This window comes from Camponotus vicinus, unplaced genomic scaffold (genome assembly GCF_025532165.1).
Source record: "Camponotus vicinus isolate PSW18456_S1 unplaced genomic scaffold, iyCamVici1.0 SCAF_13, whole genome shotgun sequence".
Classification (NCBI taxonomy): domain Eukaryota; kingdom Metazoa; phylum Arthropoda; class Insecta; order Hymenoptera; family Formicidae; genus Camponotus; species Camponotus vicinus.
Genome location: NW_028141949.1, coordinates 11,062,588 through 11,349,682, shown reverse-complemented (window position 1 = coordinate 11,349,682; position 287,095 = coordinate 11,062,588). Strand labels below are relative to the sequence as shown.

The 287,095-nt window shown below is 37.6% G+C and overlaps 25 protein-coding genes and 3 long non-coding RNA genes across 60 annotated transcripts in view; 18 read left to right on the top strand and 10 right to left on the bottom strand.

Moving 5' to 3' along the window:
• Positions 1-7,169: 7,169 nt before the first annotated feature.
• Positions 7,170-9,151, top strand: LOC145964152 (uncharacterized). Its single transcript, XM_083086600.1, has 2 exons — positions 7,170-7,388; positions 7,877-9,151. Exon 2 carries the CDS (start codon positions 7,924-7,926, stop codon positions 8,374-8,376), a length of 453 nt encoding a protein of 150 aa, XP_082942726.1. The 5' UTR covers positions 7,170-7,388; positions 7,877-7,923; the 3' UTR covers positions 8,377-9,151.
• Positions 9,152-19,675: 10,524 nt separating this feature from the next.
• On the top strand, positions 19,676-22,309 carry LOC145963730 (uncharacterized). 5 transcript variants are annotated; one of them, XM_083085896.1, is made up of 7 exons: positions 19,684-20,356; positions 20,621-20,670; positions 20,801-20,881; positions 20,983-21,306; positions 21,442-21,549; positions 21,634-21,772; positions 21,861-22,309. In XM_083085896.1, exons 4-7 carry the CDS (start codon positions 21,292-21,294, stop codon positions 22,091-22,093), a joined length of 495 nt encoding a protein of 164 aa, XP_082942022.1. In that variant the 5' UTR covers positions 19,684-20,356; positions 20,621-20,670; positions 20,801-20,881; positions 20,983-21,291; the 3' UTR covers positions 22,094-22,309. The 5 variants fall into 5 exon arrangements, with proteins under 5 accessions (XP_082942019.1, XP_082942022.1, XP_082942020.1 ...); XM_083085894.1 differs by having other exon boundaries at positions 20,498-20,670; XM_083085895.1 differs by having other exon boundaries at positions 19,684-20,453; positions 20,545-20,670.
• Positions 22,310-34,290: 11,981 nt separating this feature from the next.
• On the bottom strand, positions 34,291-39,495 carry LOC145963984 (uncharacterized). Its single transcript, XM_083086342.1, has one exon. It carries the CDS (start codon positions 39,493-39,495, stop codon positions 34,291-34,293), a length of 5,205 nt encoding a protein of 1,734 aa, XP_082942468.1.
• Positions 39,496-39,653: 158 nt separating this feature from the next.
• Positions 39,654-41,949, bottom strand: LOC145963729 (uncharacterized). Of its 2 annotated transcripts, XM_083085890.1 has the most exons (7): positions 41,794-41,949; positions 41,239-41,374; positions 41,048-41,167; positions 40,761-40,973; positions 40,488-40,659; positions 40,222-40,304; positions 39,654-39,691 (listed from the first exon to the last, which is right to left on the bottom strand). In XM_083085890.1, exons 1-7 carry the CDS (start codon positions 41,806-41,808, stop codon positions 39,669-39,671), a joined length of 762 nt encoding a protein of 253 aa, XP_082942016.1. In that variant the 5' UTR covers positions 41,809-41,949; the 3' UTR covers positions 39,654-39,668. The 2 variants fall into 2 exon arrangements, with proteins under 2 accessions (XP_082942016.1, XP_082942018.1); XM_083085892.1 differs by lacking the exon at positions 39,654-39,691 and having other exon boundaries at positions 40,219-40,299.
• Positions 41,950-42,667: 718 nt separating this feature from the next.
• Ida (anaphase promoting complex subunit 5 ida) lies at positions 42,668-46,420 on the top strand. Of its 5 annotated transcripts, none has more exons than XM_083085778.1 (12): positions 42,668-42,809; positions 42,925-43,108; positions 43,218-43,267; positions 43,364-43,740; positions 43,867-44,020; positions 44,120-44,301; positions 44,444-44,560; positions 44,775-44,904; positions 44,980-45,282; positions 45,422-45,543; positions 45,624-45,894; positions 45,966-46,420. In XM_083085778.1, the coding sequence occupies exons 2-12, from the start codon at positions 42,937-42,939 to the stop codon at positions 46,335-46,337; spliced, it is 2,250 nt and encodes a 749-aa protein (XP_082941904.1). In that variant the 5' UTR covers positions 42,668-42,809; positions 42,925-42,936; the 3' UTR covers positions 46,338-46,420. The 5 variants fall into 5 exon arrangements, with proteins under 5 accessions (XP_082941904.1, XP_082941907.1, XP_082941906.1 ...); XM_083085781.1 differs by having other exon boundaries at positions 42,673-42,809; positions 42,987-43,108; XM_083085780.1 differs by having other exon boundaries at positions 42,673-42,847; positions 42,987-43,108.
• A 141-nt stretch (positions 46,421-46,561) lies between these two features.
• Positions 46,562-49,759, top strand: Rab21 (RAS oncogene family member Rab21). Its single transcript, XM_083085786.1, has 5 exons — positions 46,562-46,699; positions 46,867-47,356; positions 47,872-48,039; positions 48,329-48,447; positions 48,542-49,759. The coding sequence occupies exons 2-5, from the start codon at positions 47,219-47,221 to the stop codon at positions 48,789-48,791; spliced, it is 675 nt and encodes a 224-aa protein (XP_082941912.1). The 5' UTR covers positions 46,562-46,699; positions 46,867-47,218; the 3' UTR covers positions 48,792-49,759.
• On the bottom strand, positions 49,469-57,574 carry Rhogap68f (Rho GTPase activating protein at 68F). Of its 4 annotated transcripts, none has more exons than XM_083085782.1 (11): positions 57,446-57,573; positions 54,152-54,432; positions 53,655-53,762; positions 53,375-53,521; positions 52,797-52,977; positions 52,362-52,580; positions 52,188-52,286; positions 51,897-52,084; positions 51,624-51,824; positions 51,436-51,542; positions 49,469-51,353 (listed from the first exon to the last, which is right to left on the bottom strand). In XM_083085782.1, the coding sequence occupies exons 2-11, from the start codon at positions 54,201-54,203 to the stop codon at positions 51,180-51,182; spliced, it is 1,476 nt and encodes a 491-aa protein (XP_082941908.1). In that variant the 5' UTR covers positions 54,204-54,432; positions 57,446-57,573; the 3' UTR covers positions 49,469-51,179. The 4 variants fall into 4 exon arrangements, with proteins under 4 accessions (XP_082941908.1, XP_082941909.1, XP_082941910.1 ...); XM_083085783.1 differs by lacking the exon at positions 57,446-57,573 and adding an exon at positions 56,921-56,938; XM_083085784.1 differs by lacking the exon at positions 53,655-53,762 and having other exon boundaries at positions 57,446-57,574.
• Positions 57,010-64,920, top strand: LOC145963649 (cytosolic carboxypeptidase-like protein 5). 3 transcript variants are annotated; one of them, XM_083085774.1, is made up of 10 exons: positions 57,010-57,534; positions 57,824-58,116; positions 58,245-58,583; positions 58,668-58,939; positions 59,059-59,212; positions 59,367-59,460; positions 59,531-59,840; positions 59,912-60,119; positions 60,225-60,386; positions 62,674-64,920. In XM_083085774.1, exons 1-10 carry the CDS (start codon positions 57,420-57,422, stop codon positions 63,367-63,369), a joined length of 2,643 nt encoding a protein of 880 aa, XP_082941900.1. In that variant the 5' UTR covers positions 57,010-57,419; the 3' UTR covers positions 63,370-64,920. The 3 variants fall into 3 exon arrangements, with proteins under 3 accessions (XP_082941900.1, XP_082941901.1, XP_082941902.1); XM_083085775.1 differs by lacking the exon at positions 57,010-57,534 and adding an exon at positions 57,560-57,731; XM_083085776.1 differs by lacking the exon at positions 57,010-57,534 and having other exon boundaries at positions 58,032-58,168.
• Positions 64,921-68,932: 4,012 nt separating this feature from the next.
• On the top strand, positions 68,933-71,850 carry LOC145963983 (uncharacterized). The gene is made up of 3 exons (XM_083086341.1): positions 68,933-69,128; positions 69,243-71,686; positions 71,839-71,850. The coding sequence occupies exons 1-3, from the start codon at positions 68,933-68,935 to the stop codon at positions 71,848-71,850; spliced, it is 2,652 nt and encodes an 883-aa protein (XP_082942467.1).
• An 11,406-nt stretch (positions 71,851-83,256) lies between these two features.
• On the bottom strand, positions 83,257-103,137 carry LOC145963982 (uncharacterized). Its single transcript, XM_083086340.1, has 4 exons — positions 103,064-103,137; positions 97,167-97,424; positions 95,772-96,811; positions 83,257-83,474 (listed from the first exon to the last, which is right to left on the bottom strand). The coding sequence occupies exons 1-4, from the start codon at positions 103,135-103,137 to the stop codon at positions 83,257-83,259; spliced, it is 1,590 nt and encodes a 529-aa protein (XP_082942466.1).
• A 64,842-nt stretch (positions 103,138-167,979) lies between these two features.
• Positions 167,980-174,017, top strand: LOC145963980 (uncharacterized). Its single transcript, XM_083086339.1, has 4 exons — positions 167,980-168,067; positions 168,125-168,245; positions 168,574-169,622; positions 173,800-174,017. The coding sequence occupies exons 1-4, from the start codon at positions 167,980-167,982 to the stop codon at positions 174,015-174,017; spliced, it is 1,476 nt and encodes a 491-aa protein (XP_082942465.1).
• A 9,711-nt stretch (positions 174,018-183,728) lies between these two features.
• Bou (glycosylphosphatidylinositol anchored membrane protein boudin) lies at positions 183,729-187,216 on the top strand. Of its 2 annotated transcripts, none has more exons than XM_083087019.1 (3): positions 183,729-183,940; positions 185,480-185,626; positions 186,407-187,216. In XM_083087019.1, the coding sequence occupies exons 1-3, from the start codon at positions 183,877-183,879 to the stop codon at positions 186,622-186,624; spliced, it is 429 nt and encodes a 142-aa protein (XP_082943145.1). In that variant the 5' UTR covers positions 183,729-183,876; the 3' UTR covers positions 186,625-187,216. The 2 variants fall into 2 exon arrangements, with proteins under 2 accessions (XP_082943145.1, XP_082943144.1); XM_083087018.1 differs by lacking the exon at positions 185,480-185,626 and adding an exon at positions 184,785-184,940 and having other exon boundaries at positions 183,739-183,940.
• On the bottom strand, positions 184,457-186,039 carry LOC145964364 (uncharacterized). Of its 2 annotated transcripts, none has more exons than XR_014436437.1 (2): positions 185,487-186,039; positions 184,457-185,151 (listed from the first exon to the last, which is right to left on the bottom strand). It is a non-coding gene; the product is annotated as an uncharacterized LOC145964364 (long non-coding RNA). The 2 variants fall into 2 exon arrangements; XR_014436438.1 differs by having other exon boundaries at positions 184,457-184,989.
• A 189-nt stretch (positions 187,217-187,405) lies between the features above and the next one.
• Positions 187,406-198,996, bottom strand: LOC145964358 (coronin-2B). 4 transcript variants are annotated; one of them, XM_083087009.1, is made up of 11 exons: positions 198,488-198,625; positions 197,302-197,604; positions 195,800-196,092; positions 191,722-191,919; positions 191,340-191,456; positions 190,914-191,228; positions 190,514-190,738; positions 190,235-190,444; positions 189,993-190,110; positions 189,522-189,748; positions 187,406-189,429 (listed from the first exon to the last, which is right to left on the bottom strand). In XM_083087009.1, exons 3-11 carry the CDS (start codon positions 195,815-195,817, stop codon positions 189,235-189,237), a joined length of 1,623 nt encoding a protein of 540 aa, XP_082943135.1. In that variant the 5' UTR covers positions 195,818-196,092; positions 197,302-197,604; positions 198,488-198,625; the 3' UTR covers positions 187,406-189,234. The 4 variants fall into 4 exon arrangements, with proteins under 4 accessions (XP_082943135.1, XP_082943134.1, XP_082943133.1 ...); XM_083087008.1 differs by lacking the exon at positions 197,302-197,604 and having other exon boundaries at positions 198,488-198,629; XM_083087007.1 differs by lacking the exons at positions 195,800-196,092; positions 197,302-197,604 and having other exon boundaries at positions 187,406-189,426; positions 198,488-198,996.
• A 267-nt stretch (positions 198,997-199,263) lies between these two features.
• Positions 199,264-201,710, top strand: LOC145964361 (B-cell receptor-associated protein 31-like). Of its 2 annotated transcripts, none has more exons than XM_083087013.1 (3): positions 199,264-199,691; positions 200,107-200,409; positions 200,528-201,710. In XM_083087013.1, exons 2-3 carry the CDS (start codon positions 200,139-200,141, stop codon positions 200,956-200,958), a joined length of 702 nt encoding a protein of 233 aa, XP_082943139.1. In that variant the 5' UTR covers positions 199,264-199,691; positions 200,107-200,138; the 3' UTR covers positions 200,959-201,710. The 2 variants fall into 2 exon arrangements, with proteins under 2 accessions (XP_082943139.1, XP_082943140.1); XM_083087014.1 differs by having other exon boundaries at positions 199,265-199,427.
• Positions 201,711-201,952: 242 nt separating this feature from the next.
• Positions 201,953-203,325, bottom strand: Chchd3 (Coiled-coil-helix-coiled-coil-helix domain containing 3). Of its 2 annotated transcripts, none has more exons than XM_083087016.1 (3): positions 203,176-203,325; positions 202,666-203,095; positions 201,953-202,326 (listed from the first exon to the last, which is right to left on the bottom strand). In XM_083087016.1, the coding sequence occupies exons 2-3, from the start codon at positions 203,057-203,059 to the stop codon at positions 202,148-202,150; spliced, it is 573 nt and encodes a 190-aa protein (XP_082943142.1). In that variant the 5' UTR covers positions 203,060-203,095; positions 203,176-203,325; the 3' UTR covers positions 201,953-202,147. The 2 variants fall into 2 exon arrangements, with proteins under 2 accessions (XP_082943142.1, XP_082943143.1); XM_083087017.1 differs by having other exon boundaries at positions 202,666-203,117; positions 203,176-203,317.
• Positions 203,326-203,405: 80 nt separating this feature from the next.
• Nmd3 (60S ribosomal export protein NMD3) lies at positions 203,406-207,991 on the top strand. 2 transcript variants are annotated; one of them, XM_083087011.1, is made up of 12 exons: positions 203,406-203,468; positions 204,774-204,837; positions 204,928-205,062; positions 205,126-205,276; positions 205,564-205,698; positions 205,829-205,937; positions 206,055-206,205; positions 206,286-206,428; positions 206,497-206,648; positions 207,001-207,116; positions 207,257-207,439; positions 207,525-207,991. In XM_083087011.1, the coding sequence occupies exons 2-12, from the start codon at positions 204,791-204,793 to the stop codon at positions 207,718-207,720; spliced, it is 1,518 nt and encodes a 505-aa protein (XP_082943137.1). In that variant the 5' UTR covers positions 203,406-203,468; positions 204,774-204,790; the 3' UTR covers positions 207,721-207,991. The 2 variants fall into 2 exon arrangements, with proteins under 2 accessions (XP_082943137.1, XP_082943136.1); XM_083087010.1 differs by lacking the exon at positions 203,406-203,468 and adding an exon at positions 204,580-204,661.
• A 168-nt stretch (positions 207,992-208,159) lies between these two features.
• LOC145964357 (sphingomyelin phosphodiesterase) lies at positions 208,160-215,362 on the top strand. The gene is made up of 8 exons (XM_083087004.1): positions 208,160-208,484; positions 210,659-210,969; positions 212,225-212,608; positions 212,714-212,886; positions 213,007-213,207; positions 214,406-214,754; positions 214,845-215,035; positions 215,109-215,362. Exons 1-8 carry the CDS (start codon positions 208,412-208,414, stop codon positions 215,224-215,226), a joined length of 1,800 nt encoding a protein of 599 aa, XP_082943130.1. The 5' UTR covers positions 208,160-208,411; the 3' UTR covers positions 215,227-215,362.
• On the bottom strand, positions 215,360-219,594 carry Uqcc1 (Ubiquinol-cytochrome c reductase complex assembly factor 1). The gene is made up of 6 exons (XM_083087012.1): positions 219,299-219,594; positions 218,912-219,127; positions 218,653-218,725; positions 216,016-216,182; positions 215,720-215,914; positions 215,360-215,583 (listed from the first exon to the last, which is right to left on the bottom strand). Exons 1-6 carry the CDS (start codon positions 219,329-219,331, stop codon positions 215,488-215,490), a joined length of 780 nt encoding a protein of 259 aa, XP_082943138.1. The 5' UTR covers positions 219,332-219,594; the 3' UTR covers positions 215,360-215,487.
• LOC145964365 (uncharacterized) lies at positions 217,199-218,611 on the top strand. The gene is made up of 3 exons (XR_014436439.1): positions 217,199-217,364; positions 217,583-217,909; positions 218,273-218,611. It is a non-coding gene; the product is annotated as an uncharacterized LOC145964365 (long non-coding RNA).
• Positions 219,283-224,828, top strand: LOC145964356 (uncharacterized). The gene is made up of 9 exons (XM_083087003.1): positions 219,283-219,820; positions 220,201-220,551; positions 220,633-220,959; positions 221,096-221,264; positions 221,349-221,486; positions 221,624-221,781; positions 221,867-222,107; positions 222,186-222,575; positions 223,465-224,828. The coding sequence occupies exons 2-9, from the start codon at positions 220,204-220,206 to the stop codon at positions 224,463-224,465; spliced, it is 2,772 nt and encodes a 923-aa protein (XP_082943129.1). The 5' UTR covers positions 219,283-219,820; positions 220,201-220,203; the 3' UTR covers positions 224,466-224,828.
• A 971-nt stretch (positions 224,829-225,799) lies between these two features.
• Tsp66e (Tetraspanin 66E) lies at positions 225,800-264,833 on the top strand. 4 transcript variants are annotated; one of them, XM_083087413.1, is made up of 9 exons: positions 225,800-226,108; positions 237,837-237,922; positions 239,217-239,315; positions 247,009-247,137; positions 248,685-248,759; positions 248,930-249,037; positions 249,648-249,821; positions 251,322-251,463; positions 264,438-264,833. In XM_083087413.1, exons 2-9 carry the CDS (start codon positions 237,863-237,865, stop codon positions 264,482-264,484), a joined length of 834 nt encoding a protein of 277 aa, XP_082943539.1. In that variant the 5' UTR covers positions 225,800-226,108; positions 237,837-237,862; the 3' UTR covers positions 264,485-264,833. The 4 variants fall into 4 exon arrangements, with proteins under 4 accessions (XP_082943539.1, XP_082943542.1, XP_082943541.1 ...); XM_083087416.1 differs by lacking the exon at positions 264,438-264,833 and adding an exon at positions 255,656-258,489; XM_083087415.1 differs by lacking the exon at positions 264,438-264,833 and adding an exon at positions 253,644-258,489.
• LOC145963827 (uncharacterized) lies at positions 233,152-234,074 on the bottom strand. Of its 2 annotated transcripts, none has more exons than XR_014436258.1 (3): positions 233,805-234,074; positions 233,500-233,674; positions 233,152-233,431 (listed from the first exon to the last, which is right to left on the bottom strand). It is a non-coding gene; the product is annotated as an uncharacterized LOC145963827 (long non-coding RNA). The 2 variants fall into 2 exon arrangements; XR_014436259.1 differs by having other exon boundaries at positions 233,959-234,074.
• Positions 257,364-272,718, bottom strand: Med14 (mediator complex subunit 14). Of its 7 annotated transcripts, none has more exons than XM_083087411.1 (25): positions 272,317-272,604; positions 271,601-271,760; positions 271,377-271,509; positions 271,024-271,197; positions 270,805-270,930; positions 270,472-270,651; positions 270,195-270,388; positions 269,962-270,079; positions 269,744-269,885; positions 269,449-269,653; positions 269,210-269,369; positions 268,849-269,056; positions 267,580-267,791; positions 267,192-267,438; positions 266,593-266,736; positions 266,303-266,443; positions 266,002-266,171; positions 265,744-265,938; positions 265,378-265,638; positions 265,049-265,295; positions 264,392-264,762; positions 261,518-261,676; positions 261,171-261,440; positions 260,827-261,081; positions 257,364-259,632 (listed from the first exon to the last, which is right to left on the bottom strand). In XM_083087411.1, exons 2-25 carry the CDS (start codon positions 271,747-271,749, stop codon positions 259,468-259,470), a joined length of 4,626 nt encoding a protein of 1,541 aa, XP_082943537.1. In that variant the 5' UTR covers positions 271,750-271,760; positions 272,317-272,604; the 3' UTR covers positions 257,364-259,467. The 7 variants fall into 7 exon arrangements, with proteins under 7 accessions (XP_082943537.1, XP_082943538.1, XP_082943532.1 ...); XM_083087412.1 differs by having other exon boundaries at positions 267,580-267,758; XM_083087406.1 differs by lacking the exon at positions 272,317-272,604 and adding an exon at positions 272,622-272,718 and having other exon boundaries at positions 265,744-266,171.
• Positions 272,719-275,176: 2,458 nt separating this feature from the next.
• On the top strand, positions 275,177-278,157 carry LOC145963792 (uncharacterized). The gene has a single exon (XM_083086025.1). It carries the CDS (start codon positions 276,859-276,861, stop codon positions 278,155-278,157), a length of 1,299 nt encoding a protein of 432 aa, XP_082942151.1. The 5' UTR covers positions 275,177-276,858.
• A 1,489-nt stretch (positions 278,158-279,646) lies between these two features.
• LOC145963793 (uncharacterized) lies at positions 279,647-281,633 on the top strand. The gene is made up of 5 exons (XM_083086026.1): positions 279,647-279,785; positions 279,862-280,264; positions 280,361-280,465; positions 280,665-280,881; positions 281,037-281,633. Exons 1-5 carry the CDS (start codon positions 279,704-279,706, stop codon positions 281,277-281,279), a joined length of 1,050 nt encoding a protein of 349 aa, XP_082942152.1. The 5' UTR covers positions 279,647-279,703; the 3' UTR covers positions 281,280-281,633.
• Positions 281,634-283,619: 1,986 nt separating this feature from the next.
• Positions 283,620-285,191, top strand: LOC145963979 (uncharacterized). Its single transcript, XM_083086338.1, has one exon. It carries the CDS (start codon positions 283,620-283,622, stop codon positions 285,189-285,191), a length of 1,572 nt encoding a protein of 523 aa, XP_082942464.1.
• Positions 285,192-285,200: 9 nt separating this feature from the next.
• Positions 285,201-287,095, top strand: part of LOC145963795 (uncharacterized) — a 2,318-nt gene continuing 423 nt past the window's right edge. The window contains exon 1 of the mRNA XM_083086027.1: positions 285,201-287,026. Coding sequence (XP_082942153.1) covers positions 285,740-286,303 — 564 coding nt within the window. The 5' untranslated portion in view covers positions 285,201-285,739 and the 3' untranslated portion in view covers positions 286,304-287,026. The remainder of the gene's footprint in view (positions 287,027-287,095) is intronic.

Genomic DNA, 287,095 nt, shown 5'->3' with positions numbered 1-287,095 from the left:
ATACTTTCAGATTCCAGTAGCGGAAGAAGATTGCCATAAAACTGCAATAACTACACCATTCGGATTGTATGAATTTTATAAAATGCCATTTCGTTTGCGAAACGCAACGCAAACTTTCCAAAGATTTATTGACGCAGTTCTAAGAGGACTCGACTTTTGTCACGGCTATATCGACGATCTGTTGGTAGCATCAAGAGACGAAGAGGAACACCGAAGACATCTCGAGCAAATATTTCAACGTTTAAAGGAGCACGGACTATCTATCAACGTGACAAAAAGCGAATTTGCGGAAAAAGAGGTCGAATATCTCGGATACACAGTCAACAAAGAAGGAATACGTCCGACGAACGATAGAGTAAAAGATATCGTTGATTTCAAGAAGCCGAACAATATAAAAGAGCTTAGGAGATATCTTGGGATCATCAACTTCTATCACAGATTCATCAAAAATGCAACAGCCATTCTAGCTCCATTAAACGGATACCTGACAGGAGCGAAGAAACGCGACAAGCGGCCAATAGAGTGGACTACACAAGCAGAGGAAGCCTTTCATGAAAGTAAAAGACGTTTAGCAGAGACTACCCTACTGGTTCATCCGCGAGGAAACGCCAAACTACTCCTCAGAACAGACGCTTCCAACGTAGCCATGGGAGCGGTATTGGAGCAGTATCAAGAGGGAGAATACAAGCCATTAGGATTCTTCTCTAAGAAGTTATCTGAGGCACAACAAAACTATAGCACATACGACAGAGAACTCCTAGCAATTTATTCTGCATTAAAACTCTTTCAACACATGGCAGAAGGACGAAACGTAGTTGTGCTAATGGATCACAAACCACTACAATACGCGTTCTCACAAGCTTCTAATAAAGCCTCTGAACGGCAAAGGAGACAATTAGACTTTATAAGTCAGATTACCACTAATATTGTCCATATTGCAGAGCATGAAAACCAGGTAGCGGATGCACTGTCGCGAGTAGAAGCAGTCAACCTACCAGTTATCGTCACAACAGACGAACTTTACGAGGAACAGCAGAAAGACGAGGAACTCAGAGCTCTTTTTCTTCTTCTTCTTTCTTTTTGGCAAGGAGCTAACTTTGAATGTTGCTCATACTGCCAGATGTCCTTTAGTGGTAGAGTAGTGACGTCCGGTGTGGACTTGAGGTGCTAAGCTAAATTTGGAGGTTGTTTTTGTTTAGGAAAGCTAGGATAGGGGCAATTAGATTAAGTGTGGGGTATTTAAGCATAGAGTGCGTTGTTTTGTTAAGAATTGAAACTTGATTTCGATGGAGAGTATTCAAAAAGGAAGCTCTGTGGATTTGGTAGAGCAGGCAAGCCCATAGGACATGATCGATGTCCTGCAAAGGGTGTCCGCATTGGCAAGCCGGAGAAGCAGTGATGTTGATTCTATGAAGGCTCTGGTTTAAATTGTAGTGATTTGTGCGTATGCGAGAAATGGTAGTGATCTCTTCCCTACTGGTCTTGATGTCCCAGAACCAGGGCTTGAGCGAGAATTTCGAGTAAAGCTGGAAATATTGCTTTGCTTTCGTATTAGCTTGGTTAAGTAAAAGTTCTTGCGTGGACTTGATGAGCGTGTCTCTTATGTGTGAAAACAGGTCAGTGTGAGGAATGAGGAAGGAGGAAGGAGGGCCCGAGATCGATGCTGTTTTTGCTAGAAGATCTACAGTCTCTTTGCCTAGGATTCCGGAGTGTGCTGGTATCCAAATAAGCTCAACTTCTAGACCAAGATGATTCGCAGAGATGAGTTGTTTTTTAATCGAAAAGATAAGATAGCTGTAATATTTCAGGGGCGTCGGTGAGGATAATGCCTCGAGGACACTTTTTGAGTCCGAAAAGATAGTTGCAGGAGAGACTTTGAATTCTAAAATATAGTCCAACGTAAGAGAGATGGCCAGCGCCTCCCCAGTGAAAATTGAGGCCATAGGGTCGATTTTAAGTTGCTTGTGCATTTTTATGGAAGGAGAGTAGGTAGCGACGCCAACGTAGCCGGAGGGGCCCGTCTTTGAGGCATCCGTGAAAAATAGGTGGGTTTTATAAAAGTGATGATGATACAGAGATTAAAAGGTTAATTGTGGTATTGGAGAATTTTTTATGTCGTGGGTGTCATTTTGGGAAGTAAAGAGCACTTTGAGGGAGTGGAAAATTGTTTCGTAAGGGAAGCAGAAGGCCGGAGGTCTAGCGAAGTTTGCAATCTTGTTTCTGTGTTTCTTAAGTGTGATAAATACTTTATATGATAAAAAGCTGTTCGATATGTTGTGGCGGTTGTTATTTATTAGGTGTGTTTGAAGATCGTAAAGTTTCTCAATTAGAATATTGTCTTGGAGTGCGAAAGATTTGATTATAAATTTCGAGGCAAGGAAATGGAATCTGTGGGGTAGGGACTCCCGATTCTGCAATCAAGGCATTGGTAGGCGTAGAACACCTGAGGCCTAAACAATATCTGAGCGCTCGTCTTTGAATTTTTTCTAATTTTTCCATGTCACCCTTATTGTTTATTGGGAAAAAGGGTGAGCCGTATTCGATGGAGCCCCTGATTAGGGCTTTGTAAAGGGTTAGCATTGTGCGTGGGTGAGCGCCCCACCACACTCCTCTTAGAGATTTAAGAATATTGGTTAGTTTGGCACATTTTGTAGCCACGTTGGCTACTTGCTTGTGGCCATGTAACTTAGAATCTAGAATCACACCTAAGAACTTGTGCGAGGAAGTGGGCATGATAATATCGCCATTTAGCGTGATAGAGTTACAAGCAGGAGTGAATCTCCTCCTAGAGAAAATTACCAGGGCTGACTTAGAGGGGGAAACCTCCAGGCCCTTGGATCTGAGATATAAAGAGAGTTTGTTGGCCGAGGATTCAATTTTACTAAGAGGTTCTTTTAGATTGCTTGATCTGGAGAAGATGGCTATGTCGTCAGCGAATTGAAGGATCTCACAATCGCGGGAGATGTGTTTTCTACAGTTGGCGGAGTAAATATTGAAGAGGATAGGACTGAGGATAGAGCCCTGAGGAAGGCCTTTCCGAGAGACGCGCGTGTCAGTTGCCTCTCCGTTGATGCAGAACTGAATGTTTCTGCGAGAAGTGAGGTTGAAAATAAACCAGCACAGTTTGGGGGGGAGTCCCAGGTTGATTAGGTCTTCAATCAGTAGGTTGGGGACGACATTGTCAAAGGCTCCTTTGATGTCGAGGAAGAGGCAGACCGTAAATTGGCGAAGAGCGAAACCTGAAAAAATCTCAGTTGTGAGGATGCCCAGATTGTCATAACAGGATTTTCTTTTACGGAAGCCATATTAGGTGGGAGGGAGTAAATTGTTAAATTCCATTCACCATTCCAGACGGGTTAAGATCATCTTTTCGAGGAACTTTAGAGGACAGGATGTGAGGAAAATAGACCTGAATTTGCCAGGAGAATTTTTTGGTATTAAGTAAACTAGTGAGTGAGACCAGGTTTCTGGGAAGAAGCCACCATTGAAAAGGTCATTAAGAATTGAGAGCAGGATTTTGTGATATGAAGTTGGGAGTGAGAAGAGAATTGAATTATCTATCTGATCTAATCCTGGTGAGGATTTAGTTTTAAGTTTTTTCCGTGTTGCCTCAAACTCCTCGATGGAGAAGGGGGAATTGAAAATAGAGCATGTGTAATTGTTTGGAAAATCGTTCAATCCTTGATAGGGTTGGGAGTCTAAGGATGGTGGGCAGATGTCGTCGAGAATTTGCTGGATATCTGGTGAGATTTCTGAGTTAGTCGGGATAGGAAGGGGAGGAGGGTTAAGTTGTCTATTTTTAAAAGATTTGATAATTCTCCAAATATAGGCAATGGGAGTACTGGGTGAAAGGGAGAGGCAAAAGTTTCTCCAACCCTTCCTCTTTTCTTTTTTAAAAGTTTTTTTTGCTAATGCGTCTAATCTTTTAAGGTTAAGGTAGTTGGAGAATGTTGGATTATTTTTGTAGGAAGAGATGGCTTCTTTCCTTTGAAGGAGAGCTTCCTCGCAATCGCCGTTCCACCACGGGGCCGGGGAGTTGTTAAATGGCGGGATGTGGTCGATACGTTGGCAGGAACTTTTTGTTTGCCGGGAGGGAGATTTGATTTGAGAAAGGTTAGGAAGAGGTGATATTTGGTAAGTGGGGATATGTTACGGTCTGTAATCTGAGCTTCCAAATCTTGAATGTTCATTAGGAGAGAGTGTAGGTAGTTCTTATTTTCCTGTGCGGAGAGCTTGATTTTATATGAAAAAAAACGTTTAGTGTGAAAGTGGTGGTTGAGTGAGGAAGAGATCGAAAAGTGATCGCTGAGGAAATTGTCTGTTAAGGTATTGCTATTCACTATAGGTAGGAGAGATGACGAGACAAAAATGAGATCAATGACTGACTTGGTCTGATTGTGTCGAGAGAAGGTAGAGGAGCCATTGTTGATGCAGGTGAAAGAGGCGTCAAGAGAGATTTTGAGGAGAGAAGAACCGATTCTGTCAGAGGAACCGCTGCCCCAGTCCGCGTGGTGGGCGTTGAAGTCTCCCAGGAGGATTGCAGCCTTGAAGCGTTTGCAGAAGTCAAATATTGAAGTCCATTCTAGATCAGATATAGAATATTGGGGAAATCTGTAGATTGCGTAAAGTATCAAAAAACCATCCTCGTAAGGAATGGAGATAGATTGAAATTTGGAGGGGAGGATTGGATTAATAGCCAGGAGAGAGAAGGGAATTGATTTTCTTATCGCTACGAACAGCCCACCTTGGTTCTGAGAGGTGGAATCGTTTCTGAGGATATGAAAGTTAGGAAGATTAAGAGGGGCATCGGCCTTGAGCCAAGTCTCGCTTATTGCGAGAATATCGTGGCTGGTTGCCAGGTTTTTAAGGAGAGCGATCTTATTATTTATAGAGTGGCAGTTCCATTGTAGGATCTTTAAAGGGGAGGAGTTAAGGAGGTTAGAATTAAAATTATTTTGGGAAGAGTTGACATTCATGGTTGGCTAAATGGTCTGTTCTGTGAGCAATAGATGTTGCAGATGGAATTGATCATTGTTTTAAGAATGGAGAGAGTATTTTCCTGTACGCCCATGGCAATTAGTAGAGGAGCGAATTGGTCGAAGATTGTGTTGATTAGATGTGATATTTGTTGTAGGAGTTCCGGGTTAATGTTGGAAAGGATGTTAGGTGTAGATTGAGGATAGTTGACTTCTTGTGGAAAGGTTGGGTAAAATTGTGAATGAGTTTTGGGGCCAATATAAGTAGTATTGATATTGGATGAGGGGGGGGATCTACGTGAATCAAAGAGTGTGGAGATTGTGGGAATCTCCCATTGGGGGAGATGAATAGGGATGGCAGGGGGGAGGGGGTTTTAGTTATTAAGGGATGTTTGTTGCGGCCCTTGTTATTGGGTATGTAAGATGTCGTGGGGGATGAATTATTATCCGTATGAGCTTTGGGAGAGTTTGTAGGAAAGGGGGGGGGAGTTATTGTGTAAAGGAAATTGGGAAGCGGCTTCTGCATATGACCTGGCAAGAGGGGAGGAGGTGTGGAGGGGGGAGAGGAAAAAGGGGGAGATAGAGGGTGAAGGGAGGGGGAAGGAAAGTGGGGGAGAGGTGGGAGAGGAGTGCGGGGATATTGGAGAAGGAAGGTTTAGGGGGGGAAAGGAGAAATAGTTGCGGTTAGAATCGAAACTGTTCCTTGAGGAGCCTTTGACTAGGAATTTAGCGTCAGCTAAGGAGATATTTTTGTAAGCAGCTAGTTCTCTTATTTGTTTTTGGATAGTGAATTCTGGGCAGGAAGGATCATCTGCCTTGTGTGGCCCTTTACAATTTATACAAGATGGGGAAAGGAGTACCCTGGGGCAAGTAACGTCTTGCTCGTGGGACTTGTCACCACAGTGGAGGCAACGAGGATGTCCTTTGCATTGGATTTTGGTATGACCGTATCGGAAGCAGGAGGAGCATTGAATTGTTTTAGATATGAAGGGGAATATTTCGTACCTGACCATATATAAGAAGATATATTGAGGGAGGCGCTGGCCCTTGAAAGAGATAGAGACTGCCTTTGATGGAGTATATAGCACTGAAGAATCCTCCTTAAGGACCTTTCTATAAAGGCGTCTAACAGATGCGACTTCAAATGGCGATTCAATGCCTTGTAGGATTTCCTCGTCAGTGAGATCAAGGGGAACATTCTTAATCGTTCCTTAACGAGAAGTCCTAAAAAGAGGAATAAACGCAGTGAGTTTCTTTTCTTTTAAAATAGGATTGGATATCAAGCTATTTGCTGCTTCCTTAGATTTAAGTTGAGCGAGTATTCTGGAAAAACCTATTTTCTTGATTTCAATAATGTCATTTCTTATGTTCGCACTAAGAAGTTTTCCCACATAAAGGGGATCGGTTGATTTTGAGTTATCGACAGACTGAATGAAGACCTCATACGGGCCCTGACAATGATTGTCATATCTATTTTCAGAGGGGGAGGGGTGAAAAGAAGTAGAGATATTTGTTTTACCTTGTTGTTGTTTCTTTGCAGGAGAGATGAGATCTGAGTCAGGCTCCTTGGCTTGAGCATTAGAAATTATTTTTCGCTTCTTGATGACTTTCAGAGGCTCTGTGAGTGCGTTACTCATATCGTCATCTTGAAAATTAGAGGAGTTCTCACCTGATAATTGCGGAGAGAATTTTTTCGATTCTGTTTTGTCGGACTTGTTCGAAGGAGAAGATTCTACGTAGTCGTCATCTAAGACCATGTTTGCATCATCTCGGGAGGAGAGGGGGAAGGGAACAAAGGAAGCTGAGATTTTATCCAATGCAGCTAAAGTATCGACTGCTTTTTGGGTTTCTAAAATTGAATTATTAGCCATTTTGACGAAAGGCTGTGTTTTGCCTCCTCCAAGGTCTTGGGAGGACATAATGAGATGGGTCGCCCAGCCGGGAAATTGCCCGGACAAAGGGCCAAGATGGCGGATGCACACGCAGAAAGCGCGTAGTAAAAGTTTATAGCGTAAGTAATATGCTACCCATTAGCGATCCGAGCGGATAATATTATTGAGGCTAGGATTAATTACACTGAATTTAATGAGCTATTATTTTCACTGCAACACTTTAAAGAAGGCTTCTAAAACTCTTAAAACACTCGAGGAAGCACGCGAGTACGTGTTAACTGCTCGGTAGCTGGCGCACGAATCGAACTCAGAGCTCTACTGGAGACTGAGACATCACTCTCACTAAGGCCACTACGGTTAGACGGAGGAGACAAAACCATATACTGCAGTGTCGACAAGGAAATTCGAATATACGTACCGAGAGTATTACGGAAGCAAATTTTCGACAACATACATAATCTGTCACACCCAAGTGGAAGGACAACAAAGAAAACAATCGCACAAAGATTCGTTTGGCCAGGTATGCAGAAAGATATTGCTAACTGGACCAAGCCATGCTTACCGTGTCAGAGAGCGAAAGTCCACAGACACAATCACAAAATTTCAGAGCGAATTCCAGTCCCGGACGATAGATTCCAACACGTACACCTAGACATCATAGGACCGCTACCCAACTCTAAAGGAATGAGGTACTGTTTAACCATGATCGACAGGACAACAAGATGGCCGGAAGCTATACCAATAGCGGACACTGTACAGACGCATTTTTTAATACATGGATCGCACGATTCGGAGCACCATACATGATTACAACCGACAGAGGAGCGCAGTTCGAATCAGCAATATTTGAAGCGATGGTCAAGCTAATAGGAAGTCGGAGAATCCGAACGACAGCGTATCACCCGCAGGCAAATGGGATGATCGAGCGATGGCACCGATCACTCAAGGCAGCAATCATGTGTCACGGCACCACAGATTGGACTAATGTACTTCCTAAGGTACTTTTAGGATTGCGAAACAGTTACAAGGACGACATTAAGACATCCGCAGCAGAGATGGTCTACGGAAAAACACTACAGGTACCCGGCGAATATTTCGCAGCTGAGGAACCCACAGGATGTCCGGACATGTTCCTGCAGAAACTACGCGAGCGAATGCGGCGAGTAGGACCGAAGCCCACAGCGCATCACATCAAACAAAAGGCCTTTGTTCACAAGGAGTTGGAGGACTGTACACATGTCTTCGTCAGGGTCGATCGAGCGACCAGATCCCTAGAACAACCATATGAAGGACCTTTTCCCATAATCAAAAAACTGACTGATTTTTTGTATAGGATCAACTACAAGGACCGACCGACTGAGATCAACATTGACAGATTGAAGCCGGCATTCATTGAAAGGGCTAGGGAGAACCAACAACTACCTGAGGATAATTCCCTTCCAGAACCTTCGCCAGCTGAGACAGAGAAAGGACATCTTGCACGAAAAATTAGATTCGCGACTCCATGAACGGAGTCACTAAAGGGGGAGTGATTGTGGCGTCCCTCCATCTGGACAAAATACAAATGAATGGGTTTACGAACGCACTAGCGCCATCACATACCTCGCCCCGATCCACCAAAGATATAGAGGCACTCACTCTAGTGTGTCTCAGACTTCCGATCGAACATTCGATAGTAACGGACGTGTTATCCGAAGTGCTCTCTTGCGTGATTTTTGAGTGTATTATAACAACCTCCTCTGCACCAGAGGAGTACTATCATTTTTGGCATTTCTGCCTCGTTATATTTCCGGCATATTCGGGCCTTTGAACGACTCGGCTACCATACGTGAGCCGTATAGAATTTCTGCGCATTATAGCGCCACGTCATCCTCGGCCATTTTGGCCCGTCGACCGCGTGGCAATTCATCGAAAGCACGATCTGTATTCCCTATAGCATGTCCATTCAGGATCCTATGAAATCCTTTTCGAATAAATTATCTGCGATTTTACATGACAAAGACAGTAACTTTTTACGGTCAGCTTCCGACTCGACTGAACCAAGTGATGAAGGCAAACTTAACTTTATAGCTCTCTCTCTCCCTCCTTTCTCCCCGTCCACTGATTCCACTGTGGAAATTACGACGAAGACTAACTCTAATGCAGGTTTGTTTATTTCGCAGCCAAATAATGGACAATCGGATTCTACTATCACGGCGACTGAGTCTGAAATGGACATGGACATTGATCCTAGTATTCATCCCGTGGACGCGGATGCGAAAATTAACAAATATAAAAGGAAAAATGACCAGAGCACCGCCTCGTCCGTGAGTAAGCGTCAGGTCCTGGGTGAGGGGGATAGTCATTCAGTTCAAGGTAAGGCTAATTGTGCCTCTATTTCTTCAGACTGCACTGCAGCCTCTGCGGATCTCCAGGATCTCCCCCTCCCTAATGCGAATATGTATGGTCTTAACTCTCCTGGACCTTTTGATGTAATAGTTCAAAAGATTAGTGATAATAATAATTCTGTAAATTCTCCTATTGACCCTTTAGCGGTCGGCCGCCTCCTTTTCTTTTCTAATAAAAATGAAATCCTCGAATTAAAGAAAACTGGATATTCTAAAATCAATATTCGCTTCAAAACTCGTGAAGCTGCCAACAAACTAACTTCGAGTCAAATTCTAAAAACAAAAGGTTATTGTACATACATTCCGCTTTATCGCACAACTAGAAAGGGTATCATACGTGGTGTTCCACTCGACCTTTCTGATGGGGAGATCCTGGCTGGCCTTGAATCTGCTATAGCGATTCTTTCGGTGCAGAGATTAAACAGGCGAGGGGGAGGTCCCCTCCCTTCCTCTTCTTCGGTACAGTCTAATGTAAATAATAATGTAAATAATACTAATACTCTAATCCCCTCTCGTACTATATTGATTACGTTTAGAGGTCAATCCTTACCTGATTGTATATATTTATATATGTTGAGACACTCTGTCCTCCCTTTTGTTTCTAAGACTTCTTTGTGTTTTTCATGCCTTCGTTTCGGGCACATAGGCGCTCAGTGCAAGAGTCGCGCTCGTTGTATGGATTGTGGTGGCGATAGACACGGTGACGGCGAGGCCTGCCCCAGGAAAGATTTTGCCCCAGTCTGTATAAATTGTAAAGGGCCGCACAGGGCTTCTGACTATTCGTGTCCTGAGTATGTTCTTCAGAGGAGGATCAGAGAGTTTTCTGCGCGTGAGAATGTTCCTTTATCGGAGGCTGCAACTTGTATACGGGGTCGGGAGCCTGTTCCCTATAGAGGTCGTTCATCGTTTCAGGACGGGGAGTACCCTGGGCTCCCTAACTCCTCCCCCCCTTTTCGGGGGCGACTTGCCCCCTCGCCTCCTACGCCCTCTCGTCTTTATTCACGGGTGTTAGCGCATCCCCCCTCCGAGAAGGAAAACTGTTCGTCGGGTGAGTCCTTGCTTCCGCCTTCCTCTTGCTCTTCTGACTTCCTTGGTTCTCTTTTCAAGATTTCCACTGAACTCAAACAAAAAACTGTTAAACCGAGAACCAAAACTCAAGATTACAACAACAATAACAATAATAATAATGAATCCTCACAGCCACCCCCCCGACCATTTGTGCGGACGTCCTCTCTGAAGGCTGATACCTCCTCTCCTGGTTCCTTCTCCTCCTCATTCTATCCTAATAGTAGGACCCCTTCGGTTTCCGGTAACGGGGTGGCCATGGATGCGACGCCCGATCTTCCTCCGCTTCTTTCACTGATCCAGCGTTTTTTGGGCTTAGAAACGTCACAATTGAGTATGTTCCTTCATCTGATTGGTGTTTTAATAGAGAAGCTTGAACCTGTGCTTGCAGCGCTGGGCATCCGCTGGATGTTGTGAGTGGCCTCATCGATCATTTTCTGATGACTCCTTTAATCGGGCTATCCGCCCGGGACCGCTCTCGCAATGACTGACTCTACTCCCGATAACCCTTCGGCCTCTTCATCCTTGGCCATTCTACAGTGGAACTGTCGTTCCATTCGGAGCAAGTCTGATGTGTCTTCGGCCCTTTTTGAAAAATACGACATCCTAGCACTCTCTGAGACATGGTTAACTGTTGACTCTCGGTTTGCCCTCCGCAATTTCATTACTTTTCGTAAGGACTCAGCCTCTCCATTCGGAGGAGGTCTCGCCTTGGCGGTTCGCCCCACTCTATCCTATTCTTATATTGACAATAGTATCTCCTTTGAGGGCAGACTTGATAGTCAGGCTATTTCGATTCATTTTGATAATTTTGACTTAACTATTATTTCTATTTATAGATTTCCTAGGGGTTCCCTCACATCGGAGGAGTACGGTGCTCTTTTTGCTTTTTGTCTTTCATTTACGAACGTTATTTTACTAGGTGACTTTAACGCACACCACGGTGAATGGGGCTGCGAACATTCTGACAACGAAGGTGAGCTATTGCTCTCTTCAGCTATTGAGGCCTCCTTCACCTGCATTAACAATGGCTCTCCTACATTTTTGACACGCCCGGGACAGAGGACTTCTGCCATCGATCTTACTTTCATCTCCTCCTCTATTATAGGCCTCTGTGATTGGGGGGTCCTTGACGACACTTTTCTTAGTGATCATTATCCAACTCTCTTTAACCGTGCTCCAACAAGGAGGAGCTTTTTCTCCCATAAAATTCGACATTCAAAATTGCAAGACGAAATTTTTGTTAAAAATCTTTTCTCTTCATTGGACACACTGAGGGAGTCCTTGTACGATCCCTTGTTGAACTCAGTCCAGAAACATTCTTGTTTTGCGGACCATCTTCGCCGACAATGGCATTCTAATCCTGATAAGCCTCACACAAAGGGTCGATGCTCTTCACAAAGGGGAAAAAGATTCACCCCACCAGCTCTTTGGTGGAATGACAACTGTCAACAGGCGGTCAGCGCCAGACGTTCTTTTCTTTCTACTTTTAAAAGACAGCCTACATTCTCTAACTATCTTGCTTTTAAAAAGCAAGAGGCAATCACTAGGAGAATTCTGAGATCGGAGAAGACCAGAGGCTGGAGAGAATTTTGTACTACACTTAATCCGAACACCCCATCTCCCATTTGTGGCGCTTCATCAAGCGATTTAGATCCCGTCAATTTGAAGATCCTATCATTCCCCCTTCCTCCAATCTCCATCCTTCGCACTCCGTCCAAGAATCTATTAATTCCCTTTGTCCTCCTTCTGTATTCCATCGCTCATTCTCATCAATTGACGAATTTCCAACGAACTATTCATGCAAAATGTTTGATTGTCCTTTCTCCTTCCAGGAATTGATGTCGGTCACCCGCAATTTAAAAACCCGCTCTTCTTCTGGATTTGACGGAATCGACAATAAAATGCTCTCTCTTTTACCGAAAGAGTATTTAATAATGTTGCTTGATATTCTTAATTCTATTTTTGACTCCGGCTCTTTTCCAAGTTCTTGGCAACATTCCTTGGTATTTCTCATCCCTAAATCTTCTCCTGGTAAACTCCGTCTAATCTCCCTCACTTCTTGTCTCCTTAAAGTCCTTGAAAGACTTATTTTGTATCGCCTTGGTTGGTGGGTGGAATCCTCTCTCATCCTTCCTCTTTTTCAATTCGGATTTTGCAATAGAACCTCATGCCTTGATAATCTGGGTATATTAACTACTGAAATCCACCATGGATTTATTTCAAAACAATCAACTAGCTGTCTATTCCTTGACATACAGGGCGCATTTGATAATGTCATCCCCTCTATTTTGACTTCTCATCTTGACTTGAGCCTTCCGCCTAAACTTTGTTGGTTTGTGTACCAGTTGACGTGTCTCAGAGAGTTGCAGTTTGTCGTGAATGGAGGATTGACAGAGAGCTTCTTCTCTCATAGGGGTGTGCCTCAGGGTTCGATTCTGAGTCCCCTACTCTTCAATCTTTACTTGTCAAAATGCGAATCCTCCTTGTCTGGTGGTTGCCGGATGATCCAATTTGCAGATGACATCGCCTTGTATAAGCGCTCTTCTGACATAGACTCTTCTCTGTTGTCACTTGAGAGGTCAGCGGGGGCTCTGTCCGCCTTTCTGTTCGAGCGGGGCTTAACGATCTCCCCCTCTAAATCGGCCCTCATGATCTTCACGAAAAAAAGAATTAATCCTGCGAACTACTCCATTCTCTTAGAAAATATTAGTATTTATCCTGTATCGTTTACTAGGTTTTTAGGAGTCCTTCTTGACTCCCGGCTCACCGGCCATCTCCATGCTAATTACGTTATTAATAAATGTGGTAAACTCGCTAACATAATAAAATTCTTGAGAGGAGTCTGGTGGGGCTCTCATCCCAGGACTCTGCTGAATATTTACAAAGCTATGATTAGGGTAGTACCTCGGATTACGCTTCTTTCCTTTTGCCGTTCCATAACAAGAGCCTCACGGAACGTTTTGAACGGGTATCACGCAGAGCCCTGAGATACTGCGCTGGTCTTAGGCGTTCCACACCATGCAACATAGTATATGCAGAGACCTGTATTAGCCCGGCCCGTTTTAGATCGGACCTTTTAACTCAAAACTTTTTATTTAAATCTCTAGCCACTAAACCTAATATTTTAATAGACAAACTTCAGAACCTCCATTTTACTTATTTTGGATCTGGCTTCTCCTCTGATTTGGTCGGTAGATTTCCTCTCTATCGGGCCTATCGCTGCGTGAAGGATTAGAGAGCTAAGGTCGCAGCTTTCACCAGGATTCCGTTGTACCTATTTTCTTACGAAACTTCCACTTTTGTTTCGAAAGTCGAATACACCCCCCACACATGTGGTCGAACAAATCTCATCAGCAGCTAACCTCAGCTTGTTTTTCTCTCTCATTTCTCGTATCTTATTGGGAACGGAAGTACCTTTTTTACAGATGCATCTAAGACTGATTCATTCCCGCATTTAGGCGCTGCTTATTTTTCCCCTGACATCTCGATTCAGAGGAAGTATAGGCTTGATGGTTGCTTTTCTGTTTTTTCGGCTGAATGCATCGCCATTATTTGTGCCGTAGATTGCATCTTGGAAAGGGACATCAAAAGGTCCTCAATATTTACTGATTCCCGCAGCGTAGTGGAAACTGTGTCCAACGAATCGTTGAACAGAGATCTTCCATACTTAATATTTGTATTGAAGAACAAGCTGAGATCAGCCTTTTTGCAGAGTCTTGACATCACCCTAGTCTGGGTTCCTTCCCATGTGGGGATTCTTGGTAATGAAACGGCGGATTTCCTGGCGAGAGAGGCTGCTCAAAACGGTGAAAAGATTGACTATCTCCCTCCCCACACTGACTTTTACTCTATTGTTCGGGAAAAATATCACACTACGGTTGAGAGATACTTGCGTGCGCAATCAGAACTTCGCGGCGCGCAGTATTTTGGCCTTTACCCGGCCTTCGCGAAGCGTCCTTGGTTCGATAGATTTAATCTTACTCGCATTGAAATAGTAACTGTTTGTAGAATCCGAGCTAACCATTACAATTTGAATTACAGCCTTTATAGATGTGGCATTATCAGACGACCGGACTGTCCTTGTGGCTATCCCAGACAAGATATTCAGCACATATTGTGGTCCTGTCCACTGTTGAGGAATCACCGGACGCAACTGACGAGCTCGCTCGGGAAAGCCCTGGGCGCGCCTCCCCCTTATGACATTTTTGAAATCCTAAAAGATCCTACTATCAAGATCATAAACACCTCTTTTATCCTTCCTTTGCAAGACTGAAGTGCATATATAATTGGACCACTCAAACGCTGGTTGAACCAACTTAATTTCGAAAATAACGAAGATATCTGGCAGCATGGGCGAAAGATAATATTGCCCAGTGCCAAAACAGAAAAAGAAGAAGAAAAGAAGATAGTGTGTCTCGTCGTCCGAAGCGGTCGTAAGTTACCAAAGACTGAAACCATAGTTGTAAATTCCTTTGTTGTAAAATATATTTTTATCAAGACAAACTGAATGTATCAATCCACCCGGCATCCAACGACAGTTAATAGGAGGTCTTTAATAACCTGACTCTTTATAAAGCCCACTGTATCCAATCGGACGTCATACATCGGACATTGGACGCAATGTAAATCTTCCTTTAACGAGTTAAACTTCGGTTAAAGTAAAGCCTACAGCACACGGTACAATTTTTCGTACTGGATTTGATAAGATTTAGTAAAATATTAGAAATGCTGCATTCTGATTGGTGCATTTTTAGTATTTTACTAAATCTTATCAAATCCAGTACGAAAAATCGTACCGTGTGCCGTCGGCTTAAGTTGTGGAACTGGGCCTTAAGCCCTTTGCACAATGCTAGGCAACATGTGGCGTCCCTCCATCTGGACAAAATACAGATGAATGGGTTTACGAACGCACTAGCGCCATCACATACCTCGCCCCGATCCACCAAAGACATAGAGGCACTCACTCTAGTGTGTCTCGTCGTCCGAAGCGGACGTAAGTTACCAAAGACTGAAACCATAGTTGTAAATTCCTTTGTTGTAAAATATATTTTTATAAAGACAAACTGAATGTATCAATCCACCCGGCATCGAACGACAGTTAATAGGAGGTCTTTAATAATCTGACTCCCTATAGTGGTAACCACCGACGTGAGATATATTTTTTTTCCCGCCTCGCACCACGTGGCGAACGAAAACACGTTGGCGATATTTAGGCAAGAGGTATGCCGATTGAACATTCGCCAACAAAACTAGTCAAAGGAAGCAACACCGAGCACACGACGTCCGTCGAGGAAAAACCATTCGACAACCCTTATCCGAAAGCTATGAATAACGACGGAGAGGGATCAAAAAGCGCAAACATCGACGCAGTCCAGGCAGTGCGCTTACCACCATTTTGGAAAGACAATCCGGCATTATGGTTCGCACAAGCCGAAGCAGCTTTTGCAATACACCGAATAACAAGTGACGAATCAAAATTTCGCTACATAGTACTCAATGCTGATCAACCCGTTCTTCCCTTCGTGGCGGATTTGATAACTAACCCACCTGAGCAAGACAAATATCAAACTTTGAAAGATCGCATATGCTCGATTCTGGGAGAGACAAGTGCAACGAAGATCAGAAGACTTTTAGGCTCACATGAACTAGGAGACGAGAAACCCTCCATCTTCCTACAACGTCTACGGAATTTGCAGGTCAAGTAACGGATGAAATTCTAAAATCTATATTTATGGAACAACTCCCAGAAAGTGTGCGTACCATCCTGGCAATTAGCGAAGTTCAAGATTTAGCAAAGCTAGCGGCCCAGGCAGATAAGGTGATACAAATGGCCAGACCAGCAGCGACAGCAATCCAGACTATCACCGAAAAACAGACAGACGCAGACAACCAGATCCTGCAGGAGATTGCGGAACTGAGGAAACAAGTCAAGAAACTCTCCGTAAGAGATAAATATAAGCGACGCAGTAGATCGCGAGGACATTCCAGCGGCCGAGAACGAGCAGACAACCGCGAACGTTCACATCACCGTCAAGACCGCGAAGGTAACGCCGAGTACTGCTATTATCACAACAGATTCGGCGACAAAGCGTTTAGATGCGCACAACCTTGCACATTTAATAAGCCGAAGGCGGTGGAAAACTAAACCCGCCGTCGCGAGTACAGGCGGTCGTCGACGGGGTGGTTAGAAATAATAAACGCCTGGCAATAACCGACAAGAAGAATGGCATTACGTACCTTATAGATACGGGAGCAGACATCTCAGTAATCCCGAAGAGGATGATGAGAGGAAAGCTCACACCCGTAGATTTTCAACTGTTCGCAGCAAACAACACAATCATAAATACTTACGGCAGCAGCTCACGAGTAGTGGATTTAGGACTACGACGCTCATTTAGATGGCAGTTCATCATAGCTGATGTCCGACAGCCGATCATAGGCGCAGACTTCCTGGCGAACCACGGGATTCTACCGGATCTAAAGAACAGAAGACTGGTCGACGAACAGACTCTACTGAGTACCAAGGCAAGGATAACCACAGGGAAACAGCCCACCGTTGCCACAATAGACAAAGGATGCAAAGTCAAGGAACTCTTACGCAGGTACATCGAAATCACACGTCCTACAGCGCTCAAGAAGACCGTACACGATGTGAGACATCACATTGTGACCAAGGGACCACCATTGGCAGAAAGACCACGCAGACTGCCCCCAGAAAAGTACGCAGCCGCGAAACGAGAGTTCGAGACGATGTTGGCACAAGGAATATGTCGCCCCTCTTCATCACAATGGGCAAGTCCGTTACACCTAGTACGTAAAAGCAACGGAGAATGGAGACCGTGCGGAGATTTTCGTAAATTGAACAGTGTGACGATCATGGATAAATATCCTCTACCTCACATACAGGACTTTACATACCATTTAGCTGGATGCACCGTTTTCTCCAAAATAGATCTTGTGAAAGCATACTTTCAGATTCCAGTAGCGGAAGAAGATTGCCATAAAACTGCAATAACTACACCATTCGGATTGTATGAATTTTACAGAATGCCATTTGATTTGCGAAACCCAACGCAAACTTTCCAAAGATTTATTGACGCAGTTCTAAGAGGACTCGACTTTTGTGACGGCTATATCGACGATCTGTTGGTAGCATCAAGAGACGAAGAGGAACACCGAAGACATCTCGAGCAAATATTTCAACGTTTAAAGGAGCACGGACTATCTATCAACGTGACAAAAAGCGAATTTGCGAAAAAAGAGGTCGAATATCTCGGACACAGTCAACAAAGAAGGAATACGTCCGACGAACGATAGAGTAAAAGCCATCGTTGATTTCAAGAAGCCGAACAATATAAAAGAGCTTAGGAGATATCTTGGGATCATCAACTTCTATCACAGATTCATCAAAAATGCAGCAGCCATTCTAGCTCCATTAAACGGATACCTGACAGGAGCGAAGAAACGCGACAAGCGGCCAATAGAGTGGACTACACAAGCAGAGGAAGCCTTTCATGAAAGTAAAAGACGTTTAGCAGAGACTACCCTACTGGTTCATCCACGAGGAAACGCCAAACTACTCCTCAGAACAGACGCTTCCAAAGTAGCCATGGGAGCGGTATTGGAGCAGTATCAAGAGGGAGAATACAAGCCATTAGGATTCTTCTCTAAGAAGTTATCTGAGGCACAACAAAACTATAGCACATACGACAGAGAACTCCTAGCAATTTATTCCGCATTAAAATTCTTTCAACACATGGCAGAAGGACGAAACGTAGTTGTGTTAACGGATCACAAACCACTACAATACGCGTTCTCACAAGCTTCTAATAAAGCCTCTGAACGGCAAAGGAGACAATTAGACTTTATAAGTCAGATTACTACTAATATTGTCCATATTGCAGGGCATGAAAACCAGGTAGCGGATGCACTGTCACGAGTAGAAGCAGTCAACCTACCAGTTATCGTCACAACAGACGAACTTTACGAGGAACAGCAGAAAGACGAGGAACTCAGAGCTCTACTGGAGACTGAGACATCACTCTCATTAAGGCCACTACGGTGAGGCGGAGGAGACAAAACCATATACTGCAGTGTCGACAAAGAAATTCGAATATACGTACCGAGAGTATTACGGAAGCAAATTTTCGACAACATACATAATCTGTCACACCCAAGTGGAAGGACAACAAAGAAAACAATCGCACAATGATTCGTTTGGCCAGGTATGCAGAAAGATATTGCTAACTGGGCCAAGACATGCTTACCGTGTCAGAGAGCGAAAGTCCACAGACACAATCACAGAATTCCAGAGCGAATTCCAGTCCCGGACGATAGGTTCCAACACGTACACCTAGACATCGTAGGACCGCTACCCAACTCTAAAGGAATGAAGTACTGTTTAACCATGATCGACAGGACAACAAGATGGCCGGAAGCTACACCAATAGCGGACACATCAGCGGACACTGTAACAGACGCATTTTTTAATACATGGATCGCACGATTCGGAGCACCATACATGATTACAACCGACAGAGGAGCGCAGTTGGAGTCAGCAATATTTGAAGCGATGGTCAAGCTAATAGGAAGTCGGAGAATCCGAACGACAGCGTATCACTCGCAGGCAAATGGGATGATCGAGCGATGGCACCGATCGCTCAAGGCAGCAATCATGTGTCACGGCACCACGGATTGGACTAATGTACTTCCTATGGTACTTTTAGGATTGCGAAACAGTTACAAGGACGACATTAAGACATCCGCAGCAGAGATGGTCTACGGAAAAACACTACAGGTACCCGGTGAATATTTCGCAGCCGAGGAGCCCACAGGATGCCCAGACATGTTCCTGCAGAAACTACGCGAGCGAATGCGGCGAGTAGGACCGAAGCCCACAGTGCATCACATCAAACAAAAGGCCTTTGTTCACAAGGAGTTGGAGGACTGTACACATGTCTTCGTCAGGGTCGATCGAGCGACCAGATCCCTAGAACAACCATATGAAGGACCTTTTCCCATAATCAAAAGACTGACTGATTTTTTGTATAGGATCAACTACAAGGACCGACCGACTGAGATCAACATTGACAGATTGAAGCCGGCGTTCATTGAAAGGGCTAGGGAGAACCAACAACTACCTGAGGATAATTCCCTTCCAGAACCTTCGCCAGCTGAGACAGAGAAAGGACATCTTGCACGAAAAATTAGATTCGCGACTCCATGAACGGAGTCACTAAAGGGGGAGTGATTGTGGCGTCCCTCCATCTGGACAAAATACAAATGAATGGGTTTACGAACGCACTAGCGCCATCACATACCTCGCCCCGATCCACCAAAGATATAGAGGCACTCACTCTAGTGTGTCTCAGACTTCGGATCGAACATTCGATAGTAACGGACGTGTTATCCGAAGTGCTCTCTTGCGTGATTTTTGAGTGTGTTATAACAACCTCCTCTGCACCAGAGGAGTACTATCATTTTTGGCATTTCTGCCTCGTTATATTTCCGGCATATTCGGGCCTTTGAATGACTCGGCTACCATACGTGAGCCGTATAGAATTTCTGCGCATTATAGCGCCACGTCATCCTCGGCCATTTTGGCCGGTCGACCGCGTGGCAATTCATCGAAAGCACGATCCGTATTCCCTTTAGCATGTCCATTCAGGATCTTATGAAATCCTTTTCGAATAAAACATCGACAATTTTGTGTGACAATGACAGAAGTTTTATACGGTCAGCTTCCGATTCGACTGAAATAAGTGACGAAGACAAACTTAACTTTATAGCTCTCTCTCTCCCTCCTTTCTCTCCGTCCACTGACTCCGTTTTGGAAACTACGACGGAGAAGAATAATTCAAATTCTAATACAATTTTGCCTGTTTCGCAGCCAAACAATGGGCAGCCGGATTCTACTCTCACGGCGACTGAGTCCGACATGGACATTGATCCTAGTATTCGTCCCATGGACGCGGAAGCGAAAATTAACAAAAATAAAAGGAAGAAAGACCAGGGGGCCTATTACGGTTTTTGGGTGAGTTTACTCACTTTTCACATTATCATTTCACGTGACTTTGGTCACTCAATTATGGAACGGTTGAGTGAAAATGTGAAGTAACTAGGCATTTCCGGTAATAATAATCTCACATTTTCATAAATCCACTTATGACCATAGAGCGTAAAAAAAGTGAGGTTAAAGTGCTAAAAGTTATTTATAATTAGAAAATAATAAAGAATAAAATGAATATTACTGAACACCAAAAAAAAATTTTATTAAATTATATGAAACAAAATGAAGATTTTGCAAGAGGCCGCTTACGCTATAATAGTAGCAATAAAAAAGTATTAGTAAGTATATATATTTTTTATCAATACACATTAAAATTATTAGTATAACAATATCTCAATATTTCATTTATAATAGAAAAATATATAATAATGTAGATAATAATAGGAAAATTAATTTGTTTACACACAGGATGATATGTGGGCTGCTATCAGTACATCCTTAAATGCTGTTGGAAATGGACCTCAGAAACAAGCTAAAGAATGGCAAAAGGTATTTATGAAAAAAATTATAATATTAAGTGACAAACATAACAACATTTAATTACACTACTATGATTATTAAGAAATAATATATATTTTACATAAATGTAGACATGGAGAGACTGGAAGTCGAATGTTTTAAAGAAGTGTGCCCAAAATAAAAGTTATGCTGGTGGTACAGGTGGATGACCACCAAAAGTATTTAAATTAACAGAATTGGAAGAAAATTTATTAGAAATCATAGGTCCAGAAGCTGCTGGTTTGACTGATATACCTGAAGGAGGAAATTTTAATAGAATTATACAGAGAGAGTCTGCACCTATTAACAATACAACCGTAAAAAGAGGATTCGCTCATAATATATATGGAGAATTATGTGAAACGCAAGAAGTTGGATTAAAAGAACATCTATCTAATTCTATGCTAATGAAAAGGGTATGTATAATATATACTGCATTTTATGATATTATTAATGATTAATAATATATTTTTAATATGATTAATAGAGATATGATGAATGTAAAATAAATAATATTTGTATCTTATAATTAAATTCAATAATATTTCCAGAAATTTACTTCTACATTGGCTACAAACAAAATGTACAAGATCGATGGTTTGGTAAAAAATACGTCAACATCTACAAGTAGAATTTATGATCCAGATTTTTCAGCACAAGTAAGTAAAATCATTATATTTGTATTGGCAAATAAAATGTTCATGTGTTATTAATAGTAGAAAATTAAAAATTAACATTTACAGGAGACAGAACAAAATAATTGTTCTCAATATAATGTTGATTTTAATGACATTGAAGAAATAGATGATATTATTTTGGAAAAGAAAAATACAAGTCCCGAACTATGTAAGCATGTTATTCCTAAAGGAGTACCAGACAAAGGTATTGTTATTGATTACATTTGTAATTTTTTTTAATATCAACATAAATTAGAATTAAACAATATATTTTAATTTTTTTAAATTTTTAGCTATGAGTAATAAAGAAAATTCTAGTGCAGCTGTACAATTAATGCGTGAAAATACTGAAATTAAACAAGAAAGATTGAGAATCTCTAAAGAAAAATTACTTTTTGAAAAAGAAAAATTTGATTATTTAAAAAATTTTTATTTTGATTGTAAGAATATCTTAAGTAATGTTGATTATAATATTATGCGTTTAAGAGAAGAAGTTGAAAAAATGGCACCTTCATATCTTACATAACCATTATATGCCTTCTATTTATTTTTATTACGTTTCATTTTTCTTACACATTTTATTTTTTTTACGTTATTATGTTTCATTTTTCTTATATATTTTATTTTTTTGCGTTATTTTATTTTTATTTAACGTTAATATGATATACATATATACAGGGTGACCCATTTTAACTTAGGCAGCCAAATAACTCGAAAAATAAGCAAGATAGAGAAAAATGTTTTAGACAAAAGTTGTATGGTTTCGAGGGGGCCATAAGATGGTATCATTGGTTTGACCTTGAAGAGTCATTTGAAGGTCACGTGAAGGTCACTTCAATTTTTTTAAATGGAACATCCTATATATTTTTGTATATTCTTGTAGCTCATCTCGAGAGCTTTCCAAAACGCTATAATTAAGTACATTTTCGTTAAGTACTTTTTGAGTTATGAGGCTTGAAATAATTTCTTAATTTTACATAAACCGTAAAATATCTTGTAAAATATTCATTTTTCGATTACCTTACCTTAATAGTTTTATGTACAAAATAATGAGAGGAATCAATTGGTGTAAAGAAAACACATAGTTGTTTCGAAGAAAAAATATGTAATTTGCAATTAACAATTCCATATTTTTTCTTAAAAACAACTATGTGTTTTCTTTACACCAATTGATTCCTCTCATTATTTTGTACATAAAAGTATTAAGGTAAGATAATCGAAAAATGAATATTTTACAAGATATTTTACGGTTTATGTAAAATTAAGAAATTATTTCAAGCATCATAACTCAAAAAGTACTTAACGGAAAGGTACTTAATTATAGTGTTTTGGAAAGCTCTCGAAATAAGCTACAAGAATGTACAAAAATATATAGGATATTCCATTTAAAAAAATTGAAGTGACCTTCACGTGACCTTCAAATGACTCTTCAAGGTCAAACCAATGATACCATCTTATGGCCCCCTCGAAACCATACAACTTTTGTCTAAAACATTTTTCTCTATCTTGCTTATTTTTCGAGTTATTTGGCTGCCTAAGTTAAAATGGGTCACCCTGTATATATATATATATATATATATAATACGTATAATAAATACATATTTAAGTGCGTTATGTTAAGGTAAAAAAATGAAACTATTATCTGATGATATATAAATAAGATATAGATTCTTTTACGTAAACAAATAGATTTATTTAAATAATAAAATACACAATGTACAAATACTTGAACAAAGTACAAAAGTTTTGTGTTAAGATTGTGATAAATATGATAATAAATAATAAATACAAAAGTTTAAAATTATAGTCTATCATTTTGAAAATATGTATTAATAATTCGTTCGCGAACCTCATGCCCACTTTCCATTGCATCTTGATTTATTCTTGGAAGTTCCTGATCTATTTCATCATAGTACAACTCCGGTTCTGGAAGTCTACACCGAACAGCAATGTTATGCAAAACACAAGCAGCATTGACTATCCGAGCTAAAAAATTAACATATTTAATGCAATATTTAAATATTACAATTCTTATAACTTTTGTTTTTAAAACTAAGGGTAGAAACTTTGCGCGTGCACTGCCTTTATTTTATGAACTTAAAAATTGAAAAAAATAAATTATTTAACTCTATAAAGAAAATTTATACAAACACACACATACACATAATGTTTTTGTTATATCAATTATACCTGCAACTTCTGGTGTATAATGTAGAGCTCTCTCTTTTCTAAGATATCGCCACCTTCCCTTTAAAACTCCTATGCATCGTTCCACACAAGAACGAGCTCGGACATGACACTGCGTATATCTTGCTGATGGTGTACCTTCAGGTTCATTCAGCTTAGGTGTCATCAAATATGGCAACAACGGGTAAGCACTATCACCTACAAACGAAAAGACAGATAGTTTTTAACACCCTCTAAAGTATTATTACTGGAAGAAAAGAAAACACACTGTTAACTAAACATGCTGTTACCTAAAAGCCAAGCATTTCTTTGTCCTGGAACGTACATTTCTTGCAGATGATTAGATAACACAGATGCTCTCCAAACTCTGGCATCATGTGTTCTTCCACCGTGTGCAGCATTTACTGTTAAAATTTTACCCTCATAATCCGATACCTATAAATTTATTAAATATATTAAATTATTTATAAATATATTAAATTACTTTGTAAAATCAATCATATATAATATATCAAATATATATATATATATATATATATATATATATATATATATTTGATATATATATATATATATATCAATCATATATATTATTACCTTTACATAATATTGTATACGTACAATAAGAACATTCAATGAATGGTATAATTTTTTATTTATATACAGCTGCTCTCTCTCTGCATTTGGTGGAACAATTGCTATATGAGTTCCATCTATTGCTCCAATAACACCAGCAAATTGTGTACGGGCCCAGAAACTGCAACATAAAAATAAAATGTATTTCCTATACAATTAAAGTAATTACTTAAAAAAATAATAATTACATTTATTACGTTTCTTTAACATATTGAATTTCTGCATCTTCGATTGGAAATTGAATCCAGTCATCCATTAAAATATTCAATGCATTAACTATATTACGTAGAATTTTGCTAACTGTTGGTTGACTTACACACGATAAATAATCTTGACCAACTCGTTTCTGATATGAACCAGATGCTATAAAATTCAACGTAATTAGAACCTAAAAAATTATTGTCATAATATAAATACCAGCAGAGCTATTCCTGTAACTTTTAATGCATGCGTTATGATATGCTGTCTTAGTAATTCATAGAATTCATAGATCGGTCTCACATTCTTATATAAAACCAGTCTATGAACTTTAGTCCAAGTTTCAACAAATAAAAATCATTAAAATACTTCATAATGTGTGACATTTTAACTTTAATACCTGTAATTCAATAGAAACTGCGTGGCGTCGTCTTGGGTTTGGTAATAAGGGTCGTAAATCTTCAATCAGAATTCGCACAGCTTCCCTGGATAATCTTTAAAAAATTATAAAAAGTGTACCAAGTATTCATTTTATTCAATTGCATTTTTTATTTTTATTGTAAACTTTTAGAAAATATAACCTAATCTCCAAAAGTATCAAATCTCATTTACCTGTAAAGGCTGCGGAATTCGCTTTCCGGTATACTAAATGGGTCTGAGACATCTCGTAGTCTTCTTCGTATCCTCAGCATTGTATTGTCTCGATCTTGTGCAAATATCGCGATCATTAAATTATCCATTGCACATGAAAAATAATCGTTTTCTTTGTAATTGTCAATTACTGTGCTTGATTTCACTTTTTCACGTGAAATTTTGTGTCGAGCTCACACGGACATTTTCGTATTTTCACGAGGTGAGACCAATCGTAATTGGGTGAGTTGTTCACTTTCGTCATTTTCACCCAATCCGAAAACCGTAATAGACCCCCAGAGCACCGCTTCCGTGAGTAAACGGCAAGTCCTGGGTGAGGGAGATAGTCATTCGTTCAAAGATAAGGGTAATTGTGCCACTAATTCTTCGAGCTGCGCTGCAGCTTCTGCGGATCTCCAGGATCTCCCCCTCCCTAATGCGAATATGTATGGTCTCGGTTCTCCTGGACCTTTTGACGTAATAGTTCAAAGAATTAGTGATAATAATAATTCTGCAAACTCTCCTATTGATCCTTTGGCAGTCGATCGCCTTCTTTTCTTTTCTAATAAAAATGAAATCCTTGAACTAAAGAAAACTGGATATTCTAAAATCAATATTCGCTTCAAAACTCGTGAAGCTGCCAATAAACTAACTTCGAGTCATTTTAAAGGAAAAAGGTTATTGTGCTTACATTCCACTTTATCGCACAACTAGAAAGGGTATCATACGCGGTGTTCCGCTCGACCTTTCTGATGGGGAGATCCTGGCTGGGCTTGAATCCACTGTAGCGATACTTTCGGTGCAGAGATTGAATAGGCGAAGGGGAGGTCCCCTCCCTTCCTCTTCTTCGACACAGCCTAGTGTAAATAATAATGTAAATATTAATGTAGATAATTCTAATACTCTGATCCCCTCTCGCACTATATTGATTACATTTAGAGGTCAATCCCTACCTGATTGTATATACTTATATATGTTGAGACACTCCGCCCTCCCTTTTATATCTAAGACTTCTTTGTGTTTTTCTTGCCTTCGTTTCGGGCATATAGGCGCACAGTGTAAGAGCCGCGCTCGCTGTATGGATTGTGGTGGTAATAGACATGGCGATGATGAGGCCTGCCCTAGGAAAGACTTTGCCCCAGTCTGTATAAATTGCAAAGGACCGCATAGGGCCTCTGACTACTCGTGTCCTGAATATATTCTACAGAGGAGGATTAGAGAATTTTCTGCAAGAGAGAATGTTCCTTTGTCGGAGGCTGCAACTTATATACGAGGTAGAGAGCCTGCCCCCGATAGAGATCGTCCATTGTTCCAGGACCGGGAGTACCCTGGGCTCCCTAACTCCACCCCCCCCCTTTCAGGGGAGACTTGCTCCCTCGCCCCCTCCGCCCTCTCGCCTCTACTCACGGGTGTTAGCGCATCCCCTCTCCGAGAAAGAAAATTGTTCGTCGGGTGAGTCTTTGCTTCCGCCCTCCTCGTGTTCTTCTGACTTCCTTGGTTCTCTTTTCAGGGTTTCCACTGAATTTAAGCAAAAAACTATTAAACCGAGAACCAAAACCCAGGATCATAACAACAACAATAATAATAATAGTGAATCCTCACAGCCTCCCCCCCGTCCATTTGTGCGGTCGTCCTCTCTGAAGGCTGACACTTCCTCTCCCGGTTCCTTCTCCTCCTTGTTCTACCTTAATGGCAGGACCCCCTCGGTTTCCGGTAACGGGGTGGTCATGGCGTCCGATCTTCCTCCGCTTCTTTCATTGATTCAGCGTTTTCTGGGCTTGGAAGTGTCACAAATGAGTGTGCTCCTTCATCTTATTGGTATCTTGATGGAGAAGCTTGAACCTGTGTTGGCGGCGCTGGGCGTCCGCGATGTTGTGAGTGGCCTCATTGAACATTTTCTTGTGACTCCTTTAATTGGGCTATCCGCCCGGGACCGTTCCCGTGATGACTGACTCCACTCTTGGTAACCCTTCGGCCTTTTCATCCTTGGCCATTTTACAGTGGAACTGTCGTTCCGTTCGGGGCAAGTCTGACGTATCATTTTTGATAAATATGACATCTTGGCACTCTCTGAGACATGGTTGACTCTCGATTTGCCCTCCGCAATTTCATTATTTTCCGTAAGGACTCAACCTCTCAATTCGGAGGAGGTCTCGCCTTGGCGATCCGCCCCACATTATCTTATTCTTATATTCACGATAGTATCTCTTTTGAGGGCAGACTTGATAGTCAGACTATTTCGGTTCATTTTGATAATTTTGACTTAACTATTATTTCTATCTACAGATATCCTAGGGGCTCCCTCACATCGGAGGAGTACGAAGCCCTTTTTGCTTTTTGTCTTTCATTCACGAATGTTATTTTACTTGGTGACTTCAACGCTCACCACGGCGAATGGGGCTGTGAATATTCTGACAAAGAAGGTGAGCTATTGCTCTCTTCAGCCATTGAGGCCTCCTTCACCTGCATTAATAATGGCTCTCCTACTTTTTTGACACGCCCGGGACAGAGGATCTCTGCCATTGATCTTACTTTCATTTCCTCTTCTATTATAGGCCTCTGTGATTGGGCGGTCCTTGACGACACTTTTCTTAGTGATCATTATCCAACCACAACTCTCTTTAATCGTGCTCCTAAAAGGAATAACCTTTTCTCCCATAAAATTAAGCATTCAAAACCGCAAGATGAAATTTTTGTTAAAAATCTTTTCTCCTCACTGGACTCACTGAGGGAATCCTTGAGCGATCCCTTGCTGAACTCAGTCCAGAAATATTCTTGTTTTACAGATCACCTTCGCCGACAATGGCATTCTGATCCTGACAAGCCCCACACAGTGGGTCGATACTCTTCACAAAAGGGAAAAAGATTCTCCCCACCAGCTCCTTGGTGGAATGACAATTGTCAACAGGCGGTCAATGTCAGACGCTCTTCTCTATCTTTCTCTATACTTTTAAAAGACAGCCTACATTCTCAAATTATCTTGCTTTTAAGAAACAAGAAGCAGTCACTAGGAGAATTCTGAGATCCGAAAAGACCAGGGGATGGAAGGAATTTTGTTCTACACTTAATATACTCCCATCTCCCAATTGTGGCGATTCATCAAGCGTTTTAGATCCCGTCAATTTGAAGATCCTACTATTATTCCCCCTTCCTCTAATCTCCATCCTTTGCACTCCGTCCAAGAATCTATTAATTCCCTTTGTCCTCCCTCTGTTTTCCATCGTTCATTCTCATCGATCAATGATTTTCCAATGAACTATTCATGTAAGATGTTTGATTATCCTTTCTCTCTCCAGGAATTGATGTCGGTCACCCGCAATTTAAAAACCCGCTCCTCTCCTGGATTTGACGGAATCGATAATAAAATGCTCTCTCTCTTACCGGAAGAGTATTTAACAATCTTGCTTGATGTTCTTAATTCCATTTTTGACTCCGGTTCTTTTCCAAACTCTTGGCATCACTCTTTGATATTTCTCATCCCCAAATCTTCTCCTGGTAAACTCCGTCCAATCTCCCTTACCTCTTGTCTTCTTAAAGTCCTTGAAAGACTTATTTTGTATCGTCTTGGTTGGTGGGTCGAATCCTCCCTCATCCTTCCTCCTTTTCAATTCGGATTTCGCAAAAGAACCTCATGCCTTGATAATCTGGGCATATTAACCACTGAAATCCATCACGGATTTATTTCAAAGCAATCAACTAGCTGTCTATTCCTCGACATACAGGGTGCATTTGATAATGTTATCCCCTCCATTTTAACTTCTCACCTTATTGACTTGGGCCTTCCGCCTAAGGACTTTGTTGATTTGTATATCAATTAACGTGTTTCAGAGAGTTGCAATTTGTCGTGAATGGAGGATTGACAGAGAGCTTCTTCTCTCATAAGAGTGTGCCTCAGGGCTCGATTCTGAGTCTCCTTCTCTTCAACCTTTACATGTCAAAATGTGAGTCCTCCTTGTTTGGTGGCTGCCGGATGATTCAGTTTGCGAATGACATCGCTATGTATAGACGTTCCTCTGACATAGACTCTTCTCTGATATCGCTTGAGAGGTCGGCGGGGGCTCTATCTGCCTTTTTGTTTGAGCGGGGCTTGACGATCTCCCCCTCTAAATCGGCCCTCATGATTTTCACGAAAAAAAGAATTAATCCTGGAAATTATTCCATTCTTTTAGAAAATATTAGTATTTATCCTGTGTCTTCTACCAGGTTTCTGGGAGTTCTTCTTGACCCCCGGCTCACCGACCATCTCCATGCTAACTACGTTATTAACAAATGTGGCAAACTTGCTAACATAATTAAATTCTTGAGAGGAGTCTGGTGGAGTTCTCATCCCAAGACTCTGCTGAATATTTACAAAGCTATGATTAGGGGCACCTCGGACTACGCTTCTTTCCTTTTTCCGTTCCATAACAAGAGCTTCACGGAACGTTTTGAGAGGGTATCACGTAGAGCCCTGAGATACTGCGCCGGTCTGAGGTGTTCCACACCATGCCATATAGTATATGCAGAAACCTGTATTAGCCCGGCTCGTTTTAGATCGGATTTCTTAACTCAAAACTTCTTATTTAAATCTTTAGCTACTAGACCTAATATTTTAATAGACAAACTTCAGAACCTTCATTTCTCCTTTTTTGAATCTGGCTTCTCCTCTGATTTAGTTAGTAAATTTCCTCTCTATCGGGCCTTCCGCTTCGTGAAGGATTACAAAGCTAGGGTCGCAGCATTCACCAGGATTCCGTTGTTCCTGTTTTCTTACGAAACTTCCACCTTCGTATCGAAAGTTGAATACACCCCCCCACATGTAGTCGAGCAAATCTCTCTGGCAGCTTTTCCTCAGCTTGTTTTTCTCTCTCATTTCTCGTATCTTATTGGGAACGGAAGTACCTTTTTTACAGATGCATCTAAGACTGATTCATTCCCGCATTTAGGCGCTGCTTATTTTTCCCCTGACATCTCGATTCAGAGGAAGTATAGGCTGGATGGCGGCTTCTCCGTTTACTCGGCCGAATGCATCGCCATTATTTGTGCCATCGATTGCATCTTGGAAAGAGGTATCAAAAGGTCCTCGATATTTACTGATTCCCGCAGCGTGGTGGAGACTGTGTCCAACGAATCGTTGAACAGAGATCTCCCTTACTTGATATTTGTATTGAAGAACAAGCTGAGGTCAGCCTTTTTACAGAGTCTTGATATCACCTTAGTATGGATTCCTTCTCATGTGGGGATTCTTGGTAATGAAACGGCGGACTTCCTGGCGGGGGAAGCTGCCCGGAATGGTGAAGCGATCGACTATCTCCCTCCCCACACTGACTTTTACTCTGTTGCCCGGAAAAAGTATCACACAACGGTTGAGAGATACTTGCGTGCGCAAGCAGAACTTCGCGACGCGCAGTATTTTGGCCTTTACCCGGCTTTCGCGAAGCGTCCTTGGTTCGATAGATTTAATCTTACTCGCATTGAAATAGTAACTGTTTGTAGAATCCGAGCTAACCATTACAATTTGAATTACAGCCTTTATAGATGTGGCATTATCAGACGACCGGACTGTCCTTGTGGTTGTCCCAGACAAGATATTCAGCACATATTGTGGTCCTGTCCACTGTTAAGGAATCACCGGACGCAACGAGCTCGGGGGGGCCCTGGGTGCGCCTCCTCCTTATGACATTTTTCAGATCCTAAAATATCCTACTATCAAGGTCATAAATCCTCTGTTATCCTTCCTTCGTAAGACTGAAGTGCAGATATAAACGGGCCACTCAAGCTCTGGCTGAATCAACTTGATTTGGAAAAGGGAAATTATTAGGGTGCGTTTTCACTTGACGCTGTGACGCTGGCTTTTAGCGTCATATCGCCGCAGCGTTGTAGCGTCAATGAAAACTGATTGACGCTAACGTCTGGCGTCAAAACGGAATAACCTTTCATCAAGTTGTTCTTAAAAGTAATAACGTGTCTAAGTTAACAGATCTTAATTTCATTTAAAAAATGTTATGTAATCAACGATACTACGAATGGCAAAGAGAATGCTTAAAAATAATAAATTTAAAAAGGCGAGAGAAGAATAAAAAACGTCAAATGATTTGTATAGCAGTGATTCATGAGTTGGAAAAAATGAAGAAAAGACAATATACCAAAAAACGTTATTGGGTTGCACCGTTATTTAAAAATAGAAAAATGCATGGTTTTTACCATGCAATATTTCCTAATATTATTTTGGAAGACAGCACATTTAGAAATTATTTTAGAATGACTGCTACACAGTTAGAAGAATTGCTACAAATAGTAGGACCTTCTTTGAGTAAACAGATAACTCCCTTTCGTGAGCCAATATCCGCTCCTGAACGTTTGTGTTTAACATTAAGGTATGTTGTTATTAATTATAATATTATTATATTATTACATTGAGTGCCATCGCTAATGACTGAGACAGATCTTTCTGTTGAAGCTCGACATTCAATATGTTAACAATCTGTTTATTATTACTTGCATTTTAAATATATTACATTTTACAGATATTTAGCTGCTGGTGATTCTATGAAATCAATATCATATCAATATCTAATTGGTGTAACAACAGTTTCTAACATTATTAGCGATACATGTAATGTCATTTGGAATTGTATTCACGAGGAAGTCCTTCCATCTACTTTGAGTGAAGGAGATTGGTTACGCATAGCAGATGAATTTGAGGAAAAATGGAACTTTCCTCATTGCATAGGTGCTATTGATGGAAAGCATGTAGTAATACAAAATGTAGTAAAATCAGTAAAATGATTATTTCCTAAATCTCATTATTAACATTATTTTTTAATTGATAACAATTTTTGTAATACTTTTTTTCAGTGTCCTAATAACGCAGGTTCTTCATATTATAATTACAAGAATTCTCACAGCATAGTACTTCTGGCAATATGTAATGCAAATTATATGTTTACTTTTGTGGACATTGGAGCATATGGTCGACGTAGTGATGGTGGCATTTTTCGATCTTCTTTAATGGGACAAAAATTTCATAATGAGGAAATGAATTTACCAGAACCACAAGCTATATTAGCTGATGAAATACCTCTACCATTCGTAATCGTGGGTGATGAAGCTTTTCCTTTATCAGAATATTTACTTCGACCGTATCCTGGAAGAGGAGGTTTAAGTCAAGAACGAAAAATCTACAACTATCGACTGAGTAGAGCAAGAAGAATGATCGAAAGTTCTTTTGGAATTGTATGTAGCCAATGGCGGATATTAAGGCGTCCCATTGACACTACAGTTGATACATGTATGAAAATTGTTCAGGCCATTATCTGTTTACACAATTGGCTGCGAATTAAAGATATTGATCATAACGAATATATACCATCCAATCTAATTGATCAAGACAATTCATACAGTTTTATATCTGATACTTTGAGCTCAGATATAACTGATGAAGGTGCTTTGCGAAATATAACTCAATGTGGTTCTAATTTAGGTTCACGTAAAGCCATGATGATAAGAGATACATTTTGTCACTATTTTAATAGCGAAGGAGCAGTTCCCTGGCAATTCGAGCACTGTTAAAATATTAAGAATAAAGAAATAAAATAATTAATAATGTCAATAAGTATTAATTGTGTAAATAAGTATTAATTGCGTAAATAGGTATTAATATATAAATAAATATTAAGTATAAGTTAATTATATTGAATCTTTTATTTGTAATCTTTTATTTGTAACTTTTTAATAAAAAATTTTACATTATTAGGAACATTATTATAAAGAACATTATTATATTACTTTATTCAATAAAATGTAGCAAACAAAACAATAGTTGTGATAATTTAGTTTCATAATAACAGTTAGAATTTGATTTTATATACTATTTTCTTTTAGCATATCATATGACAACTGTAAGTGTCTTTGAAATGCTTCCTGTTTTTGCTCTTCGGATAAACGACGAATTCGAGACCCCAACAAATTTAAAAAAGAGTCGATGTCATCAGGCTGAGGTGGAGGCGGTAAAATAATTTCATCGTTGGAAGTATCGCACAAAGCATTAGCAATTCTCTCAATAGCACTGTTTTCTTTGAGATTATCTGTTTTTTTAGCTGTAAAGTAATAAAGATTAATAATTATATATATATATATATATATATATATGTGCGTGTGCGTATAATGTATTGTATGTGTATGCGAGACACGGACTCCGAATTACGCCAATAGTCAATTTCAAATGTACACGAATTATGTATTTTTTTTCCCTTTTTCTACAAACACAATAAAAATTACAAAAAGGTAATAATACTACAACTATTGATCTTAATTACAGGCAGAAAAGATAATTTCCGCAAGCTACGGAACTACTCGCAAGCAACGAGAATCTCTTTTTCCAGCGCGCACCTTACTCCACGAGTCTCACGGTTCTGCTTTTTCGCGAACGCAACGAACGTTTTTCGAATCTGTTGTTGGAGCGAAAGGGTCGCAATCGAATTTTGCTGCGTCGTGTTGTTATTACTCGTCTAACGACCTATCGCTGTTTCTGTCCTTGTCTTACTCGTGGAGCGCGCCCGTTGAAAGCGCGCTATGATCTGCGGCTAGAGAAACCACGATTTCTTACGACGCGGCGAATTTTAGTTTCAGGATAGGCGCTCCCTTGCGTAATTAATGATAATGAAGTTCGATCTCGAACATTCCGCCCGCCTCGTATGGTGAACCTACGAATGCACTAGCGGTTTGGCGCTTCTGTCTCGTCGTGTTAGCTCCCGGGTTAGCGGCGGCTTTACATGGGACATTTTTAATGCGAATTTTATGGAGACGCCCAGGCTGAATCGCACAACCAGCTGACACGCGCTCCGTAGTACGCTCGGTTTTGAATTGGATCGAGTGTCGCGGATTTAAGCGGAATCTAAGTGCTGTGTGTTAAACAGCGCGAGGAAAGGTGCTGTGATAAGTGCGGAGTGATGCCTTCCGCTACCTGCAGTTCAGCTTCGCAGAATAACGCCGCTTTTTAGGTAGGCCTTTTGTATGCGTGATATTTAAGGAAAGATGATCTATAACAATGTTTTTTTTTTTTTTTTTGGGGGCGATTAGTGGTCGCTCGGTTTACTCGAGATGATCGCCTTCCTCGGTCGCTTCGTCTTCTCGGGCCACGCTGCTCGGGAGAAGGACGAGTTTGTTCACTGGTCGGGTAAGACGGGATGATGAAGTTCGCACCTCAACGACTCGCACGTGTCCATCCTTACCCGGGTGCAACTTCTCGATCCGTGCGAGGGGCCATTTATTCGGCGGGGTGGTTTCTCCCCGCAGAAGACACAGACGGCCGACTTGAACATCCACGTTCGACCGGAACCATTTCGGGCGGTGAGCCAAGGTATGCAGATACTCCGTCGACCATCGGTTCCAAAAATGTTCTCTCATTTGTTGTAGGTGTTGCCACCGTGAAAGCCGAGTTGGTTTCTCTCCCGCAATGGAGGGTTCCGGTACGGCGTTAAGCTCCGAGCCCACGAGGAAGTGTCCCGGCGTGAGCGTTCCGAGGTCCTCAGGATCATCCGTCAAGGCTTGGAGCGGACGAGAGTTGAGGCAGGCTTCGACCTGTGACAGTAGTGTGACCATTTCTTCAAACGTTAAGGTGGACTCACCGATAGTGCGTCGCAGGTGATGCTTTGCGGACTTGACCGCAGCCTCCCAGATCCCGCCAAAATTGGGTGCCGCCGGTGGATTGAAATGCCACTGAACTCGGTCCTCGGCAAGTCTCGTCGCGACTTGTTGTCCTTCCTTGCTGGCCTGCGTGAAGAGCTCCCGCAATTGTGCATCAGCGCCGACGAAATTCGTTCCGCAATCGCTGTAAAGATCGCGGCATAGGCCGCGCCGAGCGACGAAGCGACGAAGCACTGCCAGGAAAGCGTCCGCGGAATAATCGGAGGCTACATCTAAGTGCACAGCCCTTGTGCAGAGACAAACGAAGACTGCGATGAAGCCTTTGGTCGCTCGATGTCCTCGTCCTTTCGATGTTCTTAACCACACTGGGCCGGCGTAGTCGACACCCGCGCTTAGAAAGGCGCGGGCGGGGGTCACTCTCGAGGCTGGTAGATCTCCCATGAGAGGCTGAGGGTTAGCCGCCCGCCATCGCAAACAAGTAACGCAGCGATGTATGTGGCTCTTGACCAAAGACCGGCCTCGCGGTATCCAGAATTCCTGACGGATGGCCCCTAGAGTCAGCTGGACGCCGCCATGTAAGGTCCGCCGGTGGAAGTCTTCGATGATGAGCCGAGTAAAGTGTGATGCGCCCGGTAAGATTATTGGATGCTTGGCGTCGTATTGTACCGGCGCGTTCCTCAACCGCCCGCCAACGCGAAGGACACCGTTCTCATCAAGGACAGGGTTCAGTTTGGTAAGAGGCCCTCGCACAGATAATATCCCGCCCTGTTTGATGGCTGCTAACTCCCTTCTGAAATGCGCAGCTTGTATTTGGCGTATCCACTGCAGCCTGGCTCCCTCCAACTCGACGACGCGGAGCACGGACGGAGTGAGGTGTCCGGAAGGACGACATATACACCGCTGTGACGCCCGCTGACGAGGTAGCCAGCGACGACACCAGGCGGTAATTCGGAGTAACCGATTGAGATGAGAGTACCGGGTCAGGAGATCAGGATCTATACTCTTTTCCTCGGCGGGAACGGCGACGTGAGCTCTTATACGGCGCTCCGGCAGTCCGTCTGCGACGGCGTCGTCGGCTGGAGTCGTCCATCGTTCGCCATCCATCCAGAGCCAAGGTGGACCGTTCCACCACAATGAAAATTTCACTAGCTCCCTCGGAGCTAACCCTCGTGAGGCGCAATCGGCCGGGTTGTCGCGGCTGGAAACGTGTAGCCAGTGGGCGCCTGGTAACGAAGTCTGGATTTCGCTTACGCGATTCGCTACGTATGTTTTCCAGGTGACCGGATGGGCCTTGATCCAGCCGAGTGTTACGGTGGAATCCGACCACAAGAAAATGGAGGCGTTGTTGGTTTCCAGAGTTCTTACCACATGAAGCGCCAGTCTGGCGAGGAGAGTAGCGGCACATAGTTCCAGGCGAGGTAAGGATACCTGCTTTAACGGCGCTACCTTAGTCTTGGCGCTGACTAATCTTACCTCTATTCTTCCGGTTGGAGCTCTCGTGCGCAGGTAGACTACCGCAGCGTACGCCCTCTCCGAGGCGTCGGCGAAACCGTGAATTTCCAGCTGGCTGCCAGGGATGTCGCACGTTAGCCACCGGGGAATTCGGATTTCCTCCAGGAGCGGCAACTCCGCCTCGAACTCGCGCCATTGGCGAACATCGTCATCGGGTAGCGGGGTGTCCCAATCGGTGCCTAGCAGCCACGTCGCTTGGAAGAGTATCTTTGCGCGTACTGTGGTGGGAGCGAGCCAGCCTAAGGGATCGAATAGTCTAGCGGCCAGGGCTAGAACCTCTCGCTTGGACACGACCTCGACTCGAGGGAGCTGCGTGGCGAAGGCGAAGCTGTCGTCGTGAGGATGCCAACGAAGTCCCAAGGTAGAATGACTTTCGCCTGGCTCCCACCATCGAGACTCACGCTGTAGGTGATCTTCCTTCGGCAGGTCCTCGAGCAGCGAGGCATCGTTCGCCGACCATTTCTTCAGCGGGAAGCCGCCCGCCGTGCAAATCCGAACGAGTTCCCTTTTAATGTCCTGGGCCTCCGGAATGCTCGGGGCGCCCGTTAGGATGTCGTCCATATAAGTGTCCTCTCGAAGGGCCGCGGCTCCCAGAGGAAGACTATTAGCTTCATCCTCCGCCAATTGGTGCAGCGTACGGATGGCTAGGTAAGGAGCACATGATAAGCCGTAGGTTACGGTATTCAACTGGTACTCCTGTATTTCCTTGTTCGGGCCTTCTCGCCACAGGATGCGTTGAAGATTTCTATCCTGTACATGCACTTCGATCTGTCGAAACATCTTCTCGATGTCGGTGGCGAGGACGAAGCGGTGACGGCGCCAACGCAGGAGTATGTCGGACAAGGCAGGCAGCAAGTTCGGTCCGGTCATTAAACAGCGGTTTAATGTTTTTCCTCCGGCTACAGCGGTCGATCCATTAAAGACCACTCTCAACTTCGTTGTCGAGCTCGAGTCGCGCATCACGCCATGATGCGGGAGAAAGCACGCTTCGACTGGAGGCGTTGCGCCCGTGAGAGGGAGAGCAGGCGTCATATGCCCCGGCTCGGCATACTGGCGCATGAAGTCTGCATAAAGAGCGTAGAACGGAGGATCACGCGCGAATTTCACTTCCATTTGTTTCAGGAGCCGAGAAGCTGCTCGGCGAGTCTCGGACAGATCCGACAGCGGAGCGGAGAGCGGGAGTCTAACTGTGTAACGCCCATCAGGTCGTCGCGCGTGAGTGCGGACGAAGTACCCCTCACACTCCTGGTCTTCCTTGGAGAGGATTGGTCCAGTCGAAGGTGTCTCCTCCTGTTCCCAGAACCGGTGCACCATACCGACGAGATCCGTGTCGACTCTACACTGGTGAGAGAATGAACGATGTTCTGAAATTGAATCACTCACCGCCCCCGATAAGATCCATCCCAACATAGTGTTTTGGGCTATAGGTTCGAGACTTCCTCCCTTCCGAAGACCTTGCTTTAAGACGGAGGCGTATACTTCAGCGCCAAGGAGCAGATCCACCGGGTCATCGGAGCAGAATTCAGGGTCGGCCAGTTCCAGTCCTTGCAGGTGAGGCCAGGCGCTCCTTACTATTTTGGCTCCTCCAGCATATATGGTAAGACGCGGCAACACTAGCGCAGAGACCGACAACGCGGGCCCCCCTCTTCGTGGCGATAGAGACAGGGAGACCCGACCTCGGGCAACGGCCGTCTTCTGTCCGCCCACTCCAAATACAGATATTGCGACAGGCGAACGGGTCAGCCGCAGTCGTTGTGCCAGGCGCTCTGAGATAAGTGACGACTCTGAACCCTGATCCACCAGCGCGCGAGCGTCGTGCCAATTGCCATACTGATCCGCGAGGCGAACGCGCGCGGTGGCGAGGAGCACGGTTACAGGTCTCTTCGATGGCTCCTGCATCACATGGGAGGATCGCGCGACCTCATGGTCACGGCTAGCATCATGCAGCGAGGAGTGATGTCGGGATCCGCACGCTGAGCAAGACTTTTTTGAGGAACACTCGCTCACCTGGTGTCGGCCGAGGCAATTCAAGCACAAACTGTTGTCCTCGACGAGTTGCTTCCTTTCCTGAGCAGTCTTCTTCTTGTAATCCTCGCAGAACATTACGAAGTGATCTCCTTGACACAGGGAACAACGGCCGCGTTTGGTTTCTGGTTTGCTCTCCTGCTTCCGCGAGTGATGACTGCGGGTAAACTTTGATGTCCCTGCGGCGGAGGCGGAATTGGCGGATTTGCCCGGCAACATCGACTCCAAGGTGTGCAACCGGCGGTCGAGAAATTGCTCCAAAACTGTATACGACGGTGGTTCCGTAGAATCACTTATTAGCGTCTCCCACCCGCGCCGAGATCGTGGATCGAGGAGCTCGACAGCCAGATACACGAATAGATCCTCGCTGCTAGTAATGGGCCGACCGATACTTTCGAGCGAATGGATTGTCGATTTGAGACAATGGAAGATCTTCCGCATTTCGCACGCCGATTCACCCTTCATCCTCTGCAGGGCGAGGAAATTGGCGAGATACGCGCGCACTATTAAACGCTTGTTCTCGTAATAGTCGCTCAATAATTTCCACGCCCGCTCGTAATTTTCGCCCGTAGTGGTCAGGTTACGGATTAGCAATTCGGCCTCACCCTTTATACATGTTTTCAGGTAATGAAGCCTTTCTACCTGTGACGTAGCCGAGTCTCGTCCTATGATCGAGAGAAACAGATCGCGGAAAGCTGGCCAGTCTTCATATTTCCCCGAGAAGTGCGGTAACTGGATGCGAGGTAGTGTGGTTCGCGGCACCCGGGCCGAGGTCTCGGTCTCCGCAGACGAGGGTGTGGCCGCGGCCTTCTCCTTAAGGCTGCTCAACAGATCGAGAAGCGAGCCTTTATTCAGCAGGTAAGACTCTTCAGCCATCGCCGGTATATCCAGCTTTACGTAGTCCAACCCGCTAATCTGATCTAAGTGATCCAGCAGCTCATCGCTCAACGCATCGAATTTGGACCAATATCGCTCTAGAAGCTGAAGACGCGCCTCCACCGCTCCCACGGTAATTTTGGCAGAACCCAGCTTCATTAAGTTTTCATGCGTGCGCGCGATTTTCCCGTACAGCTCGGCCGCGGCATCGGCCATAGCTTCCACTTTACGGCTCATTCTGCTATTCGGTTTTTTCAGGCGGTCACCCTAGAAGCGCCAAGGAAGCACGCCACTGTCGCACTCACACGTTTTAAGCAGACCGGTCACTGTGATCCGGCTCGAAGGACCAGAATTATGTGCGAGACACGGACTCCGAATTACGCCAATAGTCAATTTCAAATGTACACGAATTATGTATTTTTTTTCCCTTTTTCTACAAACACAATAAAAATTACAAAAAGGTAATAATACTACAACTATTGATCTTAATTACAGGCAGAAAAGATAATTTCCGCAAGCTACGGAACTACTCGCAAGCAACGAGAATCTCTTTTTCCAGCGCGCACCTTACTCCACGAGTCTCACGGTTCTGCTTTTTCGCGAACGCAACGAACGTTTTTCGAATCTGTTGTTGGAGCGAAAGGGTCGCAATCGAATTTTGCTGCGTCGTGTTGTTATTACTCGTCTAACGACCTATCGCTGTTTCTGTCCTTGTCTTACTCGTGGAGCGCGCCCGTTGAAAGCGCGCTATGATCTGCGGCTAGAGAAACCACGATTTCTTACGACGCGGCGAATTTTAGTTTCAGGATAGGCGCTCCCTTGCGTAATTAATGATAATGAAGTTCGATCTCGAACAATGTGTATACAATAGATTACAATAGGTAAATCACATTTATAAATATTTTTTTCAATCTCAATCATATATAAAAGACAAATATAAATTTTCATATAAATGTTATATACCTGACCGAACATTCCTAGTTTCTTCTGATGACTGATCCGAATCATTGAACGATGCTCTTGTTCTAGGAATATTTGATGCTGTGCTAAAATGTATCAATGAATAATTAAATATGTATATAATTTATTAGGTACACATATGTAAATTTTTTAAATTTCATAATTCAAATTTAATTTGAATATTCTTTAATAATATCAAAATTAATAGAAAATTTTAAATATTTGTTTTACATATGCACTCTTTTAATAAATACGAAAGCAAAACTTACGTTTTGACCAAACAAGAGTCACGCAAAAATTCCATATTATTATAATGTTGCCACAAGCGAGTAGTATTTGGTGTTGCAGATCCACTTGCCTTTTGTTCAGATTGAATAATTTTACGATAAGTATCATGTAAAGATTTAAATTTATTTTTAGCTGTTTCTGGACTAATTACACCTAAAAAAATGTAATGACATCTTAGATATAAAATGTTAAAAAAACATTGGAAGAAATATATAAAGCTTTTTAAAAAACAAGACTCTCTTTTTTATTTTTACCATTTAATGCGTCAGAAACTTCCTGCCACAATTTATTTCTTTCTTTCGGATTTCTTTGTCTAATATCTAATTGGAAATTCCATAACGCTTCTCGTTTTTGTACTTCCAGAATCAACAGCTCTTCTTCGTCGAATGACAAACCTGTTTTGAATTTTCTTTTTGGTTCTGGAATATTGGTTGTCATTGGGAGCTTCCTTTTTAAATGTTGATTATCTGCAAAAATAAAATAAAATTATATATTTAATATTACATCTTATTTTTAAGTGATTACAATTTATATTTCTTACTTGACAAATTTTCCTTATTAGAATTATTATATAAATTTTTTTTATTGTTTTCTTTTGCCTCTATTACTACTATTTCATCATTCTCAATTAAACTTTTTCTTATTATGTTTTGTCCGTCATCTGTAACAAAGCGTCATATAGAAATAATTTGCATAATCCTCAGGCACTGTCATTATGATTGTTATATGTACCTGTCATTGGATAAAAGTATAATGTTGAATTATCAACATAATATTTAGAATATCCTTCTAAGCAAGGATGAGTATTAATATTTTCAATGGGAATGACCATTTCGCAAAGCCCACATGTTTGCACCATTTCAAATTCCTATTGAATATTAAAATATAATAGATATTATTTTATACACTTTATTATTACAAGTAAATTACAATATTACATGTTCTGATGTTAATAGTTAAAATAAGAAATTTTTGGACATAATGTTTGGAAGTAATTTATATGATTAGGTTAGGTCTTTGGAATTATAACTCAAATTAAACTATTATAAATATTGCTATTTAATATTAATGATTTACATAAAAGTTAGTAGATCAATTCATATATCAATTCATAGATCAATTAAATATTTATTTCATTAAAAATGTATTTTGAATTTTCTATTCATTTAAAAAAAAATACTTAACTGATTACGTCGTGAAATTATCATAAATATATTCATGCAAATTTATTGTTATTATTAAAATGTAATGAGTAATAAATAAATAAATAATAACAATATTACTTACGTTTTCTACAGACATTTTTGAGGCACTGCTTGACGCTTGAAGCTGAACAAATCCAGCTTTTTTCTTTTGACGCTAGCGTCCAAAAAGAGGTCACGTGATCGACTAGACGCTAGCGTCAGATAGGTAATGAAATCGCAGCCTTAGAAGATATCTGGCAGCATGGGCAAAAAATAATATTGCCCAGTGCCAAAACAGAAAAAGAAGAAGAAAAGAAGATAGTGTGTCTCGTCGTCCGAAGCGGACGTAAGTTACCAAAGACTGAAACCATAGTTGTAAATTCCTTTGTTGTAAAATATATTTTTATAAAGACAAACTGAATGTATCAATCCACCCGGCATCGAACGACAGTTAATAGGAGGTCTTTAATAATCTGACTCCCTATAACAGGCAATAGAAATAAGGAATAGAAACTATTCACCAATAAATACGCGGAACAGAAAATATTCGCCAATAGAAGCAGAGAATAAATGCTATTTCTGTTCTTATTGCCTGTTGCTTATGGCCATCACACATAAAATTCCATAAGCACATAAGACGTAAGCGTAAGAAAATCGACCAATCACGGTCGAATATTGGTCCCTTGGAGGGGTCAATACTCGACCGTGATTGGTCGATTTCCTTACGCTTACGTCTTACGTGCTTATGGAATTTTATGTGTGATGCGGCGTCTACAATGAGATTTTAAGGAGATTTAAGGCGTAAGACTTAAGAAATTGACCAATCACAGTCGAGTATTCTCTTAATACTTGATTGTGATTGGTCAATTTCTTAAGTCTTACGCCTTAAAATCTCATTGTAGACGACGCTTGATGGCCATTAGCATTGGCTGCGTTCAGCAGAAAAAGCTGCTTTGCAACTGTTGTAAAATTCGTGAGCCTGATTGGTGTATGCTCTTAATTTTGACTGGATCTAAGAGCATACACCAATCAGATTCACGAATTTTACAACAGTTGCAAAGCAGCTTTTCCTGCTGAACGCAGCCATTGTGCAAGGGGCTTTAGTCGTGGTCCAATCAGGTCGGTTTTTTCATCAAGGCAAAATATAGGTCCAAGAGGTTATATGATACTTGTTTTTATTACTATATATACATATGCATGAAAGTAAAAAATTTGTAATAAATTTCATAAAAAGAGAGGATAAACGATGTCGATAAACGATAGCCGTTTACATACGGTGAATGACATATTTAACAGAATGTCCAAGGATTTTGTGACTGTCGATGGCAACGTGAAGAAGATTCAAAAGGAGAACCTAACTTCATACAAAGTAGCAACTGTTATTTTAATTAAAGTTTATTGTAATGAAACTACAAAAGGTATATTCCACGTTTCTTATCGTATTCTTATTATAATTAAATTATATGATATGTTTTAATACACGTTGAGATAAGTACTTTGTTAATCTAATTTGATAATATTTTCTAGCAATTGTGGAGAGACGTGATTTTTGTTTAGCATCATTGAAACTAATTCAGGTAATCATTTTATTATATATATATTATATATTATATTTTATTATATAAATAATAAGAAAAATATTCTCTATATTATGTATTAATGTCTATTTTCAGTCAGCAGACATGGAACTGACTGCTCTGTTGAATATGTTATATGAACCAGAATATACTTTACATCGATTTGCAGATCAGTTAGAAGTAGAGCTGGATATTTTGTATGAGAAAGGAGTAGATGGATTGTTAGATTTATTCGATAGTCTTCGTCGTTTGATGGAACCCAAGGATCATTCGCTATCTTTACCAGCATTGCACAAGAATTCTGTTCATGGGCTGTATGTTCGTAGGATGCTTATCTTTTTTGAAAAATTAGCCTTTGATCAAGTAGTTACTCTTTATAATGATTTTAAAAAATACGTTGAGAGAAAAGTCAATAATCCAGAAAACTCTGATATCTCTGAAATCAATAAGCAAGGAGATTCTGGTCCGCACAAGTAAGTTTATATACCAAGAAATTTATAATACTACATACATATGCCATTACATTATATACATAATATACATTAAATTATATAAGATGTGCTATTTTGAATAAATAATAATAATGCCTTTTACATTAGAGCAAAAACCATTTGGGGTGGAAGACAAGCAGAATTACTTGTAGCACAGCAAGCACATGCATTACAGACTGACGAGCATAAAGCTTTGCCACCAATAGAGCTACAAGCTCTTGTTCAAGATCTTTTAAAATCTACTCCTTATAATGCAGATGCGGTGAGTATAAATATGATACAAAATCAATATAAATGAAACATTTTTCCTTGTGTGTAAATTAATATAATAATTAAACCAAAAATGGTTTCTTTGTTTTAGCATTATTTAAGTTATTTAAATTGCATTCGCGTGAGTGACTTTTGCGGAGCAGTGGATAGTCTGTATCACTGTTTTGATAGATTGGCACCTTTAGAAAACCGATCCACACCCGAAGATCGGTCTCGTACATTTCGATATGCTGCACTCAATCTGGCCGTTTTACATGCTCAATTTAACCACAAGTAATAAATTAATTTATTTATATTTTCAAGACTTTTCTAACTTTATTTCTTGATTAATGAAAGAAATATGGTTTCTGTATCGTTTATATATAGTATTATATTTGTTTCACAATGAAGTAATACTCGCGGATTTCTTGGAAAGGGAAATAGCTCAGTACGCTTTAAAGGAAGCTATTAAATTAGCTCAGGAAGCTGGAGACAACGTGTGCTTGCAGCTCGCGCATTCTTGGGTATCCTATTTGACCAGTGAAGAGCATAAGTAAGCTAAAAATGAAAGTTTTCTTATTTTATCACACAAATATTTTATAGCATTTTTTTGTCTATATAACTTATTAATAAACAAGTAACTAAGAAAATCGATAAAAAGATGAATATTAATCAAAATCTTAGTGTTATTAATAAATATTTTTACTTGTAAAATTTTTTTTAGTTACATTTATCATATATTTACATGTATATTTTCTATCATTTAGAGGATCTCTCATAGAACGCTCGGTTGGCAAAGCGAGTTTGCTTGGAATTACACATACGACAGGCTTAAGCCTCATTTCGCATGCTCATAATTATGCCCTGGAGGCCAAGAATCCTTCACTAGTATTCGATGTATGTAACTAGTCGAGAACAATTTGTATGCCGATATACACGCAAATTTATATATTCGTAACCACTTTATTACAGATACTGATGAAGTCGGACATGTTAAATTGTCAACATTCGATGTCCGACTTAATGTCCATTACATTTGCGGAGAAATCCGCATTATGGGCATACTATGGTAAAACGGAAATGGCCTCTCTTTGCGCCCAATTGCTGCTTCTCCACAATACAGGTGATAAAAAACAGCACGTGTTCAATGGGCCGCCCACATGCCAGGCGATTGTCACTATCGCCAATATATTAATCGAATTGGGCGAATATATTCTCGCGGATATTGTGCTAACTCATGCCAAGAAGAAATTCCCCAACAGTCCTTGCAACAAGGTACGTTCCTTAATAGATAAGATATATCGCAAAAGATTACATAGAGAGGAATGACTGCTTTAAAAATACATCGAGACACGAATCAATTTCTGAATTTTTTAAGTGATGGAAGAGGAATATCTTTTTTACTGCTTTTTAGATGTGGATGCTGAGTGAACAGTTGCATATGTTTACGCAACTGATGAGGCAAGAGAAATGGAGCGAGGCGGAGGCAATAGCTAAAAGTATTTCCAGTCTAGATAAATTGGAATGTAAACTCAAGTATAAAAAATTTTATATAAACGTGTGTTTGTAATTTTGCATTTGGACGATATTGCATGTTTTAATCTAATAATTTCCAGATTGGCGGAAGTTTGCTTGGCAAAAGGCGATTTTCCAAAGGGACTCGAGTACATTAATGTTATCATGAAGAATGCAGATGCGACTTCGTTATATATAATACGCGCGATACTTCTCTCGAGCCAGATTATGTGCGCTTCGTCCTCGCCAGGCAACGGATCAGCGATCTCCACTAATTGCATAGTGCATCTTTGTTCCGCCTTGGAATTAGCCACACGAAATCATCTGTCGTATTACAAAGCGCTCGTCAAGATGCATCTCGCTAACATACAAGTGAGTTTTCTCTATTAGAGATTAAGTTGAATTAATCTAATCGAATTCGTTGTCGTTTTTAATTGTTCTAGCTGCTAATGGGCTTGCCTACATTGGCCTTGAATATGGTGGAGGAAGCTATTCCCACAATCCTAGGTCATGATGGCTGTTACGATCAAGGCAAGGCGTTCATGTTGTATGGAAAGTGTTTAATAGCTTCGGCGTCGGAGAAGTCTTCTGAGACACGGAAAGAGGCGATCTTAACCGGAATAAAAACTCTGTCGAAAGCGCAGGCGCTCTTCATGAAGGTCAACGCCATCGCGAAGGTCAAGAGCACTTTGCATCTGCAAGCTGTCTTTTACAATGAAATCGATCTTCTGCTTGAACGTAATCGTTGCGCCTTCGAGTTTCGTCAACTAAGCGAACAATACGTAATGACTTCTACCAATCTGTTTTTGTATTAAAATTTATAAGAGGCTATTTTTTTTACATAAAAATGAAAAGAAGGAGAACAGAGATACAAGGTTCTTCTTTGCAAAAAAGAAAATTTTCCCTCTCTCTCTTTTATTATTATTCCCCTTTTCTCGCATTCTCGTTCATATTATTCACTTATTTGCTGTCTTACATGTGTTGATGTACGTATGAAGTGAAAATGATTAGGGAGAGACTCGCTAAAGTCAGATCGTGAGCGCGCGTGGATACGATTACACGCGCAACTCAATCTTCATTCTGCGCATGCGTTATTAGATTATGAATGAAGACCCAAGGAAAATTCAGAGAAAGAGATTTGCTCGATTTCAATCGTTCGAGATCAGATATTTTAAAGGTAGATAATACTTTTTATACGATTTAAGTCTCAAATTATACTATGCTGTCTCCCATTTCGGGAAAGATGAGACTAATTGATTATCCATAACATTTTTCGCTATCTTGTATGCGTGCATGGTACGATCTGTGGTATGCGATATTGTGTATGTATATCTGTGTGCGTAGGAAAGAGAAGGAGAGAGAGGCATTAGATTACGAAGGCTACGAAAAATGCGCCGATTGTAGCGCGTAATGGCTCGGAGCAGAACAGCTGATTCCTCGACGTTGACGCAGCGGAGACTGAAGCACGGTCGTCGTCGTCGTCGCCTCGACGTTGTGACGTGTCGGGTCGCAACGAAACGTGCACTATACCTCGTACACGACGGCCACCGCACCTAGACAAGTGTAATAAGCGCAGTTTTATATATCCTGGCCCTCGTATAACGCGGACATTCCGGATACCGCGAATTAACACGGGCGCTCCGCGCCTGATTCCCTCTAAGACCAAGTTGTTGTCGGTTGTTCCTCCCCGGGGATTATGGCCAGTCCGGTCGTCGGCACCGGGTCATACAACTTCAAGGTGGTTTTGCTCGGCGAGGGATGCGTCGGCAAGACCTCGGTCGCTCTCCGATACGTCGAGGACAAGTTCAATGACAAACATATCACTACGTTACAGGTAAATAGGCGTGTTTGTAATGTTTGTATATCGAGATACGATATACGTATTTCTCGGATTTCTTTTCTTTCTCTGCTTGCATTCATTTCGATTCCACTAGTGTATATGTAACGTGAATATTCCTTTAGATTCGGTTATATATAAGTTTATATCTGTATACGTGCAACTTTTCTTTCTTTTTGTAAATTTTTTTAATGCAGAATAAATTTGTAAAATTTCTTAAAAAACGCACAAATCTTTTTAGATACATATTATATATTATACATATTTAGATACATATTATATATTACATATTATATATTACATATTATATATTATTTATATTATGTTATATAAATATATAGAAGAAAAGAAATATAGATGTGTATAAAGATTAAAATCTAATACTGGATGCATCCCATCCATTTGTGTGTTTATAACTTTTTTTTAGATCCAGAGCTTTTTATTAACTAAAAGATTGTAAAGTTTATATCATTTAAAAATGCATATTGACAATTAATTGTATTTTGTTTCAGGCATCATTTTTGAATAAGAAATTGAATATTAATGGGAAAAGAGTAAACTTGGCGATATGGGACACAGCAGGACAAGAAAAGTTTCATGCATTAGGACCAATTTATTACAGAATGTCCAATGGTGCCATTCTTGTCTATGACATTACAGACGAAGATACTTTTCAAAAAGTATGACTTGAAATTCATTTGTAATCGTAAAAGATGATCCGAATATGGAAATAATCTGATAAGAGAACAATGAATATATTGTAGATAAATTCTGATAAGAGAACAATGAATATATTGTAGATAAATTCTGATAAGAGAACAATGAATATATTGTAAATTTTGATATTATCAATGATCTACTCTCCAGAGATCATCATATAAGACATTATTATCTTATTATTCTATTATATAATTTAAAAAATACTTTTATAATATTACAAACACATATATTTTCTTCATTTATTGTTAGGTGAAAAACTGGGTGAAGGAACTCAAAAAGATGTTAGGTAGCGAAATTTGCTTAGTGATAGCAGGTAATAAAGTGGACCTGGAGAAAGATAGAAACGTTGCCATAGATGAAGCAGAAGAGTAAGTGCTGCAAGTGAATACAATGCTTCCTTTTTTATTTATTAGAAATAGTGGACAAATATAAAACGTGATAATGATACATTTCTTCCACCAGATACGCCAAACAGGTGGGAGCTATGCATTTCCACACGTCAGCCAAGTTAAACCAGAACATCGAAGAGATGTTCTTAGACCTGACGCGACGCATGATGGAACGCGCAGACGAGGCCGAACAAAAATCTACTCTCACGAGGACCAATAGCACGCGCCGCAATGTTGTAATGGTCGAGGACGAAAGTGAATATACACAACCAAGTAGAAGTTCCTGCTGCGGCAGTGGTGGCAGTGGCAGCGGCCTTTCATAGATCTTTGAAAGATTTACATTCAATTTCAGACAAGGTCTAATTTCGAATAATCCACGAGTTACATATACGGGACGAAGCATTTCAAAAAGTCGTGACAGATTAGTATCTTTAAAAATAAATCCTCTGTGATAATAATTTGTCACATTATGAATGTTTCATTTTTTGTATGCTTGTGTATGCATTATGTAAGTGTGAATGCGTATGTATACTAATATATATATTTGCGAGAAAGCTGTATATATTCACAAATTGTCAATTGGTTAAAAATTAGTTAATTTCTCGACAAAGGCTTTAGATAATGCTGTATTGTGAATTAAGAACATTTTCAAAGAAAACTAGTGCTTTTTCGGCTTTTACCTAAAATGGTATTTTAGGGTTTAATGTACATACATATTAAATGTCAATAATTTCATTGTACAATCTATTAATTTGAATCGTTTTTCAAGTAACACTGCAATACATTTATTCGCCCGAAATTATATAAATTAGCAATATAATAGAGTTGTTGAGTGTAAAATTTAAATTATTGTTACTGTAAGTTATTTTATGAACATAAAATGGTCAGTTGTAATGTTATGGAACAAAATGTCTCATTATACCATAATCCCATCATGCTCCAAAGGTACACTTTGGATTTTGCTCGTGAATATTGTATGTAAAAAGTGAAACTGAAGATCTACAAATTAATACGTTTTATTATATGCTCTTTTATTGATAACAACGAGGAATGTAATCGAGTCACATCAGTTCTATACAGGTCTGGGTTAGTCTTTTCGATGATAGAGAGCGGAGATTTTAGGCTTTGTCAGCCCATACTTTATCCCAGTTACCCATAATGGCAGGACTATTTAAAGGGATATACAAATTTGCGGTTCGCTCCGCGAAAATTACTAAGTCTCTTATCTTTATATCTAAACAATGAACAAAATTAATTAAAAAGTATTAAACTATACATGACATTCATTAAATATCAAGCTTTTTTCTCTTTTTCACATTCTCTTTCTTTTGTAGTTTTTTATCGTAAAAAAAACATTCGAGTGACATCAGTTCAGGTGAATTATTTCCTTTTCCCGAGATCATAATTCAAAAAGAAATATTATAAGATCACTAGAATTTATACATGATGACTGATTTACTACGACAGCCATTCTAATCACTTTATCGTGTTCACGCCTGCTTTTTATTATTATGTTAACTCGAAACAGTATAAAGTATTTTACTTATAACTACTGCAATATATAAAGTATCTTACTTATTATAACTATTACCTAAAAATGTTACGAAAAATGGGATGAACAGTTTAAACAAAAAATATAATTCAATCTTTCTCTAATACTATCAATGTTTCGTTTATATAAAGTAAATGAATATTCGTTTATATTGTTTAGAGTTAACACACACACAATGTCTTTCTATATTACATATATAAATCTTCTTGTATTACAGATATATCTAGTCTCTCTCAAGAGTTAAATACAATATTATATATATACTACATTTGTTAGACCACAATTTATTTTATGTGATTGAATAATCAATTTCTTCAATATATACACAATGCAAGAAATATGAAAATAATGCCAAGTATTAAAGACTTTATTTTACTTATGATTCTTCTATTTTAAGTATAGAATGTATCAAAATATTTTAGAAAAACTTTTTTTCATGGAACTGCAATGAAAATAAATAAACTGATTGCTATGCAAATATATACATATTCTTGTTAGAAAAAAAAAATTAAACCGATTAATTTTAAATTTTTTAATTAACAAAATAAGATTAACATTAAAGTAAAAATTTGATAAAGTTTGAAAAACTATAGATCGAAGAAACAATTAATATAATTTATCTTAAAATAGAATTAATTTATTATTTAATTTTTATTTAATCCGACATTAAAAAAGATTAATTAAAGCAAAAGTCGGGATTAATTACGGTTCGCGATCTCATGATTTTTTTTCAACAGCATTCAGCTGAATGTTTTTTTCCACTCTTGAATATATTATTTTCTACGCTTTGTTAAATAAGACTATATAAATGCTAATATTTCTAGACAATCTTACATATTATATTCACTGCGTGACGTTCTCATGTATCTTTGGTATTTGGTCGTAATTTTTCTCTAGATATACACACGTTGGCTGGCATTTCATCATCGCACAACCGATATCTTTTCGAACGTTCTACTCTTTCGTTCAAAAACATTGTACTCATATTAACTCACATTAAAAAATCTTGTGCAAAATTGCGTGTAAACGAACATTAACTGTTTTTCTGTATATATTCTCTTATACCTCACATTGGATATAAAAATATTTTAATAAAACGAAAGTGCGGACGTTGTACGTGTGAACAATCGAATGTATTACAATTAGGCCTTCGACGCTTTTAAATAATGAAAATCTTATCTTGATAAGTAAATAGAAAGTCTACGAATTGATTGATGAATCCTATCGCAGTGAGGGACATTCCACATGTTGGTGGTGCTCTAACTAGATTCGGTCCAAATACGACCGCCAGATTACTAGAAGTCATCTTGTTTAGGTCGCATCGGTCCATTACCTATTATAAAAAAAAGATATAGATGAAAAAGAGAGCTTTTATCTCCTACAGGAAATCGCAATTGTGAATATTAGTTACATACCCTCGATAAAAATTGTACAATGTATTTAAGGACTTGATAGTTATCCTCAGGTAGTTTTTCCAATATTAATATTTTAACTTTACGCGGACGTTCGTCTTTCGATAACGCTATAATACAATTTCAAAGGATGCTTTATCTTGTTAAATAAATAATAATTTCGAAGAAAATAAGGAAAACATCATCCTTACTTTGAAATTGCGTGATTTCATCATATAGTTCGTATGTCATAAGAGGTTCATCCAGTTCACGAAGGAAAGTCTTAAGTAGAACCGCGGCAATATGTGGATCCCCGTGGAAATCGACGGGTAAACCTTGATTGCAACGATTCTGAAGTTCTTTGATCACTGCCACGTTGGCCGATCTTCTGAATATCCCTTCCGTTTCCAGAGCTAAAACAACAATCAAATAATTATTGTTTTATCCTCCAGAGAATAGAATGGTTTTCTGTTGAGATACCGTACCGTCTGGCGTATCGAGAAATTCCACGCATTGCCTTAGAATAGGTGGTATCGGGTCGCCATTATTATTTTCCTTTATAAATTGCAAACTAGCACCGAATTGAGTCGTACCAACCGGTGTAACCACCGCGCTTTGTGGTGGACTTACCGGCAAATATTTCTTATTCTTCATCAGTAGTTGATTATTGTGTCTGAAAGAATCATCCTACATGTAAATTGAATTATGCAATTCGCAAATCAACATAAGTTCTATCAAGATTCCAATATACTGTTTTACATAATTAAATGACATACTCTATCACTTGGGGAGGTATAATTAGTTGATCCAACTTAATATAGTGCGCTAAATCTTCCAGGTAATTAACGTACATTATCTTCCGTCCAAATTTGACACTGCAAAAATTTGTCTATTCATATATAGTATATAATAGTTTGAAGTTTTCACATAGGAAAGAAAAAATCACATACCTAATAGCCGGCTTAAATATTTGCCACACAAACCTAATAAAGTTTGTGGGATGTACTAGGTAAAGGGCTTTCAAATTCTTTTTATATTTCCTGTCAAACGCTTTGTACGCCTGCCATAGCCAGGATAATGATGGTTTATTTTTTGATGTAAGGCCGTAATGAAAATAAACGAGACTATAATCTTGTTCCACAAATGTGTCTAAAGTATGCATAAGATACCTGCAATAAATATCCATTATGATAAAATTTATTTCATTAATAATAAAAAAGAAGAAATCACATTCAAGAGAGTGAACAGAAACTTTACAAGCAACAATATCATAGAATGACACAGAGATCCTTAAATAATATTTACAGGCAATTATAAATCATTATTCGCGGGTCGGATAAGTGTCTCGCGTGTCATCTTATAACGTATGCAAATCGTGGACTCACCTAAGAAGTTTAGCATGATTGAAGACCTCCTTCCCTATGGAAGGCAATTTACAGGCTGACACAACAATTATTTTGCGACCAGCACTATCATCCCCAACTACTTCCACAATACCATGTTTGGATATGTCGAAATAATCCTCCTCGTCGGCAAGTTCTCCGTCCAAAGCAGCTAAGTCTTCGGCTATCCATTAACAGAGACTTTCCTTATAATGTAAAGTTTCAAAATCGATGCACATTTCAGGCATACTCATAATAAACTTATTTCAAATAAAAACACCATCAAGCCAAAATAATTTGAGCTTCTTAGGGATAATTTGGTCTCATAAGTGAAATGTATATTTCACAGACAACATACTACTATCCTGCTTCATAGGGCTTGAACATAGCGCTTGTACATTATGTACATATGTTATGCAAAATGGATTAAAAAAGCGTAACAATTGTTACTTTTCCTTTGTCATCCTTACACCATGCAATATAAAACAAGCTGTACAATGGTCTATACATAATTCACCTGCTATGCCCTGAGAATGCCATGACATTTAGTGGCTATTAACAGAAGGTAAAAGGTCACACACCAGATTCGATAACTGGAGCATCTACCAAAGCTTCCTCAAAGTTTTCCTCAATCGTGCCGTCGCTTACTGGGCTTTCCAAATAATCTATTCCTCCAGTACCAGCAGTAGTATTCACCAAATCCAATTTGTCTTCTAGAAGGCGTGTAGCTGTAACAAAGATCGTCTTATATAAAGAAGTAATGCAATAATAGTAGACTGTATCACATAAATTAATCTCTTGTATAATTATGAGGAAATTTTGGAAGAAGCAGACGATTAAGACACAAATTAGACGTCTCACCATTGTTGGAAGTAGTTTGCAATTCCGTATCATCAAATTCCAAATTCGGCTCGTAATCGTGATAATCAGACAAACTAGGGTAAGGATCTTCACAGTCGGTGCCCATCCCTGTTACACACACGCACACACATAGATATACATCAAGATAAAGCACTCGACAATGATAAAAATAATCAAAAAAAAAATATAAGCAAATAGTACTCATATCTATTTATAAAAAATATATTGGAAAATGACCGATCAATTTTGTACCACATTTAACAGCAAACTCGGCCACTTGCACTAGTAGCAAAGAATTTTCCCAAGCTTTTCGTTTGCTAAACGTTACGATCTGACGACTCTCTACAAAACTACAAAAGGAAACGATGCGGCGCATCGATTGTTAGGAAAAGCGATTAATGTAAACACGCACGATTGTATTCTATACAAATGTAACGATTCCATCGCGGACGAGTAACGTTCGTTTGACACAAATATCATCAACAATCGCAGCTCACCTGTCAGCGTCCGCGACGGGGTCAGTGGCGTTGGCTGATAATCTGCTTCCATTTCTCGATTCGGGGTTGATGCGTACGAAACGATGTAGTCCAAGATCGATGTAGGGCGTTCCTCTCTTTCTTCTACGAATGGCCTGAGATTTCCTCGAGCGACGACATTATCTCTTCCTCGCAACGTGTGGCAGAAACGACGCGCGCTACGGATCACGTCACGCTTTCATTTGTCGCTGTTGCTGCGCTGCAGTGTGCGAGATTGCAGGTATCGATACTCTGTTTTGAATCTGGAATACGCGAATCGATGTATCGTTATTCACGAGAGGATCTTATAAAAAAAAAAAAATCTGCGAAAGAGCGAAAAACTTGACATTTGCAAAGAAAAAAAAATTTTTAATGAGATATAAAAGAGAAAATGGTATCGATATCCTGTTTCGAATTTAAAGTATGCATGTTTCTTATTCACAAGAGAACTTTATTAAAGTCAGGATTTTATAAAAAATTAATTAATTAATTAATTTAATTAATATTTACAAAATATTATTAGATATTTACAAAAAATTCTTTAATTTAATTAATTAAGTAATTAATTAATTAAATTTAAAAATACAAAATAAATTAAATTTAAAGAGTGCCCGGCGGAGAAGCCGAAGTGTCCGCTTTGTTCGGAATTCGGCCTCTCTGCCGGGCATTCGCTGGGGGCGACCGCCTGCGTTTCCAGCAGGCGCGTCGCCCAGCGAAGATTGGCTGTTTTAGCCAGGGAGGAAGAGAAGCGGAGGGCGTCCCAAAGGGAGACGTCCCCTGAACTTGGCGGGAGGAGTAAGGGGGGCCCGCGTAGGGCGTAACTCCTTGAAACCCCGCCCCAGCAGGACCCGGGGGGGGAGAGCGGAGGCCTCGCCCGAAAGCGGGCGAGAGGCCCTCCTCTTCCGCTCCGAAAAAGGGCTCCACCGATGACGGGGGGGGGGGGGGGGACCGGGCGGGTAGACTCCCATTGAGGGGATCTGCCATGGACCGGCCACCCTCTGTCCAAAGTGGGATAGTGGTCCTGGGGGACGCGCCTGCGGTACCTGGGCTTGCGCCTGTGGAAGCCGCGCCACCCCCGAAAGTGCGCAAGAAGAGGGACCTGAGGGGGCGGTACAAGACGTATTAGTCTCGACCGCCTCCTCTGCTCCCCCTAGCGAGAAGATCGGGGGAGAGAGCCAGGACGGCCCACTGACTCTCCTCCCCGACAAGTAGGGGGCTTTAAATGGCTCGGGCCATGCTCGACCTCGGGGTATATGCGAACCCGGGTCAAGGAGCGGCGCTGAGCGGCATGGGTGGCTGCAGGACAGGGGTTTTTAGTCGGTATACCCGGCGTTGCACTCCTTGGAAGAGGGGCTAGCCTTCTTCCAAGGGCCGGGGAGTCCGACACTACCCCCGACGCGCCGAAAGCGTCGGGGGTGTGCGTAATGCATTTTCCCGTCTTAAAAAAAAAAAAATTTAATTTAAAAATTAATTAGTTTTATTTAACTCATTAATTTATTAAAAATTAATTAATTTATTAAAAATTGTGAAAGTGAAATGCTTGACATTTACAAATAAAAATCTGCGAAAGAGCAAAAAACTTGACATGAAGAAAAAATTTTTAATCGATATTCTTTATTCAATAAAAATTTATACAATGACTTGTTATTCGCAAAAGAATTTTATTAAAATATGAAAGGATTTTATTAAAAATTATGAAAGTGAAATGTTTGATGACATTTACAAAAAAAATCTGCGTAAGAGCGAAAAACTTGACACTTAGAAAAATTTTTTAATGAGATATAAAAGAGAAAATGGTATCGATCCTGTTTTGAACTTAGAATATGTATACAATGTCTTGTTATTCTCGAGAAAATTTTGCTATAAAAAACAAAAGGATTTTATTAAATATTGTGAAAGAATGAAATGTGTCTTGACATTTCCAAAGAAAAAAATTTTTTTAATGAAATATGAAAGAGAAAATTACATCGATATACTTTTAAATCTAGAATACGTATTCGGTGTATTGTTATTCGCGAAATCATTTTAATAAAAAAGAGAAATTTATTAAAAATTATTGCGAAAGTAAAATGGTTGATATTTACAAAAAAAAATTCTTTAATGAAATATGAAAAAGAAAATGGTATTAATATTCTGTTTTCAATCTAGAATACGTATTCAATGTAACATTTTTTGTGAATCTTATTAAAAAAATTGCTCAAAGTAAAATCAAAATAAAATGCTTGACATTTACAAAAAAAATTTTTAATGAAATATAAATAAAGAGAAAATGGTATCAATATCCTGTTTTGAATCTTGAATATGTATTCAATGTATCATTATTTGTGAGACGATCTTATTAAAAAGAAAAGAATCTTATTAAAAATTGCTGTCAAAGTAAAAGATGCTTGACATTTATAAAAAGTTCCTTAATATAATGAAATAGAAGAAAAAATAAATCAATGTCCTATTTCGAATCTAGAATGCCTATTCGATAAATCATTATTTGCAAAAGGATCTTATTAAAAATTGCTGCAAAAGTAAAATGCTTGATATTTAAAAAATCCTTTAAAAAAAAATCCTTTAATGAGATATAAAAAGTAAAATTAAATTTAAAAAAATTAAAGCATGCTTGAAATGTAATTAATGTGATTTAATAATAATAAAGAGAAATCCATGTGAAAGAGATCAATTTCTCTCTAATATACATATATTACTATTAATATAAACTATTTTGACATGTGAAACTTGCCACATGTTCGTTTATTTTACATTCGTTTTATTTTATTATCTCCTATTAATTCCTCGCTCGAGCGATCTCAGTTTTATAATCGAGTTGATCCACACGAAAATAACACGATCGATAAGCGATGCAAGCGCGTCATATCGTTCACCCCACATACGACATACGACTTTCTGCGAGCGTTCAAGCTGCACCAGTTCCAGGCAGCATCGCCCAAAGATGAACGGTTCTCGCAACCATCAGCGTCGCTCGATCGTTGTTTATTACACGCTTTGAGAGCCCGTGAATTGTCTTATGTAGTGTAAATAGAGATCATATGATCGCGCCCAGAGACGATTTTGCCTCGCGAGAACGAGAAGTAACGATGCCGAGGAACGTCACGTAGAAGTGTTTCCTCCCCCCTCCCTCCCCCCAGTCGAAAAGACGAAGGAGAGGCTCTATCCTTACGTTGTCGCGAGCACCAACTGACACGTAAATGGATCGTCGTCTGCCTCGCATGCCGATCCTGCGACAGACGTGAGACACACGATGGCGAGCACGAGCGAAAACATTACCTGCGGTGGCTTCGTGTTCCTCAACAACTTTGATTCGGCCAATCTGGCCAAGGTGGAACAAGTGAGGATACCGGAGATTCCTGACAAGGGTAATGGGATTGTCTAATTTTGACGTTTCGTCGATCCGGAATAAGAATCTAGATCGACAATGAGATTTCGTGCTTATGTTTTTGTTTTGTGTTTATGTGCATTGGATGTAAATAAAATGAGTGTACGTATTGTCGAGCGAGGAAAACGTTTGTTTTTCTCGGAAACGACTGAAATTGAATAAAGATTGATCTCTTATGTATGTAAATATGTAACCGCGTATCGCTATAGGATGTATGACACTGCAAATGTTCTTCTTATGTAATGACAGAATAATTTTACTATTTTTAGATGTTTACGAAATTGAAAGTAAATTGACTAATAATTCAAATTCTAAGGAGATATCAGATTATGAATTTAACCTGTGGACGAAGCACGATTGTCATGGCACGCAATTTCAAAACAGCAATAGGACTTGGTTTTATTTCGGAGTCAGATCTAATCGTCCAAGTGTGACGGTCAGATTCAACATAGTCAATTTGAATAAGCAAGTCAAGATGTTTAGTCAGGGAATGTGTCCGGTCTTTAAAGTTGTACCAGGACATTTACATTGGGAACGGATTCGTGAAAAACCTACATACACTGTAATTGTACTATATATAATTATAGGAATGTGTGTATATGTCTAAGAATATAGTAAGATCATATATAAACACATGTAACAATTATTTAGTGCACAGTTATATATAGCATACTATTTATAATATTGCAGCTTGATCAGAGAGGAAATGACTTTACTTTATCCTTCCTCTATTACACTCCAGAAAATTCAAAAGCTATTACTTACTTTGCTTTTACCTATCCATTCTCGTATACAGATTTACAAAATTATTTGAGAAGGATTGATGCAAGAATGGGTAAAAGGAGTGTAACGTGTACAGATGATATCTATTATCATAGAGAATGTGCAATAAAATCTTTGGAGGGTCGTAGACTAGATGTATTAACAATAAGCTCCTATCATAACATATCAATGGAGAGAGAAGATAGACTGATTAATATGTTTCCTGAGAGAAGTGAGGAGAGGCCTTTTAAATTTCGGGACAAAAAGGTATTGATATATTACATTTATTAAAAGATGCATTCTTATATTTTCAGAAAGACTCATATATACATATTACATGTATGCATTTAGGTAATTTTTATAAGTGCGAGAGTACATCCGGGTGAAACACCATCCAGCTTTGTTCTGAACGGTTTCCTCAATTTTTTATTAAATCGCGAGGATCAGATTGCCATAAATTTACGTCGCCTATACGTGTTCAAATTAATACCAATGCTCAATCCGGATGGTGTCGCTAAAGGTCATTATCGCATGGACACAAAGGGAGTAAATCTGAATAGGGTTTATTTAAATCCTTCTGAAGTAGATCATCCAACAATATATGCTGCAAGAAATTTAATAAGGTAAACATTTGTATTTTGAGTTAAATTATTGAATTATTTGAGTTAAATTATTAAATTATTTGATGCTTCATAATATGCGGAACATGCAATTTAATTTTCTACATATTTTTTCTCTTTAGATATTATCACAATTTTTATCAAGTACCAAGTGAATTAATTGACGACTTGTCGGATATAAATTTAGAAATTGTAGACAACAAATTGAATGTTATAAATTCAACTGCTTCAATAGCAAACACTGTACGCGACACAACTACGAGACTGTTGCAGCAAGTATGATCAAAACTCTTATCAAGTTTCTCTTCAAATAATATTTCTTCATATTGCAAATGAAATTGAACAATTTCAAGAAATAAATATTAATAAATATTTTATATTACATCAACTTCTGCAATATTACACTTTTAGCATTATTATTGTTTGCTAGGTAACATTTATGTCATTGGAAGAAAAGAGATGCGCTTTAGAAACTAACGAGAAACGTTTATTGACATTGGAAAATTTGGACAGTGCAGTTATTGGTATTGATATTGACTTTGTATGATGGAATCTCACCAGATTTAATTTCTGATTAGCTTATTGTGTGTACAGATGAAAGAAATGAGTTGTCTAAAGAAAATGGTAAAAATGATAACGTTACGGAGGACAAAACAAATGACAAAGTAACTTATACAGCTGTCGGAATGGGCGAGGTATCAAAGTCTTCGGATAATTCTGGACTGTATTTATACATCGACTTACATGGTCACGCTTCGAAGAAAGGCGTATTCATGTACGGGAATCATTTTGCCGATCCGGAAGATACTATTACGTGTATGCTGTTACCTAAATTGATGTCCATCAACAATCCACACTTTCATTTTACATCATGCAATTTTGCAGAACGAAATATGTACATCATGTGAGTATGTTTTGCCATTAAATTTGATGTAGTCGCTTTTATATTATTAAGTATACATATGGCTTGTATAGAGACAAACGAGACGGTATGTCGAGAGAAGGTTCGGGACGCGTAGCGGTGTACAAAATGACTGACCTAATACGCAGTTACACCCTAGAATGCAATTATAATTCTGGTCGTTTGGTGAATTCAATACCAGCCAGAGTTCGCGATGGGATAAACAAAACTATGAATCACATGTTTGTTCCTCCAAAATATACTCCAGCAGTGTTCGAAGCGGTAAATCTATCTTAATTTCCGCCTTATTCAATCACATTTTTAACAACAAGCATATTGCAACTGTGTTAACTATTTTAACAACAAAAACGTTAATAATGCACGTAGGTTGGAGCAGCGTTAGGTCCATCTATTCTTGATCTCACTGGAAGCAATCCCAACAGCCGATTGCCAAACAGCCAATATCGTTCTCTAAGAGGAGTAAAATCTCATTTGAAATTAACATATGTGAACAATCTGTCCTCACCACCCAACAGATTGATGCGTAAGGTAAATTTTGATGTAAATACCGAGAGTGACGTTTGCAGTGCTGACATAAAGCAGTGTATAGTATCATAATCACTTATTCTGTTCAACAACTAACTTGGTATGCTGTTTAGCATTACACTACAACACATTAGTGCCTGATCGAATGTAAATTTATTTGTGCATAACTGAGAAAGTGGGAGAGAGATTTTGTATATCTTGATAAATCGCGAATTTTTATGTGAATATTTCGAATTGCATTGAAATCTGTATCGAGATTTATACAAAAATGGTTTTAGTATTTTATATAATTATACATATAATCAATATTTTATATAATTATATATAATTATATATATTTGGACAATAATATTACAAATATTTATTATATTATTTATATGAGAAAAATACATATTGTAAAGATCTTATTTTACTCTTCTCGATGAGTCTTCCACAATTTTGATTTATATAGACAAGACATAATAATATCGTATATAAATTTTTTTAAATATAAATTTACACATTAAGTTTGTTTCTATTAATTTTGTGGAACAAAATAATGTAAAACAATATATATATATATATATATATATATATATATATATATATATATATATAATATTTAAAATATACTGACAAAATATCCTTATTTTCACTATATTGACTGATTTAGTTTATATTTACATACATGGTATATATTGCACAAATTAATTTCTGTAAATTAAGATCAAAATTAAATTGTTCAAAAAAATATAGGTGAGATGGATAAATAATATTTTACTGGTGATTCATCTTACATTGTGACTAATTCAACAAAGTGTTCATTAATCACACGCTTTAATGCTTTAATAATCATACTTGACATTACTATTTGTTGGTAAATAATCAATTTTTACGCACTACATTTTTCACGCCGATAATACACAAGTGCACTTACAGTCACTTCATTTAATTTATGCAGTGATAAAACGACAAAAATTAATCTGTGTGAGTTGTTATGAATAAAACAATGTGTTAATATTACACACGCATACACATGTATGTAATTAATTATATCTATTTCTTTAGCGAAGGGCACAACGTAGGGATATAAATGGTTGAACCATTATATCTCTGGATGATGGAATTGTTGGGATATGGCAACTTGTTAATCAAAATTTAACTGTGTTAATTATTTTAACAACATATATATAGAAGAGTATATATACACACACACACACACATATATATATATATATATATATATATATATATATATATATATATATATATATATATGAAGTACATTTTATAAACTATAAATGTTGTTTCTTGGCATAATATATTTATATTAAAAAAAAATCGTAATATACAAATTTATTATTTGTTGAAAATATTATAAATGAAAAAATACAATCTTAATATTTCATCAAATAAGTAAAATGTTTACATATTCAGATATAATAATATTGATAATATAAACTTGAGAATATCATTTGCTTGAAAATCATTCCGAAATTCAAGATTCCGGTTCGTATTATGTATGCATCCATGTATAATGTATTAGATACACGGGATTACACATTCAGTTGTGTTAATAAATGTTTCAATTTTTTAGCGACCATTTATTTATCTTATTTTTATTTGATTCCTGGAAATCCTGACCAAAGAATATCCCGATGAATGAAATAACTTGGCATGAATTGTGCATTATGTTCGCAGGCAAAAACCGTGACAAAATATGCATACGATAAAATGTAATAAAAAATATGCAATGCATAAAAAATTTAATACTGCATCTAAAATTATTGCTTGCAATAAGTTTTAAATGTCAATGAAATATGGATAATAATGCTATACGCATTTAAAAGCAATGCACAGCACACTCTAGCATGCGTTACATCGACGAATGTTCTTATTTGCTGAATATCAATTTCATAAAAATATATAATGAGAATCTCCTCTGATAAGAAACATATATTTTTATCATTGTGAAAATATTTTTAGTTGCATTGTGGGCAATCTTTTTTGCTACTTTTGCTTATTTTATAATTTTCTCTGAAGTTTTTCTATGTCGTTCATGTAAATAATGCGCTTCGTCTTTTTAAAAGTGTATGTGCCATATTTCGTTCGCTCTCGTTATGCATGGCAACCGCCGTAACGCGAGGGGGTAAGTCATTACTTGCATAATTAAACAATTGATAATGCAAAATCAATCTCTCTCTCTCACACACATTTTTTATGTTATTATCGTGAACGATATTTTTGTGATGTACATATGAAGCGCATCTCTTTCAGATACAATCTATACATATGCTTCCTTTATTTACAGGATAATGAGGGTGTCGACGCGCAGAATACCTGCATCCTGAAGGAATTGGAGACGAAATTAAGCGACGTGGTAACGGGAGCAAAAAACGCCTTCAAGAACGAAAGTAACTTGGTGAAGAAGTGCATTCTACGCCGCAGTGCCTCTCTTTATGCAGCGGTGAAGAGGATCAAAAGCAACAAGAAGCCTCGGCAAACACTTGCTCGTCGAGCCTTGAAGAATCATTGCTCTAATAATGCGGAGAACAGCGCGATAATCTGCGCTGTCAAATCCAAAGTGGAAGCGAAAACCTTTCTGAAAACGATCGATCGCTATCGATCGAGTAAATCTAATGTGGGATCAGTGATCGGTGACAATCTCAAACCGCGTTTGAGCACGAATAAGAAATTAACGAATAATTCGGCGAGGATGTCTTCCGAAGAAACAGCGGCGGTGAAACACGGTGCGAAAAGATTGAAAATCGTTTCGTCGACTAAGACATTCAAGGCTCTCCCTGAAATCAGAGAATCTGGAGTCGTGGAAGAAACCGGCGCGAAAGTGTCCTTGAAGCTAACACGTGCTTACCAGAAACAGAATGCTAAAGGAACGCACGATAGGGCCAGACTTGGTAGACACATCAAACCAGATAAGTCCCTTAGACTGAAAGAAACAAATAAGACTGCTGTTAAAGAGAGTTCCATATTTGAAGAAGGCATATGAAGCAAAAATCCTAAAAATGAGCTTCAATAATAAAAAAAGAATTGCTACCTTATTTTGTCATTGTTTTTCTGAGAATCTTTCTTTTCAGAAACATATTTCGCATATTGTAATATATATAGAATGAATTATATAATATCCAGCAAAGAAGAGAATCTTCTCATGAAGAAACGTAATGAAAAAAATATAAGTAAATTTTTTATATATATCTTGTATATATAAAATATATATAATATACGAAATGTATAGTTAAATTTCTTATTTGTATTATACTTGATGATACAAATATGTAATATTGTATCATTGTATATTACTTCTCGTGTTTCTTTTTTTCACAAAGTGATATGTTTATTTGCCTTTTTAATTAAAAGGCAATAAAACCGTGAAATTACATATATAAATGTATATGTCATGTTATTACATATATATTAGACACATAAAATGCTATTCAATTTATCATATAATGATATTTATTATTTATATAAGGTGTCTCTTTTTTTCGAATTTTCTATACAATTATCTTTGAAACTAGTGCTTATCCCAAACTTGTCAGAAATTAAAGTTATTTGTTTATTTTGAAGAAGATATCTAAGCACAATTTTAAAGAAATTATTGTAAAAGATTATTTTGAAGAAGAAGAACTATATTTTAAAGGATAATGTTCCTCTATATTCTTTTTCCATACACAAAAGGTTTATCTTATGTAAGCATATTTTTATATATCAATTTCAAAGATAATTGTATGTATAGAATAATACTTTATATACTATAATGTTCTATTATCAGTACTCTATTTGAATATAAAAAAGAATGTTTTTTTTCTATCTTCTCTCTTAATTATAATGTTCCATATAAAAATAAATGTTACATTTATTTATGTACGAAATTTTTGTTGGCAAACTAAATTTCATATATACATGTATAAATCTGTACTTCACTGAAGCTATATATATTCACTCGTTAATTAAAAAAATTCAATTAATTATGCCTGATAGCTATTAATAGAAATATACATATATATTTAACATATTATATTTTATATGTATATATTTGACTTTGTTCTTACATTATTAAGTGTGCAAATTTTTGACATTTCTTTAGAGTGAATCTTTCGCGGGGTATCAACTTGTTAATCGGATCCGTTATCAACAACTTGCAATACAGGAAAACTGTCAATTTGTTTTAATTACGATATTTTTTTAAAATATCTGAAGAAGCAAATTTTCAATTCTTCAATGGTTGCAATTATACGTAAGGATAAAATCAAATAAATTGTATATAATTATTATTTTAATCACACACACACACATATTGTTACATATTGATAATATTATATCTTTCCTTTCTTTTGGGAGGTAGCAATGTCACTGCTGGATATGGAGTTTCAGTTCTAAATAGAATGTAAAATGTTCATAAATTTATAAAGATATAATAATGTCTTATAATGATATAATAGATGTATAATGGAGAACTTCTTTATGTATATCTTTGTTTATATAAAAAAGTAATGTATGAGCTGGACCTTGATAAATACATATATTTATTAAAATTTAAGGTAAGTTTATTAAAACTACAGCGAGAAATTTACCAATGACTAGATGAAGCATAACCACGTTAATATCTTCTTTTGAATTCGGAAAAGGTGTGAGAGAGGTGATTAGCGCGCCACGTATTGTGTTCAGAGTGTGATAATTTTGTAGATTTTGAGCAGTAAAGTAGTGAGGAGTTGATAAAGGGAGTATTAATATTATTCCCTGGACGTTTTTTTTATAATAATTAGTAAGAGGAAGGTCCACGATTCAGAGATAAGCTAATAAAATAAAGTCATAGCCCATTCGGATAGCAGAGGTTAGGTAGGGACCATTAGGACGGATTGGATAGGAGAAAGGGAGAGAGAGAATGGTTTCGCTGAAATAGAAAAAGACAATGTAACAAAGAATAATCGAATACATAGCGATAAGCAAATAGTAGCAGCAAAAGAGAAAGATTATGAAAGATTTGTAGCTAAATTTTTAGTCAATCCAAAAAGTAGGGAAGTATTTAATAAGAATAGTGTCCTTAAGTGCAATAAAATGAAAACTAAGCATAAGAATAGCCTTAAGAGGTTGCATACTAGTGACAAAGGAATTAGCGAGGAGGAAAAAAAAAAGAAAAATGAAGACGTTCAGTATAAAGAGAATTCTCAGAATACGGAAGATATATCAATTCAGAACAATTCAAGCGGAGATGAAGAAGAGAAAGGAGGTAAAGTGGAAACAACTACGAACTCAGGTAACAAAAGTGATCAAGTTTCTAAAAAACAAAAGGATATGGAAGTAGAAATTGTAGAAAATAGAGTCGATGAGGTAATATCAGATAATAAAGACAAGAGAATTAAAATGATTAGATTTAAAAATAGGTTAAAATATGTAGAAGAAGTAGATGAAAAGAATAACGAAAATAATGTAGTTTCAGAGAAGGGATTCTCCAGCAATCATACAGGAGACATCGTGGTAGTTGCGTCTCTTAACTCTAAGTTTTGCTCTAAGAATAAAGTACAAAACTCACTTAAAATAGCTAACAACTTACACAAATTCGGTGTTAAAGTTAGTAAAATAAGAAGTATAGGTTTCAACAAAGTAGATGTTTATTTTAACAATGTTGTAGAAGCCAACAAATGCCTAGAGCTAGAAGAGGGTAGAGAAGAAAAAAAGGTTATTTATTCGATTCCTAATAGAATTAAAAGGTGTAAAGGAGTTATCTCGGACTGGGACCTGGATATGCCATTACATGAGCTCGTCGAAGCTATGGAAGATACGTCAAGAATAGTCTCATTAGAAAGAATGAAAAGAAGATACTTAGACCATCAATCGAAAGAAATGGTATCAAGATTTACTCACCATATACTTGTCACGATGGAAGGTAATGAGTTACCTAAAATGATAAAAATCTATAATGGTTTGACAGCTGTTAGAATAAGACCATTCATTGAACCAGTAAAACAATGTTATAACTGCTATAGGCCATTTAAAAGCAACATGTCGGATAGAAAAACTTTGTCTAATTTGTGGTGATAAGTTCCATGGAATTTGTAACAAAGAAGCTAAATGTATAAATTGTGGAAAAAACCACAAGGCTACCAACAAGATCTGCTCAACATTCATATATAATATGAATTTGAAAAAGATTATGGCGGAGAGAAATATATCCATTCAAGAAGCTAAGACATTGTTGAGAAATCCATCGACACACGATTATCAGTTCAACTATAGTAACAGAGAATGGCCAGAATTGAGAATGAACGAACCAAATACTATGAAAGCAGCTGTTGGTGAAAAAGAAAAAGCGAAAAAACAGTCTGGTAACTATACATATGCTATTGCAACTTATAACCCTAAAATAGCTGAAAAAGTTCACAGATTCCCTCAGGAGGATGTTAATATGCATCGCAAAGATCTACATAAGGAAAATAACTATCCGCAATACAAAAGAAGGTATAAAGAAAGAATAAATAGTTTTTATAAAGATATAAATGTAAGGGAAGAAGAAATAAATAAGGAAAAGAGAGGAATAGTATTTAGAGAAAGAGAAAGAGGTACAATGGAGATAGAAGAAATAGCTGATAGAGAAGGAAATTCTAAAGAAGATTGGAAAGAAAAGGTAAGAAGATTTGCAAGAATGTTGGCAGAGTCGATGACAGCACTACTTGAAGAACATAACATAGATGAAGGATTAAAAGAATATAATAGAAGAGAAGGAATTTCAACAGATAATGTCAACGTCCCATCTTAAGATAGTAGTATGGAATGCAAGAGGATGGAGTAATAAGAAAGAAGAATTGCAGAAGCACATTCAGGAATATGACATTAGCGTATTAAAGCGGCGTCTACAATGAGATTTTAAGGAGACTTAAGGCGTAAGACTTAAGAAATTGACCAATCACAGTCGAGTATTCTCTTAATTCTTGACTGTGATTGGTCAATTTTTTAAGTCTTACGCCTTAAATCTCCTTAAAATCTCATTGTAGACGACGCTTAACAGAGATTAAATGTAGAATGAATGATACTTTCAGAGTGACGGGATATAGAAGTATCATCAAGAATAGAATAAACGTTACAGGAAGAGGAATAGGAGGAGTAGCAATTTTTATTAAAAATAATATCATTGGGGAAGAAATAAGGAATATTGACGTCGAAGAAGAAGAATTGGACTGTGTAAGAATAAGGATAAAGGATATAGAAGAATGTGAGGAAGTGGCGGTGATAGGAATATATAGAAGACCAGGAAGGATAACAACAAAGGGGACGTGGAGGAAGCTATTAAACTCCATAAGAGAAGAAAAAAATATAATTTTAACAGGAGACTTCAACGCTCATAATGTGGCATGGAACTGTGAAGATACAGATAGAAATGGAGAAGATTTATGGGAAGAGATGGAAGAAAAGGAATTAATAATTGTGAATGACAGAACGAAATCGAGAATAGGAGAGGGCGGAGCAAGAAATTCCAACATTGATCTGATATTCAGTACTAAGGACATATTTCATTTTATTGAGTGGGTACAACTGGAAGATTCATGGGGATCGGATCATTTTCCAATCAAATTTGAATTAAAGCTAAACAGGTGTATACAGGGTGACCCATTTTAACTTAGGCAGCCAAATAACTCGAAAAATAAGCAAGATAGAGAAAAATGTTTTAGACAAAAGTTGTATGGTTTCGAGGGGGCCATAAGATGGTATCATTGGTTTGACCTTGAAGAGTCATTTGAAGGTCACGTGAAGGTCACTTCAATTTTTTTAAATGGAATACCCTATATATTTTTGTACATTCTTGTAGCTTATTTCGAGAGCTTTCCAAAACACTATAATTAAGTACCTTTCCGTTAAGTACTTTTTGAGTTATGATGCTTGAAATAATTTCTTAATTTTACATAAACCGTAAAATATCTTGTAAAATATTCATTTTTCGATTATCTTACCTTAATACTTTTATGTACAAAATAATGAGAGGAATCAATTGGTGTAAAGAAAACACATAGTTGTTTTTAAGAAAAAATATGGAATTGTTAATTGCAAATTACATATTTTTTCTTCGAAACAACTATGTGTTTTCTTTACACCAATTGATTCCTCTCATTATTTTGTACATAAAACTATTAAGGTAAGGTAATCGAAAAATGAATATTTTACAAGATATTTTACGGTTTATGTAAAATTAAGAAATTATTTCAAGCCTCATAACTCAAAAAGTACTTAACGAAAATGTACTTAATTATAGTGTTTTGGAAAGCTCTCGAGATGAGCTACAAGAATGTACAAAAATATATAGGATGTTCCATTTAAAAAAATTGAAGTGACCTTCACGTGACCTTCAAATGACTCTTCAAGGTCAAACCAATGATACCATCTTATGGCCCCCTCGAAACCATACAACTTTTGTCTAAAACATTTTTCTCTATCTTGCTTATTTTTCGAGTTATTTGGCTGCCTAAGTTAAAATGGGTCACCCTGTATATAAGAAAAAGACTAATAGGTTGTCGAAAAAAAAAACGGATTGGAAAGGATATGAAAAAGTAATTTTAAATATGGAAGATAGAATAGATTCGGTAGAATTTCAGGAAGCAAATATTGAAAGAAAATATGAGATAATTGTACAAAGTATGATTGAAGCAGTTGAGGTGGCTACGTATGGTGAAAGAAGAGATAAGGAGAAGAAACAAGAGGACAAGGAAGAGAGCACGGATGAAGAGATGGAAAGGAAGAAAATAGTAGGGAGGTCAAGTAAGAAGAAAAACCCGGTGACTTGGTGGGATGAAGAATGTGAAAAGGCGATAGAAGATAGAAAAAAAGCATTAAAAAGATACTGTAAAGAAATGAATATGGAAAATTTTATAGAATATAAGAGGCTTAGAGCTGTAGCGAGGAAAGTCATCAGGCAAAAAAAGAGAGAGAATTTTAGGGAATTTGTTAGTAGTCTTAATAAGAACTCAAATTTAAATTATGTGTGGAAGAAAATGAAAATAATTAAGAATAGATTTAATGTGGTTGATTGGAAGAGATGGCAAGGAAAGGATAGAGAAAAAGTAGTAAGAAGAGAAGTAGATAAAATTGCGCCTCCATGGGTAGAAATAGAAGAATTAGATAGTGAAACGTACAGATCAGAAGAGAACAGCTTTGACAAGGACTTTATGATTACGGAGTTAGAAAATGCATTGAAGAGGGCCAAAACGAAGTCATCACCTGGATTGGACCATATTGAGTATAAGATGCTGCAGAAGTGTGAAGCGAGAATGAAGACTGAATTGCTGAAAATATTTAATGAATGCTTTAGAAATGGATATATGATGAAGGAGTGGAAAAGGAATCAGGTGATATTCATAGATAAACTAAATAAGGAAAAAGTAAGACCTATTACAATGTCTAGTTGTGTAGGTAAGATATTAGAAAGAATGAATAACGACAGGCTAATGTGGTGGTTGGAACATAATAAATTATTAGATGAAACACAGAATGGATTTAGGAAAGGTAGATCATGTAGTGATAATATAGCGAGATTATCGATAGATATAGAAAGAGGCTTTTTAGAAGATAGTTCGACAGTGGCGGTATTTTTAGATATATCATCGGCGTATGATAACGTAATTAGGAAGATATTAATAGAAAAATTAGATAGAATAGAATGTCCGGGAAAAATAGTAAAATATATTGATACATGGATGAAGGATAGGGTAACGAAAATAATTATTAATGATAGGGAAGAAGAGGAAAGAGTGATAAATAGAGGGCTACCCCAGGGAGGGGTCTTGAGCCCATTATTATATGCGATGTATACGAGGAAGTTAGGAAAGGATTTAGAAGAAGGAGTCAGAATATTACAATATGCGGACGACGTTGCTATATATATAACAGGGAAAGACATAGGTTTGATGGAAGAAAAATTAGAAAGGTCACTAGAAAGGTTAGATAAAACATTGTTAAGCATTGGATTAGAAATTGAACCATCTAAAACAAAACTGATAGGGTTTAATAAGAAAGGAGTAATTAATAGGAATAGAGGTATAGAGATAAAAGGAGAAATGCTTAGGTATGAAAGAGAAGCTAGTTTTTTAGGAATTGTATACGATATTCAGGCGACTTATAGAAGACAAATAGAAATAGTAAAAGGGAAAGTAGAGAAAAGGTGTAATATATTGAAATGGTTAAATAGGGTATCATGGGGTATGGAAGTTAACACAGCGTTACTTGTATATAAAGCGTTTATAAGATCTGTGATAGAGTATGGATTATTTGTGATATTTCCAAGAGATGTGAAAGGCAAGACCAAAGTAGAGAAAATGCAATACAAAGGAATTAGAATAGCTTTAGGTTATAGAAACAGTACATCCACTAATGTAATGATTGCTGAAGCGAAAGTTATGCGAATGGAAGAAAGGGCAGGATTTCTTGCGAGGAACTTTTGGGTCAAAAAGTTAATGTACGGGTGCGGAGACATTATTGAAAGAATTAGTAGATATGAGGAGTTAGTTAGGAGACATAGGTTTATAGACCCTAGAAGTAATAATGGTGTAATGGTAAATGCTTGGACTGAGGTTTACAGGAATAGAAAGGAAATGACAAGATATGATAATTTTGAAGTATTTGATACTGATTATTGGTGTCTAATAGACGAGGTTGAGACTGATATAGAAGTAGGAGCTCTAAAGAAGAAACAAGAAAATATTGGGGATGGAGAATTATTAGGAATATTCATTAACAAATTTAATTTGGAAGATAATGTAGAAATTTTTTATACAGATGGATCAATACAGGAAAATAAGGACAGTGCAGGAATAGGAATAGTTAAGGAAGATTCAGATATTGGATTTCAAATTAGCATAAATAATAAGTGTTCAATTTACACTGCAGAAGCGATAGCAATAGAGATGGTGCTAGGAATGGTAATAGAGAAGCAAATGAGTAGAGATATTTTAATATTGACAGACTCTATGAGTGTGGTTAAAAAACTGAATGATAATAGGTTTAATGCCTATGAAAATGAATTTATTTTGAGTATTAGAAAGAGAATTTATGAGTATAGAAATAGGGAGAAAGAGATAAGGAGTGACGAGAATGATAGAGGAAAAAAGAAGAAAAACAGTAGGGTAGTTATAGATTGGATACCGGGACATACGGGAATTAAAGGAAATACGATTGCGGATAGTTTAGCGAAGGAAGCGACAGAAGGAACGAAAGATGATAGGATACATGTACCATATGAAGATTGGAAGAAATACTTCAAAAAAGAAATGTTTAATGTAACAAAATACAAAGTTGAATTAGAAGCGGAACATAAAGGAAAGGTGTATTTTGATAAATATTATAAGAGAGAGAGTAATAACCCTTGGTTTAAAAAATGGAATGTAGAAAGAGGGGTGGTGACGTTAGGTAATAGAATTAGAGCTAATCATTATAATTTGAATGAATCGCTGGAAAGAAAAAATTATATTGATAGTGCGAGATGTGAATGTGGGGAGGAAGTGCAAGATATAGGACATATTATTTATTATTATTTATTATTTATTTATTTTCCATTAATCCTTGCCTTTCGGCTTAGGATAGACTTCCTGTTCAATACATCAATCTTTACAGTATTTATACTTATACTTATATTTATATTCATATTCATTTTATTTTATTCCATATTATCATACTATTAAACTATACACTCTAAACTCAGTCTTTATTCCTTTGTATCTTTAAATCTTTAAATCCTCAAAATCTTGAAATCATGAAACAAACTTAAACTTAAACTTTTCTTTCTTTCCTACACTTTAACTTTTAAACTCCTAAAATTTGAGAACATAAAACCAAAACTAAAAACTAAAAACTTAAAAGCTCAAAAAGAAAAACTCAAAAACTCATAAATTCAAAAGCTCTAAAACTTAAAACTTAAAACTTAAAATATTGCAAACTTAAAAACTTAAAAACTTAAAAACTTAAAAACTTAAAACTTAAACCTAAACCTAAAGACTTTTACTTTACATCGCTTTATATATTTCAGTCTCAAAATTCCGTCTGCTTCTCTTTAGTTTGAATTCCTTTCTGTGCTTCCGTCTTTTTTCCTATTTCCTGCTGCTTTCTCCTTTCTCGTTCTATCTTTCTCATTATTTCCAATTCTCTGCCTTCCTCGCTTAGAAAATCTTCACTTTGTATGTTATCCCTTGTCGCCTCACATTCTTTTAACACATGTGTTAGGCTCTCCTCTCTGCGTCCACATACTCTGCATGTCCTTTCTTCTATCTCTCTCCAATATTGACCTCCTCTTAGCTCATTTCCACATCTGTATCTTGCTATTAAACTCCTATCCTTCTTTTTCATTTTTCCTTGTAGGTACTTTGGTAAGTCTTCTGTTATTATACCTTCATATGCGTTGTTGTATTTTGATTCCTTAATTTTCTTCCGTCTTCCTTCTTCTTCTTTCCTCCAGATCTTTGTCAATACTGTATTAACTATCTCCTGGTTTCCTCTCTCTCTCTCACACTTTATTTCTTCTTTATCTATTCCTATCCTTTTTAGTAGATCTCCTCTTGCCGCTTCCCATTTTCCTTCTTCTTTCTTCGTTCTTACTTTTTCTAAATCTTTTATACATTCGACGACTAATTTCTTTCCAGAATTCCTTGCTTTCTCTTCATAGATGATTGCTCTTCTAGTTGCTTCTATTTTTATTTCTATCATTTTTTGTTTCTTCTACTAGAATATAATTCGGTGTTCTTCTGTCTAGGCCTAATATCCATTTCACATATTTTCTTTTAATTCTGTCTAATCTCGTTTCATTTTTCCATCCCCATACTTCCGCTCCATATAATGCTACACTGCCTACTAGCGCATCAAACATTTTCTCTCTCCTCTTGTAATCGTTTCCGAATAGTCTTTCTCCTATACTCCACGTCTTTTTCATAGCGATCATTGCTCTCTTGAATCTTTCAATGACATGTTTTTCTGCTCCTCCGTTCTTTTGTAATATGTATCCTAAATACTTTATTTCTGTAACCTCTTCTATAATTTCCTCTCCCCATCTCCACTCTCTCCTTTTCTTCCTTCCTCTTCCATTCTCAAAAACAATTATTTTTGATTTTTCTACATTTAATGTCAGTCTCTTTCTTGATAAGTATTTTCTGAATCGATTCAACATTCCTTTTAGATCTTCTTCATTCCTCGCCACAAGTACCATATCGTCTGCGTATGTCAATGACCAGAATTTTTCTTTGCCTATTGTGACTCCTCCTGTTTGCTCTTTCTTCATCTCCTCTTCTAGATCCATCACATATATATTAAACAAGGTAGGACTCATTGGACATCCCTGCCGCACTCCTCTCTCCGTCCAGAAGTTTTCCGTCTTTTTATCTCCTATTTTCACTGAGTTTATTGTCTCCCTGTATGTTTCCATTACTCTTCTTCTTAGTTGATTCTCTATTCCATTCCTTTTCATTATCTCGTGTAATTTCTTCCTATCAATCTTGTCGAATGCTGCTTTCAGATCCGCAAAAAATGCGAAAATCTTTCCTCCTTTCTTGTTCAATTCTTTATTTACTATATAATTTAGCACGTATACTGCGTCTATAGCTCCTCTTCCTGCTCTGAAACCGAACTGTGTCTCCTGCAATTTATTGTTCACTTCTTCAATCAGTTTCTCGTTAAGAATGCTCGCGTATCTTATAGGCTGTATTCATCAGTGTAATACCTCGGTAATTTTTAACTTCACCTTTCTCTCCTCTTTTATATATTGGATTGATTATTCCTTTGTTCCAGTCTTCTGGTACTCCTCCTTTCTTCCAAATGTTATTTACTAACTTCCATAGAGCTTCTCCTATCTCTGTTGACATGTATCTCCAAGCCTCGTTTTCTATGCTGTCTTCCCCTGGTGCTTTTCTTCTCTTCAGTTTCCTTAATTGTCTTATTAAAGCTTCCCTTGTTATCTCTTGTGTCCCTTCTTCTTTCTCTTCTCCATCTCTCTTTTCTTCTTCCTCTTCCAAATTTAATACTGCTCTTTTCTTTGTTCCTTCCAATAAATCCATGAAATGATTTTTCCAGCTTTCCAATTCTATACTTTCGTCTATCTTTTCTCTCTTCTTTCTATATTTATTTATGTATTTCCATGCCTCAGCTTCCGTTCTAATATTATTTATCTTCTCTTCTTCTTCCTTTTCGTGCTTTTTCTTTTCTTCTTTACACCATATTTTATAATTTTTCCTTATTCTTGCATATTCCTTCCAGTCTATTCTGCCTTTTTTTAATTCTCTGAACATTCTTCTTAAATACCTTTTTTCTAAGATATAGGACATATAGTATGGAGGTGTAATTTATATGAAGATGAAAGAAGCAAATTGTATAGGAAATTGGAAAGACGGAAGATAAAATATCCCTATGACATAGAGAAATGGTTAAAAGATTGTGATTTAGATCCGATTAAAATAGTATGGGAATATTTGAATAGTATAGGGAAAATTGTATGAGAGTATACATAATGGCGCATAGGTAGGGAACCAGGACAACGAGGATACTATTTAACGAAAAGTGATTTGAGTGCCTACATAACCATAATTGATGGTTGAAGGCACATTAAATATTTAAAAAGAAAAAAATTCTTTTGAATTCAAACATTCCTTCATAATCTCTTACTTTCTTGTGAATGGCAAGCATATTATTTCCATCATAAGCACTGGAAATAATGGCGGAGATGTTTGCGTAATATATCGCATTAGGCACTGAAAGAAATTGAAATTTTTATATTCCGATATTTACAGGCTTTTCAAAACTTTTTTAAATTATGTCGAGCTATGTCGCGTGCTCGATACAATATGTATGCAATAATGAATTGTGGTCTACATGATGTATTATCGAATTATTTAAAAAGTGTGATCTTTCTTTCGGTTCTTTTAATTTGTATCTTTTAAATGTAATATTAACACACGAAACTTTGAAATAGTGTAACTGTCTATTCTATAATTAAACAATTTTTTTTTCAATCTGATAAAATGGTTGTGCTTGTTCACATAAACTCTTCAAATAGTTCAATAAGATAATGATTCGTGACATCTGTCAAGACCACTCATTCAACGGTATTTTTTAGCACATAAGGATGTTCCTCTTCTTCGTCTTTGGAAGCATTAAGATAAAGTAATTTAAAATATGTATATACGTGTATGTGTGCATATACTCGATGTGATTGAAAAATTTATCAATATCTGTTTCTCAATGTTTTTTTTTTATTTTCAATAGACATAAGTATCATACTTACAGCCTGCATCCTTCAGTCGCTTCGTCAGGATTCCACCCAGGAAAAAATGTTTTCTTAGAAAATTATTCCGAGTAATCAACGGCACACATTTTTATCTGCGTATATATGCATATGTGTTTACACACACGCATAATATAAAATACAGTAATACAGTAACTTTCCTTCAGCCCGCCGAATCTTCCATGTGATACCTGATACCAGGTACCAGTGATACAGCGCTGATTAGCCACCATTACTGTCGCGCATGCGCGAAAAACCTAACCCACCTGACACACTGGTTCGGCCAGCTACTGGAAGTCCTCACGACACAGAGGACCACGGGCGCGCCGGCGATGAACGGCGCTTCAGAACGTGAGAATCCAGTTCCGGGGCCGTCTGGCTTTTCGGAGAGATCGACCTCGAGCCAGGAGGCAGCCCCTGCCAGGGCGTCAGCGTGGTCGATTCAGCGACGGGCGGCGCGATTCAGGCGTTGGCCTCCCAGATTTCGGAGTTTTTCGGAAAGGAGGACGAAAACGTGCGAGCCTGAGTCCGCAGAATAGAGAAGATCGTCCAGGTGCACGGAGTTGGCGACGGCGTGACGTTGCTAGCAGCCTCCAGCAAGCTATCTGGATCTGCCCGCAGATGGTTCGACATCCAGGGCGGAGCGGCGGTCGAGTCGTGGACGGGTCTCCGCGACGAGCTGGTCAAAGTATTTGACCAGAAGGTGCCATTCTTCAAGGTCATGCAGAAGATTGAAGGTAGGAGATGGTTACCAGCCAAGGAGACCTACGATGAGTACGCCATAGACAAATTGGCGCTCATGCATCGGGTGGACTTGACGGAGAAGGATAAAATCCACCTGTTGATTGGCGGCATCGCACAGTCCTCGCTGCGCGGCACTGCGTTATCCTTGGACGCAACGACGGTGGACACCTTCATGAAGCACATGAGGCGGATCACGCACGGCGTCGCGGAGCAAGACAGGAAGCCGACAGCGACGAACTCGATGGCCAAGCCCAAAGATGGAGCCTGCAGGAATTGCGGGAAGAAGGGTCACGGCCATAAAGAATGCAAAGGTGAGATAATTTGTTTTTATTGTAAAGAGAAGGGACATCGACGCTTCGATTGTCCGCTTCTCAAGAAGAAAGACGGGAAAGGACAGAAACAGACGGCAACATCGGCGGTGGCGGCTGGAGTCTCGGAGGAGTCTTCCTCGGCGGACGTGGTGGCAATCGTCCAGGAGGGTCCTCGCCGGCTCGTCATCGAAGACCCTGTGATCGACGTCGATAGTCTGTTGGGCAAACGCAGTCAATTAGCGGCGTTAATTGATACAGGAAGTCCCGTTTCTTTTATGAAATATAAGATATTCAATAATTATGTAAAGCCGGTGCGCGTAAAGCTAAACTCGACAAATAGAGTGTTAAAAAATTTGAGCGATCAAGCGTTAGAAATTTGCGGAACCGTTAAAGTTCTAATAACATTGCGAGCGATGCCAGGAGTTGAATTTTTGATATCTTTCTTTGTATTAAAAAACGATTCTTTTAGCGCTGATTTGATTATAGGTCGCGACTTTTTCATAAACGAAAATCTTACTTTGATATTGAAGTCTGCAGCTGAAGGGCAAAAAAACATGGTCGAATTGTTTGCCCACTTGCCTCTTTGTGTTGAGGAGCGAAATAATAGCCTAGAACAAACAATTGATAACCTTACAACAGACTTCGGATATAATATTGAAAAGCGATTGAAAACAATGATACGCGAAATAGAAAATAAAGAGATTATACCGGTAGAAGATGACTATTGCGTGAAGGTCAGACTCAAAGATGAGTCCTTATATGCGTACGCTCCCCGGAGATTCGCGCACACCGAACGTCTTCAGATGCGAAAAATTACCGACGATCTTCTCCGACGGGATATCATCCGGCCAAGCGTATCCCCGTATTGCGCAAAGGTCGTCCCCCCAGGAAAAAAGACGGTAGCATGAGACTGTGTGTCGATTTACGACCGTTAAATAATAAAGTTATAAAACAAAAATATCCATTTCCCGTAATTGAAGAATGTCTCGCGAGGCTCGGGGACAATAAAGTATTTTCTTTGTTAGACTTAAAAGATAGCTTTCATCAAATAAAAGTACATGAAGACTCGATGAAATATTTTTCGTTCGCGACTCCCGACGGACAATTCGAATATAAAAGACTTCCGTTCGGTTATTGTGAAGCACCGGCCGAATTTCAGAAAAGATTGATACAAATTCTAAGTTCATTCATCCGGGAGGATAAAGTAATTCGATGAAGTATATCGATGATGTATTAATTCCGTCAAAAACCGTTGAAGAAAATTTAAAAACGATAAAAGAAATTATGCTCGTTCTTAAGAAATACGGATTCGCGTTAAACTTACCTAAATGCAAATTTCTTAGAGAAAAGATAGAATTCCTCGGTTATATTATTTCGAAAGACGGACTTACGTTAAGCTCGCGGCACACGGAAGCCGTAAAAAATTACAAACAACCAGAAGATCGGCTTCAATTACAAAGATTTCTCGGTCTCGTAAATTATTTTCGGAGATTTATTAGAGATTACGCGGGGATAGCACAACCGCTTCAAAACCTTTTAAAAAAAGATGTAAAATTTGAATTTGACAACGCGCGTATCGAGTCTTTCAATCAATTAAAAATGAAACTTACTTCGACGCCGGTGTTACGCCTGTATAATCCTGCAGCCGAAACGCAGCTGCACACAGACGCCTGTAGTACGGGCCTCGGCGCGATCCTACTCCAGAGACAGGATGACCAGTCCTGGGCCCCAGTTGCGTATTTTAGCCAGACCACGAACAGCGCTGAAAGAAATTATCATAGCTATGAATTGGAAATGTTAGCCGTTGTGCGAGCTATTGAAAGATTCTATTTATATTTGTATGGTCTAAACTTTACAATAATAACGGATTGTAATGCAATTGTATATGCGGTAAAAAAGGCGAATCTTAATCCGAGAATAGCAAGATGGAGAGAGAGACTCTCGCGCTTCAAAATTATACATTTAATGTAACTCACCGGCCTGGTTCACGCATGTCTCACGTGGATGCACTCAGCCGTAGCGTTGCATATGTAAATGAGCTTCCTCTCGAGCGCGAGTTGGAGTTCCGTCAATTGGCTGACCCTAGAATACACGAAAAAGCAAAAGAATTAGAAATGCGAGATAACGATCGATTTAACTTAATAGATGGATTAGTATATCGACGTGAAAACGAACATATGAGATTTATAGTGCCTGAATCGATGGTAATGAGCGTTTTGCGGGCTCATCACGATGACATGGCACATTGTGGCGCGGAAAAAACATTATCAGGCATAAAACAAAATTATTGGTTCCCTTCTATGCGAAAAAAAACGTATGATTATATAGAAAATTATCTCACCTGTCTTATGGCTAATAATGCGTCAAACAGATTCGAGAGAGAGACTGTTCTGTATCCATTGCCAAGCTCTCCGATGCAGATACTGCACGCTGATCATTTTGGGCCGCTGCAAGATACTCCTGAAAATTTCAAACATATATTAGTTATAGTAGATGCTTTTACCAGATTCACGTGGTTATTTGCAATAAAGTCGACAAGCTCTAAAAAAGTTATATCACATATGGAAAAAATGTTCAATACTTTTGGAAAACCGATAGAATTAATAACAGATAGAGGCACGGCTTACACGTCACATGAATTTGCTGATTTTGTCAATAGTAATCGTATAAAACACAAAAAAGTAGCAGTAGCGGCACCTTGAGCAAATGATATAGTGGAGCGAGTCAATAGGTTTATCAAAACTTCTCTCATGAAGCTGTTACACACATCCTCTGATTGGAATCAACATTTAGGAACGTTACAATATATAATAAATAATACTTACCACTCAAGTGTTAAGACGAGTCCAGCAAAACTCCTCTTAGGTTTTGACCAGCGAAGCCACACGGATTCAGCCTTCGCTCAGTTTACTCAGATTCTTGCTAACGTTGATTCTGATCTAGAAAAAGAAAGAGAAGAATATAGAGATAAAGCCCTTCAGGCTACAGATGCGATAAGGAATTATAACAAAGATTATCAAGACCAGCGTAGCGTTAAACCAACAATGTACAAAGAAGGCGACTACGTATTGATTAGAGATACACGTAATATACCCGGTAAGAACACAAAATTAAAGCCAAATTATAAAGGTCCTTACCTAGTTACAAAAAGCCTGGGAAATAATCGGTATGTCATTCGTGACATCCCTGGCTTTAATTTGACAGCCAGACCATTGGACACAATCCTTTCCGCGGATCGGATTAAGCCGTGGGTCAGGCTAAAGGACTTTACAAATGATTAAAATAAGTATAGTAATAAGTTAGAAATAAAGCATAAATCTACAATTATTCAATAAGATTATTGTTAAATTAGTTTAAATATGACATTGTATACGCTTTAGGGCCAAAGAAACTTGCAATTACCTTTATAAAACGCCGAGAGCACTCACCAGTATTATAATAACTGTCACTCTAACTTATTGCGTCGTTAACTAACAATGTAAATAACGTTAAAAATATTAAATATGTAGTCGGTAAGGTAGGAACCAACCGACGCACCGAGACGGCCAAGATGGCCGAAGCTGTAAATCTGTACGTTACTTATAGATGGCGTTAATTTAAAAGCCGGTAACTGCCGCCGCCAACATGTAACGGGTGGCAGTGAAAGCTGGCGGCGCTAATATAACGCGTGAGCGAAGTCGCTCTCTCTCGCCTCCGAATAGCGAAATAAGAAAGTCTAATAATCTGTGATCATTAAAGAGTATATTTCAAAAAAGATACAAGAGTCGATTCCATCCGTCCGGTTCTTTCGTCCTCATCCTTCTTCAACGAATTTAAAATCTATCAGATAGCATCCGCGGAGTTTAAAGAATAGAACATCCAGCAATCCTTCAGTATACTTTAACCAAATATATTATATCAAATTAAAATTGTGATTAGAAATGAAAGTGATGCAACAAAATGGACTCAAACTAATATAATCAATTTTATATCATTGTGATAGAAAAATTTATTTCACTTACTAGATTTTCAGACGTTAATCTGGCAACTTCATGCTGGATGTAAAGTTTCGTTTGGGTTTGCGGCGATTTGCTTAAATTAATGGAAAGTAATTTTTGCTGTTTCTCTATTTCTTCTTGCAGTTTGTCTATTTCATTTCGCCATTCATTTCTTTGCGATCGCCAAATCCTTTCTTTTCCTTACAGCTCATCCTCCAATTGCTTTCAAAATAAAACGTACAGATTTCTCTTTTTTTTTTTAGATTATACTGTAATTACAAATTTATGGAATTGTTCAATCGCAAATAAATTGTTGAACTGAATTGTGTTAAGTATAAACCTAACTCGTACTTGTTATTAGTGTTACTGTAAAGTGATAATGAAAATGTTTGAGAGAGACAATGACTAAAGCTAATGAATCATTAAAAAAATTTAGCGTAATTCACACAATACATTGACGTAAATGTTACTTTGTTAATTAATGATTTGGATTACGATGTTTTAAAACATTCATGATATGCTGAAAAGATAGGGATGTATGTGGGAGGAGATCAGACGTGTCTATACACCCATTTAGTCAACGAGCGACAGAATCCATCCGTGGCAACGGCATCGACGCATATCCTGTGGAGAGAGCATTCACACATTTTTCAGCCCAACGAATAATTGTTAGAAAACGATATTCGTGGACTAGAAAAATATGTGAGGTGCAAGTGGCTGGATCGGGAATCGAACCCGTCTTTTGCTTTCCGGGCAACTGCTCTAGACCACTGAGCTATCCAGACCTCACACCTAATGCTGCTTTTTAACACAGTGATATGCGACTCCAGATGTTGGTATCTCGCTCGATGGATGCAATACCGATTGCCATGGAGGATCCTTGAAGTTATAAAGTCTATTTTCTTTAATTGAACAGTTCAAAACAAAATGTTTAAACGGATCAAAGTGAATCTGCTCAACTGACTCTCCTCTCGGTGCCTTTGTCTTAAGTTTACTGAAAATCGAAGTGCATGCGCAAACGATAAGACTATTAGACACGGCATTCTGTTATTAGTCAACTCAATTAAATGCGTGACTTGTTTCATATTACCGGTTAATCTTTTTCTGCGTTTCGAAGGCAAATACCAGCTCGCCGTCCTCGTTTATGATGTCTGCGCGACCAGAATTGGTATCTAAACCCTTCATCTTGCGTGTGTAGTCAGCCAGCACACTATGCAGATGGATACACTCTTCTCTTCTTCTTTCCAATTCTTCCTGCAGTGCCTCGAATTGTACTATAATGTCATTATGTCACTATTATCTTGTGTTTCTTGCATATTATTTCTTACACAGTTATTTAGTATTGGAGATCTTGAGATTTAGTAGCAGGGAAATATTTAATTATCACACACAAAAAACAAATGTATAATAAATATATACCGAGAGTATTTTAAAGAATTATAACTTTCCAAAAATATAGACTTTTGCAGTATTTGTAAAGCTTTATAATAACTGAAACTGCTTAGAGAAACTATTTTCAGCTTTTAAAGATAGCAGGAATTTAAATTATCGACAATACTGATAGAGTAATTTCAATTTCATAAGCAATTAATAAATCAATAAAATAATTTTATAAGCAATGTGAGGTGCATGAGATATATAATGGAAGAAATATATCTCTTAATTATAATTATTGACACATTCTGTAAAATTACATACAACGCAAAACACAATCAATAAAAAGATAATATTCAGAGGATAGAAAGGGGAGAAAGTAGAAAATAGAAATTATAGAAGATATACAATGTGTTTATCTACCCAGTGAGAAATGACAAGTCGGATAGACGTCTATTCAACTTATCATTTCTCACTGGGTATATCTTTTATGCTTCAATGTTTAGATATTGAAAAATAAAAAGTTGATTAGCTCATATGTCAAAGGTCTATATATCTACGGTGTTAATGAATTGTAATAATAAATTACTCATGAGATTTTGTTGCGCAGATGATGGGTTGCCCAACGATACGGTCTTCCTCAATGAGTTCAAATCTTTCTTAAGTTGCGAATTCTCCATTTCCAATTCTTGAAGCTGCAAATAAATCACATTGTCTTCGATTCGTTAATTCACTGATAATGGCAATAAGATAACAGAGCATATTTTATTGAAGGATTTGTATTGATGGTGTCTTAGTAATGTTTAAATGTAATATCGCAAACTTGTATGTTAGAAAGAATGAAGTTGAAAAATAAGTAATAAATAGACTAGAATAAATAATATAAATAGACTAGAATATTTTTAATCTAAAACTAGACAAGCAAACAGGCTGTATCAAAAAAGAAAAATATTGAAGAAGAGAGCTATTTCTCTAAATAAAATTTCTTACTCTTTCCTTTTCTCTTCTCCTTCTATTTCTCTAAACAAAATATACTTACTCTGAACGAATCCTTTATTCTGGAGGACTCCTCGTTATCGCCGCGTGTTCCAGATCCTCTTCTTCTTCTTCGGATTTGGATGGCCACTTCTGATCTGGAGTACGATCAGTAAATTCGGGCCAACAACTGGTTTATGCACGGGAATAATGTAAGGAATGGAGGGAGATAAACAAGAAGGATATTTTGATCAAATGTGGAGGTTACAGGATTTCAGAAAGGAGAGTAGTACGTGAATAACCCCGGGGAAAGGTTTGTTTAGAATGTCTTGAATCTTGTAAGGTTGCGTTAATTCTTCAAATCTGGATAGCTGTGATAGAAGTGAAGTCTTTTGTGGGTTGTACAGAGAGCAGTTCCAGAAGATGTGGTCCGCGTCTTGCGTGGGAAAACCACATGAACAAGAAGAGTCTGAAACCAAATTGCAACGATGTAAACTGTGGTTAAGGGCGTAGTGGCCGCTTCTAAGCCTGCAGCAAGTGACTATGCTTTCTCTGCTAAGTTTGAGCTTGTGAAACCAGGGTTTTAGCATAATTTTGTAACATGCGGTTTTCGTGTCCGCGAAATGTGCGGATAGCCGTCGGAATTGGGCGTCGGGTTCCAGGAATTGATGAGTGTTTTACGATAACAAAACCTTTATTGTGACTCACGTACTTACATATAGTGTATATTCGCGCAGCGCGAATGGAATCGCCGCGTTGCAATTCGCTCGCCGCGATGTATTTTAATCGGCCGCAGATCTCGCGGTGGAGTGCGTTACAATTATTAATAGTGCCGTTAATTTTATTTCTCGAATAACCGCTCGGAGTCCGTTAATTTTATTTCTCGGATAATCGTTCGGCTGAATATCGAATTCCTCGAGCGCGCGGTGAATTTCGCCGAAGCCGCGCGTGTCGCAGTTTTTGTCGCGGTTTTTACCGCTCAGCTGTTCGATACTTTAAATCGATGCGGTTTTTCGGCTTAGCTATTTAACTTCTTCCCCTTTAAGGATTAGAGGTTTTGGAAGGCGTCGCGACGCTAGCAAGCGTCGGAGGCGGCTCAAGTTCCACCCCCGGAATAGGTGCGATGCCTGATATTCGGATCTCGGGTGGAGGCGATTCCGCAAGCACCGATATCAATCGGCAGAGGCAGCGTTCGCACTACCTTCTGGCTTTTTTGGATTTCGCTTCGGATTTTCTCTTCGCTTGCTTGCCGTCAGACTAGCTTGGCTCGAGAAGGATCGGAAGGATCTGATCTAAACCGTGCCGAGACCGTCTTTTTATACTCCTCTAATTAGCCCGCGTCGGCGTATTGCGGAATTACCCCTTCCGAACGGGGTAACGTAGTCGGTCGGTTCGGGCCCGCTCGGAGGGGTTCGGGGCCGCCGAACGCGGGCCGGTGCGCTCTGCTCGTTCGGGCCCGGTCGACGGTCTTCGGCGGCGGTCGGATTTTTAAAGCTGGGCCGTTACGCGGCCCAAGCTTTTCGCACGAGTGTATCAGCTTTAAAAATGTGGGCGCACCGCGCCCCTGCCTCTGCCCGGCGGGTGTTCTGCCGGGCGGCAACTTCCGGCTGTTATTCGGCCGGGAAACGATGCATTCGGGGTGCATCGTTACATCGCCCCCCTCCTAAAAGTACGCCTGAATTAGAGGCGTCATTAGTCCGGTTATTCGGGACCTTCTCGCATGCCCAGATCTAACGGATTCGCCGGTGGTATCGGAGTTTCCCGTCGCGGCTAAAGCGGAGGATCCACTGTCCTTCTGCGGTTCGTGGGCGGTAGCGGCGGGAAACGTGTACCGCGAAATGCGGTACCTCAAAGACAAGGCCCGGCTCGACCTGGACTCGTATTGGAGGTGCCGGGAGGGGTCCCATGGGCACTAGCATCTCCGGTACGGCGGCGGGGGTGGTGTTGGCTGTTGTCTCCCTTGCTGGTGGTGGTGGACGGCGCTCATACGGCCGCGGCTGACGTCTCCCTGGCAGTGGTGAAGGCGGGGTCGCCATGATTGCGGCTTTTCTTGCTTGCTCGCGGTCGGATCGTTGGATTATTGTTCCGACCCGAGGTGCCCTGGATTTTACGGGCGGTGCCGGGGCTACTGGTTCCGGCGGTTCGGCTGGCGGAGACTCCGTCTCGGCCAGAATCTCGTCGATGGCAGCGAGGATTTCGTCCTTTCCGTTCGACATCTCGATCGCTTTTAATCGTCGGATCGCTCGGTGTCGCTATCGTTGCTGCCGTCGTTTGGGGGAAGGTCGTCTTCTGTGTTGTTTTCCTCGCTATTCTTTGTTTTCAGGTCCTGTATGTGTACGTGTCTAATCCACTTCCCCCGTTTACTTTTAAGGTCGACTATAACGGGTGAGACGATGTTTTTCACCTCGTACGGTCCGCTGTATTTCGGTGCTAATTTTGCGTTAAATGCGTCAATTTTCTTAGAGAGCGGGTGTTCTCGTTTCCACACCCAGTCTCCTATCCTTGGTTTCCAGTTTCTGCGACGGAGGTTATATTTTTGTTGGCGTTGGAATGCCTGGGCCAAATTGATGCGGACCAGCTCATATGCTTCTTCCAGATTTCGTTGTACGGTGTCCGGTGTGGCTTCCTCGGTCCTGGACGCATTCGGTCGGTGGCGTCAGCTCTCGGCCATGTATGAGGTATGCCGGCGTGTATCCCGTGGCGTCGTGTGTCGCAGTATTGTATGCGAACTGGAGAGCCGGTAGTTGTTCATTCCAGACACGATGATCTTTTTCCACGTACTGGCTTATCATCGTTTTGATGGTTCGATTAGTGCGTTCCACGGGATTACAGTGTGGTGCGTACGCGGGTGTCGTGATGTGGTGGATGTTAAGGGCCTTGAGACGGTCTTCTAACTGCTTAGAACGGAGCTGGGTGTCATTGTCCGTGAGAATGGCCTCTGGTCGTCCGTGTCGCAAGACCAGGTGGTCGGTGATCGCCTTGGTCACCGTGTCAGCGGTGGCCCTCCGTAGCGGCACGAATTCTGCCCACTTGGTAAAGCGATCTTGGATGGAAAGGAACCAGGTATGACCCTTCCTTGATCGGGGTAGTGGTCTCACTAAATCTATCGTTGCCTGTTCCCATGGCCTGGTGATGTTCGTCGCATGCAGGGTTCCGGCTGGCCGAGTCTGGGCGGCCTTGTGTTCCTGGCAGCTTCTGCATGTTTTAACGTACCGCGCAATCTCGCGGAACATTCCGGGCCAGTAATATCGTTCGGCGATTCTTGCAATCGTTTTGGCGATCCCCAGGTGTCCGGCCGTGGGGGCGTCGTGGAAACGCTCGATCGTCTTCTGCCGCAATGGTCTGGGAATGCAGATCTTCCACTGTTACTCCGGGCTAGTTTCCTTGAAGTCGAGACTATGCAGAATCTGCCGGTAGAGTCGTCCTTCGTGGATCCTATATTCGGGCCGGACGGTGGGATCCCGTTTTACCTCCCCCAATATACGACGGTACCACCCACAATCGTTAGACCGGTTCGCGCACACCTCGGGTTGTCGGCAGAGGGCGTCTGCAACTCGGTTGAGTACCCCGCGGCAGTACTGTACATCGAATTCGTATTGTTGCAGTTCGAGGCGTCCGGTTGGAGATTCGAACTTCCGAAGCCACTTTAACGCTTGGTGGTCGGTGACTACCGTAAAGGCGTACCCCTCTAGGTAGTTGCGCATTCGCCTAATCTCCCAAACGATGGCGAGACATTCTAACTCAGTGGCGCTGTAATTCCGTTCGGCAGCGTTGAACGTGCGGCTTGCGTAGGCGATGACGCGGTCGCCGTCAGAGTGTCGCTGTGTTAATACGGCTCCGAGTCCGGTACTGCTGGCGTCCGTTTGTAGGGAAAACCGGCGCGTGAAATCCGGACACGCGAGCACCGGTGCGGAAATCAACTGCTGCTTAAGCGTTTGGAATGCGTTAAGCTCGTCCGCCCCCTATTCCCACCGGGCGTTTTTCCGTGTTAGGTGCGTGAGTGGCGCGGCGGTGGTTGAAAAATCCTTTATAAAATGGCGGTACCACGAGGCCATCCCAAGGAACTGCCGGACTTGTTTTACCGTGGTTGGCTCGGGCCAATCGGCGACGGCGCTTACTTTTTCCGGGTCGGTCCGTATCCCGTCTCGATCAATCACGTGCCCCAGGTATTTTAGTCGGTCGACACAAAATTTGCATTTCTCGGGGTTCAGCCGGAGATGCGCGTCCCGGAGTCGGCGGAATGTCTCGGAGAGCATCTCGAGGTGTTCCGAAAACGTGCGGCTAATGACAATTATGTCATCTAAATATACCAAAACGTATGGCTCGAGTTCCGGCCCGAGAATGGTGTCGAGCAGTCGTTGAAAAGTGGCGGGGGCCGAGTGCAAGCCGAAGGCCATTACCTTGAAATGAAACAGGCCCTTGCCCGGTACCGTGAATGCGGTGATGGAGCGACTTTCCGGCGTCAAGGGTACTTGCCAGTACCTATTCTTTAAATCCAGCGTGGATAAGTAGCGCGCGCCCCTCAATTTGTCCAGGGTGGCGGTCACTTGGGGGAGTGGATAGGCGTCGCGGTGCGTGACGTCGTTTACCCGCCTGAAATCCACGCAGAACCGGTACTTTCCATCCTTCTTCTTCACCAGAACGATCGGGGAACTCCACGGACTACTGGAAAACTCTATGACTCCCTGTTCCAGCATCTCGTCCACCTCTTGGTTGATAACGGCTTGCATCGCCGGATTACGCGGACGATATCGCTGCTTAATCGGCGTTGGGTCTTTCAGGCGAATCTCGTGCGTCAGTTGTTCGGTACATCCCCGGACGTCCTTAAATTTCCCCATCTCGCGACTGAGAAATTGTTCCAGTTCCTCGCGCTCCTCGATCGTCTGATCGGCCAACCCTTCGGTCATGCAGCACCTCTTTGAGCCGGCGGCCGCGGTCAACGGGGGCGGTGGTAGCCCTATTCGCAATTTAGCCTGTGCGTCCCGAGAAGAACGTCGCTTTCCATATTCGGCAGTATCGCGAAGGTGTGCATGGCGGTTCTCGCGGCCACGCGTATGTGTACCGTAACGGTGTCCGGCGCTTCCGCCGGCGTCCCGTCCACAAGCAAAATCTGTCCTTCCCCTCCCGGTTGCTCAGTAACTCCCTGGATCCGGAGCCTTTGTATCGTGCGAGCGTTGATCAAGGAAATTTCGGACCCGCCGTCCACGAGGGCGTTCACCTTGAGCCCTTCTAGGTACGTGGTAACGTGAGGTCGCGGTAGGAACCTTATTCGGGGCCCGTGGTGGAGCCTGCGACCGCGGAGGCCCCGGCCCCGGAGGCGTTTCCCGGACGCGGGTGGCACTCGGAGGTGAGCACCCCGTCCTTGCCGCATTGTGAGCAAAATTTTTTCGCTGGCCGGCGACACTGCATTCGGGTATGTCCTCGCTGTTTGCAGCGCCAGCAGCATTCCGTTTTATTATACGCGGCGGCGACGGTCGGTGCAGTGGTAGTCTTCTCTTGTTTTCGCGCGGTTTTCTCCCTTTCGATATCCTCGTATTCCCTGGCCCGGGCTTGTAACTCGGCTATGCTTTGCACGTCGTCTATTCGGACATACGTTTTATAATCCGGATGCATATTGTCATATAGCGTCTCGAGTTGCTCTGTGCGCGAGAATCCCCTTGCCCGGCGCATCAATGTTATCATTACCGTCGAGTAATGCGCGAATGGTTCCTCTCGTGCCTGCCGTCGGCTTAAAATCTCGCGTCGGAACGCGGCCGTGTATCGCCGCGGAAATAATTGCAGTCGGAACGCGTTTTCAAATTCCTCCCACGTCTGCCAGTCCGCGCAGTGGTTCCGATACCATAATAAATTGTTCCCTTTAAGTACCTTGGGCAAACCCTTGAGCATTTGGGGCCCCATAAACCCGTATCCATCCCTGAGCTCCTGTAGGCGCTCTAAAAACGCAGCGGGGTCCCGTCCGTCAAAGTGGCATCCCCACTTCCGGATTTGGTTTATTACCTTTACGTTCGGGGAAGGTACTTCCGGGGTTACTTGCGCGAGGGGGGTGTACGTCCCAGGAAAGGTCACCGGGATTTGTGAAGCGGAGCCGGTGCTCGTTTCCCCCCCAAAGGCCTCGAATTCCTCGGGGTGATCGTCTATATATTTGTTCATACGGCGGCGGAGGTCGTCCAGCAGTCCGGAATCGTCAATGTCATACGACCGCGCCACGGCTGCTAATTGCGCCTTCGGTAGGGCATAATCCACCCTTTCATCATTCCGCCTGAACTCTATGCACTTGAATGAGAGGAAGAAAAGAAAAAAAACCCAAAAAAACGAAACCGGTACTTTCGATATTTCGCGGTCCCTGTTCGGGCGCCAATGTAACGTGCGGTTTTCGTGTCCGCGAAATGTACGGATAGCCGTCGGAATTGGGCGTCGGGTTTCAGGAATTGATGAGTGTTTTACGATAACAAAACCTTTATTGTGACTCACGTATTTACATATAGTGTATATTCGCGCAGCGCGAATGGAATCGCCGCGTTGCAATTCGCTCGCCGCGATGTATTTTAATCGGCCGCAGATCTCGCGGTGGAGTGCGTTACAATTATTAATAGTGCCGTTAATTTTATTTCTCGAATAACCGCTCGGAGTCCATTAATTTTATTTCTCGGATAATCGTTCGGCTGAATATCGAATTCCTCGAGCGCGCGGTGAATTTCGCCGAAGCCGCGCGTATCGCAGTTTTTGTCGCGGTTTTTACCGCTCAGCTGTTCGATACTTTAAATCGATGCGGTTATTCGGCTTAGCTATTTAACTTCTTCCCCTTTAAGGATTAGAGGTTTTGGAAGGCGTCGCGACGCTAGCAAGCGTCGGAGGCGGCTCAAGTTCCACCCCCGGAATAGGTGCGACGCCTGATATTCGGATCTCGAGTGGAGGCGATTCCGCAAGCATCGATATCAATCGGCAGAGGCAGCGTTCGCACTACCTTCTGGCTTTTTTGGATTTCGCTTCGGATTTTCTCTTCGCTTGCTTGCCGTCAGACTAGCTTGTTTGGCTCGAGAAGGATCGGAAGGATCTGATCTAAACCGTGCCGAGACCGTCTTTTTATACTCCTCTAATTAGCCCGCGTCGGCGTATTGCGGAATTACCCCTACCGAACGGGGTAACGTAGTCGGTCGGTTCGGGCCCGCTCGGAGGGGTTCGGGGCCGCCGAACGCGGGCCGGTGCGCTCTGGTCGTTCGGGCCCGGTCGACGGTCTTCGGCGGCAGTCGGATTTTTAAAGCTGGGCCGTTACGCGGCCCAAGCTTTTCGCACGAGTGTATCAGCTTTAAAAATGTGGGCGCACCGCGCCCCTGCCTCTGCCCGGCGGGTGTTCTGCCGGGCGGCAGCTTCCGGCTGTTATTCGGCCGGGAAACGATGCATTCGGGGTGCATCGTTACAATTTCTTCGAAGGAACTAAAATATTTAGAGCCTTTGTGTCTACCTTGTGTCTTGAGTAGCCTGCTTGAGCTTTCGATGAATTTTCTTCGAGGAATGGAGTAAAAGTCAGAGTGAGGGAGTTGTTTCTCAGATAATTGACCTGCGAGAATGGCTTTTTTTGCCAGATGATCAGCTGTTTCGTTTCCGAGTATGCCTGTATGCGCCGGAATCCAAACGATGGTATTTTCATAGCCGGCTAATTTGATTTCTTGTAGCTTTTGTCTAATAGCGTAGATAACGTAGTTATACGAGTGAGCCAAGTTGATAGAGAGAAGAGCTTCGGTAACGCTCTTGGAATCGGTGAAGATGGCGGATTTAGTAATTGAGTTTGTAACGATGCATCCCGATGCATCGTTCCGATTCCCGGCAATGCCACCCGCCGGAAGCTGCCGCCCGGCAGAACACCCGCCGGGCAGAGGCAGGGGCGCGGTGCGCCCACCTTTTAATCCGTTCATCGTTTAATTAACGGCCCAGAGCCGTTAAGGTCTCAAATCGGCCGAATACCGCCGATCATAGCCGACGGAGCCCGAACTGCCGACCGGCGAAAACCCGCGTTCGGCGCACAACCCGAACCCCTCCGAACGGGCCCGACCGCACCGTTTCCGAAAAACCGTTCGGAAGGGGTTATACCGCGCGCGCCGACGCGGGCAATTAGCCGGTATAAAAAGGGCTCATTTCGGCATCTAAGTACCATTCTCCTGATCCGCTCTTAGCTGTACGCTACAGAGAAACCTGAGAATTCCTACCGAGCACCAAATACCACGGACGAAAGGTGGAGAGAACTCCGTCTTGGCCGAGTGATCTCGATTCTACGGTACGGGTGCATCCGCCTAATCCTGCAGCTGGGGCTATCACGGAAGGTGGAGCTCAGAGCCGCCCCGGATTGAGAGCTCTCGACCCAGCTGCAACGCGAATCCGATCCTTCGCGACGCGATCCTGGTACGCGCAAAGGAAACACCGCAAGCGCATCGCGCAATCCGCAATCACGGCCTCGACCGCCGCTGACAAAGCGCATCACGCCTGATATTTACCGCGGCCCCCGCCGCCGCCGTATACGCGTATTCCGTTGCCACGGCCTCCGCCGCCGTTAAACGCGTCCTCTTATCGCGGCCTCCGTCGCCGCCGTTAACGCGCTCTTGATTATCGCGGCCTCCGCCGCCGTTGTTAAAGCGCACCGATTGTAATCCACGAACACGGATTTTAAATTGTAACGTCGGAAATAAATAGTTTTGCGAAAACGCCCGACGATCCCGAGAAACTGAGGATTCCTGGAAACGCCGGGATTCCTCGCGGAAAAAGCGCAGCAAAACACGCGCTGTCTTGCGCGTCGTAAACACGCACAGCTGTTCGTAACCGAGACCGGATCTCGAACCAAATTGCATTCGGGACGATTTCCGATTACCGCGTGGAATATTATTGTTCAGCGAGATTAACACACACACACACACACACACCCACACCCACACACACACACACACACCCACACACTCTGTACATTTTACATCACATTTATACACGATTACAAATACATGCTTGCAGTCACACACACATCGCGTATTTTCTTATTACGAACCTTTCACCGGCGATCTATCCGCAGCACGAAAAAAACGACCGAAAATACGACCATTACAAGTTAGATAGTATATATTCGAGAGTATAAAGGATGGCAAGCGCTTCCGCGGTAAAGATGGAAGAGTAGGAGTAAGTTTTGAATTGAAGTTGCAGGTGAGGAGAGGGGGAGTATATAGCAAATCCTACATGATCGTCGGAATCGTTTTTGGAGGTGTCAGTGTAGAAGGAGGTGCAGGAAGAGATTAATTGATTATAAATTTCGAAGAAGGCGATTTGAGGAATAGGAGCATTTTTGATTTTTTCTGCCTCAACCGAGGAAGTGATAATGATTGAGAGGAGAGAGGTAAGTGCATTGTAATCAATTGTGTAGACAGCGGGATAGTCAAATTTAGAAATATAAGGCTTTATTCGAAGAAGAGAGCTGAAGGATCTAAATAAGAGGAATTTTTCAATGGGATTAGTCTTCCGGGATTTGCGTGAATACCAAAGCAGTGAGAATAGTTTGTCTGAGTGGATGAGTGTCTAGAGCGAAGATTTTTAAGATATATTTGGAAGAGAGGAGTTCAAATCTAAATCTTAAGGGGCCCTCCCCGGCTTCAGCGAGAATGATATTTGTTGGGGTAGTCCTGCGAAGGCCTAAGCACGCACGTAGGGCTCGGAATTGAACGCTTTCAAGATGATGCATAGAAGAATGGTTGTTAAATGGAAAAGTGAGGCAACCGTACTCCATAGAGCCTCTTATTAATGCTCTGTAAATGTTTAGGAGGGAGGAGGGCGTTCCTCCCCACCAGGTTCCTCTCAACATGTTAAGGATGTTGAGGAGCTTGAAACATCTTGTAGAGAGGGCTCGAATGTGGTTGTTACCAAAGAGGCGAAAGTCAAGGGAGATACCAAGAAATTTACAAGAGTCGATTGAGTGGATGACAGAATTTTTCAGTTTAATGGAAAAAGCAAAAGGATTGATGCGTTTCTTGGTGAAGATGATAAGTGAGGATTTAGTGGGCGAGACTGTAAGGCCCTTGGAGGAGAGATATTTTAAGGCTTTGTTTGCCGATGTTTCTAGCTCAGAAAAAGCTTTTCCAATATTGTGGGAGCTAACAAAAATAGCAATATCATCAGCGAATTGGATTAGTTCACAATCTTCGCCAATGAATTTATTTAGCTTCGAGACATAAATATTGAAGAAGATAGGACTAAGGATGGAGCCTTGTGGAACTCCTTTATAGGTATAGTATTCGTTGGTGGGTTTACCGTTGACTACAAACTGTAGCTTACGAGCGTGTGTGAGCGAGTAAATGAAGCAGCAAAGGATGGGGGGTAGACCCAGTTCTACGAGATCGGAGATGAGGATAGAGGGAATGACGTCATCGAAGGCATTAGAGAGATCCAAAAAATGACATGCGGTAGAAGTGCCTCGAGTAAAGCTGGTGTGAATTTCAGTAGTGAGGATAGAGAGATTATCTTGGCATGAGCGGAATTTACGAAATCCAAATTGCGAAGATGGGAGTTTTTCATAGCGCTCAATCCACCAATCTAATCTGAGGAGAATAAGCTTTTCAAGAGTTTTGGGACAACAAGAGGTGAGAGAGATAGGGCGAAATTTTCCTGGAGTGGCTTTTGAAATGAGGTACACAAGCGAGTGGCTCCATGTTTCTGGAAAGTCCCCGGAAAAGAAGAGATCATTTAAGATTGAGAGGAAAAGGGGGTAATATTCCTTAGGAAGGTTGGAGAGGATAGTGTAGTCTATTTGATCTAAGCCAGGAGATGATTTTTTGTTTGTGAAGGAGGCGATAACGTGGTACAATTCTTCGAGTCGGAAGGGATTATCAAAGATGCGACAGGAGTGAGGACGGTTCAAGTCGAAGCAGGAAGGCGGGAGTTTGTGAAGACATGAAGAGGGGGAGATGGAATTAATTAGCTCTTGGATTTCAATCGGTATGCTCGAGTTGGGAGAGAAGAAAGGAATGGATGTGTTAAGAAATCTATTTTTAAATCTTTTAACGATGCGCCATAGCGCAGAAATGCTAGTGGAGGAGGTAATGGACTCACAGAAGGATCTCCATCCCATACGTTTAGCATGACGAAGGATTTTTTGGTGACAGCTTCTTGTTTTTTCAGATTAAGATAATTGAGTCGGGAAGGATTTCTGCGAAATGCGCGAAGGGATTGTTTTCTGGACTCAACTGCTTCAGAGCATTGTTCGTTCCACCAAGGGGCAGGAGGGTAAGTGGAGGAGGGAGGATGGACTCTATTGTTCGATTTTTTCCCCTTGCGATTTTCACTGAGAGAGTTGTTAACATGGATTGCGTTCTGGGAGGAGAGAGATAACTATGTCTTTGAGAAAGTTGCAAAAGATAAAATATTTTTCTGTTGGAGGGATGTCAGAGTCAAGTCGAGCAGAGAGAGAGGGGAGAGAGAGTGAAAAGGAGGTGAAAAGAAGTTTTCGATTGATCTTAGAGGTATAAAGTTTATGAGAGAAGAAAGATCGAGTTGAAATGGGATGGTTGACTATAACAATGGATGGAATGTGATCGCTGCCAAGAGAGTCATCAAAAGGATTCCAAGAGCAGTATGGAGATAAATCGGAAGAGACAAAAGTCAAGTCTATGACTGATGAAGAGCGAGCGGAGTAGGAAATAAATGTGGGGGTGCCATCATTGATAGGGAAAAAAGAGAAATCTTGAGAGGAGTTAAATAGTGAGTTACCAATGGAATCAGATCGGTTGCAACCCCAGAAAGTATGATGAACATTGAAATCGCCTGTAATGATGACGTCCAGAGCTAGGGATTGAATTAAAAAGGTCTTCCCATTTAGGAAGAAGAGAGCTGGATGGATGTCTGTAGATGGAGATGATGTGGATATCATACTGCGAAGAAGGAACTTTCACTCCAACCGCCTCAAGAATCCCGCCTGAAGAGAAGATAGAGTCGAGTTTAGTAAAAGGGATGGAGTTTTTTATCGCTAGCAGGACACCGCCAGATTTGTTAGAGGGTCCAACTTTTCGCAGAATGTGGTAATTATTCAAGAGGAAAATTTTGTCCGGGAAGAGCCAGGTTTCAGATAAAGCAAGGATGTCGAATTGATTTCCGATAAGAGCAAGAGAGTCCTTTTTATTAAGTATGCCATGACAATTCCATTGGAATAGAGTTAGGTTATTGCGAGAAGAGTTATTGATCATTTTTATTCGAAACAGGAGAGATAATGTCCGAATTAGTAGGAAGATTACGGAAGAATTGAGCAATAGCAGGAATAAGTTCGGAGAAATTGTAGGAGGTGAGTGAAGGCGAAAGTTCGATGATGAGAGAAGCAATGAGGTTAAGTGCATCCTGGAGGGTTAATGGATTTGGGGGAGGAGCGGAAGCAACGATAGGGTTCGTGGGAGATGCTGAAGGGGGAGAAGAGGATGTGGAAAATGAGACGTTGGAACCGGAATGTTTATGAGAGGGAGTAGGATGATGAGGATTTATGAGGAGAGACTTAAGTTGAGGAAGAGAGGCGGATTTTATTTTAGAGTCACGAGTAAGAATAGGAGAGGAGAAGGATTTGGATTTGAGGTTAGGGGAGAAGTTTTTGGAGGCGTGAGCGTAAGAGAGAGGAGGTGAGGTACGTTTAGAGAAGAAGGAAAGCGAGTGAAGCGAGTGAGAAAGCGCGTGCGGAGGATTGGTTGCGGAATGAGAAGGGGTAATGGAGGGAATTCTTCGGAAGACGAGGAGAAGGATGGTGGGGTTTTGTTACCTTTGAAGATCTCTCTGGCATCCAGCAGGGGGACGTTTCTGAGAGCAGCGTATTTCCTTATTTCCTTTTGAATTGCGAGCTCCGGACAGAAAGGTGAGTCCGCTCGATGGTCGCCCTGACAATTCGCGCACCTTGGAGACTCTTGTATTCGTTGGCACTGCTCCTTCGAAAAGGCATGTCCTTTTTCTTCACAATGCGAGCAGCGTGATTGGCTTTTGCAGTTGGCTTTTATGTGGCTAAATCTAAAACAGTTATTACAGCGTGAGACTCTCGCTATATAAGGAGACACAGGGTATCTGACGTGAAACATATAGACGAATTTGGGGATTTTTTGTCCCTCAAAGGTGAGTGTGACGGTTTGAGAAGGAGAGTAGATGGCTGATTCAGATGTATCTGCTTGAGAATCCGTATGAGAGACTGTGACGATTCTACGATTCAGCCTGTTAACTGCGACGACTCTGATGGGGCTTGTAGTATTACATAGGATTAGTTGATCGGTAAGATCTAGTGGAACGTCTCTTATGATGCTTTTCCTAGAGGTGCGAAAAGGAGGAATGAAGGCTTCCAAATCTTTGGCAGCAAGTCTCTTGTCGTCGACTAAGGCATTGGCGGCATCTCTGGATTTGAAGAAGACAGATACTTTGGAGAATCCTACCTTCTTGATTTCTAGGATATCTTCTAAGTTTAATTCGCATACGACTCTTCCCACAAATGTGGGATGAAGTTGAGATTTAGCGTTAAGGCCAGACAGACGTTGGACGTGGACATCAAATGGACCAGCGTTGTTTTCTGAGTAACGATTATTGCGAATAATATCCGTAAGGGTTGTAATTGATCCAGAGGTCGAGTTATGGTGAGAGACAGTGCTATTTTCGGTACTCGAGCGCGGACTTTTATTGAAAGCCGGTGAAGGTTCTATGTCATTGGGTCGTTTGCCCAAGACCCTCGAACGAGATGTGAGCGTGGGACCGGCTTCAGAAATTAATGATTCGAAAGCAGCGGTCATGTGGGAGTCGTCTATATCCATGCTCATGTTTATTCTTGAATAACGGTAAGAGTATACTCACGAATAATGTTGAGATCCCGTATAGTTCGACGAAATAGACAAAACCTTCTCCCCGGGGAGGAGAGGAGATGAGGGAAAATTTCGAAGGAAGATGGCCGACAGCGGCCGAGGCCGAGAACAAAGGCGTTATTGAGTCCAATGCAAAATTTAGCCTGATAATTGTCCTTTAAGTATAGGGCCGCCGAAAATTTATTATTCCGGAGGAAGCACACAGAAAAAGAAGTAAGTACGTTTAAGATTTAACACTCGAAATAGCCCAGAAATGGGCTGATTGATCGAAATTCTAGGAGGCACGCAAAAGCACAACTGAACACAAACTGAGCACAAACGATCCAAGATCGGCGGTCTCTTCCAGATCCTCGACTATTATGCTCAATTTGCGCTTCTCTTTTTCCACATCCTTTAGTTTCTGTTGCAACTTCAAAACGAGACCGATGTCCACGGGTGCGTGCACAGATGCGTATTTTTCCGAAGACGATTTATTCGACTGAATTTCTCCGTCCGATGGACTATCTGATCGTTGTTGATTCCAGTCAATCGTTTCTACTCGCGAGTAAAGTGTTGACGAGAAAGCCGTAACCAAAACCCTAGAATAAAATCGGAAAGTATGTAATTGTAAGGCTTTCTTTTCTTGAGAGGATATGTATCAGGATGGAATATAGATGGATGTAAAAGAGTAACTCGGTATTATACCTTACACGATTCACTGTCTCTTTATTTGAAACTCGTAAATGGCTCGACTGATTATTACACGTGTGTTCTTAACGACGCTTAGAGTGAGAGTGCTCCGTCCGGTTTCTCTACGGAACTTGATCCTGATCGCGAAGGATCTCGAACGATTAGGAGGTGACGTAATTTCCGATAAGTCAGCGTCATCGGAGAGCGCTGCGCTCTCAGTATCGCACGCATTGCGTTCTTTTTTTTTATTAGAAAAAAAAGAAGGCTATGGCAGCGCCATCCAGCCAGTACATCAAGTCATATGTGGTGTAGTCGATAACTTAGGAAATTGCTTAATAATCAATTACATCAAAGTTAGGTATACAAATTATCACTAAGAATCACTATTATAATATAAACTTATTTAGTAAGCTAAATCTTAGTCTATCTAATTACATAGCGACTTGTATCAAAATACATACATACTATACGTGAAAAAAACTAAAATAGTCGAGGTAAATTTAAGTAGTTAAATTAATAATTATAATGGGCTTAAAACTATGGGAAACAAATGTACGCAAGTCAATATTAAGTGTAAATAAAATGAAATGGGATTTACAAAATTAAAAATAATAAAATTAGGACGATTAACTCCAGTAAAACAGATACGATATATACTATATGAAACTTATACAAAACGCAGCTTATAAATAAGCATATATATATATATATATATATATATATATATATATATATACAGGGTGACCCATTTTAACTTAGGCAGCCAAATAACTCGAAAAATAAGCAAGATAGAGAAAAATGTTTTAGACAAAAGTTGTATGGTTTCGAGGGGGCCATAAGATGGTATCATTGGTTTGACCTTGAAGAGTCATTTGAAGGTCACGTGAAGGTCACTTCAATTTTTTTAAATGGAATACCCTATATATTTTTGTACATTCTTGTAGCTTATTTCGAGAGCTTTCCAAAACACTATAATTAAGTACCTTTCCGTTAAGTACTTTTTGAGTTATGATGCTTGAAATAATTTCTTAATTTTACATAAACCGTAAAATATCTTGTAAAATATTCATTTTTCGATTATCTTACCTTAATACTTTTATGTACAAAATAATGAGAGGAATCAATTGGTGTAAAGAAAACACATAGTTGTTTTTAAGAAAAAATATGGAATTGTTAATTGCAAATTACATATTTTTTCTTCGAAACAACTATGTGTTTTCTTTACACCAATTGATTCCTCTCATTATTTTGTACATAAAACTATTAAGGTAAGGTAATCGAAAAATGAATATTTTACAAGATATTTTACGGTTTATGTAAAATTAAGAAATTATTTCAAGCCTCATAACTCAAAAAGTACTTAACGAAAATGTACTTAATTATAGTGTTTTGGAAAGCTCTCGAGATGAGCTACAAGAATGTACAAAAATATATAGGATGTTCCATTTAAAAAAATTGAAGTGACCTTCACGTGACCTTCAAATGACTCTTCAAGGTCAAACCAATGATACCATCTTATGGCCCCCTCGAAACCATACAACTTTTGTCTAAAACATTTTTCTCTATCTTGCTTATTTTTCGAGTTATTTGGCTGCCTAAGTTAAAATGGGTCACCCTGTATATATATTTATATCTATATACACAGACTAACTTAATTACACATTTACACACACGCATGTATATATGTACTAATCTGCATAAATAAATAAACATACACACCCATAGACATGTATATCCATCCATCCATCCAGAAATCTTGCATCATATCGCTGTATTGAGTAGTGGAAATTGGAGCAAAGGCCCGAAAAATGATCAGGAATATATAATAGACACAGTTAGACATATCCAAAAAATACGGATAAAAGGGGCAGAGCAGAGCCAAAATTTATCATATGCGAAACGGAATAGAGCAGATAAATTTTTCTAGAGCTGATAAAAATTGACTATTGTCGGCTTGTAGTAAGAGTGTTAAATTAGATACATTCATGGAATTTAAAATAATAGTGTTCTGGGAAAGTATTTCTCTTTCCCTGATGATCATTGGACATTCTAAAAATACATGTTCAGTAGATTGTTCAGCAGTTCCGCAAGGACAACTGGGCGAGTCAATTATGTTGTGGCGCCATAGGCTCTTCGCTAAGGATGTATGTCTAGATCTCAATCTATTAATCGAGACAGTAGCTTTCCGGTTTAGTTTTAGACCGTTAAACCATTGCTTTCTTTTTGGTTTAAAAAAGTTTTGGAAGAAATAAATTCCTTTATGAGCGCCTTCCAGTTGGGCCCATGTCCATAATTTGTTAAATTGATCTTTTTTCCATAAAGTTTTTGCGTCACTAATATGTAGGTAGGGATAGCTGTACGTCAACACCAGAGATAGCCGCTTCCTTCACCAACTTATCAACTAATTCGTTACACTCAATCCCCACGTGTGCAGGTATCCAGAAAAGCTTAATTTCCTTGTTAGTGGAATAAAGTTTATAAATAGATTGAATAATTTCCCAGATTAAATGGTTTCTTTTTTTAAAATTCTTGTTAGAAGAAATAGCTTCTAACACACTTTTTGAATCGGAGAAAATGAAAATCAAGTTAGCTATGTCAGACTCACATCTTCGAAGGGCAGTGAGAATGGCCATGGCCTCACAAGTGAATATAGACGCTCTGTCCGAAGTTCTTTTTTTGAGGCTCAGGTTGTTATTTCTGTCATAAACAGCAAATCCCGAAAACGGTAGATTTTCAATTTTGGAACCATCCGTAAAATAATGGTTTTGATTTGAGAGCAATGGGATTAATGAGTTAAATAAATGAGATGGCTGAGGGTCTTCATTAAGAAGTATTCTTTCTTCGAAAGAAACCTGTGGGCAGAAAAATTTGAGAGAATAGTCATATAAACAAAAAGTAGGAATATTACTTTGATGAAAAAGATGCGCAATCTAAGAAAAGGAAGAGTGGCATTCGTACAATAGAGGTGCAGATATTCTTTTTACCAGAGTAGGATTGTTCCAATGGTCGTCTATTTTGTTAAAAATAGTGTTTACTGGATGGTTAGGCTGGGAAGAGGTTCTCGCTATATAATTGTGTCCCAGAAACTCGACTCTATCCTTAAAAATAGGTTCGCAAGACTCAATCAAAATTATATTTAGAGGAGTACTTTTCCTGTATCCCAAAGCTAGCCTTAAGGCTTGTACCTGAATAGATTGTACTTTATTCCACAAGTATTTTGGTACATTGTACCATGAAAGAGCAATATTCAATTTTAGATCTAATGATTGATTTATAGATGCTTAAAAGAAGAGAAATGTCCGAGCCCCACCAAATGTTGCGTAAAAATTTGATTACATTGAGAGATCTAACGCAACTCGTGCAAATATTATCGATATGTTTGTTCCATTTAAGATTATTTTGAAGCGTGACTCCTAAGAATTTGACAGATGGAGATTCGAATATAGGAGTATTTCTGATATGGATAGTTTCAATTCTGTTACGGGCTTTTGGATTCGTCTTTCGGAAGACGCAGAACTGTGTCTTATGTGGTGAAATTTTTAGTCCCAAATTCTCTAGCCAATTAGCTATGTTCTCTACTGCATTTTCAAGAGATTTAATAGCTGTATGCATAATTATATCCGAGCAATATAGACATATGTCGTCTGCAAACTGAAGATATTTGATTTCCGGAAAGGTACTAGTACTATCTTCCAGGTCAGCTACGTACAAGGAGTATAGAAGCGGGCTAAGAACAGAGCCTTGTGGAAGGCCTTTGTTAATTGTCTTATGGCATTCAAATTCATTAAATCGAAAATGTACTTCTCTATTTGAAATTAGGTTATAAATAAAATAGATGTAAAGTTTAGGCAAATTGATCAATTTAAGTTTGTTAATCAGTACGTCACATAAGACGTTATCAAATACTCCTTGTATATCAAGAAAAACAACACATGTGTTCCTGTTCTCGAACCAGTTATATATAATTTCTGAAGAGAGAATGGCAAGGTTATCCTGGCAAGACCGTTTGCCTCTGAAGCCGTATTGGCTCCTAGGTAGAAGACAGTTATTTTCCAATCAATGATATAGCCTGTCATTAATCATTCTCTCCATAATTTTCAGTGTGCATTGGGCTAATGAAATGGGACGAAATTTTCCAGAATCTTTTTTTGGGATGAACATAACACCGAATTTCTTCCATTCTGACGGAAACTAGCCTGAAATGAGAATTTCATTAAAGATTTGTAAAAGATATTTGATATATTCTTTAGGAAGAGTCTGGAGAATGCGATAGGCTATACCATCGGGTCCCGGAGAAGAATTGGACAAATTAATAGCGAGAGAAATTTCCTCGAAAGAAAATGGATCTTCTATGAAGGGATTGTCTAATAATTCAATAGGGTCTCTATTGAAAACCGGGGAGCTTAATTCATCTATTTGTTTTTTGATGTTTGTTGTTACTGACTCTTTCTTATATTCGTTTGCTGTTTCTTTTCTATGATATTTATTATCCATGGCTCTAATCTTTTGCCAAACATATCCCATATTCGATGTGCAACTGAGATGACTACATAACTCCAAAAATGATTCTTTCTTTCGTTTTTTAAAAAAAAGTTTGGCGTTTTCGTTAGCTTGTTTATATTTAAAAAATTGCTCTCTGGTATGGCAAAATTTAAATTTAAGAAAGGCCGCTTTCCTCAACCTAACCATCTTATCGCACTCTTTGTTCCACCAAGGGTTCGATCTGACCTTGGGAAGAGTCGTTGTCTTCATGTGATTGTGAGGGGTGTGATCCCTGATACAACTTTCTATAAGCGAAGTGAAGGATGTGTATCTAGTTTGAATATCTAGAGAAGAATCGTTAATTAAATTATGGCAAATCGGTATTTTATTCTTTAATTCAGATACAACTGTTGTCCAATCTGTTTTGTTTGAGTAAATTTTATAAGAAGAAGGAAATTTTGTGAGATTGCATGAACTACCCAAGATCTCCACAGTTATAGGCAGATGATCGCTCCCCCATGAATCGTCTGAGACTTCCCAGTGTGCCGAAATAAGTTTGGAACAGTTAGTGAAAGAAATGTCGATAGCGGATGCCTGAGCAAAAGGGGTAGCAAATTTAGTGAATGCTCCCTTATTTAGACAAAAGAATTCTAATTCAACTACAGTATCATAAAGCTTTTTGCCTTCAGAACAGCACTCAGTTCCCCCCCAAAGAGGGTGCCGTGCGTTAAAGTTTCCTCCGATTAATGTGTCAGACTTAAATTGGGAAAAGAAAGAATACCATTCCGCTCGAGAAATGGAAATGTCGGGTGGTTTATATAAAGAAACAATAGTCAATCTTTGATCCTGTAGAAATACGTCGATAGCACATGCTTCTATTTTATTGTTCGCTTTGTATGGGATATTAATGGTATGGTAAGTTATACCGTTTCGAATAAAGATAGCAACACCACCACCCCTTCTATCCAGTCTACAGGATCTAACTGTGTCAAAATTTTTAATAAGAAATTTTTGATCATCTCTAAGCCATGTCTCGGAAATTAAAATAAGATCAAATTTTCCATACCTTTTCTCCAGTTCCTGCCTTTTCTTACTGATACCTTGAGCATTCCATTGTAAAATATTAAAACTATGATCCATTATTGGTTTGTGTGTCATTATTAGTGGAGGTCGATATCTCCTTTCCCAGATTCGTATTTGTGTCACAGTTAGCCTTAGTAAGGACAGGATTCGGCGAAATCTTGTCAGATTCAATAGAAGCGATAAAAAGTAAAAATTTTTCGAGCCAAAATTTGAGAGTTTCTTCTGAAGATTCATGTCGAGTATTTCCGGATGTCCTTTGGATGAGCGTAGAGGTTGTAGCTGCAGTTGCGTAACTCTGTGACCCTCAAGGAGTGATGTTGGTATTGCTTCTAGTGAAGCTCTTGAGCGACTTAGGTAGTAGTGGAAATTCGCTTCCAATCGGTTTGTAGGAAGGAATTGAGCTACCCGAACTGCTGTTACCTGCAGATGTTATTTTAGTGTAAGAAGGTTGTTGCATTATTATTCTCTTAGCTGTATTGTAGTCAATATTTTGAGATGCCATGAGTTCAGTGGTCCTTACTTTCGTAATTACTTCAGGACATTCCTTGGCAAGAGAGCAATGATGTCCTTCGCAATTCACACATCTAGGTGTTTTAGAGCAGCGTCCGGAGTCGGTGTGTTTATTTTCACCGCATGTAAGGCAGATTGCATTATTTTTGCAGAACTTTGTAGCATGCGATAGTAGACCACAGTTGAAGCATTGCCTTATGCTTGGTATGTAGGGATACACTTCTAGTCTTGTCTTCCACATAAAGACATGCGATGGGATGGTTGATGCTCTGATGCCAATTCTAATAGATGTGGAATTGATGAAGACTGGTTGACCGTCTTCATACTTTCTGGTGCGCAGCCTATAAATATCATTCCGAACAAACTTGTAATTTTTATTACTGTCTATCAGCTCATTCCAAAATTCATCTTCCGGGATGTCGGAAGGTACCCCTTTGATGACTATTTTCCGTGCAACAAAATACCAAGGGATTGTAATAGAAAAGCCTGACTTGTGGACGTATATGTTGCGACAAGCATTGTTGGCATCATTAGCATTGATACACGTAATGACCCATTTATATCTACTAATTCGCTCTAGCAATTCGAATCTAACTCCCATATTGATTAAAGATTTGGTTATCTCGACGTCCATTGGGGGACGTGGAGAAGATCCGTCTTTCCCTTTTTCGTTGTATGTAACCAGAGCCTTGAAAGGACCAACGTCAGTTTTAATATAGTCCATGTGCTGATTAGAAACATCATTAGTGGGAGTAGAGCCTGCGTTCGATTGACTATTAGAGCTGCCTGGAATAGGAGAGGACGAAGATGAAGTTGTTTTTGATTTGTTTTTTTGAGGTGAGTCCTTCCTCCTGCTTTTAATGTATAGTTTTTGATTTGATTGAGCTGATCTTTTTTTATTAGTCATTTTCCCTACCTCACCTCTTGCTTCTTCGTTAAGACTATTCAAAAGTTGTGAATTTCTTAAAGTTTCATCGCTTGGAATCTCAGTTTCCATGTCTTCGTAGTCGAAAGTGGGATTGCTGGAATCTTTCTTCTCACCCGCCATAAGGCGTGCGAGGTTAGGGGCCTCTTCCGCAGTTGTAATATTTATGACGCGAAAGAATCAACGGCAGCAATTTATATAAGTACGCCTACCGCAACAGAGAGCCTTCCGAAAGGCTGGATAAGGACTTGAAGTCCTAGAGAAGAGTCGAAATCGAAATCAAAATCCAAACGGTACTATGTGTAACGAATTCTCCTTCGCGCTTTTTTTTCCACGCATTGCGTTCACGCACATGCCGTGAGGTGCTGACCTCTTACAGCTCGGCCATTCTGCCAGAACTTCGCCTCGAAGTTTAGATACATGTATATATTTATCACATTTGAATCACAGAATTACAGGTAAGTATCACATATGCATTATACATAAATTTTCTTATCGACTATACATATATATAAACTATTATTTCTACTTATTATTAAATTGAACATATTATTTAATTGAACACATTACTTAATTGGTTTTACCCAATATTTAAGGTGATCTGATGAAAGAATGGTATCTATCGGACGAGACGTTACATTAAACCCAGGTATGTCGGTTATTACGTATCTATTATTTCCAAGAATTTTTTAAATCATATAAGGGCCTTTATAATTCGGTTTAAATTTTGAACTAATGCCTGGCTTAGAACGAGTGTCTCGAATCAATACATACTCGCCTTCTTTATATAAAGTTGGTTTCTTACTATGAGAATCCCTATAAACTTTGTTGTATTGTCGTATTAAATCGGACGCCTGTTTGGCTGAATCTCGGTTTTTCGCTCGCTCGCTGTTTAGATCTAACTCGTCGTTCGCAAAATAACTAATGAATTCTAAGAAAGGAAAATCGACGTGATTTTTTCCTTCATAACCTAACATTAATTTCGAGGGACTTGATTTAACTGCAAAATGATGAGTATTATTTATTACGTATTGCATTTCGCCTAATTTGTTTTGCCATTGCTCTGGCGTCGACGCTATTTTAGTTAGAGAACTTTTAATATATCGATTTATTCTTTCAACCAACCCGTTTGCCCATGGTGCCGCCACTGCAACTTTTCGATGTTTAACAGATAAACTTTCAACAAAATCTGCGAATTCTTTGGCTGTAAAGGCAGTACCTCGATCAGAGATAATTTCTTTTGGTTTACCAAAAACGTCAAAAATTGGTTTTATGTGAGATATTGTTTCTTTCGCGCTTGTCGATTTCGTAGCACAAAGCCAAGTAAATCTGGTATATGAATCAACAATTACAAGAATATATTTATGTTTCGAATCTGTTTCTTGTAACGGCCCGAAATGATCTATGTGAATTATCTTCATTGGATTATTGGCACTAGGGTATAAATGAGTTTCACCCTCTAAACGGTTTGACGAACTATTAGACATTATGCAAGTAAAACAATTTTCAATGTGGTCGGCTATCCGTTTACGCATACTCGGAAACCAATAATGTTGACTTATTCCTTGAAACGTTTTCTCGAACTTTTGGACTATTACATCAAAATGTCCAGGAGAATTAAGATCATACATATTCGCATTAGAGGAGGGGAGATCCTGGATGCCTACAGAATTTGCTGCAGAGTCCGAAGAAATAGAGGCACAATTTGCCTTACCTTGAAACGATTGACTATCCCCCTCACCCAGGACCTGACGCTTACTCACAGACGAGGCGGTGCTTTGGTCTTTTTTCCTTTCATTTCTGATAACTTTCGTTTCAGCGTCCGAGGTATGAACACATAGGTCAACATCCATGTCAGGTCCAGTCGTTGGGACGACACAATTCGATTGCTCATTATTTGGCTGTAAAATAGACGTGTTTGAATTAGAATTAATCTCCGTCGCAATTTCTATAGCGGAATCGGACGGGGAGAAGGGAGGGAGTGAACGAGCAATAAAATTAAGCTTGTCCTTGTCGCTAGGTCCGGTTAAATTAGAAGCTGACTGTAAAATGAAATCGTCATTGTCATGCAAAAAAGCAGATGAAAGCTCATTAGTAGAACTGTTCATAGGATCTTGAATGGACATAATGAAGGATTACAGACCGTGCTCTCGATGGATTGCCACGCGGGCGGTCGACCAAGATGGCCGCGGGCGACGTGGCGCCGTGATATGCAGAAAATCTGTACGGCCAACATCTGGTAGCCGAGTTACTTGAACGGTTGAATATGCCAAAACTCGAGTCACACAACCGTGTAAAACAAACGAAAAGCACTCCCCACACGACAGGGGAGGTTGTTATAGAACACTTCACGAGTAAAGCAAGCGAGTACTTCGATAACACGTCCGTCGTAGTCGAAGATCCAAACGGAAGTCGCACCCAGGTGCTACAGCGCGGAGAGCACGACAGAGTTCACATATTTTTAGGGCCGCTTCGACCAAACTCCGATTAATTCAATCGTTGATTAAAGGGTTGCCAACATGACAAAATAATTCAGTGTGACCAATTGTATTTCTGACAATATATAGAGAGAAGCCAATATAATTGTAGAAATACAGTATATCGTCAGAAATACAATTGGTCACACTGAATTATTTTGTCATGTTGACAACCCTTTAATCAACGATTGAGTTAATCGAAGTTTGGTCGAAGCGGCCCTTAGTGTTTAATGTTTCATTGACAAAACTGGTGCGAAAAAGTTGCACTGAGTGCAATTTTTACCCCTGTCGAGCTGGCCCCCCCACTTTTCAAAAATAAAAAAACTAATAGCTCATAATAATGAGCTTTTTATGAGCTTTCATATCCCGCAAATTAAAAATTTTGAGCTCGTTGCAATAAACAGGAATTTAATACTTTTTGTGAGAGGGCTGAGTCGACGTCGACTCAGCCCGCCCACTACTTAAAAATAAAAATATTGAATTAATCTTTGCGGCAGAATTAGGAGCTATTTATTTTAAATATCTTAAAATAATATTAATTAACAAGTATTTTAATATCATTAACTGTCGAACTCTTAATTTATTAATAGAACTTTACTCTTGTACCGCAGTAGGTGCAACCGATGTTTAAGTGCGAAATTCTGCGAAACTGAACGAGCACATAACTCAGCATTTAGATATTTTAAAATAATATTAATTAACAAGTATTTTGATATCATTAAATATCGAGCTCCTAATTTTTTAATAGGACTGTACTTTATTTTTAGTTTATATTTTGATGAATCATATTATAATTTATTTAAAATTTTTTTTTATAAATTAAATTACAATATATGAAAATATAAAAGATTATTAGAGATATTTAATCTTAGATCTCAGATATTTAAATTCTATAACAAGATAACATTTAATAATTTTCTTACATCTTTTCTCTCTCTCTTTCTCTCTCTCTCTCTTCTTCTTCACTCTTAAAAGAATTAATGAAATGAATAACTATTCGTACTATCCAATTTTGTTCAGAATTAAATTTATCTATTATAGTATTATTACATGTATGATTTGGATTTCTATATAAAATAAAATTGCCGTTTTTATGAAAATATATCTAGTTTATTTTAAACACATTTTATTTACTAATGGCCAGCTTTCATATTTATAGCTTTTAGTTTCAAGTAATTATCATTGCTTAGAATAGGAATCTTCATTATCTTGTAATATAAATTATTTTTTTTGTAAATATACAGGATGTTCTAGACCACCCGTACACCCCTTTTCTTTCAAAAACTAAGCATTTTAGAGAAAAACGTTTTCGACAAAAATTGTATGGTTTTGAGGGGAACATAAGATAGTGTCATTGGTTTGACCTTGGATGGCATCGTTAAGGTGAGGTCAAGGACACCTTTAATTTCTTAAATGGAACCACCTATTTTTTATTGCATATTCTTATAGCTTATGTCGAGAGCTTTCCAAAACACTATAATAAAGTATTTTTTCATCAAGTACTTTTCGAGTTATAAGGCTTGAAATAATTTCTTAATTTTACATAAACCATAAAATATCTAGTAAAATATTCATTTTTCGATTATCTTACCTTAATACTTTTATGTACAAAATAATGAGAGGAATCGATTGGTGTAAAGAAAACACAGTTATTTTTAAGAAAAAGAATGTAATTGTTAATTGCAAATTACATTTTTTTTTTCGAAACAATTTTGTGTTTTTTTTACACCAATTGATTCCTCTCATTATTTTGCACATAAAAGTATTAAGGTAAGATAATCGAAAAATGAATATTTTACTAGATATTTTATGGTTTATGTAAAATTAAGAAATTATTTCAAGCCTTATAAGTCGAAAAGTACTTGATGAAAAAATACTTTATTATAGTGTTTTGGAAAGCTCTCGACATAAGCTATAAGAATATGCAATAAAAAATAGGTGGTTCCATTTAAGAAATTAAAGGTGTCCTTGACCTCACCTTAACAACGCCATCCAAGGTCAAACCAATGACACCATCTTATGTTCCCCTCAAAACCATACAATTTTTGTCGAAAACGTTTTTCTCTAAAATGCTTAGTTTTTGAAAGAAAAGGGGTATACGGGTGGTCTAGGACACCCTGTATATTATAATATTGGTTCTGGTATCGCTCTCTAATCCACGCCAATTTTCTACATTGTTGAGATTTCGATTTTTTTTATTTGTGGTACGAAATAGCATAAGTTGACAAGATATACAAATGCATTTTTGTCCAAATTCTTTGTCATCTTCTTCAATAGCTTTTGAACAAGAATCTAATACGTGACATTTTTTTTTGTGTGAAATTTGTGCGCCACAAAAGAAAAATCATTATTCTTGCAAGCGGGACATTCTTCAATTTGTGAATTATTATATGTGATTGTATGCTGTATTAGATTGTATATTGATATTAGTATTTATAATCTTGTTGTCGATATTTTGCAATGTATTTAATACGACCCAAATTTTTTTCTGATTCTATTTACTACAATTAAGACGACCTTTGAGGTATTTAATATGTTTTAAAATAAATAAATCTGCTCTCATTGATAATTTAATATTTACGAGTAATATTGTATATATTGTGTTTTTATGATACTAAATTCTGCTTCAACATCTCCAGATACTGTTACTTCTCTGTATTCAAATTTATCTCGATACACAGCTAATCAAAGAAATTTTCCACTTCTTCAATATTGTGAGCTACTATTAATTGGCTAAATACTTATCAGATAAAATGTTTTTACGCGTAACCGTGCAATTTTTAAAAAATTTGCGTATTTTTTTTAAAATGAGCAGCATCTATATCGAGATACATATATAACAGTAAAGTGTTTTTCTATCTTCCTATATGTTATCCGCATAATCGTCAATATTATTATAATTAGTGAATGCTTGAACGACTGCAGTAAGCAAGACTATTGATGCATCACTAGTTACCTCTCACGGAAAAGAAACATCGCTTTGAATCCATTATATTAAATGTTTATTAACTATTATGCTACTCGTTATTATGGTATATGACTCATTACATTTGCGTAATCGGATTTCACTTTTTAATTAAATTTTTATTAAAAATTTTTGAATATGAATATTGATGCACTACATCACGGAGAGCTTGTTTATATAAGTGAGGAAGTTCAGAATCGCCCAGTGACATTATTTTTGCATCTATTTTAATTCTGTAAATCATACTGTTAGAGACTGTAGTATTATTTAAATATTCGCGCGTCCAAGATGGCGACTAAGCGAGGGTATCGCCAGAAAGGTGCCACGTAAGTGAGAAATGGGCATGTATAGTAGTCGAGCGCAAGGCACGTGGCAAGCAAGGCTACCAGATTGCATACGCTGCGTCCAGCGGCAGCACGATTTGTATCCCCACCACTAACATAAGCGCTCGTTGAGCGCTAGATGCCTTTGTGTTCGAAAGTGGTGGGGATACAAATCGTGCCGCCACTGGACGCAGCGTATGCAATCTGGCAGCCTTGGTGGCAAGTCGTGAAGAAGGAATCGTAGCGTATGCGTCGTCGACAAAGGTGGTCGAGACGTGGATAATCGAACGAGTCGGATCACGAGAGTGTGTCTCGAATAGTCCTTTATTATTTATAATTCCAGTGTAACTATTATTTTATATTTGCGTTTTGTTCCTCACATTTTTGTTAAAATATATTTATATCAATATATAAAAAAAAAGAAAGAGAGAAGAGAGAAAAGTTTCCTTTATCAAATTCAGAAATGGGATTCCGTATCCTTTATAGTGCGAAAATTGTACCGAGCGGTTGGGAAAGCGCATCAGTTACGAGAATAGATCGTTCGCGTGAAAGTGCGTAAAGATAGTGACCGGCGGCACATGGTCGATGAACACGTGTTCGAGAAATTCGCGTTGGCTGAATTGGAAAGAATGGTGCTAAATCACTCTATGGGACGGGGGTAGGGTAAGTGAATCCAGAGAACGACCGGGCACATCGGGTCGTGCGAGCATGGGTGAAGCCCAAAATGGTCCTCAAAATGGCGGCGTATTGAATCCAATGGTCAGAACCGCGGAAACGACAGAACGGCAACCATCATGTGAGCGACTGCGTGTGAACGAAGGAGCATCGCTTCATGCGCAGAACGATTGCGAGAATCCAGTCAACGAATCAGGTTCGTCGATGTATCCACGTGAGTCTCCCTACACAACATTCGTCAATTCATGAGTCAGCGAACGGCGCATTGGTGAACGCTTTTCGTAATTTACTGTCGAATGAGAACCGAGACGAAGCGTTGGCGTAACTATTTGCAAGTTTGGTATCCAATCCGCAACGTACCGCACAGGCGCAACAACCATTCGTACCGCCAATTCCGACGTATCACGTCATTCCGGACTTATCGAAAAATATTGAGACATTATCGGGCGATGATGATGGCGTACGAGCGCGGGAGTGGATTGAAAACCTAGAGTCTATGCAGCGACTACACCAATGGCCGGAAGACTATTTGTTCGAAGCGGCGCGCATGCACTTACGAGGTGACGCGAAAGATTGGCTACGGAGTCATACGAGAGAAATAATGACGTGGAGTAATTTCCGTGAGGCTTTTCGTGAGATGTTTGTTATTCAGGATGACATGTCAACTCGTTGGGCGAAAATGAAGGCGCGTGTGCAAGGAAAATCGGAATCGTTAAGTCAGTATTTTCATGCAAAAACAAAATTGTGTTGTGCGTTACAACTCACGTATCGAGAAATAAAAGCAGAAGTACTTATCGGTTTGTGGTTTCGAGAATTAGCAAACGCGGTGATGCCGACAATGCAGTATACGACGACTGAGTTATTGCATGATTTGTTGTATTACGACAAGATCATTAATCAGCGTACTGAGTGTATACGTTCTTCGCGTGAAGCGAATGTGATGAAACCGCGACAGGAACTCGAAAAAACAAATACGAAGGAATCGAAGAAATCGGAAGACGCGAGTGAAGTGCGTTAAGACGTTCGAGAAATATCGGTATCGAAAGGGTCGAGTAACGGCCAACGTAAATGTTATAATTATAATAAAACGGGACATCTCGCGCGCGATTGCCCTGAACCAGTACGCGAGATTACGTGTTATAAATGTGGCGAAAAGGGACATATTAGTAAAAAGTGTTCCATAAAAGATAAAGCAGTGGTACAAACAATCGGACAGTTAAGTACATCTGCGACAAAGTACGTGAAAATTGCGGAAGTTAATGGACGAAAAATGAACGCCTTTATTGATATAGGAAGTTCAGACTGTACGATACGAGCATTACGAGTGTTGACGGAGCAGTTTGAAATGATCCCTCACGAGACGGATTTAAAAGGCTTTGGTCCTCCAGAATTCGTAGTTACGAATTCAGGAATCGTGAAAGCAACGATAGTTATCGACGATGTTGAAGTACCGGACGTTGTAATGAGAATGGTACCGGATTCAGCACAGCCGGTAGATACCATCATAGGACGCACCTTTACTGACAAACCGTATGTTGAGTATCATAAGGTGGGCGACATCTTTACCTTCTGTCATAATAAAGATTTACCGGGACGAACCATCACGATGCCGTCGTATCCGACAACAACGCAAGATGTTACCCTACCATCGGGGATGATAAGTTTCATCAAGGGAGAGCGTGCCGGTCGAGTAAAGTGGTAACACGTGTTTCTTTGTTCGGTGCGATCTTTTGTGCAATTTCGAGACCATTTGGCGAGATTTTCGCACCTTGTGGTGGGCGGCATCATCCATTGTCAGTGTACCTGTATACGCTCTCTATATCTAGTGTAAGGAAATCTTTTCACGTACTACACAGCCAAAAACTATTGATAACCTCATTTGTTGGAATCAGGACGGGGGGCGTTACCCCCTCCCGTCCTTTGATGAAACAATGACCGAAGAAGATGTAAATTGTTTGGGTCCTTCCTCGAAGAGCAAACTGGAAGCTATGTCCAGGGAAGAGGTCATGGACATTATTTTGGATCCGTCAGTAAGGAACAAAAGGCATTTTACTGAGTCATCTGGGGAGGAGATTCTCCGATTCTCAAGTCGCAGCGGTCACTTCCGGTATTAATAAGCATCTCAAGAACAGGACCTCAAAGAAATCCAAGAGTGAAGAGGATAACTCAATGTCAAATATAAATAACGAAAAAGTCTCTTCCAATAGTCTAAAGTCGAAGATATCTGACATTGTGCCTGGTCCTAATACGTCCGCTGAAGAATCGACTGTCTTCTACGATAGATTCAATAAAGGTCCGTACTCTGTTTTTGCTAGAAAATTAGGAGATCGTGCTACCGCGAAGTCAATTCCAGTAATTGAAGCTTCTAGACTTTTATCAAAAGCAAACGTTAAGTTTCAGTCCATTGCCCACCACTCGTGGAATACCTGGATGGTTTACTTTGGTACGTTCCAGGAAGCTAACACTGCGGTTAGGAATCAGCTAGTTAAGAAGCTGGGCCTCTCTCTATACATACCACGATATAGAGTTCAACGTAAGGGTGTCATTCGAGGCATCCCTTTGGATATTCCTCTTAATGAGTTGAACGAGGCCATTAAATATAAGAATCCATCTATTTCAATTGATAATCTCTTCAGACTTAAAAGGAAAGATGGAACAACTAAAAAATGGATTGATTCGCAATCAGTATGTATAACGTTCAAAGGTCAAGATTTGCCCAGAACTGTTAGGATGTGGAAAGTTAGTCTCCTGGTTACAGTTTATATTCCACCACTCAGGAGATGTTTCCGCTGTGGAAGATTTGGCCACACAAGTAAAGGCTGTCCAAAGGAAGAAGATATCTGCCTTAATTGTGGGAATGCCCATTCGTGGTCTAAAGACAACCCTTGCTCGGACAAGTCGAAGTGCATTAATTGTCAAGAGGCTCATCATACTTTAAGCAGAGAATGCCAAACATTTAAACTGAATCTCTCCATTAACAAGGCCATGACTCTGGATAACATTTCCTATGTGGAGGCAAGAAGAGCGTCACTGAATCTTCAGAAAACTTCCGCTTCTCCGGTGGCTCTTCTTCAAAAGGACTTAAGGAATTTCCCGAGATTACCCGGAACAGGTTTGTTGCAAGAACGTAATCCTCGTCTGGGTTCTTCTTTTGTGGACGTTCTTAAAAATCTCCCCCAACCGATGGAGGACTCTGGAATAATTGAAGACTTCCTGGTCAAACTCTCAGCAGCACCAGATAAAGATACTCTATGGATGAGACTGAATAAAACGGTTGACCTGCATATTAAGAATTGTGAAGGTATTGCGAAACCTCCCAATTCAGTTTTACCTTTTAAAAATGACTAATATCTCAATAGTTCAATGGAATGCGAGAAGCATTAGACATAAGATTTTAGAACTGTCTTTGTATTCGAATGGTGTTGACATTTTTCTCATTTCAGAGACGTGGCTGGAACCTCAGGATAATATCAGGCTCAAGGGTTTTGACGTAATCAGAAACGATCGAATTGGGCGCAGGGGAGGAGGTGTCCTTATCTTTGTTCGCCAGGGATTTAAATACTCCATCATGGAGAATATCAACGATGGACACGGTACTCTGGAGGTTTGCGGAATTAAAGTATTTACAGATCAGGGCACGATTTCAATTATATCCTTGTATAGACCCCCCGATCTTCCCAATCTGTCCATTCAACAATGGTTGAATTTTTTTTCACAATTCCAAGGTGACTTTCTCGTTGGAGGTGATTTTAACCTTCCAAATAATTGTATAGTTCCACTATTAGAGGGTATTGAGGAGCTGGATATTTGCTTACTTAACGATAATTCCCCTACTTATTTCGAGATGGAAAGAAATTATTCCTCTTCTTTAGATTTATCATTTGCTAATTCCTCTCTTTGTCTTAAAATAGATTGGGCTGTTGGAGATGACCTCTGGGGTAGTGATCACACGCCAATTTGGTTAAATATGAATGCCAGAGCTTCACTTAAAAATCGATTCTCCAAAAGACAGAGGTTACATTCTTCCAGCACTGATTGGGGGATCTTCCGCTCTTCCTTAGAGGATAGAATTGAGGATTTGGGTGAGACATTGCTTGGGGACGGGAATTTGGATGTCCAGTCTATTTATCCTTCTTTCACTTCTATGATTTCTGATTGCTTGAGTTTTGCTTCGCCTAAGAATAATACTTCAAGGACCTTGTCCTCTCCTAGACCCGTGGATCATGGAAACGCACTCTCTTCTTCCTACCAGTCATCCTCTAAATTAAAAAAAAGATCTGGCCACTGCCCGTGGTGGAGCGAGGAATGCGACAAGGTGGTTGCTAGGCGTAAAATAGCTTTGGATAATTTTAAGAAATCCGGTACTAGAGATGATTTCTTAATTTATAAGAGAGAATGTGCTAAGGCAAGAATTGGTCTCAAAAATATTAAGAAGGAGAATTTTAGGAAGTTCTGTGAATCCCTGAGAAAAGATTCCAACCCGACCTATATTTGGAAAAAAGTAAAGAGTTTTCAGAATTATCTTAACTCTAGTGATTCTCCCAATAAGTATAACCAAGCCATTGTGGACACTATCAAAAATCAAATTTCTTCCCTTTTTCCACCATGGGTACGGTGTGCTAAGATCCCTCTCCCGATGGATGGTTTTGATCCTGTCCTTGACCTTCCTTTTGTTGTGGAAGAGTTGAATGCTGTTTTAAATAACCTCAAACTTAAAGCCAGCCCGGGACTCGACAACATAGACTATAAGATTATCTCAAACCTTCCTAATTCGGCGAGGACTTTTCTGTTGAAGCTATATAATAGAATTTTTACAGATCAAATAATCCCCCTGGAATGGACGCAATACCTTGTGTTTTTTATTCCGAAGGACGTTGAGGCCTTAAAATTCCGCCCGATTTCGTTAGCATCCTGTCTTTTTAAGATCATGGAAAGACTCATTGTGAACAGACTTAACTGGTTTGTGGAATATAAGGAGATTCTTCCAAAGTCTCAGTTTGGCTTTAGAAGAAATAAATCGTGTATAGATAATCTCGCTATCTTGCAATCTGAAATTCTTATAGCTTTTAAAAAGGATCGTGCTCTTCCAGCCGCGTTTTTAGACATCAAGTCTGCTTATGATAATGTCCTTCCGAATATTTTAATCTCGAAATTAATTGATCTTGGAGTATCTCCGAATGTTACTGCCTTTATACAGAATGCCACTTACGCCAGACAAGTCCACTGTCGCTTTGAGGATATTGATGAAATCATTTTGACCTCCAAAGGCCTCCCTCAGGGGAGTGTCTTGAGCCCGCTCCTTTACAATATTTACGTTTCGGAAATAGAATCTAAATGTGTGGAAGACTGCAAAATAATTCAATTTGCAGATGACATTGCCATATTTTGTGCTTCTGGAAATTTGCGTCAGGATATTAATCAGCTTAATTTATCTCTTGAAAATGTCAGTGAGGAATTATCATCGATAGGTTTGGACCTCTCGACCGAGAAAACGAAGTTCTGTCTCTTTAAGAGAAGCTCCAGAAGTTATATGGAGAGGAACCCACAGCTATTTCTAAATGGTGGAGTGATTCGCTCCTCGCCGAGGGTTAAATTTTTGGGACTTCTTTTTTCCCCGAACCTTTCGTGGGGTGCCCATGTCGATAACCTATGGCGCAAGTGTCAATGTCCATTGAAGATCCTTAACTGTTTGACCCATACATGGTGGGGAGCGGACCCCCGTTTATTAAAAATCATCTATAACGCTTTGATCAGATCTAGGCTGGATTATGGTTGTTTCATTCTCAATGGTCTCTCTAGGAACCAAAGACTTAAACTGGATAGGATTCAATATAAGGCTTTGAGAATTGTTTTGGGTTTGAGGAAGTCTACTCCAACTAATTTCATTCTGGCTGAAGCGAAGGAACCACCCCTCTTTCTAAGATCTAGATTCCTCTGTAGCAACTATATCTCTAGAGTTTATTCTCAAACAGTCCATCCTATCATTCCTACTCTCAATAACTTACAGAATCTGTTAGAAAACCCGACTCAAGTGGATTGTGTAGGATCGTCCCTTATTCTGGATTCCTACGTGGAAGTATCCCACCTGTCATTATTTATAGAGTCCAAGTCCCGTCCTTTATGTTACAATTATCCTTACTCTTCGCTCATTTTCTCTCCGGAAACCAATCTCGAAGATGGTGTTAAATTTGATAAGTCTGTTAATTGCCAGAGACTCTTTTGCGATATTTTTAAGGAGGAACGTGCATCGTCTTACTGTCTTTACACATGGTGGTTCCAGGAAGGATGAATCGGACCATTCTGGATTCTCGGTGGTATCGGAGGATGGATCCTTGGTGAGGAAATTTAGATCGCTGGGCTTTGTTTCTATTTTTACTTTGGAAGCAATGGCTATCCTATGCGCAGTAAAAGAAATTGAAAGGGTCGAAGGTGAAAGGTTTACTATATTCTCGGACTCTGAATCAGTGATTGTTGCGCTTGCTAATGCCAAGTTGAGTGGTAGAACTTCTTTTCTTATTCTTGAAATTAAACACTGCACAGCTAATCTTTTGAATGTGGGAAAAAGAGTCAAATTTATTTGGATTCCCAGTCATTGCGGCATAGTGGGAAATGAAAGAGCTGACGCGGCAGCTAAAGAGGCTATCTGCTCCGGTACAGATTCTCCTCTCAATATTTCCTCGAGGGACCTCAGAATTAAATGGAGTAAAAACCTCTTTTCTGCTTTCTTTGATTGGTGCAAGAATTCTGGCATTGATAGAGCTTCATGGTATATGGATAAGTGTCTTACAAGTTCTAGGAGGACATGGTTCCATGGAGTTGATATTACGAGGAGGACAGTGGTCTCTATTTGTAGATTAAGGAGCGGTCATACTTCTCTATGCTAGTTCTTGGCTAGTCTGCATAGATTTCGGATAGTTCCTTCCCCTAACTGCCTGGTCTGTGATGAGGAAGAATCCGCAAACCACATTTTTTGGAAATGTGCTCGATTCGAATCGCAAAGAAAAATTTTAATTGAGAGCCTGATAGGATCCGGGAAGACATTTCCCCTTCCAATGGAGCTACTTTTATCTCAATTGGATGGGGATGTGGAAGTGATCTCCGCATTACACAAATTTATCATAAGTATTGATTTTAATATCTAATGTATATTGTAATTTCATATTGTTTATGTATTTTCTTTTAATTTTTAATATTAATTTTAGTTTTAGTTTTAATTTTAAGTTGTAATTATACTACGGCTTTACACTGCCTTTCTCTCCTTCTTGAGCTCACTTAATTTATGTTTTAGAATTGACCTTATATCTAGCAGTTCGATACTATTTTCTTTTGTTAACCCGAAATCTAATTATTATTTCTGGACTTGACTATTATTAGGTATTATGTGAACTAGTCATTTAGGCATTCATAGGGGAGCGCAATTTTGAGTATTTATTCTAAGTATTGACACTAATTTTAATTTATATTCAATTTGAATTTTTATTTTATTTGATTCGCAATTTTTACTCCCTAGTGCCGTGGATATTATTCTCTGATATAGAATTAATCTCTAATAGTTATTAAGCTTAGGCTATTAATAGATATAAAATTCTGTAAGAATAAGCTAAGTTAAGTTCTTGACTATGTGCCTTAGTCATCCATGAGATTTGTATTTGGCGCGCAACTCTGTGCTGTGACACTGTGATATAAAATACTCCCCTCCATTGCTGTATGGTCATGTGACCAGGGCTGGCTTTTGCTCAATAAAAAAAAAAAAAAAGTTTCATCAATGTAGCCGATTGTTGCGACAGCTACGCGTTACCGATCCTTAATTTGGGAGTCAGCGAGAAAACTCTGGAAAAAGGACGGACGGATATGGTATGAGGCGAAATATCGAGACTTCCAGTAATCGACAAATCGACCGTCGATCCCCTTATCATTCGTATCGAAGACATCGACTTTGGAGTGGAGCAGACCGAAGAAGTTGCGAAGAGCTGTGTGAGATGATCAACGAATTTCGAGATTGCGTTTCAACGAATTTGCGTGATTTAGGGTGTGCGAAAAATATAGAGATGGATATACGAGTAGAAGAGACGTCGACGCCGGTTTACAGTAAGCCTTATCGAACAACCGAAAAGGAACGTAGTGAGATTAAAGAAATTCTAAACGAATGGCGCGAAGCAGGGATTATTACGGATACTCAATCCCCTTATGCTAGTCCGGTCTTATTAATCAAAAAGAAAACGAGCGAATCGCGACTTTGCGTCGATTTTCGAAAACTTAATCAGAAGACGAAACGAGTTCATTTCCCATTACCAAACATAGACGATCATTTGGCCTTGATTCGAGATAGTTCGTTATTCATTGTTTTGGATTTAGCCCACGAGTATCTGCAAATTCCTCTTAGCAAGGATGCGCGAGAGAAAACCGCGATAATAACCTCGGAAGAGACAGCAGAGTTCACTCGCATGGTCTTTGGCCTCATGAATGGGCCCGCTTTTTTCTCAAAGGCAATGCACGGTGCTCTGGGGCCCCTGAGAGATAACGTTGTCTTATTTTATCTCGACGATATTTTGATTCCGGGAAAAGAATGGGCGGATCTCAAACCAAAACTACAATTAGTATTCGAAGCATTGCGTAAAGCCGGATTAACGATAAAACTCGCAGTGTAAATTTTTGTAGCGTAAAGTTGCGTATTTAGGACATGAAATCTCATCTAATGGTATTGAGTCGGGACGTGACAAGGTAGGCGCGATTAAGGATTTTCCGATACCACAAAACGTTCATGACGTACGGAGATATTTGGGTCTTACGAGCTATTTTCGTAAATTTATTCCGAAGTTTGCGCAAATCGCGGAACCATTACACAAACTTTTGAAATCATATGTAAAATTCGAGTGGGAAGAAAAACAGCGTATCGCATTTAAGACATTAAAATCGAAACTTATGGAACAACCATATTGCAAATGTTCGACCCTCAAGCAAAAACGGAATTGCATACGGACGCGAGTGCATCGGGTTTAGCGGCAATGCTCATGCAAAGAGATGCAAAAGGAAAATTACGTTTGGTATGCAATAAGTAGGCGCACGAGCGAATCCGAGAGCAAGTACCATAGCAGTAAACTTGAATTACTGACTATAGTTTGGGCTGTTTCGCGTTTACGAACCATGCTAGTGAATATTCCGTTTACCGTAGTTACAGATTGTCAAGCATTGTGTTACATGCGTACGCAAAAGACGTTGAATCTGCAAATGATACGCTGGAATGACCTTCTTAGTGAATATAACTACGAAATTGTACACAGACCGGGTGTAGGACTTGCTCACGTTGATGCTTTAAGCCGAGCACCAGTAGAAACGTACGATAGTCTCGAGAACTTGTCTGTCATGTCGGTTAGTAATGAGGAAGACTCGGTGAAAATGTATCAGTATCTCGACGATGATATCCGACAAAAGAAAGATATATTGTTAAAGCCTGAGAGTGAACGTACAAGGTATGAACGAGGATGTGTGAATGATTTTGAATTAGTGGATGGAATCTTGTATAAACGCAGGAATGATCGACTATTATATGTGATTCCGAAAATGATGAGAAAGAGTATAGCGATTCGTTTTCATGATCTGAAAAATCACCAGGGCGTAGAGCGTACCGTGTCTCGAATCTTAGAACACTATTATTTCCCGCGAATGAGAGCTTATATAAAATGTCACGTTCGAGCGTGCTTAGAATGTATTTCTTGTAAATCGGTACCAGGAAGGCAAGCTGGAGAACTACATTCCATTCCCTCTGGACACAGACCTTTTTCTATCATCCATATAGATCACTTATAGGACCGTTTGTGACGAGCGCGCGAGGAAATAAATACGTGTTTGCGATTGTAGATAATTTAACGAAGTTTGTGACGATTAGAGCGGTAAAAGATACGAAAACTACCAGTGTAATACGTGTGCTTGAGGAGTTTGTTCGAGAATACGGGTCTCCAACGAGAATTGTTTCCGATCGAGGAACTTGTTTTACATCGAGTCCATTTGAAAAATTTTGCGAGAAACATGGTATTCGTCATACGTTGACTTCTCATCGTCATCCACAAGCCAACGGACAAGTGGAAAGGTTAAACGCGACATTGGTACCCGCAATTCGGAGCAATCTTATCGAGAATGAAGGAAAAAGTTGGGATAAAAATATATGTAAAATACAAAGTGATCTAAATGAGATGAAAAACGCGAGTACGGGTAAAAGTCCATTCGAGCTTGTCTGTGGATATGTACCAAGGCGTGATGAAGGTGAAGTGCGCAAGTTAACGAGGGATGATAAGAATACGTATCGTAATCCAGTGGAATTGCAAGCCGGAGCGAAAGAGAGAATTTTGTCCGAGCAAACGAAAATGAAGAGTCGATACGATGCGAATAGAACTCGTAACATAGATTTTGATGTAGGTAATATGGGTGTGCCTTTTTTGACCACGTTGCGATTGACCACAGCCAATTATATCGACCTATGCCTAGGGTAACCAGCAACATTAACCAATCAGAGATGGCTGTGGTCAATCGCAACGTGGTCAAAAAAGGCACACCCAGGTAATATCGTTTATATGAAGTCTGTACCTAGTGCGACGGGCGAGTCCACTAAACTCCAAACGAAGTACCGAGGTCCTTTAGTTGTCGTACGTAAGTTACCAAGTGACACATATCTAGTTACTGATCTAAACGATGAGAGTAAGGGGCGATGTTATGCGTCAACTGCCCATGCTAGTCAATTGAAAATTTGGAGAGTCGAAAAATGTGAATCTGATGATGATAAGTTTGACAACGAAAGTGACTCAGAGACTTCCTCAGATAGCGAAGCGATTGTAAAACGTAAGATCAATGTAACCGTACCTGAAACAAATTCCTGTGATAATGTTATGCAATGCGAGACTGATGATGTAACGAAATGTGATAACGAAAATGTAAATGTGAGTGCCATGTTTGAAACCGGATGTGATAAGTCTAAGAGTGAAGGTCAAAATGTAAGCGTGTCCCAGGAAAACGAGAGTAAAGTACGAAAATCGACACGTACTAAGAATGTTCCGCGAAGACTTCAAGACTTCGAGTTAAATCGTTAAAGCGTTCGAGGACGAGCTTTTATAGCGTGGTCGAATGTTAGAGACTGTAGTATTATTTAAATATTCGCGCGTCCAAGATGGCAACTAAGCGAGGGTATCGCCAGAAAGGTGCCACGTAAAGGTACCTTTTCATGGTAGCGACGAGCGACGAGCGACGATCGAGCGATCGGAGCGATCAGTAACACAGTTTAACCTATATAGTTAAACTGTGTCAGTGACGAGCGACCACGAGTTACGAACGACCAGTGTACGTGAATACTGTGAAATAAACCATTGACGTCTGTTAACTGTTCTGTTTTGTTTTTAAATTGTGTGTAAAATTAACTTTACTTTGTGTTAGCGTACAATAGTTTAAAAGAAACATGTCAGATGAATATGATGCATGGAGCAAACACTTAGTATGGTACACGCGTTACTTAAATTATCAATTTGAATGTGCTCAAATAATTGCGCAACAATGTAACAATGCACACAAACAAAAATTAGCTCATGTAGCAGAGTACATTTTGAAAAAAAAAGAAGAGAAATTACTCAAAGAAACGCTTTTGGGTGTCACCAATATGCTCTCAACGGGAACAACATGGCTTTTTTGAGGCAATACTGCCATCACTTCAATTAGAAGATCTAGGATTTTATAACTACTTCAGAATGTCCTCAACAAAAATGGAAGAATTGCTAACTTTAGTTGGGGAGAATTTAATAAAACAGAACTGCATCAGAAAACCTATACCATCTGCACAGAGATTAGCTTTAACTTTGAGGTATGTACATTACTATATATCAAATGTTGTTTAAATGTAAATTAATGATATTAATGATAAATTAATCATAAATTGCTATACAAATTAATTTTCTCTGTGTGTTCTAAGTTAATGCGCTAATTACACATTTCTTGCTCAGATTTCTGGCCTCTGGAGATTCAATAACGTCAATGCATTACCAGTATTTAGTTGGCGTAACAACAGCAAGCAACATCATTAATGAAACATGTGCTGTTTTGTGGAAGAAACTGCAGCCGTTATGTATGCCAGCTGAATTAAAAAGAGAACAATGGCTCAGTATAGCAGAAGATTTTGAAGAAAAGTGGAATTTTCCACATTGCATAGGAGCCATCGATGGGAAGCATGTTGTTATTCAAGTATGTACATTATTTAATTGTATTATATATATTGCGTTACAATTTATGAATGCTGAATAATAAATAATAAAAATAAATATCAATATTTTTCAGTGCCCAAATAATGCCGGCTCAATGTAATTCAATTACAAAAATAGTCATAGCATTGTTTTATTGGCAATGTGTGATGCCAATTACATATTTACCTTTGTTGATATTGGAGCGTACGGAAGGAGAAGTGATGGTGGAATTTTCAAAGATTCATTGCTGGGGCAAAAATTGGAAGGGAACAAAATGAATATTCCAGATTCAACACCTATAGGTGATGGAAGAGCAATGCTTCTACCTTACTGCATAGTTGGCGATGAAGCTTTCCCTTTAAAAACATATCTCCTTCGTCCTTATCCTGGAAAGCAATCAGCTCAATTGCCAAAACGTATTTTTAATTATCGTCTTAGTCGTGCCAGACGAGTAATTGAAAATACTTTTAGTATATTAGTTGCTAAATGGCGTATGTTTAGAAAAGCAATAATAGCTAGTGATTCTAACGCCGTAAAAATAGTCAAAGCTGCTGTGATTCTTCACAACTGGTTGCGACGACATGATTTATTGCCCAGAAGTATCGTACGTTTCACAAGAGCTGCTTGATCAAGAATATTGTAATGATTCAATTGTTAATAGTACTCGGAGAAATGAAGAACACGGAAGATTAATAGATATCAACCGAATGAGATCAAACAATGCTACTCATACAGCCATTCAAATCAGAGAAGAGTTTACTTCTTACTTCAACAATGAAGGAGCTGTGAATTGGCAATACGATAATTTGTAAACTTATAAATTGTAAAAAAAGTTACAAAAAATATAGATTATGTGTTCTTAATTTCTCCAAGTACTATTACAACAATTGAATCATAACAATATACAGATTTGAATTTGACTAATTATAAACAACAACTATTCTTCGTCTTTCTCTCAAAATTTATATTATATGTAATAAAATAAAGTGTAGATTTATATTATATGTAATATGTAATATGTATTATATGTTATAGGTAATTTATATTATATGTAATAAAATAAAGTGTAGATTTACAAGACGTTTAATAAACATTTATACAAAATGTAATGATTGTTTTAACCCGAGAACTGATTTAAAATGGATACACATATGTGGCGAAAATAATAAATAGCACTTTGGTTCGCTCGCCATCGTTTTGTATCAGATCGCGTTTTAGATCAAATCCGCATATTCTGTTTAATCCGCGCATCGATCAAACTATAAAACTCGCCATTAAATCCGTAAACAATATTCGTCCCGTGCATCATTTACTATCTTCATCCGATTGTCCCGCGTTTGTTCTGTGTAACGCTTTACAGTGTACGAAAGCGTGCGATAAATCCACATTCATATCTGTGTAAAGTTTACACAGATATGAATGCGGATTTCCCAGGTAACATTAATGTCCATTCGATGTCTGTAAGTTATCGTTTTAAGGTTGCCTTTACGATTTTACTATAAGATAACCTATGTATATCTTTAAATCGATATCTATTTAACTGTTGCCTTAATGATGTCTTTTTTATGATATCTTAACAAAGAGAAAGACTGTTGTCTAAAAGTTAGCATATCGTTAAATCTGATAGATATCTATTTTAATACATCAAAAAGTTATCAATTTATTGTTATCCAAAATATCTCTATGGAAGTTGTCCAAAAGACCTCTTTCGATTTTATTACAGTCCGAAAGATGTCACCAATCAGATATCATAATGATCGCATTCAGCGGACTCGACAATTGGGCAAATCACTATAGGTTTTCCAATGTAATTCGACGCTGACTGGCCGGATCTGAAAGTAGAAACCAATCATTCAATTGCTGTATATACTTAACGGTTGAGTCCGTTAAATGCCGCCATTGTGCTGCTTCTTTGCCTCTCATAATCGAATTGCGTATTCTGCAGAAGGAAAAAGTTATATTATAGAGTATAAAAATATTTTAAAAACATTTACGATATACACGTAAGTATATATTATTAATTTATTATCAGTTTTATCATTCGCATTTTTAATATATACGAATATATACTATATACTTTAGAAATTCATAAAGAACACGTGTACTTTTTAGGTTATATTGGAACAATTATACTACCAATGTTCGCGTTAATGTTTAAACCGATATAAAGAAACGCAACGCAGAAAAGATCGACATAGAGATTCGCACATCGGGCACATATCCTCGTTGTAATATATAATATAATATCGCAAAATTCGCTGCGAATGTATGGATATGTTGTTTCGGGACGGCGAAGGGGAGAAGTAAAATTTTCAGGCATATTCTTTTTTTTTTGTCGAGAAAAGTATTAAATATTAAATACGATAATTATTATTATATATATATATATATATATGTACACAGTATGCTTGGTTTAAGTGCATACACTCAGTTATTTTTTTAAATAATAGTTAATAATAATAATGATTAATAATTATTTTTAATAATTATTTTTTTTTTATATATAAGTTTGCTTAAATAATAGTAATAATAATAATTAATAAAGTTTATTTTTTTAAATAATAGAATTTCTTCGTTCATATGTAAAAGCAATATAGTATCTTATAAACGACTATTTCGCTTTATTGCATATTATTGAATTACTTATTTCTAATTTGTAATATTTATTTCATATGTTAAGTAATATAAATATTCTTTTTTTTATTTGAGTTTTATTTACTTTTGAATGTGTCAGTTTTTGAATGTGCAATAAAGACTGTTTTTAATGAATAAAATATTTTGATTATTTTAAATAGCTTTTGATATCCGAAATATAAGATAGTGAGCAAGTAATAAAAGTTTGTTATTTGAAATACGGATGTATATAATACGAAGTTAATTGTTAATTAAAATTATTAATATATAATTAACAATCAACTATATATACATAATATACATCCGTATTTCAGATAACAAACTTTTATTATCTGCTTGCATCTGTCCCATATATCCTGTAAATAATATATTTTTTAGGTAACTGATTGATGCCATTTAGATGCCTTTTGTTAACCTTTTTTAAATGGCTATAAGACATCTATTGGATAACGGCATTATACATATTTGTCTGTTTTATGTCTTTAAAAAGGTATCTTTCGATTCTAACGATTCGATAACTTTACGCTGACTTATCGACAGCTGATAAAAGTTGACCATATGCTGGCAATTTGGTTACAGTTACAAGTTTTCTTATAGTTGGCGTTCGGATACAAATAAGTTGTCATTTAAGCGGACATTAGTGATACTATTTGTGTTACAAAAAGGCATCTTTTTTGCCAACTAAAAAGTCATCCAGATCTTTCTTTGGTTGTCTTTTTAATGTCATTTTGATATCATTTTGCTACCTAGGTTATAGCACGCTTTCGTAGCACGCTTTCGTTATTGCGATGAAAAAAATTATTTATTACAGCTTATATAAATTAATATTTAAACAAAAACTATAAAAAACTATAACTACTATTTACATACATGTACAAAAAACTATAATTACTATTTACATATATGTATATTAGCGTCGCTCTGCTATTTTTTCTAGCTCTGTAAATAATGTATTCATCAAAGCTCTTTTACAACATTTGTTCGATCACGTTCATCTTTAATTTCTTTCAGCGAGCACTGAATAAACATTCCAAAAGCATTATCTGATGATTCCGGAGTTGTTGTTAAAGGTGGAAGTGATATATCAGGAAATCTAAAGATGTTTGTAGGAGCACTATTTGTGATAGCTTGCACCACCTTATCAGCTATCTCCATATCTGAGTTTCTGGCATTTTTTCGTGTACGTGGCACAGGAGATGAAGCAATCTCATCATCGGTTGAGAATACTTCATCTGGTGGAATGTGACATAAACTTGTGGAGTCATTACTTTCTAGCGTCATTGCATCTAGAATGTTTGAAGCTGTAGATTTGTCCTGAAGATTCACATCATTCATGAAAGACATAATATCGCTATATATCCATCGCTTCTTCTTCTTAGCTGCTGAACCACTTGCACCTTTCTCACTATTCACAGATCTTCTGTATGAATCGCAAATTTTTCCATTTTTTCTTTAAAGTGACCACAGTGTAACCAGACCCAATGGCAGCAGCAACTTCTTCCCATAGTTTTTCTTTATTTTCTTTACTTCACTTTACAAGAGGACTTTTCAAATTCCATAGAGGCTCTCTTTCATGAATGAGATGAATGAGTTGTTCTTCTATACTTAAGCTTTGCGATAACTGATTATCTGATGAACCTGTTGATGCTAATGGTTCTGTGATAATTTCTTCACTGCCATTAACCTCACTTCGCCTGACAATGGATAGATCCTCTATAGAAATACATTAAAAATTATGTTAATCATCAAACATATGTTCACAGCAAAAACACTTTTTAGTCTTTAACAATAGCATGAGAATATCGCTTACCACACTGAGGATATACATAATGGTTGTCATCAATGTATACTTGTGGATATCCTTGAAAGCAACCGTGGTTGTTGATTTCCGGCCTTTCGAATATTGTTTCGCATACAGAGCAAACATACACTGTCTGTATTTGTTGATCCTAAATATAAATTCAATTTCAATAAAAATACTTATTAAATGTTTGTTATTTTTTGTTATTCAAGATTATAAATACCGACAATTATTGATTTTCAACAAACAAAATAGTAATTACTTTTATTCATTACTTACCTCCAAATTTTCATCGTTTTCTTCCATTTTATCATCACTTTTTGAATATTAAAAATACTGTAAAATCGGCTACTAAAATCAAATCGAATATGTTGTCGCTGGTTGTCGCCTGTAGTTAAAAAAATCGAACTACAAATGCGACGAAAAACATGGCGCTAGCGTCGCTCGTCGCTCGTCGCTCGTCGCTACCATGAAAAGGTACCTTAAGTGAGAAATGGGCATGTATAGTAGTCGAACGCAAGGCACGTGGCAAGTCGTGAAGAAGGAATCGAAGCGTACGCGTCGTCGACAAAGGTGGTCGAGACGTGGATGATCGAACGAGTCGGATCACGAGAGTGTGTCTCGAATAGTCCTTTATTATTTATAATTCCAGTGTAACTATTATTTTATATTTGCGTTTTGTTCCTCACATTTTTGTTAAAATATATTTATATCAATATATAAAAAAAAAAGAAAAAGAGAAGAGAGTAAAAGTTTCCTTTATCAATACCGATTTCATTGTTTTTACATAATTGTACACCTATTTCAAGATGTATGGGATTTCGTAAGTATCTTTTACTGCAATTGCTTGTTCCTTTTATTATTGTGCATGTAATTATAACAGATTCACTTTGTATTATTTTTCGCAATTCCATTTATAATGCTATCGCAATTACACTTTCCACATACTGTTAAAATATTATTGAAGAGTTTATTTTTTTTTAATTGATATCCACACATTGCAACTAACATATTTCGTTTAATTTTGGACCCATTCTCCCACTACTGTTTTCTCTGTATAAGACTGTCGAATTTATTTTTACTAAATACAATATCTATAATATTAATATCTATAATATATCTATAATATAATTTGATAAAAGTGAAATTGATAAATTTGCAATACTATCCAAAGAACTATTTATCGACAGAATAGAACACTTAATAACATCTTCATTCAATTAATAATAATTAGTATTAGATCGTATTATAGTATATTATATTCTTTGTCTTTCTTCAAAAAGAAACCGAAGTATATGTTTGGTACATTTATATTATTAAAGTTAATTTGCGGCACGTATTAGATCATACTATAAAGCCGCGGCACGTATCAGATCATGTAACGTAAAGCACCGCGAGAGTAAACCAAAAAATGCGGCATCGCTAATAACTTTTGATCTTTTTCTATATAAGAAGAATACCCATATTTGCGAATCACAGTCGATCGAGACCTTTTATAAAGAGCTGTCCTGCAATTTATTCAAAGCGAGTTAAAAAAGCGAGTAAAAGTGAACACTTTATTTTGTGCAATATGGCTCAACGAGGAAGACCACGTACATTAAATGAAGATCTTATTAAGCGTACTATTCTCCATCATGCGCAAGACATTATCACAAGCCAAGGTAAATTTATATCCAAATATGACAAGATATGGACAACTATGTCTCAAGAAATAGGAAGAATACAACCGCACGTTTTATATACCCTAGTTGTAAATAATCGTTATAATATAAAAAACATCTTACTTAATAAAACATCGGAAACAGATAAAGATCTGTCGACAAATAATTCTTCGAATAGTACTGCAAATTTATCACTTAACTTCACTTTCATCAAATGAAGAACCAGAATATAATATTATAGATATTATATTTAGTAAAAATGAATTCGACAGTCTTATACAGACAAAACAGTATAGCAGAACGGAAAAGAATAAGTCCAAGTTAGCTTTTAGATCATACCAAGTATTACAACCAGGGAAATGGCAAGATGTTATTACAAGAAAATTATGGGAAGTATGTAAGTTGCAATGTGGATACCAATTTAAAAAAAACAAAATCTTCAATAATACATTAACAATATGTGGGAAGTGCAATTGCGGCAGTATTATAAATGGAATTGCGGAAAATATTACAGATAGTGAATCTGTTATAATTAAATGCACCATAAGAAAAGGAACAGGCAATTGCAGTAAAAGATATTTACGAAATCCCATACGTCTTGAAATAGGTGAACAATTATATAAAGATAATGAAACCGCTATGATTTATAGAACTAAAACAGCTGCAAAAATAATGTCACCAGGCGATCCTGAACCTCCTCATCTGTATAAACAAAAAGCTCTCCGAGATGCAATACATGAATATTCAGATTCAAAAATTTTTGATAAAAATCCGATTATATCGTTAGCTATAGCAAAACGCACTATATTAACTAATATTATTCACAATATAGGAATGGATCCATTTTATACAATATATTGGTTAAAATATCAGCTTGATTCTTATCGGTAATATGCAATTACGGAGCCCGCCTCTATAGCTATTGATGCTACTGGCAGCATCATTAAAAAAATAGTTCATCACGATAAATCGCGCTCAAAACACATATTTCTTTATACTTGCGTGGTTAATTCATCTAAGGTAAAATATCCGATTATGCAAATGTTAAGTGAATCGCATACCACAATAGCGATTTGGATGTGGTTAATACAATGGATTCAAAGCGGTGCTCCTTTTCCGCGAGAAGTAACTTGTGATGCATCAACAGCCTTACTTACTGCTGTCGTTCAAGCGTTCACTAATTATAATAATATTGATGATTATGCCGATAATATATGGGAAGACAGAGAAACACCTTACTGTTATATACGAATAGATGTTGACCATTTTATAAAAAAATACGCAAATTTTTTAAAAATTGCACGGTTACGCATAAAAACATTTTATCTGGCAAGTATTAGCTAATTAATATTAGCTCGTAATATTGAAGAAGCGGAAGATATATTGTTTTCTATTTTAACTGTTGCTGTTAATGAAACGGAAGGAAATAATCCCGATGGAACATCCACAAGTTGTGAAATTCATAAACAGAAATTAAAATGTTTACTGACAACTGAAACATTAAATAATGCAAAACATTATACAACTAATGATGAACTTGAAGATGAAGCGTTAGATATAGATAATAATACAAATACAGCAAATCGATGGCAAAAATGGGCAAATAACATTAGCAAGCGTGTTCATAAAAATTCAATTGACAATGGTGACAGAGAAAATGCTCATTATCTTCCTCAATTAGAAATGAAACTATTAAAAGACATGAAATGGTTTCCTCTTTGGTCAGCTGTGTATCGGGATAAATTTGGATACGGAAGAGTATCTGCATCTAATGCAGCTATTGAAGCAGAATTTGGTATTATAAAAACGCAATTACTTGCAAATATTAAATTACCAATGAGAGCAGATTTATTTATTCTAAAACATATCGAATATCTCAAAGGCCGTCTTAATTTAGTAAATAGCATTACGTCAGAAGAAAATATTGAGCCGCAAATGGAAACATTAAGTACATCGCAAAATATCGGCAACGAGGTCATAAATACTAATATCAGCATACAATCTAATACAACAATCACATATAATAATCCACAAATTGAAGAATGTCCTGCTTGCAAAAATAATGATCATCCCTCTGGTGCTCACAAATGTCATATATGCAAAAAAAATGTTCACGCGTTAGATTTATGTTCAAAAGCTATTGAAGAAGAAGATGAAGGATTTGGACAAAAACGTATTTGTACATCTTGTCAACGTATGTCACCTCGTATCACAAGTAAGATGTCAAATCTAAATGATGTAGAAAATTGGCGTGGATTAGCGATTCGAAAGTCAAAGTCACGATATTTATACAAAAATTTTCAAAAAAACGAGTTTATATTACATGATAAACTTTTGAAGATTCCCATTTTAAGCAATGGTAACTGTTTAAAATTAAAAGCTATAAATATAAAGGGAAAAAAACTGACGCTGGCGAATACTTGCGCTTTTGATAGCGTGTTCTAAATATTTTTAGCAGCAGTTTATGATAGCAAAGCATTTGATGATAAGTGCAATTTAATGGCACAAGAAAATTTATTTTTTCAAATGATATTGGATACATCAAAAAAAGGAATTTCAAGAAATACATATTATAATCGTGCCAAAATTTTGCAAGATATTTTCCCGGTTGAAGTAGGATCTCATAATTGCGGATTTATTAATTGTGAAGTAACTGTAGCATATTTATGCACAAAATTATTTTTAACAACCGCAAGCTTACAAGAAACATCTTCCTGTGACGAAGGCTGTCCTCCACGGAAGAAATATTTTCCAACATTACAAATTCAATATACGTTTCTCTTTCTGGACGAACTAATTAGTAAAAAGGTTGAAGAACATTTTCTTTTGGGCGGAGCAAATAAATGTTCCAGAACAAATTGTATTGGTGTAGAAACAACTGCTCCACCACAAGCAGGTATAATAAATATTCTTTCATTTTTAAAATATATTTATTTATATAGTACTGCAATAATATTTTAGTAAAGAGAAATTTGAAAAGAGATAAATGCAATAATATAAGAATATATTTAACTAAAGTTGATAGAAACACAGTAACATATGTTTATCTACATAGAAAAAGAATAACATTATTTCTTTGTTTAACTGAAGGTTTACATATATATATATACCCTGTATATAAATATATATATATATATATATATATATATATATACATGTATATACAGGGTGAGCCATTTTAATTAACGCACGCAATTATTTCGGAAACAAAGCATTTTAGAGAAAAATGTTTCAGACAAAAGTTTTATGGTTTCGAGGGGGCTATAAGATGGTATCATTGGTTTAACACTGAAGAGTCATTTGAAGGTCACGTGAAGGTCACTTCAATTTTTTTAAATAGAACACCCTATATATTTTTGCACACTTTTGTAGCTTATCTCGAGAGCTTTCCAAAACACTATAATTAAGTACCTTTTCGTTAAGTACTTTTTGAGTTATGAGGCTTGAAATAATTTCTTAATTTTACATAAACCGTAAAATATCTTGTAAAATATTCATTTTTCGATTATCTTACCTTAATACTTTTACGTACAAAATAATGAGAGGAATCAATTGGTGTAAAGAAAACACATAGTTGTTCTTAAGAAAAAATATGGAATTGTTAATTGCAAATTACATCTGCTTTGTTTCCGAAATAATTGCGTGCGTTAATTAAAATGGCTCACCCTGTATATAAGGGTGGACCACGTAAAGTGTTACAAATTTATATCTCGGAAACGAAGCAATTTAGAGAAAAATGTTTCAGACAAAAGTTGTATGGTTTCAGGGGGGACATAAGATGGTGCCATTAGTTTGACCTTAAAGAGTCACCTGAAGGTCATGTGAAGGTCACCTCCAACTTTTTAAACGGGACACCCTATATGCTTTTGCATATTCTTGTAGCTCATCTCGAGAGCTTTCCAAATCACTATAATTAAGTTAGTCTTTATTAAGTACTTTCCGAGTTATGAGGCTTGAAATCATTTCTTAATTTTACATAAACTGTAAAATATCTTGTAAAATATTCATTTTTCGATTATCTTACCTTCATACTTTTATGTACAAAATAATGAGAGGAATCAATTGGTGTAAAGAAAACACATAATTGTTTCGAAAAATAAATGTAATTGTTAATTGCAAATTACATTTCTTCTTTCGAAACAATTATGTGTTTTCTTTACACCAATTGATTCCTCTCATTATTTTGTACATAAAAGTATTAAGGTAAGATAATCGAAAAATGAATATTTTACTAGATATTTTATGGTTTATATAAAATTAAGAAATTATTTCAAGCCTCATAACTCGAAAAGTACTCAATGAAGAAATACTTTATTATAGTGTTTTGGAAAGCTCTCGAGATAAGCTACAAGAATAAGTAATAAAAAATAGGGGGTCCCGTTTAAAAAATTCTAGATGACCTTGCTCTGACCTTGGCAACGCCACCCAAGGTTAAACTCATAGCGCCAGTAAATAGATCTTTTGAAATTCTACAACTTTGGTTGGAAACATTTTTCTCAGAAACGTTTCGTTTTCGAGATATTTAACCGTTTCCAGACTTTTCTAACAACCTGTATATATACATATATACAGGGTAGACCATTTTAATCAATACACGCGAATATCTCGAAAAGGAGTTTTTTCAAAAAATGTTTCAAATAAAAGTTTTATGGCTTTGAGGGGGGAAAATAATGACATTATTAATTTAATTGTAGATGGCGCAACTTTAGAGATTTTATCATGGCGGCAATTTTTTTAAATGGAAGTCGATTTTTTTTAAATAAAAATTGTAGCTAGCAATGAGACGAATTCAATGGTTTTTTATTTTTTGAAATTGGATCATTTTTCACTGAGATACAGCGTTTCAAAGTTTAAGTGAAAAACCCACGCCCATACAGTGTGCGTATTTTGTAATTCCAAACCGCCCTCCATTTGTGTGTGTGTGTGTGTGTGTGTGTTGCATTAACGTTATATGATATGGATGATATCTGTGGTTTCTTAAAATTCTTAGAATGGTAGTTCTAGGTATATTTGTTTGTTTTTCTATTTGGTAGCTACTAATATGAGGATTGAGGTAAACTGCAGCTAAAACGACCAATACACGTACATCATTCTCATCATATTCATGTCTTCGTCTCCTACGTATTAAGTTACCTTGTTGAGCTCTTAAATAAATGTTTCGAATAACGGCAGCATTCGGATGACGCCGGTTTGGATATCGAACCTGATAAAGAGCAGCAGATTGACGATACTTAATACGACATTCGCCAAGAATAAGCAACATGTCAACCCTTTCTTGTGAAGAATAATCACCCATAATTTTTATGTCAACGTAGATTTTAACGAATATCAGTAAGTGTTAACCGCCGATGAGATCATGTGAATATTTCGGTTCGCGCTGCAGAGCGACGCTTTTTTTTGATAGATTTTTTAATTTTATGCAAAAACGCGTCGATTGACCGTAAATTTATTGATATTTGAGGTGAGGTAGCTAAACTGAATAATTACCGAAAAAAGAACTTTTGATTAATTATTTAGTGTGGATCTCTGTCCCTTAGAACGTGATATCTACGTTCAATTTGAGTGAAAGTACAATCTGTCGGAAAATTCATTTCTCAAGAAATTACAGCAATGCATCGAACAAGGTAATAATAACTATTCTTTGGTGTTGTATGAAAACAGATTTCGGGATGTCAAATAAACAGTGTTAGAGAAAATTCGCGAAAGAGAGGGGTTTTTAGTGGGTAGGGAGTACCGAGTTGGTAATTCGACTTGGTACTCGAGTCCCATATAACTCACCGGACCGACCTGTGAGTATGCATAAAATGCATTTTCCCCTCTCTCGTAAAAAAAACTACAATATAAAAAAATAATAATAATTAAAGTGAAAATGCATAATAATAAAAAGTAAATAATAATTTAAGTAAGAGTAATAACTTCAAGTGAGTAAGCACACGAGAGAGAGAGAGAGAGAGAGTGAGGGGGAGAGAGAGAGAGAATGAGAATTATGTATTCGCATGTGTGTGTATGTAACGACCAGCTGATCGCAGCAGGCGCCCCGCATAAGCACCCGCGTCTGACGGTGAATCGCACCACCCTAGCACAGTATACCCAGTAGCGCAACTCCCTAAAATTTATCAAGTCCAAAATGGAGTGCGCATGCGCAAAGTTAGCGAGTAAACACAGTACCGCCATCTGAACTTTCCTCTCACTTTCTCCTTCATTGTTTACGGTCACTCTCTCTCGCTCTCTCTCTCTTTGCATTTAAAGGTTTTGTTATTAGTATTATAATTTATATTAAATAATTTGTATGTATGTGTAATTTTTCTAATGAAAAAGTGGATCAACTGTTGGAATTATAATTTTATTTTAATATTTGATTATATAGATTTTAAACAAATAAGAATTTTATAAAAATTTATTTTCACATATTTGGCTAATGGAAATACTAACTTTGACATATATGTGTCAAATAAATTATTCATTATAAAATAATGTATTTATTTAAAATGTACTTATTTTTTACTTTTTAATTATGTTACATATATGCATATATGTATGTATGTGTGAAATAAATTATATTCATTATAAAAAATGCATATTTATTAATAAGTACATTTATACTTAATATTAAAAATGTTTTTAATATGTCTTTATTTAATAGTTACATATTAATGTTTTTTATATATGATACATATATTTCATTATTTATTAATGTACTTATGTTATACATACATTGTTTATTATGTTATATATAATTTTATAAATTTTGTGTCTTTTTTCTTTTATTTATCTTTGTGTATTACATTGTTATTATATATAATTTTTACTAAAATTTACTTCTTTTACATTTAGTAATATGTTGAAAAAAGAAAGAAAATGAAGCGAAGGAGAAAGAGTGAGAAAAAAGTCCAGATAGCGTTACTGGATTTACTCGCTTACTTCGCGCATGCGCACTCCATTTTAGACTTCACAGACATCAAAGGTGCCGACAGAGAGTTGCGCTACTGTATATACTGTGACCCTAGCCTGCCTCTTGTATCTGACCCGTCATAAGTTAATTACTTCCTTTAATAATTCAAAAACTAAGCGTCGGATGAAATTTTGCCAAAGAAAAATCGTCTTAGAATTGACTCAAGAATGTGTCATTTCACAGACAATAGGGTTATTTTGAATCACCCTGTATATATATATATATATATATATTTATATACAGGGTGATCCAGAACGTTTGTCTTTAAAAAAATAAATTGTCGAGTCTATTCTAAGACGATTTTCCCTTTACCAAAATTGTCTACGAGGCTTAGTTTTTAAATTATTAAGTAAAATAGTTTGCGAATTACGGAACGAGTACAAGAGGTAGACAGGGACGGCGCAACTCACCGTCCGATACAGGCGATCATGTGGGGCGCTCGACGCGATCAGCTGATTGCTGCACACGATGAGTGTAACAATCAGTGTGTGTGTGTGTGTGTGTGTGTGTATGTGTGGTGTATTTATGCACGCGTATCCACACATGCACCGTACTCTCTCTCTTTCTCTCTCTCTCTCCCTCTTTCTCTCTCACTCTCTCACTCACTCACTCACTCACTTATTCTTACCTTAATAATGAGATTCTTCATACTGCTGATAAATAGCAGTGCCCAGTGTGTTGCACGATAATAATCGTCGTCGACGAGACGTCGTTTCTTCAACACGCAGTCTGACACATCGTCAAATAAGCGAAGTTTTTTCTTTCATCACTTTCGACACTTTTACAAATTTACTCGCGCACTTAATCACTCACGATTGATAAAAGGAGGAATTTACCAACGGTTACGGTACGAATTTAATAAACGGTTAACGCATTTAATTATTAATTACACACTCGATTAAAGAAGCGCGTAATGCTACACGTTTATGTTTGGCAGCGCTAGAGGCGCTAGTACTAATCTGACCTGCTTGTCGTCGGTCGTCGCGTCGCGCGCTTTGCATCGAGTATCGCGTTCTGTTAACGCGTTTCTTTAATCGAGTGTGTAATTAATAATTAAATGCGTTAACCGTTTATTAAATTCGTACCGTAACCGTTGGTAAATTCCTCCTTTTATCAATCGTGAGTGATTAAGTGCGCGAGTAAATTTGTAAAAGTGTCGAAAGTGAAAAAACTTCGCTTATTTGACGATGTGTTAGACTGCGTATTGAAGAAACGACGTCTCGTCGACGACGATTATTATCGTGCAACACACTGGGCACTGCTATTTATCAGCAATATGAAGAATCTCATTATTAAGGTAAGAATAAGTGAGTGAGTGAGTGAGTGAGAGAGTGAGAGAGAAAGAGGGAGAGAGAGAGAGAGAAAGAGAGAGAGTACGGTGCATGTGTGGATACGCGTGCATAAATACACCACATACACACACACACACACACACACACACACTGATTGTTACACTCATCGTGTACAGCAATCAGCTGATCGCGTCGAACGCCCCACATGATCGCCTGTATCGGACGGTGAGTTGCGCCGTCCCTGTCTATCTCTTGTACTCGTTCCGTAATTCGCAAACTATTTTATTTAATAATTTTAAAACCTAAGCCTCGTAGACAATTTTGGTAAAGGGAAAATCGTCTTAGAATAGACTCGACAATTTATTTTTTTTAAAGACAAACGTTTGTTCTGGATCACCCTGTATATATATATATATTGTGACGTTGCCGTCCCGACGCGCGTCCATCCGCCCCGGAAATCTTCACGGGGCACGAGCCGAGCGGCCGCGCCAGAAGAAGATTGCGAGAGCCGTGTCGAAATCTCCGGAGAGACGAGCCATTATCCTTTTTCGCGCTAGTATTAATTATTTTTTTTGTATCATTTTTGTACGTCGGGCAACCCGCCGGAGGGAAACCAGAAGAGGCCCAAGAGGAATCATTACGACAGCCGATACGACAACGCCGGAGGAACAGAGTCTCGGGTGGAGATCGCCCCCTTCAAATAAAGGAAGGAAATCAGCTGTCTTGTGGGCCGAAATAACCGGGCCGGATCGGCGCCACCCTTAGAGGAGGGAGGACGGAAAATCTACCTCCGGACGATCATGGATAACAGGATCGCCGAAAGTCAGCATTTTTAAATCATCGGGGCCGTTACGACCCCCGATACAGCGTTGTCGCGGGGCGCAGTAATACCTCGCGTGTCGCGGCGCTATTGGCCGCTAATCCGCGCACCCCTGCGCGTAGAATTGACGCCGCTATCGACCCTGGATCGCGAGATCCAGGGACTCACTCTGGTGCGGGCGCTCTCAGCTTGTAGTCGTGCTGCGAAACGTATTTTGTCGTTGTCGTTTTGTGTGTCGCAGCTGAGGTTGTCGAGAGGACGAGACCGAGGATCATCCCCTGTCAACGGGAGCGAGTATCGGTGAGGTTGCCCATCGCTATTTTGTACGCCACGTACGCGATTCCGTCCGCGGACCGGCCGTTCTGTCGCCGTCGCCATTTTCGTGTCTCGTTGTCGTTCGGGCATTGTACCGAGCTCGCGATTTTCGTGTATTTCGGGCGACCGGAGACAAGCGACCGAGGCATCAAGGACGATCGTAACGTAGGCCGTAGCTGATAAGGAACCGTTCGTCTCTCTCCGGGATTCGGGGTGTCGTAAAACGCGTAGTGACCGGCTCTCGTATATCGACCACGTGCGCGGTAAATCGCGGGGAATGCGTCCGCTATCCGTGCTGTCGAAAAGAGTTGTCGAAACCGCGTAAGACATCCCCGCAATCGATCTCCGGGCAATTTTCGTCTGTAATTAGCGTGTATGTGAGCGTGTGACCGTGTGCGTGTGACGACGTGGCAAATGTCGTGCTGTCCTTGTCGCTCTTGATACTGGTACGAATTGCGTTTATTGCGTGGTATTTGCGTGGTATTTGTCGTACGTTGGAGTGTGTCGCGGTGCATAATAGATTAAGAAAGTGTCGAAATTCGAGGGTTTCGCGTAGATAGAAAGCGTTACGCCGAAAAGAGGCGAAGCGGCGTCCGACGGCTATCGAATTCCGAGTGAATCGATCTTGCTCGTAGCAAGCGAGATTTTTCGTCTTCGCAAATCGCTTGATTACTATCGCTCAATTATTAACCTCATTTCAAACATAGTGCTGTCGATTAAAAGAGCGAGTAACAAAGGGAATAGATCTGTTAAATGCGTCCTCGAGGAGATTGTCGAAATTTCCGTTACGCTCTCGAAACGCCGTTCGGTTTCGCAAAGTCCGGCCATAAAAACGGGCCTGGAGGACGATAAATATCTCCGCTGTCTTATGATCTCGATTTCGTATTGCTATTGTTATCACCGCTGTCGATCTGTTGTACGTTATTTCAAATTTTCGCATTTATGTTAAACTCAGTTATATTTCGTTAATTCAGTCTCGCTAATTTATGTCATTATTACTATTTCTTTCTAGAACTTGTTATTTCTTTCCCTTTATATTCTTTTCTATTATATTTCTTTTATTTAAATAAATTTGTTACCTTCTCTTTTATATTAAATTCGCGTAATTTATTTGAGTGTTCGTTTCTCGTGTGTGTTAAATTCCGTTGTGTTCGTCAATTTTCATAATCACCGACAGCTTCGCATAAAATAATTCTAGATCCTTTTCAACGGACCCTGCCCCTCTACCGTTAGGTGAGCTGGTCGGCCCGTGGCGAAACAGGCTAACGTTCTTCGCGTTATTCTGACGATTTTGCGAACTGATACGTGGAAGTATCTGGCGCCCATCTTCGAGATTTCGAGACGGCCTTCGCTTCGCCGCGGCGCGCGCGAGAACACCCTCCATCTTAGTTCCTCCGAGCGCGAGTATCTCTATCCGCCTGGTGTTTTTGACGGCGTTTTCGCTCCCCATTAACATCCTCCTCTCCAACACCCGAGGAGGATCGAAAAATTAAAAATAAAAAGACGTCGCAATATATATATAAATTATAATATATATATATATAAATTATAATATATATATTATAATATATATATATAATAATATATATATATATTATAATATATATATATAAATTATAATATATATATATATAAATGCTTTGTTTCCGAAATAATTGCGTGCGTTAATTAAAATGGCTCACCCTGTATATATATATATATATATATATATATATATATATATACAATAATTGCGTGCGTTAATTAAAATGGCTCACCCTGTATATATATATATATATATATATATATATATATATATACAGGGTGAGCCATTTTAATTAACGCACGCAATTATTTCGGAAACAAAGCATTTTAGAGAAAAATGTTTCAGACAAAAGTTTTATGGTTTCGAGGGGGCCATAAGATGGTATCATTAGTTTGACCTTGAAGAGTTATTTGAAGGTCACATGAAGGTCACCTTCAATTTCTTAAATGGAACCTACTATTTGTCATTGCATATTCTTGTAGCTTATCTCGAGAGCTTTCCAAAACACTATAATTAAGTACCTTTTCGTTAAGTACTTTTTGAGTTATGAGGCTTGAAATAATTTCTTAATTTTACATAAACCGTAAAATATCTTGTAAAATATTCATTTTTCGATTATCTTACCTTAATACTTTTACGTACAAAATAATGAGAGGAATCAACTGGTGTAAAGAAAACACACAGTTGTTTTGAAGAAAAAATATATAATTTGCAATTAACAATTCCATATTTTTTCTTAAAAACAACTATGTGTTTTCTTTACACCAATTGATTCCTCTCATTATTTTGTACATAAAAGTATTAAGATAAGATAATCGAAAAATGAATATTTTACAAGATATTTTATGTGACCTTCATGTGACCTTCAAATAACTCTTCAAGGTCAAACCAATGATACCATCTTATGGCCCCCTCGAAACCATAAAACTTTTGTCGGAAACATTTTTCTCTAAAATGCTTTGTTTCCGAAATAATTGCGTGCGTTAATTAAAATGGCTCACCCTGTATGTATATATATATATATATATATATATATATATATATATATATATATCGGATCGGCGCGAACGAGTATAGAGGTGACAGGTGTGGAGGTGTGGGCCGATAGGAGAAGGAAAAGAGGATGGTTGGAAGAGGAGTTGAGAGCTGGGAGCGGAGGAGGAGGCGGAGGTAGACCGGGGGAGTGGATGGAAGTGGAGGCGGAGTTGGAGAGAGAAGGGTCAGAGAGTTTTTTGAGTGAGAAAAATTGATGGAAAAGTGCTGAGTTGGGAAACGGAAGATGGAGGGAGAGGCGTGAAGAGGTTGGAGAAGGAAAGTGAAGATGGCGCGGGAGACAGAAGGAAGGAGAGAGAAAAACGGGAAGGTGGAGAGTGGAAATGGCGCCAAAGGCTGGAGTGAGGAAGCGAGTGACAGATGGATGGCGCCAGGGGTGCGAAGAAGGAAGCGAGGGATAGAGAGACGGGGAGATCGATGCGTAGATCGATGGTGGTGACGAAGAGCTCGGGAGTGTCGGCGGAAAAGGAAAAGCAAAAGACGGGCAGCAGGATGGAGGGCGGAGAGCTGGTGGAAGAGGTCAGGGAACTGAAGAAGGTGATAGTGGAGTTGGTTCTGGTGCTGAGGAGATTGGTAAGGGGAATAGAGAAGAGAGGGGAGGTCGATAGGGAAAGTGAAGGAGCCGAGGTTAGGACGGAGAGGGAAGGCGCAGGAGAGGAGGGCAAAGAAGAGGTTGAAAGGAGAGAAAAGGAGGATGGGGGTGGAAGAGAAGAAGGTTGGAAGGTGGAGGAGTTAAAGTCAAGGAAGGGGAATGCAATAGTGGGGAGGAAGGATACGAGAGAGAGGAAGGCGGAAGGAGAAAGGGCGGAGGGCGGAGAGAGGAAGAGCAAGTGGAGTAAGGGGGAGGAAGGCAGAAGAGGAGTAAATGAGGAGGAAGAAAAGGAGAAGGCAGGGGATGGAGAAGGGAAAGAAAGGAAGCGGGGGGAGAAGTGGATGAAGGAGATAGACGGAAAAATGAAGGGACGGGGGGAGAATAGGAAGGCGGAGGAGTTAAAGGTAGGAAAGGGAAATACAACAGAAGGGAGGAAGGGGACAAATAGGAGAGAAGGCTGAAGGGAAAGGGCGGAAGGGGAGGGGGTAGAGAGGAGGAGTTGATAACCGCTGTTTTTCGGACTAATTTTGTTCTGTCTAGTTTGTACAGGCATGTCCGGTGCAGGAAGGAAAAGGAAAGGAGAGGAGAATGGAAAGGAAGGATTAGAGCAGAAGGAAACGGAGACAGGAAAGGAAGAAAGGCAGGATAGGGAAAGCAAAACGCAGGAGAAAAGGAGAGGAGGAAGAGGAAGATGGAAAGCGGTGCTGGCATGAGAGGAAGCATAGATTGGGAGGAGAAGGGTGGAAAGGGGGGTGAGGGATGGAAAGAAAGGAAGGGGAGGGTACGCAGGGAGGGTGTGGGAAATTAGAATGTAGTGGTCGCACAAGGGCCATGTCGGGGGGATGTAAATTTTTTGGATTGTGAAAGGTTCGGGAACGCTCCTTGTAAAAGCGCCTTGTAATCCCTGAGGGGCAGCAATAAACAATCAATCAATATATATATATATCTGTAAATAAATGTGCAATATTCATAAAGAAAATATCGTCTAAATAATTTTATAAAACCGTTTTCTTAAAATAATCTTTATTGTATAATATATCATTCTGAATATATATGTGGAACATACGTGAAATATCCTTCGAATGCTTTTTATGAATGTCCTAAGAATATTTCTGGAATATTCAAAATATGGATAAACAATGGAACATTTTGCGCTTATTTGAATATTCCTTGTACTTTCTGTAAATATTCCGGAATGTTTTAGAATATTCTTGGGATATTTATTTTGAATTTTAGGAACATTTTATAAATATTCCAGGAATATCTAGCGTTTACTGGGTACCGTCCGCGAGACGAAAATTGCTCTAAGTCCGTACGATGACAAGCGGTATACCTGATTCGACTGAGACGTTACCATGGGAACATTACCGGATACCTTTATAATATGTAATGTAAAATGTAAAATGTAAAATGTGTGTGTGTGTGTATGTGTGTGATACAATATATTATACTATTAAAAGAAATATTAATAAAGATTTTTGTATTTTTTATATTTCATATATTTTTATGTAATGCATATTTCATACATTTTATATTAAAAATACATATATTATTGAAAGGAATATTAATATCGATTTTTATGTATATTTTCATTTTTCAAATATTATTAGGTGCGCAACTAAGTTCCCGCTGTTTGTCAATAGATTGCGCCACCAATAAGTGTTGGTCGATTTCGACATATCCAAAACGTCATGAACCAAGCTTAGACATATGGTAAACAAACCGTTTTGACACAGTAGTGATTTTGTTTTGGCGTCATATACTTTTGGTTGTGTGAAAATGTCTGATTTTGTGCTAAATAATCGTCATTTGCGGGAAGTGTTGATTTTCTTCTTTCATTCGAAGAAAACGGCGGCTGAAGCGCATCGAGAGCTCCACAAAGTTTACAGAGATGCTGCTCTAAGTGAAACAACGTGCCGTGATTGGTTCCGTCGCTTCAAAGACGGTGATTTCGATGTTGACGACCGTCCGCGTGAAGGAAGGCCAAAAACCTTCGAAGACGCTGAATTGGAGGCATTGCTCGATGAGGATCCATGCCAAACGCAACAAGAGCTTTCATCAGCATTAGGAGTTACCCGCCAAGCCATTTCCAAGCGATTGCATGCGTTGGGAATGATTCAAAAGCAAGGAACTTGGGTTCCTTATGATTTGAAGCCAAGGGACGTTGAGCGTCGTTTTTTCGCCTGTGAACAACTGCTCCAGCGGCAAAAAAGGAAGGGTTTTCTTCATCGCATCGTGACGAGTGATGAAAAATGGATTCATTACAGCAACCCAAAGAAAAGAAAGTCATGGGGACTGCCCGGTCATGCTTCTACGTCGTCGGCTCGGCCGAATATTCACGCTGCGAAGGTTATGCTGTGTATTTGGTGGGACCAGGTCGGTGTTATTTATTATGAGCTGTTGAAACCGAACGAAACCATCACTGGGGAACGGTATCGACTTCAATTGATGCGATTGAGCCGAGCACTGCGCGAAAAACGGCCACAATACGAGCAGAGGCACGAAAAAGTGATTCTACAGCATGACAACGCTCGGCCTCACGTTGCCAAACCCGTTAAAACCTACCTGGAAACGCTCAAATGGGAAGTCCTACCCCACCCGCCATATTCCCCAGATATTGCGCCGTCCGATTATTACTTGTTCCGTTCGATGGCACATGGTCTGGCTGATCAGCAGTTCCGCTCATATGAAGACATCAAAAAATGGCTTGATTCGTGGATAGCCTCAAAAGATGAACACTTTTACCGTAACGGTATTCGAGCTCTGCCAGAAAGATGGGGAAAAAGTTGTAGCTAGCGATGGGCAATACTTTGAATGATTCATTTGTAACCATTTTTTCACAATAAAGTTGCATTTTCATAAAAAAAACAGCGAGAACTTAGTTGCGCACCTAATATATGTTGTACACATATATTTTTTCCAGAAAATTAAAAATAAACACTGTATGAATTAAATCACATTGTCTTTATGTATCCAAGAGTTGTGCGAATTGTTAAATCCCAGCCATTTCACGTAAATCTCGTTACCCCTTCTACGCAGTACTTTTTCCACGAGATACACGTATCCGGATAATTCGCGCGATGCAACTCGTGCTCGTAGAACGCTTCAGTGATAGATTTTTTGCGATAATCCTGCAGTAGATAGCTTACGGGATTAGTATGCTGCACTTTTACAATTTTAAACACCTCGGTTGTTCAATTTGGTGTGTAACCCTTCTCGAAAAATGTCTTGTACTTGCTAACGCGTACCGAGTCACCTACTTTGAATTTTGCCGGATCCGCGATATTTACACGGTTGTACACAGTAACCAAGAGTCTTTCAGCGATCGCGGGGGTAACGTTGACGGGTCGCATACCGATCGTTCGACGCGCGCGTTTCGACCTTGCGCGCGTTGTAATTCGATACGAGTCGCGGCAACACGTTGATCCACTTGTAAGATCCGTTCAGCGTAAACATCTTCCACATGTCGTTTTTCAGCGTACGATTGAATCGCTCAACGATCGATGCCTTTAATACCGAATATGTAGAATAGTGATTGATGTCATGTTTCCGCATGAGCCGTTGCACGTCGGCGTTATAAAATTCCTTCCCCATATCGGTCTGTATGTTTTTCGGACACCTCTTGCTATCTCGAATTATCTCGGCGATAGCGTCAGCTGTCTCGCTTCCGCTTTTACTTTTGAATGGTACGGCCCACGCGTGCTTGCTCAACACATCGATGACAGTGAGTATGTAGTGGTAACCTTTGTTGAAACGAGAGTATGGACGCATCTCGACGATGTCAGCTTGCCACAGGTCATCGTATCCCCGCACTATGACATGTCTACAAGGAAAATTTTTTCTCGCCGGCGCGTGCAGTTCGTTCATCAACTGCCGTTTCTCTAAACTATGTTGTTTCTTCGCTTCCTCGGTTATTCCCGATCGCCGATCCATCGTTGTTTCGATTCGTTGATCAAATGATATGTGCCCCGAGTATCACCGTGCGTTTTAACATTCGTTGTTACTCTTTAGCCGTTTCTGAGCCGTTTACTGCCGTTTTTCAATAGCCGTTCTTTATCGTCCGCTACCGTTTGTTGTCGTTCGATAGCCGTTCGACAGTCGTTCGATAACTATTCGTAGCTGTTCATAACCGTTTCTGAGCCGTTCACTGCCGTTTGTCGTTTATCAATAGCCATTCTTTATCGTCCGCTACCGTTCATTGCCGTTCGATAGCCGTTCGACAGCTGTTCGATAACCGTTCGTAACCGTTCCTAGCCCGTTTGATAGCCGTTAGATAACCGTCCGACAGCCGTTCTTGAACCGTTCGTTGCCGTTCATTGCCACTCTCTAGTCGTTCGTAGTCATTCTTCTTCGCTTCCTCCGTTATTCTCGATCGTCGATCCATCGTTGTTTCATCGATCAAACGATATGTACCCTGATTATCACCGTGCGATTTATCACTCTTTAACCGTTCGTAGCCGTTCTTGGCCCGTTCGTTGTTGTTCGTTGCCGTTCGATAACCGTTCGATAGTCGTTCGACAGCCGTTCGTAGCCGTTCCTGACCCGTTCGATAACCGTTCCTGAACCGTTCGACAGCCGTTCCTGAACCGTTCCTTGCTGTTCGATAGCTGTTCGTAGCCGCTCCTTAGCCGTTCGTAGCTGTTTCTGAATTAGTGTTAATCGCACGCCGAAGCTCGTTTATCGCAGTCTACAAAGCTCGCACGTCCTTCTCGAACGCAGTCAGCTTCTCGTCTGATTCTTTCTGTTGATTCTTCAACGTTTTAACGCATTGTTCTACGTACAATTTGTTGACTGTATCGGTATCACCCTCAGGTTGCGCTACACGGCGAATCTTGCGCGACCTCGCGTCATAGTCCGTAGCGACGCGACACAGAGCGTTTTGACGCAAGTAACTTGTCACCAATTTACCCCAATGATCGCTTGTGCTGATTGCTTCATTTCTCCGTTCGAATAATCCAAATTTGTTGATAGGCATTTTTTTTCTCGGTGCGAATGACGTCGATCGACTGATTAGTTTTGTCGAGATACCGTTTAATTTATAATAAGACCAACTTCGCGAAGTTCATCGATGATCGACAGGATCTCGTTGTCATGAGCGTTGTGGGCAGCTCGGCGCGAAGCGTCGAGCAATCGTAGGCGATCCACTAGCTCGTTGGGATCGTCCCAGTGCACAGTAATCGATCTTATTGTCGGTTAGTGTCATCGCGCGAGGCATGAATACTCCCGTTCCGGATTTTTTCTTTTTCGATTCGATCGACATCAATGGTGCAATTATTTGTTTATACTTGTATCCCTTGTTGCTCTTTAATTGACCTTGCGCATCATATTGGCGTTTATGCGCACTCGTCGCCATTAATATGCTCTTATATTTTTGCATATCGTCTTCAGTGTTATGACGTCATCGGGAATTCTCTTGAAGATCAACTCGTATAATCCTGGTGTACCAATGTACCTCACTTTGTCTATGATTATAGAGTCATCTCTATCAATGTCGAATCGTTTGTTACCGCATTTCATTATTGTTGAAATAGACACCGTACACGTGATCGATCTCGTTTTTTTCATCGCCATTAAGGAGAGTGCTCATGTACTTTTGTCCCAGTGGCCCCAAGTGTTCTCGTAACATTTCTTGACCTTCTGACGTTTGTAACATGTTTCGAACGGGTTGCGCATGGTTTCGAAAACATTTTCGATTGCGTGTGATTCGAGTATCGTGGGTTGTACGGTTCTCGTTGTCGCGGACGGTGTAGAGGTTATCAGCGGTTCATCCAGTAAAGCATCCGATGTACGCGGCGTCAATAAACGATTCGCCTTTAATCGTTTCCTCTTTTTCGGTGTCGCATCCTCCTTCTCCTCTTCATCTTCCTCCTTGTACCGCTTGATGAGTACCGCTTTAATCATCGCGTCAGCGTTACTCTCCGGCTCGTTTTTTACCGCGATTGAGCTAGAGTTGTCGACGATCTTTTGTAGTGACTCGATAATAGGCCTAAAATGGGTCTTAACCGCGATATCGTCGTCGATCTTACCGTCGGTCTTCAAAGCGCGATGTTTCTTGCGGATCGATTCGCTCGTTTTCTCAATCTTCCTCGCAATTTTTTCATGCTCGCGAATATTATCGCTTCCAGCCATGTCGACAGAGTGTCGAGCCTTTCACCCCTCTCGGCAGAATGTTGGCAGCGACTAATCGTTTTGCGGTATCGCGAACACGTTAAATCCTTTTCTGTATCGCCCGTTCGTAAGCGAGCTGTCCTTATCTATCACTAGGAATCCATACTTTTGCTGCCAACAAGTACGACATAATTCACTGAAATCCTCGTACGTCGGTATTCACATGATCGTTGTACACGTGTTTCAAGTTGGTACCGTCCTATTTAAACAAGATCAGCAGGTTCGCGTTGTTGCGTATAAGATGTTTTGGTATTCTCGAGTACGTCTGACAGAGATAGAAGCAGTCGACATTCGAGTGACGATCCATTGAAAAGTACTCTCTTATCGTATTTTGCTTGTCGTACGCCACGTCATCGAAAACGAAAATCGAGTTTGGACATGCCTCGCTCAGTGGAATGACGTCACTATTATCGAAGAACGTAAAGTAGCCGATTTCATCGATCGACGTCAACAAATTTTCCAGATATCGATATTTCGACTGTTGTAGTGACTTCGATTACACATACACGTTCTCAAAACGTACACCGTGCGGACTTTCCAGTAGACTTATCAGAACGTTGATTTTACCACAATTCGAAGGGCAAACGATCGCGCGTATAGTAGTCGGTAGCATCGTACCATGTCTGCGCATCTCCGCGTTGTCCCCCATTAATCGTAATCTGTCATCGCAATTTGTCACGCATATCGTCAAATGTTGTCATACGAATCTCATTTTTTTCAACACTGCCGATTGGATCGAACGCCTGCCTATTTATAGGTGCGTGAAATCACGAATCGCTCAGTAGAGAAAAAGTGTTCGTCCTACTATCACGTCCTTCCGATATTCGCGATTTAAGCGTCGAACAGCTACAATTTGTGTCGAAAGCAGTTCTGTTGCGAGTGTGCGGCGATTATGTCCGGAAGCTTGTCCCACTACGTGTGGGACAAGCTTCCGGAACATATAAAGGCGAATCCGGAGGTTCAGACGTATCGTCGCTGTTACGAACATTACAATCAGCCGTGGCAACAAACGTACATCGATGGTCCGGCGCCGTTGATAAAGAATTGCAGCGAATGTCATCAATCATCTGTCGTGTACGTTAAAGGACTTGAAAAGCGAAAATGGCTGACCGATATACTAGACGATGTGGGACACGATTATATTATTGAAACCTTGGATGCAGACTATGAAGATATTGATTCTCTAAATAAATTAGATATTACCAATAGTATGCGATGTGGAAAACATGTTAAGAATTGCGCATTACAAAATGTTTTTAAAATATTTAACTAGTGGTCGCAACGCCAAAAAGAATTGCAAGAAAAATAAAATATGTAAACATTAATATGTTTTATCTCTTATTTCCCCTTCCTAATCCTTTCCTTGCTTTTCTAAGAATTTTTTTTGTCTGAACGTCGTCTCCCCTTCTAAATTTCAAAGCGTTAGAAGCATTGATTCCCCACCACATTATACTTTTGGAAGATTAGTATCATGTATACTCGGTTAATTCTTGTATGATCAGTGTCGCATTAACCGCTCGTGGTTCACTTTTCATAATCTCAGAGAAATGTACTACGTCGAAAGAAGCAGCAGCGGCATCGGAAAATGCGTGAATAATTACGTACCGAGTCGTGATAAAACTCCATCGTTTGAGAATAAATGTGACGAGTAAGTTTCGTTTAACTTCTTTCTATTTTTCTATTTTTACAAATTGTATTATTACTATTATTTAATTTTAATTTTTTCTGTAGCATTTCGTTGGAGCGTCGCGGTTCATATACTAGGTAGACGATACGCATTGACAGCTACGGAATTCAAATTCCTCGAAATTGATATCAACGTGAGTCCACCGAGTTATGTGGAGATTGCCATAGGAGATCATCGAGGAAAGGAACTGATATTATCTCTCGAAATGTGGAAGGGACTCTACGAGCAACGTCGCAATATTCAAAATTTCCTTCGGAACGATTAAAGATGACTACAATTTCATAAGCGTTGGACCGCTAACAGTGAGAGTTCGTACGATTAACGACGTTAAACTCATAAGTCTCGAATCTTCAAACGTATGCATGATGATTATCGAATTGACATTACATCGTATGTTCGATCTCGATCAATGCATAGATGTAACATTTGATCGATTGGATAAAATTACCAAAACAGTTGATGTCAAGTTTACGCAATTCTCCAATATCGCGTCCACTGTAATAAATCCGAAAGAAGTATCAAATGTAATACGCGCGAATGATGCTTCCAACAAGCATCAGCTCATCGATTGCGAGCTGGCAGTTTTAGTTTTCAGTTTTTAGTTTATAGTACGTAAGAAATATATGTAAAACAAGAATAAAGAGTTTTAAGTCTAAATCATGACGTAATTTTTTCGCACGTACTTCCATCCGCCCAATTCTCTTCAAAAGAATACCGCTATTTATATTGTTTATCAACCGGTAATATTGTTTATCCTTGCGATAATACAGAGATGACAGAGAGAGATAGATAGATAGATAGAGAGAGAGAGAAATGATTCTGGGGCGCCATTTGTTTATATTATTTATAAATTTGTGCGACGCGTAATTTGAAAAAATCTAGAATTACTTATATTGGGGGTGTACCGCGAGAGCACAAAGCAGCCGAACATCGGCGCTGATACGCTACAATTCTTCATTTTAAAAAATTAAATGAAATGAAATAAAAAAAAGGGAAAATGATTTTGGGTCAGACCCAAGATCCTCTTCAAAGGAATACCGCTGTTTTATTGTTTATACTTGCCATAAAACATCCAACACGTGCGTCCCCCACCCCGCAGCCCCCGCGCCACCGAAATCCCCTCCGTCCCACGTAACGTCATTCCTCCGCGCCACCGAAATTCCCTCCGTTCCGCGTGACGTCCTCCCGCTCCACTGAGATCCCCTCGCACCTCACCTCCCTGAGAAGACCTGGATTAGAACCGGCCTATATATCCTACTAAAGCAAGATGGACATCCATGCCAAAAGCAACCGTGAAATTGCAACACGTGACGTTGCGTCCTTCCCATAACAGACGTTTCGAAGTAACCATCGACGAGCGTACCGTCGATCGTGCGATATTCCCGCGCACGCCCCGCGTGATTTATAGTATGACGGACTTCACGCTCCATCCATATCAACCATTGTAAGGCTTTACACAAATGATTGCTCGTGCATCTGTATCCCCTCGTAGGAATGATGCCTATTGTATCGGCTTGCAAAAAGTTCTTTCGGAAAACCGTCATGAAAGTCGAAGCAATAGTAGTTGTACATTCCTCGAATGGACATACATTTCCGTGATCTAGGAACATTTTTCTAAACGCTATGCACGCTCGTCGAAGAATATCAACATTGTTACGACAATAAGGCACTATCTCGCGTTGGAAATCGAACACGATATTTTTTTCCCTCATTTCGGTATGCCATGCGAGAAAGCGTTCGCGCTCTTGTGATTTCATACTATCCGGAGAATAATATTATACATCGGGTAACGGTCCGACGTACGTTTGATTTTTGATAGTATTAGTAGTAGTAGTAGTAATAAAAACGGGTGGGGCTAGATCAGTCCCTGATGTCACATAGATCTAAAAGATCTTCTGTAACCCTGTGGTTGTCTGAGGTTATAAGTGGCGATCCAATTTGGCCCTTACAAGAAGGTTATGTAGATCGCCCATCCTCACGTTTTGTAATGCACTGGGTTCAACGAACATGTGACCCCAGAGTGTGTATCTCCTAAGAGCAAGTGCGGGGCAGTAGCACAGAATGTGAATGTTGTCCTCTTTTTCTTCGCCGCATAGCCGGCAGTCTTTCCGCTCGGCCAGGCCGAGATTGAATAAGTGGGCCCTGAGGGCCACATGGCCCGTGAGCAGGCCAATGGAGATATTGAGTTTCTTTCTGCTCATAGTTAGGAGTTCATCCGTCCTTTTAGAAAGGGGTCGGTTCAGCAATAACTTGGCTTGACGACAGCCCTGAACCTGGCCCCACGAAACCAGATGTTCCCGTTTCAGAGACTCTTTGATGAGTCTTTTACCTATGGTAAAGGGGACGCCGAGGACTTGTCTAGCCGGGACTTCGAGGGTGCCTAGCTTTGCCAGGCCGTCCGCCACTTCATTGCCATGAATTCCTTGATGACCGGGAACCCAGGCTAAGGTGATCCTATTGGATTCGCCTAGTCTGTTGAGCGCTAGCATGCAGTCCCAAACCACCGAGGACTCAGTAGTGGTCTTGGCTAGAGCGTTAATGACTGCCCTACTATCGGAGCAGATGAGTATATTTCTATTGGTGGCTTTAACTAAGGTTAAGGTGTTTGCGCACTCAAGGATTGCTAGAACCTCAGCTTGGAAAACCGTGGCCAGCTCCCCTAGGGAGTAAGATTTCCTGTGGTTAGTCCTTGAGCCGTAGACTCCAGCTCCAAATCGTCCTTCCGCCCCGAGCCATCCGTGTACCAGATGTCCCAGTTTGGCCGGCAGATTCGTTCTGATTTACTCCAATCTTCCCTAGAAGGTATCTGGGTTTTGAAGAACTTAGAGACCTGGGATTTCCTAGGTATTCTATCCTGCAGCAGAGAGAATGGGTGTTCATGGAGGAACGATAGCCTGGCATGACCAAGATGCCGTCCTCTCCACTCACCCTGACACTTTAGTCTGTAGGTAGAAAGTTTGGCTGTGCTGATGATAAAGCGGTCCAGGGGTGGAAGACAGAGTGCAATCTCAAGCGCCTCTGTAGGGGTGGTTTTCATGGCCCTCATCGCCGCCCTGAGGTAACAACCCTGTAGGCTTCTGAGTAGGTTCCTGGCCCCCACTTTCTCCACCCTGGGCCACCAGACCACCGCAGCATATGTGAGACGGGGCAGTAGAATGGCTTTGTAGATCCAGAGGGCAATATTAGGTTTAATGCCCCACGTTTTACCTACAGCCCTTCTACATGCCCACATGGAGGTGTAAAATTTCTTACGTTTGACTTCAAGATGAAATTTCCAGCTTAGTTTGGGATCAAGATGTATCCCCAGGTACTTCACCGAAGAAGTGTATGGTAGTTCTTTGCCCCAGAGCCTCAAAGGCCCTATAGGTTCGGGCTTGTATTTTCTGGTAAAAATCATGGCCTCGGTCTTAGACGGATTAACCGTGAGACCTTTGGTTTGACACCAGCTTTGAATAATCTTAAGTGCTTTATCCATGAGCTCCTTAAGAGTTGAGAGAAAGCTGCCTCACACGATTGCAGCCACGTCATCCGCATAGCCACAAACGAGAAGGCCCGCTTCTTGTAATTTGACCAGAAGTTCGTCTACCACCAGGCACCACAAGAGCGGAGAGAGAACGCCGCCCTGCGGGCAACCTCTGGCCGGGAGACCACTCAAAGTTTTATCTCCATAGTCAACAGTCAGAACTCTGTCCGATAGCATGCTTTGCGTCCAGTTGATCAGAGTTTCGGGGATGTGATGCCTGTGCATGGCCTCTTTGATCGCTGTATATGAGGTGGTATCAAATGCCCCCTCAATATCCAGAAATAATCCTAGGGCATACCCTCCAGTCGCCAGCTGTGTCTCAATCTTGCTTACAAGGTGATGAAGGGCAGTATCCGTGGATCTGCCCGCCCTATAGGCGTATTGAGAAAGTGCCAGCGGTCGGGTAGTAAGGGGATATGTCCTAATATGGCTATCTATCAGCCTCTCCAGTGTCTTCAAAACAAAGGAGGTAAGGTTAATGGGTCTGAAGTCTTTGGCCAAGATATGGCCGTTTCTGCCTGGTTTAGGTATAAAAGTGACTCTGGTGCCACTCCAGACAAGGAGCACGTGTCTAAGGGCTATGCTAGCCCTAAGCACTTTAACTAGGGGGCCTATCAAAAGGCTTAAACCCTCTTGTAAACAGGCGGGATAAATCCCATCTGGTCCAGGTGATTTATAGGGCTTGAAGGTTTTAAAAGCCCATTCAACACCTTTGGGATGGACTATCTTCGCCGCTAGTGACCAATCCCTGGGTTTAAAAACTTCCCTGGGTCTCACACGGGCGGTAGGAAGATTGTCAACCGTTCGAAAACCTGGGAAATGAGTCTCCATAAGGTGCTCAATGGATTCAGTGAGGTTGACTGTGTAACCTGTGTCGGAACGCTTGAGACATCCCAATTGGGTGCGATTGTCAGAGCTGAGTATTCTGTTTAACCTGGAGGCCTTTGGAGCGCTCTCGATGCTTGCGCAGAACTCTCTCCAGCTGCTGCATTTACTTCTGACTATTTCCTTGCTATACCTGCGTTGGGCGTTCCTAAAGGCTTCCCAGTGCGAAGACAAGCAAGAGTTTCTTGCCCTGTTAAAGAGTCTCCTGGTCTCGGATCTGAGCTTTGACAGCTCTTTGTTCCACCAGGGGACTTTGGTCTGGGACCGCATAAGTTTCAGGGGGCAGTTTGCCTCAAAGGCATCCGAGATAGCGTTGCTTAAGCAAGCCGCGGCAGTTTCCAGGTTATCCCTGGTATGAAATCTGTTCGGAACGGTAGTTAGTCTATTCTTCAAGTCTAGCCTGAAGCCGTCCCAATTCGTTTTCCTAGGATTTCGCCTCCGCAAGATCGTAGGTTGCTGGCGAAGGGTGAGGCGTATCTGCCTGTGATCGGATCCTGAAGGTTCGTCTAAGACCCTCCAGTCTCTTACCAGTTCAGACACGCCCTTGGTATAAATAGTAATATCGATTACCTCCTGTCTTCTAGCGTCCATGAAGGTAGGTTCCGTACCTCTGTTTAGGATGATAAGTCCCTTGTCCAGGATGAAGTCATGTAGGCTCTCCCCTCTCGGGTTGATGTTTGAGCTCCCCCAACCAATATGGTGGGAATTAGCATCACAGCCCAGGAGGAGTTCGAGTCCTGCTTCCTCAGCATGGGCAACCAGGTTCTTGACATTGTCTTGAGGTGGAGGATCGCAGGAATCATAGGGCATGTATGCCGACCCTATGAGTAAGTCCATTGTCTTCCCCTCCTCCAGGTTGATGCTCGTGGACGACAGTTAAGCCAAAGCTCCTGGATAATGGCAAGGTGTGTGTGCATCGCAGCAGTGCTTCTGGCAAGGATAGCCGAGGCGCCTTCACTGTGATGCAAGTTAATTTGGGTGATGGGTACCGTGGAGACCGTCATATTTAGGCAGTCTCCCCTGGTATTCCCTCCACAGATTCAGGCTTCCTGCCGCACTCCTTTTCAAGCAGCCTAACGGTTGCCCGTCCAAGACTGCAGCTGGGCCTGAAATTGCAGGACTTCATATTACATATGTTCTGTGCTTCTTCTTCTCTCGTATTAGATATATCTACTTCATCCGGTGCCAATGTTGACGAAGATGGCCCGGCAGAGGAAATATCGCCACGTTGACGAAGAGGTTGCATATAACACATATGATTCCGCGGGTGTTGTGAACGGCATAATTTGCATTAACAAACGCCGCATTCGTGTTTTGAATTCGATTTAACGACACGACCGCAATTATCACAAAATCGCACGACGCTACAAACATTTGCGCGAGTTCTACCGTCGTACGATTTCTCGCTGCGATGACGCTCGAAACACCCTGCACCGTAAAATAACCGATTAGAGATGGGCGATTATAATCGATTGTAACAGTAATCGATTATTTTTTTGTTAGAATCGATTATTTTTATCCGATTGTTTTGGACATCGATTAATCGATTAATCGATTTTTATTTTTCGCCCATCGGCCGCGGCGACGTCTGGCTGGCGTCGTAATACGTAACCTAATATATCACCAGAAATACATTGGTCACATTGAATATTGAATTATTTTGCCATGTTGGCAATATCTTTAATCAACGATTAAGTTAAAGTTAATCAGAGTTTGGTTGAAGTGGCCCTGAGCACGTGAAATTTTATCATAAATGAAATGATTGCAATTATCATAAATATCAATGTGTAGCACTCGAAACTCGAAAGGTAAGGATCTCACAAATATAATAATTAAGAATTTCCTTGTACATACAAATAAATGACGGCATATGAACTCAAGCAAATTCTAACCTCTCACTAGACATTTTTACTGATTACGACGTCTGCAAGGGTTCGGAATTTGAGATGGATTCTATAGCGTCCTCAAGTTCATTTAATGCAAACACCGAACAAGCCGAAGTTACATATCCATTTTATTCGGTTCTTGACCTTGATGTCGGAAAATCTCGGTATGTTAATCGAGTTATTAAATTATAACTTATAATCGATCTATTTTTCGATTTAAAATGAGATTTATTTATATGATACATTCTACAAAAGTAATTGTGTTATTGACATTCCAGTCCTGAATTGGGCAATATTTTTATTTACGTATTTCTTATTGGATCCTTACAGGAAATCTACGAAAGATACAGGCAAAGCTACAAAAAGCGAAGTATGGCAGAACTATACAAAGATAGATTGTACATCGGCACGGTGTAATATTTGTCTGAAAATGATCAAGCACAAAGGCAACACAACCAATATGATGCAACACCTAAGGCACTCTCATTCGATGCATGTACCATGTGCAAATCCTTTGAAACGTGCTAAGTGTACAGAGGGAAATTACTTTTTAGAAGATGTTGACGATCCACCACCAAAAATCCAACGTCTGCCAAAAGTACAAACGCAGACGAAATCAGAGAAATCGGAAAAAATCGACAAAGCGTTCCAGAGAATGAGCTTATTTGAAAGTAAGGTTATTTATACATATGATCAAATACATTTATAATTGTGCGCTCCATGTTCTTTAAGAAGATTGCAACCTCTTTAAATGTTCGACAATGTATATACTCTGCCTTTTTTTTATACATTGTATTTAGATTGCATTTATCTATTTTCTACTTATTTTTACTTATAATAATTATATGTTGTAGGTGGAGGTTCATCTGCTACCAAGATAACTAACGCGATTCTTTTCATGATCGCCGCGGACAACTGTCCTCTATCGACCGTGGAAAACAAAGGATTCAGAGTGCTCATGAAGACAACAGCCTCGCTCTATAAAGTTCCTAATCGAAAATCCATCACAAAAGAAATAGAGTTAAAATATCACGGGATGAAAAACGCGTTTCGGAAAAATCTTGCCGCCGGCATTACTCACACGTTAACATGCGACGTATGGACAGATACAAGTAATCAAAGTTATCTTGGAATCACCGATCATTACTTGACAACAGAGCTCGAGATAAAGAACGGTTGTTTGGGCGTATTACCACTGAGCGAGCGTCACACCGCGGATTATATATCGCGAAATTTACGGGATTGGCTCCAATCGTTTGGTATAGAAACATCCGATGTTACAGCGATAGTTACCGATTGCGGTGCGAACATTAAAAAGGCAGTGATCGACACATTTGGTGCTTCGAAGCACATACCGTGTTTCGCGCATGTCCTATCCCACGTGGTACCGAGCATCATAAAAACTCTACCGGAAGTCGAGAATATGTTTACTCGCGTACGTAACATAGTGACGATAACGAAAAGGAGCGTCGTTGCGGCCGATGAATTGAAGCGGCTCTAAATTTGTAACGGGAAGACAGAGGGCACGGCTTTGAAGTTAAAGAAAGATGTACCTACGCGTTGGAACTCGTTATTTTATATGATCGAAAGGTTCCTTGAACTCCGCGAATATATTTATCCGATTCTTATGAAATGCCCGACTGCCCCAGAAATGTTAACGCGGGAGCAAATCTAAGTTCTTGAAGATTGCGTACTAGTTTTACGGCCGATTGAAAATGTTATTGCCGAAATTAGCGGCGAAACGTATCCAACAGGCAGTATGGCTATCCCAATAATTCGATGCATGGAGAATGCGTTGAACCGCTGCATACCCGTGACGAAAATTGGAGAAAATATGAAAATGAAAATCATAGCTAAAATTCAGGAAAAGTTTGAGGGAATTGAGATGTGCAAATTATTGGCATTGTCGACAATTCTTGATCCGCGTTTCAAAAAAATCCATTTTCGATCTGCAATGACGGCAGTAATGGCTATTGCGGATATAAATAAAGCGATGAAATTGGCTAACTCTGCTTCCGAGATAAGCGTTGCGCCGACTTCGAAATCTTCGGAAAGCTCTACTGGACAAAGCATATGGGAGTTTCACGACAATTTGATTGCCAACAATATGCAGTCAAACAGCGATCCTTCAGAACTTCACCTTGAATTGCGTCAGTATCTTAACCAGCCCGTTATTCCGAGACAAGCAAATCCAATTGAATATTGGCAGTGTAAAAAACGCGTTTCCGACATTGTATGTTTTAGCCGTTAAGCACTTAAATATCGTCGCCACCTCAGTACCATCGGAGCGTTTGTTTTCGAAGGCTGGGGCACTGAAAACAGAACGGCGCAACAGACTCGGGTAAGCGACTGAATATGCTGCTATTCCTAGGATCATTACCCGAAAAAGATTGAGGGTTTACATAATTATGATACACAAAATAAGTTGTTTAGACTTAAAATTGGAATTTGGGTTCCTCAACTTTTTAAGTCTAAGCAACCTCTTTTGCCTACCATAAGATGGAAATTGCCTATAAACTTGAATGGAAATAAATGATTGTATTTCCATTTTCCATTTGATCTGTCTTCTAATTCTTTTCCATATTTTCCTTTTATTTATTTTGAGACGCTGAGGTACAGTATGCTTTACTCAATTATATGTGTTTGTTTATTTAAATTTGTGTTTGTTTATTAAACATGTTTTGATTTATATTACCGTACCAGTACTGTCCCCTTTTACGACTATGGATAAGCCGAGGAAAAAAAATAACACGTCATCGGTATAAATACTTCAGTTAGCCAAATAAAATGATGAATTTTTTTAAATAATAAAATGCATTACATAAAATGTGAATTATTACAATTATTACATTACAATAAGTGTGAATATGCTTAAAGTAAATAGATTAATCAATTGAAAACAATAAAAATCCTTTACGTGCCATTTTTTGAATAATCAGTTGAAAAAATCGATTATACACGATTATTTTTTTTAATAATCGATTTCTTGATATCGATTATTTTCATAATCGATTATTATATAATCGATTTTTTTTAACATCGCCCATCTCTATAACCGACTGCACGCGTCGCATTTTGTTTCGGCGTAAGTGGAATCACACGGCGGTACGGCTAAACATCGCGGGCATTTATTCAAACCGGTGACTATTAGGCCTATCATTTCGAAAGCCTACATTACACGCTACACAATAATCGCGAGTACGAGCGGCGGTTTTTAAATTTAAAATAGGGTTATAATGACGTGAATCCTCGTAATACATGATATTTAATCGCCGTGAGGATTCGCGTCCGAGAGAAGCGAGTATTTCGGTTCCGTCATACAACGGTTTTTCACCGTGACCGAAAGTATTGAAATTATATACAACAATTGCGATATTGTCGGCGGTAAAATAACGTTGGAAACGTTCGATTTCGCGAATCCCGCAACTCTCTTCCGGTATTACGACACCGGCATTCCTCATTAGCTGTAACGCCCATTCCCGTTGTAACGTGGAGTGCAGATATCTTACCGCGTTCTATTTCTCATATAGCTCACCCGTACGGATATTACCGCGCTCGCAATAAGTTTGAGCTACTACGAGAGCGCGAGGGAAGCACAGGTTATCCGAATTATTAATTTCAACTACCGAGCGTTTTGCGACCTCCCCACGTGTTAACACGACTCGACCGCGACCTGAAGGCAATGCGACATTAAACCCGTACGTTAAAATGTTCAGCGATATCGAAATCACTAGCGCTCTGGGCTAACGAGCTCACGAGTTGCCAAATATCTTCATGACTCAAGTCACACGCCGGACGAAAAGATATACCCGCAGGACCATGCGTTAAATTCGGCGAATCAAACGATAATCCTACGTAATCACCTAGCTCGCATGAATTTAATGCATACGCATGAATTTCGCGAAACGCGTTTTCTAACGTGTGATATATATCAGCGCCTTCAGTTAACGGTTGTATCGCAAAACTCGCTTCTCTACCGATTATCCGGAATCTTCTAAATTGTCGCGCATTTTCCGATATTAAATTTACAAAATTAAAATTATTATTTCCGACCTGTTGCCGAAGTTGTTGTTGTTGCTGCTACTGGTGGTACTGATTTTCCTGCTCCTCCTCTACATCCTCTTCACTCTCCTCAGTCTCGAATGAAATATTTTCCGAGCGGGGTATTTCAGCTACCTCCCCCTCAGTCTCCTCCTCCCCCTCCTCCTCCTTCATTTCTTCTTCCTCTTCGTTGCGGGAGAGCACTGAATTTTGTTTGCCGCCAACACCGCCCCCGTATTGCGCTGTTAAAAATAAAAAACTGTATAAATTATAAAATACTTTATATTTATTATTTTTATTATTTTAATACTTTTATACTCGAATGTATTCCGTACTATGAATGTTATAATACAACGAAATAACTCACCTTTTTAGTAATATTCGTTGTTTTTTATTCCGCTACTAATATTCAGGGGAATAGCTAACTCCAAAGCAACGAATAGCTAAAGAAAAATTAAAAATTTGTTGGATTAAATTCGAGCATAAAAGTATAGCGAGAAATAAATTAATAATCTTCTAAAATAAGTAAGTTACCTTCTCTGGAGGAAGCGTATACATTTTTCTCTTCTTCATTATCCCTCTCTTCTTCCTCCCTCCCTGTCTTTTCTTCTTCTTCCACCTCTTTCACTTCTTCCTCTTCCTGCATTTCTTCTTCTTCCCCACTCTTTTCTAGCTCTTCTTCATTAACCTCTATCCTGTCTTGCGCTCCCCCATCTCTCGTAGAAATTCTAATAATATTTTAAGATGCGAATATTTAATATTATAGAAACAAAATTTAAAAAGTTTTAAAAATACTTTTTTATTCAGATTTTTCGTTTTAGTCTATATTTTACATTATCGTCTTACCTAGCGAGAACACTTCGTTATCGGGGCTGCTGACTGCGTGATATGTGATGTCGACAGCGACATCGTCAATGTTTTCCTCGTCATCATCAAGAACGACAACGGGAATCGTCGGATTTTCTTCGAGTAATCGCGGTCTTCCTGAAATATAGAATATTTTTATCAGTATTGATTATTATTTTTATTACTACCGAAAATCTATTTGAGAAAAATTAGCACGTGTTTTTATTACGTGCAAACTTACATGAAGGACCTGCTTCGGGTTCTTTCTCAGCGCGGCGTCTTCGTGAAGATTGCACCGTCGCTGTTCTCGCGGGATTATTGTTTCCTGCGATTAATTAATAATTAAATATTTAACTTTATAATCGCGATTTCGTATTTTTTCATCGAAAGTAAAAATAATTAAAATAAGTAAAATAATTACCCGTTGACTGGATCCTACTACAGTTCTGGAGTAGGTAGGTTGCATGCCCTACATCTTCCTCTTCTTCATATTTCTCGTCTTCTCTCAAAGCTCTGAGCGCGCTAATTATTTCGGCAGCGAGATTTAACAATTTCGCGTCATCGCCGAAATGTCCCAATTCATATAAAATTGCATCACTGTATCGGAACAGGCACACGCGAAACTTGAAAACACATAATTATTTTCACTCGTTTCCGTTAATCTCGAAATGTAGCTCACGGAATTTATCTTTGGAGATAAATTCGCTGCCAACTTTATACATGTTTGGATTAGGTTAATATAGCACACATCTTGCTATATAACTGCGTATATTTAGGGTAAAAAGAGATTACACAAAAGAGAGTATAAAGGTGAAAGCACATAAAATTGCATAGGCGCATAACCATAAGCATAAGGAAATTGATTGGTCCACAAATATATGCATAAGAAAATGAACCAATCAATTTTCTTATGCTTATGGTTATGTGCTCCTGCAATTTTATGTGCTTCCACCTTAAGACGCACGTGTAGATGCTCTAAAGGGTCGTCTACAATGGCCGTAGCATAAGGTTGTAAGGCCGCAGTCGTAAGAAATTGACCAATCACAGTTGATTATTCTCCTGAACTTCAACTGGGATTGGTCAATTTTTTACGACTACGGCCTTACAACCTTATGCTACGGCCATTGTAGACGACCCTTAAGGGTGCGTCCCGATGGAGAAAGAAATAGCGGAACGGAATAGTAACGGAAAAGTAATTTTATGATGGCTAACCAATCAGAATGATTCCGTTCCGCCTTTACGTGGCCGGGTTCCCCATGGCAAACATTTTGAACGGAATGAAAACGGAAATTATGTACTACATAATGTCATCATGTATTAATATAATATAATGAATATTTACCATGTCGCGTTAATAATAAAAATAATTAAAAAATCACTAATGATAATATTAATGTTAATTATATAATATAATGTTAATTATTGATAACATAATGTTAATTTTTCTCGCTTATAACTTCTTTGGGGGGTAAGAGGGGTATTATAAGAATCTCGAATTGAGATTATAAATTTTACTTGGTTTAACCAAGATAAATCCGTGCCCTGTGCACAAATATCAGTTTCACAGAAAAATAATTTTTCTGTGAAACTGTCGCACGATCACCCGCGTTTGGCTCTTGTCGCATTTGATATCTTAATATTTGTATATTTACAATTAGAGCCTGTCTATCTTCTTAATTATAATGTTAATTATTTTATTACACGTGATTTCAGTAAATTGCTTCACCGAGTTATAGGTTATCACAGACATGATATATCTATGTAATACATGATGATATTATGTAGTACATAATTTCCGTTTTCATTCCGTTCCGTAAAATGTTTGCCATGGGAAACCCGGTCACGTAAAGGCGGAACGGAATCATTCTGATTGGTTAGCCATGATATAGTTACTTTACCGTTAAGCCCCTTGCACAAAGCTAGACAGCAGGCAATAAGAACAGAAATAGTATCTATTCTCTGCTCCTATTGGCGAATATTTTCTGTTCCGCGTATTTATTGGTGAATAGTTTCTATTCCTTATTTCTATTGCCTGTTGCCTAGCATTGTGCAAGGGGCTTTACTATTCCGTTCCGCTATTTCTTTCTCCATCGGGAAGCACCCTAAAGGTGAAAGCACATAAAATTGCATAGGCGCATAACCATAAGCATAAGGAAATTGATTGGTCGACAAATATATGCATAAGAAAATGAACCAATCAATTTTCTTATGCTTATGGTTATGCGCTCCTACAATTTTATGTGCTTCCACCTTTAAGGCGTCCCGATCGTCTGGGGTGGCTTGGGAGGACATAGTCCTCTCTTGTCGGCTCGGATGGGCGGGGCGCTGAACTAAGTGGTCTCATTGCACTTCCTCATTCTCCTCCCGGTGGGGACGAGGTTCGCCTCGCGCCCCGGCGGGTGGAGAATGGGAAGAGGGGATTCCACTCCCTTTGGGCGTCTTGGCCTAATGCGGATAGGGGAAGGAAATCACTGAGTAAAAAACCCGATACAGTGGAGCCGTTACGGGTGGAGGAACACCCAATCCATTCTTTCTCCTACCCTCTCACATTTACCTTTCCTCATTTCCTTACCCTATTTTCCTGTATATTTCCCCCTCTTCTTTCTTCGGGGTGGCACCCTGCTGTCAACAGCCTAGAGGAGACAACCTCGATAAAAAACAAAAAAAAACTGGATGGACATGCCAAGAAAAAAGAAGAGACATGTACCGGCCCAGGGGACTTTGGACTCCCAGGGCACGGCGGGTGTGGGGGGGTGTTGTCCCGGCCCCTCCCCCGTCGTCAGGAGACGGGCCACCCCCGGCGTTCCGGGCGGGCGCTGGGGGTGAAGGGGCTACCACCCCGAAAGAGGAGGATAGCGAAGTGGCCCTGGTGCGGCTTCGCGAAGTGGTGGAGGTCGGCTTGGACTGGGGGGGCATATTTCGGACGAGCAGTCCGGAATGTCCCCCCCTACAATGCCGACGAGGAAGAGGTGACCGTCGTTATGCCGCTTGGCGAAGTTTTGGGCCTCGTCAGGTGGCTTGACGGCGTGAAGGAAATGGGGGAGCTGGTCGGAGGGTGTCCCTCGGGGGGGGATAGATTGCCCCCCCCCCCGATTGAGCAGAGGAGTATTGCGGTGGGGACGGGCCCTGTTCCGAGGATGGTGGACCGGAGCACGTCTCCGCTGCGAATTGGGGTGATGGGGGGTGGGGACGGGTCCCCCTCCTCCCAAGTGCGATGCGTGCGTCGGCCCCGAGCCTTGTCGGGTTAGAGGCCGGGGCACGCAGACGCCGAGGGAGAAGAAGGGAGAGACGGAGGACTCTCCTACAGCGGCGGAAGGGGGAGCAGTCCAGCTGTAGATGGAAATGCTGCCCCCCCCGGAGTGTCGGCGGTGGGGAAGCACGACTGAGGGGACCCCTGGGACTACGGTCAGGGGGTCTGGACCGGCCTCCTCTACGCCGACGCGGTGAGGGTCCCGAGTATCCGGGAACTGGGAATAAAGATCCTGGCCCCGGAGTTCGGGGTGATTAGGATAGGGAGAGATGGTGACGGGAACCTCGTGGTAGAGGTCCCCGGCATCACCAGTTGTCGTCCTCCGGGGGGGGCGTCCCCGCCCAACACACGGTGAAAACGAGGAAGGGGCGGGCGTGGTACTGCGCCGGTCGCCCCTCGACGGTTCTGCCGAGGGAGTGGCCGGCCTGGTGCTACGCCTGCCTGGAAGCGGGGCACATAGCACGACGGTGCCCCGCAAAGGGAGAGGGAGTCCGGGTGCGCTGCTACAGATGCGGCGCACCCACCCACAAGATGGCGGGATGTCGTGCCGGGAGTCCGAGGTGTCTGCTCTGTGCGGACTTCGGGCTCCCGGCGGCGCATGTCCTGGGGGCAGAGGGGTGTAAACCCCCGCCCCCGGGCCAGGAGAGGAGAAGATGCGGGGGCCCCCACTGAGCCCAGGCGCGGGCCGGGAGCTCCCCCCGTCCAAGATAGGTGGGAGAAGGGACCGGGTCCGAAGGCCTCCGGATCCCTTCCTGAGGGTTGGGAACCCGGGGGGCGAGGGCCCGGTCCCGGTAAGGTCGATTCTCCCTTTGGGTTGCCGGTTATGGTGACCTGGAGGGAGGTCGGCCGCGGGGGAAATGCGAGGGCACCTGCTATATAGCCGGGGCCTTAGCCCGACCCCCACAGGGGGATCGCCGAGGGGGTGACTGATAGCCCAAGGGCGGAGGTCCCCTTCCCCGACGATCCCTCCGGGAAGGGAGGGATAACGGCGGATGACCTTAAATCATCCACCCGAACCTCAAGGTGGGTCCTCGGGTTGACGGCCGAATCCATGCCCCTACGGGGGATGGAGGGAGCCCCAACCCGGGGGCCAAAGGGGGGCCGGGGCTCAAGTCGGGAGAACTCGAGCCCCGACCCCGCCCCCCCAGAACACCAAGGGAAGGGCGCGAGTGGGCGGTGTGGCCCTGTCCACTTGCAACCGCGAATGCGAAGCGGGAGGGCCTCTGAGCTGAGCGGGATCCGTTAGCGCACGGTGCGATAGCGCACCAACCCGATAGCACACGAAAAATTGAACACAATTCCCGATAGCCCACGTCCCTTTAGCATACATCCCGATAGCACACGAAGTAAATCGCGCACAATCCCGATAGCACACCAATGAGAAAGTACACGCACAGACTACACCCCCGCCCCTCGCCCCGCCCACCCCGTTGCAAACCCATGTGGAACCTTGTGTGCTATCGGGATGTGTGCTAAAGGGACGTGGGCTATCGGGAATTGTGTTCAATTTTTCGTGTGCTATCGGGTTGGTGCGCTATCGCACCGTACGCTAACGGGACCCTCCCCTCTGAGCTCTCCCCGGGATGGAGATCGGGCGGCGACGGACGCGTAACACAGCGCGACGTCGCCTCCCGATCCTAAAGCGAGAGGGAAAAATGGAGACAGGGGTGCCGATGTAATGCACCTGCGAGTTCCGGGCCCCTGTCTTCCCCCTCTTCGCCGGGATGGCCACCCCAGGTGTTTTAGTCGGTATACTCCGTTAAATAGGAGGAGTCCGAAATAACCCTCGCTCCCTCCCCGGGGAGTGAGGGTATCCATAATGGATTTCACCCGGGTAAAAAAAAAATAATAAAAGAAGAAAGGCAATATTATTATCAAATTGTTTTTCCGTCTTTTCATTTCCTATTGTTTTCCCTAACGCAAGTTTCGGTGTCCGTGCAGTTATTAAAGTAAACCATTTAGAACAAACTTCAATAAATGCTGCTGTAGTATTAAATTCCTGTATATCTTTCTCTACAGCAAAAAAACATAAGGCACTACTAACATCTCGGTTCAATATATTTTTCGCTTTATTTACTTTCATTCTAATAAATGTACTGCAGGTAATATCTTTTTTTGTAATTTTAGGTATTAATTTAAATTGTAGATTTTCTTGAATATCGATTAATTCATTTAAATGTTCACATTTAGCAACAGGATAATATAAATTGTGTCTCAAGAAATTTTTGAGGCAATTCAATAATTTTGTTATTTAATAAAGTAGCTTTAAGGTTACAAAAATCAGAATCTATTCCATTATTATAAGTTGAAGGTAATACTGTCATATTTTTCGTTTTTATTTCGTGTCCAAAAATAATGGATATTGCATTATTTTTCAATTTTTTCTTTCCACTCGTTTTTTCTACTCGTGGTTTTTCTCACATTTCAGGTGAAAAATGTATCTGTGATTATTAATGACATTAATACAAAATTTTAAATTATTATTTTACTATTATTATTTTATTTTTTATTTTTTTATATTATTTTTTTATATTATTTTTTTATATTATTTTATTTTCATACTATTTTAATGTTTTTATTACAACATATTATACATTATATATATATATATATATATATATATATATATATACAGGGTGAGCCATTTTAATTAACGCACGCAATTATTTCGGAAACAAAGCATTTTAGAGAAAAATGTTTCAGACAAAAGTTTTATGGTTTCGAGGGAGCCATAAGATGGTATCATTGGTTTGACACTGAAGAGTCATTTGAAGGTCACGTGAAGGTCACTTCAATTTTTTTAAATGGAACACCCTATATATTTTTGCACACTCTTGTAGCTTATCTCGAGAGCTTTCCAAAACACTATAATTAAGTACCTTTTCGTTAAGTACTTTTTGAGTTATGAGGCTTGAAATAATTTCTTAATTTTACATAAACCGTAAAATATCTTGTAAAATATTCATTTTTCGATTATCTTACCTTAATACTTTTACGTACAAAATAATGAGAGGAATCAATTGGTGTAAAGAAAACACATAGTTGTTTTTAAGAAAAAATATGGAATTGTTAATTGCAAATTACATATTTTTTCTTCAAAACAACTATGTGTTTTCTTTAGACCAATTGATTCCTCTCATTATTTTGTACGTAAAAGTATTAAGGTAAGATAATCGAAAAATGAATATTTTACAAGATATTTTACGGTTTATGTAAAATTAAGAAATTATTTCAAGCCTCATAACTCAAAAAGTACTTAACGAAAAGGTACTTAATTATAGTGTTTTGGAAAGCTCTCGAGATAAGCTACAAGAGTGTGCAAAAATATATAGGGTGTTCCATTTAAAAAAATTGAAGTGACCTTCACGTGACCTTCAAATGATTCTTCAGTGTCAAACCAATGATACCATCTTATGGCCCCCTCGAAACCATAAAACTTTTGTCTGAAACATTTTTCTCTGAAATGCTTTGTTTCCGAAATAATTGCGTGCGTTAATTAAAATGGCTCACCCTGTATATATATATATATATATATATATATACATATATATATATATATATAGAGAGAGAGAGAGAGAGAGAGAGAGAGAGGGAGGCCATGATGGAATGGGCTAGGTGACAGGCGTGGAAGAGAGTAACGGGAAAAAGAAGGAATAGGAGGTGATTGGGAGAAGAGATGGGAGTTAGGAATACAGGAGGAGGTGGAGGATTACCAGAGGGGTGTGAGGACATGGAGGCAGAAATGGAGAGAGAGCGGATAGAGAGTATTTTGGAAGAGAAAAGTTGGAGTAAAAGTGCTGAGTTGGGAAGAATGAAGGAAGGAGGGAGAGGCGGGAAGAGGAGGAGTAGTGGAGCGACGGAGATGGGGAGTGGAGATGGCGCTAGAGGCCGAAGAAGGAACGAGTGAAACGGCGGAGATGGAGAGTGGAGATGGCGCCAGAGGCTGGAGGAAGGAAGCGAGTGGTAGATAGATCGATGCGTAGATCGATTAAGGAGATACGGAGAGTACGGGGTTTACAGTGAGGAAGCAGATCGATGGACAGAAAGATGGAAAGTGGAGGGATGGTGGAAGAGATCAGGGAGCTGAGGAAGGTTATGGTGGAGATGGTGTTGGAATTAAGGAGGTGGGACCGCCATCTTGGTACCGTTTGCGACTAGACGTGTTTCTGTGTGCCTCCTAAAGATTTGATCAAACAGCCCATTTCTGGGCTATTCTAAGTGCTAAATTTTACAAGTTTTTGCTTCTTTCATTGTGTGCCTCCTCCGGAATATTAAATTTTTGGCGGCCCTATACGAAAAGGACAAACATTAGGCCAAACTTTGCGTCGAACCTAACTACGCCTTTGTTCTCGGCCTCGGTCAACATCCGCCATCTTCCTTCGAAATCTTTCCTCGTCTCCTTTTCCCCCCCGGAGGGAAGGATTCGCCTATTTTGCCGAGCAACACGGGAAAACAATATCATCCGTGAGTACTATTTTTTTTTTACCGAACATAATGGATATAGATGACTCTCACATGACCGCTGCCCTTGAATCACTGATTTTGGAAGCCGGTTCCACGCTCAGTCCTCGCTCTAAGGTCTTGGGCAAACGACCCAACGATTCAGAACCTTCATCGACTTCCACCAATAGCTCGCGCCCGATCTCTGAAAATAGCACATTCTCTCACCATGACTCGACCTCTGGATCAATCACAACTCTCACGGAAATTATTCTCAATAACCGATACTCAGAAAACAACGCCGGACCATTCGATGTCCACGTTCAGCGCCTGCCTGGCGAAAACTCAAAATCACAACTTCACCCCACATTCGTGGGAAGAGTTGTGTGTGAATTAAACATCGAAGATATCCTAGAAATCAAGAAGACAGGATTTTCTAAAGTATCCGTTTTTTTCAAATCCAGAGATGCCGCTAACGCCTTAGTAGATGATAAAAGACTTGCTGTCAAAGGCTTAGAAGCCTTTATTCCCCTTTTTCGCACCTCTAGGAAAGGCATTATTAGAGACGTTCCACTGGATCTTACCGACCAGTTAATCTTGCACAATACCACAAGTCCTATCAGAGTCGTGACAGCCAATAGACTAAACCGTAGAATCAACACAATCTATCATACGGATTCTCAAGCAGATACATCTGCACCGGCTACTTACTCTCCTTCTTACTCTGTTTCACTCACCTTTGAAGGACAGAAAATTCCTAAATACGTGTACATGTTTCATGTCAGATACCCTGTATCATATATAGCGAGAGTCTCACGCTGTAATAACTATTTTAGATTTGGCCACATAAAAGCCAACTGTAAAAGTCAACCACGTTGCTTACACTGCGGAGAAAAAGACCACGTCTTCTCAGAAGAACATTGTCAACAGATACAAGAGTCACCAAGGTGTGCAAATTGTCGGGGCGACCATCGAGCCGACTCACCTTTCTGCCCAGAACTTGCAATCCAAAGGGAAATAAGGAAATACGCGGCTCTTAGAAATATTTCCTTGTTGGATGCTAGAGAGATCTTTAAAGGTAACAAAACTCCTCCGCCTTTCTCCTCGTCCTCTGAAGAGTTCCCTCCACTATCCTCTTCCCATTCCACAGCTAATTCCCCGCACGCAAACCTACACTCGTTTCAACCTATCTCTTACCCCATCTCACCTCCTCTTTCCTATGCTCAAGTATCTAAAAATTTCTCCTCTAACCGCAAACCCAAATCCTTTTCCTCTCCTGTTCTCACTCGTGACATTAAAACAAAATCTGCCTCTCTTCCTCAACTTACTCGCCTCGACAAAAATCCTAATCCTCATCTTCCCGCCTCCTTTCAAAAGCCCTCCGGCTTCAACGTCTCATTTTCCACACCCTCCTCTCTCTATTCGTCACCTCCTACCAACCTTATCACTACTTCCAATCCTCCCCTAAATCCCACAACCTTCCAAGATGCACTTAACCTCATCACCTCTCTCATTATTGAGCTCTCGCCTTTACTCACCTCCCTCAATATATCCGAGCTCATCCCTGCCATTACTCAATTTTTTCGCAATCTCCCTGTTAATCCAACCAACATTTCTCCGGCCTCGACCAAAAATGACTAATAATTCTACGCATAATAATATCACTCTATTCCAATGGAACTGTCACGGCATACTTAATAAAAGGGACTCCCTTGCTCAAATCGGAAATCAATTTGACATCCTTGCCATATCTGAAACTTGGCTCTCTCCGGACAAAATCTTCCTCTTGAATAATTACCACATTCTGTGGAAGGACGGACCTTCTAACAAATCCGGCGGTGTCCTGCTGGCGATTAAAAACTCCATCTCTTTCACTAAGCTTGATCTTATTTTCTCCTTAGATGGAGTCCTTGAGGCGGTAGGAGCGAAAATTTCTTCCTCACAGCATGATATCCACATTTTCTCCATTTATAGGCATCCATCCAGTTCTCTTCTCTCCATATGGGAAGAACTCTTCAACTCAATTCCTGCCTCTGGTCAGATTATCATTACAGGCGATTTTAACGCACATCATACTTCCTGGGGTTGCAACCGATCTGATTCCATAGGTATCTCACTTTTTAACTCCTCTCAAGATTTTTCTCTTTTTCCCATCAACGATGGCTCCCCTACATTTATCTCCTACTTTACTCGCTCTTCTTCTATCATCGATTTGACTTTTGTCTCTCCCGATTTAGCTCCTTACTGCTCTTGGAATTCCTATGACGACTCTCTTGGTAGTGATCACATTCCATCCATTGTTACAATCATTTATCCTATTCAAACCCGCTCTTTTTTCTCTAACAAGCTCCACACTTCCAAGATCAACCGAAAACTTCTTTTCACCTCCTTTTCACTCTCCTTTCCCTCCCTCTCTGCCTGGCTTGACTCTGATATCCCTCCAATAGAAAAATACTTCATCTTTTGCAACTTTCTTACAGATACAGTCACGTCTCTTCTCTCAGAACAAAAAGTCGCCATCAATAACTCTCCCTACAAAGATCGTAGGAGGGAAAAACCGGATAACAGAGCCCAATCTCCCTCTTTCACCCATCCTCCTGCCCCTTGGTGGAATGAGCAATGCTCTGAAGCCGTCGAATCTAGAAAACTATCCCTCCGCACATTTCGTAGGAATCCTTCGCGACTCAATTACCTCAATCCGAAAAAGCAAGAAGCTATTACAAGAAAGACCCTTCGTCATGCCAAACGTATGAGATGGAGATCCTTTTGCGAATCCATTACCTCTTCCACCAGTATTTCAGCGCTATGGCGCGTCATCAAAAGATTTAAAAATAGATTCCTTAACACTCCCGGCCCCTTCCCCTCCTCCAATTCTGGCATACCGACAGATATCCAAGAACTAATTAATTCCATCTCCCCCTCCTCATGTCTCCATAAACTTCCGCCTTCCTACTTTGATTTGAATCGTCCTCACTCTTGCCACATCTTTGACAACCCATTTCGACTTGAAGAACTGTTCCATGTTATCTCTTCCTTTAAAATAAAAAATCATCGCCTGATTTAGATCAAATAGGCTACACTATTCTCTCCAACCTCCCTAAGGAATATTACCCCCTCCTCCTTTCAATCTTAAACGATCTCTTCTTCTCGGGGGACTTCCCAGAGACATGGAGTCACTCGTTAGTATATTTCATTCCCAAAGCTGCTTCAAGAAAATTCCGTCCCATCTCTCTCACCTCTTGTTGTCTCAAGACCCTCGAAAAGCTCATCCTTCTTAGATTAGATTGGTGGATCGAGCGCTACGAAAAACTTCCATCTTCACAATTCGGCTTCAGTAAATTTCGCTCGTGCCAAGATAATCTTTCTATTCTTACCACCGAAATTCACACCAGCTTCACTCAAGGTACTTCCACTGCATGTCTCTTCCTAGATCTCTCCAATGCCTTTGATGATGTCATTCCCTCCATCCTAATCTCTGATCTCGTAGAAATGGGCCTACCACCTATCTTATGTCGCTTTATTTACTCGCTCATACACGCTCGTAAACTTCAATTTGTAGTCAACGGCAAACTTATTGACGAATACTACACTTATAAAGGAGTTCCACAAGGCTCCATCCTTAGCCCCATTCTCTTCAATATTTATGTCTCGAGGTTGAACAGATTCATCGGCAAAGATTGCGAACTAGTTCAATTCGCTGATGATATTGCCATCTTTGTCAGTTCCCATAATATTGGAAAAGCTCTCTCAGAGCTAGAAACGTCAGCTAATAAAGCTCTAAAACACCTTTCCACTAAAGGCCTCACAGTCTCACCTTCTAAATCCTCCTTAATCATTTTTACCAAGAAACGCATCAACCCTTTCGCCTTTTCTATTAAACTGAAAAATTCTGTTATCCACTCAACCGACTCACATAAATTTCTTGGTATCTCTCTCGATTTCCGCCTCTCTAGCAATAATCACATCCATGCCCTTTCCATACGATGTTCTAAGCTTCTTAACATCCTTAACATGCTGAGAGGAACTTGGTGGGGAGGAGCACCCTCCTCCCTTTTAAACATCTATAAAGCACTAATAAGAGGTTCCATGGAATACGGCTGTCTCACCTTTCCTTTTAACAATCACTCTTCCATGAAACATCTCGAAAACATTCAATTTCGAGCCCTGCGCGCGTGTCTAGGCTTCCGCAGGACTATCCCAACGAACGTTATTCTCGCGGAGGCCGGAGAGGGCCCCTTAAGATTCCGATTTGAACTCCTTTCTTCCAAATATATTCTAAAAATCTTTGCCCTTGATACCCATCCACTCATAGATAAATTATTCGCACTGCTATGGTACTCACGCAAAACCCGGAAGATAAACCCCTCTGAAAAATTCCTTCTCTTCAGATCCTTCAGCTCTCTTCTTCGCATAAAGCCTTACATTTCTAAATTTGACTACCCCGCAGTATATTCGATTGATTACTGTGCACTCACCTCTCTCCTCTCTATTATCATCACCTCCTCGGCTGAAATAGAAAAAATCAAGAATATTCCCATTCCTCAATCCGCTTTCTTCGAAATTTACAATCAATTAATTTCTTCCTGTACCTCCTTTTATACTGATGCCTCCAAAAACGACTCCGACGACCATGTAGGATTTGCCATATACTCCCCCTCTCCTCACCTACAACTTTTATTTAAAACTCATTCTTACTCTTCCATTTTTACCGCGGAAGCTCTTGCCATCCTTTATACCCTCGAACACATATTATCCAACCCGATCACAAAATCCGTCATTTTCACCGACTCCAAAAGCGTTACCGAAGCTCTTCTTTCTATTAACCTGGCTCACTCATACAACTATGTTATCTACGCCATTAAACAAAAGCTACAAGAAATCAAATTAGTTGGTTATGAAAATACCATCGTTTGGATTCCGGCACATACAGGCATACTCGGAAATGAAACAGCCGACTACCTAGCAAAAAGAGCCATTCATGCAGGTCAATTATCTGAGAGACAACTCCCTCACTCTGACTTTTACTCCATTCCTCGAAGAAAATACATCGAAAGCTCTAGGAGACTACTCAAGACACAAGGTAGACACAAAGGATCCAAATACTTTAATTCTTTTGAAGAAATTACGCTAAAACCCTGGTTCCATAAGCTCAAACTTAACAGAAAAAGCATAAGAAAGCATAACCACCTGCTGCAGAATTAGAAGTGGCCACTATGCCCTCAACTACAGCTTACACCGCTGCAACTTGGTTTCAGACCCCTCTTGTTCATGCGGATGTCCTACGCAAGACGCAGACCACATCTTCTGGAACTGTCCTCTGTACAACGCACAAAGGATTCCATTACTATTGCAGCTATCCAGATTCGAAGAATTAACACGACCTTACAAGATTCAAAATATTCTAAACAAGCCCTTCCCTGGGGTTATTCACATACTGCTCTCTTTCCACAAATCTTGCAATCTTCGCCTCTGACCGGAACACCCCCCTTGTTTATCTTTCCCTATTCCTTACGTCTCCCACCTACTTAAACCAGTTGTTGGCTCGAATATACTGATCGCTTTCCAGATCACAAGTAGCCATATAATATCAAAGGAAGAAGAAGAAGAAGTATTAAGGAGGTTGGTAAGAGGGATGGAGAGGAGAGAGGGGGTCAGTCGAGAGAGCGTGGGAGTTGAGGTTAGGACGGAGAGGGAAGGTGCAGAAGAGGAGAGTAGGGTGGAAGGTGAGAGAAGTGAAGAGGAAGAGAGAAGAGAAGGAAAGGAAGGTAGGAAGGTGGAGGAGACAACGATAAGGAAAGGGAAAGCAGCAGAGGTGAGGAAGGAGATGAGAGAGAGATCGGTGGAAGGAAGGAGAGTCGGAGATGGAGAGAGGAGAGGCAAGCAGAGTGGGGGGGAGGATGACAGAAGAGGAGTAGAAGAGGAGGAAAAAAAGGAGAAGGCGCAGGATGGGGAGGGGAAGGAAAGGAAGCGAGGGAAGAGGAAGTGGATGGAGACGGCAGGCCGGAAGATGGAGGGCTGGAGGGAAGAGAGGGAAAGGGAGAGTGGAGGAGAAGGGAGCGGGGAAGATGGAGAAAGGGAGGAAGATTGGTGGAAGATGGTGGAAGAGGAACAGGAAGAAAGAAGGAAGAAGAGGAAGGCAGGGGAGGGAGGAGGAGAGGAGAAAGGAGAAGATTTAGGAGAGGAGGGCAGGAGGATGACAGGAGAGGACGCATGGAGGAAGTTTGAAGAGAGGAGGGAGAGAGTGAGGAGGGAGAGAGAGAGAAGGGAGATAGAGAGGAAGGAAAGGGAGATAGGGGAGGAGGTAGAGAAGAGGAGAGAGAGAAGGAGGAATGTAGTGTGGAGAGGTGTAGAGGGGGGCAGTGCGGAGGAAAGGAAGAGGTTGATGGAGGGATTGTGAGGGAGGAACTAGGGAGAAAGGTGGAGATTGATGAGGTACAGGAGAGGAAGCGGAGCGCGGGAACGGTGCTAATTGTAAGGATGGGGAAGGTGAAAGACAGGGTAGAGATATTGTCGAGAGGTTGGGAAATAAGGAGGAATTGGGGGGTGGGCGTGGATGAGTATTTGATGATGGAGGAAAGAAGGGTGAGGTGGAAATTGGTGGAAAGGGCCAAGATGGAGAGGGCGAAGGGGAAGGTAGTGGTGACGACGAATAGGAGGGTATGGATAGATGGAAAGGCATGGGGATGGGACTTGGAAAGAAATAGGTGGTACGAGGAAACAGAGGAGACGGAGGAGGAAAGTGATGAGTAGTGGAAAAGGGAGAGAGGAGATAGAGGGTGAAGAAGGTAGGGAATGGAGAATAGGAGAGGGAAGGGTAGGAGGTGGAAGAGGGGGGGGACGAGTAGGAACAGGGGGGAGAGAATAGGGATAGAGGAGAAAAGGTAGAAAAAGGTAGGAGAGGGAGTTTAAGGGAAATGGAGGAAGTGGAGGGAGTGGAGAGGAGGAGGAGTTGATAACCGCTGTGCTCCGGTTTTTAATTTTTATTTGGTTTTGCAGTTACTTTCGGTACAGGATGGAGAAGGGAAAGGAGTGGATTAGAGAGGAGGAAATGGAGACGAGAAAGAAAGAGAGACAGGACAGAGAAAGCAAAGCACAGGAGAAAGGGAGAGGAGGAAGAGGAAGGTGGAAAGCGATGTAATCACGAAAGGAAAACTGGGAGTGGGAGGAGAAGGGTCAGGAGAGCGGAAAGGGGGGTGAGGGGATGGAGAGCAAGGAAGGGGAGGGTACGTAGGGAGGGTGTGGGGAACCAGAATGTAGCGGTCGCACAAGGGCCAGGTCGGGGGGGATGTAAGATCTGCCTTGGATTTGTGAAAGGTTCGGGTACGCTCCTTTTAAAAAAGCGCCTTGTAACCCTAAGGGGAACCAATAAACTATACAGGGTGACCCATTTTAACTTAGGCAGCCAAATAACTCGAAAAATAACCAAGATAGAGAAAAATGTTTTAGACAAAAGTTGTATGGTTTCGAGGGGGCCATAAGATGGTATCATTGGTTTGACCTTGAAGAGTCATTTGAAGGTCACGTGAAGGTCACTTCAATTTTTTTAAATGGAACATCCTATATATTTTTGTACATTCTTGTAGCTCATCTCGAGAGCTTTCCAAAACACTATAATTAAGTACATTTTCGTTAAGTACTTTTTGAGTTATGAGGCTTGAAATAATTTCTTAATTTTACATAAACCGTAAAATATCTTGTAAAATATTCATTTTTCGATTACCTTACCTTAATAGTTTTATGTACAAAATAATGAGAGGAATCAATTGGTGTAAAGAAAACACATAGTTGTTTCGAAGAAAAAATATGTAATTTGCAATTAACAATTCCATATTTTTTCTTAAAAACAACTATGTGTTTTCTTTACACCAATTGATTCCTCTCATTATTTTGTACATAAAAGTATTAAGGTAATATAATCGAAAAATGAATATTTTACAAGATATTTTACGGTTTATGTAAAATTAAGAAATTATTTCAAGCATCATAACTCAAAAAGTACTTAACGGAAAGGTACTTAATTATAGTGTTTTGGAAAGCTCTCGAAATAAGCTACAAGAATGTACAAAAATATATAGGGTATTCCATTTAAAAAAATTGAAGTGACCTTCACGTGACCTTCAAATGACTCTTCAAGGTCAAACCAATGATACCATCTTATGGCCCCCTCGAAACCATACAACTTTTGTCTAAAACATTTTTCTCTATCTTGCTTATTTTTCGAGTTATTTGGCTGCCTAAGTTAAAATGGGTCACCCTGTATATAAAAATATGGAATTGTTAATTGCAAATTACATATTTTTTCTTAAAAACAACTATGTTTTTTCTTTACACCAATTGATTACTCTCATTATTTTGTATATAAAATTATTAAGGTAAGATAATCGAAAAATGAACATTTTACTAGATATTTTATAGTTTATATAAAATTAAGAAATTATTTCAAGCCTCATAACTCGAAAAGTACTCAATGAAGAAATATTTTATTAGTGTTTTGGAAAGCTCTCGAGATAAGCTACAATAATAAGTAATAAAAAATAGGGGGTCCCATTTAAAAAATTCTAGGTGACCTTGCTCTGACCTTGGCGACGCCACCCAAGGTTAAACTCATAGCGCAAGTAAATAGATCTTTTGAAATCCTACAACTTTGATTGGAAACATTTTTTTCAGAAACGTTTCGTTTTCGAGATATTTGACCGTTTCCAGACTTTTCTAACACCCTGTATATATACTGGGTGTTAAAAAAGTCTGGACACGGTCGAATATCTCGATAACGAAGAGTTTTACTAGAAAGTGTTTCAGACAAAAGTTGTATGGCTTCGAGGGGGACATAAGATGGTGTCATTAGTTTGACCTTAAAGAGTCACCTGAAGGTTACGTGAAGGTCACCTCCAACTTTTTAAATGGGACACCCTATATACTTTTGCATTTTCTTGTAGCTCATCTCAAGAGCTTTCCAAAACACTATAATTAAGTTAAGTACTTTCCGAGTTATGAGGCTTGAAATCATTTCTTAATTTTACATAAACCGTAAAATATCTTGTAAAATATTCATTTTTCGATTATCTTACCTTGATACTTTTATGTAAAAAATAATGAGAGGAATCAATTGGTGTAAAGAAAACACATAATTGTTTCGATAAAAAAATATAATTAGTAATTGCAAATTACATTTTTTCTTTCGAAACAATTATGTGTTTTCTTTACACCAATTGATTTCTCTCATTATTTTGTACATAAAAGTATTAAGGTAAGATAATCGAAAAATGAATATTTTACAAGATATTTTACGGTTTATGTAAAATTAAGAAATGATTTCAAGCCTCATAACTCGGAAAGTACTTAATGAAAACTAACTTAATTATAGTGTTTTAGAAAGCCCTCGAGATAAGCTACAAGAATATGCAATAAAAAATTAGGATATCCATTTACAGAATTCTAGGTGACCTTTACGTGACCTTGACAACACTCTTTAAGGTCATACTGATATCGCCATGTAATGCGTCACTTGAAATCTTACAACTTTTGTCTGAAATATTTTTGTCTGCCGCGCTCAGTTTTTGAGATATTCGGCTGATACGGGTGGTCTGCGACACCCTGTATACAGGGTGTATCGTAACATGTGGGACCCACTTCCGGGATGAATAGGGGCACACCAACAATGAAAAAAGTTCATATTAACATGTGTCCTATTTGATCTTGTTACAAAGTTATAGGACGTTTAATATTTAAATAACCGGCAAATCAGGGTATTTCGCAATATGTAATATCTTTCATATGTAGGCAAGCCTGTTGTATATCCTGATCTTGGGGATGTCACACGAACGACCGTACGTTCGAGTTTACAGATTTCCACGGAAATGGATAGGTCGTGGAGGACCTACTGCCTGGCCTGCTTGTTCCCCAGATTTAAATCCATTAGATTTTTATCTATGGGGCCACTTGAAGGCAATTGTGTATTCTGCACCCATTGCCAATGTTGAAGTTTTACGTGCACGTATACAAGAAGCTTGCCAACCCACACAGAAAATAATATCTATTAGATATCTATTAGATATTCTCAATGGGCATTAGGGATATCCACGAATATATAGGAAACATTTATTAGACGTGCTTTAGATATCCAGATGTCCGAGATCTCATAAATATCCATAGGATATCTACATAAATATCCATTAGATATTCATACAATATTTAGTGAATATTTCTGTAGATATCTATTGCATGTATACTGGATATTCATCAGATTTCTGCGTGGATATTTATTCAATGTTCCATAAATATCTACAGGATATGTAAATCAATATCCTGTAAATATCTATATAATATTCAGTGGATATTTATTATATATAGATACATTTATTACGTATATATTGATATTTATTTTTGAATGGATATTGATTTAATGTTCTGTATATAGATACCATATATAACGGAATTTAAAAGAAATTAACCGTCTGCGGTTAATTATATGGAGCTCTGGAGCTCCTCGCAAAAGCTAGAGGACATGCGGCTATAATAGTTTGCGCTCTTTGACCGATAAGCCGTGACTCGTGGGACCTGTGCTGCGGCCTTATATACTGTCTTAGATGGATCCCACTTTCGGGTTAGGCGTTTTCCTTTTCACCTAGCGGCGAAGCGTGAAGCTCGTGGAAGTATATGAATATCCATTGGATATCTTTGGTAGATTTTCAGTAGATATGGATATGTGGATTTTATATGGATGTCCAATGGATATCCTTGATAGATTTTCAGTGGACATTGATATGTAGACATTATATGGATGTCTAATGGATATCCTTGGTAGATGTTCAGTGGACATGGATATGTGGACAATATATGGATGTCTAATGGATATCCTTGGTAGATGTTCAGTGGACATGGATATGTGGACAATATATGGATGTCTAATGGATATCTTTGGTAGATTTTCAGTAGATATGGGTATGTGGATTTTATATGGATGTCCAGTGGATATCTTCCATAGATTTTCAGTAGATATGGATATAGGGATTTTATATGGATATTCAATGGATATCATCATTGGTTATTCAGGAGATATAAACATTTTAGACATCTTTTAGATATCTATTGGTTATCCATAGTGGATATGGATATTAAATGGATATGTAGATATCCAGTAGATATCCATTAGATATTTTCTTCTGTGTGGGAACAGATCCGACATACACCTGGAATATTTGAAAGAGTGCGACAGTCTTTGATATGGCGACTGCATGCTTGCATTCAGAGCGGGGGTAGCCATTTCGAGCACCTTATATGAATGTAACCGGTTGCCGGTTATTTAAATATTAAACGTCCTGTAACTTTGTAACAAGATCAAATAGGACACATGTTAATATGAACTTTTTTCATTGTTGGTGTGTCCCCTATCCATCCCTGAAGTGGGTCCCACATGTTTTATTTTTTTTTTTTTTTAACGAGAGAGGGGATAAATGCTTCTTACGCACCCCCCGGTCCCCGTAGACCGGTGGAGTGTGGGGTTCGGCCTATTTAACGGCCCCTACCCACTAAAAAACCCCTCTCTTTACGCACCTCCTGGATGGTATTGACTCCCGGGCGGTACCCGCTTACGCATTACCCGCCCGGAAGCCGTTGCCGTATGGCCGGTTAAGGCCCCTGTCCGTTTCGGGTATCTCTCTGTACGTAGTATCCCTCGACGTGTTCATATGTGAGTATTTCTGTGTATCTGTGTGTGTGTGTGTCTGTGTATGTACGTGTGTATGTTTGTTAGCGTGTGTGTGTATATGTATGTGAGTTGTAAACATGTTTTGGGATATTACGGTCAGGTATTATCTGTCTACTTTCTGGTTAATTAATTGATTTCCTATTACGATACACCCTGTATATATATATATATATATATATATATATATACATATAGAAGAATCAATATATATACATATAGAAGAATCAATTGGTGTAAAGAAAACACATAGTTATTTTTAAGAAAAAAAATGTAATTGTTAATTGCAAATTACATTTTTTTTTTCGAAACAATTGTGTGTTTTCTTTACACCAATTGATTCCTCTCATTATTTTGTACATAAAAGTATTAAGGTAAGATAATCGAAAAATGAATATTTTACAAGATATTTTACAGTTTATGTAAAATTAAGAAATTATTTCAAGCCTCATAACTCGGAAAGTACTTAATGAAAACTAACTTATTAATTATAGTGTTTTGGAAAGCTCTCGAGATGAGCTATAAGAATATGCAAAAGCATATAGGGTGTCCCATTTAAAAAGTTGGAGGTGACCTTCACGTGACCTGCAGGTGATTCTTCAAGGTCAAACTAATGGCACCGTCTCATGTCCCCCTTGAAACCATATAACTTTTGTCTGAAACGTTTTTTTCTACAATCAAAATTAAAAAAGTTATTCGGGGTGATCGATTAAAATGGGACATCCTGTATATATATACACATATATATATTTAACATATTATATTATTATATATATTATGGCCCGTATTCAGAACGCGCTTATAAAGATGTTAGTGCGTTGTTATCCAATAGAAGTATCTGTTTTACATAAAACAGATACTTCTATTGGATAACAACGCACTAACATCTTTATAAGCGCGTTCTGAATACGGGCCTATATATATAAGTATTATATTATTATATATTATATTATTACATATTATATATAATAATAAAATATGAGAAGAGAGAAGTAAATAAAAATGTAAAAAAAGAGTATTCAAAAATAATTCTAAGAGAAAAATTATGATCAAAATTTTTTTATATATATACAGGATGTACCATTTTAATCAATCCACGCGAAAAATATGTAATTGTTAATTGCAAATTTCTTTACACCAATTGATTTCTCTCATTATTTTGTACATAAAAGTATTAAGGTAAGATAATCGAAAAATGAATATTTTACTAGATATTTTATGGTTTATATGAAATTAAGAAATTATTTCAAGCCTCATAACTCGAAAAGTACTCAAGGAAAAAATACTTTATTATAGTGTTCTGAAAAGCTCTCGAGATGAGCTACAAGAATGTGCAATGAAAAATGGGAGTTATTGTTTAAGAATTTGAAGGTGACTTTCATGTGATCTTCAAACGACAGTCCAAGGTCAAATAATTGCCACTATCTTATATCCCCCTTGAAACTATATAACTTTTGTCTGGAACATTTTTTTGAAAAATTTCTCCTTTTCGAGATATTCGCATGGATTGATTAAAATAGTCCACTCTATATATTAATGTAATATTTTATTATATTTACCATGATTGTGTTAAATTCTGCATTTTTAGGAGTATTCCGGATTTAATAATTTTTTATTTCGTGTAATATACCCATAAACAAGTATTTGTGTTTTTTATTTTAAATGTAACAATTCCCTGGCGAAAATAAATATCGGAGCGTAAGTCGAATGTAAGGAAAGAGTAACCCGACAAAAACAGTACGTGAAATCCACGTTATTACCACGTAGATTAATATCGTTGAATCCACGTGGATATTCGAGTGGATAATCCGCTCAAAAACGGTACTAGAATCTACGTGGAATCTATGTGAAAATTTCATGAACTTTCGAGACATATTACTTTTTTCATTTTTGATAAGTGAATATCTTGGACATTTATAAAAGTATATAAATACACACTCGGCCATAAGAATAATTTTATTTTTATTTATATTTTATTTTTAATATACGCAATAAGCTATCTCCCATTTATCCGTTTAATTTCAAATAATCTGTTCCATATTCTGAATCCCAACAAGCGATCCAGATTATTAAACAAATTATTTTAAATTAAATCAGTTTATTAAATCAAACTGACTAAAGGACCGTCTACAATGAAAATAATATCGGTGGAGTGGACGGTGGAGTAAGGCGTAAGACTAGGAGTAATGCGAAATGGAAAAGAACCATTCGCTTACGCCTTACTCCACCGTCCACTCCACCAATATTACTTCCATCATAGACGGTCCTTAAAAGAAAAAATAAACTTCGGACCGTGTTAGTATCAGTTCTTTATATACACTTTATGACGAAAAGTTGAATACGAGTTAGCTAATTTGATGCAGCGCCGCATAGCGGCAAAGCGAGGAAACATATTCTATATACATATGTACTATTACATATTTAGAAACATACAGATATAATCTTTTTTTTAGCAAACTTTTTTATCTTGCTGAAAGATTTCAGAAATATTGCAAATACAATATTATATAAAATATAAATATTATAATATTATAATATAAATATTATAAATATTATAAAAAACATGATGCAGGTATATTTCTGAAATATTTCAGATACAAAATTACAATTGAAAAATTTTAATAAAATATCTTTTAACATTACAATATTACCGAGTCGTTGAATGATTAATCATAATTTCAATAGAAATATCCACATGAAATCTACATTGATATTTCGAGAATAAAGTACCTCGATGTAATAATGAAAAAAGAAAGTTGTATCCACGTAGATAATTCGTGGATAAATCTGCATCCACGTAAACCACGTAAAATACGTGGATTCGACGAGGATGTGACGTAACTGTTTTTGTCGGGAACAGAAGTGTAAACGAAGCTTCTAGGAGGCGTAAATTGAAACAACGAAACGTAAATGAAGCGTTAACACTTCGTTTACGTTTCGTTGTTTCAATTTACGCCTCCAGAAGCTTCGTTTACACTTCTGTTACTCTTTCCTTACATTCGACTTACGCTCCGATATTTATTTTCACCAGGGTTCAAAAGTTATCCATTTCTATTATACTACACATTCCAATATATGTCACAATACGCATGCGTAATTTTATTAGACAGGTAATGAGTGGGATGATGAGTGATGAGCCGATGAGTGAATTGTTGTCCTACGGATATGTATTTAAAAAAAGACACGTGCAAGATTTCGTCTTTTTCGACGGAAAATTGAAGATTTCGAACTTTCATAGCATCAATTTATAGCCATTTTATTTATTTCTTTATATCATCTGTGTTTATAGGAAAACTTGTATATATATCTCCACAAGAATAGATGTTCCTCGAGTAACGAAAAAAGGTGCGTTCGGAAATTTTACTCGTTAGGGTAAAGTAGCTTTAAATTGACCAATCGGGAGAATCTCTTTGATCTCTTTTTATTCTGATTGGCCGATAAACGCTGCTCTATCCCATGGGTAGGATTTCCGAACGCATCAAAACGGGCGTGCGTCTACGTCACGCGTCACATCCAGCTGTCCTGAATGTCGTGATCGACGCGAACAGGTGGACGGTAGATGCGAGGACGCGTCGTAATCAGGAGATCGGGACGCAGGACGATCCGCGGGAAGCTGTGATCTTTTGAAATGGCCATCGCGGGTTACTGTATCGGGACGTTTCTGGTGATACTCTCGTTGCTGATGAAGACAGGTAAAGTGGACGCACGATTGTATCGCGACAGGTACATCGTTATCGTCGCTTGGGCGGGGCGTATATAAACTCTTTCTAATTTTCGATTCTCTTTGTGTGTATCACGAACGGGGAACTTGAGCGAAATGTCAAAAAAAAACGAGCATGTCAAAGAGAGCCTTTATTTTCGTTTTACGTAAATATATAAGTATTTCGAAAAATAAAATTTATCATGATGATTTGCCGAATTAGAAATTTATCAATTTTGACAAGAGAATAATCATTCAAAAAGAAAGGGAGAGAGAGAGAAAATATAAAAATTGTTAATTATTGTATAGAAGAGAAAAATGTATTTGTTGTGATGCCAAAATGCAATATGTAGATATATTTGATTATTAAATCAGTGAAATCATAAATGGTAACAGCAATGTTAAATTATAATTAACAATAAATTATAAATTATACATATTCTCTAATAGGTACTTTATGATGTATATTATTAAATGGAGATAAGAAACAACTAAGGAAAGCAAATAGTAACAGTTCATATTTTATTTGCTGCTGATATCGATGGCTTTATTCAAATTCGCAGTCTATTTATCTTGACAATATAATTAGAAAAACTTTGTGCACTGTTCCAGTTATAAATAAATCTAATTTCCAACTTAAATGTTATTATAATAAAATCAACATCAATCATGCCAAGATGAGCTTCAATTAAATGGAGTAAACATGAAGATTTACCATTACAATTATGGAATTTATACAATTAATATTCATGTCCTTTATTCTCTATTCATTTAGCGCAACAAAATCACACAGGATTCGTTTCTTGCGCAACTTGATAAATAATATTCTTATTCAGGACATAGCATCGAGTGCTACCGGTGTACCAGTATCAACAACAGCAGGCCTTTTCAGTGCAATGAATTTCTAACGAGCGACGTGGATCTCCTGCCAGAATCGTGCAAAGATGTTTACGGGGCGCAATTTTGCGTTAAGCATGTAGGCCGTTTCGAGGGTAAACAGCACAGAAAAGATATTTTGCACAATCTTCTTGGCTTGGGAATCTAACAGCGGCAATGTAGGGAAAATTGATTAGAATACACAGATCATACACAGATCAACATCAAGCATGCTGGCGATTCTGTATTTAACTGTATTGAATTCTTTTCAGATCCTTTTACTGTTCTGGAACAATACTTATACATGTGCGAGATCTTGGAACGCATCTACAAATGAAGTAAATCGTTTATAAGCGATTTTTTTTAAATACATATAAGCTTATCATTTTATCTTATGAATATAAAATCCCTTCAAATTGCGTTCCAATGATCCAGCATATGTAGAAAACGCATTTACTAACTATTTTTCTATCATTAACAATCATCATTATAACAGATCATGTAGATCATCATTTGTATAGGGGATTATATATGTAAGAGGGAGAATTATTTTGCGACTATTATTTTATGATACATAATTGGAAAGCTCATGTATAACATCGCATAGTCATGTAATCGATTGGGAATTTAATCATTGCTTTCTTAATTAATGAAGCAATTACCTTGGATTGCTACCAATGCGCATCAGAGGATGAATGGAAATGCATGGACGATGGATTGGTTAAAAGTGCCTTGGTGCCGACAAATTGTAGTCATGTTTACGATGCGCGTTATTGCGTCAAATCAATCGGCCGTTTCGGAGGTTTTTATATCATGTTTCATCATTTATTGTCGTCAAGTGTGCATGAATGATCCTTCCTCCCAAGTAATGTCATTATTTTTCAATTATTTTTCGAAGCAGAGCGAAATTTTTCCGAATTTTAATCATCTTTTGATTTTTAATTCTAATTTATATGAAATTTATAAGATTAAAGTGCATTAAGTTTATATTTTAAAAAATAGATTCTCTCTCAAATGTTGATCTTTTTCCATAGTTTTTGTTTTAAAAAACTATCAATATATATTTTGTTAATGCATCTTGTTTTTTTTTTTTTCATTAGAAATAATTTAGTAAAAGTCTTTTTTTATTATTAAAAGAAATTGATGATTAATATTGTTTTGTTATTAAATTAATTATTGTACAAAATATATGTATGTAAGAGCAATGTATATAAGAGCATATATATATATATATATATATAATCTCTCCATTTCTCTGCATGTCATGACTATTACCTGCTTTGTAAATGCACATTAAATTCCATTCATTCATTCGTTTTCAGTAGTATCTTTCTTTACCACTTTATGTCTTTCTTTATAGCATTAAATTGCTTCACTTTAATGTATTCATATTAAAGAATAGAACTTTTGTTATTTAAATTAATAAGATATATAAATGAATAATCCCTAATATTGCTTCAAAATATAATAGCTTCTATCTAAAAAAAAATTTATCAAATTTCTATTAGAAAAGAAAAGATAATTATATATTAACACTTAACATACAGTACACATTGTATTGTAAAATTGTATTTGAAAATAGGTGGCATCGGTACAAAACGATTTTGTTCGGCTGTCGACATGGGAAACTACTGCGATTACGTGAAACAACCGGGTGACAAGTTGATGTATCGCACCTGCGTTTACACGTGTACCGGCGATGGATGCAATCCAGCAACATCTTCCATGCCGAGTGCAATACACACGTGGATCATACCTGTGGGTTTACTGATAGTCTGGAGAGTGCTGTTTCACAGGTAGAAGATTCCCAACATCTCCGAAAGCCTCGAAGGCTACTCGAAAGTCTGACAAATTTGTCATACATTGTAGTCGATGAATTTCCCGCTTAAGATTTAATTACCTAAATTTTATTTAACCGTGACTTGTTTATCCATATCTATGAAGCTACTTTAGATTGATTACTTTAGATAATTCTTATAGTACAAATACTGTGACAAATAATTTTCTCACATCCCACAATGTCAGATAAAATGTTTTATAAGTTTTTATTTACACTTTTTAATATATTTTTTATTACTTGATTAAAATTTTGAATCTCAATTTTTAAGCCAATAGTTATATATTGTACCAATATTTGTATATTTTAAATATTTAATATCTATATATTTAAGATATTAGACAATTAGGCTAGCAAAGTAATATGTATTGAAGTGAATTATATCCGTCCGTTTAACTATATCCGTCCTCTTATAAGTAAAAGATGTTAAAAGAGTATTGTATAATTAACAATATATATAATTTATCCGAGAGATATAATATGCTACATATATTAAATTTTAAAATAAAATATTTTTTCATATAATAATAATAAAATTTTCTACATACACTTTGATATGACTAAATGTTCTTGTTTATTTTATTATGAGGATCTTGTGCTTGCCATATATCATATGTACAACATTTTTTATATGTTTTTGTATATATAAATTTGTCAGACAGTATGCACTGACAATAAATTCATCCGTAATATGCAATAAAACTCTTTGGTATTTTTTTCTGTTTGGTATAAGATTATGTGGTGTGTGGTTGAATCTCAATAATATATATTTTCGATCGACATATAAATATTACATATAAATTCTGATACACGCGCGTATTATGCGCCACAATATTGCATTATAAGCAAATTTATAATTCGTAGCAAAATTCATAAATCTCTTGCAATGTATAATGTCTATCATGAACATGAATAGTTATCTTTTTCTTACAAATATATCATGAAAATTGCTTTGGATATAAATGTCGAAAATATATACCTATATAAACTTTGCAATACGCATTTTATATTGCCTGTAAAATGTATTACCTAATACAACACATGTAACTCTTTGCTTTTAACGATGAATGATAGGTGCATGTTTCAATGAAATGTATTATTGGTGTATTAAATCTACAGTTATAAGTAAATAACTAGTGAAGAAAGACTAGGGAATGCTACGTCACATGTTGCTGTATCAGCAAGTTCCAGGACTTTACTACGTTCATACTACGCGATTAACGAAATCTTACACTCACTTGATCACAAGCGATATGTGAAGTGTAGCATTCAGGTACTATATTTATCAATCCACAATAAAATTGCACACTGTATGAAAAATACATATATAAACGTATAAATCATTACATGATTTGATCGTTTTTAAGCAGAAATATAATTCTTTATAGTTTTTGCAACCACAAGATGACAATATCAATAATGCTAGAAATATTCTATTACATCTGCTATTGTACCGTTTTTTTCTCTAAGCAAGCTCGGCTAAAATTAAACTCATTGTAAATGCTGCCTTTCTTATAAATATACATACGCAATTTCTATCATGGCATTGATTGTACATGATTCAATGGTTTTATACAAACGTATGTTGCTTCACATTTAATATTAGGAATTTTAAAATAAAATTTTCGAAACTAGCAGAATTAAATATTATCGTTACTTAGGTTTGAAGATCTTATTGCCATCGACATTATGGCAGTCTAGATGGCAGTGAAAGATATATGCAATAGCAAAATGCTTAATATATTAATATGCTAGCCTACTTGTACATAATACAACACAGCAGAATTATAGAGCATTGATGCATAATGTGACATACATCTGTAATAAAATCGGCAACAAAATTAATTTTATTCCTTGCAAAGTTGAATTCAAATAAAAATAAAATTTTTTTTATAACACACATGATAGATGAACGTGATAGAGAAACGATTTTTCACGAATTCTCTATCTTTTAAAGATTGAGTAGTAATATATTAAAAATATTATATTAATTAAATAACCAATAAACATAAAATAAGAAAAAATAAACAACTGATTAACAGACTAGTACCAACATATTGTTCTCAGCAAAAATGCAATGTGTCGATAAAATTGAAATAATATATATGAATTATTCATTCGTCTAAAGATACTGTGCTTTCCTTAATTTTTTAATCATGTACAAATTTTTATGTGGATATACGTACATATATCCAACTTACGCATCCAGCTATGTGTGAACAGGTACAATTTTCACATAACAAATGCTTATGTTCTCTGATCCCTTGTGGTCAATATCAACGCGACAAGTTTTATCCTACATAAAAATTGTAGACTAACGAAAAAGTCAATCAAAATTATTCTGTGCGAATATATTTTTGTATGTATAAATATCATAGAATTAAAGTATCCCAAGCATGTTGGTAAAAATTTCTCAAAAGCTTAGGCTTTTTCTCTAAATTGTTAGCAATGCACATATATTTTATAGATTTTAAGTAACCGATCGCTAACCATAGTTTAGCAGTAAAGCTGTGCGAGAGTCTTATTTAAAGCCAGTGTCGAAGCGAACTTGCTGTAGCTGTTACTTGTAAGCTTTATTGGCGTTGTAATTTTCGTATTTGGTCCTCTAATTCCTTGACACGCAGTTGACTATTAGCGAGCTGCCGTCGTACTAGCCTTAATTCGTCGGTTTGTCGAGCAAATGCTAATCGAAGTTCCGCCTCATTGTTTGGAACATCCACAGTCTCCATAACTTTATTGTCATTAAGCGGAGACGATATAATATTCTTCTGCCAAAAAAGAAAGATTATCAAAGATATTATTATATAAGCTATAATATAATTATAGATCCATGGGGTATGTACGTATACTATATTCTCACCTGCATAGCAACATTTCCAAATTTTTGCTGTAGTTGCTGAAACTTTGTGCTTTGATTACTGGATGTCTTTTGACTTTTTTCCGACATGTCGTGTAATTCCACCGGTCTATAATCTGGTATGGTTTCCGTAGACAGAAACGCGAATTTCTTCTTGTTATTCAGATCGGTGGTCGGAGGTAATTGCGGTGGTTTATATATTCGTGGTTTATGCGTCGAGATGCTTCCACCTGATAAATTGCACGGTATTCATTAACATGATCGTTCGATAAAATTGTTACATACATATATGTATCTTATTTTAAATGATTTACACAAAATTATTATCGTTATATGCTCGAAACCATTAAATTTTTATCTGAGACATTTTTCGATTTCACTAATAATGAATATTCGTGCGTCATTTAAAATGAAATATATATACTGTATATATCGCATTAACAAAAAAAGAAAATAGGGAAAAAAGAGAGACACCTGTTTTAAGAGAGATTAAGATTGGCGGATTATTCATGCCGCTGATCCAGTCTCTAGCCGACAGTGCAGGACACGTTCCGATTGTGTCAGGATATAAATCTTCTTGGAATTGATCACTCTGAAATATAACACATCTTTTTTAATCGCTTTTTATAGAAAAAGAAATAATTCGAATTCTAATTACAGCATTATATTAGATCTAAAAACAACATAATTAGAAATAATTAGAAATGTAAACTTGCCTTTCGAGGTACTATCATCGAGATTGGCTCACACATTCCGCGAGTCGCGTGCAGCTTGTAGAATCTAAACACTTCACATATAGCGGTATTGATGCCCCTTTTTGGCATTACTCCTAATCCTCTCTGAGGATTCCCAGATATAAATTGACTAAGATAATGCATCCAAGGCGCTTCGTTAACTACTTCGTAATATCGAATATTACCATCACCCTGTAAAAGAATAACAATGCGATTTTAAATGTAATTCATATCTGCCACACATTTTATTTCATTCCTTACCTTTCCTGCTAAGAACACCATGTTGGTATCATTATCGTAAAACGGAAAGACCACTCCACTCGAGGAATCTATTGTTTCACATATCAATGGGACAGTTAGATCATGTTGACTCCATATTGCATACTGCCGATCCGAATGTCTGCTAAATCCAGTAGTCAGGAGACGTCCAGAACTACCGAGGAATACAACCTTACTCGCTTTTGTACCGGCATGACATACTCCTTCCTATTTGACAATTAATGTTATTTATATTAAAACTTTATTTTGCAATTTAAGAACATTTAATTTGTAAAAATAAATATTTTTTATATTATAACAATATTTTTTATAAGTTTTATTTTTTATATTATATACAGTGTTTCAAAAAAGATTCATATCTTTCACAAGTGTGTTTACTTACTGAAACGACGATACCGGACCTTGGTTCGAAAACGCGCAATTTCTTATCCTTGCATGTGGTTGCCAACAAACTGCCATCGCGATTCAAGGATATACTGTAGATTACATCGGGATGCCTGTCAATGACGCTCACTGCCTCGCATCTGTTTACATCCCACACGATAACAAGATGATCGAAACCGGCGCTGAAGAGTACGTTTTCTGCTACCGGATGCCATTCGATATAAGCGACGCGTCGTTTGTGTCCTTGCAACTCCACCAACCATTCAGTCAAGTTTCTCGACAATCCGCCATCGGGTATATGCCATAATTTTATCTAGATAAATATATAAATATGTGAACGCATTCAATATTTTGTATTTCTCTTATGTTACTTTCATGCTTATAGGAAAAATATCTTCAATCGGACATGCAAAACATTTCTTACAGTGCAATCATCGGAACAGGATGCAATGATATTGTCATTGAATGGATTCCACTTGATGTCCAAAACGGGACCGGTATGTCCAGTTACTCGACTGGCATTGAAGTCGAGTCGTCCGGTCTGTAACGTTAAAATAATAAAATATTACTGTTATAACAATATTAATAAATATGCGATGAAATTTACTAATTTATTAATTAATCATAAATAATGTTTAATATATATGCTACCTTTAGTTAAGCTTCTTTTTTACTTTCAATATTGACGCTTAAGATGATTTCATCCGATTATTTGTATCTCTTGATACATACATTATGCGATAAAGGCTTCTTTTTTGCAAGTAGGACAAGAATCAATAAATCGATAAGGCACAGAGATAACTCACACGATCCAACGATAATACCAGGAACGCTCCACCACCTGCAACCTCCGTCACAACGGCCAGAAACTTTGGATTTACGGCACAGAATTGCGAATCGTGGGCGTTCTTCGTGATCTTGATATTGTCGTAGCATTTCTCCCTCTTGGCCGGTACACCGTAAACGTGTCGAAATTTGCTGCTTCGAACGCCGCGAAACCACGACTGCAAATATGTAAGCCCATTTTTAGCTTTTTTTTTTTACGTTCATTTCTTAAATTTAATAATGCTTCACGCAAATAAATTGTCGAGACAACGTCGTGTATAAATTTGTCACTGCAAATTTATGAATTTAAAAATAATTATAAATAATAAATAAATAAATAAGTAAATAAATAAATATATACAGGGTGTCCCAGACTTAACGAATCAGCCGTTAATAGCAGATTCCTGAGATCATTTGGAGACGAAAATTCTAATACCAAAATGTTGAGGAAGACTTCATAAAAATGTTCAAACTACTGACTATTATCGCATCGAAGACACAATCGCGCTCACTGCAGAATCCTATTTTTTATCTTATATTGATCTCTCACGATATCGATATTATCGCGCTGTACGCGGGCTCTTTGATGCGCTATGTCCCTGAGCACAGGAGAACGTAACGCGCCAATTGGTAACACAGGTCTACAAGGTTTTGTTGTTGGGCAGCTGGGGGTCATTTCCGAAGTAATTTTCTGCGTAGAATCCGAATCCGAGGTCAGAATTGGCCCATCACGTCAGGATTTTGAGATATTTGAGGTTATATACTCGAAAAATGGCTTTTTGGGCTACTTTTGAGGTTATGTACGGTTAGGACGCACAAAATTTTTTAGCTCTTTTCTTCTAATTACATCATTTAGTACTACTCTTTCCCTTCAAAATGAGCTGTCGAATAGTCAACCTGTAAACTTTGAACTATAAACCCGAAAACCTGGACTGAAAACTGTATATATGGGTTTTTGGGGTCGCTGATTACGAATCTATACTAACTATAGTTGTGGATTTAGTTATATAATAGGTTTGGGGTCGATCTGAGATCAGATTCGTAATCAGCGACCCCAAAAACCCATATATACAGTTTTCAGTCCAGGTTTTCGGGTTTATAGTTCAAAGTTTACAGGTTTAATGTGAATGCTCATGAGGTTGTTGGGCTATAACGGCGCAGGGTTTGGAATTCATCATGTCATCTTAAAATGGCCGTAACTTTGCAAGAAAAAATCGTAGATGACCATTCGACAGCTCATTTTGAAGGGAAAGAGTAGTACTAAATGATGCAATTAGAAGAAAAGAGCTAAAAAATTTTGTGCGTCCTGCACATAACCCCAAAAAGCCATTTTTTTATATAACCTCAAATATCTCAAAATCCTGACGTGATGGGCCAATTCTGACCTCGGATTCGGATTCTACGCAGAAAATTACTTCGGAAATGACCCCCAGCTGGCCAACAACAATCATGACCCCATTTTTTGTAGACCTGTGTAATCTTTAATCTTTTGTAGCGCCGAAACTACATCTTCCTCAACATTTTGGTATTAAGATTTTCGTTTCCAAATGATCTCAGGAATCTACCATTAACGGCTGATTCGTTCTGGGACACCCTGTATATATATAATATAGATGTAATCAAATAAAAATTAACATATATATAATTTAATTAATTTAATTTTTATATGCGATTATATCTTTTCGCCGCAATAACTCACATTGCGCTGTATTTCTAGAATATGAGCGCGTTGCAGAATATAATATGCGCATACGATGATTTCGAAATGTTAGAGAAAAAAAACATACTTTGTACGTCATCTTCGATAAAACTCTCTCTTGTTCAGAAACCGTAAAGTAGAAAGTTACCGGTATCGTAAACGGAAATACCGATATCATGTTATCAACTGACAACTAGAATTGACGATACACAGCGAGATGATAAAAATGGTCGGAGAAGAAAAGATGTAACATTACATTTTATGTAACGTTCCCGTTGCAATGCTCGTATTGTCGTGTATAATCCCATGATGATCAATTCTGAGCGAATTGTGTTATATGATAATTAAAAGTTAAAAACAAGATACATACTCGTTGAGTACATTCTCGTATTTTTTTCCTCCTATTTTAATTTTAGACAAAAATCTTATTTTTCTTCTCTTTTAATTGTTTTCGCTTTTTAATTGCCTCCTTGCATATGAAGAAACAGTAGCAAAGTCGCATGTGAATGTGAAATTTCTCGAAATCGCAAGTCGACGTATTTTTACCAGCGCGTGCAGCGTAGTGCGGTGAGATAGATCAAATTATGCGACTTTTTCTCATGGAAAAAAAGAATTAAATTGCGAAAAATGTAGGAATTTGCTCCAAAATAGAAGGGAACAGGATCTACCAAATGTATTGATTCGAATCGTATCTTTGATTAATTTAGAGTTGAAGATTAAAAGTCTGCTTGATTTAATTAAGTGAAGAATCTGAAGCTGGTTCTTGAAAAGCCGATCAATCACTTTGAAATTGAAAACCTGTTCTTTGATATTCTTGTAATTAACTGCAAATTAACCAAAGAAATGATAAAAGATATGATTCGAGATATCCTGTACACTAACAATAAGTATGCAAAATATTATAATAGGAGCTCAATAATCGTGGTACATTATGTAATGTGTTGTTTGTCAATTTCTTACTGCGCAGAAACCTAACGAAGACGTATGATACTTTATACCCTCTTGCTTATTCCACCTGAATCGTTTACCGCAAAAGACTTACGTGGAATTTTCACACATAAAAAAGTGATGTATTGATTTTAACAAAAAAATTTGTATATAAGTAGAAATAAGAAATTAAATTTATTTGCTATGCATAATCTTGATCAATAATATACAGCAATAATTGGATGCAAACCAAATTAGAAATATAAAATAATAAAATTATTCACAATTTAAAAAAAATGCACAGCAAATTTATTAAATAATTTATTAACGATTATATTAATGTGTTCATTATGTTAAAAAATTGTACAAAAATTTATTGTATTTTTAATTTGCACATATTGCGTGATTTATTTTAATGTATCAAAAATGTTTCTCTTTCTTTTGGTCTTGTACTTTTTCTTTGTTTAAATTATTATATATTGCGTTTTATCGCATTATTTATTTTTGTGCAAAAGCCGTTACTCGTTATATGCGGCACTAATCTTCTTTAATCATTTTAATCATTATTTTAAAATTACATATAATAATAGTTCTAGTTACCACAATAATTTTCTCGTTACCACAATTTTATTCTAAAAAACATCTACTCGCAAATATAAAATATGTATACACGTCACGGTACATGCGTGCGTTTAAATAACAAGCTATTGAAGCAACTGCAACAGTTCACAACAGTAATGGTACAAAAGTAACCTGCTTATTCGTAATTAAAACCATTGGAATGCAAATATAATTGCAATGATTGCACGTATAATGCAAGATGTAATTGCTTACAATATCGTATATTTTTTTGACGATCCTAATTTTCACTATTACTGTGAATCTCTCTATAAAATATAAATTACGATATTGCATTTCCAAATAAAAATTACTAGTTACACGTGCATAATCATTGGGATTATCGTGCGTGATTCTTCAGGAATTTATCTTGCGCAACAAAAAAAAGGGAGGGAGAGCATTTTGATTTAGAAAAATTATAATAATACAAAAAGGTAAAAAATTGATATAAAAAATTATATTGACTGTAGAATAATATTGCAAACCAGAAATAGGGTGGGAGGAGCAATCTTAAGATTAAAGATAGAGATGTTTTCGGTTCCATGCCCATCTGTTAAAAACATCGTGTTTTCCACGTCACTACGCTTACAGCTGAAACGAATTAAACTCATAATTTGTAAGAAGAAAGATTCAGCGATTTATTTATTCTTTTTCCGATTCATTCCAGATTTCTGTGATATGTGCAAAAATCCTTCAAATGTATTGTGTACGTGTTGTAACTTCGAGATTCATCTTACAAATCACGAGCTTGATTCGTCCCGGGTCTAGGTGTCGTATTTTCCTCCAGTTTTACGAACTCGTACGAGGCTACTCACCTGCTTATTGTTGGTCATGTCTGACGTTAATCGGGTACTGAAGACAGCCGGTGCTCGACGAGTACACGTGCGCGGTGAGACGATCGTCGCCAGTGCACAACGGGGACACGGTAATCGACAAGCCGGGACCCATGCATGTGCAGGTGGTTGGAGAGGTAGATAGATAGATAGAGAGAGAGAGAGAGAAAGGGAAAAGAGGAAGGAGGGAAGGAAAAAAAGAGAGAAAAAAAGAGACAAGAGATGTGGATAATATTGCAACCAACTACACAAGTCGTTCTCTCACGTTGCGCTTACTAGAAGAAACAAAGGGAAATGAAACACGTGTCTAATTAGCAATCCATAAAATCATATATAAAGTGGCATGGCTGTACAGGACAAAGGTTTCTTTCATGGTTTACACGTCATGCGCGCGCTATGCATAGGGTGTCTGAAAATCACCGGATGTCCGTTCAATGATCAGATCTCTGGTCGATTCAAAAGTATTTAGGCATAAATAATTTTCGAGCTGTGTTTAGGAAAGATTTTTTCTGCAATTTTTTTGCGCTTTGAGGTGACGATAGTACATTTGTCAGTTAATATCTTCAGACAGAGTTTGACAGAATTTAGATTTGAGGCTCAATAAAGATACATGAGCTGCGATAAAGAATAATCTCTGCCAACTTTTTCCTCGGGGGAAAAAATCGTCCTTAAATCGACTAAAAAAATCTGTCACTAAAAAGACACTATAATGTAAACTCCATTTTTTTTTTACATGGACTATACATTACACAGTTTCGGATTAAAAATGTTTTCTCGACAGTAACATCAGTTTTTACCATTGACATGTCATCGGATCACCGTCGCCCGAGAAATCGATTTCGTTCGACTCATCAATTATGAATCAACGATCCGACATAATTGTTTCGAAAAAAAAAATAATTTGCAATTAACGATTACACTTTTTTTCTTAAAAATAACTATGTGTTTTCTTTACACCAATTGATTCCTCTCATTATTTTGTACATAAAAGTATTAAGGTAAGATAATCGAAAAATGAATATTTTACTAGATATTTTATGATTTATGTAAAATTAAGAAATTATTTCAAGCCTCATAACTCGAAAAGTACTCAATGAAGAAATACTTTATTATAATGTTTTGGAAAGCTCTCGAGATAAGCTACAAGAATATGCAATAAGAAATTGGGGTTTCCATTTACAGAATTCAAGGTGACCTTTACGTGACCTTGACAACACTCTTCATGATCATACTGATATCGCCATATAATGCGTTACTTGAAACCTTACAACTTTTGTCTGAAATATTTTTGTCTGCCGCGCTCAGTTTTTGAGATATTCGGCTGATACGGGTGGTCTGCGACACCCTGTATATATAGAAATATATATATATATATATATATATATATATATATATAATATAATTATTTTACATATACATATATAAATTGTGAATCGTGCTTGGATCCGAAATTGATTTTACTTGAAATCATTCCTGATACATACATACAAATGCGCCATGCGGGGAAAATTTGCGTCTGACTATCTCTCGCGTGACACTTATAGCGATTGAATAACGAAGGGATTACGAAATCGAGAAAGATTGAACTACATGCGCTCGCGCAGAAAGAATCGAGAAGTATGTACGTAACGCGAGTTCGAACGTTCAATCGCGCCAGCTGTTCAGTTTCTACTGACGAGCGATTGTCCGGTGCTGGTGGTAAAGTACCTACTCGCGGAATCCGACGTTTCCTGTCAATGGATTGTCATCGCGCATTGTCATCAAACCGTGATGCTTTTACATTCTTCCTGTCAAATATAGTATGAATTATTGACACATATTAATTATTTTAAGTAATTAAATTCGAAATTTATTTATAATTAAACTCGAGACATATTTAGGTAAAAATGCATGTTTTCATTAGAAAGAAGTAGAAAGAGAAAAATATCACGTTAAAAAAATTTGTATAAATCTTCAAGAATTTATATATATATATATATATATATATATATATATATATGTGTGTGTGTGTGTGTGTGTGTGTGTGTGTGTGTGTGTGTGTGTATTTTAGCATTTTCATATTTATGTATTTTTTACTTTTTGAGACAAAAAATTATTGAAACGTTCGGCATGTCGTTGATCTTGTGCCATTTTTTGTCTTTTATATGCCCATATAGCACAGACCATTGTTGTTACATTGCAGCAATATTGCTGCAATGTAACAACAATGGTCTGTGCTGTATGGGTGGTAAAAGGTCCATATAAATTGTAAATGATCGCATGCACACACGTCAGACACATAACAACTCGACAGACGATGAATGAAATATTCATGTCGTTTGTTTACATACTAAACGATTCCATTCCATGATATCAATTTAAAGTCCCTTCGCACGTGAAAGTCGCAATTATCAGTCAATCGCAATTATCAGTGCGAAGCAATTTTATAAAAATTTTTATATTTGTGCAAAAAAGCTACATACTGATCATAATCTCTCTTTACAAAAAAAAATGCATCCTCTACGTCTCATGCAGCATAGAACATTGTTTGTAACATTACAGCAATGTTACAACAATGTTCTGTGCTGTATGGGGTTAAAACGTCAAATCGCAAGTATCGCGTAGCGTAAAGCGTAGCGCACTCAATACAGTAAAATTGGACGCCGAGGGAATAATGATCGCTGTACTCACTTTGCCGCTAGGCTTGTAACAGGCCCTCGCGTCTACCATGTTGTTCATGATCGCGTGCTGTTCGTCGGTGCCGTCGAAGCCCAGTTTCTCCCTCGCCAGTTCCTCCCTCGTGCGTATCATCTCCCGGTGGACGACGTTGTATCCCATAGACCTCGCGATCTCCGCGCGAGAACTCTTCTATTCCCCAAGGACGCTTTCCCTTCCCCCTCCCCTGGACCGCGGAAGTCGATTCGCGAAGTCAGTTGAAACTGTCGTTTACTTTACCGGCATCGCTTCTCTTCCTCGACGCGCTCCGTCAATCGCGAGAGCACAAGCGAAATGCAGAGTCGAACACCACGTGTCACGCGAACACCTTCGGAATTTTTCGTTAATCACAAACTCGCGTATTTAAGTATGCAACACGTGCGCGCGCGCGCGGGGTATCGATTTGACATATCGCGTGTAAACATCGACGCTGCGTAAGCCGCAAAAAGTGACAGACGACAATCCTCGCGTCGCTTTGAGAGTCACGGTATACGTGGGATACACCTAGAAGAGCAAGTTTATGCACGTTTTTCAAAGTGCAGTATGCACTGAAGAATCGACCAATCGCGCGCCCACGGACATCCCGATTGGCCGCTACCGCAGGGACCCTAGAAATTCCCCATCCGGCGGCCAATCGATACGTCCCACGAGCTCGATACTCGACGATCGAGGTCAAATCGCCCTTTTCGATGCACCGATTGGCTATATTAGTCATATGCGTGCATACATACGCAAGTACTCGTATACATAACGTGACTAGTTCGCGAGAAGCTTCACGATGACGTCACCGTGAACGGTTTATTTATAAAACAGCGACGACGTTTTCCGCGACTCGTACTTTGAACTTATTCGTGCACCTGGCACGTCACAGAAGCCGCAAGAGCCGCATTCGCGTTTCGCATCGTCCCCAAGAAAAGTACGTAAATCTATAAATAGAACTTGAGCCGACAAACAAAATTCGCCGCCGTTTGATGGAACCGCCAGCCGTCTCGTTCGCGCCAGTGTGAAATTTATCGTTACCGTTATTAAAAGCGTAGGTTGGATCATTCGATAAAGTTGCAGATGCTCTGACACATCAAAGATATCCTTGATTCCGATACTATTCGAGATATCTTCGATTCTGCGTTTTGTAAAAGATCTGCCGGGAATCCTGCGAGCCAACGATTCGTGGATCATCGAGGTTCGTGAGTCGTAACGACATGACTTTTTTTTCATAAGAAGACCGTGTCCCAATTTTTGACAATTGATACGTACCGACAAATGAGTCTCAGCGACCGATAAGGCTCTAAATTTCCGCGAATCTTGTGTACATCTCGTAAAAATTAATGTTGCGTCATATAATTAATTCGTTCGAGACCACGTCATTTTTTCATTTCATTCGCAGAATTACTTGCATGTACTTAGATAATTAATGTCGCAATGATACGAGTCAATGTTTTTTTTTTCGCATAATTATCGCGTATTCTATAAACACTTTTACAGACGCAATTAGAAAACGTCATCCTGCAATTGCGGTGATAAAATCAATTCGGTAACGAAGTTTCCGAAAATTTGACATATTAAATATCAACTTGTATGTTTTACATTATTTTCAGATACTCACATAAAAGCAAGATTAGAAATAAACATGAGTATACAGTGGACACTCATTGCTGGTTTCCTCTATGTCGAAATTGCTGTAGTACTTTTTCTGGTATTACCAATAGCTTCGCCAACTAGATGGCAAAAGCTCTTCAAATCTCGTTTCTTACAAAGTCTAAGTAACCAAGCTTCCATTTACTTTGTGATCCTGCTTGGTACTTTGGTTCTCTTCCTAATGGATGCTCTACGAGAAATGCGAAAGTACTCCAAAACTGATCATGGTGATCTTCATCCATCATTAAATTTAGAATTGCAAGGTAAATGATTTAAGATATATATTTTATATTTATCATGTATTAATATCACACATTCTTATCTATTAATTGCAGCATTATTATATCTTTTAATATATTGGTATTTTTTTCCTTTTCATAGAAAACATGCGAATGTTTCGTGCCCAAAGAAATTTCTACATATCTGGCTTTGCACTATTTTTGAGTTTGGTAATACGTCGTCTTGTCATTTTGATATCCACTCAAGCTACATTACTTGCACAAAATGAAGCAGCCATGCGACAAGCTCAGTCTGCGACAACCACAGCCAGGAGCTTACTGTCCCAGAGGACAATTGGGGAAAGTGCACAGAACGACTCTAATGAAGCACATGATAAACAAGTTTCAGAATTGAAAAAGCAGATTAAAGAATTGCAAGTTAAAAATTTGGAACTTGAGAATAATTTGGTCAAAGAGAAAAAAGATAAAGAAGCAATAAAATCACAGGCAGATTCACTTGCAAAGGAATATGATCGTTTAACTAGCGAGCACGCAAAACTTACGCAGTCGAGTAGCGATAAAAAAAGCGATTAAACATGATTTTTTCATGTCTCCTTTTTATTTTAATATTTTGTTCATATTAAACCTTAAAATATTGTTATGTTGTATCCTTAAAATATTGTTATGTTCCATAATTTGAACAAGATCCACGTTTCAAGAATTACTGTTAAACTATAAGTTTTGTTTGGAGATTGTATAAAATACTATTATTAATTTAAAAATACTATTATTAATATTGTAACGTGCCTCGTAATACAATTATATATCCTTTTTTCAGTTTTGTGCACTTTCTAAACAATGCCTGCATTTTTATTTTATGATTCGCAATATTTGTTACATGTAAGTTAATTAAAATTCATAAATCAAAGAATTTTATGAAGAAAAACTGTTATAATTACTTTATATTTTTTTTTCTTTTGCAAAAGTGATAAATTTCAATAGTAAATGTCAATTTTAATCATTTTATATACTAAAAATGATTTGAATTTTTTGCTGAATATTGCATGTCATACATTTGACAAATATTAATAGTGTATAAATAGAATATTTTACACACATCTTAGACAATATATTTCAAATGTACTTCCAATCTTGCATTTGCAACATTTTCTCGTTTTATATTTACTGATAATCTTACGAAATCGTACATTAGTATTATTTTCTACAATACTGTATTATTGTAGGCCTTTATTTGGGTCATATACCCCAGATTATGCTGTATATATTTTGAACTATGAATAGAACTGTACTAAGAATCTTGAAATAACAAGTTGCTTTTCATAACACATGCTTTCCTACATAACTATAAACCTGTTACTTTAATGAACAAATCTTGTGCCTTATATATTATATTGTATTCTGTTATCCAATCCTGGAGAAAAACGTTATTAAAATGTTTTGAAATGAAAGGAAATACTTTGTGTTAGATGCTTAACAATATTTATCATATATATATATATATATATATATATATATATATATATATATATATATGTAACATTTTTCATTTTATTAAAATTGCAATATGTATTCTTCAAATAATTTATTTTTTTACATTTTTCTCCATATATCCTTTGCTTTACACTACTTTCCATTGGCAATATTCTGCTAAGGTTAAAATAAGCACTTTACCAGGCATTATACCTTATCGTATAATTTATTATTTGTTGACTAAATGTCTTTTGAATCCTGTGCTGTGATTTATGAAGCGCATAACAACGTATTACGAACGCGCTTCAATCACACGTGTATAATGCAAATTCCAGACACAATTTGAAAATTCTTCTACCAAGTTTGAACATTTGAGACTTTCCTTGGGATGATCTTGGAAACACTGTAGGACTTTATTACTGCCATCCAGACATGGTTGCACTGTACCCTGGACATCGACAGTTTTTTGTCCTATAACAATACATTTTTAAATTTACACAAATCTGGAGAACAATATTTAATCTTATATTTAAAGCAATTGAATTACTGCCCCTAATATTTTTAAAACCAATTATAATTTGTTGGCTCCGGCAAAACCTACAGTATTTATTTAATTATACATGAAAAAATTAATTTTTGTTAAACACCATCAAATATCTCAAAGGGCAAAATATATTGAAATAAGATTAGCTTCTTAATCTCAATAAAATTGTCATCTCTGATATAATGGTAAGAACTTCAATTATATACAAATAGTTAGCAAATCTCGAAAAAAAAAAAATTAGTTTCAAACAATATCTAAACTCGCACCAGTCTTAGCGGCAGACGTTTCATTGAGAGCTTTCTTGTACTCATCCTCCAGGATGTGATTAATCTTCTGGTAACCCTCCTCTAGATTCTGCAATCGCCTGTGCCAGTATTGATCCTGCTTCTTCAGCTCTTGTTCCATTTGTTGTTGTACTTGAAGCGCGGACAACGTCAGTTCAGGATAATGCACCGGCTGTCCGGGTGTCACAGGTGTAGCTGGAGGAACAGGAGCACTAGGAGGTGCTGGATGCTTCTTCGGCGAGTCAGGTCTCGGGCTCGTGGAGGACTCGTCGTCTCGTTGCGCAAGACGCTGCACAATCGCGTTGGACACCTTGATCACCCCGACCTCCTCCTCGTTCGAGATGGTCAACTTGCGAGCGCTTTGACCGGAGCCCATCTTCGGGGCCTCCTAGTTTAGGAACTAGGCCGGGAACTTGACAATTTTGAGGGTCACTCTGTTCTTAATCCACACAATAAATAATCGCGATGCTCCTTTAATACACGATTACTTACAGCATCGTTTATCGTTCATCGAGTCCCTGTCCGATCCATTGACAGCGGCAAGTCTCTTGCTTTTCGTCAAAAAAATGAAGTTACATAAATACTCGGAGTCGTGGCCCTTCCATCTCCCTCCAGGGCTGCGTTCCAAAGTCTACCCTCCTCGGAACGTGCGGCGTTCGATTGACCAATCAGAATAAAAGAAGCGAGGATTTGTTTGTTCCGATTGGTCAATCGCGCTCTACTTCTGCTTCGACGAGACATTTTCGAACGCAACCTAGTATGACCGTGTTTAATCCGACCACGAGGTTAGTGTCTTGTTCTATTGTTAATTTTCGCGTATTTTTATTCGAGATAAAGTGCCCTAAATAATCTCAAATTAAAGCTTTTGCTCAAATATTGGATTTTGTCTATAAATCGGAAGAAAATTCAATTTTGTCGAAAAGCAGATATTTTGTGAAATATAACCTAAAAAGGAAATTTTTTTGTCATGTTTTATGTATACAGGGTGTCCTAGACCACCCGTACACCCCTTTTCTTTCAAAAACTAAGCATTTTAGAGAAAAACGTTTTCGACAAAAATTGTATGGTTTTGAGGGGAACATAAGATAGTGTCATTGGTTTGACCTTGGATGGCATCGTTAAGGTGAGGTCAAGGACACCTTTAATTTCTTAAATGGAACCACCTATTTTTTATTGCATATTCTTATAGCTTATGTCGAGAGCTTTCCAAAACACTATAATAAAGTATTTTTTCATCAAGTACTTTTCGAGTTATAAGGCTTGAAATAATTTCTTAATTTTACATAAACCATAAAATATCTAGTAAAATATTCATTTTTCGATTATCTTACCTTAATACTTTTATGTACAAAATAATGAGAGGAATCGATTGGTGTAAAGAAAACACAAAATTGTTTCGAAAAAAAAAATGTAATTTGCAATTAATAATTACATTTTTGTTCGAAACAATTATGTGTTTTCTTTACACCAATCGATTCCTCTCATTATTTTGTACATAAAAGTAATAAGGTAAGATAATCGAAAAATGAATATTTTATTAGATATTTTATGGTTTATGTAAAATTAAGAAATTATTTCAAGCCTTATAACTCGAAAAGTACTTGATGAAAAAATACTTTATTATAATGTTTTGGAAAGCTCTCGACATAAGCTATAAGAATATGCAATAAAAAATAGGTGGTTCCATTTAAGAAATTAAAAGTGTCCTTGACCTCACCTTAAGGATGCCATCCAAGGTCAAACCAATGACACCATCTTATGTTTCCCTCAAAACCATACAATTTTTGTTGAAAACGTTTTTCTCTAAAATGCTTAGTTTTTGAAAGAAAAGGGGTGTATGGGTGGTCTAGGACACCCTGTATAAAAAATAGAAGAATAGAAATTTTTATATAAAAGATTTTATATAAAATAATGAAATTTCCTGTTTTAAATGTCACATGTGGAATATTCTTGTGTGATTGTGTTTATTTATCGGAAAGTTTGTTGAATTTCTCTTAAAAAAGTTCAAGAAGAAAAAATCTCTAAAGAAATATTGATATTATCAATATAAAAGTCAATACTCAATACTTTATGAACTTTTTTCTTTTTAGCTATATATAGATGTAAAATGGAGTACATTCAAGTTCCTGAGACAGCGCAAACTAAGAGCATGATGTGTGTATACGTAATATATAATATACAAGATATTCTGATGAAATAAAGATTAATTTTTACATATATAAACAATTGTTTTTTTATCTGTAGCCTTTGCTGCGAATGCGGGACTCTTATCGAGCCAAATCCTGCAAATATGTGTGTAGTATGCTTGCGTAATCATGTCGACATTACAGAGGGAATTCCTAAACAAGCTACTTTACAGTTTTGTAAGGACTGCGAAAGGTTCGATATTTTTTAAAACTTGTATAAATAATTATCAGATTATTCAAATACTGTACATGACAGATATCTTCAGCCACCTGCTGAGTGGATTCATGCTGCATTGGAATCCAGAGAGCTTTTATCACTATGTTTAAAGAAATTGAAGGGATTAAATCGTGTAAAATTGATAGATGCTGGATTTGTATGGACAGAACCACATTCCAAAAGATTAAAAGTAAGTTCCTTATATGTAATACAATTAAAATTGAGAAGAAAATATTAATATTTATTACTAATTAATAAATTTAAATTAGATGTTAAAGTACTATTAAATTGGATTAATTTAATACTAATTTAATTGTTAATTCAAATTGATGTTATTTCAAACTTATTATATATAAGTATATAATTTAATTATATAAGTATATAATTTGTTACATATAATTTCTTATATACATTTGTTATAGATAGTACTTATAATAGAGTCTAATAGTAATTATTTGTGTTTAATATTTTTTTTAGGTAAAATTAACTGTTCATGCAGAAGTACTTGGTGGTGCGGTATTGCAGCAAGTATTTGTGGTCGAATATACTGTGAATCATCAAATGTGCAATGATTGTCATCGCACAGAAGCTAAAAATTACTGGCGTGCGAGTGTAAATTTCAAATTTTTCAATTTAAAACGAATTTAAAAGGAATTTAAATGACAATTGATTACATTATTTCTTACACACATCCACATATATATATGACATGTATATATACATATTTTATGACCTTTTACAGGTACAAGTTCGACAAAAAGCGATAAACAAAAAAACTTTTTTTTATTTAGAACAGCTTATATTGAAACATAAGGCACATGAACAAACACTGGGTATAAAGCCTATTCATGGTAATTGTATTTACAAGAAATTTTATAAAATCAAATAAGAATTACACGCGCGCGCGCACACACACACGCACACTTGTATATGTATATAAATCTAAAACTTTTTTCCAATATTTACAGAGGGTTTGGATTTTTTCTATGCAAATGAAGCTATGGCTAGAAAAATGGTTGATTTTTTAGTAACGGTCATACCATGCCAGTATCAACATTCAAAAAAATTGATTTCATACGATTGTCATAGTAACATATACAATTATAAATTTACATACAGGTAAATATATATGCAATAGCATATATGTGTGTGTTTTAATTCTATTTAATTCTATTTAATAACTTTTATACATTGAACAGTGTCGACATTGTTCCAATCTCCAAAGATAGCATAGTTTGTATACCACGAAAATTAACTCAGCAATTGGGTGGAATCAGTCCCATTTGTTTGGTATACAAAATTACAAATTCTGTGCATCTAATAGATGTTTCATCAGGTCAAAGTAAGTCGTAATATTAACACTAATTATAATGATAAAAATTAATTAATATAACAATTTCATCTTTCTAGTTACTGAAGTAAGCTCAACTGTTTACTGGAGATATAACTTCAACAGTATATGTAATCCAAAACAATTAACAGAGTTTGTGGTGATGGATATTGAGCCAATAAAACATACAGATATCAAATCTTTCCCAGGGCAAGGATCCATTTCTAAAAAAGTAAAATCTTCCAAATATTTTAACCAGTCATATTTAATTTACATTATTCAAACGTATAATTATTGAAGATGAATTTTTGTATCTGCATTATTTGACGATTATACATGTTCAGTATAATCAAGAAATAATAAATACATTTCTATAAATACATTTGACTTATAAAAAATATGTTTTAAATGAATATTTAAAAATTTTTCATTATATAAAATATATTATTTATATATTATATTATTATATATTTTTCATTGTACTAATATTTCATTATATGATTGTAAATACAAGTATACACATCTTGTTAACAATATTAGATATTTGTATAATTTATTATAGATACATGATAATTATTTTTTAGCATGTCATAGCGGACGCATGGCTGGTGAAAGCATCCGAATTAGGGATGAACGATAATCTAATTCACACACGTACACATTTAGGTCATATACTTAAACCAGGTGATTCGGTCCTAGGGTAAGATTATAAAAAAATAATTTATAAATGTACAATATGTGTGTATGTATAATAATATATAAATAGTAAGTATCTAAATATATCATTATGTCCCAAATATAAATCTATATATATAAGTTGTTTTTTTTACACTGTTGCAGCTATGCTCTAAAGGATAGTAATATTAACGATACTAATTTTGATAAACTAAGTGAAGATGTAATACCCGATATTATTTTGGTAAAAAAATTCTATGGCCATGACAAAGCGGCTCGTCGCAGGGCAAGAGTGTGGAGGTTGAAACATATTGCTGATGAAATATTCAGCATGAGTACTGAAAATAAGTAAGAAATGATGCATATGTATAAAAAATTACAATACATTTTATATATTGCAAATTATCTCACATGAAATGATTTTAATTTACAGTGAGTATAATGAATTCCTCGACGATTTAGAAGAAGACCCGGAATTGAGACAGAACATCAATATATTTCGGGATACTAGGAAACAAATTCCTGTTGATACTAACGAAATAGATCCGAGTATTCCGCAGATTACACTTGAAGAAATGTTAGACGATCTTGTAATTGAGGATACCGAAATGACCGAAGTTTCCGAATAAAAAAAATATATATTTGAAGGAACATTTTTTGCAAGTTACATGTAAAAAATGTACTTATGAAAAATTTCAAAATATTTTGAAAACATGCCGATGAATTGCTATCAATTTATGTATACTTCGACAACTTATATAATAATAATTCACAATATTTAACATTGTTGGATTATGATAATTCAATCTATTACATCAATCTGTTATTTGCTAAATCATTTCGACGATATATATTTTATGTATGAGAATTATCGATAAAAAATAAAATGAACAAGCGCAATTGAGCTTCTTTTTTTTATATTTATGCGATTATTCAAGCATTTATAAAATGTATGCATGTATAATATTCATAGAGCAATAGAATAATCAGCATATTTAATAAAAAATATTGTTATTTTAATCTTGAGATGTAAAAGTAAATTAGACAAATGCACTATATATATTTTCACGTAATAATTTGTTTATACAAATCTTGAATAGATGCAAATCTATAATATGTAGAATATTTTATAAATTTTTTTCACATGTGTTAGATCAAAGTTTGTTATATTAAACCGTTTTAGTATTAAGGAGGGACAATAATGATAAAAGTGGGGAATTATCTTAAAGATATAATAACGCTCTGTAAGGCATTAACTCTAGATATACAATCGTTTTTCCTATTACAGTGATGTATTGATTCGGACTCAGTCGCGTCAATATGCAGCTCTATAAAGTATTATTCTTTGCACTTTTATTAAAAGTTGCAAATAGTAATGGACTCACTTATGAAGGTAAAATTTAATATAATTATTTTATCGATATTTTTATCTTAATAATTTTTATCAATAACATCAACAATTGTACAATCAATATCTATTTGTATAACATGTATTAGTATATATTAGAGTTATGTTGTATCGATATGTAATATACAGTGTGTAACTAAAAAAGCGCCCACGGAGCAAATAGTGTTATTTCTGAAATATCCCTTAAAAATCGAGTCGAAAAGTCCTGAACCATTTTTTTCTATAATGCTTAATAAAGCGGCAATTATTGAGTAAAGTTGCGCCAATAAGCACCGACCTTCAGCCTCCTTGTCGAAATTTTCTTTGAGGAAACACTTTTGACGGAAGAAATATGATTTTTAATGCAAAATAAAGTTTTTTGCATTATTACGCTGCATAAGAATATTGCACGATAGCGGCATGACATAATGCCGTAGCGGCGGAGCGCTCACGCACACTACCAGGCGCGCGGCTACTGACCTGCTTATTGGCGCAACTTTACTCAATAATTACCGCTTTATTAAGCATTATAGAAAAGAATGGTTCCGACTTTTCGACTCGACGGTTTTTTAAACAGGAATAACGCTATTTACTCTGTAGGCGCTTTTTTAGTTATACCCTGTATATTGATATTAGAAGTAAAACTTTGATATTTGAATTTATAACTGACTAGATAATATAAATAATATATAATAATTATTTCAATATATATATATATATATATAATTAAAAAAAAAAAAAAATATATATATATATATATATATATATATATATATATATATATAATTTAAGTCAAATTGACCGAAAAAAAATAATTCTTATCTAATTATTTATATTCTCACGATCATATATTATCTAATCAATTATAGACTCAAATATCAAATATCATTTAAAGATTAAATTAAAGTTATCAGTTTATTTTGTTTGTCAATCAAAATGTATTGACAGCAAAAATATGCAAGTGGTCGGTACCATTAAAAGATTAAAATTATCAACCCATACAGCACCGAAAGATTGCAAAAACGTTGCATAGACCTAACATTGAAACATTGTAATATTGCATAGAAATTGCGAAATGTTTCTGCAACATTACTGCAAGCTTGCAGCAACGTTGAAATGTCCGCCCTCAGAAATATTACAATGTAAGATTGTAGTAATGTTACGGTGCAACGTATTTGCAATATTAAAACGCGTTTTGCTATTGCAAATGCAGACCGTTTTAAATTTAATAAATAAATTTTGAAAATATAAAGAAATGTTTAAGAAAGATAAGAAAAAAAACATTTACCGCCTTTGAAAAAAAATATCTATTAGTGTTTTTTATCAAATGTGTCTTATTAAATATTTATCTCAATAATATACATACAATTATTTTACATACACTCGGTACCAGAATATTTTAATACGTGCAATAAATGAATTATTTCCCATTTACCGATTCAATGAAGAAAAATCTGTTTAATATTCTGAATCCCAACGAGGGATCTAGATTATTAAACAAATTATTTGTTTAATAATCTAGATTCCTTATTAGGATTCAGAATATTAAATAAATCAAGTCAGTTTATCAGAAATTTAACTGACACAAGACAAAAAATATAATTACTACATTAGTCCTTTGTAGGCCTTATATCCACTTTAGATGAAAATTCGAATACGAGTTAGTTAAGTTTGATGTCGCCACATAGCGGCAAGTAAAGAAACACATGTTATACATTTTCGCTATGTTAAAATGTTGCTGCAACATTGCCAAAGTAATATTACAAAATAATGTCTCTGCAATATTTCTGCAGCATTACACTGCTATGTGCAATGTTGTAACATTGCAGCAATGTTGATGCAAGCTTCTGTGCTGTATGGGAATATTCCTGATTTTATTTTTTAATCAAGATTACATAGTTTTAACACATACCACATACTCTGTAGAGTTATATATCTCATAAATACCTATTCTAAAAAATGTAAATTTCATAGAAGTCTATAAAAAATAACCGCTCACACACAAAAACAAAGAACATTATGTTTAAAGATATAAAAAAATACACCTATATACTTATATTTATTATCATATTTTATTATTCTATTATATTTATTACATTATTATTTATCGCTATAAAATATATAAGATAAAGAATATATTTTATATTTTAAGCTGTAAAAATAACGAGGCTATTTTGCAGATGAGATGGTATTACGCTTGACCAATGAAATTAATAATTGGGTAAAAACAGGAGTTGAGTCTCAAGAACTTCATTCTTTACTCGATAATCTAATTCTTCCGGCCAGTTTACAACGTTCGAATTGGCATAATTTCACCGGTAAAAGAAGCATACTTACTTGCGTAATGTGTCGTTCCGTCTTCGATTCTTTTATGGAATTTCATAAGAAAGGCATGTCAGCAAATGATATAAAATCTAACGTGATTAAACTTTGTACCCGGCTAAATTTTGGAACCGAACAAGTCTGCAATGGTTCGGTGACTCTTAATTTGGTAAGTGTAAATTTACACATATTATCTATTACATAGATATGAATAAAACAATAAAACAAAATAATAAAACAATAAAAACAATAAATAATAAAACAATAAAAAATTGAAATTTTTTATTATATATATTATATAATAACATGATAAAACCAGAGTTGGAAATGTTTTACTTCAAAAAAGTAACGTGTTACCGTTACCATTACTTTTCATAAAAAGTAACTCGTTACCAATTACTCGTTATCAATTTTAAAAAATAACTTTCTACCGTTATTGTTACTAAAGCAAGTAACGATCCGTTATTTTTTCGTTACTTTCTATAATAAAATTAAAATTCTAAAATCTAAAATTAAATACGTAATTGATTTTAAATATAATTATTATTTTTACTATTCGATAATTAAATTATTCTAACATTCTTCGCATTAAATTCCAAAATATTCTCCATATTGAATTTTCCATTTGTAATATAGAAATTTTAGATTTATCAGTACAGAAAAACGCATTTATAATTTTCTAAAATATTTGCAAGATATTTTGTAATAGGAATAAATTTTTCAATTAGCAAGATAACAGGAATTATAGAATTACGATTGAGTTGATTAACTTTTAGACTGCCGACATTTTTTCATTAAAATAGTGTTTTTTTTCTAAAAATTTTTCTATATAAATAAAATATACATTGCGCAGAATTTCGAAATTTGTTCAGAGCCACAAAAATGGATTTCCCAACAGTCTAAAGATTAATGTCATATCATATAGATATATTTTATTTATAGTGACTAAATAGCAATAAAATGTGATTAGTTTTTACCTTTGGATTTAACCAATTACATTGCTATTTAACAATAATCTTATCGTTGATTTTTATCATTGATCATGTAGAATCAAAACATCGATAAGCTTATGATGATTTATTAAATAAGAAATAACTAAAGTAACGATAAAGGAACAGTTAAATTCGTTATCGTTAAAGATGTAAAAATGTAAAAATGTAACAACGTTACCGAAAAAAAATAACGGTAATAAAAAAATAACGGTAATAAAAAAATAATGGTAATAGCGTTACAAGTAATGCGTTACTTCCCAACTCTGGATAAAACATGATAACATATATATAAGTTTCTTTTGTGATGACTCGTATCTTTTATTATCATTGTTCTCATCATTATTATTGTCATCATTATCATTGTTATGCATTTGTTTTCGAACGTCTTATATATTATATTCAATCTTATCCTTAAATCTCGTTTGCTTGCAGCCAACAATTTTGCATATCATAGAAGCAAGACCAAATTTAACATCGTCCTCAATTTGCGGAGTTATATTTGAATCACAATCTTGCCCGCTTATTAGTGATGAGTTCAAGTGGACAGTCAATATTGATAGTGGTTCTCCAAAATTAATCGATGATTACGAAAACGAGGATATTATAAATATAGTGCAAATAACAGATATCCATTACGATCGTAATTATGAACCTTTTGGCAACGCGTATTGCGATGAACCAACATGTTGTCGAAGAGGACAAAATGATACGAATACAAGTAACAAAGTAGCAGGCTACTGGGGGGATTATAATTATTGCGATAGTCCGTGGCATGCCGTTGTTGATGTTCTAGAACAGATTAAAGCCACACATCAGGTATGCAGAATAAAAATCTATATTATGTTTGTAATTCTTGTTATTTATAATTATTGTCATTTATAATTCTCTTGTTCAAAATGTCTCGTGAATTTTAATCCACAGAATATTTCCTACGTTTATTTTACTGGCGATATAGTAGATCATGGTATTTGGGAAACCTCTTTCGAGGGAAATATCCAGAGTATTAACAAGAGCTATTATCAAATTTACAAAACATTCAGAAATATACCTGTATATCCTATTCTGGGTAACCATGAGTCACATCCTGTAAATTTGTAAGACTTCAAATTGTTTATGCATAAATATATAGATAGAATGTATAAATCTTTTGTTAGAATCTTCATTTATATTGTTCGCATTTTTAGATATTAATCCTTTTGTGAAATTTCTTCTAGATACGCGCCTGAAACTATCACTGATAGAAACATAAACACACAATGGCTATATAACTTGATGGCACATTTATGGATCAATTTCAGATGGTTACCAGAATCTACTCGTTCTACCATTTTAAAAGGCGGATATTATACGATTTCACCTAAAAAAGGATTTAGAATTATAGCACTAAACAGTAATGTCTGTTATTCTTACAACTGGTGAGTCTACAATCCTTTTTTAGTTTTATTTAACTAATTATCTGTTTTATATATATATATATATATATATATATATATATATATATATATATATATACAGGGTGGACCATTTTAACCTTTAATGGAGAATAACTCGAAAACCAAGCCCGGAAGAGAAAAATGTTTCAGACAAAAGTTGTTTGGTTTCGAGGGGGCCATAAGATGGTATCATTGGTTTGACCTTGAAGAGTTATTTGAAGGTCACATGAAGGTCAACTGGTGTAAAGAAAACACATAGTTGTTTTGAAGAAAAAATATGTAATTTGCAATTAACAATTCCATATTTTTTCTTAAAAACAACTATGTGTTTTCTTTATACCAATTGATTCCTCTCATTATTTTGTACGTAAAAGTATTAGGGTAAGATAATCAAAAAATGAATATTTTACAAGATATTTTACGGTTTATGTAAAATTAAGAAATTATTTCAAGCCTCATAACTCAGAAAGTACTTAACGAAAAGGTACTTAATTATAGTGTTTTGGAAAGCTCTCGAGATGAGCTACAAGAATATGCAAAAGCATATAGGCTGTCCCATTTAAAAAGTTGGAGGTGATCTTTACGTGACCTTGACGACACGCTTCAAGGTCAAACCAATGATACCATCTTATGGCCCCCTCGAAACCAAACAACTTTTGTCTGAAACATTTTTCTCTCCCGGGCTTGGTTTTCGAGTTATTCTCCATTAAAGGTTAAAATGGTCCACCCTGTATATATATATATATATATATATATATATATATATATATATATATATATATACAGAAAAAAAAGCAAGTATATATATATATATATATACTTGCTTTTTCTTTCTGTTCTTCCTCTTTACTTCAAAAGGGTATATGTACATAATAGGATGATTTAAAAAAAGAGTTGAAGAATTTATGGAAACACATAATATAGATAAATATTAGAATATGTATGATATAACATACATAAATCACAATCTTGATAAATATGTGCATAATTTGCTTATCTTGTCAATATTCTTATGCATATTTATTAGTTTGATATTTCTAAGCTAAATAAAATATATTGCAAATATATTGCAATCATCAATTGTTTTTTTAGATCATGTATTTATCTTATCTTACAAATGCAAATATTATAAGATAGCATACAATGTATTATCTTTCATGTAACGAAGAACAATTTATAGGTGGTTGTGGTATCAACCGAAAGATCCTTATGACCAGTTGCAGTGGTTAGCAGATACGCTTTTGCAGGCCGAAAAAGACGGCGAGTTTGTGCACATATTGGCGCACGTCCCGGCTAATGACGAATGTCAAAATACATGGAAAAGGGAATATCTTAAAATTGTAAATAGATATGCTCGAATTATTAGAGCGCAATTTAACGGCCATACACATAACGACGAAGTACAGTTATTTTATAGTAACGATAATAGTTCGACGGTAAATAATGTTGCTTGGAATGGCGGTAGCGCAACTGCCTACTCAAATTTAAATCCCAATTACAAGCTATATATTGTTGACAGTAAAAATTATGTAAGTGTTCTTAGTTAAATACTTATACTTAGTAAAATATTTATATAGACTGTTGAATTTTATATATTAACATATGATAAAACTTTACAGGCAGTGAAGGATATAGAGAACTGGATGTACAATTTAACTTTAGCAAACGAGAACGCTGTTCAACCGCCATTATGGTACAAGTCATATTCATTTAGAGAAGAATATAACATTCCTGATTTGTCGTACAATTCGTTACAGAGTTGGCTATATAAACTGGCACGCGATGAGAATTTGTTAAGTCGTTACTACAGGTAATAATATACGAAGATTTATATGAAGTATCTGTTAAATTTATTGTGTCTTATTTAATATTAATTGATTTAGGAATTTTTTCAAATGTGCTGAACCATCACTGAAAAAAGAGTGCAATATGGTATGCATGAGAACTTACGTATGTCGTATATTTACAAGCCTAGGAGATTATCCATCATATTGCAATTAAATATATTACTTAAGAATCAGTATGTTAATATCTCGGATTTATAATTATTGATTTAACTTGATGCAATACTCTATTGTAATAAAAATACTGTAAAAAAAGTATTTCTAAAAAGAAAATACACCTTACAAAAAAATAACGTGTTGTATATTTATTACTACATTTTTTACAATAATTTTTCATTATTATAATCTATATTTACAAGTACGCATTTCGAAATATCTATCATTAAATATATCTATTAACATATTATGTAAAAAATAATTAGTATTGAGGCTTACATATATCTTTTATGTCTATTAACTTTAAAACGGGTTTCCTTAAAATTTCATGGGATGGTAAATTATCAAATAAACAGATCTGTAAAATGAATAAGAAATGAAATGAGATAAAATATGACATTTTTGTAAAGTCGTATTGAGCGACTCGCAATTATTTTGATTTACATCATTAATGGAATTTATTGCTAAATATTATCCATTATATTAAAACTTACCTGTTTCCTAACATAAATGATAAGACTTTCAACATGTTCTGGATTATTGCATTCCAAATGAAAGAATCTTCTCCATAATGCTGCTGCTAAGACTTTATCATTGGATTGTATACCTTCGTCGTAACCTATTATAGCAGCGTTAAATTGCTGTGATAATTCTAGTATTTGCTTATTTCTAAGTTTTTCACTGATTTTCTGCAATTGCCATATTTAATATAATCAGTAAAGAATTATATATAATAAGCATGGAAAAATATCACATGATATATAATGCATTAAAGTACAATGTTACTCACACCAAGATTCATCGCCCTGGCTTTTGTGTCTTCCCACAGTGTATTCACTGCATTATTTCGAACTAATCTGCCAGCGTTACCTTCAGCCATATAACGAACCATTATCATCCATAGATGAAGTTCTGTTACCAGAAACCATGAGAAAAATGTATCTGTCATGTTGAAATCTGTGGAGAACACGCTTAAAATTAAAAAACCATAAATTATAAAAATTAAAATATTTTCAGTATTAAAATTACAATAAAATTAAAATAACAATATTAATATACAAAAAAAAATACATAAATTATTTAATATCGCTAGTCAATTAATCAAAGGATTGGAAATAATGTAATCGACCAAACTAGCCAGAATTTTTGTTTATTAATCACGACGTTTCGACCATATGATTGTGGTCCTTTTCAAGTATATACTAGAATATGAAATTACAAATTAGATTTTCAACGGTTTGAATAAACAGAATACCCACGGATTAAATGTGAACAATATGAGTACATACAGATCAAGTGATGGATATAAATCATAGTATTGTAAACTGCACAAATCACACTTGCAAGATCATTACATCTTACTAAATTTAAAATCAAGAAATAAAAACGATGTGTCAGTGTGAGACTTCGTCAACGAACTGAAAGTATTAAATCAAAAATAATAACGAACTACACGACCTTTATTATTTTGTCGTAGATGTTATTTAAACTATCCGTGTCTTTCTGTAGGTTGATTAAATTGTTGAATTTCTTTATAAAAAACATTTCAGCAATTTCTCTCTTTCGTACATATTTTTCATTGTGTAAAATATTAGGTTTCGACCAGTCAAATTCATGTCCAGATTCCAATCTATGTTTGCTTATGACGGAATGATTGGTTTGATGTAATTTTATATTACTAAAATGCTCTTTCACACGAGTACGTAAGTGTCTTTTTGTTTGCCCAATATATGACACATTACAATTTTTACAATTTAATTTATATACAACATTTATATATACAAAATTTATATACATTTATATACAAAAAAAATATAAATATTTATTAATGACGATTTTTAATTCAATGTGACAATTATTAAGGGGTTATGCCTAGTCAGAAAATTTCAAATTTTCGATTCTGAGATTTTCACATTTTTTTGAAGTAGATAATGTTAGAAATATTCCCTGAAAGTTTCAAATTAATCCGCTGAAATTTGTTGGAGATATACGACGTGAAGTATACGTCGGAGCGCGAGCGCCCCGCGCGGCTGCTGCGCTATAGGGACGAACGTCGACGTTGACGTCGACCTGTGCAATGGAACGTTCGCTTCTTTCGTAGTTTTTCGATTTTTAAATAAATTATGGATCGTAAGAAAGGTTCGAGAGATTTGAGAAAATCGGAAATAAAGCCCATCTATGAAAATCTTAGGTCCATATCCTCTTTTATTGATAAAAGTGCCTCTAAAAGTGGCTTACAGCCAATCAGAAGGCTTATAAGCCACTTTTAAAGGCACTTTTATCAGTAAAAGAGGATTCAGAATATGGACCTTAGTAAAGATAGTTTACTAGAAAGATGTGTTGGCGGTTTCACCCAGAATAACAATGAAAGTTACAATCAACTTATCTGGAAAATCAGCCCGAAAATAATCCCAAGTGGCTTAATTACTGTCGAATTAGCCGCATACATCGCTGCTTGCGTATTTAATGAAGGTTCAGGAGCATTATTGAAAATGCTACAATCCATTAGAGTGAGCAGCGGCCCAAATGCCCATAAATATGTGGAGGAAGAAGATGCTGCCCGCATAAAGATTTCTGACTGCCGCACACTCGATAGTACTCGAGAGGCAAGAACAAATTAATATTTTAGAAGCAACAACTGCAGCAGAAGGCGTACTGTATGGGCCTGGAATAGATGACTCTGTGTAAGTTGAAAAATAAATTTTTTATTTTAATGTAAATTAGACTCGAAACTTTAAACGTGTTTTTCTCGAAACCACATTTTCAAAGACGGTGACCAAAATATCTCGAAAACTGCTGCACCAATCTATTTCAACTTTTGCAAACTTCTTTTAAACATAAAAATCTAGTCTTTGACCGAAGGATTTTTTTTAATGCGTAATTTTTATTTTATGAATGAAAAACGAGCGTTTTTTTTTTTACGAAAATCAATAATTTCGCTTTAAGCGGCCACCATTTTCTCGCAAATTAATTTTTTGTAACAGGGAACCGTTAAAGACTAGATAAACTAATATATTAACTAAATTTTCTTGAATTTTTGATTGTAGATAACTCAATTCCAAACAGGAGTGGTCACCGCAAAACGCTTTTGGAATATAGGCTTCCCGGACATCGGCTGTAACTTTGCCATAAATTTATATTTTTGTACCAAAATTTTACAATAATTTTGTCAAACATAACTATTTCAAATATAGAAACTTTTGTAAAAAAATATGCACTTTTTCAAAAAAAATTCTCAAAAATTCGTCTTTTTTCGACCTCCTGACTAGGCATAACTCCTTAAAGCAAAAGAATGAATATTATAAATGTTATTCTTAAGAAGATACCCACACAATGTACATTTTAAGTTATACATATATTTGTATGAATGATTTACTGTACCAAAAATAAAATGTGATAAAAGAAATTTATTAATAAATAAACTTACGTTTGTAGAAAAAAGGATAATCTATTTGAGCCATTACATGTTCATATACTTGATTGCCAAGTGCTATATATCTCTATAACAAATTAATAAATCATTAGTAAATTTAAATATTCTTTATATTTAATCCAAACTTGGAATATTTTTATTATTTTGTAACAACAAGATGTACGCATAGATCTACGCTATTTGTATTATATATATGTATATTTCTATTTTGAAATGATAAAAAAAGCTCAATATATAAAAAAACTGAAATTACATATTTCTGGACATCTAAAATACCAATCTTCTTCAGCATTCTTTCTATGGGTCTTATTGGTCGTATAACTTCAATCGTGGATGCACGATGCGAAGATGTTGTACAGATACTCTTAGGTTTCAGTAGATGCATCGTAGAAATCATTGGTAGCAGTTTGGCAGTGCCGAGATCTCCATAAATTTGGAGTGCTTTTTGCGTTAGCATCAACGCCGAGTTCTAAAAAAAATATATATATATTAGTAAATATATACATACATGCTTACACAATGATATAAGGGAACCAGATCTAACTTGGGACATCACAAACATATAACACAGACGGATATGCTGAGAAAGACACGATAATTACGAAGGTTACATGTATCAATAAGTAATTTGACAGCACACCTTTAACGGAGAAAACATCCGCGGGATGAACATCTCGATATAAATATCCTGCTCGTCTTCGCCGACACCACACGAGGGAGAGAAACGACGGGGACACGCGTGACTAAAGTGCTGCCCGTCAAACTTTTGCCAAACGGTAAACGGGGGAACTTCCACGGGAAAAATGGAGGTCGCGCAATGATGGGATTTCGCGATACGCGCGGCAGCGTTCAACGAGGAATTTTTCTACCGTACGTGCCTAGAGTCGCACGTTGCCGCTCGAATCCGCTAAAGCCGCTCATCCTCCTTCGAAATCGGTCGCTAGGCAAGAGATGAACGTCGGGGCCGACGAGTAAAATGAAGGAGAGACTCGAAGCGCTCGTCGCTCGCATGTCCGCGCACTGTGGCACCTATCTGGGAGAACGCTACGTTTCCGCGAATTTTTTCGCATGCTCGATAATCGCACGTACGCTCACCGAGGACCGTAGGTCGCAGGACGCTCCAGCACTTTCGCAAGCGTAACATTTCAGGGATCAGCTTAGGGTACGATCCTTACCAGTTTGCGTTTCTCTGAGAGAATTTTAGATATATATATATTTATGTATTATATGTATATATGTAAGTAAATTTGTGCGTGATGCGAGACTTATGTTAGGGATCTCTTTGTACTTCCACCAGAATGTTTTTTTTTTTATGCACAATTTTGTAAACATACGTAATTGCAAATGTCTCGTGTGTTATGCAATTAATAGTATAAGAGATCTGTATGCAAGTCAGAGATATGTAGCAGAATAATATCATATAAGCTATTCTGTATCAAGTATATTAGGTGTGTCATAAGAAAGAATTGAAATTATAATTGTAACTAAAGATCTGCAAAGGCTTCGAAAATATACATTGATTGAAGTACAGAACTTTTTCAGAAAATGAAATCTGTACAGACTAAGGGTAAAAGTAAGAAAAGAAATGAGAAACTTGGCAAAGTGAAACTTCCTACCAAGGATACGAATGGTGTAGTTAGTCCTGATTTATCCAGCTTGCGCAAGCCAATTGATACAAGTGTATCTGATCTTTGTCAAGTTAGTAAGCTCCTCGAGAATGGCACTGACGAGGTTAAATCTATTCTATCGTACGAATGCAATATTATATATGAGTGCCGTACTTGTCACAGCTTATTTAGGAGTATCGTAAACTTGATATCTCATAAAAGAGAATATTGCAGGAAAAAATTTGATATTACCCTTCATAGAAGTATATTACACAATTATAACTTGGTAAGTAGAGAATGTGCTTGTTTATATATTGTTTGTTATTGCTGTTACTTGCCACAAGTATGACGAAAATTTCTTTTTCAGCACTCTAGTAAAGAATCAATAATTCAAATGTGTAAGACGGACCAGACAATAATTAAGGATAATATTAAGAACGATAGAATACTTAGAAGTCAAGTATCAAAAGAATCACACAAAAAAGATCTCAGTACCGTAATAGATATGCTCAACAAAAAAAGAGAAGAAAATACGGATAGTAATATCTCTAGTAAAAAGAAAAACACAATTTTTAATGCTCCAAATAACCAACATATTTATTTGGAATCCATAAATACAAATTGTTCCGCAGTATATCAAACTGTTAAATCGCCAAACACATTGGTCAATTCTATGGATTTAATGAAAGAACAAGTAAGTGCTATATTAATCCATTCATCTTTGTTATTTGCCATTATTTATCTATGATTTACAACTAGAATTTCAATGACGTATGATCATTACATTTTTATTCTTATAACAGTTATAATATTACTTTTTTGACTTTTAGGTAGCAAAATCACAAGATGTGACAGATCAGAATACTATTACATTAAAAGAACAAACATTTGAAAATCAATTGGAAAAGAGTGATAGTCCTATTCAAATGGATATGAGCGACGAAGAGAATGAATTATTAGCACATAGATTATCTACAAATAATTTGACTTGCACAATATGTAAATAAACAATTTTCTTATTTTTTAACACAATTATAAAATATTTGAAAAAGATCTGAGAAGCCTCTTTGGTTTTATTTATAGGCAATGTAAAATTTTCAACAAAGAAAACATTAACGGTTCATATGAAACTGCATACATCTCAGCGCATATGTTATCCTTGTCCTTGCTGTACAAGTATATTTGCAAATTCATGGAGCGTTTATCGGCATTTATATAAAGGTAATTATAAAATAAATAAAGATATATATTGTAATATATATGTTATTTTTGCTGTCAAAGTTTAGCACATTTTTAAGTATTATAGCATTTTTAAGAAAGATTTGAAATAATATATTTCTACAATTTTCAAATTACAGTTCATAGAAAGACTAATGAACAGGTGCGTAAATTAAGATCTCATATTCAGGAAAGAGCATTTCACAGAGAAGCAACGACGGAAGGTTTAGAGAATGCTCGTGCGACTAAAGTGTTTGCTTCGGAAAATGCAACAATGAAGAATAGTGATAACACCCAGGTAAATTTTCTGTTAATGCTTTTTAATAATATTTTCATCATATCAGAAAAGTATATATTAAACATAACAATTATATCTTTTTTAGAAATCAGTAAATCATACAGAATCTAGTGTACAAAGATGTGGTAGACGTAAAAAAAGGTTCAATACAAAAAGAACTTTGTCAACTCCTTTGCAATATTGTCAAACATCAAATGCTACATGCGATGAAACTACAACTACAATCGGACAATCTAATAAAACTTTATCAGATTCAAAATCTGATAATATGTTGTGTAAAACAGAAGATGTCAATATAGCAACTACTACGCTTATAAAGCAATCTGGTAAGAAAAATATATTAGACATTAATAATATAATTAATAATAATATATATCAATTAATAATAATGCATTAAATAATAGATATTCATTCTAAATGTACATCGTCATCTCCCGAGATTTATGAGGAAAATGAAACATCCATTCGTGTTCAACGTGTTTCTAGTCTTAGTAAAGAAGATTGGGATATGCTACAAAAAGATCTTAATCATCCTGCTAAATGCAATTCTGTGGACAACAATAATGATCTTCATAAAATTACAGCATCGATAACACAAAATGTCGATAATGGCGAATTACTATCTTCTGACAATGAGAACCGAAATGACTCTATGTCCAATATAAATTTACAATCATCCGAAGTTGTATATACAAATATAAGTGAAATTAATTCTGTTACTGTGAAGATAAAAAATAAAAAAGAAAAAATATCAGACCACCAATCTGATGAGATGCCGTTGGTTGATCTGAAAGGTGAGAGAGCATTTAATTTGTAATAAATTTTAATTGTAATAAATTTTAATTACATATACAGGATATCTCTAAAGTCCGACCCCACCCCTGGATCTCGGAAACAGCTTTAAATATGAAAAAATGTTTCAAACAAAAGTTGTAGGATATTAAGGGGGACAGATGTTGAAAATATGGATTTGACCTTGAGTGACTTTATCAAGGCTGAGTCAATGTGATTGATGTCTTTTTAAATGGATTATTATTTTTTATTGCATATTCTTATATCTTATCTCGCGAGCTTTCCAAAACACTATAATAAAGTATTTTTTCATTCAATATGTAATTGTTAATTGTTAAACATATTTTTTCTTAGCAACAATTATGTGTTTTCTTTATACCATTGATTTTTCTCATTATATCTTGTACATAAAAATATTAAGGTAAGATAATAAAAAAAATGAATATTTTACTAGATATTTTATGGTTTATGTAAAATTAAGAAATTATTTCAAGCCTCATAACTCGAAAAGTACTCAATGAAAAAATACTTTATTATAGTGTTTTGGAAAACTCTTAATAAAAAATGGGGGGTTTCATTTTAGAAAATATCAATTAAATTGATCTGGCCTTGATAGTCATTCAAGGTCAAATCCATATCTTCATCATCTGTCCCCCATAATATCCTACAACTTTTGTTTGAAACATTTTTCCATATTTAAAGCCGTTTCCGAGATCCAAGAGTGGGATCGGACTTTAGAGATACCCTGTATACACCCAACAATGAAAAAATTTTATTTAGATATAAATAGAAAATATAATTTTATATATATGTTCTCTTAAATTATTCATGTAAATTTGATTGTCTTTAGTTTATCAAATTAATTTATTATAATGATTTGTTAAATTTTAGAGAAAGATGTAATTGAGATAGAGGAGGATAGTTCCAAGTTGCAACCCTTGTGTTCAATACAGTCGAATGAAAAGAGTCAAACTTCACTAATGGAAAGAATGGCCACCATCGCAAACTTTCAGAAACTGCAGTGCCTTTTATGTAAACGAAAGTTTACGTCCATGCCCAATCTACGTAGACATATGGCAATTCATATCGGTTGGAATCGATATCGTTGCAAGTTGTGTGATTTCAAATGTTTCGTCAAATGCGATTGCGTCGCGCATTGTAATAAAATGCATAATGCGCAAAACAATCGTGCAATTATAGCAGAAATAGTAGTCGAAATACCACAAAATGAATATACATGTAATGAAAATATCATCATGGACGTAATGAACACAGGGGAGAAGGTGAATGAGCCTGAAATTATGGATTTAACTGCATCGTCGTGTCAATCGGAAATATGTATAGACTTAAACAATTCGAATACGTACATCTCTGCGGAAAATGAAGCTACTACTGCAAATGAACATCAAGAATCAAATAAAAACGTTAAACATCAAGATATTGCTGAAGAAAAAGACGATACAACTGCGACAGTACAAAATTTGGCGGAATATATGATGAATAGCGGATCAGGAAAATTAGATGCTCACCCTGATTTAAAACGTGTGGTGATGGAGGTGATATTCGGTTCAAGTGACACAAGTGCGATTGTGCAAACAAATAAGTCTGATAAGTCTGCATTAACAGCTGATAGTGATGCAAGAGAATGTATAAATGATAATGAAAATAGTATCGCAAGTATTGATGAAGCTAGGGAAGCATCTTGCTCAATATCAGATGTATCTTCTACGCTCGACAATTTGAAGCAACAACGTCCTATACGTAATCGAATGAAGCCTCTACGTAATGATTTCATATACGATTTAAAAGAAATTGCATTTCGGAAGGAGTGTGCCCTCTTTAACGATTCTGATTCGTTACATATACGAAAAAAAGCCAAATTGTACAATTGAATATTCGAATTATCGAATTGAATAGTATTGCTTGCAATTTAATATATATAAAAGATATTTAAAAATAACTTTATAAGATTACACAGATGCACGTTCAATAAATTAATTATAATAAAGAATATCAATGTTTATTTGTTTATGGACAATATGTAATTTACATAGTTTATTTTTAGGAAAATTTATAATTTTAGTTGAAAAATTCAAATATAACAATTAAAATGTAAAATAATATTGTTTTTGGCATGATTGCGCCTGTTTTATGTGTTCATAATCAAAATTTTGGGTGCTACAAATGATTTATTAGTCTATTGGCATAACTTGTGAAAATGGAAAATAAAATTTGCTGTCTATATGAGTGAAGAATCTTGATTTCTGATATAATTGCAGTATGGAAATTTATTCAAAGTATCGAAATAAGTGTATGTACCGCCCTTGTCATTATTATTAGTGTTCTCTTGTATATATAAAGAGTTTTATAAATTTATACATCTGTGTATAGACGAGCTGTATTTCGCTAATGTTGACTCTGAATAGTTTTAAATAATTTTATATAGAGATATAGAATGTTTTTTCAAATTTATCTTCGTCGCAAAAATTTTTTTTTTCCAAATTGACATAAGAAAAAAGGCTTAAGACCGTGGCGTAAGGTGACAGTACGAAATGAACAAATCAAAAATTAAATTCAAGACAGAAACACATGTTGAAAAGCAAATTTAATAAAAATATCTGTCGCAGAAAAAATTCAAATAATAAATAACTGATGGACATTTTTTTTTTATTATAGAAATTAATTCGCGAAACTGGCTACAAGGAGATTGAAATTCGACCAATCAAGAAGAAATTTCAGCTCCGATCAAAATCAAATTCCATTCTTCGTAGTTTATTCTAATATTTAAGATCATCTTAAATAGTTTTCAGATTCCACTCGGCCAATGAAATGGCCAATATATGACATTTTCGGACCTCACTTGAGATGATTTTAAATATATAACAACGCATTAGGGTGCAGTTCCAGTTCTGATTGGTTACCCCCACTATACTTCTTTTCCGTTCCGCTTTTTCTTCTACGTGGGACTGCACCCTTAGGAATACACGGGCCTCAAATCTTCTATCTATAGTCCGACTTGATACGATAACTTGTGAGTCACCCGGTATGTACACAGGCGCGAGCGACGTGCCGTGCGCATCGACGTACAAGGCGGCCCGCCATTGGTCCACGGTAGGGCGGTACACTTGTCGCGTCGAGGTTGCGCGGCGACCCTTTCGCGCCGCGACGCTCCCCCCTTCCGTCTGCCGCCGCCCCCCGCGCGGGCGCGGATCGCGACAACGAGATTCCGCTGTCGCAGATGCGCGGCAAACGGCGCCGAGCGAGCATCGTTGAAGCGGTTCCCATCTCGCGTTCATCTCCCGAGGCGAGATCCCCTGCGACGCGCGGCACGAATGACTCCGTCCGGCACGGGAAACCGGAACGGTTGAATTTTTGACGAGCGCGTCGTCGACGAGGAGCGGCGGTCTCGTGCTCTCGCTCGCGCGTGTGTTGTGCGCGAGCCTCCGGGTCGCCGACAACCTGGTATACGGTGTGCAACGGGTGCGACCTTGTCTCCTGAAACAGCTGCCGGAGAAGAGCGGAGTGTTACACGAACGTAAGTTGGGAAGATGAGAAGAATGAACGAGAGAGAAAGAGAGAGAGAGAGAGGGAGGGTGGCGAGGGATGGGGAGGGCACGATGTAAGCTTAAGCTTTCTCACGGCGGAGGATGCACTCTCTGGCGTTTCTTTCGGGAGCTCGATCCGACGATAATATTCGACAATTGACGATAAATTACAGATTCTCGTTCTCTCTGCCTGTCTCCTTCTCTCTCGAGATAGCCCGTACAGCACAGAACATTGCAGTAATATTCCGGCAATATTCCAATGTTGCTGCAATGTTACAACAATATTAATAATATTGCTGCAATATTCTGTGCTGTATGGATAGTATATACATCGATAAAGCGCTATGTTCAGCTTGTTACTTCCCATACAGCACAGAACATTGCAGCAATATCGCGGCAATATTGCAATGTTGTTGCAATGTTACAACAATAATAATAATATTGCTGCAATATTCTGTGCTGTATGGGTTCTTAGAATTAAATTTTGCAAGAGAGAGAGAGAGAGACGTGAATACATTCCTTTCTTCCCTCGAATCGACAATGAATGCCCTACATGAGTTTACTTCTCAACTATTGCTCGACCAGTCCGGAATGTTTTGGTCCGGATGGTACCTGGGTCGACCGCGAAGGTCGCGAGCAACACGAATACATGTATACATAGCGTGACCTGTATGTTTTGCGAGAGAACGAAATCCTCCCCTTCCTCCCGCTTCGAAATTGATACTTCCGCGCAATCACGGCGGACTTCTCGAGCAACGGTTTGCACGCAATTAATGCCTCGCACCACTTGTTGCTGTATCGCTCGTAGACGATGGCACAAGTGCACTTGACTTGACGGGCCGTCTTCGAATATATATCGTTCGAGGACCGCGAATAGCCTGTGTGTTGTATGAAACACCCGCGAATAATATTATCCATCGATCAATCATATCCTCTGGGACGCGACGAGAGAAACAAAGTAATTTTCCTCGTATTTTTCTCACCCCCGGTCGCTCGCTGTCATCGTCAGGAATGTGACACCAGGGTGTGTACAGGGAGTATTTCAGCGAGGCAGGACTAATTAAAGCGTCTTACGCCGTGGAATTAAGTAATTATCTCAATCAGTTACAAAGGCTGGGGCGAGTTAATCATCGTTACGATTACATAATAATAGAGGAGAAAAAAATAAATAATGCGCGGATTTTATAAAACACGGCGGAATAATAAATATACAATATATTTGATACGCGTTTAACATTCACCCGAAGAGAAAACAATAGTTTTAAAATCGTTAAAAAAGTGGAAAAGCAGTACAACAATATATCGATCACTCGTGATAAATTAATGAAGCTCTCCTACGCTAGAGTCTCGGCGAGTGACTTCCAAGGTTAATCCCGTCGCTAAATCATAGCACGATGTGCGGATGACATAATTGACACTTTTTTTCCCGTACGAGATACGCGGAGATGATTAGCGATATAATTGTTACACAGCTTCGAAACATTCTGGAAAAAAAATGTACGCGATGCACACACATATACATCTATGCGCGCGCACAGATGTACGATATAAAATGTATAATATATACGTAGAAATATATAGAAAAAAATACATTAGCATTATATAAAATTCCATCATAAATTCCATGATATAGAAAATTTTGTCTATTTTAATTATTAGTGTCTTTATATAAAAAAATTAAATAAATAAATAATTTATATAAAAAATTAAATAAATAAATAATTTATATAAAAAATTAAATAAATAAATAATTTATATAAAAAAATTAAATAAATAAATAAATTATATAAAAAAATTAAATGAGTAAATAATAATAATATTTTGCATAAGAATATTTGAAGTTTGTAAATATTAAATGTGAAAACGAATAGATTTAAAGCTACATGTTCGTGTCTAACGGCGATGCCGTTTGCGAGGCCATGAGGGATAAGAGTGGATCTGCCTGCTATTTCCATTGTGCCAAATGAGAATGACCCGTGCGCGCGCGCACGTGAATTCTCATCTTGGGGCTGTGTTTTTGTTGCGTTGAATTAAAGTGTGAATATCGCGACATGTCCTCAGATACATCATGACCTGGAAGAGATATAATTAAATTATGGCGCGCTCAGAGGGAGAGGGAGGAGGAGAGGGGAAGACACAATTGTCACACAAAGGCATAATATGTACGTAACTTGTATCGTGCAAAATATTGGATTCTTCGAAACTCACGTAAGCCTTTATAGTCATCCTTACGAATGACAAATAGATGTAATTATGACTAATAATTATGACTAATGTCACGACATCTCGTCTAATGGGCATCTCCGAAGTCCCGTCGTTGCACGTGTTTCTGTTCGAATAAATATTATCTTAGCACATCCCGTTTTAACATTTCGTAAATGATGTACCGTAGATGAATGACACGGCGTAAAACGAGAACCGTTAACTCTCATCTCGGTTTTCATTTCGTTTTCATCGCGGGTGATGAAGGATCAGATGCCAATGTCGAAAATCACGCGCACCTTCCTTCGCATCACCTTGATATTTCCAGTAACATTTACTCGAACCGCTATAAACATCAAAGCTGCACGCACGGAAGAGGTCAAAATCCGTTATTAGCGGTTATTAGTCGAACGGAAACGGTCTATTCTGGCGCAATTTAAACCGCGTAGCCGCCAGATTATTCCTGTCAAAACAATTTCAATTATACACACCGTACACGCCAGGATGACTAGTATAAGTTTTGGGTCGGTTTGACACGCATCGATACCTTCCGACATATTGGACATATTCGAGAAGTCCATGAGAGATAATTCAATTATATTAGAGTCTCCTCTCCGTCGCCCGGAAATCTATTTCATCATAATCAGTCGCTTATATCGGATAATGCCTTAGCTATGTTTCACGCGATATTGCTTCATTTTTCATTTTTTCCATTTATTATTCCTGACTAGAAGCCATAATATGTATTAAATTTAAGTATTATTAATTTTTTAAGCATTTTTAATTGATTATTTCTTTTAATTATTATATTTTAAAATATAATTATTTATATATTATATATGTATATATACAGGGTGTTCGGAAATTCAACCGACAAATTTTCAGAGATTGTCGGGGGCACCATAAGAATCATTTTTTGCAAATGAACCTGGGATCGGAAACGTGTCATTACATCGCTACGGCATACGGAGTGTTCGAAAGAGTCGGGACCTCGAAATATCACAAAAAATAGAAGTTTTACAAAAAATTGTTTCAAACAAAAGTTGTAGGGTGTAAAAAGGTCTATTTACTGGCGCCATGTGTTTGACCTTGAATGGCGTCGCCAAGGTCACGACAAGGCCACCTTGAATTTTTGAAATGGAACCCTCCACTTTTTATTGCACATTCTTGTAGTCCTTCTCGAGACCTTTTCAAGGCACTAATTTTACCAACTTTAAGTAAGCCGTTTCGAAGTTATCGAGCTTTTCATGGTAAGATATCTCGCCCACGAAGGCAAGAGATCCAAACACAAATTCGATGAATTTCATTCTGAAAGTGCCTCTGTCAATCTTAACATTTCAAGTTCATTATTTCATCACAGTTACTTTCAAGGTCAATTTTAAGATTGACAGAGGCAGAAAAAACGTTTAATACAAAAGTTTCTTATTTTTTCATGTACAATTCGAATCTGTAATAAAAAGTACCATGTTCCTCTAAAAAAATTCAACTTCCGATCCGGATGGCGTATTTCCGGTCGGAATCAAAAGTTGAAAATATCACCATTTGATAGAGCGTATCCGATTTACTTAAAAATTGTTCGCGATTTTTGATAAAAGCCATTTATTTTCATTTTAAAAGGGGTGTACGGGTGGTCTGGGACACCCTGTATATTTGTAATTATTTATATATTTATTTATATTTTATTTATTTATATATTATTTAATCATTATATTTTTTAATAATTATTTATTCGGTCGGAGTCTTGACATTTGCCTGACGCGTGTGAAAGATTAATTGTAAGAAAATTAATAAATAATTCATTATACATGATATTAATCTATAATAATTTTGAACTTTACATTCTTTTAATCAACAATCTTATAATTCACGAAAATGTGTAGATTAAAAATACACCTAAATTATAGGTAATTGCCTATAAAGTTATAAAGATCTCAATGTTTTTTAACAAATGAAAAGTAGTGGCCGAGGAATCGAAAGAAAATGTGCGCTTCGCGAAAGCCGCTCTCTCTACTCGTTTGTCCAGTGGTAAATATTCTTGCGCGACATGATGTTACCCCTCTGCTAGAGACAGAGACAACCCTAATGGACGTTTCACAGGCCAAATCACCCCATCGCGCGCGCAGGGGGAAGAGAGATGCATAATGCCCTCACCGAGGGCAATGGCATCGCGAAGCATACCGCCTGTCGTTATGGTAACGTAAACCCACCACAAGTCGCTTTTCTTTCAGCATTGTGTCCATTGACCAACGCATTTATCCCTTTTCTTTTTTACCCCTACGCCTTCGATGCTCAATCATGTACGCCAAGGTGTGTGTTGCTACAACACCTTCACAAAACATTTATCGTTTCCGAAAGCTCTGTAATATCCTGTCAGTACCCTCTGTCCTCGCGTCCTATTTTTCTTTATCACCCTTATATATCAGGGTGCTAAACTATTATCACCTATTTTGACGAAAAGAAAATATTTGATTACAAAGATAGGTGAGGATAGTAGATGAAAGAAAAATTAAAATTGTAAAAAATTTATATTTTATAGTTGAGATATATCAGGGAGGACCGAAGATGTGAGATAAAGCAAGAGGTTTACTACTCAGTTTTCATTTTGCGAATTCTATTCTTGGTCGGAGAATATTATGGTTGTAAATACAAAGTGTTCAAAGCTTTGATATAAGTAAGCTACAAATGTTTGTAGAAGTTATTTGGTTTGGCAGAGAGCAGGTGAACGATGCTTTAGGGAAAAGAAGCGCCTAAAAAAATTGCGATAGCTCGTAAAGATTATAATTATCATTGGTATCTCAAGGCCTCTCGTAAATTTTTGATCTCTTCTTTTCAGAAAGCATAGATCTCGACTTTTGTTCCTCTTTTTTTAAAATGTTTTTCGATCCTAGCAATTTAATCATGATTCTTTTCTTATTTTGTTTAATCTTCTGAACTTCTTTAATCTTCCGATCTTCTTTTCTTTAATATGATCGAAGAAAGTTTGATATCACGTGAACAGCGCTAAAGTTTAAATACCTATGGAACTTAAATTTTGCTTCAGCATTATTATATTTTTTTATTGGAGAGATGAGAAGAAAGGCGTGAAAAAAATAATCGAACATCACCGATAAGTGCCTTTGAATGGCTGAAGGGAAGATCGATTAAACGAGTCCCGTTAAGCGAGCAGTTGCAGAGCTTCTCGTGTAGGGGGACGAAATTTCTCGAGCACAACCTGTTTCAGAGTGTTTCGTTCTCGTGGCATTTTGGAGGAAACTCTCGCATAGGATAACGAAAGATTCATCGACGCCTGTCGATTCATTCGCGATATTCGTCGATTATCATCCTCGCGTCATAAATGACGAAGAGAGAAAGGGTTACCGACCACGTTATCCTCTGTCACAACTGTCTTCCCATCCTCTCCCTCGCGGTACATCCGCATAAAAACCACATTCCGACCACCGAGTCTGCCCCGAGAGCCTTCTTAATGCTCCTCTTTTTTTTCACCGCCACTCCCGTTGCACCTGCTTGCACACGGGATGCATCTGCTCTCTCGACGCCGCATTCTTATTATATCTGATTCCCGGGGGAGGCTCTCTCGTGCATCACGCGCAACGTCCCACGGCGTAGCATCGCGGGAAATAAAGAATAGAGTCGCGTGAATTCCTCGGATAAAAGAGAGAGAGAGAAGATACGACAACACTTTTATGACAGATGATTATTTTCCCCTGTGGTCGAACGCGACCGAGATCATCAAACATGTTATTCGCGCCTTAAATATTTTTCGCGACCTGTCAACTTAATCGGCCATGAAGCAATTCGCGCTCGACGGAAATCAACTGAGCGCCTCGTGAAATAATCAGGAAGCTATTATAGCACCGGTTAACCGGAGCTGCCGAGAGTGTCTCGTTCGTTCGTTCCCTCTGTATCTCTCTACGGAAGATTTAGAATTCGTGTTCCGAATTGTACAAAATATTACCGATTAGCGAAAAGATGTAATCGCGAGCGTATAAAAGCAAATGCGATGCGATCGCGAATAATACAACAATCAGAGGTAATTTTCCACTGCGTTGACTGATTTTTATCTGTCACCGGGACACGCGATGGAATATAATATGTTAAGTATAAAAAGTTGAATGTGTTCGATCGCGTGCAATTGTACGATGAAATCTAGCTGTCTAGGGAAGAAAGCCAATTGTTAATTTTTTTTTTAATCTCTTATATAAAATGATGAGTGATATGCGTATACGACTAGACAATAATACGTAGGATCAATTGTCAAAAATTACACAGGTCTACAAGGTTTTGTTGTATTATAATAGGTTTGGGGTCGATCTGAGATCAGATTCGTAATCAGCGACCCCAAAAACCCATATATACAGTTTTCAGTCCAGGTTTTCAGGTTTATAGTTCAAAGTTTACAGGTTTAATGTGAATGCTCATGAGGTTGTTGGGCTATAACGGCGCAGGGTTTGGAATTCATCATGTCATCTTAAAATGGCCGTAACTTTGCAAGGAAAAATCGTAGATGACCATTCGACAGCTCATTTTGAAGGGAAAGAGTAGTACTAAATGATGCAATTAGAAGAAAAGAGCTAAAAAATTTTGTGCGTCCTGTACATAACCTCAAAAGTAGCCCAAAAAGCCATTTTTCGTGTATATAACCTCAAATATCTCAAAATCCTGACGTGATGGGCCAATTCTGACCTCGGATTCGGATTCTACGCAGAAAATTACTTCGGAAATGACCCCCGGCTGCCCAACAACAATCATGACCATTTTTTGTAGACCTGTGTTATTTATACGTATGTGTGAGTCAGGAAACGATTATTTTATCTTTAATTTAAAACTCTACTTTAAAATTTCACATTTAATGCTTCTTCTATATAAAATATATTCGACGCTTCCGAGTTGCTTCCTTTTTACATAACAGTTATATAACAAAAATAACATAATAACAACATTCAATTGCATTTTCTTCATACGCCGTACACCGGTTTTTACGATTCGATTACGTTAATTTCGTTTAATTGATCGGTTTATTACGATTTATTTATAGCGGGAGAAAAAAGATTCTGAATTTTTCCTCGTAGCATCGTAAATCGCATTCATAGTCGCAACGAGGAACCAGGAATCTGAAGAACAAAGGGCAGGTTTACACACTTGATCTACGAAGACGCGTTACGTGAACCCGCTTACGCACGGATGTCGTGTAGTACGTGTGTTGATTGCACGCTATGATGATTCGCCATTGTGTCGTGAGAGCGCTATAACAGCGTTCTCTTTTACACCCACGCATCCTCGGCGCGCATATCGTAATATTCGTGAGAATTTCTCCACCCATAACTCGCGTATCTTCATTTTCGTCCTTGTCACACCTTGAAGGAAATAGCATATTGGCTCCTTACGATCGAAATTAAACTTACGATCGGATAAATTAGCATTAAATATCATTCGAATGTTTAATTTCAACGCTTGTTGCACATGAAACAAAAAATCGGCGCATACGTAAATTACACTTATGATCGAAACGCGATCGCGTATTCGTGATTTTTGTCGAAACGTCAAAAGGTCGACCGAGGCAGTGGCATTTCGTTGCCGGTGAAAGCGCGGGTTACGAAGTCGCGTCGGGGAGACTTTTTTTTTTTATACGGAAACGCACACATGAATGAAAACGTGGCGCCGTGTAACGTGTATCGTTGCTTGGTTAAAGACCGAGAACGTGATGTCGATTCAAGGATTCAGTAAAATAATCGCGCGAGAGGAGTCAACGAGAGGACATCGTTTTCGCGCGAGAATCGATTATATTTCCGTATCAACGATTTTTCGAGAAAAACAAACGAGTTAGAGTGTCTTATTGATCTCTTTTTTTTTTTATTAAAGAACACGAAATAAAAATGGATTTAGTTCCGCTTTCTCGACGTGAATGATGACTCTTTTTGTGCAAAATTTGTTTCATTACGAAATTTATTTTCTCCTTTTTTCGCATAAATAAAAGATTCGCGTCAGGATAGTCCCATCAGAAACGTTCGGGAATCGTATAAATTCCTCGATTACAATTTAGCGAGTTCGTCTGAGATATGTGTATTTTAATAAACCTGTGAAACAAGCGAGTGCTTATGTGTATCTGGAAAACAAGACTGTTTTTTCCCGAGGATATAATGAAACATTTCTTTCTGGCATTCGTTGAAACGCACTGCAATAATAATTACGACCATAATATATGCAACGCCATCACTGATGGCCGTACATTAGCATGCATAGCGGGATCGGTTCGCCTTGAAATCTGGCGACGTAGTTCGCGGCGACGAAGCGAAACGTCAACGCGTGCCATTCACGGTGCATCGCGTGCCTATTGTGCACAGCTGATTATCTGGTCTCACAAAATTACGTCCCAGATTCGTCGCTTGCACTTTCGACTGTCCTATGAAAAATTAGGGAAATCGTGCTCGTCCGACGAACGGAGAAAGGCGGTACAACGTTGTTGAGATTCACTCGGATCCTTCGCGAGAAAGTCGCCGAGAGACACTCTATAGAGACATCCTGTTGATACTTTTTAACGTTTGATGAGCAGAGCTCGAAACGGCAAGCTTTAATTCAAGATCACATATGCAGCATGCATACGATATTAGCGCACATTTTACTTCCTGTCAGGAAAGGAGAGAAAAAGAGAGACGAGGATCGCACTTTGAGACGCGAGAGCCCTCAATTTTCGGATTAGTTAGATTGATTCAATTTTAAGTACACAATTTTAAATTCAATTTTTAAATAATTATAATAACTTTGTTCATAGATGCAAGTTTTTCCACGTTCGCTGTTAATTACGTTTCATAAATATTAACATTATCACGCTTCTGTGCACGTCAATCTATGTAATTGACCATTGTATGTCTCCTACATTGAACTTTTAACAACAGAAATGGGAGACATTATAAAAATATTGAATAAAAACATTGAGGCTCTCTGTTTTTTATTGCAACATTATATAGTATAACGTCAGAGAGATGAAAAGTCACGTGAATTTATTTTCTTTCTTTCCTTTACAGCTGATATAAGTCACGATCGGTTTTGATAAAATCCATTTTCATCGGGAATCTGGGACACACGTTCAGATTGAATTACTAATCAAGGAGACAATTAGGAAGAGAGTATATTCTTCTCAATCTGTACCATCTGAACGTGAGTGGTACGCGCGAGAAATTCAATTTACCTCGAGCTTTTTTCTTATATCTGATACGAAAAAAAAATATCAGCGATTTCTCGTCTCTGACGATCTCGCTATCCGGTATTGCTCGCGGTGATGAATCACGAGTGCCTCGAGAACACAAACTTGTAAATAGAAGAAAATGGTGCGCATCGAGGAGATGCAGCTTCTTGCGGTGCAAAGTCGGGAGAAGGGAGGAAGGAGGGGGGAAGAGCCAAGCGCGCGCTCGATCTCGCGCGAATCGACCCACTGACCTGGAACCCCAGCATCTCGCGCTATCTCGGATGATCCAATTTTCCGTCGTCTCGTTTTCCGTGTCGGGACGATTCGCACCTCCCCCCCCTCCGCCTCGGTAGTCATCGATTTCCGGGAGGCTCGGAGCTACGGTGCTCTCGATTTTCCCGGCGCTATCGTCCCTTTCCCGGGAGGTTTCCCTCTCCCTTCTCCCTCCTCCGTTCGCGGTTACACGTCGAAAATCGCCGATCTCGAATGGCCGAGACGAGCCATGTTTGTCGCGTCGAGGATTGCGAGGTCGCGGAAACTACGCGGGATGACGCGCGGCCCTCTCGGAGAACGAGGACCAGCGGTTGCTGGAGGTGCAGCAGCACCAGCAGCACCACCATCACCATCATCAGCAGCAGTTCTCGCAGTCGATACCGCCGCTGCGCCGAAGCAATGCGAGACGACAGGGGGGATGCACGGAGTTCTCGTGTAGCAACGAGAACCGTGCTCTGGATATTCGATATTGGGTCGCTTGATCAAGCCTCTCCTTCTTTCCACCTTGCTGATCCGTGGTCGACTCGAATTCGAGTAGAACGGAAGTCCCTCGACGATCTAACGCTTACTTTCGCCCGCGAAATGAGATCGTCGCATTTTAATTTCCAGCAGAATACCCTATAATAAAATGGAGATTCGATAAGCAACATCTCCGCAGCGCTTTTAATTACAATCTTTACGAAGTAGAAAGAATCTTTGGAAAATCATGAGGAAGTTTAAAGCTGAACAGAGATCTGTAACTAGAGTCAAAGATGTCGATTGTCAGAATCGTCTTAATTCGCGAAGAAAAAAAACATCCTTGAGACTGATTGGCAACTCTAGCTCTCTGTGGCTCTAATTCGGACAATTCTCCCTCCTCTTTATTTTCCGCCCACAATGTGCGACGATACGTTTGTCTACGTTTGTGCGCTCGCCTACGCTAATTAGTCACTTGTCGGGTGTTGTTTGTCTGTCGCAAAATCGGCTTCGTATCGAAACATACATCGATGACAAGTGGGTTTAAATGCATTTTTTTGCATCGTTTATTCTTAGCTGTGTTCCAGTAGCGAGCTCTGTAATTGTAGTTTGACCACTTCCTTTCTCTTTTCCTTTATCTCTTTCTTTCTCTTTCTCTTTCTCTCTCTTTCTCTCATCTCTCGTCCTTTTTCTTCTTACTTTGAAAATATGCTAACGTAACTATTGTTATTAGGAATCTCTTTAATTATATATTATTGTATATACATTAAAAATTTATAAATTATACAAGGTGTACCAGACTTAACGAATCAGCCGTTATTGGTAGATTCCTGAGATCATTTGGAGACGAAAATTCTAATACCAAAATGTTGAGGAAGACTTCATAAAAATTTCCAAACTACTGACTACTGTTGCATGGAAAACACAATCGCGCTCACTGCAGAATTCTATTTTTTATTTTATATTCATCTCTCTATCGATATCGATATTATCGCTGTACGCGGACCCCTTAATGCGCTATGTCCCTGAGCATAGGAGAACGTAACGCGCCGATTGTTAATCTTTAATCTTTTGTAGTGCCGAAACTACATCTTCCTCAACATTTTGGTATTAAGATTTTCGTTTCCAAATAATCTCAGGAATCTACCATTAACGACTGATTCGTTAAGTCTGGGACACTCTGTATATACGTAAAATATGTCTCTTAGCAAAGTGTTTTTCATCTATAAATCCTCTGATCAATTTTCAGTCAACTCCCTTAGCGAGAAATCTCGAGGTTTTTTCCTTTTTTTTCAATTTTTTGCTAAATATCCCCAATCTTTAAATTATAAATCTATCAAAATAAAGTTTACCCGAAACTAAATGTGTTGAATAAGACTCTCTTTTTTATTTTCTTACATTTTTAAAATTCTATTGCCGAAAAGCCGCTCGATTCCAATCACTGCCTTAGCTGTCACTAATGTCATTAGTGACTCAATTAACTATCTCTCGATGTTTGTATTTAAAGAGAAACTGGCTTCAAGTTGATCGAGGAAACTGTAAGTGAAAAAGACGATTTCGACATGTCTACATGTATAATTAACGAACATATTAATTTGTTACAGGTGCAGTCGAGAAATTTGCTGCGAAAATGAGTTGCGCGTCGCAGTGCGCCAAGTACTTTCTCTGCTTCTTCAACTTTATATTCTTCGTAAGTATACGCGGAGTTTCCGCATAATAATAGCAATCTGAACCGGAGTCTGCATTTCCTGCGTCTGCACTTTGCGAGACGTCGCGATCGCGCGGTTGATAATTCATCAACGTCGCAACCAGCCACGATCACATAATTGCACTTCGCTCGAACCCTCGCCTCGCTTTGGGGACCACCACGTTGAAACACATTTCTCACTCGTTTCATGCATATGAGCAAATTATATACGTGTATGCTGATAAGACACGAACATCTCGAACTATGGGAGCGTTAACGTTGCGAGAAAAATTGCGATCTTTCTCGCGACGAAAGAGTACAGTTGTACAATTCTATACAGGGTGTTTGCTTCCTGGAAAACATGGAAAGCTTGGATTTTTCAAGGATTTCTTTCTTATACCTGGAAAAATCAGAAAAATTCTCATGAAATTCTATTGGAGCTCAGGAAATTTCTTTAAAGAATCCTCCCTTTGATCATTTTGCTACATTTTATATCGTAAACAGTTGGCAACTCAAGTGAATTACGTGTTTAAAATATATTATGAGTATGTATCTATGTTTGTTTATAATATATATTCAATGTTTTAACTAAATATTGAAATACATGTTTTTTATTGTAATTTTTAGTAATAAAAAAAATGAAAATTTTATGCAAATGAGAAATGCTTATCTTGAAAGTTATTCAATTTTGTTTAGATATTTCATATTTACAAATTTAATATTTGAAGCTTAAGAGAATGTATTTTTCCTTTGTACAAGTGAAAAACATTATAAAACGCATACAATAAAAAAATTATTTAGAAAGTTGCATCAAAAAAATCTCTAAAATAAAATTTCTTTGCCTGGAATTTTGAACAAAAATACCTTGAAGATCAGGGAATTTTCAGGGAATTTTTTTTACAAAATTTGAGTAGATACCCTAGAAAAATTCTCCTAACAAAAAAAACATAATCGTTTCAATTTATATGCTGTTACGGTGCACGATTCTTGGTTTCTTACCACAGTTCTTGGTCTCTATCTTATAACATCAAAAGCGAACGTGAAAATAAAGTTTAGTTTCGAGGCGAGGTATCTGCTCGCGTGTTCGACAATGATTGACAAAACATGTCGAAGATTTTCCTCTCTTTACTGTACCCTTTATTGGGACAAATAGATGTATAATTTAATGTGCCCGCATGCGATCGCAAGTGAAAAGTAGCCAAGCCCACACTTCGAGTTCTGGGCCGCTTCCTTTGGTCAACCTTGAAGTCCACGAAGCAGAACGGAGATGTACAACGAGGTGCTTCGTATTTTGCAGGTCGCCGGAGGAGTGGCACTGACTGTCGGTATCTGGCTTTTCGCTGACAGGAGCTCGTTCACCAATCTCATCGGGAAGCTCGATCAATCCGACATCCTGGTAAGAATATGAACAAACAAATTAATTAATAATAAAAAATGATATTTTCGCGCGTCAAATACGTATTTTTCCGACCTGATTCCCTAAAAATCGCCCTATAATTCACGCAGCACCACCTGTTTGTGTAGTCGTATGGCAAATTGGCCAAGCACCAAAATAATACAAGCGTTCATCTTACAAATGCGTAGAAACATCCGCCCAACCCGTACCCGGCGAAGCCAAGAACTCGTTGATTTAACTTTAATTTAATTGGTCGTAAAACACACGAAGTATTTCGCAAGATTGTGATCAAAGAGGATATATATGGTCTTTCAATATCTTGAGGAAACCGGACAATTCTCAGCGAAAATACCGGTTCGTCTAACGAACGTTTCGTTGTGTTAGATTCCTGCTGTAGTCTTTACGAGCGCTTCTCTACCGCTTTCTTATTCAGGTAGGATCGCAATAATTTCCGTGACCGGCGACGTGTCATGAAATCCAGACGGGACAAATTTCAGACGGAAAGCATTTAATTAAGCGTCTCGTTTTCAAAAACTAAGAATTCTGTCGACAATTTTAATTGGACTCGCGAATATTAATTTGCTTTGCTAATTTTATTGCCGGTTTTCGAGATTGCTTCACGACTCGTTGCTTCTCTCGTGAAAGAAAGAATTCCCGAGCAGGTCCTAGGCTTCCCTTCCTCACTAGGATATGTTAGAAGGAAAATGGCTCGCACGTATCCTTATAACTGGCTATTTATACTGCTCCAAGTTTCTCTTGCGCAATCATGGTAATTATGTCGTAAGTTTGTTATGCAATTTCGAGGTAGGTGCAACAAGAAAGTTTTACTTGAACGAGACTGGATTTGGTGTTCCTGATACACGCGCGATTATCAGTCAGGAAAAATATCTCTCTTTCACATTTAACTTGTATATTTTCACGCGTACACTGAGAAAAATCGTTTGATTGTAGCAACAACACGTATATGATTGAAGGCATTTTGGTTAAATCTAACAAGAATTTCTAGTTATGATAAGACTCGATTTTCTATAACTAGAATGTTTAATAGATTTTACTATAAGGATTTGGTTAGTATTTTCTGGTTGGATCTATAAAATTTCTTGTTACATTAACTTCTTTGCTTGCCGCTAGGCGGCGAGCCACTCTTAACTTAACTCGTATTCAATATTTGCCATGAAATGTATATAAAGAACTAGTATTAACATTAAATCCAAAGTATATTTTTTTTCTCTTACGAGCAGTAGTGCCAGAAAGAGGACGCTAGCTCTCTGATTGTGTGTGTTTGAGCTGCATCCTCTTCTTGCATCACTGTTTATCAGTTTAATTTCTAACAACAAACTGAATTTAAAATAATTTATTCAATAATCTGGATTGAATTTATCCAATAATCTTGTTGGAATTCAGAATATTAAACAGACTTTTGAAATTAGGTGGAAAAAATTTTAGACGACTTGGTGCTGAGTTTAGTATTATTAACGAGAAAATTTGGTAAATTTAACAGGAAGAAATTAATCAGATTCATCTGGTAATTCCTACAAGAATTTTGGTTCGTCCATTTTCCAACAGACATACTGGTTGAATCTACCAGAATTCTAAATTAGAATTTCTGATTAATGCAACCAGATTTTTTCTCCGTGTACGATACGATAAGTAAATTATTCTTGACGCTTCCTTTTGCCGATAAATTCCTTTCGTTAGCATTCAAACTATCTTTATACTAACGTGACTTATTCATTAACAAGCCCGTGTGAAATGCAGATGTGTAACAAGATATGTGCGACGTACATACATATGTACGTATTGTAATATAATACCATTGTCTGTATTATCGATACATCGCTATGACACGCGCGTATTAACGTGATTTTTCTATAATATGTCCTTGAAATGAACATGCAAAGCGAAGGAATACGCTTCGCCGATTCCTTTCATAGATTTTTTTATTTCTCTCGAATTTTTCTTCAAAAGATAAATCTCTTATATAAATCGAATGAGAATAAACAAGTGGCATTTCCAAGCTTTCGACGAAAGTCTCAAAATTTCTATCGAGAAACTAGTTTTAGGTCAGCTTGCCGGACATGAACACTCATTTTTTTCTTCAGAAAGATGCCAAATGCACAATAAAATATTTAACAGTCATAACACATGTACTTATTAGGCTTTTCTTGACCGCAAGTCGCGCAAGAGATACGAGATAATCTTACGTTTAACGAGGTGCTTGACTCTATAAGCTGCGAGGAGAAAAGGCATAAAAAGAGCGACCTTAAAGACCGTCACGATTAATGAGAACAATAGAGGATAGTATACTTCCTTCGCATAATTACTACTGCACGCTTCTTTCCTTCGTCCTGCGCATCTAATCATCTTTTATTGGCGACATCACGCGCCTATTTTGCCTCTCGGTTCTTATAGCATTCTCGTAAAAAGAAGAGGGATTACACGAATTTTGATGAAATTAAATGTGTCTTGTTTAATACGGAAGGTGTCTATAAAAAATGGGAATTCGTACAAAGATGTTCTAAAAGCAAGTAAAACAAATAGGATCCTTTTTACACAGTAATCTTTTATGCCGACAGATGTAGACGTAGACATAGCGTAAAAAAGTGTATGCGCTGTTAATTATTATAATTAGAGAATGACCCATCGTGACGTGCGCTTTCTAATCCGCTGCACCTCTGCTTCGAGTCTCCTTATCACTAGGTAATTAATGTTTATTCTGTTAGTTTCACTTTATCTCGAATCTTGATTACGACGGTTGTTCTGGATTCTAAGACACAAAAAAATAACGAGCATTTTAGATTTCATTTACACGCGTTGTTTGTATTCTGAGACAATTTGACACGTTTGAGAATTTATTATATATAATATTTATTATACAGGGCGTTTCTTAATAAGTTCGAAAAATTTTAGATGATTCTTTGTCGAAAATTAAGGGGAGTTTTTCATATAAACATATACTCCTACATCCCTCTCTGTGGAGTTACACTCCTCCAAAAATGGGGGTAAAAATTAGGTTTTTATTTTTTCCTCAAATTTGAAACAAGTTAAAGAAATGAAATTAGGTAGATATTTTCTACTAGTAAAAAGGTTATTTATTAATATTTTTTTCAGCCTCCCGTATTGTTATAAGGGGATGAAACTAGCAACCCCTATTCAATTTTTTATTAAAACTGTTTAATGGGCCGGAATATGATAATCTAAAAATATGCAAAAAGTTTGATTTATTTAGAAACTTTTTTATTTCTTTTATTTTTTCATAAAATCAAGTTTTCAAGAAAAAAATAAAATACATTATCGTGCACAGCATGATAAATAGCATAGGTTTCGAATTATGAAAAGTTAAGTTTTAAAATAAAAATAAAATTAGAGTAAATGTTGAGAAAATTGGAACAAAAACAAAATTATAATAAAAACCTAAAAACCTAAAAAATAAAAACCTAATTTTTACCCTTATTTTTGAAGGAGTGTAACTCCACAGGGAGGGATCTGGAGTATATGTTTATATGGAAAACCCCTCTTAATTTTCGACAAAGAATCATCTAAAATTTTTCGAACTTATTAAGAAACACTCTATATATATATATATATATATATATATATATATATATATATATATATATATATATATATATATATATATATATATAATATCTTCTTTCTATTTAAATTTCGGCAAATGTCTTAACATATGATTCATATTCTTGATTTTTACACCTTGACCAGTGAATGATAAGAAAAATCTGACTGGCAGATTGTTTTCACGCGCAACGTGATGTGCTACGTAGGTAGACAGCAATGCTATGGACAGGGAGAAACGTAATTATCGGTACTTGGCCGCTGATGAGATGATTGGTTGTCACATTAGCGGAACGTGTGGGAGGATCGGGGTGATCTCCATCGCGGATTCGTGGTTCATAGTCACTGCTGGACAAATGTAGAGGCCAAAGCTCTCGAACAATTTTACGTTTCTTCTCAGATATTCACGAATATCGAGGGGCCATTGTCTGAAAATATTATTTTTTATATTCACATCATCGTACATTGCTCAGGACGGACGATGGCGAAGCTAGATAGCGGAACGCGACGAAGAAAAGTAAAAGTGCCGCTTTCGTTTTTCATATATTTCGCGCAAGCGGCGAAAGGATAACGCACATTTCCTTATGATAAATTAAATTATTAGAATGATAAATATCCACTTAAATATATTTACGCGATACATGTATAAAGTTCTTTTGAATTTCTTGTAATTTGTGATGCTATTAAATGTAACGTAGAAAAAAAATTAATACAATTAGTATTACTCGCGCATTATTAGTAAAGGTTCTTAGAAAGTTGCTTCTAATGACTTCTAATCGGAGACAGACTATAACTCGTAACTGTTGTCTCTTTTAGAAACTCCTCGCGAATAGAATTCTCGATTAAAAATGAAGTAAGCTAGTTGCTTAAGATGTTGAGGCTTATCTAACCGTCAGCCTGTTGATTGCTCAAGATGTCGAGCCTTAACCAGCCTGATAGTTGCTTATCTTCGGAGATAACTTATTAGGCCAACTAAAAGCTAGAGTTTTCGTGAAGTAAAAAAATTGATTTAAACTTGAAGCAAGGAACTTTTAAAGTTCAAAAGGAAAGTTCGTTTATAGAAAAAATATACAGACTTTGTAGAGAGAATAGTTAACATGAGTGGAAACAAACGGACGTGAAACTGCAAAGGCGAAAGACGATTAAGTGCTTCATCCTCGAGTAGCACGACTTAGCGAGAGATAGTGCATTGTCGTTTACATTTCCTCGACAACTCGACTCCACTTCCTTTCGCGTCTCTCGTCGTCGTTGAAATTCAACGGACCGTCTCCGATTTATGATATCCACTATTAATTGCTGCCTCGATAAAGAACCAGACCAATAGTAACAGTAACAGTCTTGTGCGATTGATTATGCGTCAGGTAACATCGGTATGGGCTAAGGACGATGATAACATACTTCCGAGACGAATTGGACTCGAAATTAGAAAGGAAAATTTCTCTTGTGAACGAGACAATTCCGAGTACTTGGCTCTCACATGTAGAGAAAGAGAGAACCTTTTTCCATCAAATAGTGTAAGCAAGGAATTTAGGACGTACGCCATCGGCTCCAGAAAATGCATTAACTCACTGACGCACGCGCAACGCACATCTACGTACTGCAAATGCGTAAAATTGGGTCATTTCGGAGCGACGTGCACAGCTCGTGCGCGACGAGTTACAGAAATTCGACTGGAGAGAGAAACACCCTGTAGGTTTAACAGACCTTTATGACATGTTGGAGAGAATCATACAGTTTTAAACTGATAACCCAGTAAACACAAAGTAACAGTAATATAACATTAATGTTATAATTTTCCACTCAACAATGTAACTATTATGTACATGTTACATTGCAGTTACATTGTTGAGTGGGGAATTATAACATTGATGTTATATTACTGTTACTTTTCTTTGTGTTTACTGGGAGAGTACGTTTCGACTCGAATTCTGTGCTGTATCGTTTATCATTTCGCCGCGGTTGTTTTTCGATCAATCTGGCGGAACAAGTTGGTGAAACCGAACACGAGATACCCTTATTAGTCCTTTCACCTGATGACCTGATTTTTCGCGGCACGCTTCGTGGCGTGCTGGTATACTAGTGGTCGTTCAATAAAACGCGCCTATACCGGCGTCGAACTAAAAATACTTTATATCCGTTCAACAGGTGTTCGAGATAAGAACGTCAACGTACTTACGAAGTAATCTTGTACAGACAGATACAATGTCAGCGGATTGCTCGTTCCTGCGAACATAAAACAATGCTTGATTGAATCATGATTGTCTCATCTAACAGCACAAGGCGTAATGCTATGAAGGTGCTTATTTTCGCGTTATATCTCGAATGATTTCATGAGAGGACGAGATAGCGGAACGATTAGTTTACGACTCGAGGCTCACACTCGAGTCGTTAATTAATTGAAAAAAGTACGGTTATCGAGATAAATTTTTCGAATCTTCAAGAATCCTCTCGGGGGTGGACTTTCGCATGAATAGATGGCGACCGAGAAAACACTTTTTTGCGATTTCTAATTTTTACAAATGTCATTCATATCGGGATGAACCCTCGAGTCCAGCAAACATCGGCAGATGCGCGTTTCTCGTCGACGCTTCGCATAAAGGACCGTCTATGCTGGCAACTCTGTTGATCTGCCTCGTGAAACTCGATATCCATCATATACGACGGAGACGACAGTTCGCATATAGCGAGCTTATAAGTATTCTAAGTACCCCTCGCGAGCCATTATGTCATCCTCTTATATCGAGCGTGTTTTGTAACGATGTACAATACTCGCATGGATATTCGACGATGAGTCGAGCTAACTTAATAATTGTTTGCGACTTACATAGCATTAGCTTTAATGAGCATCTGCATACTTTATGTACCTAACAATAAATATACACCAATATACATAAGAATGATACAGCGATTAGCGACAGAGTGTACTATTGATATCTTAATTTTATGGAAATGGAGCTATAATCGTTGCACAGAGTTTGCAGAGATTAAGTTTTCACAAGTGAATTATTCAAGGAGTTACATAAACACTTCATTTGTAAAGTACAAAACGGGGAATCTAGTGCCCAATAAGCGATCATAAATCTTTTACGATATATCTAAATGATAAGAAAAATTCTAAGTGGCTGCGTAAAATTCTCAAGAAATTGATAAGAGAAAGAGAGATCTCTTTCATTTTCATAATTCATGTTTTTGCAATCCCTAATTTAAAGAGAATTTATCTCACTGAGAATTTATATTCCTTATTACTACGTATGTACATAAGTGATTTTAGTGAATTTTCGTATTGTGATAAATGTACATGACTTTTCGATAAGAGTTTATCAAGTTATACACTGAGAAAAAAATCTGGTTGCATTAATTAGAATTCTGGTAGATTCAACCAGTATGTCTGTTGGAAAATGGACGAATCAGAATTTTTGTAGGAATTACCAGATGAATCTGATTAATTTCTTCCTGTTAAATTTACCAAATTTTCTCGTTAATAATACTAAACTCACCAGCACCAAGTCGTCTAAAATTTTTTCCATCTAATTTCAAAAGTCTGTTTAATATTCTGAATTCCAACAAGATTATTGGATAAATTCAATCCAGATTATTGAATAAATTATTTTAAATTCAGTTTGTTAGAAATTAAACTGATAAACAGTGATGCAAGAAGAGGATGCTCAAACACTCACAGAGAGCTAGCGTCCTTTTTCTGGCACTACTGCTCGTAAGAGAAAAAAAATATACTTTGGATTTAATGTTAATACTAGTTCTTTATATACATTTCATGGCAAATATTGAATACGAGTTAAGTTAAGAGTGGGTCGTCGCCTAGTGGCAAGCAAAGAAGTTAATGTAACAAGAAATTTTATAGATTCAACCAGAAAATACTAACCAAATCCTTATAGTAAAATCTATTAAACGTTCTAGTTATAAAAAATCGAGTCTTATCATGATAACTAGAAATTCTTGTTTGATTTAACCAAAATGCCTTCAATCATATACGTCTTGTTGGTACAATCAAACGATTTTTCTCAGTATACACGGCGATCTTACATCTCGGACATTCAATGATGAATATTTATTGAAAGTTCGATTTGAATTCTCTCATCGTATCTTCCCTCTTTTGCAGAACAAAACAGATGCCGATGTTATCAGCATGACAGCCTACATTCTTATCGTAGCCGGTGCTCTTACGTTCATCGTCAGTTTCCTTGGGTATTGCGGTGCCATGTTCGAGTCTAGATGTCTTCTCTGCGTCGTAAGTCCGTTCTAATAAAGCTTGCTTCATTCAAAATTCTCGACGTGATGTTTATATATTCTGAAATGATTAGATAAAGATTAGAAAAACAGATTCGCAAAATATGGAGCAAAACGAAAGTACAAGTAAGCTGTCGAAGTTTAAGCATTCATTAATGTACATTTTTTTGTATATTACATTAAGAATATATTATGCATATTTTAATATACAAATAATTTTGCATCAACGGAAGTGTGTAAATACATATATCTTATGATAAACGCGCGATATCGACAAGAAAATTCTAGAGTATTACATATCAATATTTTGATAAAATATTATTATGATCGAAACTCTTAAGTTTCAGTCAAAGATCACAGCTTATTGAAAATGGCACATGTATGAGGTATGAACAAAAAGTTTGTGCACTGAATTTTTTTCTCGCTTCTATGGTGGTTTGGCATCTAGGGGGAAGTTTTGCGAGTAATGCAATTTAGCTCACTATCGAGTGCGTATTTTTTTGCGCCAGTTACTTTTTTGTGAAGGCAGCTTTTTTGCGCGGTCGAAATGGACCGAGATGTTTTAATCGAGCAAAGAGCCAACATCAAATTTCTCGTGAAACTCGATAAAAGCGGGCCAAAAATTCTTCAAATGTTAGAAACTGTGTAAGCGGAATCTGCCATGAAGCGTAGAACTGTATATAGGTGAACCGGTTTAAGGAAAGGAGACCGCGATGACACGCGAGAGTCACCCTTCAACGTCACGTGTTGATGAAAACATTCAACGTGTTCACGATTTGGTGATGTCAGACTGTCGCATTGCTACTAGAATGATTGCTGCTGAGCTGGGAATTAGTAAAGGTAGTGTTCAAATAATTTTAAAAGAAGATTTAAACATGTGGAAGCTGCGCAAAAGTCGTTCCGAAAGTTTTGACTCAGGAGTAAAAATAACGACGTATTGCTTGTTGCCAAGATTGGATGGAGAATGAAGAGGATTTGAATTTCTTGCAAAGGGTGATAACTGGAGATGAATCATGGATTTAAGAGTATGATCCGGAAACAAAAAGGCAGAGAGAAGAATGGAAACATGTTGGTTCGCAAGAATCCTTCAAAAATCAAGACTATACTCATTGTTTTTCTTATATTCGAGGAGTACATTTTGGGGATGTGGAGAGCATGAAACGAGGCTCCTGAAGGACCTAACTTTGCAAGACATGCAATACTGTTTTCAACAATGGAAAAAGCGTTGGGCCAAGTGCATTCGATCGGGGGAAGAGTACTTTGAGAGTGATCCCGTTCTGGAATAATTAAAATTAGATTTTTGATGAGCTCAGTGTACGAACTTTTTGTTCACACCTCGTAATGCTGTTTAATAATGCAAGATTCTCGCCTTTTCTCTCATTCGTGATATGATAGCGAAAATAGAAGAGAGTGATTTTGCATAAAAATGTATGTAAAAAATGTAAAATATTTGTTTAACGATGCTTTTTCGAGAGAATCAAATTTCGTGCCTGAATCAATTTCATTTTACGTTCGGATTTTTAATTTTTTAATGTGGTATGATTACAGTACGGCATTCTAATCTTGCTGGTTTTAGTCCTGGAGTGTGTGGTGGTTGGACTAGCTTTTGGACTTAAAGGAGACGTGCGTATCAATATAATTTTCCCGTTTTCTTGCACAAATGCGCTTCCACCTGGTAAAATCACAAGTTCGATTAATTATCGAGCAATTACGATAACCAGTGCGGATTGAATGAGTGACGATCACAGATACATAGACATTAAGGCTCGCTTTAATATGAAATTTAAATATAGGCCGAGAAAGGTATGCAGAGCTTCTTGAAGTCGACCATCAAATATTATGCGACCACCGCTGATAAAGCTGAAACAGTGACAGTCGCGTGGGACGGTATTATGAGCCAGGTAAAGATACCAATTATTATTTAATGAGTGCTTAATCAGTTAATTATCATTGATTAATGATAATCAATTAACTTTGAGCGACGAGTTGAATTAATTGGTACATCGATTCTTCCGGATTTCATTTATCTTGCATGTATAAGCGCGATTAATTGGCTAAAGCGGTTCGCTAACTGTACTGCGTTTCGGTATAAGTGAAAGTCGACAATATTACTCATATTAGTGAGCCATCGCGTTCACTATCCTATCACTTTGCAGTAAAATTACAAACTTATTTTAAATTTATCTATAAATTATGGAAAAAATGCGTAGAAAGTGTCACTTTATACTATTTTAAAATTCATCAAAAATCGATACTTAGAAGAATATTATTTATCCATTAGTTTAATAGGGCTTTCGTGCCATTAATTAGCTAGCATAAGTCATATAAGGAGCAATAATAGTTTATCTAATTATTCACTTGTTCAATTATTTAATTTATGAATATATAATATACTTTCTCTGCGTTTATTTTTATTACAATAAACAAAAAATAATATACTTCGTTTGTATAATGATCAACGACACATGATAGCAGATAAGCATTATTTGATATTAATGGAAATATTTTCAGCTTCATTGTTGCGGCGTGGAAAGTTATCGGGACTTCAGCGAAAATACGAATCTGACTGCAACCGGAAAATTGATTCCCGAAGCCTGCTGTATAAAAATGAGTGAAGGATCTAACGTTCTGAAGGATCCCTCGTGTCCAATTAGTCCTACCACTTCCAATTCGTACTATCTAACGGTAAATTGAGTTTATTATTACTTATTATTATTATTATTACTTTACTGACCTTTCCTTTATTATTCGGTGTATTCAAAACTGAGAGTAGAATCATCCAACACGTTTAACGTAATTGTTGCTGAAGACAGTGTTCATGATACGGACATGCATTCACGTCTATAGCATACTTTCTCCTTGACAATTTTCTGAGCGTGACTCGGCATTGGCATTGCGTGTTTCTAATTCCTGTACGACGCATCCATAAAGATATACGTACCAATTGAACAAATAGTTTCGTGCTATGCGTGATGAACATTTATATAAGCCTCATGTATAATGATTATTTTCAAATCGACATTTTCCAAAATCGGCAATAAAAAAGATTTGATATTTTAGTTTGATATACAGGGTGTCCCATTTTAAGTGTCCACCCCAAATATCTCTCTCATTTTTGATTTTAGAGAAAAATGGTTCAGACATGTTTTGTATGGTTTCGAGGGGGCCATAAGATGGTACCATTGATTTGACCTTGAAGAGTCATTTGAAGGTCACGTGAAGGTCACTTCAATTTTTTTAAATGGAACACCCTATATATTTTTACACATTCTTGTAGCTCATCTCGAGGGCTTTCCAAAACACTATAATTAAGTTAGTTTTCATTAAGTACTTTTCGAGTTATGAAGCTTGAAATCATTTCTTAATTTTACATAAACCGTAAAATATCTTGTAAAACATTCATTTTTCGATTATCTTACCTTAATACTTTTATGCACAAAATAATGAGAGGAATCAATTGGTGAAAAGAAAACACATAGTTGTTTCGAAGAAAAAAAATGTAATTTGCAATTAACAATTACATTTTTTTTCTTCGAAACAACTATGTGTTTTCTTTACACCAATTGATTCCTCTCATTATTTTGTGCATAAAAGTATTAAGGTAAGATAATCGAAAAATGAATATTTTACAAGATATTTTACGGTTTATGTAAAATTAAGAAATTATTTCAAGCCTCATAACTCAAAAAGTACTTAACGAAAAGGTACTTAATTATAGTGTTTTGGAAAGCCCTCGAGATGAGCTACAAGAATGTGTAAAAATATATAGGGTGTTCCATTTAAAAAAATTGAAGTGACCTTCACGTGACCTTCAAATGACTCTTCAAGGTCAAATCAATGGTACCATCTTATGGCCCCCTCGAAACCATACAAAACATGTCTGAACCATTTTTCTCTAAAATCAAAAATGAGAGAGATATTTGGGGTGGACACTTAAAATGGGACACCCTGTATATTAAACATTCCGTTATAACTTTTTCGGACTAAAATTTCAAGTCAAAGTCAAGTCAAATTTATACTTAAGATTTATTTGTAAACAATAAGCTTAACACATGAAATTTTCAGTATCGATATTTTTCTTAAGAAGATATTCACTTCAAATTAGCTAAAGAATTCGTATATAAAGTTATATTTACGTAAATGGAATATGTTAGGTAAACTGATGATTACTTATCTATCTCGTAGGGTTGCTACGAGGCTATAATGACCGCCATCGAGGAGAATGCGGCGATAGTGATCGGTGTGGCCGCTGTCCTGGTCTTCGTCGAGGTCTTGGTCATCATTCTGGCGCTGTATCTAGCCTGCTGCTACTGGCGTCCACAACATGGTAGGCTCGGTGTTAAAGTCAGTTACTAAATAAATCTATTACGGTAGTAAGCGTGCGCGCGCGCAAGAGTAACTTACGATATTCGATTTGAACGATTTCCCTCGGCCGTTAGTGATGCCTCAGTTTTCTTAATTGACGGTAAAATATGACCTCTTTAACACTTTGCAGTTTATCGATGCGTAGAACCTTCTGGCAAGGAATAACCTCGAGAGCAGAATGTGCTAAGCTTTCTGCCAGCAGTTCTTTTGAACGCAGTTCTTTTTCCTTTATGGACTTCGCGAATATACCTCGACTGTGTTTGTATGTGTATTATGTAATATACATGTATACACATACAAGATGATCATATGCGCATGTATGCATGTATATGCGTATGCATATTCATATGCATACATGTAGGTACGTGTTTTCGTGTTTTCCAACGCAATGACGACTCAAATCGAATCCGGTGGCATCGCATCGTGCGCTTCGACTGCATACAGTTTCAGAACTACGACGTAAGAAATCGAAGGGTTGCGAATTAGAGAAATGACGTGACATGAAATGTTGTATTTCAGTTTCGATTGGGTGATCACTAATTGATGGATCACGATTCGAACCCTTCGATTATGCTCTATCTATCGGCGGCATGTTAACACATGAATTTTCGCGAAAAATTGCGTTGAGCGGAAAGCGTTTTCACTTTGTGAAACACAATTCGTCCAATCAGCGACAAAGCCTCGAGTGCGTGTGCCAAATTCAATCGCGCTTAAGAGCCTTCACTTTGACGTTTCAAGTATCAATGTATCAAATTTGCATTTCGCTTTCGCTGATATTCAATACTAGGAAAAAACATGGAAAATCTCATCGAATTCTCAGGGATTTTTTTTGTACCTGAAGAAATCAGACACTTCATAAAAATTTATCGGGATTCGGGATATTTTTTACAAAATTCTCTTTGATGATGCTTTTATATTGTAAACAATCGGCAATCCGCTGAAATTATGAATTATGTGTGTTTAAAATATATTATAAATATATATCTATCTTTGTTTATATATTCATTGTCCTAACAAAATATTAAATATGCAGTAAATATTCATGTTATCGTAATATTTAATGATTTTTAAAGAAATGGAAATGTTACGCAAGTGCACAATGTTTATCTTACGAAAGCTTTTCTCAGTACATTTGCAAATCTCGCATTTGAGATTTAAGCGACCATGTTTCTCCTTCGTATGAGTGAAAAGCAGAAAACGTAAATATTCAATAAAAAAACTTTTATTTTAGAAAGTGGTACCAAAAATTTAAAAAAAAATCCTCTACTTGAAATCAAAATATCTGAAAGACCAGGATATTTTTTTTATAAAATTTGAGTAGACACCTTGTAAAACGTCGCTGTTTTTTCGATGCCGCGAATACTCGTTGATCGTTCAACATCTCTTGATGTATCCTGAAATGAAATTTCTTCTTTTCTTAACGAGGAATTAAGTCAAGAAGACACTTTTGTTTCGCGACGCGAAATGGGACGAGAATGCTCGGAGATTTCTTTTTATGTCACCGAGTATATCATTAGCATAAATATTCGGTCTCTATCCGCTCAACGCACGCTTATCAATGACATTCGTATCAATGTCGTCATCGCACTGTTCACCGTGCACATTATTCAAATGCTTTTAATGCTCGGGCGCGCGAAATGACCAAAATAATGTACATATCCGGAACATTTCTCGAACGTCAACAGCTTCGAATTGTCAAAGTTGTTTTTCGTACGAGATAAAGAATAAAATGCGAGATCTCCACGCATTTAAATAACACGTACCAATTATTTGTATCGATTATCGAACGAGTAACTATCGAGAGAGAACGAAAAACTTAATTTCCCAAGATTCTTAATATCCATCCAATTACACGTAGCTATTTCCGACATCTCACATTCCGTTATATCAGTACAAAAAAAAATTGTTGCACACGATTTTCCACGTAGCGTTATAGACGATCGAAAGTGTTGCAGCACAATTTCACACGTTCAGATCCTAGACGAGGACAAAGTGTCGTTGCAAATGTTAAAATCACAATGTTATAAATGTTATTATACGCGCATATCCATATCCGCGATTTTGATCACGCACGATCTATCCTATTAAAAGTAGATCCTTCCCCCACAATCGGAAAGCATTGACAAATGGACGTTCTTTTAGCTTGTGTAGACGTATCGTCAAGGCAGGCCTGGTGAGGTGCTGAAGTAAGGATGATGATTTTGATGGGATTTGCTTTCAAGTAAGATGGAGGTTGAAGCTGTCAGTTGACAGCTGATCCCTCCCACGCTGCTGTCTTGCTGCAGCGTCTAGATCTATCCTCCATTTCTACTCTACAAGCGTTCTTTCGTGAATTCTATTGAGGCATGGTAGCTTTGCTCTCCACCCTTGCATGGCCATGCTGTTGTATATAATTTGACAGAAAGAGAGAGATGCGGATATATGCGAAGACAGAGAGAGAGGCCCGATTGCATCGTTACGCGGCGCAACCTGTAACAGGAAGTGCGTTTAGCGAGGGATATCCTGATATAGTATCATCGATGAGAGATCACACACCACATCTAGGGTGTGATTGAAATAAGAAATAAATTATACAAACGAAAAGATACGTATAAAGTAGCCTGATGTAAACGTCTTAGTTTGACGTCTTAATCTGTGCAATCGTTGTTTCATGTTTACATCTAATCTAAAAAGAATGTTAATTATGATTAGACAGTCTTCGAGTTTCGCGAAATATAATGATATCATTTGTCATAATTTATATACAAGTAAATTATGAAGCAATAATTACGATTATGCTGAAGACGAGGCCAAAGTAGAAAAATATAGATCGCTCTAATCGAAGCGTTACTTTTGCAATGTTCTTTTTCAATTTATATAAATTTACTTTTATATTAATTTTATACATTCGAGCGAGATTTAAAAATCTTTCTTCTAACGCACACACTATAGTTCGCGCTGAGAAATGGAACGAATTATCCAAACGTATTCGTTCATGCCAAACGAATATGCAATTGGGCCTGTAAGTTTCATTTCCGCTTACAGCGTTACAATTTCATTTCATTTCACGATTTGTTCATGTACTCGAACGACTCTATCGGCACAAGTTATTAAACACACGTGACAAAATTCTACTCGGAATTGTCGTACGTAGTAACACAACATTAACTGTTTCTTTCCGTCCCACCCCATTTCATTAAATTAGAGTAGCTTAGTCAGTCTGTCGTCTGAATGTTGCAAACGCTATATACGTACCTAACATATACATCATAGATGGCGAGATGAAAGAATCTCATTTATGCATAATGTAAAGAACACAAAATATATTACTGTGTAAATGTGAGTACAAACGTACAATTTCGAGGAGAAATCCAATACATTGATAAGAAATTGATTAATGTATATTCTCAATGTTTAACACACACTGCTGTATACGCAATTTGTATACGTATGCGCACCCAACACGGAGACCCAAAGTAACAGACACTCTAAGACTGAAAATTAAGAAATCAAATTGAACGCGCACACACTACAAATGATCTGACGATTTATGCGGATTTTACAAATCGACAGTGTCACTTTCTTGAATATGACGGGATACGTGTATTTAGATAAAATATAGTTTTTACGACATAGATGTAACGAATGTGAAACGAACTTTTGATTCCTTGTTCATTTGTATAGAAGTAAAATAAAATTGTATTAGTATATCGCACGTATCTCCCGCGTAATATTACATAAGCATATACGTGTGGAAAATGCCAAAAAAATAATGATGCACAAATGATGTTACGCTTTTTCCTCGGTACCTGAACTTCTCTAGATTCTTAACAACTGATCCGTCTCTCGGTATCCATAGAGAAGATTTGAATTATATTGCAGCAATGTTGCATAATGTAGTGCGATGTTACAAGGACGGTATGTTGCGGTAACGTATCTGCAACATTGTAATTTTACAATTAAATGCTGTATAAATGCAGTGCCAATTATTATTATCGCGCTACATATCGGCTTGAAGAAGCGTGTTTTTTAAACACGTTCTTTCTCTCTGTGTTAGTATGCGTGCGCGTACGTACACACACAATCGATTGACATATAATTCAATTTTACGATGCTCTTTATACTCATGGCTACTAATTGTTCATGCCGCACATTCTAGACATTTTCGTTTCCAGTGTTAACTTGTTGGTGCTGCTGTTGACGAGGCATTAAGAGCATGGAACTGTTGAGTAGTGCCTCCTAGCACGTTGAGAGCCCTTAGTGTGCTCCTGTGCCTTGCTTGCTTGCGAAACTCTAGCTGCTAGCCTAGCCTAGGCTAGCTGAGAAATCGACCGACAGAGAAAAAAAAAGATTTTCTGACACGCTTGAGTCAATGAAACGTTTTCGGAAAAATATACTGGCAGTGACGTAGAAGATAATGAATCAATTCGCGTCGTGAGAATGAATCAATTTCTTTTAAAAAGGAATTATTATTATCTGATTATTTTAGAATATATATAATTCCCTTTTACTCATGTGTTTATTATATATTATATATATGTTATATATATATATATATATATATATATATATATATATTCTTATTTATATGATATATATATATAACATATAATATATATATAAAACTCTTATAATGTAAAGTATCTCAACGTTAATGTAAGTTGACAACGTTTCATGATTTCGTCAAGCGTTTATATTGTGGAGGTACAAGCGTTTAAAGCAATGGAGAAATGGTATCGAAGATATTGTAGAACCGACCGATCATACGTTTCGCAATAATGATCTTTTCTTTTTCATCTTCCGGCTCTTCTTGTCGTCTATAAGTTAATGCAAATACTAAATGTCGATAACAAATAGTGAATGTATATATACGCAATATATGCGATAACATTAGATATTTTCATAAAATATTTTAGATGCTTGTATCATAACTCGGAATACTCATGCGCGATGTTTCGTTCAACGTGAAGAAAAAATAAATGAAGTGGAATATTTGACGAAATATTCGTGAGACAAGAAGCCGATGTATACTTCTTCGGCATAACTTTTTCGCTATTTTATTGCATTCAACAGAATTTTCTTGTATACATGCAACTTATTGAACAATCGTAGCTTTATGCACGAGATCGGTTTTGGAGTAGCCTTCGAAAGAACAGTCAGATAAAGGCGTTGTTAATTGCTGAAAGAAATTAAAATATAAATTTTCATGCGAGAAGAATATTTCTTTCGACATTATGTTATATTGGCGAGGGAAAAGATATACACATACGTACAAATTCTATAACAGATTTGTAGTATAGATTTCGTGCTTATATTGGTACGCTCTGATTTTTTATCCTGATATATTTCTAGCCTTGTATTTTTCTCATGTACCTGATTAAAAAAAAGAGAGATTGTCAGATATAAATATATCAGATATAAATATTTCTATGTGAGAAACGCGGAGAAAAAACTGGCGCATCATTGCTGTAGATCGTGAGGAGCATTTTACATACATTCGCATTCTGTGAGCATCACAAAAGTCAGAGTGTCATAAGCATTTATATTCGAACGTTTATTCTCTTTTCTTTGTCAATTGTTCTGTATGAAAATGTGCTGCACATCATTGTGTTCCTAATAGAGGAATAACAATCAAACCTCCTTTTACCTCTGACATGCGCGAGAGAGCATCTTGAACTTAAAAAAGAAATATATAATCTATATTAAAAAATATTTTACTATACTTATAAATCGTGTAATGTCATGTAATAATTAACGATGTCTTAGTTATGGTCATCATTCGTAATACATTACGCGAGATTCGCACAGGCTAATTGGAGGATTGAAACTCTCATATAAAACTTGTTAGTTGATAGTTTAAAAATATAATACACAGTAAAGTGCTTGTTTTTTTTTTAAATAATGTGCAGTTTAATTTAGAGATCAAGAACACGTTTTTTGCATGCGATGTGCACTGTAAAAATATTCATACTTATTTTTAAACGTTCGCATAGAGTGTGTCTGTCGAATATATTAAAATAATGTAAAGGTTCTTTTTATTGCAATTTGATCCTTATATGAATATCGATATCGTAAGTAATAATCTAAGAAGATATCTTATTTTTTGCTACGGAAAGAAAATAAAAATAGTTTTGAATGTTTTTCTCAAAATCTTATTTCCTCCAATGCTTTGACATTCACATAGAAAATACATAGACATTTATATATTCAGAAATTAAAACCGCTGGTATTAAATAAGGATAAATTGCAATACTGATAGCCTGATTTTTATAAAGCTGTCTAATATGTAATTCCATGATATTATGAATGTATAAATTTCAGAAAGACTAAAATCAACAAAAAGTAAAATGATGTGAAAAAAAAAACATGGAGCCTATAAGACATCAGTTTAGAATTTTGTGTAAAATTTATGGAAGTCGAGTTAAGATTAATGTGTTTATTCTGGAGTTGCGATAAAATAATGAATAAAGCGCGTGTTGTAGTTGTATGCTATGATAGTTTCGTATAAATTAATATAGTAATATCTACTTTAAACAAGTATCTTTTCGGTACTAAAGATACAAATAAGAGCTATATTGCAGAGTTATTTTTGAAAGATTACGTGAGGTGTTACAGTGATAAGATTAAAAAAAAAAAGGGCAAAACAACATAGACACGGTCAAGAACACATGATATTGCTTAGTTTAAGTTCAAAGTTTAAGATTTTTAATAGGTATATTCATTTTTGTTTCGATGCAATTCAGAATTCATTAAATAGTTGTATCAAGATGTATTCAAATTTTATATACAGAGACTGATACCTGACCTAAAAGTGTACATATATTTGAGATGCGATTATCGATATACAGTTGTATTCCAATATATTATTATTAACTGTATGAGTATATACTGTACAATTACATATATTAAGAATATAATACGATTGATTTTTGTTAAGAGTATTACATGTTTTCTGTAAAAAAGAGCTGTACACGCAGAACCAAAATAAAAATTTTATATTATTCATAAATCCCAGATAAATTATGTAATGTTGGTGCAAATTGGTTTATTTTATCGATTCATTCCAACAACGATTATGAAAATAATTAAATGTAAAGAATAGATTCTTTGTTCACATACTATAAAACGGATGGACGAGCAAGTATAAAGTTAGACATTTTTAAAAATTGATTTCATATCTTTTGTATAAACATTTAGATTTCTACACATTTATTCGTAAAATAATATTAAACATATTCATTCTTTAAAAAATAGAATCGTGTCCATAAATACTATACTTCAGGAGACATACAGTACGTTTTATCCTTAATACCGTCTACAAACATACACACTTGTGAATATTTTTACATTTGCATTTTTGTAAATGTTTTTAATTTGCAATAATGTGAATTTTATTCTTTCATATTCACATTTTGATACACCAGATTGCTTATATGTTACAAAAGAATACTTATCTCAATAACAGATTTGTACTCTCTATTTATATACAGATAACTTTTAATGAAGAATATCAGCTAATATCAAGCAAAATGTAAATAAAAAGAAATTTTTCATGGCAATTATTGGCAAATAATTCTCTATTAAATTTCTTTTAGCTATCTCCTTTAGTTATCCATATAATACAATTTATACATTCTTTTTAGCGTTTTATACTTATCATGAATAGTGTACACACATACATAGTCGATTTTTAGCTGATGATAAGATATACGTGTATCTTTAATAGCAATTTCAGAGATGCCAGATTATCTATAAAAACAACTCAACAATTTTCTTGCTATTTCTCTCTCTATCTTTCTCGGATTGAATGTGGCAAACGTATAGCGCTATCTATCTCTCCTAAAATCTTCCCCATAAAATGTAAATCTGCTCGTGATGGAATAAACGTGCGCGTCCTCTAAAAGGACCGAACATTACATTTACATTCCTAATTCATCCACGTCGGATGATTCGGCAGACAAAGGGGATTAGGAGAGTAAAGCAAGTCCTATTGAGGCGGACCGCCCATCATACTCATCGGTGGCATGCTCTGGATTCCGTATGGTCCCTGCGGTGGTCCTTGGCCGCCAGCCATAGGCGAGTGCATTTGCATCGCTGCGTTTTGAATTTGCTGTGTGGAAGGTACCTGATTTCCCGCGGGAGATGCCACAACCTATTACAGATTTTAAAGTAAACTTTGTATTTTTCCATTAAAGTTTTCATAAAAATAATTCGTGCTTTGTTAATAATATTTTGTTTTCGGTATTTTATATTATTGAAAAAACTAATAAAAAACTAAATATTACTATTGCTTAATGTATTGCGTAAATTACGTAAATATAATGGTAATTTTTGTTCATATACAGGGTGACCCATTTTAACTTAGGCAGCCAAATAACTCGAAAAATAAGCAAGATAGAGAAAAATGTTTTAGACAAAAGTTGTATGGTTTCGAGGGGGCCATAAGATGGTACCATTGGTTTGACCTTGAAGAGTCATTTGAAGGTCACGTGAAGGTCACTTCAATTTTTTTAAATGGAACATCCTATATATTTTTGTACTTTCTTGTAGCTCATCTCGAGAGCTTTCCAAAACACTATAATTAAGTACATTTTCGTTAAGTACTTTTTGAGTTATGAGGCTTGAAATAATTTCTTAATTTTACATAAACCGTAAAATATCTTGTAAAATATTCATTTTTCGATTACCTTACCTTAATAGTTTTATGTACAAAATAATGAGAGGAATCAATTGGTGTAAAGAAAACACATAGTTGTTTCGAAGAAAAAATATGTAATTTGCAATTAACAATTCCATATTTTTTCTTAAAAACAACTATGTGTTTTCTTTACACCAATTGATTCCTCTCATTATTTTGTACATAAAAGTATTAAGGTAAGATAATCGAAAAATGAATATTTTACAAGATATTTTACGGTTTATGTAAAATTAAGAAATTATTTCAAGCATCATAACTCAAAAAGTACTTAACGGAAAGGTACTTAATTATAGTGTTTTGGAAAGCTCTCGAAATAAGCTACAAGAATGTACAAAAATATATAGGGTATTCCATTTAAAAAAATTGAAGTAACCTTCACGTGACCTTCAAATGACTCTTCAAGGTCAAACCAATGATACCATCTTATGGCCCCCTCGAAACCATACAACTTTTGTCTAAAACATTTTTCTCTATCTTGCTTATTTTTCGAGTTATTTGGCTGCCAAAGTTAAAATGGGTCACCCTGTATATGTATATACATACACAATGCAGAAAAAAGATTTATGTAGTTTCTCACGATCTAATAGAATTGCAGTGAGAGATCAAGAATTTTAAGATTTATTTCTTCTGCTTAGCAAAGAATTATACCTGTGATATAACCGGCGGTTCCGATGGCAATGTGAAATTAGCTAAAAGATCCCTTACAGAGGGAAATAGCGAACATTCCGATTGATTTGCCCCGTACTCGGCGAATCTCTTTAACTGCATGGACGCTGCCGTAATCGCTGGACTAAGATCTCTTCTTTCCGCCAATTGCGTTAAATTTGTCGTGACATCATATACAAATGGTAATACGAAGGACGTTTCTCCTGGATATGACATACCTATTCTCGTAAGTTGCAACTGCGAAATCATGTAAGTTGCATATGCAAAATCATGTAACGATCAATTGAATTTAATGAAATTCCAAGTGCTTCACAAGTCGTACTTACAAAGAATAAAATTTTGCTTCTGCAAACATGCACTCCCTCTGATCCCGGGGGCACAATCTGTCCGGTAGAAGGTGGAATACGCAAGCACAATTGCACGGACCATTTCAATTGCTGTTGCTGCACAAGACCGGGAACCAACTCTAGCTTCATTATTTGCACAAAGTCTTTCAGCACCTTGAAACGTATATTAAGCATTCTGCCGAAACCAGATAGTGTGTTGTGTTTATAAGGCGGAGCAGCGACTCGTGTATCAAAGAATTTTTCTATAATCTATGAATAAGAAGAGTTATTGCAATTAATAAATGTTGCGTATTAATATATACAACATATGCGTTTTAATTACTTACTTGTAACTCTTCCAGAGTCCACTGATCTTTGTACTCTGGAAGTGGTTGCACTTTGATATGAAGAGATTGGAAATATTGCGGATTTAATCCAACTCTACATTGTAAGCTTTCGACTTTAAAATGTACTACGCCAGGTTCGGTGCTATTGATACCAGTCACCTGTAATTTATACATATATACTCAGGGTGTTATCTAATAATCGCCTAAGTCTCTCGTGTGCAACTAGAACGAGTTAAACTGATTGTGAGTAGGAAAGTCCTCTATCGTTTTGCGATCTTCGCAATAATTAATGAGATATTAATTTAAAAAGATCAGCCAATTCGCGTGAGTAAAAGCACGCTGCGAGAAAAGCCGTCCCACTTTAAGTGGAGTGCTCTCCGAAACATGATGGCAGTCCGTGATGCTTCAGTGTTAAGTTTGGTGAATTGAATTTTCCTACTCAATTCTATCTTCAATATATATATATATATATATATATATATATACAGGGTGTCCCATTTTAACTTGGACAGTAAAATATCTCAAAAACTAAGCCCAGCAAACAAAAATGTTTCAGACAAAAGTTGTATGGTTTTGAGGGGGCCATAAGATAGTACCATTGGTTTGACCTTGAAGAGTCATTTGAAGGTCACGTGAAGGTCACTTCAATTTTTTTAAGTGGAACACCCTATATATTTTTGCATATTCTTGTAGCTTATCTCGAGAGCTTTCCAAAACACTATAATTAAGTACCTTTTCGTTAAGTACTTTTTGAGTTATGAGGCTTGAAATAATTTCTTAATTTTACATAAACTGTAAAATATCTTGTAAAATATTCATTTTTCGATTATCTTACCTTAATACTTTTACGTACAAAATAATGAGAGGAATCAATTGATGTAAAGAAAACACATAGTTGTTTTTAAGAAAAAATATGGAATTGTTAATTGCAAATTACATATTTTTTCTTCAAAACAACTATGTGTTTTCTTTACACCAATTGATTCCTCTCATTATTTTCTACGTAAAAGTATTAAGGTAAGATAAACGAAAAATGAATATTTTACAAGATATTGTACGGTTTATGTAAAATTAAGAAATTATTTCAAGCCTCATAACTCAAAAAGTACTTAACGAAAAGGTACTTAATTATAGTGTTTTGGAAAGCTCTCGAGATAAGCTACAAGAATATGCAATGACAAATAGTAGGTTCCATTTAAGAAATTGAAGGTGACCTTCATGTGACCTTCAAATAACTCTTCAAGGTCAAACCAATGGTACCATCTTATGTCCCCCTCGAAACCATACAACTTTTGTCTGAAACATTTTTGTTTGCTGGGCTTAGTTTTTAAGATATTTTACTGTCCAAGTTAAAATGGGACACCCTGTATATATACAGGGTGTCCCTGAATGGTCTGTACAAACTTTGTAAATAAGTTCCAGGGACTTAAACAAGCAGAAAATGTCCCATAAACATGGGGTCGGAAACGCTTGCTTCTGTAGTTACGACGGTTCGAAGTTTTCCTGCAATAGCTGGAGAAATTATCACGTCAAATCGCATAGGTGTTACAAAACTGTGTTTATTTATTTCATGTAGCAATTCTTCACCAGCGGATCGTGGACGGCTGCGACATCATTCGTAACACATCTGGTATTTTCCAACGGGTTCGCCAGACAATGCGGCGACGTGCGCAGGCACCTTGGAATTTAACGGAGGCCATTTCGAGCATTTGCTATAGCAAGTGTACTGTCCTGTTATGTCCGTAGCAAAATCGAGGAAATAAATAAACACAGTTTTGTAACACCTATGCGATTTGACGTGATAATTTCTCCAGCTATTGCAGGAAAACTTCGAACCGTCGTAACTTCAGAAGCAAGCGTTTCCGACCCCATGTTTATGGGACATTTTCTGCTTGTTTAGGTCCCTGGAACTTATTCACAAAGTTTGTACAGACCATTCAGGGACACCCTGTATATATTGAAGATAGAATTGAGTAGGAAAATTCAATTCATCAAACTTAACACTGAAGCGTCACGGACTGCCATCATGTTTCGGAGAGCACTTCACTTGCTGCTTCACCGCGCGCCTAATATCAAGTTAAAGTGGGACGGCGTTATTTTTAAGAAAAAAAATGTAATTGTTAATTGCAAATTACATTTTTTTTTTCGAAACAATTATGTGTTTTCTTTACACCAATTGATTCCTCTCATTATTTTGTACATAAAAGTATTAAGGTAAGATAATCGAAAAATGAATATTTTACAAGATATTTTACAGTTTATGTAAAATGAAGAAATTATTTCAAGCCTCATAACTCGGAAAGTATTTAATAAAAACTAACTTAATTATAGTGTTTTGGAAAGCACTCGAGATGAGCTATAAGAATATGCAAAAGCATATAGGGTGTCCCATTTAAAAAGTTGGAGGTGACCTTCACGTGACCTTCAGGTGACTCTTCAAGGTCAAACTAATGGCACCGTCTCATGTCCCCCTTGAAACCATATAACTTTTGTCTGAAACGTTTTTTTCTATAATCAAAATTAAAAAAGTTATTCGGGATGATCGATTAAAATGGGACACCCTGTGTGTGTGTGTGTGTATATAATATAGTATAGTATAGTATGTGTGTGTGTGTGTGTGTGTGTGTGTGTGTGTGTGTGTGCGCGTGCGTGCGTGCGTGTGCGCGCGTGTATATAGAATACTGTGTGTATATAGAATACTATATATATAATACATATAGAAAAATACTATACTTTTTTTATATTTATTTTATGTATATATTTAAAATAAATATATGAATATTTAGCACACAAATTCGCCAAATACTATTCGCGGCTAATATTCTGTAACAATTTATGTATTATGTTACAATTTATGTATACAAGTTCTCTTACACAATCGTCTGTCTGAATAAAGCGTTGCAATTGTCTCCTCATGTAGACGCAACCCAGAAATCTCTCGAGCGGCGACATATCCGGACCGGGTAAGCCGGATGGATGCGGTGAGGCGCAACAAAGCGATTCTAGCGCTTCGTGCGTGAGAAGCGTCGGTACGGCACCAGCCCAAGATCTCGGCGGTAATACTCTGGACATGTGACTACCGGTCTTGTGATCAGAGGCTTGCGGGCTATGCAGTGCCACGTGACCCGGACTTTGCCCAGGTCTCGCAGGAGATGGTCTTGGTACACTCGGTGATCCAGGCCAATTGGAAGCAGCCGGTGAGGCCATACTTTGAGAAGATGGGAAAGGACTACCATCGATATGACCTGAATATCGACGTTTCGTTGTTATTAAAAGCCTCTTGTAAAGATTAATTAATATTAAAAGTGGTGGCAAATATTACTACCATTGTGGAGTCTAAGGTTTCATTTTTGTAAAACAATCATAATTTTTGAAAGCGAGAATTTCATCATTTCTCGCTTTTTTTTAAGTAATGCAATGGAAATGCGTTTTCAGTTAAGGTAAATATTAAAAAAAACTCACAAAATATAATAGTTTTGAAAAGGACAGAAGAAATATCGAAGAATGAAAAATATATATCAAAACACACACCTGTTTGCATGAATGAACCAGCAGGCGAATGTCCTACTTGAACATTACTACAAGGTCCAGGTGACGATGTTGGCATGAGACCAGCCGGACTAGGAACATGCATTGGATTTAGAGGACTGTTCGCAACGAGTCCCGAGCCAGGAGATGGATGTGGTAACATGTTAGGTGTATTCGGTGGTAATGATGGCGGGGACGCTAAATTAAATGATGTTGCGGGACTGCTTCCGAAACTTTGATGTTGACTGGCCTAAGAAAAAAAAAATATTTTTGTAATCACAGCCAAATAATTTACATATTATGTGTATATTTACATTAGTCAGGCAATCTACCTGGGATATATTTGTAGTATGAGGACTGGCCGGTGTGTGAGGATTACTGCCGGATGGTGGTGTGAGTGGCGGATGAAATCTTAGACCTTCACGCTGTTGCGCGGGCGATTGCGGTCCGCTTCTGTGATGTCCTAAGAACCCTCCTACGTTGCTTCCACCACCATCGCTATCCATAGTGACGGGGGACGGTGGATTATCGTCCTCCGATTGAGATCTTCTTCTAAATACCGCGTTCTCATCGACGTATTTCGACAAAAATGCCTACAACATATACATATAGAATATAAACATATAGTGAATATGCTTAGTTATATCACTTCAAGTGCTTTGCACTTTATTAAAAAAGAAGAAAATATCATTTCTTACCTTTAAGCCCTGCGTGGGTGTGAACTCGTCGACGACGTTACTTTTGTCAAAATGACTATAAGCACCGTCACGTAAACTCACCAAACCTCCGCCGCGCAAACGTAATTCCAAACAATACATGCCTTGATACGCTATCTTTACTAAAGTGACACATTGTGGCATTATAGTAAACGTTTGTACTGGCACTCGTGGTCTCTGTAGAGAGGAATTTATCCGTAAGTCTGAACCAAAAAAAGGCAGATATGCGCGTGCACTTACCGCATGCACGCATAACTGAGGGATTGTCGGTAATTTACTGATCGACGTAAGCGGCTGAAGCGTTTCATTAAGTATATGAATAATTTGTGCCAAATTCTTATGTCTATTTAAATGGGCTTCTAGCTGTTCCTTCATTATAGAATGCGCATTAGTCACTGTATTGGTTGGACCTATTAATACAAATAAAATTTTTATTATTATGCATTTCCAATAATAATAATAACAATAATAATAATAATAATAATAATAATAATAATAATAATAATAATAATAATGTGTTTAAACTAAAATCAAAACTTACTTCTACCAAATACTAGTTTGAAGTTTGCTTTATCATTCCATTGTACAGTTACAATTGCAGCATGATTTGGACCATATGCAAGAACTAACTTGCTATAACTATAAGACTTAATGCTAACCATGTTGCGTAAATTGTACTTCTCTAGAGTGAAAAGCAACATTAAATTATAAAAACGTAATTATATATGTGATATATAACAGCGTATGAGATTGGAACATGTAACATATATATATATATATATATATATATATATATATATATATATATATATATATATATATATAACATACCCATTTTGAAATATTCAGCTAAATCATGAACAAGTGAATACAAATGCACTATTTGTGCCCAGTCATGTAATAAGGCATCTACAGTACGAGAGACGGTATCGGCTGTCCCCATTTCATATTGAAAATAGACTGGTCTCCGTACACCTATAAAATTCGATAAGATTCGATAAGGAAAGAAAAATACATTTGCGTTCTATAATTTTTATTGTAACAAAAAAGAAAATTATAATGTATTATTTTATGAATCCATTTATACAAGAGGTCAAATTTTACTTAGAAGTTAAAATAGAAATTAATTATATAATAAAATATTGTATATTTATGAGTTAAAAATATAAAATTTTAGATAAATTCCTTAAAAGTATAACAATAAAAAATTATAACAATTAACGAAAAAGAATTATCTTTGAAATATGAATAAATATAAGAATATATAATTATGCTTTAAAAATTGAAAATACAAAGAAAAAAATACAGATTTATATAATAAATACTCCATTATTCAATTTCATGTAGTATCCAAAAATTCAAATTTTAAATGTAAAATAATGAAAGGTGTCAATAATTAATGTGGTATCTGATTAAAGAAAATTTAATACCTTGTTCTTTGGAATGACTACTAGAGAGGGGACTACCAAAAAATACAAATTCCACCATCCAAGTTTTAGCCATGCCTTTGCCTTGAACTCTAATCGAAACGCTTAGCAACCTTTTGAGGAGAGCGTGCCAAGCACTGCTTGTAGCGATAGTCGGCGATGGCGCAGGTAATTGAACAAGTTTAAGTACCAATGCTGTGGCATTTGCTTCAACCTGTAACCCTTGATGAGCTATCTCTCGTCTGGTAAGCTGCAAATTAACAATTAAATGAAGAGAATCATGGAAAAATCTCAATTATCGTTATGCAAGACGTCCCATAGAAAGGAAATTTTTCTTCCTCTAATGAGAGGCAATCTATGATATAAAAATAAACGGAAATTTAAATCTTACTTCTTGAGCTAGAGTTACGAATGGTATCCGTTCGTCGCATAGAGCGACAACATGCGCCAATTCCGGAATGAAGTAAGCTGGATGTTTTGCTCTTCTATTCTGTGATGTTCCCACCGCGTCTGTCCTTCCTCCGATTCCAGTGCTTCTACGTTTGTTGCTCATCGTCGTCTCCACCACTTCTGTAATGCACCCCCCATCTTGATCATTATTCCCTAAAAAATCCACCCGTTAATCCCCCTAAAAGTAGCAGAGGTAGTACACCACTCAATGTTGCCAGATGTTAATTATTATGTGTACACTATACAGATTATGTGTACACTATACTGTATTAATAATCAAGCAATTAAATGTTAATGTAAGGATTAGTGAGAAAGTTCTTATAGCAAGCAGGATAAACTATATATATCATACTATATATATCAACTATATATATCATACTTAATACAAGAGAATGTATAATTGCATGTACATATAATTACATTAGCTCGACAACAAATTAAGACAATCGATTTATAGATTTTATCAGACCTATTCAAGCTTTAACTCGCGATGCTTTTACTTCTTCTTCAATCTTGCCGAATCGGAGAAGAAATAAAAAACCAGTTAACATGCCATTTATATAGATATAATTCAAGGCATTCTTAATGAAGCACGTACTATGCTTGGAATTGATTAAATTGCTTCATTAAGAATGATTATAGCAATATGATTGTTTGCAAATGGAAATAATAAGCTTATTGTTAGTGATAAATTTGAATAGGCCTGATTTGTGTATAATAAATATATATACATACTTATATGTCATATAACACTAGTAGATAGAATAAATCAGAAGTTGGAAAAGTTGAATTGTAATAAAAAAAGAGAAAAGAAAAAACGTTATTATATACAAGATTTTAATAAACTGCATACTACAATTAAAACTACATGCTACTAATATATATACTTTTTACTTTTACCTGTATACTTATATATCTATATTAATAATGTATATAATAACAAAAAACTAAACTCACATTCAAATACACATGCATATCCATATACATTTTATTTATCCATTAATGATAAATAACAATATTATTGTATCCACAATATTATAATATTGAATAATAATAATATCAATAATGTTATAATATTGTTGATAATTAATAGTGAATTCATTTAAATATGTAAATTTTGAAGATAGAAAATAAAAGTTGAGAGAAACATAAATAAAAAAGAAATATATATAGAAAAAAATTATGCATTAAAGCATGTACCAATACTCACCACTGTCGACACTTGTAAACGGCCCGTGTGTAATGACAAAAGTATCAAACTCAATAAGACTCTGAACTTTTAGATACATTTTTGGTATTTCCGTTTCTATACTATCATCGTGCGGATCATCTTCAATGGAACTATGTTTCACTACAGCGAGATAGAAGGAACACTCTATCTCACATGGTGAGTTTTCTTTTTCTTTGAACGCAACAATCTAGAGTAAGCAATATCACAAAATATATATAAACAATTATTGTTATATAAACAATTATTGTACATATAATACTAATGTAATATATTTCTCAATGAATATATCTTTCAATGAGATGATTATTATTATAATCCTTGAAATCATGAATTTACATACCAGTATAACATTAGGATGTCTATGCAATTGCACAAACATGCGGTGTCTACTAATCTTAGACATAGGGTGATCTGGATGATGTAAGACAGGCAAACGTTCACGAGGGGTAGCGGCTAAATGCTGTAATGTTTTCTCGCAACGTCTTTGTGTTATCCAAAATCTGTCATAAAATAATTTATCAATAATTCTATTTTAAATGAAAGGAAAGCTTACAAGCAGTATTACAATAATATTTATACCTCAATTCAGATATAAGTGTCGGAAGACGCGAATGATCCCCATTCAGAGCCGCTGTTAATTCTGGTACAAGAGGCGCATCGTATTGAGGGATATGACATTGTAACATACCAGTATGAGTATCAACTGTAACTAATAGAAGCTCAGCACGTAAACACGGTTGTAATATCGGTACTGACAAAATAGCTGGAGATCCTGCTAAAGTACCTAAGAAATATACGTGCATTATATAAATATTTTATTTTATTTGAACTTATAAAAAGTAAAAGAAGGATGCAGAAAAAATCCTTAACTTACATTCGACATCCTTCAGCATTGTTTGTAATTCTTGTTTCAATTCGGATAGACGACTTCGCGTCCGAATATAAATTGTATGCACGAGTAAACATTCCATTGATAACTGATCTGATCTAATGGCTCTATGTGCTATTTCACTTTCCTGTGTAATATTACCATAATATATTATTATAAACATTGTAGAATTTTGAAAAATATAAATGTATTCCTTTTTTTACCTTACTACCCAGTGACGGAATGTGTACAACTGCAAGAGGCCTCGCAGGATCATGTTGATCTACTTGAATGGTCAATTTGTACCCAAGTTCTGATCGTGGATCTTTATTCGTTAATTCCCTAAAAAGATTTCATACATGAGGTAAAAATGTATCTGTATATACAATTCTTTTTGCAACAATATTTTTTTCTGAACACGTTTTATACATAAGTGTATCAATACAATTATTATTACCTCCAATAAGATACAGAGAGACATTTGCCAGGTACATATTCATCCACATGAATATGATCATCTAATCTATCCTGAATTAGTCTTAATGTTTGAGAAAATAAAACTTCTAATTGTAATGACTGGCAAAAGTAATGCAAGATATAATACACTTCTGACAATGGATTGGTACTTTCAGCCAATCGTGATTGAATAACCTTATAGAAAGAAATTCTATTTGTTAAATGCATCTGAGAATACAGTTTATCTTAACTTTTTCTAACTTTATTTTATGATATACCTGATGTACATATCGAGTTTGCAAGGGATGCACTAATGCCTTTCCATCACCAGTTTCCCTATCCGAAACCAAAATCTCCAATTCTAATAATCTCCATGGAACTGTTGGTCCATCACTCATAACTGTAAGAGATACTGAAAACTCTTGCTCTACAAGAAACGTCACTCTTCCTGCTTCAATCTATATCAATAATAAATCGAATTTAATCATATTGGATATGTAAACAACAAATCATATATGTAATTTTTTTTCTTCCACAAAGTAATGTATATCACAGCAATTTTTAATTTAAAGAATTTACTTATATTTTTATTGTTATTTGTACATATCTACCTTCAAGTTACGCATCTGTGGCAACAAATTTCCAGTGACTAATCTATGTTGAATAACTTGATTCAATCTTTGCAGTGTGCTTCTCTTTTCTGCAGCTGTTATAGGATCTGGAGGCACTATTCTTTCCTGTATAAATGTTATAAATATGATATTTTTATGAATACTTGCCATAAACTTATATAATTAACACTTCTTTGCATGCAGACTTTCTATACTTACTCTAATACAGGCTGGTAATCTACCATAAGTGCCAGTAGTAAGTACTTCTACAGCTGCAGGGATATGAAAATTTGGAAGTCTAGCATGCACCAAAGTTTCACGAGCCATTCTTGCCAACATATCCGCAGTATCAACAAAGAGCAATGATTGTTTATCTAAAAATGCCATAATATGCTAAAACAAAAAAGACGTAAGTTATTAGGTGATTTTAATTATATAACTTAATTATATATAATCATATATAATTAAGTTATATATGATTATTATGTAAACTTAATTATATATAATTATATAACAATAATTTAATTATATAAAAGAATATATATATATATATATATAAATATATATCTTACTGTAGACTTATCCACTTTAGATGCACTATTCGCCCACTTTACTAATGCCAATAAACGAACATACAATTGTCTCGTTCGAGCAGAAAAATTATAAATTTCAATTTTGCGTTCCATATCTGTTTTACGAGGCAATCTAAATACATAAAGAATGTACAAAATCCATAATAAATTGTATTATAAAATGTTAATGTATGCCTATTAATATCTTGATATTTTGTACTTACAGTTCAGCAAGAACAGTGAGTTCATGATATGTTCGTTGTATTATAAAATCTATGAGCATGCCTAAGGAGATAGATCCCCCACGATTACCCTCTTGCGGTATATTATTTGTAACAGGAGTCTGATGACCTTCTAAAGGTACTGGCGCCATTTTGATGTTGTCTTCGATAAAAAATATTATATCAATCTAATATGTATGTACATTTGGATAAAAAAAAATCATATGTAAAATCTCTTCTTCATTATGTATTACAAGCTGTATATTATATATATGTATATATTCTAGTTACATATACTTTATATTAATTATATATTTTTAAGAATTATTTATTACTTTTTATTGCAATATGCTTATAAAAAATATTATTTCAAAGATAATAAAGAAAATGCATAGAGTTTAACATATTGATAACATATATGTAATATACTTAGTTTTTTAATAATAAAAGCTATATCTGACACTCAAACGAATTCTTTCATAGAAATAATTGAGAATCTATGTAATGTTTATTAAAATATATAATTTATTGTTTGAAAATTAACATAATTGTGTGGACGAAGTCTAGAAAAAAATTGCTTTTGTGAATTTAAATAATACATCAATAATAATTCTAAATAAATATAACATTTAGAATCATTTTATAAATGCTTGCTGTAATATGCAGTAATGTCGCTTTTATTTGAACCTGTATGTAAATTTATTATACCAACCACATACAATTAGTATTTTATAATTATTTTGGTCACCAGATCTTTCTCCTAGATTAGTATCTAACTTTTATATTTATTCTTTTAATGACGCCGCGATGATCAACATAATTGAAAAGAACACATTGCGACAATTCTGTTATTTTGTTAATTTACAGAATGGGCGAATACGTTTTATTTTCCGCCGTGATTTTATAACTCGACCACATAATTACAATATATCTGACAACAATAATTTTCAGCATATTTAGTATAATAATTAAGTTAAAAAACTGGTACACATTCAGAGCTGTAAAAATTTCACCTTTCACTTACTACGAAATGGTACGAAATCATTGAATAAAGAATATCATTAAGGGTCGGTTAAAGTGACGAGCAAACTCCGAACTAGCTCCGAATAGAGTTCCTCAAGTAAGCCTATGTTCCAAAATTCACTGCCAGCGCTGAAAATATATAATATACGTAACGTGAACTATAGATTTTCAGCGCTGGCAGTGAATTTTGGAACACGCCCTAAGAGTTAGGACACCGCGTGATGATTTCTGATTGGTCGCGCCATTATAGGAAAGCAGTGAGTGAGAAAGAGATAGAAAAGAAGAAAGCTATTCGAGACATGTCACGGTAAATAATGTATAGGTATGTATTAAAAATAATTCACATATAACAAAGAATTAATTTTTATATCTATTTCATTTCATATAACGATTATTAAGTGATATTTACTAATAAAACGTATTCTTTTATTGTAAATTTATAAACTTAAAACTGAGATATAACTAACCTTAATGTAAAACTTTTAAACTTATATATAAAAATAGTTTGGAAAGATAATTAATGAATACATAATGAAATCAGATTTGATTTCAGATTTGATTAATCATACGCATGAATCATTTATTTTTATTTGGTCAATTTGATTTTATCGTGAAAGCTCAATTTGATTTTATCGTGAAAGCAGCCCATTGCTCATTTATGTTACATGCATGGTGTTATACACATTATATGATGTGCTTATTTTTAAAATGTTTGTTTTTAAAATGTTTAACATCTAGTTTATTTTTTTTTTAATTTATTTGTTACATGTATGATATGTTTTTACATAATGTTATGTGTTTATTTTCATTAAATATTTAACATAACATTAACATATAAATGTTTATTTGTGTTAAAAAGTTTATAATTTTTGTAAATAAAGCTAAATAATTACAAATAATAAATATAACATAAATTACAAATAGATACAAATAAATTACAATAATATAAATTAAAAACATAATATAAATAATTCCAAGTAGCAAACAAATGTATAAAAAAATGTTTCAAACTTATTTTCAAAGATATTTTTAAAATGGTAAAATAATTGGATAATATACCTTTTTATTCATTAAAAGAACGTTTATTTTAATGTTACTGTAATATGAATATTTATTTAATGCTTATTAAATATTTATTTGATTAATATTTAATTAATATTTTATTAATGAAATATTAAATATTTAATAAACGTTAAATAAATATTTATATTACATTAACGTTAAAATTTGCTACTTAGAATATATTACAGAATAATTTTTTATTATTTATTAATATAAATGAAATATAAATCTCTATTTACCCTGGTGAAAATTAAACGCTTCTCGAAGTGTCAAAGAAGCGTAAACGAACAGAATAAACGCTTCTTAGAAGCTTCATTGACTTCCCATTAACTCTTCGCGATTTTAAATCTTCGTGCATATTTCTCGAACGCTCCATAAAGTGTATACGAAGCACTCCGATACGCTTCCCACACACTTCAATGATTGACATTTAGAAACTCTTCATTTACACTTCCTAAACGCTCCATAAAATGTGAACGAAGCACTCCAATACGCTTCCTATACACTTCAATGATTGATTGCCTTAGAAACTCTTCATCCACATTTCTTCAACGCTTAAACACTGCACAAAACATGTATGAAATACTTTCCATACACTTTAACAATTTAAAGAAATATTTTTAAGGACGTCAAAGTTTCGCGGGAGCACGCAAGGATCTGTTAGTTCGTTCGTTTACTGCTACGCGCGCTATCTTTCTCGTATTTAAGTTTAGTTATGAGAATTATATAAAGAGTTTACAAAGAGTAACAAATAAGATTAAAGATATACTTCAATTTAATTTCTGATCTCGATGTAGGAGCTTCAGATATTAAATTGATTTTTATTAGTCGGACAAATAAATGTCTGGCGAATAAACGAAAATAATAATTTATTACCTCTTTAAAATGTAAAGTGCAATATTAATGGTACAGTATAAATATAGTAGAGTATAAACATTTCATTCGTATTCGCCAATAAGTTTGATGACATTTCATTTACGTTCTTTAAAAATTATATTAGATATTTCCCCTGGCGAAAATAATTATCGGAGCGTAAGTCGAATGTAAGGAAAGAGTAACAGAAGTGTAAACGAAGCTTCTAGGAGGCGTAAATTGAAACAACGAAACGTAAACGAAGCTTTAATACTTCGTTAAGAATATAATACCAAGCAAATAAACAGAGACAGAGAGAGCGAGAGAGAGAGAGAGAAACGCAACATGTGTAACCGTGTATGTGTGAAGCATGAAGCTAGGCGATATGTAATGAGCGAGAAATTAGAAAGAGACAGAATGAGCATATGATCGAGAAAACGAAAGAAAAAATATGAGAGGGAATGTAATAATAATAATGCGTATATATAAATTATTGTCACACGCATGAAAGAGGGAAAGAGACAATACGATATTTTGTCTGTCCTTGTCGATAATAGATTGCAGTTCCATCTATCATACTATCCGTCAATTTTGCTCTGTTTTACTCTTTTGACATCGATTCTGCACACGTACGCACGTACACTAAACAGTTCGATCATTAATCTTTTTATACAAGCTTCTAAGATCATTTCTTTTACTTCTGTATTATTCTTTCATGTTATCCCAAGTGAGAGCGCTGTGTCTTTTACACAGACAAACTGCAAAACTTATATATTAAAGCAATATTGTTACGACGTGATGCAAGAAGTCGGTAACACGACTGTAATTAACACAATTATAAGTAACTTTTCTTGGTTTTTTACATGAAGTTATAGGGTCCGCACTTCGTTATTCTTAGTACTTTAATTGTGGAAAAGGATTTATCGATCTGTGTAGCTGTTCCGGAAAGGGTGTTATCGACGCCGATCACAGTGGATTGAGCGGCTAGATTATTGACAGCGCGGGGTCCGCGAAGGCGCTGGCGCTGCGGGGGCGCTAGTATAGGAAGGGCCCGAGAGCATGTTCGTTACGCTGGCTTTGTCTAGCGTGCACGTGCGTTACGGCCGTAATGGCGGACGGGTTTTCCGTTGTCTCGAGTGTTGTGCACGAATTCACGGGCAGCTACGAATTTAAGGGCAGCTACAATATCATCTTGCGGATGATATTCTGGGTTTTACCCTTGCCGTTGCCAGGTGCATTGCGAAATTTAAGGGCAGCTACAAAATCATCCTGTGGATAATATTCTGGGTTTTACCCTTGCCGTTGCCAGGTGCATTGCAAAATTTAAGGGCAGCTACAAAATCATCCTGCGGATGATATTCTGGGTTTTACCCTTGCCGTTGCCACGTGCTTTGTGACTGAAATTCAAGGGCAGCTACAAAATCATCCTGCGGATGATATTCTGGGTTTTACCCTTGCCGTTGCCACGTGTTTTGTGACTAAAATTCGAGGGCAGCTACGAGATCATCCTGCGGATGATATTCAGGGTTTTGCCCTTGCCATTGCGAGATTCTTTGCGACAGGAACGTGAGATATACTAGGAGGTGACCAAGAGTCGTCATTCGACTCTCGCGCTATTGCGTTTGTATAAGGTGACAGATCCTTGCCTGAGCCTCACTTTCTTCACGAGATTATTCACGAGATTATTATACGTATTATATTTATACTATTTATATACCACGTTATTATACTTACGTTATTTCTTTACGATATTTATTTACGTTATTATATTTATGTTATTTCTTCACGATATTTACTTATCTTATTATACTTATGCTATTTCTTCACGTTAATTACACTCATAAATAGTTGCGTTGATTATGGCTTAATTAATAGATAATTATTTTCATGCCTATTACTTTATTTAATTTTCTCGTCTGCGGCTCTGAAAGTGTTGTTTATTTTAAGGGTAACAAGTAATAGTAGCTTTCTCTATTTGCATAAGTTGACTTGATCGCCGCATAATTGCATTTTTCTTTGTTTGTTTACTCATTTTCAGTTAAAGTTTCCCTTGATGCTATTGTAAGGAAATCTGTCGAATAAAACTATGCCTACTGTTTACACGAAGCAATTCTGATCGGAAATAGTCTAGTATTTGATTTCCTTCGTTTCTAACCGTTTCTTTCAGGTATCTATAACCAGTTCTTTCAGGTAATTTTCCCAAAGGTAAGCCGACGCGGAACCAGATACATAGCGCGGTAACAACCGTACATTTTATGGTCCTTCGAGCCGGAGATCCGCGTCAGAGCTACATTTGATTTCCACGCTGAATTCTACCTTGCAAGATGGCAAATTTGGACACACGGATCGCTCTGCAACGGAGCCGATTTACGTTTATACAGGAAGCGACGAATTTAGACGATGTGAACGCTGCCCGATCAAATCGACAACTGGTCAATGCTCGCTTGGACATGCTCGAACAGAATTGGAATAAATTTCAAGAAGAGCATGAAAACTTGTGTCTATCCGTCAGCGAGAGCTTGAGCGACAATCCTTACATGAGGGAGCGCGTATACGAGCGCTGCCAAGCCTTCTATGTTTATGCTCGTGCCACGTTACACACCCAACTAGAAGAGTTCGATACAACAGATCGCCACTTCAGATCGACGCGCTCTGACCAAGAAGCATCTACATCGCTAATGCCACGCAGTTCCTTGTCACGCATAAAACTGCTGAACTTCTCCGGAGATTACCCATCCTGGAGACCGTTTTATGATCTGTTTGCCTCGTTAATCAGAGATAATCCGGCCTTGACGAATGTCGAGAGAATGCATTACTTAAAGACATGCGTCACTGGAGAAGCCGCACGATTGGTGAGCAACCTGTCTATCTTAGGCGACAACTTCTCAATTGCGTGGAATTTGCTGGTATCGCGATATGAGAACAAGCGTTTCCTAATCGCGGCCCAATTGGATAGGATAACGAATCTGAAGCCACTCAAGACGAAGAGTGCCCAAGGTCTTCGAACTCTTTTAACCACGATCTCCGAGGCGATAGCGGCCCTTCGCTCACTGGGATGCGCGGTAGAAAGTTGGGATCCATTATTACTTCACCACATTGTGAAGTTGCTAGACTCTGAATCTCGAGAGGCGTGGGAGGTTAAGCTCGGGTCATCCACTAATTATCCAACCTTCACCCAATTTGAAGAATTTCTCATTGGACGGACACGAGCTATGGAGAGTCTCGGTATAATCACGGGAACGCCTACCGCTGCCTCTTCTGGAAAACATCGTACGAAGGTCGCGGCGCACGCCGCAGCGTCTGCGTCAAATCCAAACCTTCCGACATGCCCTCTGTGCGAATCGTCGCATCAACTAGCAAGATGTGAACGCTATCAGTCAAAACCGGCTAATCAACGGAAAGACATTGTCATCAAACATAGAAGATGCTTTAATTGTCTCGCTCCTCACTCCGCTAAGAAGTGCACCTCTGTGAAACGATGCCTGAAATGCGGGAAGAAGCATCACACGTCCATTCATGAGAGCTACGGTGAATCTTCAGCAACACTTTCTACTGGTACGCCGGCTAAGAAAATCGCAAATCGATCTGAGGAGAAGTCAGATCCACCAGCACCGGTAAACTGACGATTGGGAACATGTGCGCATCAATCCGGGCAGGCAAATCGTACGGGAGAGCTCACGTTGCTCGCGACGAGTAGAGCCTTGCTGAGGAAAGGCAATGGGGAACTCCATCCATTGCGTCTATTGATCGACCAGGGATCAGAGTTATCTTTCATCACGGAGGATCTAGTGCAACGAGCCCAGCTCACCCGTAGCGCAGCCTCTATTCCGCTTCTCGGAATTGGTGGCACGTATTCCGGCCGTACTAAAGGAAGCGTCTCCATACAGCTGCAATCCATTCAGGATTCAACGTCCTATTGTCAAATCCGAGCCTTCGTATTGCCACGCCTTACGGCGAGGTTACCATCGTTCAGCGTTAGTCCTCTTGGTCTCATATTTCAGGACTCCAGCTCGCCGATCCGGATTATTCCGTCTCTGGACCAATACAAGTCATCATAGGCTCAGACAATTATCATGCCGTGATTCGACTAGGCTTGATACCAGGGGATTCATCCTCGCCTACAGCGCAGCAAACCATCTTCGGATGGGTCCTCTGTGGCCCTATTTCAGCAGCAGATACAGCTGTTTCCGCGCGCGCGCATCATTGTTCGCCGGATCTCGACTTACAAAACCTCATTGCAAGATTCTGGACACAGGAGGAACTCCCTGATTCCAACAAAGCAGGGTTGACCGAAGAGGAAGAGGAGTGCGAACGACACTTTTCATCAACTTGCTCCCGGGATGCCACGGGCAGATACGTGGTTCGCCTACCTCTAAAATCCAATCCGACGGCTTTGGGAGAATCTAAATCAAAGGTTCTCGGTTGTCTTAAGACACTGTTCCAACGATTCTCCAACAAGAGCACATTCCAGCAACTTTACGTGGACTTCCTAGAGGAGTATCTGGAGATGGGTCACATGACAGAAGTTGACGCCTCATCCGACCAGACTCCTTTTGCACATTATCTCCCACATCATGGTGTATTTCGGGAGAATAATCGCACCACCAAACTCAGGATGGTTTTAACGCATCCAGCCGCACTAGCAACGGCCTTTCGCTTAATGATATTCTCCACGCTGGTGCAAAGCTTCAAACCGACATGTGTGACATTCTGCTTTGGACACGCACCCATAAAGTTCTCTTCTCTGCGGACATTGTTAAAATGTTCCGTCAGATCGCGGTGCACCCGGACGACTGGGACTTGCAGAGAATTTTGTGGTACGGACGGGACAATCAGCTTCTCGCCTACCGCCTTACAACAGTGACTTACGGACTAAATTGTGCGCCCTTAGGTTTGTTCGTTTTCGAAGAACTTTCTGAACTAGTGTACACTAGTGCAAAGAGTGTACACCGAAGCGTTCGATTTTCTGGAAATGACATCAGATATGCTGTTCGTTTTCGAAGTGTAATAGCGTGTAGTGCAACAGTTCATTGTACTGCCTGCACTGAGTCGTGAGGTAGTGCCGTCAGTTCAGTGCAGAGTGATTTGTAAACATAACTAAAAATACGCCATCAAAAGTTTAGAAAAAAGTCATAATTATTCAAGGTAATAATTATTATAAAAGAAAATATGGAATTTGCGTTTTTAAAAAAAGATTCGGATGGCAACATCATCATTAACAACAATGGAACTGTTACATGTGTTACTGAAGGTATAAAAAATTCATTTAAAAATTAAGAAATGTTTAAACAACAAAAAAAAAATTGAAATATATAATATATTTACAGGTGGCGTAGAATATGAATTCAACTATGATGAAATAGATTTTAATTGCGAAAATTTAAAATTATGTGTAGATGACAAAACTATTTTTATATCGTTGCATAATAATACAATATTAAATAAAGAAAACGAAGCTACACATGAACAAGATTCATTTGCTTGGAGTGACTCGAGCACGAAATTATTTCTTAGTTTATACAAAGATTGCAACGAATTGTTACAAAGTAGAAAAATTAAAACGAAAAAGATGATGTGGAACAAAATAGCATTAGAAATGCAAAAAAACGGTTATAAAACAACCTCATTACAAGTAGAAAGTAAATACAAATCACTTGAACGATCATATAAAAATATGAAATTAAATAATAAAAAAACAAGGAGAGGTCGTATGTCATGTACCTTTGAAACGTAAGTATTTACATAAATATATATATAAATTGATTCTGAAAAGTATAAAATGTACAAAGGTAATATGCATAATAAAATTGTATATCATTATTATAGAGAATTGACTGAATTGCTAGGATCGAAACATAATATAGAGCCATTGGCTGTGTGTGGTAGTGAAGGGTTAATTATAAGAGAAAACCAAAGGAAAAATATATCTCTGTAAGTACATAAATATTAATTTTTTTTATTATTAATGTAAATATTAATTTTATGATGTTAATATAAATATAAATTAATAGTTTTTATCAATAATATATAGTAAATAATATCTTCAATTAGTTATAATAATAAAATAAGCATTATTTCTTATATTAATATAATTAGATTGTTTCGTTTATTTATTAAATATTTCTTGCAGACTTATGGATATAAATAATGCTAACAGAAATAGCAATATAGACAATTCAATAGCAAACAGAGATAATTTTGATGATTTTGAGATATTTAATACCAATAATGGTAATATAAATAGTGCAGAGATACCAAGCACAGATAGTAATACAGATAGCCCAGTACCAAGTACATCTTCAAAGGAAAATAATCTAAACAGAGCAACAACGAGTCAATCAAAAAAAGTAAATATAAAGGAATTTCTTATTGTAAATTATTGTGAATATCTTATTGTGAATATATAATTAAGTTAAAATATAAGTGTTGAAGGTATACTTAGTTATAACGTAAGATGTTGATTTGTATAGTCAAAATTATACATGTTACACAAACATTACAGAAAAATGAAAGAAAACATTTAGGTGCTACTGCTCGAATGTTGGAAAGTTGGCAAGAAACAATTAAAGAATTTGCAACTAATATCAAAGATGGCAATAATAATAAATATAGCATGCAGAAAGAGATGTTGGAGGAATATAAAAAGATTCGATTAACACAAGAAGAATTTGTAAAAGAATTAAAAAGAGCAAATAATTTGAAGGAAGAAAAAAATCAATTGCTGAAGGAAATCTTTACAAAATGAAATTAATATAAGTTAATTATTTAAAGATAAAAATTGGCTATTAAGGAATTAAAATATTTATTTTCTTTTATTTTTTTTATTAACGTTAGAGTTATTAAATATTATTATTAAATATTAGTATTAGTTATTGTAGTAATTTTATATAATATGTTATGTGATTTTTATAGTTTTATATAATATTTGTCATATTTTATTTTGTAATATTTGTGATATTAATTATAGTTCTATGTAATATTTTATGCAATGTTAATTTTTTCATACATTTTTATTATATCCTGTGATATTATTTTTTATTGATGCTGTAATAAGTTTCTTGCGCTTTATTATTTAAAGAGAAATTGATATATATGAAACTAATATTAAATAAAATAAAAATAAAAATGTTAATTACGTTTAATAATAAAGTATAAGAAAATAAATTTGTAGGCAAAATAAAATAAATTTTATTTAGTAAAATTGTTTATTTTATATTTCATATCATCCAGAAATTAATCGACATAATTCGTCACGTATATGTATACCGTTTTCTAATTCTCTAGGTGCATTATCTATTTCAACACAAAAATTTTGTGCTTCAATATCGGGATATTCATCATTCATTGGTTCATTGACTTCAAAATATTCTAACTCTCGGTTATTTGCCAGATTGTGCAGCACACAGCAGGCATATATCACTTGTACCATTCTTACAATGTCCCTTAATTTACAGTGATACAACTGCCGAAATCGTTGCTTTAGGCATCCAAAAGCGTTTTCAATAATTACTCGACAAGAACTTAATTGACGATTAAAACTTCTTTGGGCATGTGTCAAGTGCCCATTGTCTCTGTACGGTACTATTAGGTTCTTTAGACAAGGATATGCACTATCGCCCAATAAGAAATAATTATCTGAAAAAATATTTTTTTAAATAAAATATGGATTATTATTATTAAGACTCCCAGGTATTTATCGTGACCTGTGTCTTCATTTATGATCTGAAAAGCTGCTGTGGTAAATATCCAGGAGTTTTAATTATATTTATCATATTACATTTTTTTCTATACATATTACTTACCTTCACAAAGTTCATGTAAATGATCATATAATGGTAAATTTTTAAACACTCTTGCGTCATGCACGGAACCAGGATATCCCACAAAAACATCTATAAATTTCATATTTTGATCCACTGTTCCTTGTATGTGCAATGAAAAATATTGTTCTCTGTTTATATATGAATCAGGATCTTCTAATGGCTTATCAATCCTGACATGGGAGCCATCAATAGCACCTGCAGATAACAGAATGTCACATATAAGTTACACAAGTCATGTAATAAAAAAATGTTTTTCATCTATAACTATAAATGTATTACCAATTATACCAGGAGGAAATCCCTTTCTTTCTTCATAAAAAGTACTTGTTTCTCTTTTTTCATTTGCAGTGGGATATTTGATAATATTAGGTGCAATAGAAATAAGAAACTCTGTAACCCGACTAATAACATGATATAAAGTGCTAATTGTTATCTCAAATCTGTCAGCTACATCTCTATATGATGCAGTTTGATGGCCTACAAACCACAGGAAACATAATAAATGTTTTTCAGCTGTTATTTTCGAACGCCCTGTTAGATCTAAAATATAATATACAATGAAATAGCAATCTGTACATCTTTATACAAATAAAAATTAAAAATAATATTAATTTTTGTTACGCTACATACTTTCCATGGAAGTATATATATAAGACATCCTGAATTGATCTATCAGACCATATGCTACTTGTCTTGATAATCGAAAATGCATTATAAAATCCACATTAGTATAATAGATTACAATATTTTCTATATAATTGTTAACTTTAATATGTTCTATTCTCTGCATTATTCCTAAAACTGGATCTAACATTGGTAGCACATTTTGATCTATAAATAAACAATACAGAATTAGGTTATATTTTCTCCTAAGATTTATATAATATAAATTAATAGTAATAAATTCACTATTTAATATATTACAAGCATCGTCTTCCTGTTGAATCGGTGGTAACGCCGGTGGTATGTTAATTAAGACATCTTCATCTGACGAAGAATCAAATAATAATGCCATGTCAATGTGATACGCCATGTTATTGACTTGTACGGACGAAATTTGGCGTTTTTTTATCTTTGATTGCACTTTTGCACTGATGTGAACTAGTACTGTACTGCCTGCCCTAGTTCAGTTTAGTTCAATACAGTTCAGTTCTAGTGTAGTTTTAGTGCAGCGAAAACGAACAAACCTCTTCTTGGTGTTGAGAACTCTACAGCAATTAGTGAGTGAGGAGGGTTACCGTTATCCTAAAGCGGTCATTCCTATGACGAAGAGCAGATATGTCGACGACATTTTCGGGGGAGCTGACTCACTATCCGAAGCAAGGGATATTATACAACAGTTGACTCGGCTTTGCGATGCGGGAGGATTTCCACTGCAAAAATGGAGTAGCAACTGTCCTGAACTTCTGCCTAAATCAAATGAAGGAAGGCCTACCGACGTAGAAATCGAGCCTACTCTGTGCAAGATCCTGGGTCTCGTTTGGCGACCCTGTTCTGATACTCTACATTTTTCCTCAACAATTCCAGGCACCGTCACCTTCACTAAAAGAGTGATTGCCTCGGACATAGCGAAGCTGTACGATCCTTTAGGATTGATTTCCCCTATTCTGATAAGAGCTAAAACCATCTTGCAGGACCTATGGCTGTTGAAGACTGGATGGGATGAGCCTCTTCCTACCGAGTTACAAGAGAGATGGTCCGCATTTCGACAACAATTACTACAGCTCGAACCCCTTTCTATACCGAGATGGCTCAGCATTGTCCGTTCCGACACTTCGAGAATCGAAATACATGGATTTTCGGATGCGTCACAATTAGCCATGGCGGCGGCGGTGTACATAAAAGCTCCGAGTAACGACAACGCATTCTCAGTGCAATTGGTGTGCTTAAAAACAAGAGTTGCGCCTCTAAAACGGCTCACCATTCCGCGACTTGAGCTCACTGCAGCTCTCCTCTTAGCGCAGTTGATAGCAAGAACGACAAAAGCTCTTGAGCTGCCAGAGGCTCCAGTATTTTGTTGGTCAGACTCATCAGTAACGCTTACTTGGATAACAGCTCATCCATCACGCTGGAAGGATTTTGTTAGGAATCGCGTGTCCGCCATACAAGAAATCCTGCCAAATAGGTCGTGGCGTTTTGTGCCGGGAAAGGAAAATCCCGCGGATCTTGCATCACGAGGCCTAAGACCGGATCAATTACTTCACCATGATCTTTGGTGGAAGGGACCGAAATGGCTATCCGAATCCCAAGCTTCCTGGCCTTCCACGGGATATAGACCGGCACCAGACGCAAATTTGGAAGAGCGTCCTGGATATGTCATGGTTGCTGCCGCTAGTCGACCTCCATGCTGGGAGCTATTACGCAAGTATTCCTCTCTTACGAGATTACTGCGTGACACTGCGACGTGTCGTCGAATCGTATCCTGCGTTCGTAAGGTGCCACAATCTTCTCCTTCTAATTATCCGTTGACACCGATAGAGATCCAGCAGAGCCGTGCTTTATGGGTGCGGATTGTGCAACGAGCATGGTTCCACGAGGAGATACGACTTCTATTGAGAGAAGAGCAGTTGCCGAAGTCCAACTCCTTGGTACGACTCACTCCATTCATAGACCGGGACGGCTTGCTTCGAGTAGGTGGCCGTCTTCATTATGCCCAGATTGGTATAGAAGCCAAGCACCAGCTTATCTTACCTAGGAGGTCACCACTGACCACGCTCGTTATTGAAGATGCTCACCGAAGATCGCTCCACGGAGGCACCCAAGTCACTCTAAGCCTTCTGCGTGAGACCTTCTGGATTATTGGCGGAAGGGCGCCATACGATCCCATATATTGAGATGCGGGCGTTGTGCTCGCTACCGCGGCATTCGAGCCAAACAGCTGATGGGCCAACTACCACCGGCTAGAGTGACCCCAGCGCGGCCTTTCTACAACTCGGGCCTCGACTATGCCGGTCCCGTGACGTTGAAGACTTGGAGAGGGCGGGCGGCACGGTCGTACAAGGGCTATCTGGCAATATTCGTCTGTCTCGCGACATCAGCCGTACACATCGAAGTGGTCACGGATTATACAACTGATGCGTTTATTACTGCCTTATTTATTGCTGCCTAGAAACGATTCAGCGGAAGACGAGGCATATGCGCCACCCTGCAGAGTGACTGTGGCACGAACTTCGTGGGAGCCGACGTAGAGTTGAAACGCCTATTTCAACAATCCTCACAAGAACTTGGTAGCCTCGCCTCTCTTCTGGCCAACGACGGTACCGAGTGGAAGTTTAACCCTCCGTCGGCTCCTCACTTCGGTGGAAAGTGGGAAGCGGCGGTGAAATCCGTTAAATTTCATCTGAAACGGGTACTGGGAGATACCGCAGTTACCTACGAGGAGATGTCCACTGTCGTTGTGCAGATTGAGGCCGTGTTGAATTCTCGACCGCTCACTCCACTCTCCGACGATGCAAACGACTACGCCGTTTTAACTCCTGGGCATTTTCTGATAGGACAAGCACCGATTGCTATACCGGAACCCAACCTGTCTACTGAGCCCCTCTCGCGACTCACCCGTTGGCAACCACTTCGCCAAGCCGTAGAACATTTCTGGAAGAGGTGGTCTTCGGAGTGTCTACAAAGATATCAAGCCATATCCAAGTGGCATCATCCTGTTAACGAGATTAAAGAGGGAACACTAGTTTTGATTACAGATGAGCGTTATCCGCCGAGGAAGTGGCCTCTTGCCAGGGTTATACAATTGCACCCCGGACCGGATGGATTGACTAGAGTCGTCACCCTGAGAACTCCAACGTCCACCTACAAGCGACCTATCGCCAAGCTATGTGTCTTACCTACGGATCTCGATCCGACGTATTCGACAACACTCTTGTCGAAGGCGGGCGGAAATGTTCCGGAAAGGGTCGATGTTATCGACGCCGATCACAGTGGATTGAGCGGCTAGATTATCGACAGCGCGGGGTCCGCGGAGGCGCTGGCGCTGCGGGGGCGCTAGTATAGGAAGGGCCCGAGAGCATGTTCGTTACGCTGGCTTTGTCTAGCGTGCACGTGCGTTACGGCCGTAATGGCGGACGGGTTTTCCGTTGTCTCGAGTGTTGTGCACGAATTCACGGGCAGCTACGAATTTAAGGGCAGCTACAATATCATCTTGCGGATGATATTCTGGGTTTTACCCTTGCCGTTGCCAGGTGCATTGCGAAATTTAAGGGCAGCTACAAAATCATCCTGTGGATGATATTCTGGGTTTTACCCTTGCCGTTGCCACGTGCTTTGTGACCGAATTTAAGGGCAGCTACAAAATCATCCTGCGGATGATATTCTGGGTTTTACCCTTGCCGTTGCCAGGTGCATTGCAAAATTTAAGGGCAGCTACAAAATCATCCTGCGGATGATATTCTGGGTTTTACCCTTGCCGTTGCCACGTGCTTTGTGACTGAAATTCAAGGGCAGCTACAAAATCATCCTGCGGATGATATTCTGGGTTTTACCCTTGCCGTTGCCACGTGCTTTGTGACTAAAATTCGAGGGCAGCTACGAGATCATCCTGCGGATGATATTCAGGGTTTTGCCCTTGCCATTGCGAGATTCTTTGCGACAGGAACGTGAGATATACTAGGAGGTGACCAAGAATCGTCATTCGACTCTCGCGCTATTGCGTTTGTATAAGGTGACAGATCCTTGCCTGAGCCTCACTTTCTTCACGAGATTATTCACGAGATTATTATACGTATTATAT

Coding starts and splice junctions, on each gene's coding strand:
- LOC145963792 (XM_083086025.1), top strand. CDS start 276,859: ATGGCAAATTTGGACACACGGATCGCTCTGCAACGGAGCCGATTTACG.
- LOC145964361 (XM_083087013.1), top strand. CDS start 200,139: ATGAGTATACAGTGGACACTCATTGCTGGTTTCCTCTATGTCGAAATT. Junction 200,410..200,527: donor ATTAAATTTAGAATTGCAAG/GTAAATGATTTA, acceptor TCCTTTTCATAG/AAAACATGCGAATGTTTCGT.
- LOC145963984 (XM_083086342.1), bottom strand. CDS start 39,495: ATGAGCCGTAAAGTGGAAGCTATGGCCGATGCCGCGGCCGAGCTGTAC.
- LOC145963979 (XM_083086338.1), top strand. CDS start 283,620: ATGACGAAGAGCAGATATGTCGACGACATTTTCGGGGGAGCTGACTCA.
- LOC145963729 (XM_083085890.1), bottom strand. Junction 40,660..40,760: donor AGTTTCTGACGCATTAAATG/GTAAAAATAAAA, acceptor ACATTTTTTTAG/GTGTAATTAGTCCAGAAACA. Junction 40,305..40,487: donor GACTCTTGTTTGGTCAAAAC/GTAAGTTTTGCT, acceptor GATACATTTTAG/CACAGCATCAAATATTCCTA.
- LOC145964357 (XM_083087004.1), top strand. CDS start 208,412: ATGCAGCTCTATAAAGTATTATTCTTTGCACTTTTATTAAAAGTTGCA. Junction 208,485..210,658: donor TAATGGACTCACTTATGAAG/GTAAAATTTAAT, acceptor GCTATTTTGCAG/ATGAGATGGTATTACGCTTG. Junction 212,609..212,713: donor AGATTAAAGCCACACATCAG/GTATGCAGAATA, acceptor TTTAATCCACAG/AATATTTCCTACGTTTATTT.
- Chchd3 (XM_083087016.1), bottom strand. CDS start 203,059: ATGGGCTCCGGTCAAAGCGCTCGCAAGTTGACCATCTCGAACGAGGAG. Junction 202,327..202,665: donor AACGTCTGCCGCTAAGACTG/GTGCGAGTTTAG, acceptor GTATTGTTATAG/GACAAAAAACTGTCGATGTC.
- Nmd3 (XM_083087010.1), top strand. CDS start 204,595: ATGAAATTTCCTGTTTTAAATGTCACATGTGGAATATTCTTGTGTGAT. Junction 206,206..206,285: donor AATTATAAATTTACATACAG/GTAAATATATAT, acceptor TACATTGAACAG/TGTCGACATTGTTCCAATCT. Junction 207,440..207,524: donor AGCATGAGTACTGAAAATAA/GTAAGAAATGAT, acceptor TTTAATTTACAG/TGAGTATAATGAATTCCTCG.
- Uqcc1 (XM_083087012.1), bottom strand. CDS start 219,331: ATGTTCATCCCGCGGATGTTTTCTCCGTTAAAG. Junction 218,726..218,911: donor TTTTAGATGTCCAGAAATAT/GTAATTTCAGTT, acceptor AATTTGTTATAG/AGATATATAGCACTTGGCAA. Junction 215,584..215,719: donor TCATTTATGTTAGGAAACAG/GTAAGTTTTAAT, acceptor TTCATTTTACAG/ATCTGTTTATTTGATAATTT.
- LOC145964358 (XM_083087005.1), bottom strand. CDS start 198,634: ATGGGATACAACGTCGTCCACCGGGAGATGATACGCACGAGGGAGGAA. Junction 190,739..190,913: donor GGTCCGGTATCGTCGTTTCA/GTAAGTAAACAC, acceptor ATTGTCAAATAG/GAAGGAGTATGTCATGCCGG. Junction 190,111..190,234: donor CGATGATAGTACCTCGAAAG/GCAAGTTTACAT, acceptor GTTATATTTCAG/AGTGATCAATTCCAAGAAGA.
- Rab21 (XM_083085786.1), top strand. CDS start 47,219: ATGGCCAGTCCGGTCGTCGGCACCGGGTCATACAACTTCAAGGTGGTT. Junction 47,357..47,871: donor AACATATCACTACGTTACAG/GTAAATAGGCGT, acceptor ATTTTGTTTCAG/GCATCATTTTTGAATAAGAA. Junction 48,448..48,541: donor GCCATAGATGAAGCAGAAGA/GTAAGTGCTGCA, acceptor TTCTTCCACCAG/ATACGCCAAACAGGTGGGAG.
- LOC145963730 (XM_083085893.1), top strand. CDS start 19,979: ATGTCCATTCAGGATCTTATGAAATCCTTTTCGAATAAAACATCGACA. Junction 20,357..20,800: donor GGGCCTATTACGGTTTTTGG/GTGAGTTTACTC, acceptor GTTTACACACAG/GATGATATGTGGGCTGCTAT. Junction 20,882..20,982: donor AAGCTAAAGAATGGCAAAAG/GTATTTATGAAA, acceptor ACATAAATGTAG/ACATGGAGAGACTGGAAGTC.
- LOC145963793 (XM_083086026.1), top strand. CDS start 279,704: ATGGAATTTGCGTTTTTAAAAAAAGATTCGGATGGCAACATCATCATT. Junction 280,466..280,664: donor CAAAGGAAAAATATATCTCT/GTAAGTACATAA, acceptor TATTTCTTGCAG/ACTTATGGATATAAATAATG. Junction 280,882..281,036: donor CAACGAGTCAATCAAAAAAA/GTAAATATAAAG, acceptor CAAACATTACAG/AAAAATGAAAGAAAACATTT.
- LOC145964152 (XM_083086600.1), top strand. CDS start 7,924: ATGGTCTACGGAAAAACACTACAGGTACCCGGCGAATATTTCGCAGCT.
- LOC145963649 (XM_083085774.1), top strand. CDS start 57,420: ATGGCGAGCACGAGCGAAAACATTACCTGCGGTGGCTTCGTGTTCCTC. Junction 58,584..58,667: donor TTAAATTTCGGGACAAAAAG/GTATTGATATAT, acceptor GTATGCATTTAG/GTAATTTTTATAAGTGCGAG. Junction 59,841..59,911: donor GAACGAAATATGTACATCAT/GTGAGTATGTTT, acceptor TGGCTTGTATAG/AGACAAACGAGACGGTATGT.
- Med14 (XM_083087406.1), bottom strand. CDS start 271,749: ATGGCGCCAGTACCTTTAGAAGGTCATCAGACTCCTGTTACAAATAAT. Junction 271,510..271,600: donor CTCACTGTTCTTGCTGAACT/GTAAGTACAAAA, acceptor TTATGTATTTAG/ATTGCCTCGTAAAACAGATA. Junction 266,737..267,191: donor TAGTCATTCCAAAGAACAAG/GTATTAAATTTT, acceptor CGAATTTTATAG/GTGTACGGAGACCAGTCTAT.
- Ida (XM_083085778.1), top strand. CDS start 42,937: ATGTCGATAAACGATAGCCGTTTACATACGGTGAATGACATATTTAAC. Junction 43,109..43,217: donor TTGTAATGAAACTACAAAAG/GTATATTCCACG, acceptor AATATTTTCTAG/CAATTGTGGAGAGACGTGAT. Junction 44,302..44,443: donor CATGCTCAATTTAACCACAA/GTAATAAATTAA, acceptor TTTCTTGGAAAG/GGAAATAGCTCAGTACGCTT.
- LOC145963980 (XM_083086339.1), top strand. CDS start 167,980: ATGGCGCTAGAGGCCGAAGAAGGAACGAGTGAAACGGCGGAGATGGAG. Junction 168,068..168,124: donor CTGGAGGAAGGAAGCGAGTG/GTAGATAGATCG, acceptor CGGGGTTTACAG/TGAGGAAGCAGATCGATGGA. Junction 168,246..168,573: donor GAGGTGGGACCGCCATCTTG/GTACCGTTTGCG, acceptor ATCATCCGTGAG/TACTATTTTTTTTTTACCGA.
- Tsp66e (XM_083087413.1), top strand. CDS start 237,863: ATGAGTTGCGCGTCGCAGTGCGCCAAGTACTTTCTCTGCTTCTTCAAC. Junction 239,316..247,008: donor TCGATCAATCCGACATCCTG/GTAAGAATATGA, acceptor CCTCTTTTGCAG/AACAAAACAGATGCCGATGT. Junction 248,760..248,929: donor CTTTTGGACTTAAAGGAGAC/GTGCGTATCAAT, acceptor ATTTAAATATAG/GCCGAGAAAGGTATGCAGAG.
- Rhogap68f (XM_083085782.1), bottom strand. CDS start 54,203: ATGGAAGCAGATTATCAGCCAACGCCACTGACCCCGTCGCGGACGCTG. Junction 52,581..52,796: donor AATCATGCTAAACTTCTTAG/GTGAGTCCACGA, acceptor TATTTATTGCAG/GTATCTTATGCATACTTTAG. Junction 51,543..51,623: donor TGAAATCACGCAATTTCAAA/GTAAGGATGATG, acceptor ATTGTATTATAG/CGTTATCGAAAGACGAACGT.
- Bou (XM_083087018.1), top strand. CDS start 183,877: ATGGCCATCGCGGGTTACTGTATCGGGACGTTTCTGGTGATACTCTCG. Junction 183,941..184,784: donor CTCGTTGCTGATGAAGACAG/GTAAAGTGGACG, acceptor ATTCTTATTCAG/GACATAGCATCGAGTGCTAC. Junction 184,941..186,406: donor GCATGTAGGCCGTTTCGAGG/GTAAACAGCACA, acceptor ATTTGAAAATAG/GTGGCATCGGTACAAAACGA.
- LOC145963983 (XM_083086341.1), top strand. CDS start 68,933: ATGGAAGATAGAATAGATTCGGTAGAATTTCAGGAAGCAAATATTGAA. Junction 69,129..69,242: donor GAAAATAGTAGGGAGGTCAA/GTAAGAAGAAAA, acceptor AAAATTTTATAG/AATATAAGAGGCTTAGAGCT.
- LOC145964356 (XM_083087003.1), top strand. CDS start 220,204: ATGAAATCTGTACAGACTAAGGGTAAAAGTAAGAAAAGAAATGAGAAA. Junction 221,782..221,866: donor AGAATAGTGATAACACCCAG/GTAAATTTTCTG, acceptor TATCTTTTTTAG/AAATCAGTAAATCATACAGA. Junction 222,576..223,464: donor GCCGTTGGTTGATCTGAAAG/GTGAGAGAGCAT, acceptor GTTAAATTTTAG/AGAAAGATGTAATTGAGATA.
- LOC145963982 (XM_083086340.1), bottom strand. CDS start 103,137: ATGGATCATAGTTTTAATATTTTACAATGGAATGCTCAAGGTATCAGT. Junction 97,425..103,063: donor AGGCAGGAACTGGAGAAAAG/GTATGGAAAATT, acceptor ATTTTATTCTAG/GGTTTTGGTTACGGCTTTCT. Junction 83,475..95,771: donor TGCCAGAGAGATCTTCAAAG/GTAACAAAACCC, acceptor ATTTGGTTTCAG/ACTCTTCTTGTTCATGTGGT.